We start from the raw sequence: 288,358 nt of genomic DNA, 5'->3' as shown, positions 1-288,358 counted from the left end.
CATAAAACAAAATATAACATTTTTATTTTATGTTCAAACTGTTAAATAAAATGAGTTTTATGTATAAAGGCAGTGTGTTCCAATAGTGTTGAGTACTGTATTAGGCTATTTATGGGTTGCTAAATATAAATCTAAATGAAAAACTTGTGAAGTTGTGTTTAACTGTGGAAATGGCAAATGAGTCAATAAATGAGTGATCCCTGCCCCCTATATGCTGTTTATATCGGTTTTTAGGATGTTTGTGAGGAAGTGTCAGTCATGTGCAGTCAAAGTTATTGTTCAAGTGTAGTGTAACTGAAATATTGTAAATATAATAAAATATCTTTATTTCATAAAAATAAAGTATAAATGTCCACAGTGGTCTGAAAGTCCCAAGTCCTGCAGTATTTTTTTTTATTTTGAGTATGATTTCACAAAAATAGGTTGTTGTAAGCTATGGCATGTTCCCAAAATTGCCACTAGGGTGCTTTAAAATGCCAATTGCTATTCCATCTAGTATTTATTATTATTAAAGGGGTCATATAATGCCATTTTTGTACAAGCTAATATGATTCTTTAGGGTCTAAATTAAAAGTTTGTAATATACTTAAATTAAAAATTCTCATTAGTATTGTAAGAAAACACTAATTTTACCTGGTCAAAAACAGCTCTGTTTTCAGCACGCCGTTTCAGTGCATGTGTCTTTAAATGATAATGAGCTTTGCTCACCCCGCCCCTCTGTTCTGTGGGTACACCGTATTAGACATTCTCTGACCGTATCTAACACAATAACCACGTGTTATTCGTTATAAATGTGGGATTATGAATTATATTGAGAACGTCGTAGACATAGAAAACATGCCGTAATGTACCCTGAGTGTAAACCTTAGATGCATTCATCGTGAAGCCTGCAGCAAGGTTTGCAAATTTCGCAAAGAATAATATAAATACTAATATAAAGGTTAATAAAACATTACACTCACATCTTCTGGAGGTTCAGCAGGAACACTTTGGTACCGATCCGTTTTTTCTCGTTTGTGAAGCTGTCTGGTGTGAAATGATTCGCGCAAACATGAAAGCACAGATGATCGTGGGGAATCCCCGTGAGGGAATCCCCGCGTCAATCCTTTGGGCATATCGCTTCAAAAACAAAACTCAGCCACTGCTTCTTCAACGGCTCGGATTTAGGAACATCCAAATGACTGCTGTGTTCCTTATTACATCTAAGAACAGAACACCACAATCGCTTAGACGCCATTCTACTCCAGCATATCAACAATGGCGGACTACTATGACGACGGCTGTCACAGCTTGCTCAGGGCGGGTCTTGTGTTGAAACACGGCTGTCAATCACAATAGCGGGAGGGGCGTACGATCTTATGACGTCACAATATCGAACGGCTTGATTTCAGAGATGGTCAAACATATAAGGAGATTAAAACAAAACCACTGGATGGATTTTTATCATGATAGGATGGTTGTGTACAGGCACTGCCAACAGACATTTCAGTGCAATCAACTTGTAAAAGTGCATGTACCATTATATGACCCCTTTAACATCACCTTTGGGTCACATCACCATACAGCTTTTGTCCGACTATTTTTCTTACTAACTTTTTTTTTGCTGTGGATGTTATTGAGCTTGTAGAAGTTTAGCTCTTGCGTTCTTCTGAACATCTCGTGCTGCCATTCAGTCATTTCTGAGTCATATCACTCCACAATCTGTCTTTATTTTAAATGCCTGTTCCCCGAGTGGTAGGCTACAATGACCAGTGTTGCCAACTATTTTCAAAGGAAAGTAGCTAACGCCTCCCCTAAAAGTAGCTAAATGTCGCTAGATGACGTCATACGTCAATTAGCATATTCATGACGTCATCGCGGCGTACTTTCGTTCTGCCTGCCTAATGTTTTTTCTCATTAAAATCATGCCTATATACTATATTTTAATATAATATTATAATATAATATAATATAATATAATATAATATAATATAATATAGGCTATATAGCCGAATGTCCAATAAAGCTGTTCTCATTTACTATATTTTTTTGTCAGACAATAGAACGAGTAGCTATTGAATGACTATTTTTTATATGTGTAAAATTATCTGAACTGAGAGAGTTCGGGAACTGAACTAAAGCACTGTGATAGTGAGTATTACAAGTAATAAGCACAAGAAAAGAAAGGAAAATAAAATGTTCAAACTAAATACTTTAAATATAAACAAAAGATAAGTGATAAGTCCATCCGTGGAAACAACACTGCTCATTCACGTCTGTTAGCTGCCGTGCTGCTGCCCTCAGCCATTCACAGAACAGGGTAGACGCAGAGAGAGGTGTGTGACGGCAAGGAGAAAGCAAACCTCGCGCTCGCAGGACTCATGCTGGCAACATTTGGAGGTTACTGAGGTTTGTTCAAAAAGTAGCTAGATTAGTCGCTAGTCGCTTTTTTGAAAAATTGTCGCTGAAGGGGTCTGAAAAGTCGCTAAAAATAGCGACAAAGGCGCTAAGTTGGCAACACTGACAATGACTGGCTGTTTTAAAATATAACTAATATCTAAATAAAATAACAAAATAACTCAGGCGGTCTCATCTACGTGACGTTTAGGCCTCCTCCAATAAGCTGGGCTCATAGCTTGCAGGATTGCTTAGTGGCAAACTTTTTTTCATTTGATTGGTTCAACCGCCACCCGCCCGAATTTAATTAAAATATTATTTTTCGTCACGTCATCCGCCCGATCCGCTGTTTATCCACGGCTGTAACCGCCAACCTCGCATCTCTAGAAATCGCCTCAACAGATCGTAAAATAGCCACTATGATTGTGCAAGACTCAATCTGATTCAGATGAAAGTTCTCTACCGTATTCATTATAGTAAAACAAAGTTGGCTAAACTGTACCCAAATATAGATTAAACGTGTGACCACTGCAAGGCATCAAAGGGAGATCTAACCCATATGTTTTGGTCATGTCCTAAACTGAGACAATTTTGGTTTTCAGTCTTTGAGATTTTAAATTCAGCTTTTAAATTGAAAATTCACCCTAATCCAATAATGGCTCTGTTTGGAGTCAGAGGTGATGACTTCCAAATAGATAAGAATAAAGAGAATGCCCTGGCTTTTGCCACATTAATAGCTAGAAGAAGAATTCTCCTAGAGTGGAAATCACACAATCTACCTAATATGTCATCATGGCTTAGTGATCTAATGATGTTTCTAAAAACTGAAAAAAATTAAATATTTTCTCAGGGGATCAACCAGAACATTTTATAAAACATGGGACCCTTTAATAAACTATTTTGAGAAGAATATACTCCTCTCTCTTTAATTTGAGCACTGAATACTTTCAATGTACCTTGTTCTGATAAAAAAAAAAAAAAATAGGCACTATGATTATATATGAGTCACATAATTGAGGTCTAAATAACTACATTCTTACCTAGAAAACTCTTAAAACTACATTTCGTGACACAACAACAGTAGGATTTTTGATTTATTTTTTTAATTGGTGGATTTGCTCGACCGCCATGACAGTTGCCGCAAGTGGAGTGATACAAACGGTGAAACGGTTAGAGTGATATTACTGTGTGAATATAGCACTGCTGGAAAAGGCTCTCAGCCAATCAGGAATGAGAGCCAGAAAGATCTGTTGTATTAAGTATCATAACATTTAATTTTTGGCTAATTATTTATCATATAAGTGCTTAGTGAAATATTACAGTGACAGCAGTGCATGAAGTGTGCTTACATTTTACTGTACAGTTCTAGCCCGTACTTTAGATTATTACACAAGATGTCGGTAGTGTGCAGTAGATACACTCATATTAACGTCTGCTATATCGCTTATCCTGCACAAATTAACCACAAACATTACAGTTCACGTCCGCAGGAACAAAAACTTTGACTAGGTGTATGATTTAGTCTCAGTTACGCCTAGATGGTTCAACAGGTATTAAGTTCATATCAATTATGTATAATTGTAGTAATGATTCAAATTAATTCATTAAAAACTATAATTAATGTCCTAATTGTTAATAGCTAAAAGCATGTAAACATATACAAAACAATACAATCTGTACTGGAAAACATTAAATATGTGCAAATCAATACCAATATAAATTTGTAATGAAACCATTATCAGAACCAATACAAAACTGCAATGGAAACCATTAAATATGTACAAATCATGACCAATACATGTTTGTAAGAAAACCATTACAAATCAGAACCAATACAAGCAAACGCCCGCAAATTGCAACAGAAGCAAACTCAACTGATTTTGTATCCTCAATATGTCCTGAGTAAGGAAAACAAAGCCCCGAAGAATCCCAATAGGGGAAAGTTTAGAAAAAGACCCAAATATAGGGAGAATAAAGAATAATTCATTCTTTTTCTCACATGCATAGGCTAAAAATGTTAACCTTTAGATATCACCATAAAAATTACTGAGTGGATTACTTACATCAAGAAAAACAAAAAATGTATTCCAAGTTTTTTAAATTGTTTGTTAACATGGGCAAACGGTGCATAATCTAATTACGCATGTGCTAATTTGCATAAATACCACAACAGATCTAAACATTGGGTATAGCCAGGTGAAAATGTCTTGTTGAAGCTGGTTGACATATAACAGTGAAATACTTAATGTTAAAGTCTAAATGGAACCCATTTAGGCTACCCATGAGCATTAATACATAGAGGCAGGAAGAAGTACTTTAAACCAGCCTTTCTTATTACTGCAGAGATGGGGTTTGGGTTTGGGGCTGGGTCCGTGGGACTGTTGGGACGAGTCTGAGGGAAGAACAGGAGACAAGGGTAAGAAGAATGCAGAAGACAAAAGGTAGGTAAAATAAATATTGGCTGGATCAAACAATCAAATTACATACACAATGCACCACTAGAGAATCTCATCTTCATTCTCGTCACAGGCCATCTGCATTGAGTTGTGCGGGGTGCATTCTGTATTGTTTTTTTTACAACTGCATCTCAGGGTGCTGCAGTCAGACTGGCAGCTGCACCTTATGACCTTCATGAGCTTCTCAGGAGCAGGAGGTAGGGTTGTCTTAATTGGCACAAAACCCTCGCCACACTTGTGCCATCCCCACTGCAGCATCTGGACCAATCAGACACACACAAATTATTCATTATATTTAATGAATAATCCAGCAAACTCACTCTCCCCACAAAGGTCTATAAAACGTCCCTCAAAACTAACATCCCAAATGAAGCTAACACACTGGCAAAACTGGGTGTCCTGTTACAGGACACATTAAGACTGATAAGACTTTTTAGGACCCCAAAAAGGAATTTGCAGAGGGCCGTGACGAACGCTTAATTCTTGCTGAGAAGGAGAAATAAACCATTTTAATCCTATATATTCTATATATAACCACTTGAGAAATGTATAAACATATATCTAATTTTCCCATCTCATGATTTTCCTTTTATGTGGTTTGGCCTATGTAACTCTTTTGGGTTAATGTTTCAGACTTGCATACTATGGTTAACCAAAATCATATGTGTGGCATGTTTAGTCTCTATAAACTCCAATCTTCGTCCCCCATTTGTTAAACATTCAATCAAATTACATGTTCAAAGGCCTGCTAGAACACAATGGGTTGTAAAGAAATTCCCTCCAAAGGGAACACTTCTTATTGGTTCACAACCATCCAGAGGGTGTGACATCTTCACGCTTTAAAAATCAGTGATCACAAGATCACGCCTCTTAAGGCCTCATTATACTTCTGCGTCGGACCTACGCCGGAGCCTATACGCCGTAGGCAACGTGTTGGTTTTAATTTATACTTCTGTGTCGTTGTCCGCGTTGACGCGTACCTAGGGAGCGTGTGAAACCCCGAGGGAGGGGTTCTGGCAGACCAATCACAGCGCTTGTGTCCGCGTAGAATTGACGCGTTGTTACATTTTTGGAGAGGTGCACGTCAGGGTACGCCGTAGGGTACGCGCGCTACACACAGCCTACGACGTAGCTACGGCGGCAGTTCGACGCAGAAGCATAAAACAGGCTTTACTCTCTTAGTCCTTTTCTGGAATCCTGATGTGAAGATGATGCTGAACTGGAAGTTTCTAAGGACCCCCAAGCTTGTGCCAGGCTGCGGCCTTGTCTTTCCATTAACCAAAGATACTCTGACTCCCACTGGTTCTCTCTCATCAAGACCACATCAGCAAAGATCACCTGGAGCCTCAACAGATTGCATCAGGACAGTTTAATTAAAATGGGCGAGACATGCAAGTATCAAACTTAGTCTCATTATTTAAGTATCCTTACCCCTTTTAAAGAAGGGCGTGTTAGAACTAAACTGATGGTTTGCTCAAGGCTGTTGATCTGCTGAATTTCAAACAATGCTATAATTTCTTGCTTTCCTGTATTCTGCTTCAGCTCTCTTTCTCTTGGTAAACTGTATGTATGCATGCTTGTATGTCTATGTTAAAGTAGTTTAAATTCTTAGTCTAGTTAATAAAGTCTTGTTCATGTCATGTGTAAAGTTGTCCATGTCTCAAGCTCATATACTGGAATCGCTAATCATAGATTTTGACTACAGGCTCTGAATAGCACTGTACAGTAAGAAAGACATTTCCCATAACCCGGAAATAAACATTTATTAGAATTAATAAACAATTAACACCGAGTGTTCACTGGACAAACAGGTTAATTGATTGTAACATTATTTTTACTACATTAAGTTAATTCTATGAACTGATCCAAATATTCATAATCAATTATATAACAAGTTATGATTGGTTATTAATATTTCTTTAGAGCTAATTTGTTAGACCACTCCATAAATTAGCGCATACAGCATTATGCACCATTTGCTCATATTACCCCCCCCCCCCCCCCCCCCCCCCCAAAATAAATGTAAACTTGTAATTCATGTTTTGTTTGTCTTAATGAAAGTAATCAACTCAGTAATTTTCATGGTGATATCTAAAGGTTAAATTATAAGCCTATTCACGTGAGAAAAAGACCTATATTTGGGTCTTTTCGAAACTTTCCCCTAATGGGATTCTTTAGGGCTTTTTTTTTTCCTTACTCAGGACATATTGAGGATAAAAAATCAGTTAAGTTTGCTTCTGTTGCAATTTATCCTAGGTTGACCCCCATTTTGGCTTAAAATGACTTGACTATAATGGAAACCATTAAAAATTCAAATCATGACCAATACAAATTTGTAATGGAAACCTATACAAACCAATAATTCCTAATGGAATATGGCCCAAAACACACTACGTAATGGACACCACTTGGTAATGGTTTTAATGGTTATCGGCTGATGGTTTGTAATGGTTTTGTAGTGGAAACCATTAGCATTCCCTAATGGTTTCTATTGGGTTTTTTTCAGCATGGAAATGTCTTCGGTAATGTTTCTGTCAGAACCCGGATAATTTGGTCAAAAAATATTTGGTGTTCCCTCAGGATATATATTAAATGACGCAGCGCGGGCTTTATTCCTGTGTTGACAGTTAGGAGGTTCAGTTTGTACATTCGCGGCTGAGCTTCAAGAGTGTTTATATTATAGATGTTTCTGAACTGGTTTCCCACTCATATTTGAATGAAATGGATGTCGTTTGTTGTTTACAAAGTGTGTTATAAATGATTATAAAGTTATAAATATCATATTTACCCAACGAATTGGAGCGTTTTTGTGCCTCCTCAGCATTCTTCATCTCGTTAGCCTCATAGCATAATTGCCTAAGTCATTTTTGTTTTGTTTTTCTTGTTTTCCAAAGACATTGAAATATGACTTAGGCAATTATGCTATGAGGCTAACGAGACGTTGGTGGGTTGACACATATGAGGTAATATTTCTACATATTGTTTCTTAAGTGAATGTTTAGATTACATAGTTTTAACCAGTTGTGTTAATAAACTGCTGAAATTAAACTAGCTTTTTTTGTCCATGCTATTAGGACTTGTCTAGACTGTTTCCTCTCAGATTTGAGGAAGTGAGATGTCGTTTCTTGTTTTAAGTAAGAAACAACTAGAAATGTAACGTAGAAATGTAATGTAGTTTTACAAAAGTAATTTATTGTATTCATTATAAAATAAGGTACACACTAGAATTAATTGATTTTCCCTCTTTTGTTTTTAGTACACAAGTGTGGTCTGACTGCTTTTAATGTGTATTAATCTATATTTGCCCTGTTTTGGGTTTACGCTGACTTTCAATGCATTATGAACCAGAACCTTCACTGCAAAAAATGCTGTTCTTACTTAGTATTTTTGTGTTGTTTCCAGTCCAAAAATCTAAAAATTCTTAAATCAAGAAGTATTTACTAGAGAAGTAAAACTACATAAGAAATTATTTTTTGTTTTCAGATAAACAGTAAGTAACTTAAGTAATTTTTGCTTAAAACAAGCTAAATTATCTGCCAGTGCAGTAAGAAAAAAAAACTTAATTCAAAAAAACTTAATAAAAACATAATCTTAAAACAAGATTATTTTCCTTACTGCACTGGCAGATAATTTAGCTTGTTTTAAGCAAAAATCACTTAAGATACTTTCTGTTTATCTGAAAACAAAATAGAATTTCTTATGTAGTTTTACTTCTCTAGTAAATGCTTCTTGATTTAAGAATTTTTAGATTTTTGGACTGGAAACAACACAAAAATACTAAGTAAGAACAGCATTTTTTGCAGTGTTCCAGAACATCTACACAGAACTCGACCGCCAAAGACTGGAAAAACTTCTGATGCACTTTATAGGATTTTTCTGATTCATGATATAATGGTATTTTGGTCTTGGTCGTTCAAGGCTGTTGAGTGGTTTAACTGAAACCCTACAAGCAGAAGCTTCATATGAAAAAAGTAATGATTTTCCATTATGATTATTTTGTGATCTGAAGAGCTGTGTTCAACGGTTAATGGCCAAGTTTAGAAATAAATCTCAGTCTCCAAACTGGCATTTCAAGTGTTGTTTCAAGATTTCTACATTAAATATGTTTTTGTGAATGTGTTCTTATCAAATGTGACACCATGTTTAGATTAGATTATATAGCACTCCTATTTTCAGAACAATATTAAGGTTACAAAAACTCTGAATTTGGGTATTGATGCGTGTAAATTCAGATCATTCATAAATGTTTGGTCTAGATGCCTTTTTCAATATGTTCAGAATTTAACACTGTATTGAATATGTAATTATAGGATCAACATGAAAAAAATACAGTAAAATGCTGTAACTTGCAATTACTTAAATTAGATTATTTTTAAAAACATGCAGGATAAATTATTATTCCACACAATTGATTTCTTACATATTTAAAGCTACAAGTTAAAATTCTGTCATCATTACTCATCCTTATTAAACTTGTCCATCTAAAGAATACCAATGAAGATATATTTACAAACACTACCAAAAATGTTTAGATTTTTATATATATTACCAACAATAGACTTTACTCACTATATGTTATATTTTATAATATCATTAATAGTAATTATTATCATTATAATATTTTGCAGTAATGTATGAATATAGATATTACAGTATTGTAAATACAGGAGAAATGTATAAAATTGTAAAAATACAGTAAAATGCTGTTTTGTAGTTATACAGTACTGTACTGTTCTGTACTCTGTAACTTGAATCACAGTACAATTAAATAGAAATACAGCAACTTGATGGCAACCGTGCTGCCAGTAACTTACTGTAAAAATACAAGGAAATCATTACCTGTGTATGTTTATTGTTTGTGGAAGTGTAATGGAGCTGCATCACTGGAAGAGACTGAGCGTGTTATGAATACGTAATATGAGTGACGTTTCGCTAATGCTCATCTGAAGTATGATTATAATTATTTTTAACTTCATTGTAAAATTCTCTCTTTACTGCCTTATCTCTATTAAGATTATAAACTTAAAACAGAAATGCAATACTATTGCAGTAATACAATTGTACTGTAAAATTAAAACATTTGTTTTAATTACTAATATTTATGTTTAAAATTTTTCACTTTCAAATCTACAGACCTTTGTGCCTCAAGCTTTTATTTTGACAGAATCTGGTGAAAGTTTAATTTACACTTTATTTTAAGGCGTCAGTATTACAGTGTGATTATACATTTAAGTCCTGAGTAATAATAATGAACTACATGTCCTTACTATGGGTTAGGATGAGGGTTTGGTTTAGGGTTCAATTGCATGTAATTATGCATATTTTATAGTTATTACTACAGTAACTGAATGTAATTTGTAACAATGACACTGTACAATAAAGTGTTACCAAAGTTTCTATCCACAAAAGTGTTGGAGTGAGTGAATTAAAGTAATAAAGTGAATACTACTGTCTCTAGCTAAGGAGGAAAGTCTGAGCACAGTGTGTGATGTTATTGAGATCTCTTCTGAAATTTCAGAGTTTTGAATAACTTTAGTTTTTGTTTCAGGAGAAGTGTGAGAAAAAGTCTCTATCTGATGTTAATGTAACCTAATTTATTATAGCAGAAACAGTTGAAATGTTAAAGGCCATATTGCAGGGTTTTTTTCATCCAAAATTAATACATAACCATATGAAAAGTTAATGCATGATTTAAACTGTTTTACAAGACAAATTGAGTTTCCTTGACCGTTTTTTAAATTTATTTTTATTATTCTTTTATTATTCACCTAACTTTAGCAGTATACAATATAGTATACAGAATTTACATCTTATATACATTTGACTTGGATCCTAAGCATTTCTAATTTTGTATATAAAAATTCCCCAAATAATAAAAAGTGTACAATAAAAGTTAATTATTAGTAGTACTTTAATTGGAATAATACATACATATCTCACAATTACTTTATTTAAAAATAAAGCTTGTTTTCCGTGACCGTTTAAAAAAAACGCATTTTTTAAATAAGTGCGTCATATTGCGTCACGAGGAGGAGTCATTTCGCGGGCTGTTCTCTCAGTGCAGACTCAGACTCGGTTGGTGTTCAGTGAGAGCGGTCGTGATTCAGTGTGTCTTCAGTAGTTAGCCTATTGTATTTCGATTGATCATCGTCATGGTAAATAATTATGTTTGTGGAGGCTGCACAAATGTTAGGACATCGAGTCCACAGTTTAACGAGCAAGAAAAAGTACGGTGCTATGATATCTAACGTGTCTGGGTGTGTTTTGTGCGGATGAAGAGACGGACTTCACTTATTTTTTCTGCTTCAAACACGCGGTGTTGTGTAGCGTTCACTTTATATCTGAGGATTATTATCCAGCGATATGATGCAGTTCAACACGGGATGCCGAAGCAAGAAACCAAGCGAGGCTCACAACACTATGTCCGTCAGAGATAAAGCTCGACGTGAAAGTGAACTGTGCACCGTAAAATAATTGTGAAGTTAAATATCAGGGCTGTTTTGGCAGCAAAAGCAGGACAAACTCAATATTAGGAATGTGGTAATGATAATATTCTCTATGTATATTCCGGTGAATATTTTAACAGTTGCAGTGTTGTTTTTTGAGTTTGACCAAAGGTTATTTAGACACCCGATATAACTAGTGGGTGCAGGACACTATCGTTAATTTATGTAAGGAAGGAAGGATAGCAAAATAGAGTAAACTGACATTAACACCTACTGACCAAAAATGCTTCATACAGTGGACTGGCAGAAAATGTATAAAAATGTGGGACCCAAAATTACTCCAGACACTTTGACCTGACCATGTTTTGCTGAAGTGTTTTTTTTTTTTAATAAATTTTTTTATTGCTAATGCAACGAACACATACTGAACAAAATGAAGCATTGCTTGGTATTTTATTGACCTAAATTGTGCTTAAATTTAACAGTTGACACATATTAAAACTAATTAATTTGAGAGACAGCCTAAAAGAAGGATGGACAAAACCAGTGAAATATAATCAACCGATTTGATAACGTCGAGATCTTGTCATATTTTACTACCATTTTCCTAAACCATAGCCTAGTGAATGAAGGTGTCTGAATTTAGTTTGACTGTAGGCATGTACATCTGTTTTACTAAATATGCCTCTTAAATGAATCCATGAACATATCTTACATAAATTTTTAATGTAGGTAATGCATTTATGTGTTTGTTATTAGTATGCAGCCTTATTATTATATATTATTATTATTATCATCAAATAGTTCTATAATTCATTTTCAATCTGTACAAAACCAATTTAACTTTACATTTTTGTGTTGGCTGTTTCTACATATAAAGTTTTTATACAAGGCAATTGTTATTTTTTTAAATTATTTTATTATTCATTTTCACCGAAATGGGGCTGTTCAAAGCCTTTATAAAGTCCCTCTTCCTCTGGAAACGGTCTCCTAATGGCTGACACACATGCAGGTATAAGGAGGGGCTGGGTATTGACAAATTTCACAATTCGATTCAATATTGATTATTTTGGTCATTATCAGGTACAGGCAAATTTTCTCAAGGAAAACAAATCTCAACTAATGCTGTAAACTATGGGAGTCGGTTGCAGCCTACTAGGCTTCATTAGCCTACTATAATATCGAAGGTAAAAAATGTCAATGTAATTCTTCAACTATTTACTTTGACTGTAACTCAAAACACAAAATTGCAACTGTTAAAATATACACAGACCTATCAGGCATATTATCATGACCACATTCCTAATATTGAGTTGGTCCTGCTTTTGCTGTCAAAACAAGCCTGATATTTTATTTCACAATTATTTTACGGTGCAGTTCACGTCGAGCTTTATCTCTGACGGACCGATGAGGGTGTTGTGAGTCTTTAAATTGATAAATTTCCCATTTACCAATAATTGTTGATAATAGTATTACAAAGAAAAATAATTAGTCTATGATTTTACCTTTGCAAAGAAATGTATCTCTTATTTACACTTTAAAATTTAACCCTTCTGTTTCTCCCATTATTTTCTAAACTACACACATACCCAGAAACTAGTTACCTAACAATCTTTCAAAAACCACAAGAAAAATACCAATTAAAATATTTATTTTTTCACTAGATCAGTTCAGATCAGTAATATTTTCAACACTGCTGTCCACAGGTCTCCATAGACTCGTTAGACTCTGTTTGAGTTGCAGCCTCAGTCACATCTGCACACATAAATCAAAATTATGACAATGCCTTTTATCACATGCAAGGTTTTTTTTAATGCAGTCAACAACATTGATTCATAATGTACAGCACCATACAATCAATACCCACATTTTTAATAGTCAGTTGTTCCTACAAATTAAATGTTTAGTTTCAACATTCAACATCCCAGTAATAATATTCTTCTTAAACTGTGATGAAATAACACAACACGTGACTGATCAACCTAGATTTTGGTAAAATAGCTAATTAAAGACACCTTTAATATCTCACATCTAATAGTGTGACCTCAAAACTCAATCAGTTACTTTAGTATTCATACTGAGTCTGATCTGTGTGAATGTAAATATTCACACTCTGATGAGTGGTTTTTGCTAATATTATTACACAATTATACCATGACAGTCATGTCTTTGGCAACATAACAAAACTAAACAAAATACTTACCATCACATACACACACAAATGAAGCCTGGGCAACCTCCAGTTCCTGAAGAGCATTGCCCAGTTGGCTCTTTATTTGTTGATTTTCCTTTTTGGTGAGAGCAAGTTTTTGCTCCGCACACCGCCTGAGCCGTACCTGATGGACCAGCAGCTCCATGGCCCTTTTGTTAACTTTAGAGCACTGCAAATACACCTCCTGGCGAGGCATTGCGTTATCCAGACAGACATACTGCAAATACAAACAACCTTCAAAATGAAATGAAATGTAATACGCGTCAGTCGTTGCCTTGGTAACGCAATGGTTTACTGATTATATGAGATATTAATTGCGACTGCGTTATGGAGAATGATTTGCTTCGATTATTCATAAATTACATTAACCATATTTGTTAGCCTACTTACTGTTTAGAGTTGAAAGTCTTTTCTTACCGCCTCCACTTCTTCATCATTTATGGATGCATATTTACTGGATGAAAATCTGTCTAGAAACCTTCCTTTAAGTTGGCTGTGATGATTTGTATATATATATTTTGCCATTTTTATCTGACAGTCCAAGAAAACGGTAATTTCCAGCACATAAGATTTTACAATGTTTTCACTAAAAAACACCTAAAACTAGATCACTGGAACATTTCATTTACTTATCATAGCTCAAAATCATGTATTTCTCAAAGTGTATACACATATCTTACCCCTAACTGCACAATTATCAACACCACTGAATATAGTTGTTTTGACTATGTTTTTTATATGTTTTACTTTAAAATATGTGTTGTGGTGGAAATGACATGGCGGAAGAGACAGTGTGTGGCGGAAATGACATAGATAGGCAACTTCCAGGGGGGTAATCTTTCAGAAAAAACTGAAGCTTCCCTGGGCGCCGCCATTGATTAGCAGACCATCACCTGCTGTTAGCATTCCATTGACTCTCATTCATTTTAGCGTCACTTTGACAGCGAATAACTTTACATCTGAGGCGTTTAAAGACTCCATTTGTCTATTATTTATTTCTAAAGAAACATGAAAATGTATAAAAGGCTCCATTACCTTGTATCTTACGTTATTACGTAATGTATCTTACATAATTTGGTATGTGGCAAGTGAATAGCCTACATATGAAGTAACATTTATCCACGAACTTTAAATCATTTATCTACTTCATTAAATAATGAAGTATGGGTAACGGGGTATCTATATTAGCGGGGATGGGGAAATTATCATGAAATTATACATGCAATGAAAAAAAAAACATCTCAATGTCAATCGCGGTTAACGTTATTCCTTTATTTATTTACAGATATAGGATACGCTTGAAGAGAGTCTATTTAAAATGAATATATTGAATGGATACGAAAATGACTCGAGGGGATAGTATATTGTATACTTACAGTATGGTTCCTTGGCTTATATACTAAGTCTGTTTTGGATGGGTTATTATTCGGTTTGATGTCGATAGAAGGAAACGAATAAGATGGATTTTTTTTTTGTAAATGTGCGTTTATGCATGTATGTGTGCATCTGTGCCTATTTGAATCACTTTTAATAATTTTGGAAGATTGTGCTGAGATGTGCATGTGCTGAGATGTACATGTACTTATTTATCTGTTATTTCTTATTTTATTATATGTGTGTTTTATTATAATTTTAACTAACCAAAATTACCAAGAACAGGCTACTCAAACGATTACAATCCAAAAGTAGGTTATATTTTAATGTCGATTTTAGCCACTTCTTGTCAGGCCTATAATGTTTTAATGTAAGATGTCATATTGTAATTGTATATAGCGTAAGATGTTATAGTAATATTATTGTAATATTAATATACATTATATTATGTTATTACTATACTATATGATTTGATTTCCAAAACAAACACACACACATTAATGTTCAATGTGAGTTTACTCTGATGCGTCATTGACCGTTAGAGGTCAGCTTGCTTGCGCTTTACCTGGCAATAGTCAAAGCCCTTATTCATTCTGATCATCATTCAAGACAAGTATTGTGTTATATCTCCTTCCCTTACACACTACTCTTACAATGTTACTGTTATTAAACTGCACATATCTATACATACTGTACATATCTGTCTATATTCTTAATACTGCATACCCATGTGTTCTGCTCTTATAATGCTACACTACCTGTCTATACTGTACTTTTTTTGCACTTCTGGTTAGACACTAACTGCATTGAATTGTCTCTGTACTTGTACTCTACACAATAACAATAAAGATAAATCTAACCTAATCTAAAATTAATCAGATTAATCTAATCTGTTTAAAAAACAATATAAAAAGTAATAATAATAAATAAAAAATCCCTATCCCCTCTCTAGCTACATTTGTCGTGGGGAAGAAAAGAGAGAGGCCATGGGGTGGATGGCTAGGGTGATACATAAGGGGAGAAAGAGCAGTGACTATTTAACAGTGTTATGTCTACCAATGTGATAATGTATTAAACTAAAGACAAAAGGCACAAACACAACCCCAGAATAATTTCACATTCTTCAACTGTTTCATGTTTAAAACATATTGAGAGGTTTAATCCAGCATCACCCCTACTGGATTAAGACTCTCAAGCCTTCAGCTAAATTATTTTTAAAAAAATCATTACCCATAGTGGATAAATGAACTTTGTCCCTAAGAAACAGTTGAGGCTTGTTAAATACAATTTGAGGGTGCAAACCCCCCTGCATTCCCAAGACAAAGGTAGCCATGACACTGTTCACCCATTTACGGGACTTGTCAATTTTCCCCGGAAGGCCCGATCTCCACCGACGTCTCTGGGTGATGTCAGACAGCACGATGACCATCTGAGGGAAACGCCGATGGAGATGTTGCAGATCCTGCTTCAATGCTGCGACGAGATCGATGCTCTATTTTAACACACACAAGTAACTTGTGTCGGCCATTGATTTCTTTCTATCCGAACAAAACAGATAATAATAATATGACAATATTTATAATTTTATTCTCTCTTACGGTCAATGTGTTGCTTTCAATATTTGACTTTAATCTAAATTATACTATAGCTACATGGCTAACCTTTGTTGTTAGGCATGGTGTAACAGTGCCACTTCAGTGCAGCTAAAACGTAAGTATTTGAACCTATGAGGAAAGAAAAATGAAAAGTGCAACCATTAGTTATAGATGTTATTTGTGACATTCGTTATTGTCCATCTATTATCTATATGTTATTTAACAGGCCAGAGCAGACGCTTTTGTCCAAAGTGATTTACTGAATAACTTTTTTATATGACTGATTCGTCCATTTCTCTTGCGTTGTAAGTAACAGTTAACGCCATTTTGTGGTTATATTCGGCGACCATTAACGTTATACAACATCATGTGCATCAATTAACCTTGTTAATTATGTGCCCAGCAAGCATGTTATCTTTACCAATGCCTAATTTCATCGTGCTTAAATTATATTTAAAATATGCGCTCCCTGGGTGGTTAAATAAACTTATTTAACTTACATTAACTTATCATTCGACTTGCATTAGCTGTTTAAGTTTAATTAATAATGTTAACTAGCATTTAGTTAGCAACAATTAGCCTGTGCCTAGTATGTTATTTCCTTACATACACCTATTTGGTATGAATTCATATCACAAGTGCTTGAATATAATTTTGTATGCATTTGTGAATCTTGTGTGTGCATTTGTGTACCCTGTGTGTGCATATGTGAATGAGTGTGTGCATTTATCTTTTTTGAGACTCTTCTAGCTCCATACAGCTCCCACTGGCTCCCACGTAATTCGAACCATGCTTGTAGCGATACTTCCCCACTTCTTGCTAAAAAGAGAGTCAGTTGGACATGAGTCAAAGCTATGGATGTTTTTCATATTCATAAGGTCCTAGGGATATTAAACATTTTTCACACTACACTTAACCCAGGGTTAACATATTTTTTAAACCCAGTCTGCTTTTAACCCTGGGTTAAGATTAAGAACATTTCAAACATATTTTGCAGGTAAGGTGGTTTTCTGCACCACAACCTCTGGCAGTCTCCAGGTCCCTCCCTCTTCATCCCACACCGCTTCCCTCCGCAGCTAGTCCAGGTTGCTGTAGTTACAGTCCCTTCGCACCAGGGGCGTCATGCGCTCCAAGGTTCCTAGAAGGAGCTGGCCTTCCCACTCTAGACGCCGGATGGTGGCTAGATAATCATCTCTCTCCATCTCGTCCAACATATGGTTGGACATTTGAGATTGGTTCTAAAGTTTCTTCTCAATAGCAAAACTAGAAATATAATCTAGAAGTTAAGACAAAAACAATAAACTTTTTATATGCTTTTTTTTAAATTGTAGATCATAGATCCTATACATTTACTATTTCAAAACACAATATTTAGTCCTGTACATTTAGAATATATATATATATATATATATATATATATATATACTGTATATTTATATATACAGAACTCTACTTCTGTGTATATTGTACTGCATAAATACTGTGTGTATATTTATATAGTATACATTATGTATTGTGTGTATATTTATTTGTTGACTTGTTTTAGGCAAAATCAAAGCAACTTGTTACATCGTGGTCAACATTCACCTGTTCTTGTGTGGCCACAGGTGCAGTGATGGGCTCTTCTTTAGGATGGTCCACATGAAGGCCACCTGTTTAATTAGAGATACCATGACAATTCAGCCAGATCAAGATGAAATAGAACCTAAAGCTGTACTGAAAGAAAACTAGTTTCAACATTACCAGTTGTGTGTGTTTGACTAGCTCTGGACCTCTCCAGAGAAGAGAGTCTGGTCTTGTATGTTCTCAAGCCAGCAAAGTCCTCCTGGAGTTTGACTGTGGACTCTTTTATGGCATCAAAGTTGGCCTGCATCCTCGCTAGTGTCTTCTCATATTCCTCAATTTAAATTTAGCATACATTCATGCTAGCGCCATGCTATGCTATACACAGGAAAAAAATTGCAAATAATGGATGGTTAAGTATTTCTATTGACAATGAAAAAAAACACATTAAAATAGAAAGTTACCTCAAATTCTTCAAGATCTTCCGAGATGAAGGCCTCATCCTAGTGCAGAAACAACAACTTTAAAACTCTTCCATTAACACCATGTACACACCTCTTTTATACTGTCGCTCTCTAATGTGTTGCTCTGGGGTCACGACAGAACAGCTGGAGGATCTCCTGAATTCTGACCAGCCAAAAGTGCTGTTTAAAGACAAAAATAAGTTGAAATTGTGCTCCTTTCACTATTGAAAGAGCTTCAAATTTACACAAATGTTGTGTTTCTTACAACTGAGTCCCGCAACTTCTTGATTTCCTCTTGATACTCACGAAGGAGGGCATCTTTTGGGTCCATGTTGATGACCGGGCGGTTTTGCATTCTCTTGGCGCAGTTGGCGTAGCGTAGAGTACCGATGCTCTCTTCATAATTGTTGTCGGCAGATGAGAGACATACTATCATGAGTGTACGTGTGTTTCCTCCCAGAGAGTCTTGAAGCAAACGAGTGAGCTTGGAATCACGAAACGGGATGTGCTTGGAACGACCGTCCACCAATGCAGATATAACATTGCCAAGGGCTGAAAGAGAATGGTTGATCTTGATGGCTTCTTGAAGGCGATCTGCAGTAGCACCGGATTTCGACTGTCGTTCACTCCCGGCAAGGTTCACGAGATTGAGCTTTCCAGCACGTATATGTTCTTCACCTGCAGCATCTAAAATTACATATGAAAATTACAGAGATGCTGCATATAGATTTATTCATGCAGAACTCAGTAGAAATGTGTGACTGAGACACAAACCTGTGTAGCAGCTCTCCATGTGAATGGTGAATATGGAGTGTGAACGAGATGAATCTTTGTTCATGAGTGTGGATCCCACAGAGCAATTCTTCCAGCCCTGATGATCCTCTCACATTCCTCAACGCTGTGCACCGTATGCATGGAGAGATCCTGTACATACACACCACGCTCAGGATGCTCCTTCAGCTAAAACACAGCATTGAGACATTCAGCCCATTTTAGCTAATATACAATGGCTTTGTGTGATCAGTGGAGAGACATACTTCCATCTTCTGCTTGGTGTCTTTTACCTGGAAATATACAAGGAGGAAATCAGAGATCTTTTGACAAGAGGCCCGTACAAGGAATTTTGTGTTCTTTGCATGCTTAATAGAAAAGTTCAGGTTAAATGTCACTTAAAAACTTTAGCACAATGAATATATAGTATTTCGGCTCTAAACATTTTACTGACCACAAACTTTTGAATGTTAGTGTATTTATAATACTATGATGCATCCTATCTATATATAAAATCACATAATATGCAAATCGGTTACCTGGATTGCCTCAAAGATGTGCTCAAAAGATCTAGGGATGATTAAAACACCTTGCATGGTGAACGACTTGCCACTCCCTGTTTGTCCATAAGCAAAAATTGTCCCATTGTAGCCCTGAGTTACACCCTGTTTATAAAATAACGATATATTTCACACTGATTAGTACATAATGCAAAAACACAGACAGACAGATAGATAGATAGATCCCTAGAAGATCTAGCTGTCACACTGACCACCAACAGACATCCCAACCTGCAAAAAGTCATTTCAGGGAGGTGTATATCCCATGAAATTACTTGTTAATTATGTTAAAATATGTAGATTACTTTTACTATTTATATAAGCTGCTTGTACTATTTATGTAACTTTTATTTATATTCCATTGGAACTTTAAACAGGTCTAAGGAGTTTGTTGTTTTCATATAGCCTTGGCAAATAGCCGGCCTGAATAATATGCACATGAAATGAAACTGTTGACCTCAACATGTCTTTTAAAATCATTTAACCCGCCATGGGCAATGCTGAAGTCACTGTTACAAACTGTACAACGTGCAAGACTGTCATTATGTTTTACTCTTATAAGACAGGGGTACACTTCTGGCGTAAAATGTATCTTATACTTTCATTTTGTGGCACTCTCTCTCTGCCATGGCGCTCCTGTTTCTAGATACACTGAACTGATTAATTCGGTTCAGGAGAAGACATAAAACCCCCCACACTGACAATTGATTGGTTTATTTACCGAAACAGGCCAATCAGGATGCTCTCTAGTTTAGGCTACATGCGCTTCATGAGGCACACACACGCAAGGTCTCTCGCTCCCTCTCCACCGTGCGCGCGCTACACGGTTTGGAACACAGTTTCTGTCTCCCATGATCGGTCTTGCTCGCTCGCTCTAGATCCCGGGAGATTTTAACTGTTGGTGCCTTCACGTGCTATGGTAATTATGGTAAATACCAAAAGCCGACATGGAAAATGCACATGAACACCCCCTCATGTGGTATTTTCCACTGGGCAACTCGTAGAATATTTTGATGCACGAGTTGCCGAGATGAGATAACCTTTGACCTTTTCAAAACGGCGGAGAGCAACGCAAGGGTCGTGAATACTGTTAGCGGATAGTTTTTGTAGCCTATGCAATGTTGTGTCATTAACGATTGTAATATAATGCGTTAACACTCAATTTTCAACTTCGCCGCAATTTCCTTGGTTCATATTTAATCATTTTATGTCATGTTTTATTTTTTTTAATTATTAATTATGTTGTAATCATCAGAAAGCACCACATTTACGTTTTTTTTTTGTTTGTTTGTTTTTTGTAAAGATAAAAAAGATACTCTACTGACACAGACCTTGCGGGTACTACATTACGACAACAAAAGCACTTGAACACAACACACTGGTAAATACCAGTTCACAAGTGGAAAATATCATCTTTTCCATAGCACGTGAAGGCAGCATAATTTGCGGGCATCAGGGAGCCGCTATCAATATGCGGGAAACTCCCGGAACTTCCGGGAGACTTGGGATGTCTGCACCAATCACACACACACAAAAATCAATATTACCTCCACCAGAGGATGTACGATATACATAATTCCTTAATATTATGCATTAACTTAATATGGCGTACTGGAGTTAAATTTGAAAATAAATAAAAACTGCAAAATGACCAAATAATTAATCAGAATACTTACCAAAAGTTGCTCGTGCTCATGCTTGCCGTCTCTGCAAGATTCGGTGATTTCAGATTTCTCTTGGCACAGCTACTAGAATACTTACAAAGTCTATGATTTTGTACAGTGTGGTGGAAATGACAGTGAACCCAAGGGACAAGGGTTCTACTTGAATAAATATTGCAATATATAATATGTATAATTGAAATAGACATTATTTTATCATTTGTACTTAAAATCTATATTATTTAAATATTTAATTTAGAATTAAGCGAGGTTGAAGGTACAAAGTCTGGCTTAGGGACAGAGGGAAAACCATGCATAAAAGGCCTCATATTATATAATAAAAATAATGATAAGTTACCCTTAGGGTGAAGTAAGTATGACAAAAACAAAAAAGAAGATTTTATTATTTCATCCAGGGACAAGAAAAGTACCACAGTTAAAGAATCACCCACAAACACTTAAATCACACTTTTATTTATTTTATAATAATAAAGTTATATGAAATATAAACATTTAATTGTGGCAGTCATAAAAAAAAAAAAACTTGCCAGATTTATTCAAACATGCAATAAATATTGAAGAACGTTGAAGATTATAATGAATGTGTAATATAGTGCATATATTTAGCAAAATGCTCATCTCTAGTTAATTTTCTAGCTGACTAACGAGTTTTTGGTCACTGGATATGGTTTTTCTGAGGTAAATGTGACGTTACATGACATTGTTTACAAGCTGTAAACAACTTTAATGACATCTTTCCACGGTTGAAACACTGAGCAATTCCATGTGAGATGATACGGATTTCGATAAGTTGTACTCTATCTTTTAACACACTTTCAGATGATCATTCATGTTTATTTCACGCTGTAACTGGTATTATTAAAGCTAGGTTTAAACTCGCTGCGTCCGCATGAGCGTGAAGGTGCGCGCAGCGAAAATGACGTAATTGCGGTGTTGGGCGGTTGTGTGCGCAAGACACCATTTCGCTTGGCGGTGTTCACAGCTTTTTTTTGTAACCGTCTGCGGAGACTCGAAAGTATAAACAAGGCTTAAGGCGGAAGAGAAGATCATGCTGCTGCTTCTCTAGAGCTGAGGTGCGCCAGAGCGATCTCACGCCAAAGCGCCAAAACGGAATGAATTTTTTTGAATTTCGTAAGAAAATGGCAGTAATTTGAAATCTGAGACTTTGTTTCATATTAATAGTAACAAAGCACAAAGATTATTGTGATTTATGAGATGGGATGTGCTGTGTTCCATTCTTCAACTGAAAACAGGATGACTAATCGATTCTTTGGATTTAAGAATTGATATAGGTTTGTAAAAATGAGAATCGATTATATTTTTTACCCAGCCCTAGTATAATGGCTTCATGATGTGCCTTCCCAGAATGCCGTAGGCCCAGCAGACAACCTGCCTGTATGCTGTGTAGCATTACCTGGAGATAGGGACAAAATATCAATATTGATTGTCTCATAACAATGGCATCAAAAGGTAGTCGTGGCCTTAATATAGGCAACTTTTAATTGAGAAAAATATATATTTTTGATATTCAAATCTTTAATAATATTGTAAGTAATAAATGATCTCTGCGCTAAACATACTTGTTTCTGCTGGCCTGGAGAGGTCCATGCTCCTGTGTCTTAAGTGCACATAGGCACATACGGGTTCAGACTTTCCTGTGGTGATGACAAACCGCTATATCACGTAACGTTGGTGTGGACAGATATTACCGAGTGTGGCATATGTCTGATCAAAGCTTATCAGTTTCTGATATTGGTAATTATCAATATTCCTAGATGACCAATACTAGCTCTGCTATTGGCTGATACATGATAATAATCTGTACAATATTGTGATCTGAGCCTCTAATCATAATTATTTGGCTCAGGTCATACGAGTTAACATTGACAATTTCCTCAGCATCCAAACTTTCATTGTGATCCATTGTTTTCCTATTGTTTACATTGGCCGCACTCCCTCCCGTTACATCACTAAAAATGAGCAGCGAAAACAACGCTTCAGTGACACTTGAAGAGAGAAACAATTCCTTTCCTCTTAACACATTCTGTAGCTTTTTCTGAAATGAAGAAAAACTTTTGAAACCAACTATGAGTAATATCTCTGACGTCAAATATAATGACATAATTTACATTTTACTATCAAATTCTTATCTGTAATGTAACAAATCCAAAGTAATGGAAATATTTCTATACTATTAGCTTGACTTCTGTTTAAAGCCTGCTTAAATGTCCCAAAAGCTTATTTCACAATTATCACAATCAGTGTTGGGGGGTAACAAGTTACAAAGTAACGGATTACAGTAACGATATTACTTTTTGGGGTAACGAAGTAAAGTAACGCATTACTCTAAAAATATCGGTAACTACACTACTTTACTAGACTATAGGAACGTGCTTTCCTGCGTTACCCAAGCCGTGTTTGCCTGCATGTAAAGCACTGATCTGTTTAAGTGGTGCTTGCATGCCTGTGTGTGTGTGTGCTTCCCTGGGCACCGTTGTCATAGAGATCGATTTGAGTGACGTAGCTGCTGGTTCGAAGGGAGCGGGAAATGGAGACGGTGACAGGGGGTTTCAGCCAGTGGCGATATTCACATTACTTTCAGTTTATTGCTCAAAAGGACAAAAATATTTGCGTGAAATGCACTCTATGCTCAAGCAGCAAGCACTGGCCATCCAACTATGGCACTCGTGGCTCAGTTTTGGTAATGGCAAAGATCAGATTGGCCATATCTTAAAATATATTTATATTACATTAAATGTATTGTCATGTCTTATTAAAGGCAGGGTAGGTAGGATTTTTCAAAAAAAAAAAACATTCCAAATTTGTTTAAACTGTCTTTATATACCAATACATAATTAAAATGTAAGTACTCTGAAAAAGAGAATATAAAAATCGAGTGACTGTAGACCTTTTAATCTGCAATAAACACAGCTCATTATTTCCATTCACTCCCACCCCCTCCCTTCTGAGCTCCTTCCAAAGCGACGCCCCCAAAACACATGAACGCGCGACGCCAAACGCTCAGGCTCAGCTGGAACAAGATGCATTTATTACCTGAGACGAGTGGAGAGGAAGGAGCGCAGTACATACAGTGACATCATGTCAGAATCACATGTAATAAAATACCTAACTTTATCACTATGAATATAAACAAATAAGATTTCTTTTAGTACTCACTATCAAGCAAGCATATCGATACTGGTAAAGTTTGATTCGGTAACGAGCTATATTTATAGGTAACGAGCTATATTTATAAGGCAAAACTAAAAACAGGTTGCATTGATACACGTTTTTCCATTACCATCAGTTACACTGTGATGAAGGTGAATTTCGTGTAAGATTCATAACATATACGGTGTTTTGCATGTAAGAGTTTCCATGATGAAAACATTGTTGACTCTAATGAAGACTAACGTACACTCCGAGTCCGGAGACAAGTACCGCATCGTCGGTTCGAGGACAGGTCCGGGGTTGAGGGCGAAGCAGAGGAGGTCGTTCAAGAGTGCGGGCAGGGTCCGAGGAAGTAGTTTTTGCCTTGTTTGCCTTCGCTGACTGCATATGCAGGTGCTTTGAGCTGAATATTTCCGGGAACGGTGACATGTGATGAGTGCACGCAGGGCAGCGCACGCAGTGGGGCGCGAGCACGAGACATGAAGGCATCTGATTGGTTCTTTACACTCGGACCGAGTGGCAGTGATTGGTCAGAGTTTTTACTGTCCTGCAGCTGCTACAGAGGTCTGATTGTTTTCATTCCTTTTTCTAAACACATAATGTATTGACTACTATCAGGATGGAAGGACCATTTCACCCAGTATAAAAAAAAGTGTTTCTGAACAGGATTACCTACCCTAGCTTTAATGAGACCATGGTCATTTTTGACCATTTTGTGTGTATTTGACAATTACAGAGAAATAAGTTGTGAAATAGAGCTCTATTGGGGATCATATGCTGTCTGAGAAGCGTCTTTCTGTGCATGTGTTTCGGGTGTGTGTCAAACAGCACAAGAACCATTGAGTTTATGGCTTATTGAGAACGTTTTGCTAACGTTAAGAAAATGTCCTCTATATGTTCAAAACATCCACTTTTTTTCAATGTTTTTTCAATGTTTCTTCTTGGTTTGAAGGAACACTCTATTTTAGAATTATTGCAAACACTATGGGAATGTTCTCTGAATTTTCTCCAAATGTTAGACTAACGTCCAATTAAAATATTTCTGGGGAGAAAAAATCCAGAAAGAAATTTTGCTGAGCAACTGTAAATGTGACCGAACATTAACATGTTAAAAACTTGCAGCATCTCTACATGTACACTTCACACTGCCCAGCCTGGTTTCAGTCTCACCTATCGAGCTCTTGATCACAGGAGAAGCCTCTACGGCCTGAGCAGTTCGAACACTTTAAGTCTGCTAACTCGCCCTCTCATCGACCTCAGAGAGGGACAAAGATGATGATGACAAGGTGAATTCTCCTGGATCTGGAGAGGCCTGAGGCTGGGATATTTATGTTCATTTACATACATACATTTCACCCATGTGAGTCATCGACATCCTCCTCCAAACTGCAATAAAAACAGTACAAAATACAATACAAAAAAATTGATAAAATACAACTCTCCTCAGAAATACTCCTCCCAAAATATTTAATAAAATTAAAATTAAATCAAACTCCTTCTAAAATAAGAAAAGAACAATAAAATAAAAGTGTCCTCAGAAATTATATGAACCTTTTTAAAAAAAAAGAAGCTATGTAAAGGAAATGTCCTCCGATCTCCTTCTAGAATAAAAGTCTCCTCTCAGAAATCCTCTGAACAGCTTCAAAATCTCAAGATCCGCACAGAAAATACTCTGCGAAAGTCACTGAATTCGCCTCGTCTCTCAACCAACAGATAGCGGTCGGTTCGAATGTGTGTGTGTGTGTGTATATATATGCGCAGTCAGAATTCATAACATGCAACGCTATTGCAACTAAAATTTGAATCACTCATACGCAGGCACATACCTGAAATCACGTGTGTGAGCAGAGCGCGTAAGCGCAAGTGTTTTTGTTCATATATTTTAAATATATTTTCAACCTTCATATACCAAAATATATTTCAAAATGTTTTTCAGTGGCAAGAAAATACATTTCCAATCTTATAGTAGCTTACATTTCAACAAAATGCACATGTGGAAGGAACATAGACTAGCAGCGAAAACTAGATATTGTATCCATAATTTTAAATGTGTTTTTTTTTTTTTCTCACGTTTTCCACTTTTGTTCACATATGATCTTCCCAAAAATACAGAGAAAAGAAGTCAAATTACAGTCACTTGATCCTCAGCCTTGTGATGTTTCAAATAAAGCAACTTGGTTTCCTTAAAGTCTGAGCTTTATTAACATCAAAGCTTTTGACTGTACATGCAACACAAATGTGACTAGGCTACTTGGAAAACTGGCAGACTGGGGTTTTTCCTTGAACGTCTGCAACTGTCACATCCTCCTCATTCAAGCATTTTGTTACTGCTAAATGAATTATCTTTGAAGCCACACAAGGTCTTTGTTTAGGTCCTTTCAGGACCGGTGGTGGTGGTGGTGCTGCTGCAGCTGGAGAAACGGACAGCTCGTCCTCCGACCCCTCAGTCTGCACTGTCACAAGCCTTATTAGAAACACTCACAAATGTGTTTTTTTGTATTATATATTATTTTCTTTGAAATTGAATTCAAGTTTAATATAACAAAGTAGTGTATATATATATATATATACACATGTGTATAAATATGCTTTCCATCAAAGGCACCAATGCAGTTTGGAAATTTTTCCTCTATTTCGCCAGTTGTCTTCTGTGAGCTTTAAACTGCCAGCGTTTAATGCATTCATATGGCATATCAACGCAACACACAACAATACACATCAACCACAAATACTTATTTAGGCAAAATACAGTACACAGGATTGTGATAACTGTGTAACACACCCGATTTAAGGCACAAATCCGGATGAGAGATGTAAACGTGATCCATTGATGTGCTTTTTAGTCATTGCTGTGGTGATCGGTTGTGTGTATCTTCTATATCAAAATAATTCCAGAGCAGGTTTTTTCCCTGCTCATAGGAGGTCCATAGGACGTTTGTTCTGAGCTTTGGAGAGATGCTGGTGGAGAATGAAACCGTTTACCACTGCAATGTCAATGAAATGGAAAAACAAAGACTTGTACCATTTTGTTGTTTTGTGCTGGACATTTTAGTACCCAGTGAGGGCATCTGACAGATCCACACCTCCCATATATTTATTATAGTCTTTCACTGACGCTGGAATCGGGCGTTCTGCACCTTTCCCGAACACCCTCTGGATTCTTGACACGCCTAAGGACTGCATCACCGTCAAACACATTGTAACCTCTCGTGTGTCCATCCACTTCACAAAGAGAAGCTTCCCGTCTCTGAGTCTTCGTATGGTTCCCCTTTGGACTCTGTGATTGATGTAATTTCCTTTGTTCTGGGGAAGCCCTGCCGGTTGGTGCGTATTGTGCCTCACACCAAGTCTTCTTAGTGAGCAAGTCCGTAATAAGGCACTGGCTTGTGTTAAAGTTGTCCATAAACAGCTGGTAGCCTGTGCTCTACCATTTCCAGATTGTTGCTCTGTTTCAAATGACACAGGCATGAATTCATAGTTGGCTTCATCCGCACAATCCCAGAAGAGCTTGAGAATTCTGTCAATTATATCACTCGGGTGGGTAAAAGTTAACATGACCCTTGCCTGGTCAACCTGTAAATAATCATTCATGGAATTAGGCTGCTGGTCAAAATTAGTGTTAAATTGCTCTCCATAATTGTTTTAGATAAAGGCACTTTACTAAACAAAGTTAAAGTTAAATGAATAAAGTTTCTGTAGACTGCCAAGACAATAATTAGCTAAGACATCTCGCTGTGGCCTACGTTAACCTTTTAATGTTTTGTGCACGTAACATGTTGAAATATTGTTTGTACTATTGCCTTCACACACCCGTGGGTTCAGCAGCAGGGGCTGAGGGACCAGGGACTGGGAAGACAGGAGAAGAGGCAGGGGATCTTGGATGATCCCCTCTCTGATAATTTTCTTCTGTCAAGACAATATTAAATGTTTTTGTTAAATGTTAAACACGTTGGTAACAATAGTCATAGAGAGATTACATTTCTTCATCTGTAAACATGACAGCATAAATGCCTTGTAATGTGGCTTCATTGGAAACACACCTGTCACTGTCTCCCCTGATGTTTCTTTAGGCTCTCCCTGGTCCTCGGGGTGGTTGTCCTCTCTGACCCGGGCCTCGCCGATTGACGATTTGATGAAGCTCAGGATGAGCTGTAGAATCAGGCAACTTGCATGTTATGTAGTGATCAATAGTGTCACACAATCTTATCAGAATCCTTTTCAAACTCTGGTGCATCCTTTACCCAAGCAAGTAGATGAATATGTGGGCTTCCTCTGGCTTGAAACTCAACAACTCTTTAGTGCATCCATTCGTTTCTCAAACATACGCATGAGTGACACGGTTGCTTTGAAGGACTTCACATTTTGTTGCCCAGTCAAGCTCTGAAAAGTTAGTCTGTTCACATTGCTGGGCCTTAATTGCTGTTTATACTTCAGGCCATCACATAAATTTAGTCAATCATTTTAAAACGATGCCCTGTGAAGAATCTGTGGAAGCAGCTCTCCTGGATCTGGAACAGCCTGAGGCTAGAATATTTCAGACATCATATAGCTAGTAATTTTTAAATAATTATCAATAATCAATGCTAGTGGTCAAAGAGGAAATATCCTCTGATCTCCTTCTAGAATAAAAGTCTCCTCTCAGAAATCCTCCAATCAGCTTCAAAATCTCAAGATCCGCACAGAAAATACTCTGCAAAAGTCTCTGAATTTGCCTTGTCTCAACCAACAGATAGCAATTGGTTTGAGTGTGTGTGTGTGTGTATATATATATATATATATAATAATTCGTTACATTTATATAGTGCTTTTCTCAGCACTCAAAGCGCTTTACATGGAGGGGAAATCTCCTCAACCACCACCAATGTGCAGCATCCACCTGGATGATGCGACGGCAGCCATACTGCGCCAGAACGCCCACCACACACCAGCTTACTGGTGGAGAGGAGACAGTGCTGAAGCCAATCAGTATATGGGGATGATATATGGGGATTATCTGATGGATAGAGGCCTTTGGCCAGGATGCCGGGGTTACACCCCTACTCTTTTTCGAAGGACATCCTGCCATTTTTAATGACCACAGAGAGTCAGGACCTCGCATTATATATATGCACTATCAGAATTCATAACGTGGCGCTATTGCAACAAAAATTTGAATCATTCATACGCAGACACACACCTAAAGTCCTGTGTGTGAGCAGAGCGCATAATTAATTTCATGCTCTGGCTAGGAAATATACGACAACATATACATGATGCAGCTAAAAGGGTCAAGCTCACAGCAATTGTGGTGGTTATTGATACATACCTGTATAGATAAATATATTTCATACATTGTAGCATATTATAATACAACTTATTAGGCCTTTAAATTTAAAGAATAGCAAAGTAGGCCTAATCAGTATACAAGACTGAACCACAGATGTGAAGTATAAAGGCTATCATGATCATTTGTTTAGTTTATAATACGTTTTATTTTTAACTTAAAGGGACACTTCACCCATGGGAACATTGATCTTCATTGAAAGTGGGTCATATATGTAGTCGAAATGTAAAATAAATTTTGAATTTGGTGCCTTCTTGACCGAGGAAAGAAAGAAAGTAACTTCAGGACGCATTTGTATGAAAGACAACAACTCCCACAATGCACCACATTGCACAGCTGCGCAAGCCACTCCCACTAATCCAGAACAGCATATGAATCACTCATCCGTCCATAAGGCTAGCTACCTACAACCGGAGCTTGAAATTCATTTCACACAAAATGTCTAACGTTAGTTATTTGGCGAACTCATTAATGAATTACTCCTCATTTGTATTTCTTTCGAAATGGTGAATTATTGCATGGTAACGTTACCGGGATGTTCAGTCAGATGCGGTGCGACCGTGCGAAACTAGGATGGTTCACAACACAAACGTCCGTGTCCTCGTCTGATTCAGAGATTTCGTCTAGGAGAAATTCTTTGCCGCAGACGGACTCTATCTCTGTGTTCGTAGCGGTTCGTTGTTGCATAGTGAGATCACCGGCGCCACCAGTCCGCCCTAACTCGAGCCAGTCTGGGCTTCTCGTCCGCGACAGGCAGGTCTTCCGCCTCGGCTGCTCTTCGCTATAATGTGGCTTGTAAAGGTAGCCACAAACACCCGATTCGAGCAGCAGACTTCCGAAATCCTCTTCTTCTACATCGTATTGAGTAACGTTACCCTCCGCTATTGTCATATCTTCACAGCTGGCTCCACAGTGCCTGTTAGCTTAGCTTCCAAACAAGATGGAGGATATTGCTTTCAGTTTCAGAAAGTGAAGTCCCACCCACTGATCTGTAATAGGTCTGTAGCGTGAGCGGGTCCCGCCCCCTGGAATAATGAGGAGCTAGTGTTTGTAGTCTCTACACTTTTCAATGAAATGTGACTTCCTGCTTATTATGACGCAAAATGATGATTTTTACGTCATAATAAGCAGGAAGTAAAACACTTAAATCCTTATTTCTCCCATCTCAGGGAAAAATGAACGAAAAATCCACGTTTATTATAATATATGACTGGGTTTCTAACAATACAAAGCTTAATGCAAATGGGTGAAGTGTCCCTTTAAACAAATACAACATATAACATTAAAAACTCATCGGCTTAGAGTGCATTTGAAGAAAAATAAACACAACACAACTAATTTTTACATTTCCCGCTGTTGTCACTTTAAAAAAACGATACGCTGATCATAGACAAACAGGGGGAGAAAATAGTATCTACCGCACCGTCGGGTTTTTTTTTTCTTATCATAGCCTACAAATGTCTTCGTTCATAGTCTGACATAGGCTATATTAGAAGCTATGTGTCTGTCATGGATTTGCACTGAATTGATTCTCAAAAATACGGAACAAAGTGCGTTCCGTATCAGTTCAATACGGAACAAGACTTTTATGTGTCAAATACGGGACGATTCCGTATTATACGGAACGGTTGGCAACCCTGCATGAGAGCCAGCAGCAAATTCCCAAAGGACTGGCCGAGATGAAGCTGTTCTCTGTTCTCATGAGTGCTGAACAGCCGGTGACGGCCTGAAACTCGAGCCAGCGAAAGCATCTGAACAGATTGTAAAATAGGAACTATTAATATATATTAGTCACATATTTGAGGTCTAAATTACTACGCTCTCGCCTAAAAAACTCTTAAAACTACATTTCGTGACACAACTACAGCAGTATTTATTAATAATATGGTAGATTTGTTCGACCGCCATGGCAGGTGCTGCAAGTGGAGTGATACATAAGGTGAAACGGTTAGAGTGATAATACTGGAGGAATATCGCACGACTAGAAAAGGCTCTCAGCCAATCAGATTGGAGAACCAGAAAGAACCGTTGTATATATTAAAAAAAATATTAAGCAGCATATCAGAATGATTTCTGGAGGATCATGTGACACTGAAGACTGATGTAATGGCTTATGAAAATTTAGCTTTGATCAAAATTTATGTATTTTTTATTTTAAAAAACGCAGCCTAGCATAAGACTTTTTTCAAAAACATAAAAAATGTAATGTATAGTACTGTATATATAAAAAATAGTACTGTATATATAAAATAACATACCTTATGCTGCGTTCACACCAAACGCGAATAGAGCGTCTGGCGCGAGTGATTTCAATGTTAAGTCAATGCAAAGACGCATTTATGCGCGTCTGGAGGTCCTGCGGTGCGAATGAGGCGTTTAGCGCGGCTAAATGATGTGAGCGAGGTCCTTTATATTCCTGTAAATAGTTTGTAAATGTTCATTTTTTTTTTTCAATTCTGTTCATATTGTTAAATATTATTTAAACCAATAAATTATTTTTTAATATGACTAAATGCCTTGTGTGGTTCTAATGCACAACAAAGCAAATCTTTTATCACATAACTTGATTTCAATATATGAGACGTATTGATTTTTATCTAGATTTTGAGGGGGAAAAAAATCACAGGACAGGTTAATTAATTTTGGAGACTGGCTCCATTTATCATGAAAACAAAAATAAATAAACCATTTTACCTTAACGTTGAAAACCTGCCATTTTGAAAAAATGAATCACTCTAAACTTAATAAATATGCATGTTGTGGTGGACCTGACAGCCTGGAACTGGGGCTGACAACCTGGGAAAAAAAAAAATGAAATATAACAATAATAATGGAGGAAAACCAGTTTTAAGATAGTCATGCTCTTTATAGGTTTGTGGGTGGCTCTTAAAAGAGCCGTTGTGCGGAAGTCATGAGGAGGACTTCAAACGCTACTCTGTCAGCTGCCATGGTACTGCTCCCTCCGCCGAGAAGTGTGCCATGAAGACATCCCTCACCCGGATTGCCTCTCTGGAGGAGTTGTTTGCTGCAACCCGACCCAGACCTGGCAGCGGCTCCTCTCCAGCCTGTCCCGCGCCCCTCACAGCAGGTGCCTCTCTCCCTTCCGAATACCTCATGAAGTTGTGGAGAACACACGTCGCCTTCACACACTTCTCCGCAACTTCAGGGTGGACCTCGATGAGGCGGCGGTACATCCTCCACTGTGAGGAGAAGATGCCAAAGGCGTTCTCCACCACTAGCCTGGCTCTGGAGAGGCGGTAATTGAAGACACGCCTCTCTGGAGGAAGGATGCGTCCAGGGATGAGGTTCCTCAGCAGCGGGAACGCCTCATCAGCCACGAAGACATGGGGCTGGGGTCCTCTGTCTTCAGCACCAGGTAGAGGGTGGTCAGGAGGCAGATGAAGTGTGCCAGTCCGGAGAGCCTGTCCAAAGGCGGAGTTTGCCAGAATCCCACCGTCACTGGTCCTGCCGTACCCCCCAACATCGATCACCCGGAAGCGATACTTCGCATCCACAACTGCAAGCAGAACGATGGAGAACGTTCCCTTGTAGTTGTGGAACTGGGATCCTGATCTGGGGGGTGCCTTGATCACCACATGCTTCCCATCCACCGCTCCACAACACAGAGGGAAGTTCCACCGCTCCTGGAATCCCTTTGCAATGGACCTCCAGTCATCAGTGGTGGGCACAACCATGTAGTCCTCCACAAGGCAGTCCCAGATGGCAGTCACTACCTGGGGGACGATCTCGCACACTGTGGAGACAACAGCCCTGTAGCTGGATGCTATGGTCCTAAATGAGTCCCCAGTGGCAAGAAACCTAGAAAACATTGTTATAAATATTATTACAAGTACACTTTACGATCTCGCACACTGTGGAGACAACAACCCTGTAGCTGGATGCTATGGTCCTAAATGAGTCCCCAGTGGCAAGAAACCTAGAAAACATTGTTATAAATATTATTACAAGTACACTTGTAGTTATATATTCAACTATATACAATAACCAGTCTGTTTTACTTAAATGCACCATATTTGTTTGTTTGCTAGCAATTTTTTGAAGTTTTGAATCTCCAAAAACAAAAGGGTATATGGTGTATTAAAATCACTAGTGTGCCAATAACCAATAAACAAGCACTACATATTGCTTACAGATAGAGACATGACAGTTTCACGTCTGCCAAGAGAATTCTTTTTTTTTTAGGTCATAGCAGTTAACTGAGTATCACTAGAAAGAGCACTATGTTACCCGGGTGATCCAGGCTACCAGTAAAAGAGTTAAAAGTTATGTAAAAAGATGGAAAAATTAAGGAAAAGAGAATAAGAGAGAAAAACGAGTGCTTTAGAAGCAGGGTTCCCGCGGGGTCTTAAAAAGTCTTAAATTCTGAACTTTAAGGCCTTAAAACGTCTTAAAAACAGCCAGATTTTCATCCGCGGTCTTAAATTTCATTTAGTCAGGTCTTAAAAAAGATTTTACCCTCGTTCATTTCCAGAAACGCTGGCCGCAGAAAGTTATTACAAAGTAGCAAAAAAGTATCGAAGTTGCTCGCCAAGAGGCAGTTCACATATCGCGTTCATTCACTCAAGTTCATTCAAATGTAGGCGCGCGGTAAGTGCACTTATAATAGAAGCGACGCGCTCGTTTTTTTCCAGGCACAGCGACATGAAGAAAGACATGAAGGATGCGGGTGCACCCAAACACTACGGGTGTTTTTCTCTTCTCCGTAAATAAATCTTGTAACAGAGCTACAGCAAGTGTTTTTCGGCGGTGGAAATCCATTAGCCACTAAAACTTTTTTGTCATTGTGGAGAGCATGGTTGCATAGCAACGACAGACGCCAAGGGAAAATCGGACCGAATTTTACTATTAATAATAAAAGATAAGCTAAACTGTATTGTAAATGTTAGTAAATCATTTTTTATAAAAAGAATGAGTCGAGAGACACGTGATGGCGGCATAAGGGACAGACGTGTTTGCGGGAGTTCCGCGGGCGCCCAAACATTTTGCAATATATTCCGTTAGATATTTCCCTCTTTTTGCAAATGCTGACGCTGTATTATGACTTTGGAACACTTTTGGACTAAACAACACGAAACGATGCCCTCCAGTAAGCGAATGAACGTCAAATTGGATCAACAGGCTATGGACACCTCGGCCACAGTTTTAGCTCAACATGGCGAACAAGACGTCGAAAACAGCAGCAACCCGTCTGAACCTGAACTGGAGCCCGGGCTTGCTAAAGCTTTTGAGGAAATGACAAAAAAGATCATGCTCCAAATCAGCGAAAAGCTGGATCCTTTGGTGAAAACAGTCGCCTTGCATACAACTGAGCTGACACGAGCTAATGAGCGCCTGGACGAAGCGGAAGCCAGAATACTACAGCTAGAAACGGCTACCGAGCCTCTCGCTGCTAAAACACAGGCCCTAGAAGAAAAAGTCAAGGCCTTCGCTGACCATATTGACGATTTGGAAAACAGGGGACGGCGAAAGAATATATGTATCTTTAATATCCCTGAAGACACAGAAGGCGAAAATGCTCCAGGTTTTTTTGAACACTGGCTGCCAACTTTCCTCGGCGTGGATATGAAGGGTGGCCGTGTCAAGCTTGAGCGTGCACACCGCTCCCTCGCACCCAAACCCGGGGATGGCCAGCGGCCGCGCCCGGTCATTGTCAGATTCCACTAGTTTCCAGATAAGCAGAGAGTGATGGCGGCGGCGCGATGGAAAGCAGCGGAAGGCGACATTACTATGGGCGGCAAGCGGGTTTATTTCTACAATGACCTCTCTGCTGCAGTGCTGCGGAAACGAAATTTAAGGCGCATTTTAAAAAGGTGGCCCCCATAAAATCTGGGGGAAGTCTCCCCTCAAAAGAACTTTTATGTTATAGTTTTCTACTGTACTTTACAAGTTTATCTTTTTCCTTTTCTTCTACTATTGTCCTTTGCTGTTCTTTTCTTCCCTCATGTTTAGTGAGGTTTGGTTGGTCGTTATGCTCAGCTTTGATCTGGTTATTTTTTGTATTTTACGATGCATCATTAGGTTGTCGAAATTGCTTTATTGTTTTATTACATATTATATTAATAATCTTGATAATGTCTAATAATAATGTCAAATTTTGTTCATGGAATGTGAGGGGTTTGCGAGGCAGGGTTAAACAGAGAAAAGTATTTGCTTTACTAAAAAAGCGCTGCTTCAGGAATCGCATCTCAATGATAGTGAGCATCTTAGATTGAAATATGGTTGGGTTAGCCAGGTTTACTTTTCCTCTTTCACCACCAGCAGTAGGGGTGTTGTAATACTTATAAGTAAGAAAATACCATTTGATTTAAAGGCGTGTGTCAAGGACACACGTGGAAGATATGTTATTATTAAGGGAATCTTAAAGGGAGAAGAAACTACTGTGATGAATCTCTATTGCCCTCCTAATTATTCTCCTGATCTTTTAACAAAAGCATTTTTAGAATTTACAGAAATATCGTCATCTGTAGCTTTAGTGGGGGGTGACTTTAACTGCTTGCTCAATCCCCTAATCGATAAGCATCCCTCACGTAGCTCTGCTTTAACAAACCAGGCCAGTGCCCTATCTGCGATATGTGATGAGATGAGCTTTCTCGATGTGTGGCGAACTTTACACCCATCCGACAAACAATTTACATTTTACTCCCCTCCTCATAAATGCCACACTCGTATAGATTATTTATTTGTCCCGAAGGCCCTCATACAATATGTCTCATCTTGCGAAATCGGGAACATTGTTGTTAGTGATCATGCTATGGTTTGTCTGAAATTGACTACTGTTGGACATTTTGCAGGAAGCAGGAGATGGAGATTTGATTCACGCCTTCTAAGAGATGAGAAATTTGTGTCTTATATGACCAGTGAATTTAAAACCTTTATGGATATAAATTCACAGTCTACTGAAGACCCCTCTCTACTTTGGGAGACTTCAAAAACATATATCAGAGGTTTAGTAATTGGCTACTCTGCCTCTAAGAAACGAAGGCAATCAGAGCTCCAGTCAAAGCTTGAGAAAGATTTAAAGGATATTGAGAAAATGTTAACTTCATCATCCGACCCATTATTATTACAAAATAAATGCGCTTTGCAAGCCGCATTAGACGCTTTGTTAAATCAACGTGCTAAGAGTTCTATTCTCTTTTCTAGACAGCGACTATATGAATTTGGTGATAAACCCAGCAAGTATCTATCTTACTTGACTAAAGTCGAATCAGATCCTCCAATAATCACCTCAATAGTTGATACTACCGGTATTCGTTATTTTGATAATAAAAACATAAATAATATTTTCAGAGAATTTTACTCACAACTTTATAAATCAAATCTTTCCCCAGGGGCCTCTGTGGATATGGAACATTTTCTGTCTCAAATAATTCTTCCTACTATTTCTGAAACTCAGAAGGTTGAATTAAATGCACCTATTACTAAAGATGAAGCCCTGTTTGCACTTAAAACATTACAATCAGGGAAGGCGCCCGGGCCAGATGGCTTGACTGGCGATTTTTATAAAGAGTTCCACCATGTGCTATTGGACCCTTTTTTGACTATGCTAGAGCATTCTTTTACATCCGGCCTTCTACCTCAATCTTTGAGAGAGGCAGACATCACAGTTATCCTTAAAAAGGGCAAGAACGCAGATCACTGTTCTAATTACAGGCCTATCGCTTTGTTAAACCAGGATCTTAAATTACTTTCTAAGATACTAGCGCTCCGACTCGAAAAAGTTTTGCCTGTCATAGTCAAGGAAGACCAGACGGGGTTTATCAAGGGAAGAAGCTCTAGCCACAATGTAAGAAGACTCTTAATAGCACGCCGATAGTTGGTATCTTGCCTTCCAATTTGCGGCCCAACTTTTGACAGCAGGTTGTCAAACTGGACCCTGTCCAGTCTGAAATATTGCTGGAATCTACCGTCATCCAACCGCAGCTCCTGCACCAGCCGGTGATATTCTCCAAGCTGCTGACGGGCTTGGAGAATATCATGCACCCACACTGATATCCGACGTCTTCTCCGCAGGTAGAGCAATGCCACACCAAATGCAATAACTTGCTCATCCATAGTGTTGTCAGTTTGATTAGAAAAAGCCGCGCAACACTATTTATAGGCAACATTTTCGCGCTAGAACTTGTTTTTTCAGCGGGAATGTAATTCATTTGCTCAAAATAATAATGATATTGACCAATTGCAGCAACCAGGACAGTTATTGTAATGTGGATTGCACACAAATCAGTGTTAATTAAATACCAAGTCTATTAAACATTATCTTAATGTTGAAATTAGACTCATGAACACAAAAGCCAGAACACACAAACGGATTTTTTATTTTATTTTCGTTAGCAAAATAACTATAATTGTTAAGGTCTTTCCATCTGTCATTTTGTTACTTTCACATTTAAAAGATTTCATTAGGTTAACTTAACCCCACGTGAGGCCACTCTGCACAAAATAGGGTACTGATTTATGTTCAGTTCTTATTTGCTTTGCGGCCCCTTTAATTAAAGTTTAAAAAAAATCACGCATTCTAATCGACGTCAGAGCGTCCCCGACTCTTTCTCCGGCGTCGGTGGCAGGGTGGCGAGAGCTAATTTTACCGCTCTCGCCGGCGGTGGTGTGAACGTACAGTAAGTCCATGGCGCAATATTTTTTTGTGTTATTTAAACCAAAACAATCAATTTCCTTGCTAGAGAAGCGTTCAGTTTTTCAGCTTGCAAAGTCCCCCATGTAAATAGCTAATCCGGCATGGCACGAGCGCAACTGGCTATTAAAGGAAATTGGAGATGAGACTCTGGTTTTGTTCACGTTACACCCAAAACACACCCATTACTCATTAAGAGAATAGAGACAACCCTTTTAGACCATGCGCCGAACATTTTTTCCGTCGTTAAACTCGCAAAAGTGGATTAAGACACGCCCTAAGTGCACTTTAGACCATGCGCTTAGATTGTTAAAATAGGGCCCTGTGTGATTTTGAATATTCTTTATCTGTAAAAGTTACCTGACTCCTTTTCTTTGAAAAGAGATGGCAGAAGAAGGATGGCATGACAGCATTAACCAAGCCATATACATGATAATAATTGCACATATTAGTGAAATAAATTATGTTAATAAATACACACCATTTCTCTCCACTTCTGTCTCACATAAAGCCAATGTCAGCTTCAACATTTGTTTTAAAGAAAGGCTTTGTGCTTTCTGTTTGAGGTCTCTGTGAAAGTCTTAAAGCAGTTTTTTAGTGCTGCTTTCAGAGCGGTCACGTCCGTAATGGAGAACTGTCACATTACATTGTTTTTTATGTTAACAAACCGCGACACAGGTTTGTGGCTCTGAGTATCGCGATTTCGGTTTTATATCGTGTATAGTTGCAGCCCTAATTAATATTGAGACTATTCTAGCTCCATAAAAGTAAAACAAACAGCAATCTGTCACTCAATAATACTAAAATGCAACAAAAAAAGAAGGAAATTATAGAATTTCAAATTCATATTTTGTGGGATACATACAAATCCATAGCCATATTTCTCCCTTAGAAATGGAAAGCTCATCAACACAGTGGACAACATTGTAACATCGGATACCTGTAACAAGGAACCTGAAGTTATCAAAACTATGTAAACATTAACATACTCCCAAATAAGACAATCTATAAATAGTATTTTCTATTTAACCTCTACCACAACGCTTGGACATCCCTATCAAAGATTAAAAAAACAACCGAAAAGACACACAAAAAAAAAATTCTAACCATGTCAGAAAAAAGTTTAGACTTTACATTGTTTTTTGGCTTATTTTTGGTAGGAGCCTTCAGCTGCGGGTCCTCCTTTTCAAGGGCACTCATTAGAAATGGAGGATAATGTACTGCAGTACTGGAGTGTGGAACCTGGTGGCTAAAAACAACAAATAGCATAAAGAATATTATATTAATTTCATCATATCCTAACATTCCGATTCGGTCATATAGGGATAGTACCCAAACCTAATCACTACTACTTTAACCAAATAAATCAGATCCAATACTCACGATATCAGGTCTTCCAATGCAGACATAAATTTGATCTGCTCTTTGATTTTTGAGAACAGACGCTCACTTATTCTTTCAGTCATTTTTAATAGTGTTGGACCATTTACTTCATTCTCTGTTTTTAAATGAAACAACAAATAAAAAGTAGTTAGTGGAAGTTATTTCCACTGCACAGACAATACAGTACACTCAAATCTGCAGAATTTGTGCTAGTAGTCAGAGGCGATTTTGTGTGCAACATTATAACAATAAACATAACAGTTTACACTCACATTGGTTTGAAGGGACGATGGATTAGTGAGATGAAATGTTGGTCTGACAGATGGTAAAAGCTGGACTGCCAACACTATGAAAATCTACCTCCTCAAATCCAGGAGTGCTGAAGAGCTGGCCAACGATAAACCAACTGGCTCTAATGTTGAGAAGTTGAGTGATCTTTACAAACTGTGGTATGTCTTCGTGCAAGAGATCAAGAATTAAAAAGTTTCCCAGTGAGTACTTTACAGTATTCAGTAAAATGTTTTTACTGCTCCAGATATTTTCCTCATGCAAGCCTTTTGAGTAGGACATAAGCTTTTCTTGCAGTGGTTTGTCAAGTTCATTGAAGTCCAAACGGGACACTGCCACAGAACACTCGTCTCTCCCAGGAACTTTGTCTCCCTGCCAATCCCAACACTGTCGAAGCTGGTTTCTCTTTGTAGTCAGGGGGCCAATTCTGAAAAGGGCTTCCATTAAGACTTTTGCGGACATGTTTTTGCACAAGCTGTCACCCTATTTTTTTAGTTAGAAGACACCCATAGGTAAGATATTATGATGGTTGTCAAGCTGATTTTTTTTGCGTGTGACTTGTACAAGCACTTTCAGGCCAATATTTTGGTTTTCTGCTCAACACGACATGCCAACAATAAATGTTGAATATCTCCACAACCACAAGGACCATATACATAAAAAAATGTATCAAATGAAAGCCAACACTCATGGGGTGTCTGCTGAAGTGTCAGAAGGAACATTTATTGTACAGTTTAAGAGACAACAGAACTAGAACATGAAAAAAACTATCTCCGCCTAAAGAGAACGAGTTTTCAAAGTGAATATCAGCTTGGAAACATTACATAGTATCCCAAAACCTCTATCAATCAGTACCCATATCTATGTGAATGAGTCAAGCCAAGTTTAAAGCTTGTAGGGAGAGACAGTGCAATGCTGCACAAGTTATAATACTTTAATGTCAAGGCGGAAATGTAGAACTGTAGATGGTGGTCTATGGTGCTTTTTGACTTCATTAATGTACCAGGTTGTAACACAAATTATATTTAATTGACATATCACTATAGTTATTAATTCCATCCTAACATAACTACTCTCTCACTTCTTTAGGGTTAGGGGTTAGTAACTAGTTAGTAGTAATAACTATGTAATAGTCGTATGGCAAAGGTATGTTTTTCCCCATCAAAGCAGTGGCACTCAGGTAGGCAGCCAATAGAAGACACCCAGGGACCATGTACATGTGCTCAGTCTGAGTCCTGGTCAGGGGCACAAAAGAAGATTTTACTGTTTTGATAATGAATACCTTCCCAATACAAAACATGCATGCATGTATCCAAGGGCATAATAGAAATCTAATCTACAAAACAGGAAAAACAATATCATGCCAAATAATCTGAAACAATATAGTTGCATATAATGTGGCAAAACTCAATAATAATGATGTGAGTACCTGAGTATTCTTGCACCAAGCTGCACAGGCACACCCACATGCCCCACTGCAAAATATTCCACTTTTTTGACATCGACACTGCCTGGTACTGCACTGACTTCCACTTTCCGTGCATCCACATATCGTCAGCTCCAAGCACCTGGCCTGTACAGGTTCTTTGGTTAAAAGCTGGGGGACAAGCATTCCATCCTTCATGTGCCAACCACAACTGGTTGGTGAGGGCAACTGTGGATGGGTCACTAGTGACTGTTTCCAAACCTTTGTATATATTATTGCTAAAGAGGAGCAGATGTTTTTGAAATTGCAGACAACCTGAGACACTTTTTTAAAGTACAGGTGTTTCGCCTCAAATCACATGCACCAATGTGCTCTGGGAGGACCAAAGTCTTCAATCAACCGTGGATAGTGAACTAGAAAGTGGAGCTTTGGGGTAATGAAGAATTTAATTTAGTTATGTATATGTACCGCAAGGTTCTGAACATGCTCTTTGTATGACTCTGGTGTCCGAGTGTTGGCTCTGGACAGAGGATCTGCTTGAAATGCATCTTTGTGAATTTCACAGTATCGACAGAAGTACTTACTGCCATTGACATTTTCAAGAAAACCTCCGATATTGTGTGAGCCCAGGTTGTCTCCATCAGCAATGGCTCGTAAGATTCCTTTGCATACCTCTCCATCAGGTAACACTATGCCATTGGTCTCTTGAAGGTCTTTCATCAAGCATCCCATTACCAATTCCTGACCAAAATACTTGAAATCTTGTTCTCTACAAAAAAGAACAAGTTGCATCTGGTCAGTACTTGACCGGTTATGTGGCAGTATGTCTGCAAGTGTTAGATACATAGCCAGTATTTTGTGTTTTTTCTTTCCTGACCCCAGTGGGTTTGCTACTTCAAATGAATCTTGATGAAGAATCAAGCCTAAAGAGGACCTCTCTGTCTGGGCTAAGTTTTCTTTGATGATTTCACTCTCCCACACATCTTCAAAAATATTCTTAAACTGGATACGATCATGTTCTTCTTTGTACTGTTTCCACACAGACTCACAGTGAAAAAGTGCTTCAATTGTCTGTTTTACTGGGATATAGGGTGAATTCAGGTACAGTGGGACATCAGGTTGAGTGGGACACTTAAGCTTTTGGGTACTGTAAACTAGATTAAAGACGCATCTCTTTAGTCAAGCATTCACATAATACTTACCTTTTATACTACAGTTGAATCGGAACGAATGCATTAATATTATGAACAGCAGCTATGCTAATTATTTCCCATCTGCTTTTCTGTTGTTAATCCGGGACGCTAGTCTTCTTCTAATAGAGTTCGTCAGCTCCAGTTTGTATCCAGCCTCTCATGGAGACTTCAGATGCCCCAACACCCGTGAAGAGACGACTCGACGCCTGTGAAGAGACGACTCGACGCTGGCGATATGTTATGCCCTAAATTAATACATGATTAACTAACTGTATTTTCATATGTACATTTCTGAAATCCACTTTCTGTAAAGCTGCTTTGAAACAATATGTATTGTGAAAAGCGCTATACAAATAAATTTGAATTGAATACTGTAAAGGGTTAATTTTGTAAGCCAATCACAACAATTGTTACTGTGTTGTAGCTGAATGTCTATTGGATATCGTCGCTGTCGGGCGGAATCCTCGTATCTCCAAAACCATTATTTTTCAGGAAATAAAAAAAAACTGCATATTTTTTGAGTTATTGAACATTGTATCATTAAAGTTGGTATTATAACTTATATTGCTATCATATACTGTTGTATACCAACATTAACACAACATTTCCCCAAAATCATGTTTAATCCGAGATACAAGCTTTTTGACTTGGGAGCGGGGAGATACGAGGTTACGCTGTCATTGATTAGAATGGTACGGACACAGACGTCGCTGCCGCCAGCAGTGTTCATCAAAGTCTGCGGTCGCGATGAGCCTTTCAGCGCGATTGAGCTATTCAAATCTAATGATTGTGGTTACATACATCTTCCTAAACTCTATTTTAAACGTTTAAGAGCTATGAGTGATGCAATACCAAAATACTAGGCTGTATAAAATAGGCGGAAATTAATCTGCACGCAAACAAAGTTGGCGGTCGCGTTGAGCCTTTTGACAAGAGAAAAGGCTTCAATAGTTAACCAAAGCTAACGACTGTGGTCACATACATCTTCCTAAACTCTATTTTAAAGGTTTAAGAGCTATACGTGAAGCAGAACAAAAAACTATGAGGTAACTAGGCTGTCTAATAGGCGGAAATTTGCCTAATCTGCACGCAAACTTACCGTGGCTCACGGGCTTCCTTCTGCATTACAGCAATCGATTTTTAACAAAACAAGTCTACTCAAATGTATCTAACCTAACTATTTTAACTCGTTATTGTCTAAAAAAACAGACAGAGTTATGCAATGATAGGCTTAGCTGCTACTGGCGCCAGTAACGTTAGACAGACCCTTTTTCTTCCATAAATAAAACCTGCTACTTGGGGTATTTTACATGCACAGTGCCAACTTCGAGTCAGTAAAATAATAATAAAAACAATAATTTAATGCTGGTATCCAAAACATTTATTTCAATTCAAGTATTATATTAGATACATTTTAAAACAATGCACACGTATAATAAGCCTAGTAATAATAAGCCTATAATACGTAGACATTTAAAAAATACATCAATAACTGATATCATAGTTTAACACAGATAAAATCAGAGTTAAGGCTTGCTTTACGTGTTGCTCGACGAGGATTTCTTATCGTTGCGACGTTCAAACCTGAGGAGACAAAATGCCGGATTATGCCGCGTAAGCTCCCGCCGCGGAGTGAAGAAGAGGTGGAGTTACGAGGATTCTCAGACAGTTTAAGTGTCCAATGGAGTTACGAGATTTGCTCTCAAGCTATTTTCAACACTTTAGATTGGTTAATAATTTGTAAAAATCACAGAACCATGTGGGGACTGACTAATAGCATCGATTTGTGAAAAAATATGAAATTGACCACATTTGGACATACGAGGTTTCCGCCCGACAGCGACGATATGAAATAAAGGTTGTGATTGGTGTGACAACACAGATGTGGTCCGGTTGTTATTTTTCAAATCGCTTGACTCCTGGGACCTCACGGTAAGCCACCCGGCAAGTGTAAATCTATTTTAGAATAATAAGGTTGATAATTCTGTCACTTATGATGTAACAATAATTTTTTTGCTTTTACATACATTTATACTGTCTGTGTATTAGAGATTAATAACAATGAGCATCTAACTGTATAAAATATTTGTGAAAATTTGATTCACAGCACTGTCCCACTCAACCTGACAGTGTTAGGTTGAGTGGGACAGTGCATTTTAGGTTGAGTGGGACAGTTTTAGGACTAATGCTAGCAAACACAGTGCAGCCATTTCATGAACAAGAAGATAACATTTTAAAGTTATAAGCAGGCCCGCACGGAATCCGCGCCCGCAGACTCCCGCAGAAACCTCTGCAGATTTCCGCAGTTTTCCCCGGATTGTAGTGTCCGTCATTGACAGGCTACAACCTGTGCGCACACGATTGTGAGGGGGTAGTAGGCTGTGCTGATTGATGTTTACATTTTATAATGAGAGTGAAAGTTGAAAATGTCTAAAATAAAACTGAACGCGGTGGAATTAAGGAAACGTCACTTGTCTGTAAAAATCACGGCACAGGACAGAGCAAAAGAATTTGCAAACGATTTTTATGAAGATGGCGGAGTTATGTTTTGTAAAGCCTGTCAACACTCCGTTGATTACCTGAGGCGACAGACGGCACTGGAACATCTCAAATACGCTCGCCACACGAATAGAAAGGGGAGTGCTCTTGGCAAGTTTATTTAAAGTTTTATTTTCTTTGTGTTGAAAAATAATAAAAAGTAATCATGATGAGAACAGTGCTGGGTGGTGTATGATATTTGCTATATCCGGTATAATCCGGTTATAATACCGGTGCAAAGCGGAAATAACTACTCTGTCTCACTGCCGATTATAATATCAAATCGCTATATTGACTAGTGTCTGTGAATATTAAAGACTGCTATTAAAGTCTGATAGTTTTGCGAGTCTCTGTAAATGAGTGCCGCAGATGTGTACTACACGACGTTCAGCATTTCAACATCAGATACACCCGTCAAAATAAAAGTTTGGTTTAACTTGATGAATATTAATGATCACAGAAATATACTACTATTGTACAATCGAACGTACTTCTCAAAGTAATATTGATAGGCTAATAGTACTATATTTATTTATTATAAATGTTTTAAGTAAAATCAAACCATTTCACATTATTTTATTTAACCAGTAAACCTCTGTTGTGCAACACTTTTATCAGTTTATTTGATTACAAACCTTTTGATAATACATTTGTATTTATGCTATGTTTTTATAATATATGTACTTCTGGCATAAACATAAGCAAATATAAAGGCTTAGTAAAAAAAAAAAAGAGAGGGAAACAATAAAACTAACCAGCTTCTTAAAAATACCATAATGCAGTTTTTTTTCATCAAAATTGCTATAAACAACAATATATCTAAATGTGTGTGTGTGTGTGTGTGTGTGTGTACATATACATATATATATATACATACATACATACACACACTACCGTTCAAAAGTTTGGGGTCGGTATGATTTTAAATGCTTTTAAAAGAAGTCTCTTCTGCTAACCATGGCTGTGCTTATTTGATTAAAAATACAACAAAAATCAGTTATAGTATTAAATATGATTCCATTGTAAATCAGCTGTTTTCTATGTGAATATATAAAGAGTAATTTATTCCTGTGATCAGAGCTGAATTTTCAGCATCATTACTCCAGTCTTCAGTGTCACATGATCCTTCACAAATCACTCTAATATGATGATTTGATGCTCAAGAAACATTTCTCAATCTCATTATTATCAATGTTGAAAACCTTTATTTACATTTATATTTCAGGATTCTTTGATGAACGGAAAGTTCAAAATAACTGCCAGTGTTAACTGCTGTCCAGACAAGATGGGGTTCCTGGATAAAAGCTGTGCAATATCTGGCAGAAAACATTGATATTTTGCATGACTTCATGCAAACGCTGCCACTGTCCTCTAAAGCATGTGCGGGATCTTAGAGTTTTGTTAGAGGAGAACAAAGGAGAACGGAAAACGCCACCTTCATCGTTGAGCATAGTTCCGATATACTTGCCACCCTGGTCAAGCTTGAAGAAACCTCCAGACCCATCGCTGCCACCATCTTCAGTCAGCTAGAGGACCTCAGCATGCTGTTTGAGTATGGGCGCACCGCAGAGGCTGAGGACTGGCGTCCCCGCACCAGAGAGCAGATGAAGGAGTTAAATGACGATGAGCGGTACACTTGTTCTGAGATGTTTAAAGAAGCAATGGCACAATGTTCTACCAAGCTTCAGGCTGTGATGGAGAGACATCCTTCCACTGAACTATTTAAAGCCCTCCCAATCTTTGATCCAGCCAAGGTATCTGGCTTAAAACCTGATATGAAGAGTTATGTCCAAGTTGTCCCTGCTTTGAGCAAGGTGTCTGCAGAGGAGTGGCATCGCTACATCTGTATGGACAAGAGTGATACAGGCGAGGTTAGTGCAGTGGAGTGGTGGGCTGCAAGGGAAGGTCGAATGCCAACACTTGCCCCACTGCCTGCACTGTACCTACATCTCCCCACTACTTCAGTGGATGTGGAGAGACTTTTTTTCCCACTATTCTTCTCTTCTGACACAGCACAGACGAAGCCTAACCGAGGACAATGTTAAGATGATGCTGATTGCCAAATTCAACAGCAGAGACTCAAAATAAGCTCCAACCTCCACACACATTCAGTAGCTTTTCTGACGTCAAATGACTTTTTCTGATGCTAAATTAGTAGTAAAATAGTAAATTAGTGTTTTTTTTATATATGAATGTATTTATTAATATATTTATTTAATTACATTTTTATGTATTTATGTATTTAATGAACTGTTCTGTAACTGATTGTCACACCAGTATTTATTTATTTATTTATTTATTTAAAAGTAATTTTTAGCTCTTAAAAGTAGTTCATTACTTTATATACTTTATTTATTTTAATATTGATATTTATTTTGCCCTATTCTTAAATTATATGCAATTGCTTGTTTAATGATCTGTGCACAATACAATTCTCTCCGCTGTTTAGTGGATGGACAATAACATAGATCAAATGTTCTTTTTCTATTTGTATTTGTATTGTAAACCTTAAATAAAAATTAAGAAGTGAATATTTAATATTTTATTTTGTAATATTTTCAGTTCCAATACTCTAAGATCTGTTTAAAGGTGCAGTGTGTGATTTTTAGCAGACATGGGGACTTGTGACTTGGTGACTTGGACTCGAGTCGACTCGAGTCGCTATTTTTATGACTTGTGACTTGACTTGACAAAAAATAAAATACTTGAGACTCGACTCGGACTTGGAAGTTCAAGACTCGGGACTTGACTTGACTTGAGACACGATGACTTGAATGACTTGAGTGTTAATCACATAATTTTTTCAGTTTGAATATAAAATATATAAATTATTTAAAAAAAATTAAGTTGATTACCCAGCTGGAGCGCAGGCTGAGAATAGCGTTGTCATGACTGGATCACTACACTATCATCAGTCGCGCCCTCTCGTACCTTGCACACCACACCCACTTAGATCAGATATCACATCAACATGTCAGCCGGAGGGGTACCGAGGGTCATCGCTTTCGGCCTCGAGAATTATTCACAAGATGGCAAAAGACGAACAGCGCTTTGCAAGACATGCACCATTAACATCGCGGCCAACTCTCACGCATTCACCGTGAGACACACGCGACACTGACTTCACACGCTCTCATTCATTTTCTCACGCACAGAAAAATCGTGATACAAGAGCAGGTTACGATATAAAAAAATCTCAGCTCTCAGATTCTGTCATTTTTATTACGAAATTCAAACAATAAATACCGTTTTGGCGCTTGTAAATGTGACGCAGATCCCTAGCGCGGCAAGTGAACCGATCATCTCTAGCTAGTAAATAAACACGAATGAACAATGTTGAAAGATACAGTACAGCTGAACTTACCGAAATGTATATTCCTCATACATAATATCGACCAATCAATCAAACAAATGGGTCAATAAAACAGCTGAAGAACAATTGTCACATAACATTTACCTCAGGAAAGCCATTTGATGACCATATAGGCTATAGCACGTTAGTTGGCTATAAAAAGTATTTTGCTAAATATGTGTACTATATTACATATTTATTATATTTTTACTTATCATTAAATAAAGTTGTTATTATAAAAAAAAACGCATTATATCTCTCTGTATGTTTACAGCATTAGGTGAGTTGTTTTTTTCTTGAGAATAATTAGTGCCTATCTTGTGTAGCCTACCTAATATTTATCCAAATGAGTCAATATTAAGTCAGATCACAATAATTGAATTGAATTGAAATAATAAAAAAGCGTAGCTTACCAGAAATTGTACCATGTAAACATTGTAACATGTTGTCACTAAACCGAATACAATTCAGTTTAGTTACTAAAATGTTTTGACAATCACAATACACTTATTGTAAACACAGTTTACGTACAACATTAAACTTTGTTACATTTTAAACACTGTTGGCCGAAGTGAAAAATAAATAATTTTATGAAGTTACAATTTTGCTTGAATCCATGATGTATTTTACTGAACATGAGCATTTACAATGCAAATCCAAATTATTGTAATTTATTGACAGTAACTGATATCTTGTCTTTTCACTTTATTAAGATCAGATTCTGCAGGTAAAATTACAATAATAAGGTGACTTGACTTGGACTTGACTTGACCTACTACAGGACTTGACTTGACTTGACTTGACATTGCCTGTGACTTGACTTGACTTGACTTGCCCAAGAAAAAAATACTTGGGACTTACTTGAGACTTGAAGGTTAAGACTTGAGACTTACTTGAGACTTGCATATGTATGACTTGGTCCCATCTCTGATTTTTAGCGGCATCTAGTGGTGAGGTTTGCGAATTGCAAACAGCCAGTCACTGACGGCCTATCCCTCCATTTTCAAACTCGAAGGAGAAGCTACGGTGGCCGACGTAAGACAAAAGATGGCGTTGTCTGAGTCTGAGTCAGCAGCAGAGAGTAGCAAGTCAAGCAATGAGGTTTCTTTAGCGCTGTTTGTTCGCTTTCGGCTACGGTAGAAACATGACGTCACAATATGTTGACCTTCATAGAAGGGGGTTCCCGCGGTTATGTAGATATAAATGACTCATTCTAAGGTAATAAAAACATAACGTTTCATCAAGTAAGGTCTTTATACACCACTGAAAACATAGTTACGGATCTTATATTGCATTTCTGTCAATAGATCCTCAGAAATAAGACACATTGCACCTTTAACACATTTAAAACCATTCCGCATAATTCCGCAGATTTTCCCAAAAATTCCGCACAGAAATCACAAAAAAATTCAGCAGATTCCGTGTGGCCCTGGTTATAAGTAATAAAAATGTGTCTGAATATAATTTTTCAATATACACAAGATGGCACCCATACAGAGAGGAGAGGGACAGAGAGAGAGAGAGAGAGAAGAAAGGAGTGACAGGGCAATACAGAAAAGGAAAAGACAGCAAAGTAGGAAAGGAAGAAAACTAAACTAGTGGATACCACGCGCATACCTCCACCCTCACAACTGGGCCAGCCCCCCATGCCTCCACCCTCACAACTAGGCCAGCCCCCCATGCCTCCACCCTCACAACTGGGCCAGCCCCCCATGCCTCCACCCTCACAAGCCTCCACCCTCACAAGCCTCCACCCTCACAACTGGGCCAGCCCCCCATGCCTCCACCCTCACAACTAGGCCAGCGCCCCGTGCCTCCACCCTCACAACTGGGCCACCCACCAGACCTTATTGAAGTACCTACAAGAGAGAGGGGAAAGAAGAGGATGATGATAAGGTCACCCAGCTACCACCTAACAAGCCAGGAACACTTCAACTTTGTCCAGACCAAAGCAGACAAAAAGAAACCAAAAACAATCAAAGTGCGTAAGCCTGCTGGTGTCCGCCCCCAAAAAGCTGCCATCCCTCCCCTGCAAGGGGGTCTATGAGGATGCAAGCGACCCAAAGGCCAATGAGGAATGGGTGGCTTGCTGCCACTGCCAACGGTGGTATCATGAGTCCTGCGGAGAGCTCAACGAACTTATGGATGACGATGACTTCATCTGTCTTGGATGTGTTCACTGAAGTTGTTAAAAGGTGGTAAAAGGATGTAGGCTTAATGAAAGTTCCATTCATTGAATATAAAGAAGTTTACAATGTTAACATTTTTGCATTAGTTCCAGAAATGCATTTTTTAAAAATCCTTCCAAGTATTAACTAATTGAAAGTATCTGTTGTTGTATTTTGCGCCACACATTTTCAATGCATGTATTGGTTTTATTTACGTTTTACACAACGTCCCAACTTCATTGGAATTGGGGTTGTATTTCTCATGTTCATTTTAACCATAAAATAATGTCCCACTTTCCCTAACAAAGTGTCCCACTCAACCTGATTGCTTCCAGTTTGCTGAAGAGGGTGTCAGCAGAGCCGGATTAACGCAAAGGCAAACTAGGCACGTGCCTAGTGCCCGATTGGCGGGATGGGGCCCAGACAGAAAAAAAGTTAAAAAAAAAAAAAAAAAAATTACTTTTTTTTTTTTTTTTACAAATGTCCCATCTACAATTTATTTCAATATTTATTAATTAACTAAAAATAGTGACGATGTTTATCTTAACCATAGACTGTTAAGTTACATTACGTCACATTAACGCCAGCCCATGACTGTATAGAGGCGCCAGCCAGTTAACCCTCTGGGGACCAAGCTGTTTTTGGGGTCGTTGAGATGTTCTGACATGCTCTGACATTTGTGCTTTTTTCAGTTATTTATAAACATGTTAATGGCAAAGGTGTAAATTCACTCTATATAGCACAAACAGGCCTACCATAATATGCGAGCAACGTGTATGTAGATGTTTGTATTTTTAAGAGAATAATGTTTATGCGTGGTTTTTGGAAAAAATTAAAATGAAAGTTGCTGAATTAAGACCACAAAACACATATTAAATATCTGTCCACAAGACTTTTGATTAATTGATGTTGTCCCTTTGAGTTCTAGCTTCAAAATGATCTGAAAATCATCCTGCCTAATCTTTCACATAAAACACAACATTGATTTAAACATTGTAAAACAGTTTTTTTGTCAGAAGAGGTTTATGCGTGGGAGTGGTAATGGGTCATCAATATTAATGAGATTCAGACCAGGGGTGTGACATAGACGCTCCCCCAAGTGCTAATTGGGCCATCAAGTGAGGCAGCCTTAAAGAATGAGGAGATTCAAATGTTTTGTTTTTCAATCTGTTTTATTGTAATTTTGTAAAAACAAAAGGTATCTCACAGTAAATGCTTATGCTCCGTTGATGCGAGCTCTAAGCAAATCAAATGTGACCAAAATAAATAATCAGTCGGCTATAAACAAAGCAATTGTGAGCGATAAATAAACAAAAGTAAAGGCAGTTCGCTATCCTCGCAGACCACGCCTGCTATGCTAGCGGGCTAAGGCTAGTAGCGGAAGTTTGGAAAGGTGGATATAAGTAGTGAAATCAAAGCAATCCGATTGTTTTGAGAATACAGTTACATGTCTTGGTGCCATTTCTGAAAACAGTTCCTGTTCAACTGAAGACACAAGTGAACATTACATGCCTGGCATTTCCAAGGTGTGTCCTGCCTTTTACCAAGCTGTCCTTTGCAAAGCACACAGATCTTGCGTCCAACTGTGCAAATGTTCTTTGCATCTGAGATCAGCTCCACTCCTGGAACCGGCACATGGTCACTACTGGTTTGTGTTGGTGCTACTTTCTGTGACACACCACAGAGCTCTGCAATAAGCTGTTCCATGAACTGTTTATGGGTCATGTTACCAGATAGCTCTTTGTGGATAAGGAAAGCATTGGTGGCAGCAATGTCCAAGAAGTGTAGAAAGATCTTTCTGTACCACTTCATTGTTTTGTGTTGTGCAGTGTAGTACTGTAAGAGCTGATCGGACAGGTCAACACCACCCATGTGTTTGTTGTAGGCAGTCACAGGTGCAGGACATGGAAATGTCATTGTCCTCCATGTATCTTGTGTTTTCACCCTCCTCTGCACAGTCTCACCAGTATAAGCAGATTGAATGGTGGAACAGACAGATACCTCACGTGTGTCCATCCACTTCACAAATACAAGAGGTCCATCCCGAATCCACCTGATGGATCCCCTGGCAGATTTTTTTGAGAGTGAATTAGTTGTATCACGTGGGCAGTCCTTCCTGTTGTCCCTGTAAGTCCCACATGCACCAAACTTCATTGCAAACAAGTCTTTTAGGAGCTTTGGGCTTGTGTAAAAATTGTCCATGTACACATGGTACCCAGAGCCTAAAACTTTACAGTCTAAAAGAGATGTTACAGCATCATATGACAGTCCATGGCCTGTGGGAAAGTTGTTCTTTCCTGTGTACACAGAAAAGTCCAAAGTGTATCCATTTGAGGAGTCTGCAAAAACAAACAACTTGAAATGCCCATCTGGTTGGCTTAGCTTTCATGTACTGTGTCATACCTGTGTGTGCTTTGCATGCCACCATTCTTTCATCCACAGCTAAGTTTCTTCTAGGATGATAGATGGATTTACAAGCATGACGGATAGTTTCCATGAGAGGTTTGACTCTGAAAAGACGGTCATGTTCAGGTGTGCCCCTCTTTCTGTCATTCTCCTTATCTGCATCTGGGTGACTCATGTGCACATTCCATGAAATGGTGCGGTATCTCTCTCTTGCCATGATTGTGGCAGGAAAAGGCAAAGAGAAAAGACTGTCTTGCCGCCAGTAGTCCTTGATGGAGCTGACCTTCACCATGGCCATGTAAAACACCAGCCCAATGTAGCGGTACATCTCACTGATGCTGACATCAGTCCATTTAAATTTGCGCCCCTTTGCAATTGCACCAGCAGCCTGAGCATTGGTGTTGTGGCACAGAGTTGAAACTGCATTCTCAGAAAAAAACATTTTGAAGAGAGTCTGGGGAGTGTGTGTGTCAGCAGAACTCAGCTGTGGTCCAAGTTCCCGGGCAGGCAGGAATCTCAGAGTCTGTGGAACCATATCAATGTCAGTCTCTGTTTTCCATGACAGAGTGGACTCCTTGTTGCTCGTCTGAATGTTTGTCTTGGCCCTCTTTGCCACATTCCTATAAAAATAATAATATTAATAAAGGTTAATAAAGGTTGATCAAAGTACTATCAGCATGTCAGGGCAGGGCAATCAGCATGTTGATAAAACAAAAAATATATAAGCTCTTTTATATTAACATTACCAATCAATAATTGTAATATTGTGCATGCATAACACATTTTTTGCAAAGCCACAGTAGTAGGTAAAAAAATAGTAGATAAATATGTACTTACTCTTTTTGATTTCCGTTGCTGCGTGTCCTGCGAGTTGCAGTGGAAGGCGAGAGTGAACAAGCTACATTCCTTTTAAAAAAAGTTAAAAACTGTTATTATCATATATTTTACAGAGTACTATTCCAGCACATGCATAACTGATGGACATTTAGCAATGCTGATAAAGCAACACAATATAAGCTCTTTTATATTAACATTACCAATCAAAAATTGTTATATTGTGCATGCATACCACCAAATTTTTTGCAAAGCCACACAGGCACATATAGGCTACATTTGTATCATCACGAAGTATATAAACAAAAATGTAACTAACATCTGTAAAATAGTAGATAAATATGTACTTACTCTTTTTGATTTCCGTTGCTACGGCGTGTCCTGCGAGTTGCAGTGGAAGGCGAGAGTGAACAAGCTACTTTCCTTTTAAAAAAAGTTAAAAACTGTTATTATCATATATTTTACAGAGTACCATTCCAGCACATGCATAACTGATGGACATTTAGCAATGCTGATAACATAAAACATATGTAACATCAACCAATCTCCAAAAATAAATAATAAAGTCATACAGGCTCATATTATTAACACTAAGTATAAACAAAATGTAACTAACATCTGTAAAATAGTGGGTAAATATGTACTTACTCTTTCTGATTTCTGACTGTGTTGCTAAGCGCACTCCGAGTTGCAGGCGGACGTAGTGATGACGCTACATTCCTTTTAAAAAAGTTGAAGAATATTATTACATAAATATAACTATAGTAGAATTAGTCTATAATGAATAACTGATGTAAATAATTTTAGACGCGTGCAATAAGCCTATGCGTGTCAATGGGCCATTACCGGAGAGGCACACCGCAAACATTAGCCTAACACATTTGTGCACTTCATTAACTGGGTATATTTACACATTTCAGCACATTTACACACATTTACAACTGATATTTGCGAGCATGCATCGTTAATGATAATGAGGCAGCATTTATATAGTCAAAATATAATCTAAACACCTACTAGGCCTACTTTCTAAATTCTATCTTTCATACATAATGATCTAAACATATCATTTACTGCTAGGCTACACATACAAATACAAATTTCCTAACCAAGGGGTGTAGCATATGTACACAAAAAAAACAAAACAAAACATTTTTGACGTTGAAATGGTACGAGATATTAAATTCATGGTATAGATATGCACTTTCATTAGATCGTGTTGAATATAGGTAGATAGCCTATCAAATGTCAATACTCTGGATGGCAAGTCCACCCAGTATAATATGTAAGCTCATGTTTTGAATAGCTTGTCAACTAATGCAAGTAAGAATAAATACTTACTCATCCGAAATTCTATCCACGGCTGGATCAAGACGCTCTTCAAAATACAAACGGTCGTCATCAGAGTAGTCGCGCTCCTCTTCTGATGAAAATCTGGACTCTTCGTCGCTAGTATCCAGGACGAACTGAAGGGCTTCCGCACCGGTGTACCGTGTCATCTTCCCAACGCGCAGGTGACTGAATGATGAAACTTGAAGCTTTTAATGCATTTGCTTGGGGGCGTTTACCTGTTTTGCATAGACGGCTTAACACATTATCTTATGAATAGCGCGCTCCGTGAGTAGGCGTGAACGAATTAAAGTCAATAAGCTCGTAATGAGCTCGACTGGAATCGCTCTCTTTTTATACAGATTACAGAAGCTGATAATATTTGTTTTTTATATAAATTACTTCATTTAAAAGCTGCGATCTCAAGCTTTATGCCCGTGGGTCTGTTTGCCTGTTTGACTGAATTTTCGCAGAGTTATAGATCATTTTCGAACGCGTTTCAAACAGGAGTTTACTGACAGAGAGAAGGCAGAAATCGCATCATGTTAAAGTTTCTTTATTTGTCAAAAAGCAAAACACTTTATTTTTATTGTGAATATACAGAAAAAAAATAGAAACTGAACAGGATCGATTGATGTATTACACGAAAATGAAAGATCAAAATTAACAGAGCATTTAGTGTTTATTTTCATTGCTAAAAAAAAAAAACGAGCAAAACGCGCAGGCGCGTTTTTGGTCCCCAGAGGGTTAAGTACGAGGGGACGTCACGTCACGTCAGCGGCGGTCAGAGCGGGACAACTAAGCTAGAAGGCAGGTGTGTTTTTGACTAGGCTAACATTCAAGAAGATGCTTTCGGGTGCGGCAAAGCGTAAAAAGAGAAAAAATTAAGAGGAACAAAAGAAGAGACAGCGGGGGGCTTTACAGAAGTTTCTGTCGGGCAGCCGTCCGACAGCTGTGAACCTGCTCGAGTCAGCAGAGTCCGAGCCAGGCCCAGAGACACGGCCCGAAGCGGGAAATGCGGCCGAAGTCGCGGCGGGAAATGCGGCAGCGCCCGCGCCGTCAACGTCAACATCAGCGCCGTCACAGAAGGACGAGCTGATCATGGAAAAACAGCAGCCAGCCAGAAGTGAGCCCAATATCATTTTGCAGCAGGAGCCTCTAGACCCAGAAAGGGTATTAACAAGCTACCCATCTGATCCTGCAAAGTGGGACCAAATTGATGACAGGATGCGTGAGTACTTTGCACTAAACCATCCCTGTCAAAATATTGGAGATTTCTCTGCATCACAGAGGAAATATGGAGACATTAACCGAAGCTTAACCAAGGAACATTTCTTTAGAAAAAAGCTAAATGGAGAAACCCTGTCAAGAAAATGGTTAGTGTACTCACCGTCTACTGGCACTGTATTCTGTTACTGCTGCAAGTTGTTCAGTATAAGAGACAATCAATTTGTCACTGGATTTAATGACTGGAAAAACTGTGCTAATCGCTTGCATGAACATGAGAATAGTATGGATCATCGTACTGCTGTGCTGAGTCTATCATCACTTGGAAATAAAAATGCACGCATAGATTCAAACATAGTACAGCAACAGGAGTCTGAGAGAGCATACTGGCTCAACATTTTGAAACGTGTAGTGGCAACTATTCAGTTTCTTTCTTCACGAGGACTGCCCTTCCGTGGGGACGATGAGTTAGTAGGATCACCCCACAATGGGAACTTTTTGGGCTGCTTGGAGTTAATTAGTCGCTTTGATCCACTTCTGTCAGAGCATCTAGCCAGATATGGAAACAAGGGCAGGGGACATACCAGTTACCTGTCCTCAACAGTTTGTGATGAGTTTATTCAGCTGATGGCTGAGAAAGTTCTGCGTGCCATTGTAAAAGAAGTTAAAGATGGCAAGTATTTCTCCATCATTGTGGACTCAACACCTGACGTCACACATGTTGATCAGCTTGCTTTGATAATTCGCTATGTCCTGAAGAAAAGTGGTGAGCCTGTCGAGAGATTTTTGGAGTTCATACCATTACATGGTCATACTGCAGAACACATGGAGGAAACACTCAAATCTGAGTTAAAAGAACTGGATATTGATTTGATGGACTGTCGTGGGCAGAGCTACGACAATGCAAGTAACATGGCAGGGAAATATTCTGGACTCCAAGCAAGAATAAAAAATAAAAATCCTAATGCTGACTTCATACCATGTTCTGCACATTCTCTTAATTTAGTTGGTGCATGTGCAGCAGAATGTTGCCTAGAAGCAGTTTCATTTTTTGGCTTCAACTCGGCGGTGGGAGATTTTAACAGCCCATCTCACAAAATGTGAGCGAGGTCTGACACTGAAGAGCCTTTCCGGCACAAGGTGGTCTGCAAGAGCTGATGCAACAAAAGCTCTGAGATTTGGCTACAAAGCTATACAGGATGCTTTGAACGAAATCAAAGTTGACCATGGAACCCCCAGAGCTGCTCAATATGAGGCGAGTCAATTAATATCAGTGATGGAAACCCTTGAAACTGCAGTTATGACAGTACTGTGGGATGAACTGCTGAGAAGAATCAATTTAACCAGCAAAGCATTGCAACAGGTACAGATTGATGTATGTACTATTCCTATTCTGTACAGTTCACTCATAGAATACATAGGACAGGCCAGAAATGATTTCGATGTCTATGAAGCAGAGGCCAAGACTCTCACGGCCAGAAATGATTTCGATGTCTATGAAGCAGAGGCCAAGACTCTCACAGCGACAGAGGGATACAAAGCAGATAGCAAAAGGAGACGAGTGAAGAAAGTTATGTTTGATGAGACTGCAGGTCCAGAGGTGCAGCGCTCAGGCCGTGAAGCATTCTTGATTGACACACATTATGTCATCTGTGACTGCTTGTCACAAGAATTGAAACAACGCAAAGACGCATACAAAAACGTGGAGGAGAAATTTGGTTTCCTTACTAAAACAAAATCAATGAACATTGAACAAATCCGTGCAGCCACAGAAAAGCTGAAGAAAATATACCCCCAGGATCTTGAGGAGGACTTTACAGCAGAGTTTTTCCAGTTCATCTCAATGGTAAAAGATGAAGAATCAGTCATGGCCATGTACAAGAAGTTCCTAGAGCTAGGCTTGAGGGATGCTTTCCCTAATGTGGACATTTGCCTTCGCATGTATCTGACATTACCGATTGCAAACTGTTCAGGAGAAAGATCATTTTCTTTGTTGAAACGAGTAAAAACATACCGGAGAGCAACAGTAACAGAAAAAAAACTGAATGCCTTTGCCCTGTTGGCAATTGAAAATGGATTCACAACTGCCCTGGATTTTGAAGACATCATCGAGGACTTCACCTCATCAAAACTCAGGAGAAAGCATTTGTAAATGTAAGTTTTCCATTTAAACATCTAAATCTGAATAAGTAAAATGAATATTAAAATCAGATGTAAGATGCATATAAATTAAATGTATAATATAGAGCTATACTTTCTACTATAATGAAATGAAATATGAGAAACAAACCAAGTATATTCAAATCTCAAACAGCTGTCTTATGTTTTTATGATTTCTCCACAAGATTGTGATGATGCCGTCAAGACGTGTTTCTGCTGTGATGCTGGAAGGCTGAAGATTATCCCTGAGTGGAGCATGCTAAATGGTTTCCTTAGTAAATGTTGCTTGTTTTTATTTATTTTTATTTTATTTTTTTTATTTTTTTCAAATATTTTTATTAATTTTTAAATAATAACAAACATAAAAAAAAAAAAAAAAACAGAAACATGTATCACTCACACACACATTCACATAATCAGAGACCTGCACCTATCAGAGATAAAGTAAAACAACATTTCCGTGTCAAGTTTTAAGTTACATGAAAATCTCATTCAAAATGAAAATAAAAGATGATATGATATAATAATCATGTATGGCTCCCATAATTGTACAAAGTCCTTTATTTTACCCTTGGAGATATAAGTCAGCCTTTCCAGTCCAATGCACTCTGAAAGTTCTTTTATCCATTGTTTTATAGAAGGTGCTTCCATGCTCTTCCAGTTCAAAGCAATGGCTCTTCTGGCATGTAACAATCCAATGATTTGTTTTTGCGCCATTAAACATGCTTCAGTTCATTCAAATTCCTCTATTTCTTCTTGAATGTCTTTCCTCCATGCGTTTAATTTGTCTACAGCAGACTCTTTAAATTATAATATTTTGACAATTGGCCCTTTTCACCTCTTTTTCCAATTATTTCCTCAATTAATGACACATTATACATATGTACATAATATCTGTAGACCTGGAAGACATAAAACTTTTAAGCTGTGAATATTTAAAAAAAAAAAAAAAAAGTTTTGAGGGAATCTGGTGTTTATCACACAAATCTTGAAATGTATCATACTTCTTGAAAAGTATCCTATCCTGTCTTTAATAGTCTGAATACCTTTAGTTTTCCATAGTTTAAATCCTCCATCCTTATATTTATTATTATTTATTGTTAGACAGTTTCTAAATGGTCTTGATGAATGTGAAGGGGTCATGTTTGCCTTCTTGTTCCTAATTACAACATTTATAAATGTTGTAAGCTATTGCATTTTGCAGAAAATTTTAATTAAATGTGTTGATTAAATGTAAACAGAGCAAATAAGATAAACTTGTTTATCTTATTTGGGGGGGCCCAAAAAAATGCAGCCTGCCTAGTGTAGTCCATTTATTTAATCCGGCTCTGGGTGTCAGATGGTGTTTAAAGATGAACAGTTTGTTAATAAAACACATATAATTTTAATACATTCTAATTGATTTAGGTTGTTTAAAATGCAATTTACCAAAAAGTGTCTCACTTTACCTGACTTAACCCTACTGTACAAAACACTCCTTGCCAGCTTCATTATGTCCAAGACAAATGGGCATAGGTTCAACATAATTAAAACTGTTCTTGAACACTGTTTTTCTGCATTGGTCTGTTTTTAGTGTGTGGCTATTACAGGCTTGTAAAAGATTGTCTGCTTTCAGACTGTCCATTACATTATTAATGGAGGCCTCTGGAGTGTAACCAAGTTCTCCTTTAGTTTGAAAAGTAAGAGTGACTGGGTGACGTCATAAACTGACTGCATATCTTCAATTATAGTCTGAATGACTGAAGATGGAAGTAACTTTGCCTGTAATTTTAGATAAAACAGAGCAAGATTCTTCAAAAATAATGTCTCAGCAATATTTTCTGGACTAACCTCCAAATGCTCTCTGTTTCCAACTACATCAATATGTTCATCGGTTGTCAATATTTTGAAAGCTTTCAGCTTCAGTTACATTTGCTGTGGTAACAATGGATTCAGTTAGATATTCCTCAGTTGATTTTTTATGTTTTCTTGACAGGTGAGAGGTAAATGTATATTACTGTAAATGATCCCACTAAACATTGGACGTCGGATAGACGTGCAGATCATGTCTATATTGGGTCCGTCGGTCCATGACCAATTCTGGACATCTATTCGACGTCCAAACTAGGTCCACTATTTGGACGTCCAACCATGACCCAACTTGGACGTCATATAGACGTTCAACATTGGACCTTTGAACTGGGTAATTTTTTTCGACGTCCAAACTAGGTCCACTATTTGGACGTCCAACCATGACCCAACTTGGACGTCATATAGACGTTCAACATTGGACCTTTGAACTGGGTAATTTTTTTCGACGTCCAAACTAGGTCCACTATTTGGACGTCCAACCATGACCCAACTTGGACGTCATATTGACGTTCAACATTGGACCTTTGAACTGGGTAATTTTTTTCGACGTCCAAACTAGGTCCACTATTTGGACGTCCAACCATGACCCAACTTGGACGTCATATTGACGTTCAACATTGGACCTTTGAACTGGGTGATTTTTTTCGATTATCCAAACTAGGTCCACTATTTGGACGTCCAACCATGACCCAACTTGGACGTCATATTTACGTTCAACATTGGACCTGAACTGGGTAATTTTTTGGACGTCTATGACAGGTGCAGGAAATTTACATGATTATTATAATTTTATTAATTTACAAATGAAGAGCTCTTTTCCAAAACGCGAGTTTGTCGTGTCATTTTGCTGTGTAATGAACCTATTCACTGCTCCATCCACGTTTCCAAATCGCTATATTTAAAATGTAATATATTTTTAAAATATTTAAAATATTATATTTAAAATATTTTAAATGTACTGCAAGATGCTCGTGATCCAAGCGCCGAACCTATTTTTAGCCTAAACGCGATAATCATAAATTGTCTCACTCTCTCTGTAGCTCAAACAGTAGAGCGTTGACACGTGGAGCAGATGATCACGAGTTCGAGTCCCAGGAAGCAAGGTGTGTGTGTGTGTGTGTGTGTGTGTGTGTGTGTGTGTGTGTGTGTGTAAGAAGCCTGAAACTGTTTTGTTTGAGAGCACTGAGCGCGATTTATTGTAAACAAACTTTTGTGGATGGACGTCGAAAAATGACGTGCGGAAGACGTCGAAAAAAGATGTCGCCTGGCGTTACAAAACAACCCCTTCAATGGACCAAATTTGGACGTCCAAAAATTACATGAAAATGACGTCACTAAGACGTCACATTGCGCAGTGGGATGCATCACACTGCTTAAAGGGGCATATGCCGCCACTGTTCGTCCCTCTTTAATGTGCACTTTAAGATGGGAATAAAACTGAGTCAGTGTATCACATTTGGCACTACACAAGTCAACATGGCATGCAAGGTCTACTGCAGGGCACAAATGTGATCTAGGCACCACCACACACACTCTGTAAAGATGTGATTTCAAAGCTGCTAATTTTGTGAACTTCTTGTTGCAGGCTTGGATGCAACAATGAAGAAGCAAGTTAGGGATATTGCTATGAATCCTCATGTGCTTCACATAGGCCACTGTAGTACAACATTGATGTCCACAGAAGTCAATCTGTACAGTCCTTGGGCATGAAAAATATTTCAGCAAAGAAGAATCTCCACCAAAATTAAATATCCATAAATATTACATGCTTGGCAAAGTAACATTGCAGCAGCAATAACGAAACTTTGAATATGAATTAATCTTAATGATTATTCTATCACTTAACTTATATCAAACAACTTGGATCGATGCAAAAATAAAGTCACCATTAAAGTAACAATACAAACACTACTAGTACAAAATATAAATCACCCTCAGAAAAGAGATATGTACAACAATTTTACCCACATTTGAAAGCACAACGACCCCGAAATTAAGGTTTTGTCTAATGTTGGGAGGTTTCACGAATTATGAAAAGCAAGCTGCATGCACGGTTTCAGCCAACAACACCGGCCATTTTAGCGCGCTACAGAGACATCGATGTAATTTAAATGCAACAGTGTTTGAAAGGGTAACTAAACCCCTGGTCAGAGCCTGACTCCACCCACTGGCAATATTTGAAAAATGCTGGAAAAGTGGGCAGAGCCCAGCGGAGATAGAGGGGACGAACCGAGGGCGGGGCTGAGCGGGGGGGCGTGCACCTGAGACTCGCAGTGACAGCTGCTGTCAGACTCTAAAATGGAGAGTGACTAGAGTGACGCAAGTAGCTTTGCAACAGAGCTGTCATTTGAAGTCGAGGACTTTTCTCCCCCACCTTCACCTGAAGTGGAGGAGGGTGAATTGTCTGTGGACACAGGGCCAGAGCCATATCAATTCGAGCCGCTGGCTCAAACTGCGGTCTTAATTCCCGCATCGCGATCGGCATCCGACGATGCTAGTGAAGCAAGGGAGAATGGGGCCAGTGTCTGAGTGGTAAAACATTAGCATTATGGCAAAATGCACCGGCGCGTTTGTCGACCCCAGAGGATTAACTTTAGCCTAACCATAAATTGTGATTAAAGATATATGATCACTCACATCAAGACGCTGCTGCGGTGGTGAAGTCCATGCAGGAGGAGCAGCGTTTGGCACTGCGTCACTTTTCAGCGCGAGCTGTGTGGAGAAGCCCATTTCCACCTCTATCGCGTTGGAGAAGCAATCCCGCGTAAAATGCAGGTTGCACACTTGAGCTCTAGGCGAGAACTCACGGTCTTCCAGGCCAAGTGCATGCAACCACTGGCGCCTAATTTCCAAGTCTGCTGGAAAGCTATGTAGTGCTGTTGCAACCAGCAACACTACACCTACGTACCATCCTGACCACTGTACTAAATACAGATAAATCTACGCTAACTTGAAGCTATCCTAACCGATGCAATACTATGCTACTAACCAGTGTTGGGTAAGTTACTTAAAAAAAGTAATTAGTTATAGTTACTAGTTACTTCTCACCAGAGCCGGACAGTAACGGAGTACATTTACTTGAGTACAGTACTTAAGTACAATTTTGAAGGATCTGTACTTTACTCGAGTATCATTTTTGGGGAGTACTCATGACTTTACTCAAGTACATTTGAGAGGCAAATATTGTACTCTTTACTCCACTACATTTCTATCCATAACTATGAGTACCCGTTACTACTTAAAAAAAAAAAAGGAACAAAGATCTCTCGGAACATCTCGGAAACACTCAATTTGTTGTTTCCCTCTCAAATGTGATTGCTGATAGGCTGTCCCAATTAGTGGCGCCTGCACAATCCAATCACCTTCAGCTTTCCGCCATAGTCAACTCCATGGTCAGATTTAGATAAGAGATGAAACAATGGATGAAGACGCAGCAGGTCCATCCCGGGAGTATTTTTTGAAGACGCAGCAGGTCCATCCCGGGAGTATTTTTTTTTCCCAGGATGGTAGGGGAAGGCTCATGAATATTCATTAGGGAAGTCATCCCTGATTGGTCTTAACCCCAGTGACGGGTAGGTTTAGGGGCGGGGTTAGGGAGGTCATAAGACCCCCAGTGACAGGTAGGTTTAGGGGTGGGGTTAGGGGTAGGTCATCAGACCAATCAGGGATGACTTCCCTAATTAATATTTATGAGTCTTCCCCTACCATCCTGGGAAAAAAAAAATATCGCATGGCCCCACCTCGCCAGACTATTTCAATTTTCTGAACAAGTTAATGATAGTTTTCGCTTCAAGTGTTTGCTGTGTTTACCAATGTAATCACTGTGGCAGTAGTAATGCAATATTTAGAAAATGTACTCTTGTACTCTTGATACTCAAGTACTTTTAAAAACAAGTACTTCAGTACTTTTACTTAAGTAGACATCTGACTGTAGTACTTTTACTTGTACTTGAGTAAAATTTAGCAAGGGGTATCTGTACTTTTACTCAAGTAATGAAGCTGTGTACTCTGTCCGCCTCTGCTTCTCACAAAAAGTAACTGCGTTAGTAACTGAATTACATCATTACAAAAGTAACTAATTACTAGGGAAAGTAACTATTGTGTTACTTAAAAAAAAGAAAAAAAAAAAAGTTTAAATATAAGAAATTTCTTGGATACCCCCAATATGAAATGTTAAATGAATGAAATGGACACTAAATAGAACATCTTATTAGTATTAAACATTGTACACTAATCTACACTATTTTAATGTTGCTGTGGGACAATGTGAGAGACACCTATTAACTTAAATATTAAAATATTATCATTACTATAGTGGAACAACAAAATAATAGATGGTTTAGAACTTTTAATATTTATTGCACAGACCACAACTGGCCAACAAATAAGTCATAAGTCAATAAATCATGCTTCTTAAGAAATGTACCAAAAATAAATAAATAGTAGCCTTATAAAAATATTTATTAAAATATTAAAATGATAAAACTCACACACCTTTACAACTGGTAGACATTCTGTATAGCCTACTTGAAGTATTTTCTTCCTCACAATAGTAAGTTTAACAAAAAGTGCTCTCAATATAATACTGAACAATGTATCAACATAAAAAATAATAATACAATATAATCTTTTATGGGTTTATTTTTATAACCTACAGAGAACGTCATCATCAGAGGTTATTTATTTTAGCCAAATTCTAGTCATGTTTGCCGCACGTGTTCACAACCGTCAAACAAATATGTTTGAACGTTCCCTGCAGGTTATTTTGGAGTTTGTTATATAAACTAATTAAAACATTGCATATGATACCAATATGCTACATATATTATTCTAATGCTGAAATGTGTAATTTATTTATAAATAAAGTATTTATGCTCAGACACATTCGGTCTCTCTCGCGCACTGTCGAGCGCGCTCGCGGCATTCGCCTCGCTTTTGTACAGTCCGGCGCCTCATAAACACTCACACACCAGAGAAAAAAACTTTGCAGCTCCTATGGCTGAGAGAGAGCCTACTCGAATGAAAACCGCTTCAGTGAGCTCAACTATAGTAACGCCGCATTTTTATTGACTGTAACGGTAACGGCGTTGTAATGGAGGAAGCAGTAATTAGTTTGATTACTCGTTACTGAAAAAAATAACGCCGTTTATTTATAACGCCGTTTATTTATAACGCTGTTATTCCCATCACTGCTACTAACTATGCTTCTAACAATACTACACTAACAACTATGCTAATGAACTACCTAGGCTACACAAAATAATCTAAATAACTATATAAAGGCTATGCTAAATAGATGCTAAAATACGCTATCCTGATCGTTTTCAATACTCGCAATTCCAACTCCTGACTCGTTACAGTGGTTTTGATGAAACAAGATGTTTTTATACTGCCAAGGGCGTGGTAGCTCGTATCAAGGGCGTGGTAGCTCGTATCAAGGGCGTGGTAGGGCTGGAACCTGCTTACGTCACGCAGTACCTGCTTACGTCACGCAGTACCACAACATCCAATAGGAAAATTCAACTGCAGTAGCCACAGTTCAACCTGAAGAGGGCAGCACTCAGACGTTTTTACGCCTTATATTGTAGAATTAAAACACTTTATACCCAAATGTCAAAAAAGTTACTCGAATCAATGAACAGCACTAATAAAGCCACTGTCTTACAAATAATTAACTAAAAAAAAATTGGTTTAGGGTTTAGTTACCCTTTGAAGGCTTTGCAGAAACTTTGCAGAAGAACTTAACTATGTTAGATGAAACTCACCCTGTAATCGGGAATTATCCGTGTCTGGAATCCAACTTCACTCACAATGTCGCAGTTGGTGCTTTTATCACTGAAACGAGCAAATAAAAGAAATAGTTACAGTTCCAATATCCACAATACAAGTTAGTTACAATTGCAGATGTAATGTATTTTTCTATCACAACGACCAAAACAAAAGGGAACTCACCTATTATCAGTTTGAAGACAGATGAAAAATCCATGGGTGCTCACTGCAGTCTTCCGTAGGCTAGCCAAAAATACTGTTTTGTTTCCTTCGAGCAATAAATACGTTAAAATGCCGTTATACTTTGTCTACGTCATTTCACAAAAACTGCAATGTACTGCTTTTGAACATAACAGGATTATACTGTTGACAATTTGCTGTAAATTTACAGCAGTTTCTAACAGTGCTATTTCTTTTAGTATTCAGATATCCTTTAATTCTTACCGTTAAGTTTTGAACATCTTCTGGTCAGGTATGATAAATATTTCAACTTTATGCCAAAAGTTACAAGCCATAATGAAGCCAAAATTACTTTAATGATGAGTAATTGACATTTCAGCACTTCTTGAACAGATCGCGTACTTGTTGTACGTTAATGTTTTTTCATTTTTTTGAAAACGCACAGAGAAAAAAAAATTATGTTGCTGAATGTTGCGCAACAGAGTTGCTACAGCCTTGTCGCGTCTTAAAATTCTACGTTGTTACAATGTTGCAGGCATTAGACAGCGACGTTGCCATAGCAGAAATGTAACTTGCCACAGACGTTGTCACAACGTAAATGTGTTTGCTGGGTACGTGCCAACAGGATGCTTGGTCATATACTTCAAAAACTTTTGTAATTGTTGAAGCAAAATTCGTAGCAATTCTGAAAATCAGTTTAAAAGGTAATTTCTTGACCAAAAACGCAATAAACGAGTGTACCATAAAATGTTAAGCTTACCTCTTTTCAGCGTAAAAGAAAACCTCTCTTCATCAAGTTGCGTTTCAGAAATTCTTCACCCACTAACAAGTATTTATTATTGTTAAAACCTAATATTTTACTTACCGTAAAACTTCAAATAATAGCAGAGTCCCAAATAGACGCCTGTCTCTTTTACACGCCTGGTGTGGCTACAGGTTTGGATAAATAAAGGCCGGTCTCTAATAGAGGCCCGGTCTGTTTTTTAGTTTCGGGTTGTATTTAAGGGGTTTTGGCTCGGGGTTGGAGGAGGTCAGCGGCAAAGGCGATTCAGGGCTGGACGAGACCAGCAGCGAAGGAAGCTCTCGGCTGGACGGGACCAGCGGCGAAGGAAGCTCTGGGCTGGACGGGACCAGCGGGGAAGGAAGCTCCGGGCTGGACGGGACCAGCGGCGAAGAGGGCTTTGGCTCTGGCTCGGGGGGCATGATGCTCACAGACTCTGGCTCGGCGGGCATGATGCTCACAGTCTCAGGCTCGGCGGGCATGACGCTCACAGTCTTGGCTGGACTGGCGTGAAGTGCAGGCTCGGCTGGACTGATTATGGGGAGTTCCGGTTCAGTGAAGAAGTCGATTAGATTAGTTACCTTAGAACCTTGGATGGCGACGGGAGGTGTGATCGGGAGATCAGACTGGATAAGGAGATCAGGATGCACGTGGAGATCGGGCTCTGAAAGGCCGATGGTGAATGCCGAGTTGGTGTTTACTAGCACCCACTCAACACATGCGGCGAAATCTTCATGAGGACCGCTCCCTGGGAGGCGTGCCTGGGACTGCTCGCTGAGGCTGGCGATGTAGAACACACACAGCGAGTGGTCAGGATAGAGTGTTAGACACGCCAACTCCAAGAAATCCCTGGTGTGAGATTCCAGGGAGCAGTCCTTCTGTTCCAGACATAGCAGGGCAACAGCGGGAATGTCCATGATAAAAAAAAAAAAAAAAAAAAAAAAAAAAGGAAAACACCACAAAAAATCGTCTCTAGCCTGAGGAAAGCTCACAATGAATGAATACCAGGAAAACAAAGTATTTAATAGCAAATTTGGAACTATTAAGTAGTGATGTTACATATGACACTGAAGCTTCGATGCGCGTATCACATAAGCGACACAATTTCTAGTGAAGCCCCGTATCGATGCGTGTATTGGTTTACTAGAGTCACGTGATCGATGACAAACGAAGCCTCACTTTCTGTCCAGTCACGTGCGTGTTTCGCTTCGGGTGTCAGAAGGCTCGAACTTCAGATCGTATTTAACGAGTCATTGTTAAATTTTTTTTTAATGAACAAATCAAACACAAACATGTAAGGCATTTATTTGTGCACATAACATTGAAACTATGGAGTGTGTTGTGGTTGCTTCATCTGCCAGAGCTTCTAACACAGGCTTCTGGCTGCTTTATTTTAAATAAGCACCAGATGGCGCTGTTCTCGCCGCTGTTCTCAACACTCTCGAAGCTTTGAATCTTTTCCCGGAACAGTCAGGGGAAAGCCTCAGAGATTCATGAGGCTTCATTTCCCCATCCCTACTATTAAGACATTCACTCAAACAGAAACAGAAACAATAACCGACCAGGACTAACTGAACAGAGGGAAACTAAATACAGACACAAATCAACAATGATGAGGTGAGCACAGGTGACACGGATGATTAAGAAGATGAACAGGTGGGTAATTGAGGGAGTGAGTTCAGGTGTGAAGACACGAGGGATTCTGGGAAGTGTAGTGCAGACGAAGACAGAGTGGTGCAGACAATGACTGTGACACTATGATGCTCACAATATTTTCAGTTGTATTTAACAACATTCAAGATGACTTTAGGTAATGAGGGAATGCAATCAAATGTACAAAAAACCTAACTGCATAAGTGGGGGAAATTAGTGCAAATTATATTAAGATTGCCACACCTCAGAATATCTTTTTATGCTTGACTAAATGGCACTCGAACAAATCATTTCATCTTAACTAGGGTTTTCTGAGTAACAAATGCATAGCATGCAAATAGTAGTTATTTATAAACCACACAGTTGTAATCAAAATTATTCAACCCCTATTGCAAATCAGGTTTATTGGCAAAATTAACAGACTTTAAGCTGTTTGCAACGAACAAATCAAATGAAAGTAATTGAAATAGCTCAACACAACAAATGTTGTAATTGGTTTCACCAAATCAACAGAAAATGCAACTTTTAATGACTTCTGCAGTCTCAAAGTTACTCAACTCCCTGAATAAAATAAGTGTTTTCTTTTACTTCAAGGTACCTTTTTATTCTCATGTGTATGTTAAGGTTTCCTTTTCGTTTGAACCTCTTTCCACACTGTTGGCAAGTGTAAGGGCTCTCTCCAGTGTGAATCACCATGTGCCTTTTAAAGTTTCCTTTCATAGTAAAACTTATTCCACACTCATCGCAGGTGTAAGGGCTCTCTCCAGTGTGAACTACCATGTGGATGTTAAGGTTTCCTTTTCGGTTGAAACTCTTACCACATTGTTTGCAAGTGAAAGGCTTCTCTGCAGTGTGAACTCTCATGTGGACTTCAAGGCTTCCATGTTGACTGAAACTCTTTCCACACAGAGGACATGTGTAGGGTTTCTCTCCAGGGTGAGATCTCATGTGGACTTTAAGGTCTCCATGTTGATCAAAACTCTTTCCACATTGTTTGCAGTTGTAAGGCTGCTCTTTGGTGTGAATTCTCATGTGGTTATTAAGGTTTCCTTTTCGGTTGAATCGCTTTGCACACTGTTGGCAGGCATATGGCTTCTTTCCCATGTGAACTTCCATGTGAACTTCAAGGTTTTTATGCTGATTTAAACTCTTTCTAGACAGTTGGCAGGTGTAAGGCTGCTCTTTGGTGTGAATCCTCATGTGGTTATTAAGGTTTCCTTTTCGGTTGAATCTCTTTCTACAGTGTGGGCAGGTGTACGGCTTCTTTCCCTTGTGAACTACCATGTGGATTTCAAGGTTTTTATGTTGATAAAAACTCTTTCCACACTGTTGGCAGGTGTAAGGCTTCTCTTTATTGTGAATTCTCATGTGCCTGTTAAGGCTTCCAGTTTGAGTGAATCTGTTTCCACACAGGTGGCAGGTGAAATAACTTTTAGTTTCTGTAAAAGATTTTTCTTCAGTTGTGAAATCATGACGATTCTCATATTGATCTTTGTCTTCCATTTCATTCAGTACTTGACTCTCCTCTTTCAGCGCCATCAGGTCTAAGGCAAAAAAGACAAATAAAAGTTAACTCTGGTTTAATGGCACAAAGCATCAGACATTAAAATATACATACAACTAGATCATATACACAGCAAAAACTCCAGTGTTAAATTAACACTCCTGGGAGTGTATATGAGTCCACACTCAAAAGTGTAAAGTGTTAAAATATGAGTGTTAAATTAACACTCAAGAGTGTTAAAGTTAATGAGATAATTAAGTGATTAATTTAGTGATGATTGAGCATTATTGAAGACACCTGATGTTAACAAGCAGAATCACTGAAGGAGGAAATCACTAATTGTAAGTTACCATTAAGGTGATGGGTGTTTGCTTTAGTTGGGCTCTTGACACTTATATGTTTACTTTAAATTTTGCTTGTCTGCTGTTATTGATTTATAACAGTCAGATGAACAAAGAGACAATGTGATCTGATGGTGTTGGTTATGTTTTGACATAATCATGTTGTGATCTGTAAAACAAAACTTATTGAGATGGCTTAACTTGTTAGTTACAGCAGCTCTGTGATTCTACAGCACATGATTTTCAGTATTTTTCATATAATCCAAAAATATTTCATAACCATTGTTCTGATCAAAAGACTTTCAAATTAATTTATTTAGAAACACAGACATCAATAATCAGCCTGTGAATCTCAACAATGGTGACAATAATAAAGCATGTTGCAGTCGCTGCCACCAATCACAACTCATTAATGGCTCCCATCATGCATTGCGGTATGAATAAATTATGATCTGAATTGTCTGTGTAATTTACTTTTCCTAATTGAATATTCTGCTCGTCACCATTGTTGAGATGCATAGACTGAATCTTGACGTCTGTGTGTGCCTAAAAGAAAGTTTTTTTTTTTTTTCAAAACAACTTTTAAGAAATCTTTTGTATTATATCTAAAATTCTGGATATTTATGCAGATTCACAGTTATGCTGTAATCAACAACATAAATCTAAGTCAGAAATAAGGATCTTAATGAGTTCAGTGATCAAGTTCAAATGATGATTGTCATAATATAACCAACACCAGCAGATCACTTTTTCTCTTTGTTCATCGGGCAGTTATAAGATACAACAGCCAAACAAAATCTAAAGTAAATGTATAAGTGTCAAGAGCCCGACTAAAGCAAACACCCATCACCATAACGGTGGCTTACAATTTGTGATTTTCTCCTTCAGTGATTCTGCTTGTTAACATCAGGTGTCTTCAATAATGATCAATCATTACTAAATTAATCACTTAATTAGCTCATTAACTTTAACACTCTTGAGTGTTAATTTAACACTCATATTTTAACACTTTACACTCTTGAGTGTGGACTCATACACACTCCCAGGAGTGTTAATTTAACACTGGAGTTTTTGCTGTGTACCCACTTGAAAAAGGTGTTGAATGTGTAGTGACTGAGACAGATCAGACACAATTATTTACTATATTTAATAAATAATTCACAATACCCCTCACCCGACAAGCAAACTACGAGTTAGGCTTCAATTCTGTAAACCCCAAACTGTTTACTGGTTACCATAGCAGCAAAAAACACATAATTTTTACACTTAAGAAATGGACCAAGTTTCCCATCTCTAGATTTTCCTTTTGAATTGGTTTTGCCTATGGATTAATTCACACTCTTTTGAAATAATGTTTTAGAATTGCTCACCGTAGTTAACAAAGATCACATGTATAGCATGTTTTGCATCCATGACCTGCAATTTAAATTTTCTGTATGTTCATGTACTTTATATGTTGCTAACTCTGTTATGTATTAATATTATAAGAATCTTTCCCTCAACTAATCTTATTTATGCAAAACACCCACTACAAGACAAAGGTTCACAAACTTTCTTTCTGAAAGTATAACTCTTTATTCACTCACTCACCTCTTAAGCGAGTGACATCATCACTCCTCAAAAGATCACTGATTACAAGATCTCATGAGCTATTGGGAATTCAGGGGAGAAATTCGGACATGAAGATGCTGAGCTAACCAGTTTGTGCCAGGCTGCGGCCTTGTCTTTTCAATCATCAAAGACCCGTATTAGGTTATCTCTCTCATCAATACAACGTCAGCAAAGAACAACTGAAGCCTCAAGAACTTGTATTAGGACACTGTCATTGAGACATGCAAGTATCTGACCTTGTCTTATTATTTGTAGAACAGGACAATCTCGCAACCTCAGCCCGAGTTGTGGGCCCTCCATGTGTGGCCCCTGAACGGGAATTTACGGACCTACCAGCGAGAGTCCACAAGACGCCTCTATGCCCTTAAGTGGTCTGTTTTCCCTGATTGGTGCTCAGCCCGCAAGCCAAAACCCTACTTCATGTGAAGTACCGCTGGTGCTTTCCTTTCTACAAGAGCTACTGGACGCGGGTCGCTCCCCCTCCACGCTCAAAGTCTATGTGCCGGCCATAGCAGCTTTCCGCACTCCTGTGGCCGGGCAATCGTTGGGTGAAAGCAACCTGATTGTTCGCTTCCTGAAAGGTGCAAGAAGGCTCAACCATTCTCGCCCTCTAACCATACCCTCTAGGGACAAATCGATGATCCTTAGGGCCCCCATTTGAGCCGTTACAGTCGGCCGAGCTAAGGCCACTTTCGCTCAAGATCGCACTCCTGCTAGCTTTAGCATCGGTCAAGATAGTGGGCAATTTACAAGCGCTCTCCATCAGCGCTTCCTGCCTCGAGTTTGGGCCTAGCAACTACAAAGTCGACCTCAAGCCATGGCACGGCAACGTCCCCAAAGTGCTCCATTCAGAACACAAGTTATTTTGCTTTCTGCATTTCCCGCTTCAGAAGACGAGCGAGAACTACACGAGTAAATGTTTCGAAAGGGAACGTTTCAGTTACTAATGTAACCTCGGTTCCCTGAGATAACAGGAACGAGTATTGCGTAGACGGCCATGCTATGAAGCACATGACTTGGCGTTCGTTGCTTTAGTTGGATTAACCTGAAATCCTATGGAAATCCTAATCCAAACGTGCACATACTCTGTTGATTTTCAGGTGGAACGAACTTATACCTAATCAGAAAGCGAGCTGATATAAGACGGAAGCATAACAACCACAGTCATGGCGCAGCACAGTGCACAGAGTGAAATGAATATGGACATCAGAGATGGAGGATCAGCTTGTCGATTTTTGGCAACAGCACAAGTGTTTATACGTGTCCTGTAAAACATACCACAATAGAGTTGACAATTTCATAGCAATTTCTTCCAACCTATTGTCCACCACGTTTATTCTGAAGTCTCGAGAGATTTTGCTAGATTTCCCGTGTTCACAGTCGGGACTCTGGTTGAAAATCTGTTTGTGTGTGGTGTGTTGTCTTCTTCGCATTGCAGCACACCACACCCTATAGGAGCAAAACTGTTAAATTTAGGATTTTTTGTCCTCATGTTTGTGGTCTCTCAGATTTTGAAAATATTATAAGATTTTAAATATATTTTGGTGTGGCCCCAGCATAACTTCAATAGCATTTCAAGTCAAATCAAATCAAGTCACCTTCATTTATAGTGCATTTAACAAGATTGTTTCAAAGCAGCTTTGCAGTGCTAATAGGAAATTAAAGTAACAGCTTTACAGCTTTAAAGTTATTTAAGGCGAGACACTACAGGTGAATAGGGTAAAAATTTTAACTAGCAGATATCACCATGAAACATTCCAAGATGAGAAAAAATGTATTACAAGGTTTCTGTAATTTAATGTTTAAATATGCAAATTAGGCATTATCTAATTAAATATGTGCTAATTTGCCTATATTTTAAACAACGAAATCTGAGAATTGGATAAAGCCAGGATTTAAAATAATTTTTTCATTGTGTTCACATATTAGATTGGGAAAAAGTTACAGAGGGATTTATGGATATCTACTTTTGTTATCCTGTAAATCAGAATATACTGTCAATAGCCTTAAAACATTTATTTTCACCATGTTTTTTGGAATAAAATGTTATATAAATCAGGCTAGGAATACTATATTTACAAATCCTTCTGTAAATTTCTTCATAATATAAGTAGGTACAAGACTGGAAAGTTTGGTGTATGTAGGTGCTACTGAAGTGGAGATTTCGGACTTGGAGTATGAGAGAAAAGTCATTTTGAGAAAACAGGCTTTAAAGATTTATATTGTAAAATTCCACACATTTTTATATGAAAACATTGCTAACAAGCAAAACAACTGGCCAAGTAATTGTTTATAACAATATAGACCATGAACAATGACAACTGAATAAAACAACATTGCCAAATAAGACCTTCAACTAACCACAGAGAACCACAAATACAGACACAAACTTATCATCAGAACTGCAACTCTAGTAATCTATGTCCCTCGGAACACAAAGTTCACCCATGAGGGTTAAAAGCCTAGCTCTCCATGCCTGCAGCATATGTAGGCCCTTCACCCCTCTCTTGCTGATGCCTTTTCAGCTTTCAGGGGACTTCGTCACAGGACATGCTATGGAGGAGACCAGCCCAGGGGCCTCATGTATAAAACTTTGCGTAGATTTCATCCATAAAGTGTGCGTACGCACATAAGGCAGAATTTGCGTACGCACAAAAGTTTTCAGATTTATAAAACCGTTCGTACGCCAGAACCTCCGCAAGGTTCACTTTATAAATCACAATTATCTGAATATTGTGCGCAGGTGCACGTGCTTATAGCTTACCCCAATCTCCTCCCGAAATAACCATATTTGGAGGTTAAGACCGCCTATTTTGAATATGTATGATCTCCCTGCATATTAATACGACCGATAATTGTCATTGATCTGTTTGGCTAAAAATGGAAGAGCAGAAACGAAAAGCAAAAAAAAAGAAACTTCACCGACTGCGAGATGGAGGTACTGCTGTCTGAGGTGGAGGGCCGAAAAAAAGTTTTATTTGGTGGGCTCTCTGCGGGCATTTCAAATAAAAGAAAGATATTAGAATGGGAGCAAGTAACAGAAGCAGTCAATGCTGTTACCTCGGTGCCTCGCACAGTCCAGGAGACAAAAAAAAAAAGGTCTGACTTAAAAGTAGTCGTAAAAAAAAGAATATGTGCACACAGGCGCAGTGTCGTAACAACTGGTGGTGGTCAAGGAATCACTGACCTCTCAGCCTTTGATGCAAGGGTGGGTGCGATTATAGGGGAAACAGGATTAAGTGGAGTTCTTCCAGAATTCCAAGGTGATACGGATGTGATTTGCGGTGACGATGGTAAGTAATTGATTTATCTACACATTATATAAGTTTTTGTCTGTTTAAAATTCTGCTTTTTTATTGTGGATAATTTAAATCAACCAATTCAAATTCCGTGGAAGTGGAAAGTCCTAAAATATCCAAGTGACAAATCTAGCAATAGATGCAGCTGCCCTTAAGATATACGTTTATTAAAATAGTCGATTTTCCTGTTTATTCATATGCTAAAAATGTAGTCTGACTGCGACTGCGACACACCCGATCGGTCTGCCAACTCTCGCTGGAAAGTACCAGTGGCCAAGTGGCCTAATGTGGTCAATACTTGTACAGGAACACACAGCGCGTGGTTTCTCCGCGAGGGTCTTTCCAATACTGGCCGTAATTCAGAACACAATTCCAAGAGGATGGCTCTTGGGAATCGAAATCGGCTCATGAGCCAATCATCATCATGAGCAAGGAAATCTTCACGGTCTCTGAAAACACGCTCCCTCCGTAGAGCGTCATTAGCAAGGTCTTCTAACAGCGCTAGAGCATCCATTATGATGATATGTTATATACGCACATACCTTTTTATAGCCCATTCAATAAAAAAAGTATTTGCACCTGGTTAAGAATGCTGATAATGATAATTCAATTTGATTTATTGGGTGATGTAATAGGATAATTTAGAAGTTTTTCATTTTAAATAGTTATTGCTATTTGGGCCAGTTGGTGTCGCCAAAACACATACTCTTCTAAAAGAGTGCGTACGCACGGTCAAGAGCATCCTTACGGTGCGCACTTATTTACGCCAAGTTTATTTTTTATAAATCCCGTGTGCGTGGAAAAATGCGTACGCATTTCTCATTTTTAATTTTCTCTATGGAACCCTGGTTATTTAGAATTGTCCCCCTATAATAATTTTGTAATGTTTTACATTTTTTGCCCATTAATTTTCCCAGACCCTTCCCCCCCAATTTGCGTTCAGTACTTAATTTTCGTAGTGTCACCAATCAGCTCATTCAGTCACGCAACATGAACAAGCAGCCACTGTTGTGTAGAGTGCGCTTCACCTTTATTTATAGATTGGCTTATATCTAAACCACCCTGGTTTCCCATCGACAGCTTACGTTCAGATGCGCTTCCCGAGGGCATTTCATCGGGTAATCCATCACTAATTTTCCTTTTCCCCCTTGCAAGTGACAACTGCTGTACTCTTTTCGATGATTGACGCGAAGTCATTTTCATTCATTCACTCAAAAGATCCTGCGGAAAGCTAAACCAAACAAGGAAGCGTCAAAGCATACCATGTGACGATTCTGAACGAATCACGTTGTCAGAAATTGGCATCAGCCAATGAGATTGCGCATTTAGAGTTAAATCCCATAATAAATGTCATATTTACCTGTGCCCTTCCTGTCTAACAGGTACGAAATATACAGAAATTGAATAAGGTTTTCAAATAGTCTGCACTGCATAAATTATAAATTAAATATAGATTAATCCTTATTAAAGCTACAAACGTTATTTAGTCAAGATCAGTGAGTAATTTGCTCTGTTCCCTTTGTTTTTTGGTTAACTTAACTGACAGACAGAATTAGTGGCTACTGTCACTTTAATCTGCTGCTGCTGACAGGACCTCAAGCATTTAATTCTCCCATTAAAGGCCCTTTCACACCAGACGCGATTTTGACGCACGAATAATTCGCGCGATGGTTTTATTTTTTGATCAGCTGTTTGTGTAATGAGTGCTTGCACACCGAACGCGAATCTGCTGCGGCGAAAAAACGACATTTATTTTATTCGCTTCGATGTCGATTTTTTTTACCTTTGCGGCGGCGGAAAATGCTTCAGCCAATCACATTCAAGGAAACAAAGGCAACGTCACAACAACAATGGCGGATTTGCTGATCGCTTGTGTGTCAACAAACCCTGTTTTGTTTGATAAAAGTCACAAAAGCTACAAGGACAATGACTTAAAAGACAACGTGTGGAGTGGCATTGCCAACCAACTCGGTTATCACGACTGTGAGTATGTTGTGCGATAGTCTAAAAGCCGCTGTATAGAACTCTGCTGTGTAAGCTAGCAGGCTAAGCTACATTTGGATAGAAGATAATACTTAGCAGCTATAATGTCAAAGATAGATACCGTGTTTACTTTGAAAATTTAACTAAATGTAGTGAGACTATTTAGGGCTGTTTTTAGTATGCTATATATATTATTGTGTGATATTTACAGTGTTTTGTCGAATGTTTTTTGCTGGTTACTTCGTGTGTTACATGTAATGTACATTACAAAACGCTTTGTGTTTAGTTGAAGACGCAAAAAAACTTTGGAAAAACCTCAGGGACACTTACGTTAGGAAAAGGAGAGAGGAAAAGTCAACAAAAAATGGACAGGCTGGAAAATCTAGGAAGAGGTGGAAGTATATGGAGTGCATGAGCTTCCTTGAGGCTTCTACTTCTTTCAGAAGGTAGCTGTAGCTAGTTCAGTTATTCAGATTTATAAGTTGTTGTTGTTTTTTTTTATTCTCTAAAATACATCTATGAAGTTGAAAAATAATGCAGTGTTTGAATAATAAGGTCGCACAGGAAAGTTTACAGAATGCTTTTGAACAGTGTCTGCAGCAATCTTGAGGAGGAGCAGCAGGTGGTAGACGATGCAGGTCAGGGCACATCCGAGAGTGAGGGAGAGCCTTTCTGTCCACCTCCTCAGAAAAGGAAGTCTAAGGACTTCTTTGAGAATTATCTGTCAAGGAAAGAGGCCAGGGAGGACCAGAAAGTCAGGCAGCAAGAAGAGAAAGATGATATTTATCATTTTTTAATGAGCCTGGCCCCGGCCATGAGAAGGATGCCTTCAGAAAGGCAGTCCTGGCTAAAAATTAAAATGCAGGAGATGATTTATGGGGTGGAGTTTAGCCTTCCATCTACATCAGCATACACCGTTCTATGAGTTTATTTTTTAATATTGTGTTATCAGTTATTATTTTCTGTCCTTTAAATTCTGTCTGTATACATCTTAAATAAATAATAATCAAGACATTGGTGTTTTTTCACTGGCTTTAAAGGTCTTAAATTATTAAAGTACAACTACAAACTAGCCTATAAAAAATATATACAAATACAAGATTATTACTTTCATGAAATACATTTAGATTTAACAGGCAAACTCAAATGATTTACTTTTTGAACAATATACAAATTAACCATGTTGCGTTCGCTTTTTCAGGGCCACCTGCACAACCGGTTAAAATCAAGGGATTTTGGAACGTAAATTGGACTAATTAATAATAATAACCTTTAAATGATATCATATACTTTTTTATGTTACATTAAAACTGTTGCATTAAATGGATTCATAATGATGAGCACACTGTAGCATGCTTTGTTTAATGCAGTTTTGGAGGCAAAAGGGCCTTTAATCTGCATTTAACAAAGCATGCTACATTGTGCTTATCATTATGAATTAATTGAATGCAACAATTTTCAGAAATCAATCAAGTCAATAATATTATTGAGGTTGACCTCGGTTCACATAAGCAACCTGCCATGGAACTTGGCCTGCAGGTGAGCTAAAATAATGTCTGAATGTGTCCCGCACCCTCAGAGCCTCAGCTGATGCCCTGTTCCCTCGAAGGCCTCTAATGTCACCCAGCTCACTGCCCTCTGCACCATCAGAACTGTCAGGCTCTGCACCGTGATTCCCATTGGCCCTTCGGAGGAAGTTGTGTAAGATGCAAGTTGCCTTTACAATGCTGTCGGCTGTCTCTGGAGCCACTTGCAGACGGCGCTGGTAGACTCTCCAGCACTGGCTGAGAATGCCAAAAGCATTCTCGACTATACGTCGAGCCCTGGAGAGCCGGTAGTTAAACACGCGCTGGTCATCTGGCAGGCGTCTTCCAGGGTAGGGACGGAGAAGGAACGTTTTTAAAGGAAATGCCTCATCTGCAACAATTACATATGGTAACGCCCCCAGCTCTGGTGCAGATGGCAGAGGAGAAGGCTCTGGAATGTTTAAATTTCCAGTATTTAGGGCCTGTCCCAATAAAGAATTGGAAAATATTCCACCATCACTGTTGCTGCCTGATGCCCCTACATCCACCACTAGGAAGCGGTAGTCGGCATCAACCAAGGCAAGCAAAACTACAGAAAAGGTGCCCTTATAGTTGAAAAATTGGGAGCCAGAATTAGCTGGTGCCTGAATCACAATGTGCTTCCCATCCAAAGCACCGATACCATTGGGGAAGTTCCATTTTTCAGAGAATTTCAGGGCAGTTGTCTTCCAGAGTTCCTCATTGGGGACTGGCATGTAGGTGTCTTTTAAGGTCTCCCAGAGGACATCACATGTTTGCCTAACGATGTTGGACACAGTGGAAATTCCAAGGCGGAAACTAGCGGCTATGGTGGTGAAAGAATCCCCAGTGCTAAGGAATCTGAGGAATATTTAATTATTTGAATAATGTAGATTTGTGAGTATAAATAAACCATATGTTATCAATAGTAAAAATATTGTTGTTCAGACATGTTATTATTAACAATAAAAGGTAAAACTGTTCGTGGGTTTTCTGTGATGCTTTTATTCAGATATATCCTGGCATTCTTATATTACATGTGTTACCTTGTTTAGCTCTACTTAAACAATTGAATACTAATGTACATTTTAATGTTTATTAAAACTGTAGGACTGGTAGCTAAATGTGTTTCATTGTGAATCAACTGAAAGCATTGTAATATTGAACATGACAATCAGGCCACGTTTACATGCACAACTTTTGTTTCAACGAATCTGAACGTAGTGTTTACATGAATGCTAAACATGTGATCGGGTTGATGTGTGTGTTGATGGGCTATGTCACTAATATACATGACAACTGTTCAGCGTGGCATAGGTACGTCATTACGCTATTTCAACGTCATTGCACATGCGCAGTCCTTTATGTTTAGGTTTTCAATCGGTTCAAGTGTTTACATGTTCTCTCAATCGGGGAATAAACCCACCCCATTCAATCCATTTCTTTCGTATCGAGTCCAACCGAGTGTTTACATGAAGGCTTTTTAGACCAAATGAGTCCGATAAGTAATGATTGTTTATTTGATTGCATGTAAACGCAGCCCCTGATGATTTTAGGAGGACAAATCACCTTAAGCAGACTGCCAGACGCTGCTCCGGATCGATTGGTTCTCTGAAGTTAGTATTTTGTCTAGTCAGATGCGGTGCCACTGTCTGAAGGAGCTCCTCAAATTGTCCCACGGACATCCGAAAATAAGTGTGGAACCGGTCATGATACAGTTTTAGCTCCTGTACGAGATTAGTATACTCCCCTTCAGACTCTCTATTCCTCAAGATTGGGTGCACCCAAAACCGTCTTTTCTGTCTTTTCAAGTGAAATGAAATTAAAAGCTCGTCTTCACTGGATGATGATGATGTGTCCATCTTTCTCAACTGTTGGCGCGAATGTTTTGGAATGTTGAAGCTCCGAACTTCGCAATTTCGCATCGCGTCTGATGTGAATGGTTTTGACGCGAACTATTCGCACGCGAACTATTCGTTTTTTCGTATCGCTTTTTCGTTACGCGTCCGGTGTGAAAGGGCCTTTACTCTTGACTTTCATTTAAGATTGTATTTAACTCCTTTAAGACTGTTCTTGTGAGGATATTCGACAAAATGGACATTTTGGCATAAATGTGTGTGTTATTGTTCGTTCAAGCGCGAAAGACAATTGGATTCTGGCGGGTCAGGACATTCACAGACAGAGCTACCAGCTCACTGAACCATAGACAGTAAAATAAATGGACACAGCGACAGAGAAAAGTGAAGTCAATTAGAAGCACTCACTTCCTGATGGCTGAGCGTACTGCGCAGACTCAAACTGAGCTTGACGACGTAGATGTGACGTGAGCAACCGTCTGTCTTCTAGTAGCTGTGCCAAGAGAAATCTGAATCATTCCCTTCCGAAACTTGCAGAGATGGAGAGTGTGAGTAGGAGGTGTCCATGAGCTAGGAGCAGGAGCAACTTTTGCTAAGTATTCTGATTAATTATTTTGTCATTTTGCCTCCACGTCCCCCCGATTGACCGCGAGCTTCTCCTCCTGTCCATACGGTAATTTCTCTACTGTGCGACAGAGAGTCGGGTGACGCAATTGTTAGCCTATTTTTACAAAAACTGTTTCTACTGGGCCATAACGCAAGATACAAGGTAATGGAGCCTTTTATACATTTTCGTGTTTCTTTAGAAATAAATAATGGACAAATGGAGTCTTTAAACGCCTCAGATGTAAAGTTATTCGCTGTCAAAGTGACACCAAAATGAATGGGAGTCAATGGAATGCTAACAGCAGGTGATGGTCTGCTAATCAATGGCGACACCCGGGGAAGCTTCAATGTTTTCCGAAACACTGCCCCCCTGATTAGAACCTAAGTGAGCTATTTTTAGAGTGTACAAGCGGAATTTTGAAAAGTGGGGGGGACATGTCCCCCCTGTCCCCATAGGAAATAAATCCTGATGTACTCGTCACAGGTGTAATGCGCAGTGTTCCCGGTTCCGGCTGACCTAATCTATGCAGCCTAACATTGAATTATAGAAGTTGATAATGTGTTATGTGTATGCTAGGTTAAAGATATGCGTTTGTAGTCTAGATTTAAACTGACAGAGTAAGTCTGCTTCCTTGACAATGTTAGGAAGACTGTTCCAAAGTTTTGGTGATAAATAGGAAAAGGATCTACCGCCAGCAGTATTTTGATATTCTAGGTATATGACTTACAGACAGTAACTAACAGACATAAAATCAACTGTAAAGAGCTCATGTAGGTTTCATGTTCAGGTTTTCATGCACATCTTTTAGATTCTTGATATTTATTCAAATACATATGAGCTATGCGGTACTGAAAAAATAGGTATATTTACATATGACTTGACAGTTTATTTTATTAAATATAAAAAGGTGTGCATCATGCCTGACACTTATATGAACACTTTACAGCTGGTTTTATGACTGTAAGTCATTATCTTCAAATGCAATTGAAGTTAGAAAAATTTATACCCATGTCGTATGTAACTTTAGAGTTGGTCTCTAAAGAACTTCCGTTTTCAAGCCAACTTTATGCCAGTATATCACTGGGAAACACCTAGCATGAAACTTTGATCGTTACGCTCATATTCTGAGTCCATCTGCTTGCCTGTAGCCTATATTGTATAGCCTACATCCCCAATAAGGTGCAAGTTTGGTCCTTTATATTACTGTATTAGTCCATTAAGCTACGTTAAGCGTTTGATGTCCCAACCTATCCCACTGGTTCCTTGATATGTACACCACAAGTGGAACCAGATTTGACACAGGAGAGCTCATCTTCCAAAAGATTGATTCCACCTTACAAGACAATTGCATTCCATGGTGCAACTGTGTTGGCCTCTCTGTGGACAATGTAGCCGTAAACAATGGACAACACAATTCAATTGTGCCAAGAGTTCTACATGTCATGTTTTTCACAAGGCTGCAAAGCAAATAGGTCTAGCCTTTTGCCGAGGTAAGATTGTTGGCTGAATATATGCTTAAAGGTGCATTGTGTAATGTCCGTCAAAAAAATCAGTTCATACTCCACATTCCATACCAGATGGGGGCAGTATACCTCCAGAAAGTGAGTTGGTCTACTCTAGAGTAACAACCGAGTAACGGCATAGTCTCTATGCTCCGCCCCTACCTTCACAACCACCCTAGAGCCGAAGCCGAGCCCACTCCCAATAGAGGACGTTTTGACTGTAGAGTTGGTTGGTGTCAAGTGATTTTGAATTATGACATCTTCAAGCCACTCCCCTTCACCTTTACCAGTGAATATGTTCATATTCGTTTTGTTCATATTACATTTTTATTGTTAGTTTGAATTACATTAATTTGACAGACAGCATTCGCTGATGTTGACCAAGCTAGCGCCAACGTAACCAGAGCTGCCAACTCTTCTTAGCTTCTTAGCTAATGTTACATTTTAGCATCAGCTTGCTAGAGACGGGCTGTGGTAACTTGGATAACAGGTGAAAACCGGATCGTATCTGTGGGTAAGTTAGAGCTAACTATCAAACGCTCACAGATAGGCTATGGTTAGCCATCGCTAACATTGGTACGTTTATCGAACAGCCTTCGATACATTTCTATGTTATAACTTACCGAAAAAACTACACAAACATATAAAACAAACTTCTAGCGAAATACTAACAGCATCTTACTTACCAATCCAAAAGAAATGTGGCAAGTTCGGAGTCGAACCTCATCTCTTTCGTGTCCATCAGTTGCCTCCAGCGATGGAAAGCAGTTCCAAGGTTAACTCTAGTCCTGTTCCGTTTTTTATCTGATTGAATTTGTGACTCCGAGCGCGGTTTTTTCCCTGCAGCAGGTGGTTGTGGTGGTGGTAATGGTCTCTTGCCTAGGGCTTCAGACATTTTTCCGTTCTTTTCCCTGAACTGAAACGAAGTAGTGGGCTGTACTTTCCACTTGATTGACATCAGGTTCAAGTACGCCCACAAGCCGTGCGAGTTATTCGTGTATTGCAGGTTGGCTGGTGGTTATGTTGCCCGCATACCGCCTCCCATGGCCGAAACTGGTATTACGACATATGTCGGCCCGTGGCTAGTAATGCTAAAGCTAATTTAGGTTGATATCTCCGCAGCACTATAACTTGTCATTTTTTTAATGACATCATCGCCCTTATTTCTTCTCATTCTTTTGATGCGTGTAGCTCATTTTTTGGATATTTTTACCTCAATTTTTACACAAGGCACCTTTAATATATAGGTGACATACAGATGATGAATTTACTAAAAATTATTAATTTCAGGTGGCAGATTTTGATCTTGAAGATGTGGTTGAGTTGGGCTTTTGGTTTAAAGGCACCACCAATCGCAAGGGCTTTCTGGCAGGTTCCTGCACCACTTACCCACAGCCAATGTTCACCTACACTCATTCCATTGAACCGATGTTCTATAGGACACATCACCAACATTAGAGGCTTTCTCACCAGAGGAACCATTTCATAGTTCTTAGAACTAATGGCGGAATTACCCGCTTTCCGTGTTCGCACCTCAAGAACTGGGAACGATTTAGGTCCTAGGAACACCTTTTGGGGGAACTAAATTAGTGTCTAACCCAGCACAATAAGAACGATCAGTGAGATAAATCTAGGCTGATTGGCCAAACGCACATGAAACACCAGAACCCGGCGTTTAGAAAAAGCTCTGTACACACAGATTATAGCCTATGTATTTACTCCACTGACCATGTCTATGAACATGGAAAACAGTGATAGATGGACCTCTCAACCTTTATGCTAAGGAGAAAATCTATTGCGACTTTGAGAGGATCAAGCGAAACACGATTATGTATTTATACTCTAAAAAAAATATCCCTCATCTACAACAAATATACAACTAATCATTCACATTGCACAGGGCTTAAAGTTTTCCGGCATCATGCCGGATCTCTGGTGTGCAGTGTTTGACAGCAGGGGAAAAAAGAATAGTCCTACATTTAAAAAAACTTGTTGATATCATGTTCAAGTTCATGAGTTCGCCTACCAATAGTATGAGGAACACAGCTTTCACTCTCAATCAAACTAACATTACAAGCCAATCAGAAGTAGAATGGGGCCGGTCTTGGAAAAAGTGTGGTTGAGATCCAGCAGCAACCAAGTCTTACTAAGCATATCCAAGGGGGAGGGTAAAAGTATTGTGTGGCAGGAAACAATTTTAAAATGGCAACAGATCTGGGAGCAAGAAAATAAAGGGAGGCACCTATTTTCATTGTCTAGTAGGGTAAATGACTCAGTTAATGTTTTTAAAAGAGAAGGGATGAAACGTAAAGAGCAGGTGATTATTTCCAGAATGAGGATAGGTCACACGTTTCTAAACAGCACTTTATTTATTTTAGGAAAACACCAGGGGGGTATTCCAGAAAGCAGGTTATGTGACATACCCGGGTATGTTTAAGAGTAAGTAAGCGGATAAGCTCAACTTTCGGTTCCAAAAACGGAGGTAACTTTCTGGGTATGTATGTAACCATAGGAACTTACTCTCTGAAGATAACCTGCTCGGTAGCAGGTTATGTTCCAGGGTTAGTTTGTTTCAGAGAGGTGACGGAGCATGGCGTGCCCTTTTGAAGACGATCCAGTGGATGTGGAAGCAGAGATAATACGAAATCTTTTCCGTCGTGAGGGTGATACGACCACGTATCGATGTGTTTTCGTATCCAAATGAATATTTACCGTTTTTCAAAAGAATCGTTAATTTATTAAACGAAGATAATGGAATTAAATGTTTAACTCCATTTGTTTAACTTTTTTTTTTTTTTGTATACAATAGGCGATGCAGAGCATGTGGGAAAGGCAACTGTGTGTAGGGCTGTTCGAACAGTATGAATTGCATTCAAACGGTTCCTACACACTTTTGTGCAGTTCCCTGGCCATAAACCACTGAGGGTCATTAAAGAGGAATTCCACAGAGTGGCGGGTTTGTCCATTCTATGATATTCTATGAAAGACCATTTTAGTTACATAGCACTACTTAATCTTCATACTGTATACAGTCACAATAATTTTAAATGTTTCTAATTATATAACTTTCAATTTCAGGGTTCCCAAATGTGATTGGGTGCTTTGATGGAACCCACATTCCCATTAAAGCTCCTTCAGTCAATAAAGGAGACTATGTTAATAGGAAGTCAATCCATAGCATCAATGTGCAGGTGACAATAGATTTTTGGGTGCTAAATGTTTGGGTGTTTAAACCATTAAATCACCCTCATTACTGGTCAACACTAACTAGGTAATATGTGATGCAACCCACCTCATCACTAACGTTGAAGCCAAATGGCCAGGGTCTGTACATGATGCCAGAATGTTTAGGGAGTCATCATTGTGCCACAAATTTCAACAGGGTATGTTTTGCCTTACACAATGTTTTTTTTTATTTTTATGTTTTTTTATGCAATTATACACTTTAACTACCTTTAGGACACTTCAGTGGTTACTTGCTGGGGGACAGAGGGTACCCTTGTCTGCCCTATATGATGACACCCTACCCTGAACCTGAGCCTGGACCACAGGCACAATTTAACCTGGCCCACAGCAGAACACGGGTCAAGGTGGAAATGACCATAGGCATCCTGAAGGCAAGGTTTCAGTGCCTGCGTGGGCTCAGGGTCAGCCCAGAAAGGTCATGTGACATCACAGCTGCTTGTGTTGTTCTTCACAACATTGCCACACTGAGAGGTGAGAGGGCCCCCCCTTCTCTTGAAGATAGCCAAGAGGAATCCCCAGTGAACCCAGTAGACCAAAGAGATGGCAGGGTGGTACGAGACATGATTTGCCAAAATCACTTTAATTAAAACCAGTTAACAGTCAAGTGTTGTTCATTGTTTCTTTATTTCTTGTAACAAAATACATTTGTATTTATTGCTTTAGATTTCATTCAACAACAAATGACAGATTAATGTTCACATACTGTTTTCCACCTTAAGCTGGTGCTCCAGCAATTCAAGTCTGGCCTTTTTTAGGTTAAGCCTTTTCTCCTCCATTTGAAGCTGTATAAGGTCCATCTCCATGTCACTTTTTCTGATTTGCTTTTGAAGGTGGACCTTATACAGCTCTTTGGCAGGCAACTAGAAAGACAGAATAATTAAACATGACTGATAAAGTCTGTAATACAAACACAGACCAAATATTTAAAGGGACACTTCACCCATTTGCATTAAGCTTTGTATTGTTAGAAACCCAGTCATATATTATAATAAACGTGGATTTTTCGTTCATTTTTCCCTGAGATGGGAGAAATAAGGATTTAAGTGTTTTACTTCCTGCTTATTATGACGTAAAAATCATCATTTTGCGTCATAATAAGCAGGAAGTCACATTTCATTGAAAAGTGTAGAGACTACAAACACTAGCTCCTCATTATTCCAGGGGGCGGGACCCGCTCACGCTACAGACCTATTACAGATCAGTGGGTGGGACTTCACTTTCTGAAACTGAAAGCAATATCCTCCATCTTGTTTGGAAGCTAAGCTAACAGGCACTGTGGAGCCAGCTGTGAAGATATGACAATAGCGGAGGGTAACGTTACTCAATATGATGTAGAAGAAGAGGATTTCGGAAGTCTGCTGCTCGAATCGGGTGTTTGTGGCTACCTTTACAAGCCGCATTATAGCGAAGAGCAGCCGAGGCGGAAGACCTGCCTGTCGCGGACGAGAAGCCCAGACTGGCTCGAGTTAGGGCGGACTGGTGGCGCCGGTGATCTCACTATGCAACTACGAACCGCTACGAACACAGAGATAGAGTCCGTCTGCGGCAAAGAATTTCTCCTAGACGAAATCTCTGAATCAGACGAGGACACGGACGTTTGTGTTGTGAACCATCCTAGTTTCGCACGGTCGCACCGCATCTGACTGAACATCCCGGTAACGTTACCATGCAATAATTCACCATTTCGAAAGAAATACAAATGAGGAGTAATTCATTAATGAGTTCGCCAAATAACTAACGTTAGACATTTTGTGTGAAATGAATTTCAAGCTCCGGTTGTAGGTAGCTAGCCTTATGGACGGATGAGTAATTCATATGCTGTTCTGGATTAGTGGGAGTGGCTTGCGCAGCTGTGCAATGTGGTGCATTGTGGGAGTTGTTGTCTTTCATACAAATGCGTCCTGAAGTTACTTTCTTTCTTTCCTCGGTCAAGAAGGCACCAAATTCAAAATTTATTTTACATTTCGACTACATATATGACCCACTTTCAATGAAGATCAATGTTCCCATGGGTGAAGTGCTCCTTTAAATGAGGAAGGAGAACTGCAGAACATTTCTTACAATGCTAAGATTCTGTGTGGAGGTAGATGGACCCTCATCTGTATTAAAATCTCCTGCCATATTCTGTAAAATGACAATGACAATTTATTTATTCTCTTATGCAAAAAAGGGGGAATTCATTCTATGCATCATACCTCTATGGGCCTCCCCACATTTTCTGTTTCTGTCACAGTAGAAGTGGTCTCTTATTCGTCAGTCTACAGTGAAAATAAGGAAGGATGCTTGGTCTAGCAAACAGAAACCTAAAGACAATAATCACTTACAACTGTGACAGAGTGTGGTGTTGCAGGAGGATCCAATAATACAATGTGGCCATCAGCAACTGCAAGATAATTAAACCAATAAGATAATCATGCATATTCAATACTCAATGTATATTCTTAAACAAATACAACTAATAAAGAAGGACATTATAGGAACATCTAAGCAGGGCCGGCCCGCGGCATAGGCGGTATAGGCAAATGCTAAGGGCGCCACTCATCCATAGGGGCGCCAGAATGAGTGAACGAGTGAAATTTTTTTTTTTTTTTTTTACATATTTTTTTTTTATAATAGGCTATTATTTTAAAACCATTAATTCGAAATACTACCAAATAAAGCAAAAAAATAAAAATAAAATCTGGCTCTTCAATCTTCCCCCGCCCATCGAGTGCTTGAAGTGCGTCAGAAACAGAGCGCGCGCGCGATCAGTTGTTGGTAATTTGTTGTGTAGCGTGCCCGACGCCGCATCCAATGTAGACAGCACTGCTTTTGTAAACACACAGCTCGTAGAAACGGGCCTGGCAGCTCGCGCCAGTTCTAGACACGGTGAAAGTTTCCTGATTGTGACGGAAGGCCGAATTTACATGACACATTATAAATGAGCATAGTCTGCGATAGATACAGTGCCAAAAAGAAGAGAAGAGGATAAAGACAGACAGGGCCGGCCCTGACCAATTTGCTGCCCTAGGCAAGATTTTACCTGGCGCCCCATGCATCACAGCCCATTTCACCCTGTCATTGTGTTCATGATTTAGCATATATATATATATATATATATATATATACACACACACACACATTACAGCAGAACTGTTTCCAACACTCATAATAAATCATCATATTAGAATGATTTCTTTCGCAGCCAGGGATTGTGCAGTATTCTAACATGTGACGTCACGGGCTTGGTTGGCTTTAATAAACCTGGCTGAATGTAGGAATATCCCGACATCAAACTGTCTACACCACGGTGTTTTGACCGCGAACAACTAACGACGTCTAACGTTGTTATATACAGCAGATGGACTCTGACACGGTGGGCATCGCAGTACAACAGCCACACTGACACCAGGTAGCGTTGCCAACCCGCTCTTCACCCCAAACCACCGGCTGTTCGACATAACGACGTACCACTGCTCGGTTCCCACGCCGCATCGGCTCAAATGCATATATTAATACATGCTAACTTACATAGTGTTGACAAGAGACAGGAATATGATGGCAGACATCACGAACAATGTTTCCATGTGCAGTTTGTAAACATATAACGTAGACATCGTCTTTTTGTCTGGTACTAATAAACTTCACTAAGTTAGCTAAACTAGGGTGACCATATTCCAGGACATGTCCGGCCGGGATTTCGAGATCGCCCAAAATATCCGGGATACGGCTTTTGCTTTCTCGTCGCCATTCATTTTGTTTACATGTACACCTTTTGATTCAGTAGTACTGAATTAATTCCGATTGCTGAATCTGAATGTAGTGTTTACATGAACGCTAAACAAGTGATCGGTTGATGTGCGTTTTACCATTGCTAAGAAAATTCCTGTGTTTTCGTCTCGATCGGGATCCGTGTGAAGCAGAATGCTTGACCTGCAAAGCTGGCACGTACGTGTCAGTGTCAAACAATGTAATAATGTAAACATAATGAATGGTGACTGTAGAAAGCAAAAGCCGAATCCCGGGCATTTTGGACGATCTCGAAATCCTGGCCAGAAAAAAGATATGTTGATGACACTTAAATGAAAATATGTCATGCTCTTTTGAACACACCAGATCTGCTCCATATATGTCTTCTTTTATTTTACAGTTTATTTCATCTAAGGCTGTGTGGAAGTCAGTTGCAGTTTCTGTGTTTCTGCTCATCTCTTTCCTCTTTCTTTCAGTGCTTGTTAAAAGCAGGTGTTCAATCATCACTTAATTATGTCATTAACTCATTAATCATTTGATAATTTTCTTAAAAGTTTCATGGCTTCCAATATATTTTGTTGTGTAAATATCTGAACATGCAATATAACAAAAGAACAGACCAGCTGCTTTTAAACAAAACATTTTTTATTCTCGCTTCATGCATTCTTTTTTTAATCAACACTTGAATGAACAATTTATTGCATAGGAGTAAGATACTATAATTTCATGGCAGTTATTTTTACCTTAAACTTAATGTTAGCAGTTGTTCTGAGTTCTGAGTCCCCAGACTGTGATTTTGTACAATCATGTCAGTTTTAAGACGCATTTTTTATTATCACTTTTTTATTAATGTTTTACTCTACAGTTGTGCAGTTTTTGGGGGGATACAGTACAGGCCAAAGGTTTGGAAACATTACTATTTTTAATGTTTTTGAAAGAAGTTTCTTCTGCTCATCAAGCCTGCATTTATTTGATCAGAAATACAGAACAATTTTTAATATTTTGATATATTATTACAATTTAAAATAATTTGTTTTCAATTTATTATACTTTAAATTATCATTTATTTCTGTGATGCAAAGCTGAATTTTCAGCATCATTACTCCATTCTTCAGTGTCATCCGGTCTATCACATGATCCTTTAGAAATCATTCTAATATGATGATTTATTATGAGTGTTGGAAACAGTTCTGCTGTAATGTGTGTGTGTGTGTGTGTATATATATATATATATATATATATATATATATATATATATATATATATATATGCTAAATCATGAACACAATGACAGGGTGAAATGGGCTGTGATGCATGGGGCGCCAGGTAAAATCTTGCCTAGGGCAGCAAATTGGTCAGGGCCGGCCCTGCATCTAAGAGTACTAGTAATAAGATTACAGTACACAGCATATGCAGTCAAAGCAGCATGCATACAAGTGAATCAATGACTGTAAAATGCATTCAAAATGCCGATTTAAAATGGTGCTTTATTAAAACTTTATTTATTTTATAATGGGCTTATAGTCTTCATAAGCAAGCATTAAAACCTCCAACTCAGTTTCACCTAAGTAGCCTATGTAGCTCGCTTTTTTTCTCCCTGGGTTTCCATGGTGACTCCTGAAATCGGCGATCCATTGAAAATGTCTTTATGTACTCGCCGTGCGCGCGCATTAACTCTGGGTAACCAGTAGGAGGTTGATTAAACTAACTCTTCTCAGGTGTTTTGGAACCGACATACTCATGGTATGCGGGTTTGGGGTAAATCAACCCAGAGGTTATGATTTACCAAATGGTAAGTTAACCAAGCTTTCTGGAATACCCCCCAGAGTGGATTGTGTTCATGTAAGGAATCTGAGACGGTACAACATGTTTTGATGTATTGTAGAAATTATGACCTCCAAAGACAAGATCTTATCAGAGAATTGTGTGAAGTTGGTTTAAAAGAAGTATCTTTGAAAAGTATTTTAGAAGTAGGGTCAAGGGGAAAATATAGTTTTTTCAATTTTTTATTAGACACTGGGCTTTATAGCCGAATATAGTATGCTGAGGTGATAGTCCCATAGATGGCAGCAATGCAACTTTTTGGATGCCGGCTGCCGTAAAATCCCAAAGAAGAAGAAGAGGAAGAAGTCTTACTAAGCATAGATGCCGGAGCGAAGACGTCACGTTGGAGAGTAGCAACCAAATAAGTCAGCAGGATGGAGAGTAAGTTTATGAAGCCTGGGGAAGACATCCTGATTTATAAAGGACTTAAAAATAAATGATGCTACTGTAGGCGCGGATAGAAGGAATAGGCAGAGACGCAAAAGCATTTTTGTAGCTGGTGTAAGAAATTAAGAGAACCATGTGCTTGCTAGCTCGAGAAAGTTAATGTATGCAACACACTCCAACACACAACACGACTACCGGGAGCAGCAACCAGAACTGACGTATCGGCGACAATCACTGACCATGTTTATGACTTGAAGATACGCTTGTGCACGTTCATTGCAGAACACGGTTTATCATTCCCGACAAGGGCGTAACTTTGGGTCTACCATTGGGGGGGTTAAACTCGCGGCATATTTATTTATTTATTGAATAATTTTCTTGTGTAAAAGGTAACATGCTAATTTGCCGTTCCTGTATTAGAAATACATTGTGATACTTTTACTGATTTAGACTACTTAACGTAAATGCAGCTGTTCACTTGACTATTTATGCCATAATGACACAGTAGTTTAAGCACTAGCCAGCAGTGGCAGCTTCCACTTAATAGATTTTTTGTGTGTGTTCAATATTTTTTGAAAAAAGAAACAAGAACTTAAAGATTAATCAATTGCATCACTGTATTGGCACCTACATGCAGCAAATGTATTATGCACAATTCAACTCTCAATACATTACACAATACAGGGTGGCACACTGGAGTCCAGCTTGCACCTTTATTCAGAACAGATTTCACATATTGGTGGGCATCACCAAAACTCACCATCCACTAACAAAATCTAAACAAAAGCATGTAAACACAAAAGAAGGCCTATCTGTAAATCACATTTTAAGGTATGTTACAACATATTAGGCTGCAACTTAACACACATACCATTCAGATAAAAGCACCAAACACCTGTTTACGTCTCGGTGTAAAAGAAATGAACTGTGCACACACTGACTTCTTAGTTAAGAGGTCCAATTTGTCCTGATGGATGTGACACACTGCAACATGGTTCAGCCTCTGCTGTGTCATAGTTGTGCGTAACCAAGTCTTTAATCGTCTAAGAGCACTAAAGCTCCTCTCTGCCTCAGAGGACGAGACTGGTACCACAAGGAGTAATCTGATCAGAGTTTCAACTTCCGTAAATAAGCCTCGCACCTCTACTGGCAAATCTTTGAGAATATTTGTAGCCTCTCCACAGGAATTGTACATGTAATTATGTTTGAACATAGGTAGCTGGATTTCCAGCAGCTGGGCATTAATTTCTGGGTAGTCATGAACCACCGGATCAATCTTTCCAGAAAGCAAGGTGTTCTCCAGCTTTTGTAGGGTAAGAAGACCACCCTGCTGGAAACGTTCTGTGAACTGTGTGTGAATGGTGTCAAGTACCTTATAAAACTCAACTCGGTAGTATTCCATAGGAGTTTTAGGACTGAAACCACTTGATTCTCCACTATAGCGCTTGGGTGGTTGTCGAACTCTTGGCATTGTTATGGGTTCTAAGTCTAAAGAATTCACAACTGTAGATGCCCTCTCAAAAAGGTGTTGGAAGGCATCATCACTCCTCTTGCCACTGAGAGTAGATTGAACCTTACAAACAGCGGCCTGCATGCCAGAAACAGTCTGTGTCCTTCTCTGAAGAGACCTGTTGAGACACTCTAGCTCTCCAATAACTGCTTGTGCCATCACAAGACCAAGTACAGTACTGCCTCTCATAAACTGCTGAAATAGACCATTTGCCGTGGCTGCAGTGGGAGAGTTAGTCCCTGCCATTTCCTCCAAGGCAGTGAGGATAGAGTCATACTGTGTTAAAGCAGAATGGATGGCACCGTGTCTAACAGTCCACCTAGTTTCACAGAGTGGTTTCAGGGCACTTGAGGTTCCATGGTCAGATATCGCAATCTGATGAAACATCTGTTTGAATTTGCCAGACTGTCCACACAAAACTCCTAATTGATGAACCCAGTCAAGGGCATCTCGCACAACTATAGAAGCTGTGCATGCCTTCTGTGCTATCAAATTAACACAGTGTGCTCCACAGTGCACATATAAAGCAAGTGGTTGTTTCTTCCTAATGTGAGCCTGTGTTCCAGAATATTTGCCGGACATATTCGCTGCACCATCATATGTCTGCCCACGCAGTGCTGACAATGGCAAATTTAGTCTGCAGATTACATCTAATGCTACATTTGCAAGAGATTCTCCTGTGGTCTCAGGCACTGAATACATCCCAATGAATTCCTCATGAGGATTTAAGTCATGATCCACATAACGAAGACATACAGATTCTTGTTCTTGACCTGATATGTCTTGTGTCCCATCAACAATCAAGGCAAACTGTGTGACTGGGAGGCATCGAATAGTGTCAGCTATTCCTCTTATTATGTCTTTGCTCATTATGCCTAGTATTTCGTTTTGAATGAGAGGACTTGTGTAATCCTGCTTGTGTGTCACTAACCACTTCTGAAAAGCAGGGTCATCTTCTGCCTTTTCTTTCAGATGTTGGGATAGATTACCCTTCTCTTCCACATGACCTCGTAGAGCTAAACCTTGCCTAGCTAAGTATTTGATGGAGCCTACAATCTTCATCAATCCATACCTTGCTTCCTCCTGTTGTCTGGCAACAGCTGAAGAAAGCTGTGAAGCCACAGTGTTACCTTTTTGTGCACAGATGTTCATGGCATGGATATGCAACTGACTTTTTGCATGTTCTGAGAACCTCTGGATAGCCTTTTTCCAATTTCTAAAGCCTACACTTACAAAGGCAGGGTCACACTTGCTTGCAAATGTTGACTGATTCAAAAAAACCTTGGCACAGTGAAAACATATGACCCCTTGTAAAGTGGCACTGTAATGCAACCAAGGAAAAGTTGTGAACCATTTTTGCTGAAAAGACAACACACAGTTAGCTCGCTTCTGCACTACTATAAACTTAGGATCAGGTTGTGCAGGCTTTGTGCAGGTGATGATTTCTGAAACATCAAATCCCTCTCTGTCCCTGTTGTCGGTGTTCGACTGGTCCCTGACATGGGGCTCAATATTCTGTGTTTAAACATGACATGAAAACGTGTTACTCTCTGAAATAACAATCCTAATGAATGTATTGTACATATTAATAACACTATTCACAGCTAAATTATGTTGCGTTCTCACCTGCTCATTTGCCTGACTGCTGCCCTCATCATGTGACCCTCTGTGAGGAAACCACAGGAACTAAATTACTTGCTTTACACAAATCCTCTCATTCAAAACAAAATACTAGGCACAATGAGCAATGTCAATGTCAAGATAAGTCAAGACTTTTTGAGAGAGCATCTACAGTTGTGAATTCTTTAGACTTAAAACCCATAACAATGCCAAGAGTTTGACAACCACCCAAGCGCTATAGTGGAGAATCAAGTGGTTTCAGTCCTAAAACTCTTATGCAATACTAGAGTTGAGTTTTATAAGGTACTTGACACCATTCACACGCAGTTCACAGAACGTCAGTGTTCTGACAGTGTTTGCATGCACAATTTTGTTTAAGGTCTCTTACCTGGTCATCTGTGCCTCCTGCGCTGCCTGTCTCTGTGCTTTCTCTCCCTCACTTTGGTCACCTGACCCTCTGTCACCTCCTCCTCTCTCTCCTTCTTCAATTGCTGTACCTCCTCTGTCACCTCCTCCTCTCTCTCCTTCTTCAATTGCTGTACCTCCTCTGTCACCTCCTCCTCTCTCTCCTTCTTCAATTGCTGTACCTCCTCTGTCACCTCCTCCTCTCTCTCCTTCTTCAATTGCTGTACCTCCTCTGTCACCTCCTCCTCTCTCTCCTTCTTCAATTGCTGTACCTCCTCTGTCGCTTCCTTCTCTCTCTCCTTCAATTGCTGTATCTCCTCTGTTACCACCTTCTCTCTCTCCTTCAATTGCTGTATCTCCTCTGTCGCCTCCTTCTCTCTCTCCTTCTACAATTTCTATACCTCCTCTGTCGCCTCCTTCTCTCTCTCTCTGGTCATCTGTCTCTCTCTTATCGCCTCCTTGGCCATTTCCCTCTTCCTGATATATATAAAAATCTCAGTTAATGTTCAGATGGTTTGAGAAAGGCGGTATATCCTAATCAGTTTTGGAGAATGCATGTTCCCTCACCAAAAAGTTGGAAAGCATTTTAAACACCTTTTGCCCACTTACTAGCACATTAAGATTGCCACAAAATAATAATAATAATATTTAGGGCTGTCAATTGATTTAAAAAAAAATCTAATGAATTACATACTCTGATTAATGAATCTAAATTAATCACATGCATGCATCCATTTCAATTAACAGCCAAACCAACATTATAGACTTTAAAGGTCAACATGTCTCTCTTTTATTATAATTTTCCCTTTGGGTCAGGCATCAGCATAGTGTCTGGTGTCAGATTTTTAGCACGATAAATGCAAATGACTGAAGTTACCACTCACTTTCAATGACATGTGCAGAGTAGACAACCCTAACACCAAGGTAATGTGTGGAATACCACCTATGATTTATCCTTTTTTTGTCCCTACAAACATGTAGATTTTTATTCACATAATTACTAGGCTGTTGCCTTTTCTATCCAGTAGGTGGCAGTCCAGGATAAGAAATAGCAGTTCAAGAAAATAAACGAAATAGTAGGAACAAAGAAATTAAAGCAGCATAGCCTACAAGTGCAAACAGTAATGTAATGTGTGAAGTTACTGGAATGGAAATAAATGTAACCACCTTCTACATATAGTTTTGAAGACATTTTGTTTCATGTGTGCAACAAATGTAGTCAATTTATTGTATGTGTGTACAGTACAGGTGTGCACGCTCAAAAGGAGTGGCGTAACCTCTGAACTAGCCCATAGCAGCTAGCTGTCAATGGATGACATCTCTAGTCACAAGTAAATTATGCAATCCCCCCAAAACGTGTGACTGTATTGGAGCAAACAGCAACTTAAGTTACAATTCAGTGACATTGGTTCTACACAGTCCCTGGCACCCTCTGGCTTTACCTCATAGGACACTGGCAAATGAACATCTAGCCAGCCAACTCCAGTCAACAAAACAAATCATCAGCTAACTCAGTGTTTCTCAAACTTTTTCTGCCATTCCCCACTTCAGAGGTAGGAAAGGGTTCCGAGCCCCACCTGTCCCCAATCACCCCAACAAAATGTTAATAAACTAGGCTTTAAGTTTAACTGTTAAAATGTATTTTATTAACATCACATTTTAAAAAACTTAACATCAAATAAAAGCATTAAAACCTTTCAAATAGGGCCTAGAGAAAATGAAAGTGCAATTATATTATCACTTTGCATGAAATAAGACTCAAAAGTAGATAAAAAAAAATTGTGTTTGCATTTAGCCTCTGATAACATCAAGTTCAGAAACTGAGAAAATTGTGTGGACTAACGTTAGTTGTGCTTTGATTCATTTTGTCACTTAGCAAACTCCATGCAAAAAGAACAAAAAATAAAGAAATAAAGAAATAATCTCAAATTGATCCGGAGGTGGTAAATTCCTAATAATGTAACTTACGTATTTTTTTTTTTTAGCTATTTTAATAAGATACCTAAAATACATTGCACATACAGGTCAACTAACGCGATCGTTGTAAGGTGTTTGAACAACAAAACACATCCACTTGCACATATTTGACAATCGAAATATCAGATATATCCTAATAGCTAACAAATTTGTGAAATTTTGCATAAAAAAGGAAATAAAAGCAGATCAGTCATTCAGCGCGGTGTGACAAGCAATGAATGACGCGTCTCCATGGGAACCATAAAGTGATACTACGATCAATAACGGTCGCCTTGAAAAACTTTTAAAAAACTTTTTTAAAACTTTTAAACTTACGTGTGCAAAAAGGTTAAGTAAGGCTTACATTTAAATGTGTCTTTGTTTTGTTTTGAGTGTATGGTCAATAAATAAAGGAATTAAAAAGATGGGCACAAAACCTGTTTGTCGCGCCCCACTTGTCATGTCTCATTCCCCACCAGTGGACCGCGCCCGCGCCCCACACTTTGAGAAACGCTGAGCTAACTTAACAGCTAACTTAGCAATAGGGGTACCTCCGTTTGGTCAGGATTTTTCCTCTTTTTGGCTGGTGTCGACCAAAAATGAAAAATTGTTGTCTGGCTCGACTGGCTGCCTTTCAGTGTCCTTTTCATCATGCACCGTCAGCTTTCTCCAAGCATTCATCCCAGCGACTGCGCATGCGCAAAATAGTGAACAAACTTGGTAGAGAAAGCGGGTTGGGTAATACCAAGTATTCGGTGCGGTGGGCGAGGGGGGGTACATTACAGATTATTTAAAATATAATACTATCTTTCTTGCTGGCAAATTAAATTAATAAAGAAAACGAATAAAAGTGTTCATTCGGAATATTTCATATTTATTTTAATCTGAATGATGTGATGATATTGGGGGGGTTATATTAGCTTGATTTGATTTTTGAGGGGGTCATGACCCCCGTAACCCCCGTGCAAATTACGCGCATGATTCCCGATCTCTCAACCGCTTGTAAATCGGTGTACAAAATTAGCTGAAGACAAAAATGCTTTGACAAAACTGTCCATTTCAAATCAGCATGCCAGTTATGTAAATACACATGGCATAGTTTTCTGTAGTAAACCGTCTTTGTATACTTCCCATTTTATATTCATTTCCTAGTATTTAATTTACCATTTATTTCTTTTGAACAAAACAATTTCAGAAATTTCATGTTTTAGATTTTAGGTCATCTTGTACCCTGTCAAGGACAAAGCTAACCAGCAAAACTTGATATCAAAAGCAACCTAAATGTTACGTTTGCACCATATTGTAGTGAGTAACCTTTCTTGGTATTGGGGTTTCAAATAGCCGACCATAATCTGTAGTCTGAGCCTGTCCAGAGCTAGTGGCAATGGCAGATACGTTACTAGTTAGTTTCAAGGAAAATAATTTTCTAAAAATCTAATCTATAATTACATTTTTTGCCACATAACACCACCCCCCGCCCCCAGAAAAAAGTCCAAGCTCAGAATTTTTATTTGCTTTAACTCCTGATTGCATTCTTTGATTTATACAATAAATGTAATTAAGTAATATGGTTTTCTTTGTACTTAAATTAGAAGTTGATTTTGGGTTTAATGTCACAAGTAATTGTAAAAGGCTTCTTCTGTATAATTTTTCCTAGTTTAAAGTGTGTTGTATTAACAAATGGAAGTCGGATCTTCTCAGGTGGATGGCAACATTAGCATTCGTCTGGTCACGTAATCTCAACATGTCCGTCCACATGAGGTGACCCGAAAAAATAAAACCACCTTAATAAGGACATTCTTCAAAAATATCATTAATTTCTGTAGAGCTAGCGTTTTTAATAATGATCAAATGACTAAATTCAGCTTTGAGAATGAAACCAACCTGTTTGTTCCTCAGTATCTTCTTGTTTCACACTGAATGTTTCTTCAATCTTCATTTCTTCGTTCTCCTCTTTAATAAACACCATCTTTCTTTGTTCCTCAGTATTTTCTTGTTTCACTCTGCATGTTTCTTCAATCTTCACATTATCATCACTCTCCTCTTTAACAAATGGCATCTTTATAATAGTGTCATGTGGATCGCAGTCGCTTCACCAGGAGTTCTTCTAGAATAATTAACAGAAAGAAAAATAAATCCAAATTAAATCTGGGTGCGTCTCAATCAGCTCTAGTTCAGTAGTTCAGCGAACTGGTAAGAGAGTCAGTCAGAGTGAGAGTTTATGAACTTTGCCTTTGTTGCTTTTGGCTTGCTTAGTTGGGGACACTTAATATTTAACAGTATTATTGATCTGCCTGCATTTGCACCATTAACCATTTTCTTAAAACTTCTTAAAAATGTTATTAACTAATTTATCAGACCTCGAGTATTTGAGGATGAGGGGAATAAATGTAGGACCATAGACTGTATAAAGTGTAGGACCTGTAGATATTTGATGCAATTCATCAACATAGCTATTTCTTCTGTAAATAAATAAACATAAATAGTTATGCAAATATATTGGGCATTTCTGTAGTTGTTTAAATAGTGTTACATGGGTATGGATTTAGTCATTAGCTTATAATAACAATTATAGTTTATGATTTGCCTTACTGAAACGTGTCTACAATGTATGGTCTTAATGCAATACCATAATATGAATTTCTCCTTATATTGACTACTCAATTACTGGTTCTGATAAAGTGGTTTATTTTATTTATGAGTGATATATTTTAATTTATGACCATTGCATTTAGAGTTATCTGGAAAGATAGCAAAGATTAAAAAGCGTACCTTGAACGCATTTGCTGCTGCCAGTAGCTTTGTTAACCACCACGGAACCCATGCAATTGTGTAGGGCCCCACAGGTTAGAGGGGCCCCCTTCTCAGGGCGGCATTAACAATAGGGCTAGGCGGGGCTAAAGTCCCGGGGCCCGAGCAAGGAGGGGGGGCCTGTGATTGGCTGTGGAGTAGACTGACTAGGCATCTGCAACGCTGATTGCCAAAGCCTCACCACGCCCCCCACAAATTAGCCCTATTATTTAGTGGCGCTTTGCTGTAAATTACATGCATTATCATGGAATCATTATCATTATTATTATAGTAATTGACCGTTCGCAAAGACCCGCCTCCTTTAGTTACTGTTTCTGTGACAAGCCAGGCCGCTCTCATGAGTCACGCCACACTTCATGTTCTCACTCATGCAGTGAAAAATGCATTGCGGAGCAAAGACTGACTACACGCCAACAGACAAGAGACAGCAGCTTACTTTTGATATGAAACAGTCTCAACTTTTAATTTAAACAATACCGTTTTTCAAGTCCACCGACGTTAATCTACTGACTGCTTTGTTGTCTGACAAAATTGCGGATTCAGCGCTATGATTGGTCAGATCGTCTGTCAATCAATTGTCAGTGTGCAGCAGGGCAGGGTGAATTGAAACGTCACGTTTGAATTTGGTATACTAATCAAATGCATTTATTATATATTTAACTTGTGAACGACCGACCTGCTGCTGCATGTAGGCCTATCAGGTGATTGCTGCCTGCGTCTTATTCGAATATACGCTTCCACCAATCAATCGCCTCCACTCTTCACTTCATTCTAGTCTATTCTGAAAATTGTCACGCGAAGAACAGTCTTCGTCTTCGATAGGTTAAAATGTCATCTATTAAAAAAACTGTGAGAATGGGGATAAAAAAAGATTTTTTTTTAAAGACATACAGCAGAGGAAACATTAGCTACTCCGTAAAATCCCCAAGCTATCGGGTTATTTAACTTAAGCTGATGATCACAGAGTGGTGGAAGTTGTGGAACAGCAAATGGGCCGGGCACATGATGGACCAGACGATGGGTGTTACGGCCCTGGACTCCCATATGAAGGGTGCCAAACACACAGCGTGTAGTACTGCTCGCCAGCGCCAGGCACCAATTGTGCAGTTCTGTGCACTGCAGACCTCTTCGGTTACTGATACTCCTCTGGCTAGCAGTAATGAAGAAATTGCTACATTAGAAGCATTGCCACCACAGCCAAGGAACATCCTATCTTACTGTGTGACTCGACACCAACTCTTCGGGCAGAGGTGATGTGGGTCCTTAAAGCTACACTGTGTGATATTTTCCCCCATCTAGCGGTGAAATTTTGTATGACTACCCAGTGAATATTATGGCGCTTTTCTATTACCAGTACCAGCTCGACTCGACTCGACTCGGCTCGCTTTTCGCTCCGTTTTCCATTGCAGATAGTACCTCCACAATAGTACCTGCCTTTCGGAGTAAGCATAACAACTGTTTGCCGGTGTGTTCAAGAGTTCACTGCTGCTGCAGAAACTTTGTTGGTTCCTGAACAAATTCGTTTCCCAGACCAGGAGAAGTTTGAAGAAATGGCTGCCTACATTGAAAACAGATGGGGACTCCCGCAGTGTGTTGGTGCAATTGATGGGTCACACATACCCATTTTGGCACCACAGGACTGTGACTATTTCAACCGTAAAGGCTGGCACTCCATCATCCTTCAAGGTGTTGTAGATGGAAAAGGACTGTTCTGGAACGTGTTTGCAGGACTGCCTGGCAGCTTGCATGATGCTCGTGTTTTAAGACTGTCCACATTGTGGGAGTTGGCCGGCCGTGGCAACCTCTTTCCAGCTTACACCAGGAATATTGGTGGGGTGAATGTTGCCTACTACATCCTGGGAGATTCTGCCTATCCCCTGCAGAACTGGCTCAAAAAACCATTCACTGACACTGGACGGCTGACAGCAGAACAGCAGATCTACAACAAGAAGATATGTCGAGCACGGGTCGTAGTTGAAAACGCTTTTGGTAGACTGAAGGGAAGGTGGCGTTGTCTCATGAAAAGAAATGACTGTGATGTTACAATCGTGAAATCTATGATTCTTACTTGCTGTGCTTTGCATAACCTTTGCGAGAGTCATGGAGAGGACTACGACAATGACTGGGATGCACCTGCAGCAGCAGAGCCTGTGGTGGCAGTGGCACAGGGTGTAGAGGAGGAGGGCAGGGATGTACGAGAGGGTCTGATGCGTTACTTTAATTGCTAAGAAATAAATACATTATCTTTAAAAATGTTGTCTCTGCTGTTTTTTTGTTTTTTTAAGGTTATCACAGTATAACATCTGAAAATACATGGTCAAATCCTTGTAAAAAAGCAAACCATCAAAAAAGACACTTTTGCAATAAGTTTCAAAAAGGTTTTATTTAAACACACACATACAAATAGAAAGAACTATAATATAAATATAAATTCACACAACCAACTATATATATATATATATATATATATATATATATATATATATATGTTACATGTAGTGCAAACATGAGGTTCAAATGAGCAAACTGGGGTTTCAGTCCAGGGGCGGTGGAACAGCGTCCCGCCGGTTCAGTGCCTGTACAAGCTGGCTCAGGGTTCCCAGAAAGGCCTGGTTGAAGGACGACATTGCAGCAATCTCCTCCCTCCTCAAAGCCGCTTCTAGTTCTCTTGCATGTGCTGCATCATCGAGTGCCATCTGTAAATGGCGCTCCCGTTGTGCCCGGTTCAACTCCATCTGCTCGTCATCAGATGTCTGCATCTCCCTCAGGACAGTGAGATGCTCCTGTTCCCTCCGTCGTTTCCTCTGTCCTGGACAAAAAATAATTACAATGAATGAGTTACAATAAAGAAAAACAGACAACTCACGTTTCATTCACAGGTTGTGTGTGTTTTAAATTATGCACATGTATTATCATTACATCTGCTACATAAAAAAAGACATAAAAAGATAACAATACATACATAAAAGCCCACAACTTACTATTACATATATAGAATCTAACAATATAATGACTTAACATCTGAGCCCACTATTTATTAGTAAATGTCAACTTTAAATTACCATGTGTACAGTATAGGTGTACATCTGGAAAGTTATAAAAATACTGAACAGGTTTATTAATGAATCCTTGATTCCCATAACTGGGAATGCTTCCTGTTGTTATGCAAGTAAGTTTACGTTATATTAATAATAATATATTATATATTAATGAGTTATTGATACGATTAATGATTCATATTAATTATATATTAATAAGTGTGTATAGATTCACAGACAACAGGCTAGAAGGGTATACTTTTTCTCCTATTATACTAACCGGTTGCCGGTGTCGACGCTGCTGATCGTGTGGGTGTCGATGGTACGACTGGTTCTGGTGCCGTTGTTGGTTCTGGTGCCGTTGTTGATGCCGGTGCCGATGCTGCAGCTGCAGTGGGAGACAATAAATAGGGAATCTTAAATAGAAAGATCATACAAAAGTCAACACACTACGAAATAGCAATGGCAGCTAGCAACTAGTTAACGTTAGAGCTAGCAGCAATTGTTATCTGCGACACAAGTTTACAGTGTTCGTTGTTATAAGTGAGCTTCAGCTTTCCAAAAGCCAGCCTACAGAAAACAAAACTCTCAAGCAGAGAGTGCCTACAGGGTTAATGTAATGTAAACTTAAAACACTTACCATCCTCCTCCATCAGCGACTCCAGCAAACTGGTGGCCGAGTCAAGTCCACCCTCCCTCCTGTTTCTCGCCGGTCTATGGCCGTAGATACCGTCCATCTGTTCGTACCACTTCCAGCTTTTTCGGTTCCTTTTCGGCTTTTTCCCTACATTGCTGGAAAGTCCTGTTGTAGCCATGTGTGGACAGCAGTTCGGAGATTTCTTGGTATACTTTTTCGTTCCTCGTTGCCCCATCAAGCTCTCACTGGATCCTTTCTTCTGCAACCAAACAAAGGAAAGTCTGCACCTCCTCGTTTGACCATGGCGTATTCTTCCGAGTTGCCATAATATGTAATCGATATATCACGCAATCTCTGGCCAAACTATTTAAAAATGGCGGGGTTATTCTGGATACTATTGCTGGCGCGTGCAATGATGACGCAGTGAATAGTGACGATTCTCTCTGACCAATCAGCAGTCTGCCGTGTTTTCACGTCACATTTTAGTATCGCCTCAGCTCGCTTAAAACCTCGCCGGAGGTGGTACGAAAAAAAGTACCTGGAAGCTGGTACAGGTACAGATGGTGCCCAACCAGAATGCCTATTACCGCCGCGCCAGCTGCCGCGGCGAAATCACCGCGGCGAAAATAAACCAGCCGCATTTCAAAGTCGTTCCCGAAATGACCGCCAGGTGGCGCAAAGGGACATTGTGCAAATCAGCAGCAATTGCCGTATTTTAAAATGTAAGTGGGTTAAATATAAAACCCTAAGCCTAATAGGCATATTTTTCATATATATAAATAGGCCTATAAGGCTACAACAGAATAGAACTAAAGATAGAATCAATTTTAGAACTGAAAAAATAGAATCAAAAGTTAAAAATAGAGAGGATATTAGGAGCAATGACGCTATTCTATTGAGGAATTAGATAAATGAAGAGCTCTCGTGAGCGATACAATTGCATAGTAATTTATAGTGATTTCAAAAGCAGTCCTTAAAAAAAAAAATACATGGAGTAGTGTGGCCTAAATTTTGAGAGATTACGCGGAACGCGTTTTAGTTAAGATCCTGGTTTCAATGCCCTTAATGTATATAGGCTAGGCTACTGCTTTAAAAAAATGTCACAACGCGTTTTGAGATTGTTTTGAATTAAACATTGAAGTTTAAAATGTAGTGTTTTGGCACACCAGGCCGAGTGGCGTTAGGCATTGTTCAAAAATCAGGTTTTATTCTGGCATGTTGAATTGGCGTTAGAATTTTTTTTTAGATTTATTAGATTTAGATTTTAGATTTCGTTAGATTTATTTTTTCTCATAACAGCTAAAATAACTTAATATATGCCTTGTCTTAATATGACCTACTTAATATAGGCAATAGGCATATAATAGCCTATATAATAAATTAGCAAAACTTGGCCACTAAATATTTAATTTTCAATTATTTTATTATCACAATTAAAGTTTTAATTTTATTAAATTGAACAAGCGCAACAATCAGCATTTAATCAAATATTCTAAAAGATGTATTATTAATAATAATGTTATATCAACATAATATTTCGTTATATCATAATATCGTTTTGTCGACATAATATGTGTGCGTGCAACAAGCAAGATGTGTATTTGTAAATACGGTGATGCGTGCATTGATTTTTATCAATAAACTAGTGTTTTCTGACAGTGTCGACTGCAAAGATGAAGTTGACGATCGCCATATTTGTAGTGAACGCACCTAGAGATAAATGCACATAAAGACATAATCTGATTATCAGAGAGTATAGCCTTTTCTTTTCGTTTTGAATTATTTCGTTTGAAGACATTTCAAGCTTTGTGTATTTGATGTATTTATCATGTCTGTGTGAGGCATACGCTGAGTTTCGTTAAGTTAGGAGGATGAGATCCGCTCCAGCTGACGTGCAACGCAAGTGACCGCGCGGGCGCCTCCATGATTAGTGTCTGTTATATTTGCTTCTCTTACTTATTAAATACAGGCAATTGGTTGATGAAAATTGGTTAAAATTAAGATACAATTTATAGAAAACGAAATTCACTTTAAAGAAAGGTTTTCTACTAAACAAAACTTTATGAAGTGGTCAAAATCATGTCTGACCCACTCCATATCCATCTCTCGATATAGCCTAATGCATCCTATCTTACTCGTGCTGTTCACTTTTCATATTCAACATAGATGGAAAAAAAATAATTAAATGAAACCTTGTAACGAATTCACACTGTAGGGTAGACTGTGTACAGTTGAGACACCTTAAATAACTTGCGTTCGCAGCAAGCAAAAGTTGTGATTTTTGCTGTGCACTTGCATATTAGTGTCAGGTGGGAAGGAAATATAGAGACCAGACCTCTTGGAACTTTAATTGAATACATAGCGTTGGTAAAGCATACTGAAATTACATCCCTACAAATTTATTAGGCCCTACTGAAAATAAATATATCGAATTTAAGCAAAGTAGCCTAAATGTTAAGACTGTAAGCCCTTTGCTTTTTACTTAGCCTATAAAGGACTCTTATAGCCGACTTTGTGTTAATTTAATTTGTAGAGGATTTTTTTAACTCAAACATTAACACTGAAATAAATAAAACTAAATTATTGTAAATTTTTTGGCACACCACGACGAGTGGCGCTATGCACTGTTCTAAAACCAGGTTTTATTCTGGCATGTTGAATTAGTGTTCGACAAACGCGGCGGCGCGTTCATTTGAATGAAGAGCGCTTCTCGCTCGTGTGAGCGAACACACACTGAAACATTAGGCTATGTCGCAACGAGTGACTCGTGGCCGAGTGGTTGAACTTACGTTACGATCATTTAGATGACACGGGTTCAAATCCCGAACTAACCTGGACTATTGATATTTTTATATTAGCCTATTAATGCATTTTATAGTCTATTGTTGATGCAGAGAGATTTGTCTAGTTCTAAAACATAGTTTTTTGCTTATAGCCTATTTACAAAATAAAATCACCATGCATTTCCATTTTACACTAAGGAACAAATATTATACAATGACTTTACTTCTGTAGCCTATAATAATTCCAATCGTGATTTCAAAAGCAGTTCTGTTAATATATATATATATGACGTTTAAACGACAAACAATAAAATCAGAACCAGTATTTGCGTTCGTGGTTCCAGTGGCAGTAATGCATCCACGGCTTTTCAAAATGTCACAAAGCGTTTTGAGATTGTTTTGAATTAAATATTGAAGTTTATAATGAAGTGTTTTGGCACACCACGACGAGTGGCAAACTGCAAACTCTTTGTTTTGTTTTGCAAACTCAGCTAGCCTGTGGGGGGTTTGGAGAAGGCAATAGTTGCTTTATCGTGGGGGTGCAGGACAGAGGTGTTAATGTTCCGTCTTTCATATGGAGAGTATCGGAGCCAGCCTGATGAGCAGGCAAAGGCAAAGTTATTTTAAGGTTTAATCTCAAAATCTCCAAAAGTCCATATAGCCTATGTACAGTAGGCCCTATATCTTATTAAATTATATATTGTAGTTTTATTGATTGTATTTAAAGGTTTTCCACACACAATTTCAATTTAGCAGATACAGAACTCTTTAATTCGCGACCACCTCGTTTTATTGTGAGGTGAATTCAGCAAGGCATGTTGTATCTTTGAAGGAACAAAAGCTATTTGTTACAGTTTTTTCTTTCGTGATTTGTGTGGATGACACACAGCGACATATACAGTATTATCAGCTGTATTGTGTTTTTTACGCTGAAATGCTTAATTTCGAGACAGACCCGCCGCGCGCAGTGAGGGACCAAACTTACTAAAAAAAAATCCAGCGCGAGAGAGGCAAAGAAAAACGCCTGTTCTTAATTTATGTTGCTTTGAACTTTTTTTCGTTTTGTACGTTTTCATTATTTAATTTAGCTGCAATTTATTTGACAATAAATTTAAAATGTTTCTTATTTTGCATCACAAAGGGAATAAACTCTATCGAATCGATGCAACCCTGTTTAAATAAATAAACTGTCCCGACACTTTATTCATACCTTGAAATGTGCGATGGGTTTTCAAACTTAATTAATTTTATTTTTATTTTACATTTTCATTGTTTATTTTTTAATTGAAAGCAATACTGTATTGAAAGTATTTTTCTGATTTGTTCGATCTGTTTTGGAAAATGTCTACCGTTGCTATGGCCGGGTATTACTGTCAGTCATCTCAATCTCGTGAATGATTCACACACACAAAAAAAAAACACATAATTTAGCAGATTAAAGACGAGCTTCATCATCTTCATTTTCTGGTGCAATCGGCTGACAGTCTTCCTTCATCAGATATGTCATAGCGTGCAGCGGCTCAACTGGAATGTAGCAAATTTATGTTAATGTACAATTGATAATTAAAAAAGATGATTGACTTTAATAAACAGATGCATATTTAAGCATCAAGAACGGAAAAACATAAACACTGTCGGCTATACTGAGATTCGATCTCAGATCGTTTGAAGCTCCGAGAGTCTATTGTTAATGCATTGACCACAGATATCGTCTGAATAGCCTAGGTCTACAATTTTCTGTTTTAAAAGTAAAAAAAAAATTATGTGTCAAAAAAAAAAAGTGTTTTTACAAGACCTTGTGCTGTTTATTTATTATTATTATTATTATTATTATGCAGATGTTAATTCAGCCATTCTGTTGGAAAAAAAAATGTCCCTAATGTAAAATGGAAATGAATGGTAATTTTATTTTATAAATATAAAATATTTAATAGCCTATAGGCTATAGGAGAAAAAAAAAAACAATATGGTGTAGCAATATTTTAGAACTATCAAATCAAATTAATAATAAAAGAGTAGCCCATGTTTGTTCGGGATTTGAAACGTAAGTTATAGCTTACCACTCGGCCACGAATTTGTTTTGTTTTATTTTGTTTGAAATGTATTTTTACATATTTTGCTTTCGTTAATGTTAAACAATTCTGAGCATAATAGGCCTATATTTTTTCCCTAAAAGTTTGTTTTATTCTCTGCTTTGTTTGTTTATATTTTAACATATTCAATCAGTCTCATTTTTGTTCAAATAATGAAAAAAGTTTTTTTTTTTTTTTTTTTTTTAATAAACAGATAGGAAACTTACCTTTTAAAATGCCGCAGTTGCTGCTGTTTTGGCCTGTCACTTGCCCGGTATAGCCTATAGTAATTTCGCGAACGACTTTGAAATTCGACTGGTTTATTTTTGCTGCGGCAGTAGTAATAGGCATTGTGGTTGATTATTTATTAAAGAATTCAATTGATAATCATAACAACATGTAAGCCTAATTCTGAATATAACAAATAATGCTTAAACCGACTAACATCGGTTAGTAACTGCAAGTCCTGAAAATGTTTTCATTTTACGGTAAATTATTTTAATTTATTTCACTGTTATGTTTCAGTTAATAAATCTACAAACACATTAAAATAACACGAAGTAAATGACAAGTAACCTATTGACATAGCCCTTTTAAATTATAGAAAAACTGGGCACACAATGTTAACGTGTGTCTACTTTGTTTAAATTAAATGAATTTGAATTCGTTTAACCACAATATTTATCTTAAATTTATCTGTGGCCTCAGCTCAGATTACTGCCGCGGCAGATTACGGCATTAAAGAGAATAAACTGACACTTTTCAAAGTCTGTGATTACAGCGCCACTCAGCGGTAAAAGGCAGCAAATACACTTCCCAATTTTGCCGCCGCGGGAACGGCGGCGGTAAAAGTCTCATTCTGGTTGGGCACCATCTGTACAACTTTTACACAGTGGAAAACCAAACAGAGCCGAGGCAAGCTGGTACTGTGTAGTGGAAAAGCGGCATTAGTTTCTGTTCCTTTCAATTTCGAGGGCGTTTTAACTCCTACGGTGGCCGTATTATTCGAAGATTAACATGGCTTCCGGTTCGACTTCGTCCAATTGCGCCTTTAAAATTATCACCTGTGATCCGTCGCAGCACAGATTTATGTTACAAGGTAAACAATACTTTTTCACCATTGACTGTTTCAAGATGGAGGGGCAACATGGCGACCGGCATTTGAACCCCTCACCCGTATGTACTTTCAATGGCAGATTATAAACTTACGAGAATACTTTATTACTTTAAAGAAGTAAATATACATTAATGAGCACATATATTTTTGAAAGAACTAAGTGTTTTTTGCTAAGAATCAACAAAAAAAATTACACAGTGTAGCTTTAAAACAATCTCGGAGCACCACTCTTACACATTGCATGAGAACATTACAGAGATTTTTAAAACCATGTTTCCTGACTCTGAGGTTGCAGCTACATTCTCGTGTGGAAGCAACAAAACTGCATATATAACTAAATTTGGGTTGGCTCTCTTTATAACTAAAGAACTGACTGACCAGGTCAATATGGCCAAGGGGTTTGTGGTCATGTTTGCCGAGAGTCTCAATAAGATGACAAAGTAAGCAGTTGGACCTTCATATTTGTACTGGGTGGATGACCACGTCCATTCAAGATACATGGGCTCGCAGTTTATGGGTTATGCAACGGCAGTGGACTTGCTCAAACATTTCAAAGTAAGTTTTTTTTCTGAATTTTATGAAGTTTGAATTTTATCAGCTAAATCACAGATAGCTAGAACTTAAATCATATAGCTTTGAACTTAAATCAGAGCCCGTGTAAGGGGTATAGGCGTTTGATGTTAGTGTGAGGAGCTTGTTTGTCTGGGTTGTTTCTACTCCTCTTTGCAGAATTTACAGCTACCTCATGAAATCCAGCTTGACTCAACTTAAGCCGCCTTTCCACTGCACACGACAAACGACAGCCGTCGGACCGGAAGTCATTTATTTCCAATGGAGAGTCGTACGGGAGCTGCGGGGACTTCCGATCATATGCGGATGCGGAAAATTCGGTTCCGATTTGAGCTTTGGATCCATTGAAATATCTGAACTTCTGTGAATAGACCGTATGCGACCGGCCGACCGGATGTGATGTATTCCAATGTAGTCCAATCAAATCAGTGTGTGCAAGTCGAGAATTATTAGTAGCCTACTTAAAAAAAAAATAAATAAATAAAAAAAAATTGATCCGGAACACTTAATTCTTTAAAAAAAATGCATGGTTATTCATAAATAAGGAAAAAACTATGAATTTAATATATACACGGACGGACGTGTTCATTGTTTATGCCGTATGCCGTACATAGTGATTGTTAAAGGACTGGTACACAAGACATTTGATGTAAACCACTACCTTTTGCTAAGTTGTGATTTGTTGTGTTAAGCCTTATCCTTCATCCGAATCCATATTGAAGCAGAGCATGGTAGGGAGGTGGGAGCCTCTTTAAATTATTCATTTTCTCTTTTTTGTTTGTTATCTGATTTCTAGGTTAGTATCCTTAAATTAGTTAGCTTTTGTTTTGTTATTTGTTTTGGCTTTTACCCCTCCTGAAATTTAGGTTGCTCCTTATTTACTTGTGTTAATAAATTACATTTTTGCACTTTAAAGAGTGTTTTGGTGTTTTGAAGCCTTGGGAGTGAGAGCGGGGACTCCAGGGATCTTGTTGATTGGATCCCTGTTCATTTTTATGGATGGTTTTGTTCTCTTTGAGTAGAGATTTGACTTAATTTGTAGAACTAACATACTCGAATACGAGAACAAGCGTTTTTTTTTATCAAGAACAAGTTGCTCGCGTAATAGCTTTAAGGGGTCCCGAACCGTATGTCCAAAAATGAGCTCCGCAGGACTAAACCCTAATGATTCTTGAACGGTTTCCCTTTTCGCGAATAAAAGCAAAGGGAGATTATCAGCCCAGTCCTTACCGGCTTCTACACAGTGCGCCCGCATCATTGATTTGAGCATCTGGTGAAATCTCTCTGAGCTCCCTGCGACTGCGGATGATATGCGCACGACACTGCGTGATTATCGGAAATTCCCACTTAGATTTAACACTTTAGATTTAAAATTGGTTCCCTGATCGGTCTGGATCACACAAGGTAACCCAAACGTTGAACAAAATGTAATCAACTCTTTTACAATGGTTTTCGCTTTGATGTTACGCAATGTTATTGCCTCTGGAAAACGAGTCGGCGCACACATTAGTGTTAAAATATACTGATAACCCGCTTTTGATTTCAGTAGGGGACCATCACAGTCTAGAATGAGTCGCTCGAATGGTCCTCACATCACTGGAATAGGCTGCAAAGGAGCCGGACGAATTGTTTGATTGGGTTTACCAGTGAGTTGACAAGTGACATGAATGACATTGGTTTGACACAGCAGATCTTAAACCAGGCCAATAAAAATATTTAGCCACTCGCATGAATGTTTTAGTACTGCCTAAATGACCAGACAGGGGGTGGTCATGAGAAAGTTTAAGCCTTTCGATAACCAGCAGGTAATACAATCTGATACTCAGGACTTAATCCAGCCTCTTTCGCATTACGAGACAGCCACTCACGCATCAAGATGCCTCGGTCCCAGAAAAACCGTACCCCATCAGCATTACCTCCTTCCCTTTTACCCTCCACGGCCTCAAAACAGCGCGTTAGAGAAGGGTCTGACTTTTGGGCTATACCAAGTTGTTCTCTCCCCATCATCAGAGAAGGTTCTTGATCAGGAATCTCATTATTTGCATTACCCACACTGGAATATACAGATAATCTTAACTCAGAGGGAGAATCTGGAGAGCAAGAAAAGTGTCAGACAGATTAATCACATCCTCATTTTTGCGTGCCTGTGCACGAGTGACAGCACATGCTGAAAATCTTGAAGGGAATCGACTGGCATGCTCCGGATCACAAAAAATTCTTAGTTAAAAGTTCTCTAAGATTAGGAGACTTTTATAAAGAAGCAACTTTCAGTTAAGTATAAGACTGATTCTTAAGTGCTGCAAACTAAGGACTACAATGATGTCAACCCAAAATGGCCACCATCAACCACTGAATAAGCCAATAGTGAGCCTGCAAGGGTGAGGTAGCAGCATGACACCAATGATTTAATGTAATTATAATAAAATAATTTAATTAAGACACTGAAACTTTAATATTTAAATTCATTTTTTTTAAATGGCTTTGTATTGCGCAAAACTACCACAAATTAGTATTGATGCTGTGGAATCCCCTGTGGGAAAATGAGGCAAAGGAAAATTGTCAGATTCACCCTTTATTCAAATAGTATTAAAAATGTGTTAAAGATTTTGTAAGCATATTGTGTAGTTGTGCCTGGAGTCAATTGTTTATTTGTAATAACACAAACATTCCAAATTGCACAGACATAGACGAATACTCCTTTGTATTGTCAATGTGGTGAGTAATTAATAGTTTCTGTGTGCTTCAGCAGGTTGTTGGTGTCATCAGGCTCATCCTCTGTTTTGGCTCTGTTTGTCTTTCTTTATTGATTGATGTGTCTATTTTCATTGTAGTTGTGTATGATGACTTAGTGGTTACAGATAGTTGTGTATATTTATTTTCTTCCAGGTCTGTTGTGTTTTTATGTTGTTTATTTTTGAAGGTTGGGAAGGCAAAATTAGGTGTATGTGTGCAGGTTTATTGAGGCCTGCCCATTTAATGACTCCCCAGCCTAGCCGATGCCAACTATTGAGACCTGGCTTGTGAGAGTATATTGACTGGCAGGTGTCCATTTGCATTTTTCATGTATATGGTAATGTACTCCCTTACTGTGTAAAAATCCTATATGTGTTTGCTTTGTTGTAACAGTACATTAACTTAAACCCTGTGTGTAACCTGGGTCTACTGGTGTGATTTAGTTCCTTTTCTTTTTTTGTAGTTTATGTGTTTGACTTGTTTTTCAAACAGGAGTAGGAGCACTCAAGGGAGGCTGGTCACTTGGTGTTATTGATTGTCCCCATGTTGTAGTGCATGAGTGGGTTCACTGTTTGTGTGCTTCCAGTACACAGTTCACCTGGTTGCTGTGTCCTGTCCACATGTGATCCTGATCCCATTTCCTCAGGATAGCCTCCCCCCAGGTCTCCCTACGCCACATAACCTATATATTTTCTAAGTCTAGCACCACTTGGTAGATATGATTTCACAAGAATTAGGACTTGTCCCAACTTCCTCCATTGTTTTGTTTACATACACCTACAGATAGTGCTGTATTGTACTATGTTGGTGAATCAAAGGTTTGCCAGATGTGTACCATTAAGGAAAAGCAATTTTAACAATCTAAAATGTATATTTTCTAAAAGCCTATTGCTTTCTTTCAAAATAACGCTAAAAAAAAACATGTAGATGTAATGTTTTAATTTTTTGAAACATTCAAAGTATAAAAGTATAAAAGAAAATAGCCAAATCAATGGACAAAAGTTGACATGAATACATTGTATTTCGGATCTGAACAACAACAATTACAATATAAAAATATTAAAAAACTTTTTTGTTCATTTTTGAGAAAAAGAAACCATTTTTTTTTTATATTTCATTAATATGTGCCAATCATTGGTATTGTTCTGCTGGCTTCCACGAGTCAGGCCATTCTTTCCCACTGTCCAAAAAGGAAAGGGAAAAAGGTTATTAATAGGACAACTGAAACTCTTACATTGCAAACAAATACAAAACCTTTAGAACTGATGAAAATGTTTCTGAGAGTGAATGTCCAAATAGAAAAATAATAAACAAATTTAAAATTAACGGTCATATTGTCTGTATGTACATCTATTCCAGGGTAGGACCTACCATTTTGCGCAAGATGCCCATTTCACCTTGACTTCTTTTCCCTGAAAATACATGAAACAAGGAAAACATAACTTTAAACATATTTGCAAGAGCACAACATGCAGAACATGCAAGTGGACAGGAGTGTGCTCAAAAGTGGTCACTTTATTCTAAAACATAGGGTACAAAACACATACATAGATAATGTTTGCGGTGTTGTCAGTTAATTCATTCAGTTGAGTTCATTCATCTCTTTTTACATGTCTTTCCAATTAATACTTACACCAGACAAGGATAGAATATTACAATAGTAGGCCTATCATAGTTATCAGATATTAAAATCAAGGTCATTTTTGGCATCGTCACAGTTTCCCATTTGGAAACCATTGTAGATTAAACGTGATTCAGCGTAATATTACATATGTTTTGCTCAAAATCCTTGTAGTATTCCTTGAGAAGGAGGGGTTAGTCGTTACCATCTGAGGGGAATAAGTCTCATAGTCATTTTTGGCAAGGTATACCAACCTATAGTTAGAAAATAAGTGATAGCATTGCAGTGGTAGTAGCTTTTTGTGTGTTATCACCCTGTATATGTATATTATACACTTATGCAAGGATACTAGTGAAGGGCACAGGTGAGGGGTGGAGATAGGGATAATGAACAGAAGCACATGGCAAGGATAAATAAAGGAACACATGGAATAGGACACAGTAAGTAAACAAAGGTAACAAGTAACAAGAGGTGCAGACATGGTGGAACACAACACTAGGCAGGGAAACAAAACCACGGCAAAACAAGACCCTTACAATTAGTCCTTGAAAAAGTATTTAGATCAGATGTGGAACAATACTGAGATTGTAAATGCTACTGTAATATCGTCTGACGCACTCAATTTGCTCAACACCTTATGTTTAGACCTTAACATAACGTTTCCAAAAATCATTTCAATGGCACATAACCTTTTTCTGAGCGGCCAAAATCAAAACACAAAAAAAGCTGCTATGCTACAGGAATATCTTTTTTCTACAGATTGCTGTCGGTGCATTCCCTCAATATTATATTGGAGTTATGTTCATACTTAGTTGCAAAAGACTTTAGTTAGTTAAATACTTACACCAACAACACGCTTATCCACAATGTCTGAATAATTGTAGATCGTCTGTTTAGCATGTTTTCTGCATTCTAAAAATGACAATAAAAAAGGTTAGACAAAGTCTATGTTGTTCAACAGGTCAGAAATTAAGCAGAGTTGCAAAAGTCTGGCTTCAGAAAGTGAACGTCCTCCCAAGTATTGCACCTAACACAGGTGATTTCACGAATTAGCTTATCTACTTGCCTGAGAAGTGGTGTTAATAGCACTCCACTGGTTTAATAGAACTGAAGCCAGACTTTTACCACATGTAATTAGTTTTAGCTGAAATCTAACCTTTAATTTTACGCTTTGAAGCGTGTTTTGCTGGAGCTGGAGGGAGAGAGGACTCAGGCGGTGGAGAGAGAGAGGAGGACCCAGTAGCTGGAGGGAGAGAGGACTCAGGTGGTGGAGAGAGAGAGGAGTCCCCAGGTGGTGGAGGGAGAGAGGAGTCCCCAGGTGGTGGAGGGAGAGAGGAGGACCCAGTTGGTGGAGGGAGTGAGGAGGACCCAGTTGGTGGAGGGAGTGAGGAGGACCCAGTTGGTGGAGGGAGAGAGGAGGACCCAGTAGCTGGAGGGAGAGAGGACTCAGGCGGTGGAGGGAGTGAGGAGTACCCAGGTGGTGGAGGGAGTGAGGAGTCAACAGAAGGCAAAACTAAAAAAAAAAAATCCTCATTAATTACCACTGGCTCCTCCATCACCTCCTCCTCTGGAGGGTTTGCTTCCTCTTCAGATGGGATTGGATCCCCCACCTCCACTTCTTGTTGGTTTTCCTCTACCACCTCCTCTTGCGATGGGTTAGGATCCACCTCCTCAGGGACATCCTCTTGAGCAAGCAATACTGCAAAATGTTAATATTAAATGTTAATGACAACTAGATTAAGAATGTTAAGATGAAAAAGTGAAATTAAAAGTAGCTGCCTATCTGCAAGTAGCTAAGTTTTCCTATGGTTTAAAGTTGTAAATATATAACATGACCTATACAGGTGCATCTCAGAAAATTTGAATATAGTGAAAAAAAGTCCATTGCCCTACCCAGATTGGATGATTAAATGCTCAAGAAACCATTGCCAGTGTTTTTACCTAATTAGCTTATTAGAGCTCTTCTCAGGTCGACATTTTACAATTTACAGCTCATGGAAATAAAAAAATCCAGCATCTCAAAATATTACAATATGCACTGTATAAAACAGTAATCATAAAGATTAAAACAGTCAAGATGAAAACAAAAAAAGGCTTGGAAGAATTTACTGTATGTGTAATGAATGTAGAATATAAAGTTTCAGGTTTTGAAATAAATAACAAAAAACACAACATACTACATTGACTAACATGGATCTTTAATTTTCCTTATGAATGTGTACACATTGTAATTATACTAGTTGCAACATGTAAATAGGACACTGTTGGAGTTCTTTTGTCACTTTTGGGAGATAGGTTAGTTGGTTTTGCTACCTCAATGAGCTATACTATTTTTTTTTCTTCTCTATTCTATTTTTTTTCTTATTCTTTACATTGTGTCTTGTTTTGTTTTTTTACTGTATTGCCTCCTTGAAATGTATTTTAACTGTTTTAATCTGTAAGGTGTCCTTGAGTGCTATGAAAGGCGCCCACAAATAAAATGTATTATTATTACTATTATTACTAAGATAGGATAAAGGTGGGTCTGACTGAGTTAATGCAAGTGACGAGAAGGGTATGTATAATCTTATCTCACTTTAAAGTTTTTAGGGTCACACTGTACTTGGATAGTTTGACCACAGTCTATCTATAGATGCTCAGATTACCTAACTATCTGTTGACACTGTTAACAGTGTCGATAGGTATGTAGAACATAAGTACGTATTACTGTGTTCATGTTGAAAATGACAGGAAATCTTACTTTGTAGAAGGTGCCCGTAAAGATTTTTCATGTTTTTAATAATTATAGAAAGCTCAGGATTCCCAGGGTTCTCAAGGCAATGCATAATGTCTGCTGCCATTCCCCCTCTCCTGTTCTTATGTCCCAAGAAAAGAATTGGGCAATAGTCCAAAGCACTGAGTTTGGACACCTGCAAGAACAATGAAGACAAGACAAATATTTGGATTATAAACAATTATGCAGTTAGTTTCACTGTAGTAATATAATGACTAGACAATGAGTATATGCGTATATCCTAAGCAATATGATGCAACATATTGGGTATTAAAATATCCACAAGAATCCATTGAAATAGATTATCCAGTATAAGTTGTGAAGATGTGTAGTCCATTGAAACAGCCATGCTATGGCAAAAATAGAGATTTTTGTGTAATTACTACCTATACCTACCTAATGTAACACTATTTAGTGTTACATTAACTGTTTTACCCATCATTTGAGAGGATTATACTTCCCACAAAGGGGTTCTTAAGCAGTGATCCTTTTATTGTCAGTATGCATTTTGGGTAACCTAAGTTACTATTTGGAGTCTTGATAAGGACCTTGAGCAAAGTGCATGGGCATACTTTAACAAATAATATAAATAGCTTCACAAGGCCTGTTGTCATGGTGAAATTGTGTTTTTAAGACACTTCAAGTGACCTACATGGCTAAAATATGGTTAGTTCAGAGATATCTGTGACCTGTAGAAAGAAAAAAAAACAATAGAAACTACAGGCCCTCGGCTTTCCAAAAAGGTCAAGCTTTTATGTCATACTAACAATAGTCCTTGTGGGAATGACTTACAGACAGCTGAGCAGCCTTCAGTATTCTGCTCACGTTTCTATTTCTCTTTACAGATTCTGCCCACTTGGCGGTAACCTTTCGTTTTGGCTTCAACGGGAACAGACAGGCTGTGCAGGTATTCTGCGGCAGGCGATTTGAAACCTGGCAGGTGGGGCAATTAACAGTTTGTGGCTTTGTCATATCTGCAAATGAAAATGAAACATATGTTACTGTAGTTATGTTTCAATTGACAATCACACCTTCAATTTCTATCACAGATGTGTTCTCAACATGCACTTATTGTGTTTAAAGACAGACCAAGCCTAAATATAACTTTTAAGATAACTTAAACTGTATTTTCATGAAGAATAGCCAAAATACTGAACGGGCACAATGCTTGGGTGGACTAGAGACAAAACCAATTCAAGACATCCTCTGAGGCCATCAGATTCAGTTCAAAGTGCATCTCATATCACACATTCAATCACACAATCAATCAATAGGTAGGGAAATGGGTGGTGCTTGAGGTGGTTCTGAATAAGTTCTACCCCCTGAGCCGCACCTCTTTTAATGCACTTAGACTTCATTTAGACCCTAGAAGACATAACACAGAGATAGTGGGGTGTGTAGATGAGCTGGCCCGTCAGTAGGACAATAACTGATGGCGGGGGCAGGGGAGGGCAGAAGTGGAGAAGGGTTCTGGCACCGAGTGCCTCTGGATTAAGTATCCACACAAAGAAAATATGGGCCACAGGACAGTGTGATAGCCTACTTTAGCCTATTTGTGCCAAGTAGAGTAGACTTGAATGGCCAAAACTGAAATACTAGTCACACTGGTAGGCCTGGCTGAATCTTAGTTGTAATAAGTCAAGTGACTAGTGTGAACTACTGAAGTTTGAGATTTTCCCTAAAATGACAGTAGACCTAAAACAGTCACTCGCGTGGCCAGCTTGGCTTATTAAAACCAGAGTAAGCCTAGCCAACTTTTAACATTAAAGTTAGACAAGTACAGTTAATGCCTAACTGCAGGCTAGTTCCTACATTTTTATTATTCCTTCAAGACAAAAAATTAGTGTTTAGGTAGGAGAAGTGTTGAAACAAACGGGATAAACGAATCTGGGTTAATTTTATGCTTAATCCCATTACATTAAAACCTCAGTAACTAGTAGTTTCTCCCCTATGTATGGCCATAAAGAAAGAAACGTTACAAAGTTTTCCAACAGGATGCTTTGGTAGGCCTACACTATCAACCCATTGTGTCGATAAACAAACAAATATGGATTAATAAACTTAAAGATGATCATGTTTAAATTCACAATTCTGCACGATACTTACCTTTTGGCTTGGCTACTGGTAAGAGAGAGAGAGAGAGAGAGCTGGGGTTCTTTTCAATCCTGTATATAGTGCCCCAAAAGGAAATCACTCACTGTCATCGGGAAACATCTCGCGTGAAATTGCACAATAGCCTACTATAGTATCCAATGCATATTTTACATTTTTTATTTTGAATTTACATTTACATTTTCAAGTAGGCTATATTGAAATGTCTTTATATTTGTGAACAAAACTTCATGATCAGTTGTTCCACTTTTGTTTCTGGAAAACCATAGAAGAAATTGGTCATGTGACCACATAATTTTGAAAAGCAATCACTTTTACTCGTCCTCCAAAGAAAAGAGACACATGGCATGAGAGTTAAGCATATTTTAGTGCAAAAAACTGTTTTTTCCCTATCAAAGTAAAATTTCTATGATTAAGGTTTTTTGATTGTAGTGTCTGAACAATTATAGACAAGTTTGAAAACATTTCACACATGTTTTAGTGCTTTAGTAGGCTACACAATGAGTCTATACAGTTAGCATGATGTTAGCTCTTAACTGCTGGATCATGCTAGTTTTTCAAACTTGTGGGTCTGGGGTGATTTGTGCCAAAGGGCCTGGGTTAAGTTGTGCCAGATCCAGATCACCTAGACCAACATTCTCACAGGGGATAATCTTGACAAGTGAGGAGATGGGCATGCCTCATCATTGTTTTAGTTGGGCCTGCCTGTTATTTGTTTAATTTAGCTAACACTGATTTCAGTTTTGAGTTTGCACTATGTTATTAAAGAGAAGTTTTATTCCGTTTTTAAGTGGCCTATGTCACAATAGGATGTTTAGAAATTAGCCTAGTCACTTTATTCTTATGTTACATAATTGACAGACAGCGCTATGTCAACAGGCATCTATTGCCAAAGCCTTTTTGCCTGAAATGATTCACAAATATCATATATTGTGTTGCTATGGTGCTCTAAATGGTTGCTAGGGCGTAGCTTGATAGCTTCACAATGATCCTGAGAGACTGATTGGTCGTCTGAGTAAAATGAGCCCACCCCCTTGTCTCTATGACACTGTGATCCAGAGTTATGTTCAATACAAAATCCCTATGCAATTGACCATAGTAGGAAAAACGCATACTATGGTATTCCAGGGTGACAGTATCTAAATAAACCTTAAATGAGTAATTTTGTATTGAATTTATCTTGCTTTCATATAGCATTACGGTTCATAACATTAAAATGTTCTGTTTTACTTCAGAAATCACTGGCACAATTTACCCCCAATGTATTCCCCCAAAGGCACAACTTCCCCCGCACCAGGGGCAAGTTGTGCCATGAGACCACTTTTTTCCCAAGAGCTATATTTCTGAAACAATTTATTTCAGATCCAAAGTTATTGTTCTCAGGGATGCACCACATCCTGAAATATATGTACATCCTTAAGTTGAAGGCATTACTGCCATGGCCTCACTTTAAAGTCACTTTGAGTAAAAACTGGCACAACTCACCCCACTCTCCCCTAAGGGTTGATGGAACCTATATTGTCGTGTTTTTAGTTAGGATACCTAGCACACATTCACGTTTAAATTGAGTAGGCTACCACAGGCTAATTTAAAACTAAATGAAATTGTAGCCTACGCACGCTACTGTTGCTGAAACCGTCTGATATCACGCACTTGGATTGGCTAGCAAAGTCCAACTGCGTCCTGTAAAACGCGGGTGGGTTGCATTGGAGGTGGTTAAGCCGAGCATCTCTCACAGACGATAAGGGTGTTGAAAATGGCAAATAGACTCCTCTTGAAAGATAAATAATGGAAAACAGTGACCACCTATGTAAGGTGTAGGCAATCCTAATCATAGAGCAAACATAAGTCGTTGTTGCTGAAAACGTCTTTAGTCTGTGCAGTCGGTCAATATTGAGGTGAATTGATGACTGGCGAAGCCCTGAGCGTGTAATAACATCGCGGATGGTTTTACATTGAAGTTGGTTGAAAGCCATGTGCGTCATCTATACGCAAAAGGGTGCTATATGCGTGGGCAGAAAACGCAGAAAGACGTGACAAAACGGCCTTATATGACGCCCTGAGATGAGAACGGGTTGCACACAATCTGCACTCCAGCCATGAGAACAGAGTCGAACTAACCATGCAAGTTCATCATATCTTCTTAATCCAATGGAGAAGAAAACGATCTCAACTTTAACATTTGACTCTCACAGAACCAACAACTTAAATTTTCAACAACTTCAAGAATTGTGTGTCCACTGCACAGACCATGCAAGTATCAATTTTAATGAGGTGCTCTGAAAATTATAAGCTGATGGTTATTTTCATAGTTAAATGGATCTTTTCCATAGTTCCATTTCCTGCTTCCGGATCCATATCACTCACTATTTTACCTGTGCATGTATGTATGTATGTTTGTTTAGTTTAGTTATTATCATGAACTGGTATCCTTCTCTATCTCTCCTCCCTCTTCTGGTCACACTCACACTCACACATACACACACACCCTCTGTTTCACTCCCGCACACATCCTCCATTATACACACACTTACCCACACGCTTACTTCATATTTCATTCATACTCAGCTGTTTCTCATTACATGTTGCTATTACACGTTGCTATTACACTCATCTCTTCCACACCTGTCCCCTCTTTCTCTGATTAGCGTTACTACTTCTAGTTCCCTTCTCTCCTTTCTCCTCTGCCAGATTATTAACTACGGTTACGTATGCATCAGTGCTTTCAACCATACTCTCTCCTTGTCTTGTCCTGGGCTGCGTTTCCAGATAACGATGGATCTTAGCACTTGCGAGGATTTTCTGCGAGCGACTTTACGAACGTTCGTGTTCATTTCACGTGCGTTTCACAAAAATGCACTTAGCACGATCGTTCGCAGCTGTGCTTTAACCCCCTGGGGTCGGCGGTATCGCCGGCGATACCAGCTCACTTTTTTTTTATCAGTTCAAAAGAGATTAATTTTGCTCTGTTGACTTGGATATTACAAACAAGTTTCATACATCAATCGATTCTGTTAAATGTGTATTATTTTTGTGTATACTCACAATAAAAACAAAGTGTTGTGCTTTTTGCCAAATAAAGAAAAATAAACACGAAGCGAGTTCTGCCTTCTCTCTGTCAGTTAAGTCCATTCTGAAACGCGTCCGAAAATGAACAATAACTCAGCGAATACTCAGTCAAACAGGCATACAGACACACAGGCATGAAGCTTGAATTCTCTTCTTTTAAAATGAAGTAATTTATATAAAAAACAAATATTCTCAGTTCATGTAATCTGTAAGAAAAGAGTGAGATGTCAGTCGTTCTCATCTCATCTAATTATTTTTAATGTGACCCCGCACATTAAAAATACATTCAGCTCGAGAAAACACAAGTTTATTCAGATCATTACTTGTTTACACAGTCTTGCAGCGCTGTGAGGAATAATAATAATGGAAAATGTACCTCAGAAGTGCGGGTATTTCGAGGAGCAAGGATCCGACTGAGCTGAGGAATACTGTAGTACGTTTTTTTTCCTTCTCAAGTGAATCGCGTTTCTGTTTGTGAATGAATGAACGGCAGAGATGCGCGCTGTTTACCACAGCTCGCAAAAAGACAGTTTAAATTAAAATCGCTTTCTGTGTGTGAATGAATGATGATGTTTTAGCAAACTGTATTGCTATACTGAGATGAGTAAAAATCGACTGAAATATGTTGAAATAGAGGACAGCAGCAGCAGCATTAGGGAACGCTCACACAGTTTAGGACTGTGAGAGCTAAAATATCCCCCCTGTGAACAGAGCAGGCAACATGACATAAAGCAATGCCACGTTATGCATAAGGAGGAGCTGGGGAGGTGGATGGTCGAACTGGCGTTGAAAATAAAATACCCGGAGAATGGTAAGTAACAGTGACAGATTAAACATTTAGAGGCTAGGCTATCACAATATAAACACCTGTCAGCCGCCAGGGCGGGACTTCCTCTCAGAGGTCCATTCAGATAGCATTATGCTAATTGACAGGCGATGTTTTAAATAGCTTTGCTTACCTGTCCCTGATCCTCCCTGCTCCTAGCTGTAACTTTATCCTCTGTAACTTCACATCATCGGCGATGCCATGTCATCATTTTGTTGTTCATGTCACAAAATTATAATCCAACCAGCGGTGGACAAATATTCAAAAACTAGAAAAGCACTCAGAGAGCACTAACCTCTGTCAAGGTAGCCTAATAGGTCACTGAGGCAATACAAATTCCAAATGTCCCGTGTTCCGGATCACCACCAAAATGTAGTCATCTGCTCCTTGTCCTAATACCCATGTTGTCCGAAAATGTCATCCAAATCCGTACAGTACTTTGAGTTATCTTACTAACGAACAGACAGACAGAAACAGCACCAAAAGATAACCTTTGGGCGGAGGTAAAACTTCTAAAGGCATCAGGCTATCCCATAACACCCAGCCAACGTGATCTTCTTCGCTCTTATTAGCCTACATGAGCGGCGTCTTCTTTTTTCATAGGCTAATCATTCACGGCGTTGTTGTCCAGCAGGAGAATATAACTGTCCATAAACACAGCTATCGGTGTAACAGTTATTCTTTAACGTGACAGGTGTCTGTTCAACTTAAAACACACTCTCTTCGCGGCCGCTGTTTGAAGACTATGTCCGCTGTTTAGAGAAGTTAGCGAGTTGTGAGCAAAACTGACATCTTTCTCTTTACTGTAAGCATCCATGCTTCCAACAAAAACAAACTTCTGCAGAGCGAGCCGGCAGGTATTTACGCCCCCCTTAGCTCTCAGGCTCAAACACAATGGTTCCTGTTCCTAAGCATTTATTTATTGCACGGTTTCTTCTTCTGAATATAAAATTATATATTTAATTTGGATTCCCCTTAATTATATTAACCAATGAAAATGTTGTCCCTCTGCATGACTGCAAGCTTCTATGTTTTATCCTATTATTGTAGGCCTAATGTAACTTATGAAGCCAGGCTGCGTTTTTGTGTGTTGGCTTTTCATTCTTCATTTTCATTAAGGGTGCAAAATTATAAATTTATTATTGTGTTAACCTAATTCATGCATTATTTTGTCATGGACCTAATAGAAGTTATTCCCTGTACAATGAAATATTATGATATACAGACATCAATATACATATATTGATCAGAGTGAAGATGTTGTCCTGTAGGTCCATATAATAATAATAATAATAATAATAATAATAATAATTTGTTGCAGTACACAGAGAGACAGACACAGACAGATGTGGATTTACATTCATGCCACTAATTTTCTCTCTTTTTCATTTAAGATACACATGTAGGTATTCCATCAAAGAGGCAGCAAGTCCTGCCCCCCACTGAAGAAATGGAGTGGAACATCCTGGACACTTTACTGGATACCACCAGCGTGGACAGCTTATACGATGACATTACAGACCTAGATTATGTCCCAACCCCTACGATGACACAGACTGAAGTGGAACTTGGAGACCCAGGGGAACAAGTTCAAGAGCCACAGCCAGGGCCACAGCCTGATGTGGAATCACGTCGACCACCAATGAGAGAGCCATGTGGTGCCAAATGTCGAAGAAGGTGTACAGACCATATTTCAGAGGAAAGACGGAGGGAGATATGGAGTCAATACTGGGAGATGACCTACACAGAAAGACGATCATGGATGTTTTACTCAGTTACCCCAATGACAACCAAAAGAATAACAACCGGCTCAGAAAGTCGCCGTGGCCGTTGATTCATCTACCGGCTGCAAAACCAGAAAGGAGAGCCAAGACAGGTCTGCAAAATGTTTTTCCTGTCATTATTGGGCTACCACCCTAAAAATGACAGTCTAGTCATTTCCATGATGGGGAAGTCGAACACCAGGCCACTGGTTCCATCCAAGGACCAGAGAGGAAGGCAGGCTGCAGTCAACAAGATGGACGTGAAGACCCTTGATGACCACTTTGAGTCCTTCCATCCTTGTGTGAGCCATTACAGACGGGAGCATGCCCCAAATCGACGGTACCTGCCAAGTGACATCACAATAAAGATGATGCATTCAGACTACCTGGATAAAGGAAACGCCTGATTGCATACAGGAAGATTGTAAACATGTGAACTGCCACACAGGGGAGACTGAAAGCTCAGATTGCCCAGAGTGCCTAAGGTGGAACAAACATAAGCAGTCTGCCCTAGAGAGCCGCCAAAGCTACCAGGCAGATGCAGAGAGGGACTGGCCGGACATGACATCAGTTCGGAGTGTGGACCTCCAGAAGGTGATAATGCTGCCACGCATGCCAGGAGTCAAGTCAGCAGTATTTACTTGTCACATCGTGGCATACCCAGAAACATTTGCCTCAGTGAAAAAAAACAAAACACCATCTCTGTATTGTGGCACGAGGGAATGGCTGGGCGAAGTGCAGCGGAAATTACATCAGCATACACAACTGCATTGGAGAAGGAGCGGGATGTACGCCACACCATATTCTGGGTGGACAACTGCAGTGCACAGAATAAGAACTGGTGCCTTCTATCCTCACTCGTCACTCTTGTGAACAGTGACACCATTTCACAGGAGAAGTTTTTTGAGAGGGGACACACGTTCATGAGCGCATACAGTTTCCACCATGGTGTCGAGCAGCAAATGAGGAGCCGTCCAAGTGGTGTGGTCTACGACTTCGAGGACTTTGTGAGTGTTGTGGCAAGCTCCAACTCCAGGAAGGTGGATGTTGTCAAATTGGAGAATGCCAATGTGCTAGATTGGAGGGATGGCCACTCCACCGCCAAGGTCAAGAAAGCGCAAGCACCAAAGCTTGGGGAGATGGCGGCGATACAAGTGCGGTGTGGCTCCAAGAGCCTCTTTTACAAACTATCCCATACGGAGAATGAATTTATGGAATTGGACTTCCTCATGAAGAAATTCTCGCTGAAGGTGCCCACTCTTTTGCGACCACAGAATAGAGGGGTTGAGGAGGTCAAGAAGAGAGACATCATCTGTAATCTTTGTCCTCTCATGCCACCAAACAGGAGGGTGTTCTGGTATTCACTGCCAGTGAGCAATGTTGTGGAGGATGAGGAGTAATAACCATATGAAATGTGGTGTTCAATTATTTTTATTATTATTATTATTATTATTATCATCATTATTTTATTTATATATAGATTTATATATGTATATATATATATATATATATATATATATAAACAATTATTATTAAATGTATGTTTACTAATTTAAAATATCTGTCCCATGTTTTCATTTCATTCAGTACTTTGTGTTTATAAACCTACTGAAACAGATACTGCACCATATAAAATCATCAACTTGTTTATCATCATAAGAGTTTAAAAAGCCTTAGAAACACTTAGGCAAAATGATTTTGTTTTGCTCTGTTGAATTGGAGTTTAACTTGCCTATATTGCTCCAAAGAAAAGTTGTTTTGCAATGCTTTAACATTAATGTGATTTGTAGGTATAGCAGATACTACATTACAGATACAGAAAAAAACCCAGACACACATTAATCTAATACTCACACATAATAATGTGGTCCTATTCAAAATAAATTGTCCCCATTTGGGCCTTGATATGGCTTAGCAAAGTGAGACTTTAAGCAGCCGTTTCAGCACCAGAACAGCTTCCGGGTGGAAAATATTGACCTAAAATGGTCAAATTAGTTTGGGTTTGGTATATCCATGTTCAGGAAAACAAATGGTTCCAATTATTTCAAATACAGTGTATCTAACACACTCAGAGCCCAAGTTGTGGCAAAATAGTTTTTGGAGAATCTGTAGTTACTGCCTTTTTCCTTGGTATGGTGCCACGTTTTTGGTATGTAATACAAAGCAAGAATACAGTAACTGCAAAATAGGGGTAAAATATCAAATTAAATATGAGGATTGATATCTACAATGAATAAACTAATATAAAGTAACAACCCAGCCACATGTCCAATAATATACCTACAACTACTTAGGCTGGATGACAGGATAACTTTAAAGCCATTTTTCTCAGTTCTGCACTCTGCATAGTTACTGCCTTTTTGCTTTGTAGGGCAGTACTGTTTGTGGCTTGACTATGGAGAACGACTGGGAGACTGAGGAGGTGGGAAACCATAAAATTCTTGATGGACCACAGCCCTAAAAATTTTAACCAGTTAGGCGTGAGAGAGGGGAGGAAATTGCCTGAAATCATGGCCCTTAAAGAGTTATAAATGCTTGGTGTGAGGAAAATAAGTGGAGGGTTGGCCAGGTGTCCTTGAGTAACTAGAGCTACCCTAGATTTGCCTGGTGCTAACCCGGATAACATTAGGGAACAAGCCAAAGTCTTTTCAAAATCTTGCCGTCATGTAAAATAGCAAGGAGGGACAACGACTGAAGACATTATTTACTTGTCAGTAGTCCTAATCAGAGCTGTAGAGATGCACACACTGCACAGGCACAATGGCGCTTTGCCGGCATCGGCTGACAGAACGCGATATTGTCAGTGCTAAAAACGCAACTCCGCAACGACACGGAGCTGTCGCGAGATACGCGCCTTTAACTGGATTAAGCCGAGAAAGCCATTTTGGACGGACCGAGCTCAAGGCGGATGAGCGCAGCCCGCGGGAGGGCAAGTGTGTTTCTGCGGCGGGGTCCAGTTAGCAAAAGATGAACAAACACCACCGAGTGCCGAGCAACCGAACTCTGAACGCTGTGGAGGAGAATTTTGATGTATTTCGTACATCCCGCACAAACACAATAGTGAACCATTTTTGCTAGCTAGGTCTCCAATATAACTGCTAGCCTACTTGCCGTTAGACTAAGTTAACGGTAACTCTAGGCTTGGAGTCCCTCTTATGACGTCATGCCCAGCCTAGTGGAAGGGAGAGGGAGTGCTTAAAACCACTTTAACCCTCTGGGGTCTTAGGTGTTTTTGGGGTCCTTGAGATGTTCTGACATGCCCTGACATTTGTGCTTTTTTCAGTTGCTTATAAACATAGTAATGGCAAAAAAAAATTACACACTATTTAGCACAAACAGGGCTACCATAATATGTGAGCAACAAGAATGTACATGTCTGCATTTTTGAGAGAATAATGTTTATGCGTGGTTATTGAAAAAACTAAAAACTAAAGTTTCTGAAATAAGACCACAAAACACACACTAAATATGTGCCAATAAGACTTTTGTCTAATGGATGTCATCGCCTAGTGTTTTTTCTTCAAAATTATGTGAAAATCACCCTGCTTAATCCTTCACATAACACAATACATTGATTTGAATTTTGCAAAGCACTTTCTGTTTGGAAAGGCAATATTTGAGTGGGCGTCAACGATCATGCATATTTAATGGGTCACACCTGAGGACCGCATACTTAATGAGCCATTCATTCAGGTGAGTCACTGAGCCACAAGAATGCAAGAGCAACAGTTGGAAGTATCTCAATTCTTTTTTATTTTTCCACATATTGTGCTTGCAAATTGGCCTATAATATCCAAGGAAAACATGTCTAGTAATTGTGCAGTTAATTCTCATACTGTATTTTCAGTTTTGGAATATTTATCCTCTCCCCAAATTTGTCACTAATAAAACACAATAAAAATTATTTAAAGAAAAGGCTTATATTTACCTTTTAATAGTTTGTTTACATCTACCTTGTAAATATTTCAATAAACAACAATTCAAGTGTAATCTTTCTTTGTAAAAACTAAAGTATACATTTTATCATACATATTTCAAAGTTAAGGATTTGATTGATTATTTGATTATTTTTGGTGGCAGATATTTTAGAGTAAAAATGTATCTATCCAAAACTAATCAACGAAATGTTGTCTTTCATATGTCTGTAACATAGGTCTTTCATTTTTATTATAAGGAATATAAATGTTAATTTGCAGTTTAATACGTTGCTTATACAAATATATATATGTGCATACACACACACATATATATGTGTATATATTTATACACAAAAATAAATTGTATTTATATTTTTTATATAAAAATTTTTTTTCCACAAATTGTGCTTGCAAATTGTATAATATCCAAGTCCAAGTATAATATTAGTCGGCGTGATCAATTCGCTCTTGAAAATGCTGCCGTTCGTCGTCTGAGCTACAATCTTCCTCTGAGGAAAAGCCAAGGTGAGTTATTCCTCGCTGTCCAGAATCATTTGAAGGGCGTCTTTACCGGAGAAACGAGCCATCCTCTCTAAACGCGATGAACTATCAGTGAATCTGATCTGATGAAACTTCGTGTTTTCAAGGCATTGATCGGGGGGCGGGTGCGAAGCATAGATTACCTAAACTATTTACCATGTGAATAGTGCCGGGGGCGGGGCGGCCTCAGTTCATTATAGAGATAATGAGGCATAAGGAAAAAACGGTACCTCTCCTTGCTTTCAAACGGATTACATGAGTTGAAAACATTTGTTTTTTATATTAATTACTTCATTTAAAAGAAGAGATTTCAAGCTTCATAAAGACATATACCACGTGTCTGTGTGAGAAGTATTCGCTGAGTTATGATTCATTTTCGGACGCGTTTCAGAATGGACTACACGGACAGAGAGAAGGCAGAACTCGCTCCGTGATTATTTTTCTTAATTTGGCGAAAAGCACAACACTTTGTTTTTATTGTGAGTATACACAAAAATAATACACATTTAACAGAATCGATTGATGTATGAAACTCCTATGGAAAATCAAAGTCAACAGAGTATTTATGAGTTTCTTTTACACTGATAAAAAAAAAGCGAGCTGGTATCGCCGGCGAGACCGCCGACCTCAGGGGGTTAAAAAGTACCAACTTTTCATATTATATTCAGCATTTTGGTATAAAAAAAAACATACAAAACAATGGTGGGCAGCTCTTATCTTTATGTTTAATAAGCACATTGCATTATCTTCGTGAAAAATGTAACCTGAAATTTACACTTTAATACTTATTTAAATTAGAATACTGAGAATGACAGCTTTTAAAGGGGTCATCGGATGCAAAATTCACTTTTATATGGTGTTTGCATATAAATGTGTCTTTGCAGTGCACCTTATGGCTAGTTCACACTACAGGATTTTAAGCCCGATTTGCAAGTTAACGAGCACGCCGACAGGTCGGGCTGTAATCGCGTGCAAATCTGCGGGTGATCCGCGCTCGCCAATCTTTAAGTGCAAAATACTTAATGACGCATCAAAAACGCTCGCTGACACATCGCCGACGCCAGACAAATATCTAGCATGCCAAATATCTGGAGCTGTCGGCCAACTCGATAGCCTGTGGTGTCACGTGTCACGACGAGCAACAGCCAATGATCAGCTTGTTATGACATTACAAAAGCCTTTTGTATTTGTAACCATCGTTGCCAAACCACAAGGCAGCTGCTTTTTCATTATGTATTACTCACCTCCAACTCTCTCTGACAGACAATCCCTGCTGCCCGCGTGTGCTTATCCATCCTTTCACCCATTTTCTTTTTTTTCTTCTTTTTTTCAGGGTTCTAAACAGATCATTGCGCATATATATATATTTTTTTTTTTGTCCCGCCGTCCATTTTCAAATAGACAATGTGCCATTTCCCATTCCACTTCTTGCACGTTTTCGTGACAAAATGTGGTTTTGGGACCGGATAGAGTCGTTGGGTGACAGAGTTGTTGTCAGCTCGTGTAGTGTGTAACCCCTTGTTGCAGATCATTTACGTAGTGTCACATAGTGTGAACACCACAACGACTTCAAGACACCAGAGCAAGTCATGTAGTCTAAACAGCACAGCGATCTGCCGACGTTTAAAGTTGTATAGTGTGAACTAGGCATTACACAACCACCACACAATGAAAAAAACATTTTCCATTCACTCCTTTTTTTTTTATCCTCAAAAAGCCTAAACACTGTCAATAATCAACCCGTTTTGATTTTCTGAGCAATATGTCGTCATGATATGATGGGTGAGCAGTTAAAGAGACATGCACCGAAACGGGGCGCTGTGAACAAAGCTGTTTTTGAGGAGGTAAAAAGGTTGTTGTTTTACCAAAGTATGTTACAAACTTTACGTGAAGACCCTAAAGAATCATACCAACTTGTGGAAAATGGGCATCCGATGACCCCTTTAAGCAATAAAACATTTCGTAGATAGCAAAAATCCCCTATTTTAAAAGATTGGTTAGATTTAGTTTCCGAAGTACACTATGGAAAGGGTAACATAAAATTAAGAACAAAAGTATACATTTTGAAAAGATATGGCCTACTCTAAAATCAAAGAATATTGCATAAAACAAAGGAATGCATATTAGGATGCATTAATTAAATTTGTTATATAACCCTCCCTCCCTTTTAATTATAGTTATTTATAAAAAAAATTATTTACTTATTTAATATAATTCCTAATAAGTTATTCAAGAAATATTATTTAAATAAACATAAAAAATTATATGTCATTATAGGACTTTTTTTTTCATATGTAAATGTGTCTAACTACTTGTTGTTTTTCTAATTAGGTGTTTTTTAAGTGTTTGGTGGGAATTAATCACAAAAAGAAAAAAAAAGAAGAAAAAAAGTAGAAGGAAAAATAAGGAATAAGTATTGGGGGAAAATATGTATTTAAAGGAAATGTCCATTTGTATAATTGTGTTAAATGTGTTTGAATTGAAAGACATAATAAAGCACATTTATGATAGCTATAACTGTTAAGGGACTATTGTAATGGAGTAATTCAAATGTTGGCTATATAGGCCAATTATTAATCTTACCAGTTAAAATTTAGTCTATGATTTTGTTATTACTCATTTTTAATTTGTGATTTTAACTTCTGCTTTAAAAAGCTTTTTTTTTTTTTAGATTGTAATGTTTTAATATTCTTCTAATAACCATAATATGTTCTACAGCTGCCAAACAAAACCAGACAGAAATGTATTCATAAATGTTTAAAACAATCTAGTTGAATCTTGGGCACAAAACATTCAGCCAGTAAGGAAAAAAAACCTGTAGGATATACAGTATCTAACAAAAGTGAGTACACCCCACACATTTCAGCAAACATTTTAGTATATCTCCTCAAGGGACAGTACTATAGAAATGAAACTTGGATATATTTTAGAGTAATCAATGTGCTGCTTGTATATCAGTATATATTTACTGTCCTATGAAAATAACTCAACATACAGCCATTATTGTCAAAATAGCTGGCAACAAAAGTGAGTACACCCTAAATGAACATGTCAAAACTGTGTCCAAAGTGTAATGACATAATAATGACAATGACATCATGTGGCACTTCTCCACCTTCTGCTTGAGGATCACCACAGGTGCTCAATAGGGTTCAGGTCTGGAGACATACTTGGCCACTCCATCTCCTTCCCCTTCAGCTTCCTCAGCAAGGCAGTTGTCATCTTGGCGGTGTGTTTGGGGTCGTTATCATGCCGTTCGGCCCAGTTTCTGAAAGGAGAGCACCGTGTTCTGCTTCAGAATGTCACAGTACATGTTGGAGTCCATGTTTCCCTCAATGAAGCGCAGCTCCCCAGTACCAGCAGCACTCATGCAGCCCCAGACCATGATGCTACCAACACCATGCTTGACTGTAGGCAAGACACAATTTTCTTGGTACTCCTCACCAGGGCGTCATCACACATGCTTCACACCATCTGAGCCAAACTTTTTTATCTTTTTTTAAAGTTTATCTCATCAGACCACAGGACATGGTTCCAGTAATTCATGCTCTTGGACAGGTTGCTTTCAGGGCTTTCTTGTGAGCCAGCTTCAGAAGAGGCTTCCTTCTTGGACGACGGCCATGCAAACCGACTTGTTGCAGTGTGCGGTGTATGGCCTGAGCACTGACAAGCTGACCTTCCACTTCTACAACCTCTAAAGCAGGGGTCACCAACTGGCGGACTCCGGTCCGAATCCGGACCGCAAAATGCGTCCATACGGACCGCGAAGCCTTTAGTTTTGACATAATGAAATAAATAAATGCCGCTATTTTCTAATAAAAACACATTTATATCAGGCACATCAAAGTCAGCTCAGTAGAGCCGTTTGGGTCCAACAGCGCAACGGGTTGCTATGGTTGCTACTACAGTTACTATGCTCACTGTTGCTACGTTCAGACGCGCAGTCATGCGTGCAATGAAGAGAGCAGAGAGCGCGCAGACAGATGAAACTTTCAGCGAGTGAAAAACGCAGAGAGATAAAACTTTCAGTGAGTGAAAAACAATGGCATTTTCAAAAATTTGTAGACATAGACACTTAGAAGAAACTTATCCTCAGCAGTCCGAGGTAAGGGAGCAGAAAATAAATGAGCTCAAAGCCCAGTATGAGCGATCTACACGGGTCGTCCTCTCTCACTCATTCGCCGCCCAACATCGAGCATATGAGTGTTCACTGAGAATACAGTGAATTTTAGACAATTTTATTTAAATTTCATAAGAGGTTATTTACATTTTTATGGACTACAAAATAAGAGATAAAGAGTTTCATTTTTCCAACACTGGTGGCATTATTTTTTGCATGTGTTTCTGAATGATATTGCTGATTATCTTTACCAATGCAACTTGAAGCACAGAAGAGAGCAGTGTTCAACATTAGATACATTTAGTTAAGTAGAGACAATACATGGAGGTTTGCGTTGATTGTGATTGTTAATCTCAGTTCAGCCGAAAAAAGCACTTTAGTTTTCCTTTTAAGTTGTTAATGTTGAAATTAATGTATGTTTAGTGCAGATTTAGAGATGAAGGCATTTTGCACAGTTTCCTTTATCATATTTTTGTCAGACATTGTTACTGGTTGAATTCAGATATTTTGTACCAAATCAACTTAAAGGACATAACAGAACAGCATTAAAAATAGATCAGTTTTGTGAAGGATTACTTATGGCTGCTTATACATATGAAAAGACATGTTTATCCATAACATTATATTTTGTTCCAAAAAAAAAAAAAAAAGTTATCTACACTCATTTCTTTAGTCTGGTAAAACCCATCAATTCATATTTTTAGGTATATAATTGTCCGGACCTCGGCTGGTGAGGAGGGTTCATTTACTGGACCTCAAGCAATTTTAGTTGAAGACCCCTGCTCTAAAGCAATGCTGGCAGCCCTTGTGCGTCTGTTTTTTGAAGCCAGCCTCTGCACCTGACGCACAGCACAAGGACTCAACTTCTTAGATTGACCCTCGCGAGGCCTGTTCTGAGTGGAACCCGTCTTGGAAAACCTCTGTATGACCCTGGCATGTACTGTAACTCAGTTTCAGGGTGTAACCAATCTTCTTATAGCCTAGGCCATCTTTGTGGAGAGCAACAATTCTAATTCTCAAATCCTTAGAGAGTTCTTTGCCATGAGGTGCCATGTTGAACATCCAGTGGCAGACCTGCCAACCTGTACGCATGTTGACCTCAAAGTACGCTGGTACGATTTTTCACTGCAAAAATCTGGTGCCGCCTCTGTGCACGCGGGATGATTGACAGATGCGTAAGGCCTATCATTAAAAAGAGCTTGAAAATCGACACTAATAAAGAATCCCGCTTGACCCCCCTTCCACTCCCGCGGCCCGCCGTCTGACTGATTTCTTAAGTAAAGACAGATTTCTTCTAAAAGGAGCCAGGAGGATGAACCCCTCCAGACCTCCTTCCATTCCATCTTGAGACCTCTCCATGGACCTTCAGTCGATTTAAAACCAGCTAAAATGGCGATTTCGGGCGCTATTATAGACGTAGCCACACCCATCTTGGCGGTCTCTGACATGCATCGGCGCGCTGATAGCTCATTGGAGCACACGTCAGAGGCGCCTCGCCATTGGAAATGCAGTTGCCGCAGCACAGCCAATGAGTGAGCCAGACACTCACTGTGCTAGCTGTGCAGCTGCAATGCGTTTTACAAAAAGACTTCAATAATCTGAGGAAAGGAGCTATGTATAGCTATACAATACGAAGTGACCGTTCTCGAAAGGGAACCGAGGTTACGTTTGTAACAAAGTACGATCTTCATTGAAGGTCTTAATGGCGTTACCTGGAATCTATGGTGACATTTTCTTAACCAAAATTTGTATTTACGTTTATATATGTATTTATTAGTATACACTTCAGGTGACCTGTAAATGCGCAAAACCGGTTTCCAATTCGAAATATTCCTTTTTAATTGGCAATAAAACTAGGTGGCTTGTGCAAACTTGCCCTTTATCTGGAGGTTTCACACAATCAATGGAATGGCAAAATAAAAATGCAATTTCAAAGATTCGTCAAATAAAAAAAATCTGCATTCAAACACAAAAACGGTGCATTGGAAGGATAACAAAATCATTAAAACGCAACAATGACTATCCAGTTTAACTCACTTGATGTGGCGCTGCTATGTTGTTCATATGAAACATTGCAGAAATAGAGAAGCTCAGTGTCAAGAAGATCTTGGTTAAGTCAAAACAGTAACCAACCCGGTCATACAGAATGTATTTTCTGCACTGCTTTTCCTTTATGTTCTATGTAAACCTGGGCTTGACGGACAAATTTGACCATTTATTTCCCAGGTTTTATAAACACAAACACAGCTGAACAAGAAAATCAAGGGTTTCAGGATGTTTTGAAAATTGCAGCCAGATGAGTTGGATCTAAATTTAACAGGACAGTGGGTCTCCAGGACACATGTCCTACAGCCTTGGTGTCAAGCAACTTAAATGGAAGCTGACCATGACTGCAACAATAAATAAGAACAAATAAGTTAATTTGTTACACTAACAGGAAGAAAACTGTTCATATAAATGAAGTTCCAAGTTCCAAACCAAAGTGAACACCGATCACCATAATGGTGACTTCAAACTAAATATTAGGGAATCAACACCAATTTATAAAGTCACCTTCTATGATGCTCTCAAATTTCAAGTTGTATTTAACAACATTCAAGATGACTTAGGAAATTAGGGAATTCAATAAAAAATTATGTTAACCCTCTGGGGACCAAGGTGTTTTTGGAGCCCTTGAGATGTTCTGACATGCCTTGAAATTTGTGCTTTTTTCAGTTATTTATAAACATGTTAATGGCAAAGGTGTAAAATCACTCTATATAGCACAAACAGGGCTACCAAAATATGCGGGCAACGTGTATGTAGATGTTTGTATTTTTAAGAGAATAATGTTTATGTGTGGTTATTGGAAAAAATAAAAATGAAAGTGGCTGAATTAAGACCACAAAACACATATTAAATATGTGTCCACAAGACTTTTGTCTAATTGATGTTGTACCTTTGAGTACTGGCTTCAAAATTATGTGAAAATAGTCTTGCTTTATCGTTCACAAAAAAAAATACATTGATTTAAATGGTGTAAAACAGGTTTTGCTTGGAAAGCCAATATGCGAGGGGGGCGTGAAGGAGTAGTTTACACCTGGGATGTCCCACCCACTCTGCATAATGACTCTGAATAGTCATTCATTCAGGTGTGACACTGACTGAGCCACAATGCAAGGACAATGTATTTAGAAGAATACTTATATTGACCATTTAAGATTTCGCTTACATCTATCTTGTAAATATGTTTAGCTATTTTATTAAAAATGTTACAATTACAACAATAATTACAATTTCAACAATATTTCAAGTGTACTCGTTCTTTGTAAAAAAAAAAAAAAAAGAAAAAAAAAGATTATAGGCCTACATTTTATCATATGTATTCATTAGTTTGAATATAGCCAACATAGTGTGACTAACGCCTGACTAACGTTGTTTTATTGAAATATCAGGGCATATAAATGTTAATTTACGTTGCTTATACAAATACATTTTATTTCAACATATTTCAGTCTATTTTTACTCATCTCAGTAGGCTATGGCAAAGCAGTTTATTCTTTCACACACAGACGCGCGATTCATATTCAGGCTAAACACTCTTTACAAATATGTACCCTTCATTCATCTCACAGAAACGCGAGTCATATTATAGAAATGCGATTCATCTTTTTGCGGTTTATAGGCCTACACTAACGTTATTCCATAACGTTATTCCACACTTGAGAAAAGAAAACAGCCTACCTCACTCCTCAGCGCGATCTGCTGCTCATATCAGGAAATATTTCTCCTCATCAGCACTGTGGAAACTTTTCTCCATAAAGGCTATAATGTCTCACTCGCGACACGCTTTGTTTACAGTTGATGTGGGCGTTTCACAGCTCTGAAATGGTTCTCAGAATTTGCGTTTGAATAGCACGCGCTCTCCGGGGAGTGGTCAAATTACTTTTGAATGGCTCGTAATGAGCTCGACTGGAGTCGCTCTTTTTTTATACAGATTACAGAAGCTGAGAATATTTGTTTTTTATATAAATTACTTCATTTAAAAGCTGCGATCTCAAGCTTTATGCCCGTGGTCTGTTTGCCTGTTTGCCTGAATTTTCGTGGAGTTATATATCATTTTCGAACGCGTTTCAAACGGGAGTTTACTGACAGAGAGAAGGCAGAAATCGCATCATCTTAATTTTTCTTTATTTGTCAAAAAGCAAAACACTTTATTTTTATTGTGAGTATACAGAAAAAAAATAGAAACTGAACAGGATCGATTGATGTATTACACGAAAATGAAAGATCAAAATTAACAGAGCATTTAGTGTTTATTTTCATTGCTAAAAAAAAAAAACGAGCAAAATGCGCGGGCGCGTTTTTGGTCCCCAGAGGGTTAAGATTACCACACCTCAGAATCTTTTTATGCTTGACAAAATGGTACTCGAACAAATAATTTTATCTTAACTAAGGTTTTCTGATTTCTTAATGACTTCTGCAGTCTCAAATTTATTCAACCCCCTAAATAGAATCCCTCACAACAGCACAAGTATCCACAGCACAGTTTTCTCACCGCATTTATTTTGTTACTGAACGGAAAATGTACAAATTTACATATTCATTTAAAAGCCACTGGGGTATTCACCAAGTCTGCTGCCACTAAGCAAAGACCGGAAAATAACTTTTGCCATGAGTACATCACCGTTAAGAATGCTAGTGCGGACGTGAGCATTTTACGTTCTTTTGAAATTTGCGATTTAAGAGCCCCAAACGTTGATACTTGCTGATTAACCGGTTGGAAAATATTCTCACCGTCACATCCACAACAGGAACCTGACATTTTTCAGTCTGAAACTCATTCCACACTGATGACATAAAAAAAAAGTTCTCTAATGAGTGTTTGCTCATACTTGAAGGTTACTTTATATCTGAAACTCTTTCCACAGAGATCCTATATGAACGACTTTCTCGAGTGTGAGTTTTCAAGTGCATGTTAAAGTTTCCTTTTCGGTTGAAACTTTGTCCACACTGTTGGCAGGTGAAAGGCTTCTCTCCAGTGTGAATCACCATGTGCCTTTTAAAGTTTCCTTTCATAGTAAAACTTATTCCACACTCATCGCAGGTGTAAGGGCTCTCTCCAGTGTGAACTACCATGTGCATGTCAAGGTTTCCTTTTCGGTTGAAACTCTTACCACACTGTTTGCAAGTGAAAGGCTTCTCTCCAGTATGAACTCTCATGTGGACGTCCAGGTTTCCATGTTGACTGAAACTCTTTCCACACAGAGGGCATTTGTAGGGTTTCTCTCCAGAATGAGATCTCATGTGGACTTTAAGGTCTCCATGTTGATCAAAACTCTTTCCACATTGTTTGCAGGTGTAAGGGTTCTCTGCAGTGTGAACTTTCATGTGGACTTCAAGGCTTCCATGTTGACTGAAACTCTTTCTACACTGAGGGCATGTGTAGGGTTTCTCTCTAGAGTGAGATCTCATGTGGACTTTGAGGTTTCCATGTTGAGCAAAACCCTTTCCATGCTGTTTGCAGGTGTAGGGCTTCTCTCCAATGTGAATGCTCACATGGTTTTTAAGGTTTCCTTTTCGGTTGAATCGTTTTCCACACTGTTGGCAGGCGTATGGCTTCTTTCCCATGTGAACTTCCATGTGGACTTCAAGGTTTTTATGCTGACTGAAACTCTTTCCACACAGTTGGCAGGGGTAATGCTGCCCTTTATTGTGAATCCCCATGTGGTTATTAAGGTGTCCTTTTTGTCTGAATCTCTTTCCACACTGTAGGCAGATGCATGGCTTATTTCCCTTGTGATCTTCCATGTGGACTTTAAGGTCATGAAGTTGATCAAAACTCTTTCCACAATGATAGCAGGTGTAACCCTTCTCTTTATTGTGAATGCTCATGTGACTGTTAAGGCTTCCTTTTCGAGTGAATGTGTCTCCACAGTGTTGGCAGATGAAATAACTTTTAGTTTCTGTCTTTTGAGCTTTTTCTTGTGATTTAGTCTTTTCAGTCTGTGAGCAACTAAAAGATTTTTCTTCAGTTGTGAAACCATGACGATCATATTGATCTTTCTCTTCCATTTCATTCAGTACTTGATTCTCCTCTTTCAGCGCCATCAGGTCTAAGGCAAACAAGACAAATAAAAGTTAACCCCAGTTTAATGGCACAAAGCAACAAACATTAAAACATGTAAAGAATTAAAACCAACATACAACTAGATCCTATACCCACTTGAAAAAGGTGTTAAACGTGTAGTGGCTGAGGAAATGCCAAGGGTCTGCGGAATTTGCATAGCGTATCTCCGCCCCACGCCGGGGGTATATAAGGAAGTACGCCGGCAACATGCAGATATGTTTTCGCTTCGGAGCCAAGAGTTTTCTTCACTCCTACAAGCCATTCTGTATCATCTTCACTCTACGAGACGAGCGGCTCTTCAGTGTGACGGCGTGTTCCAGCGAGATCGCATTGCCTGCTGCTGATCTGTGCAGTGATCTGCCGACAGTGAGTGTGTTTCTCCCTGGGCGCTTCAGCACACTGCTGAGCTTTTCCTCTCTCTAAAAGAGCTGCACGCGGCACGTCTTTTTCAAGACGGTTCGCCCGTGTATTACTGGATGTGGGCGCGTGACTCATCTGTTTAACGGTTGCGAGCGCTGTTTTGCGCGTTGGGCTTAATCACGCTCGGCAGCGCTCGTGGATGAGTCATGTTTTCATTGCGGGAACATGACCATCGCGATGTTTATAGATCGAGACTCAATGATCTCAGTGTGGGTAGAGTCCCCTCTGCCACACCCCAATCTATCTCTTCCTACGGGATACTTTGGCTGGTGGCCACACGTCCCCCTCCACATCGCGAACCGTGGGGCTTCCGTGTGTGCCTGGTTCCTCTCGGGGACCCAGTGTTTCATTCGGGGCTCCAGCAGATTTTGTCATGTCACTCACAGCATCACAAGGCGGGCTTGATTCTCTGGAAATGAGGATTCGACTGCGTTGCCTCCCTCAGGAGTGTCAGCGTTAGTCGAGTCAGATCCAGAGCTGATGTCCATGCTTTCCCGGGCAGCTGAAAGCATCGGTTGGACTGGCGCCGCCCTCCCCCCGAGCGCTGTAGGCTTTCCCAGATGTGCATCAGGACGCTTCCGGCCCGCGGGAGTCCACGTGACTTTTCGCGGCCTGCGGGCGTCCTCCGCCTTCGCTGCCCTTGATCGTGAGGCGATCTTGGTCTGTATGTTCTCTGTCACTATTGTGACACAGGCATGCAGTCCTGTGTGTCGCCCTCACCTTCGAGGCAGTGCTGACTCGGGAGTTCTGTCGGAACCGGCCGCAGTGGAACGCTAGTCCTTCCCTGGCCAACACTGACAGAACGCGGAAACTCGACCACGCCCCCTTGCTGGGACGCTATGCCTCCCATGCCCGGCCTGGTCGTTCCGCCGCGCACACTACTGACCTCGCTCTCGGGCGACATCGCCCCCCATGTCCCAGGCTGGGCTCTTCGGCGGGGTGGCTTCGGCCACCAGAAGCAGACTCAGGTCCGTCTGCACTGATGGTCATCCATCCGTGTGGTCTCCTTAGTCTGCTGCCCGCCAAGGCCACCTCCATGCGGCTCCTCCCCTCGGGCCTTCACCGGCCCTGAGCAGGAGTAGGTCGCAGGAGGGCGGCGCTGCCCGTCTCCGACCCTTAGACTGCCACGCCTGCCTAAGCAGCACCCTTGAGACGGGCAGCTTGGTCGGCGGTGTGGTTGAGGGTTGCGCCCAACAGTCTTCGATCACTCCAGAAGCAGACTGAGGCTTCTGCACTGACGGTCATCCGTCCGTGTGGTCTCCTTAGTCTGCTTCCCGCCGACGCTGACTCCATGCGGCTTCTCCCTCGAGCCTTCACCGGCCCGAGCATGAGGAGGTCGCTGGAGGCTGGCACCGCCTGTCTCTGCCCCTTAGCCGGCTAACACCTGGCTAAGCAGCACTCCTGAGACGGGCAGCTTGGAGTTAGGGCTCAGTTCTTTCAGGAGCTGGTAGCAGGACCACTCCTTCCCCCGGTGGAGGGCTGGGGGAGAATCTCGTTCAAAAAGAACTGATGCTCTTTCTCTGAGCCCCAAGAGGCTGTGGATGACAGCACGCGTTGCCCACAGGCCACGCTCCTCTCATCCCCCTCTGTCGCCAGACCCCTGCCAGAGCACGCCCCCGTGGGGCGCTGGTCCTCCCCTGGCCTCCTCTGGCAGGATGCGGCTAATGACCGTGCCCCCGCACAGGGCCGCAATGCCACCCTCGCCTGGGCCGGTCATTCCGCCTCGCTGCACCACCGATGGTACGTCTGTGGTTCGTATGACCCCGCTGGTGCACTTTCTGGAGGCCTGGCTAGAGCTTCCCAGACTGTCCCGCTGGGTCGCGGGAACCATCAGGCTCGGCTACGCGATTCAGTTCGCGCGGTCTCCTCCCCGCTTCAGGGGAGTCCGCTTCACTGTGGTCGGTGGCAATGCCCCTGTCATGAGAGCGGAGGTCGCCACCCTACTGGGGCGGCAGTGGCTCAGTGGTTCATGTGGATTGTCTACAAACCGGAAGGTTGGTGATTCAATCCCCGGTTCCACCTGACCAAGTGTCGAGGTGTCCTTGAGCAAGACACCTAACCCCAGTTGCTCCCGACGAGCTGGATCGCCTTGCATGGCTGACACCGCCGTCGGTGTATGAATGAGTGAGTGAATGGGTGAATGTGAGGCAATATTGTAAAGCGCTTTGGTGGCCATTGGGTCTTTGAAAGCGCTATATAAATGCAGTCCATTTACCATTTACCATTTACTGGCGAAGGGTGCGATCGAGACTGTCCCTCCAGCCGAAATGAAGTCCGGCTTCTACAGCCCTTACTTCATTGTACCGAAGAAATCCGGTGGGTTACGGCCAATCCTCGACCTGCGCGTCTTAAACCGCTCCCTTCACAGGCTGCCGTTCAAGATGCTCACGGCCAAACGCATCCTCCAGTGCGTGCGGCCGCAGGATTGGTTTGCAGCGATCGACCTGAAGGACGCCTACTTCCATGTCTCCATCTTACCTCGACACAGACCGTTCCTACGGTTTGCTTTCGAGGGGCAGGCATACCAGTACGCGGTTCTCCCATTCGGGCTAGCCCTGTCTCCTCGCGTCTTCACGAAAGTCGTCGAGGCAGCCCTTGGTCCCCTCCGGGAACACGGGGTTCGCATCCTGAACTATCTCGACGACTGGCTGATCCTAGCTCACTCTCAAGATCAGGTTTGCGAACACAGGGACCTAGTGCTCCGGCACCTAGCTCGTCTGGGCCTTCGGGTCAACTGCGAGAAGAGCAAACTCTGCCCCGTGCAGAGGATCTCTTTTCTCGGTATGGAGATCAACTCGGTCGCCATGTGCGCGCAGCTTACGAACGAGCGCGCACAGTCACTGCTGACTTGTCTTCGCCAATTCGAGGACAAGAGTGCGGTTCCACTGAAACTATTTCAGAGGCTCCTGGGGCATATGGCATCCGCAGCCGCAGTAACACGCCGCTCGGGTTGCTTCATATGAGACCCCTTCAGCTTTGGCTTCGCGATCGAGTCCCGAGGTGGGCATGGCAACACAGCACGCTCCAAGTCCCAGTGACTCCAGCCTGCCGTCAGACCTTCACCCCGTGGTCGAACCTCAGTTTTCTACGGGCCGGAGTGCCCTTAGAACGAGTTTCTCGGCATGTTGTTGTATCAACAGATGCCTCCACCAAGGGCTGGGGCGCCATGTGCAATGGACATGCTGCCGCGGGCTCCTGACAGGACCCCAGCGCCTTTGGCATGTCAATTGCCTCGAGTTGCTGGCTGTATGTCTCGCCCTGCACCGCTTCCGTGCGTTGCTCAAGGGTCAGCACGTACTAGTCCGATCAGACAATACCGCGACAGTAGCGTACATCAACCATCAAGGTGGTCTGCGCTCCCGCCGTATGTCGCAACTCGCTCGCCACCTCCTCATATGGAGTCAGAAGCATCTGAGGTCACTTCGAGCCATTTATATCCCGGGAGACCTGAACGAGGCGGCCGACGAGCTGTCTCGGCTTCGGCCTCTCGCTGGAGAATGGAGACTCCATCCCCAGTCGGTCCAGCTGATTTGGGAGTTCGGGGACGCACAGGTATACCTGTTTGCCTCCCACGACTCGTCCCACTGCGACCTGTATTATTCCCTGACCGAGGGCACGCTCGGCACGGATGCACTGGCGCACAGCTGGCCGCGGGGCCTATGCAAGTATGCGTTTCCCCCAGTGAGCCTCCTTGCGCAGACCTTGCGCAAGATCAGGGAGGACGAGGAGCAGGTCATTTTGGTTGCCCCGTATTGGCACAACCGGACCTGGTTCTCAGAACTGGTACTGCTCGCGACAGCACCTCCCTGGCCAATTCCCCTGAGGAAGGACCTGCTTTCTCAGGGACGGAGCACCCTATGGCACCCTCGTCCCGATCTTTGGAACCTCCATGTGTGGCTCCTAGACGGGACGAGGCAGGTTTGAGTACCCTACCACCAGCGGTGGTGGCTACCATCACTTCCGCTAGAGCATCGTCCACGAGACATGCCTACGCGTTGAAGTGGAACCTCTTTGTCAACTGGTGTTCTTCAAAACATCAAGAACCCACGAAATGTCCGATCAGTGTCGTGCTTTCCTTCCTGCAAGAAGGGTTGGAGCGAAGGCTGTCTCCCTCCACCCTGAAAGTGTATGTTGCCGCCATTGCCGCACATCACGACGCAGTTGATGGTAAGTCTCTGGGAAAGCACGACCTGATCATCAGGTTCCTGAGGGGAGCGAGGAGACTGAATCCTCCTTGTCCTCCCCTCGTACCCTCTTGGGACCTCTCAGTGGTTTTGACTGCCCTGCAGAGTGCTCCCTTTGAGCCTCTGCAATCAGTGGAGCTTAAGTTCCTGTCAATGAAGACAGCGCTCCTGGTTGCATTGGCCTCCATCAAGAGGGTAGGGGACCTGCAGGCATTTTCGGTTGACGAAGCGTGCCTGGAATTCGGGCCGGCTAACCCTCACGTGATCCTGAGACCCCGGCCTGGATATGTGCCCAAGGTTCCTACCACTCCCTTTCGAGACCAGGTAGTGAACCTGCAAGCGCTGCCCTTGGAAGAGGCAGACCCAGCCTTGGCACTGCTCTGTCCAGTACGCGCCCTCCGTGCTTACGTAGACAGAACGCGGTGTTTCAGGACCTCAGACCAGCTCTTAGTCTGTTATGGTGGGAAGCTGAAGGGAAAGGATCTCTCCAAGCAAAGGTTGTCCCACTGGATAGTGGACGCCATTGCTTTGGCATATCAGCAGCAAGGTCGACCATGCCCCCTTGGTGTGACGGTCCACTCCACTCGGAGTGTGGCATCCTCTTGGGCTCTAGCGCATGGCGCCTCGCTAACAGACATTTGTAGAGCTGCAGGCTGGGCGACACCCAAAACATTCGCGAGATGGAGCCAGTTTCTTCTCATGTACTCGCTTCAACTAGCCGGTACTAGATTCTGCTCAGGTGTCTTCGCTTGCTCGCCATTCCTCTCCACGGACGGGATACGTGCGATATTTTCCTCAGGTGAGCCTCATAAGCCCTGAGTCTCCTCCAGCACTGTTGACGTCAACGCCAGAGTTATGCCACCGGCAGCTTTCGCGCTTGGCTAGGTGCCTCCATGTGCATGGTTCCCCCTCTGGGCGACTCCCACATGTGTATTTCCACTGTAAGCCTCTCTGAGCATGTGTCTTTCCCTCGGCAAGCCACTTTGCCACCCCTAGGGTTGAAATATTCCACCTGCGGCTGGACACCCCAGTGTTACTCCATATGCAGCCCCTCGGGGTCATATGTGTATTCCAAGTCCCCCCCTTAGGGCTGGGCATAATTGCATATTTCCTCTGAGATTTGCTTCCCAGTGTACCTTGGTATTCCTGTGTTAAGTAGGACTCCTTCGTCCGTGCTAGTCTCACGATAGGGAGCTCAGACTTACGCAGGGCACTGGAAGACAGCCGAGGTGGCGTGATTAGACTGGGGACCCCATTCGTCGTCATCCGACGTAACTCGGAGTGACCACGAAAGGGAACGTCTCGGTTACGTATGTAACCCTCGTTCCCTGAGTAGGGAACGGAGACGTTACGTCTCCCTGCCACTTCCGCTGTACCGCTGGGAACGCCTGAGTTCAGTCTCGGCTCCTCAGCGAAGACATATCTGCATGTTGCCGGGGTACTTCCTCATATACCCCCGGCGTGGGGCGGAGATACGCTATGCAAATTCCGCAGACCCATGGCATTTCATTGCCATTGGCTCGTTTTATATACTCGAAGATGACAGGCTTTCTAAGCGAAACCCCATTCGTCGTCATCCGACGTAACGTCTCCGTTCCCTACTCAGGGAACGAGGGTAACATACGAGACGTTAATCTATAGATCTACCTGTTGAGCCACTCGTGATCGACTAGTTACGCTTTCGGTGAGGGGGTTTAAGAGCGCCCAGCTCTGTCTGTGGAATTTTCGACATTTTCTCACATATGCGAGACTACTTCACAAGCCATTCCAGGCGCATTTTCCCCCGCATTTCTCCCCGGCTTCAGGTATGTATGCTTTGAGTATTTATTGAGTATATTTATTAAGTATATGCTTGAGTATTTATGCTCTTAAACTCTATAACGTTTGCTTATTCGTTTTATGCGAGTTGTTATATTAAAGGCATTTCGAGAGCTTTGTGAACATAATTTGTGACCCTGGACCACAAAACCAGACAGATGTATAAACTTGATTTACCAATTGTTCAAGTTGTTCATTTATGTTCACGATTGTGCTGCATTCACTTACAAAAATAAATGTTTTATATATTTACTAGGGGTGGGAATCTTTGACCATCTCACGATTCGATTCGATTCCGATTCTTGAGGCCACGAGTCGATTCAAAATCGATTTTCGATTCAAAAAGAATTTCGATTCAAAACAATTCGATTTTATTCATAATGATTTCTAATCAGGTTTCTGATCATGATCTACTCTCATCTGCTTTGCAATACAGAATGACAAACGGAGACATTAAAGTGTCTTTTTCACATTTATTAAGTTCAATTCTCAGGGAAGTGCCTTTTATCAAAAACATTGAAAAAATATTTTTACTTGGTACTTTTAAAGCAAAGTATTTATGATGACCCATAACGAACTTACTTCCAATACTTCCTATATTAATTGTATTAATAAAACAAATGGAAGTGATTTGGCAAGTATTAATAAAACAAATGGAAGTGATTTGGCAAGTCAACTGTAAGGTTACATTTGCCAGCATATGTCCCAACATTGCTGAGAACCAACAGGAAAATAAATGTGTGCCTGTACTAGCAGCATACTTGTAGTAAATTAATACAAACTTCAGCATATTCTGAATCTCTAGCATTTAATAATAGACTTCTAACCAACATTCTCTTGTAATTTCCAATGAGCAATATAATCCTTCAGACAAAAAAACAAACATTTTGCTGTAGCAAATTCACAAACAGTTTTCGTTCAAAAATATAGAATTATGTACCAGAAGCTATCATATAATGCTTGTGGACTTAAGCATATTCTGAATAATTAGTAACATACAAAGTCGCTCTTGACTTATACACAACTAAATAATAAAGAGTTATGACTTGAAATGTTTGCTGTATACCACAATCAAAAATAGCAAAGAAAGTGAATGAACATCTGCAGAGAGTAACTTACAGTCAAAATGTAACTTTTTGTGACTGGCATTGCACATATTGCATACAGATCAGATCGGTTTACACAGCATATTGATGTGAAAACTAAACAATACAGAAATTAGCTCTCATACAAAAAAATACTAAATAGATCACAATGAAATTGCCAATGTTCCATACGTTAGCTTTTAACGAAGACATTCTCTGGTGCCGTTCGGATTTGGCGCTCAGCCATCATGCGTCTGTTATGTGCGCGTCTCTGTTATGTGCACGCCACAGACTGTCCGCGCACTGCACGTCCGCTTCAGAGTTCCGCCTTTTGCGTTCCTTCAATGTTACGTTATTATATTTTTTTTTATTTTTTTTTTAGAAAATCGATTTTTGACATTTGTGAATTGATTCAGAATCGTCCACGTCCCGAATCGCGATTCATCTAAGAATCGATTTTTTTCCCCACCCCTAATATTTACGGTAGGAAATTTATAAAATATCTTCATGGAACATGATCTTTACTTAATATCCTAATGATTTTTGGCATAAAAGAAAAATATATAATTTTTACCCATATGATGTATTGTTGGCTATTGCCACAAATATCCGTGCGGCTCATGACTGGTTTTGTGGTCCAGGGTCACGTTTTAGTAAGGGCTATATACATGCTGTAATTGATACATTAGTGTAGATGTATTAAACATGATCATTTAAATTCCTGAAGGTTTCAACTATGCCCCGCAATAAGGCAAGGCCAGGAGAAAAGAGGAGTAAAGACTTTTTTTTTTTTTTTTACTGAAAGATCAGCCACAGCAAAAAAGAGCCGCACAACAGACAGAAGAGCAACAGACAGGACAGACCGAACGACAGACAGAACAGTGACAGACAGAACAGCAACAGACAGAACAGCGACAGATAGATTTGCTTGTTGCCGATTCTGATTCAGAACAAAGACAGACAGAAAACCACCAACAGCAGCAGCCCGAGCAGAGGTCGAAGATTAGAGCCTTGTGTGGAGCTGCAACATATAGATGCACATTCAAGAATGAGTGGACCACAAAATGGCCATTCATCACTAAAGGTAGCCTCAGCACACATTACTGGTGTTCTGTATGTCGTGTGGAAAACACATGTTGCCACCAGGGTGTTTCAGATATTTTGCGACATGTTAAGAGCAAGGGCCACCAGGAAAAAGAACAAGCCATTGAATCCACCACTACGATTGACAGATTTTCAATGTCCGCTCCCTCAGTTGGTGGGATGTCAGACCAAGAGGCTAAGGTATACTATGTGTCATGGATGGTCCTGTCAAGGTTCAAGAATTTTGTGTAATATACTGTTCTGTCATGGTTGATAGTTTTGACTAATTTACCACCTTGTTCTGTTTCACAGTCAGATTTTCTTAGTTTTATCTCCATCTTAATTGCCCATTGTGTTCACCTGTGCCCTGTTGGCTCTGGTGTCTATTTAAACTCACTTTTTTTCTTACAGACAAGAAGGGCTGAGGTTAAAATGACAGCAACATTAGTTCAGCACAATGTGCCACTTGCGTTGACTGACCACCTGGGCGCTCTTCTGAAGGAGTGTTTCAAGGATTCCAAAACAGCCTAGGAGTACAAGTGTGCCAGAACCAAGAGTTCATGTATAGTTAACGAAGCACTGGAACCACATTTCATGAGTGAGTTGGTGGTACAAATGAGGGAAGGGCCATACACCCTCATTACAGATGGATCCAATGACACAGGTATTTCCCAAACTATTGGACATGATGATGTTTTTCTCCTTCTCCATAATAATCAGGCATGATATAGTTTTTTAATCATGTATATAAGAAGATGGAAAGCTTTATATGCTTACATGCTGTCATTGCAGGAGTAGAGAAGATGAACCCCCTAACTGTCCGGATGTTTATGAAAGATAAGGTTGTCCACGGCTTCCTGGGGATGTGTACTACTAGCGGAACAAGGTGTGGGACAGCATACATCATCTTCAGCAAGATAAATGCCACCTTAGCAGAAAAGGCTATCCCATGGCAAAACTGTGTTGGTCTCTCTGTGGACAATGCTGCTGTGAACATAGGTTCAAAGATTTCCATCGCCTCCAGAATCCTGAAAGAACACTCCAGTATTTACGTTCATGGTTGCCCCCATGTCATATAGTCCACAACACCACTAAAAGAGCTGGGATGGGATTTTTGGATGTGAGTATAGGCCTAATTGTACTTTACATACAACTTTATTTTTGTCTAACTGAATGTTTACGGTCTGATTCATATATTGCAGGTGTCCAAATTTGATCTGGAGAACTTGGTAGTTGATGTTGGCTACTGGTTCAAGGGTAGCACAAACCGAAAGGGGTACTTGACAGGCGTTCTCTGACCCCATGACGGAGGTGTACCTACTTTTCTTCCAGGCCACATACCAGTATTCACCTCATTCAACCTTCTGCTCCAGAGAGAACAGTCCTCAATATTTTTGTTACATGATGAGGTACAATGGGAGAGTGGGATATGCTTCTGCCGGTGGGTTTTTTTTTTTTTTTTTTTTTTTTTGCTGCTGCTTCTGGGAGCTTATGGAAATTTCACCCACTGTTTTACACCTGTAAATGTCTGTGTTGTAGATGATGAACTTCATTCGCAAGCTGTGTGCCAAGTTCATGGTGCCTACAGCGCTGCAGGAAGACAAACAATTCTTGCTTTTTAAAGAAAAGGCAAACCATTTGCCAGGTCAGTGTTTGATCATTAACTATCATTATATTTAATACTTCTAATTTTACAAGTGATGTGATCAGACTACAGGGGAACCCCATGTCATGCTTTGCCTTGTACCTAGCCTTAGCCTGGTAAAGTTGTCCTAGTTTTTTTGGCTAACCAGAAGCTCAGCGTTAAAGGATCCATCCATTGATCCACAGCTTCCATTTACACTGACCTTCTGGTTAGCCCAAAAACATTGGACTTCATGCCTAGTTCAGCATGATCAGCATGGCACAGCATTTCTGTTAACATGATTTGTTGTATCTGTGACAGGAACAAAGCTGAATATTGGATTCACCACCAGGGTGAAGCTCAACAAGCTACTGGATGATGCAGACATCACGCCAGAACAGATGGAGCAATTCCATGAAGCTGCCTTGGCGTTTCTGACCTATGCTGTGGACTATGCTCTAAAAAAGCTGCCCCTACAAGAGCCACTGCTCAAGCACGCGAAGTTCGTTGATTTTCGGCAGAGGTTGGAATGCGGCGTAGAAGATGCCCTTTACTTTGTTGAGAGGTTAGGTTATTTTTTCAGCAATTTATGCTTGTTATCTGAGATTAAATGCCCTGAATTTAATACAAAGGCATTAACACCAGAATTTTGACTCTAAGCACATGAGCCATCCTCTAAGTGGCTTCTTTTTTTTAAAGATCTTATTTGCTCCTTTTGGTTGATGACTATATATATATATATAAACTGCTTTCTTAAACTACGTTTCCCAACCTGCTCCCCTACCATGGGCCTCAGGAGTATAACCAACTCAGTGACGAGTTCCTGGAATACCAGACTATGCCAATACCACCCCTGCAGGTCCCAGAGAAAATTGAGATGGAGAGCTTCTGGGCTGAAATGGCTACCCGAAAACATAAGGTAAGAATTATTCTTTACCAAGAACACAGTGGAAATTGTTTTCTTTATTTTTTTGGGTAAAAGTATGCTGTAGGTTGATGTTAATCAATTTGTTCCATTTAGACAAAATCATGCATCTATAGTGCTTTAAAATTATGTGTGTCTATAGGATATACTGTATATACAAAGCATCATATAGATGCATGCATTTTGTCTTAATAGACAGAATTAATTACAATACTACTTGAGAGCTTATTTCCACTGTGTTCTTGGCTCATTCTTCACAGGTGACAGGTGTAGGCCTGTTCCCGAGGCTTGCCACCATAGCAAAGATTGTCCTGGTGCTACCCCATTCAAATGCTGATGCGGAGAGAGTGTTTTCTGTCTCAACAAGACAAAGACCAGGAACAGCCTTGCCCTGGATGGCACCCTGTCATCAATAATTACAATAAAAATGGCTGGCCTGGAGCCCTATTTAGTTTTGAAGGATTAGAATTTATGTAAATCAGTGGTTCTCATTCTTTAGAATTTCAGTGGTCCTAGTAGATCCCTTTGGTAGACCAATGTTAATTTAACTTTGGGACCCTGGTCCCTACACTGAGAACCTCTCTCTCTCTGTGTGTGTGCGTGTGTGTGTGTGTGTGTGTGTGTGTGTGTGTGTGTGTGTGTGTGTGTGTGTGTGATGATTTTTAGGGGTTCAAGCATGAAATGCTGAAACCCTATTGTAATTGTACTGATTTTTATTATTAGGGGTTCAAGCACGAAGTGCTGAAACCCTATTGTAATTGTGCTGATTTTTATTAGGGGTTCAAGCACGAAGTGCTGAAACCCTATTGTAATTGTCCTGATTTTTATTATTATTTTTCTTCTGCTGTAAAACGCATCGTGCAGCCCAAACCGTAAGAGCTGGAACCTTGAAACTTTGCCAGATGGTAGTACAAAAATCGAGGAGAGGTTATCAAATTATGACCCCGATTGGCCCATAGGTGGCGCTATAGCAACCAAAAGCGCGAAACTGCTCAGAACTCCTAGACCGTATGTCGTAGACTCAAGTGTCTTATATCATTGGAAAGCTGGACGCCTGACGAACAAAACGTATATCTCCGATTTCATTTCCGCCATGATGGATTTTCCGCCATTTTGAATTTTGTCAAAAACCTATTTTTGCGAACTAGTCCCTGGTTTTTCACCCGATCGGAACCAAACCAGTGCAGAAATGTTCTCTAGAAACTGAAGATCAATAATTATCGAAAAAAAGTCGAAATTTCGATTCACGGACGCTAAGGGGCGCCAAAACGTACGTTGTGGGAGGGGCCTATTTTACTAAAATGGCTATAACTCCAGAAGTAAATGAGGTATCTTCACTAAACTCGGTACACATATGTATGAGCTCAATATGAGGTAACAGTAAAAAAATCGCGGCGATTTGCCACATGGTGGCGCTATAATATGAAAAAAACATAAAACAGGCTATAACCACCTGACCGTTAGTCCGATTGACTTGAAAATTCGTATGCAGTGTCTTGGTCCAAGGTGCCATGTATGTCTATGAGGACATTGGCGTATCTCAAAAAACATGGCCGCCATCGGCCAATGAAATTTGAGCACCTATTAGACAAGGTTTACGGAGGCTGATCGGAACAAAACTCGGTAGGCATGTTCGACTCATGGCCCTAGAGGTCTGTAAGAATTTTGAAAGAAATCGGCCACTAGTTGGCGCTAACGAGTTTAATGGCTCTGTAATCACGTGGTGTTACACTTATTGTCACAAAATGCATACCATTTGATAGATCTCCTCTTGTTGAACAACTTTGCCTCAAGAACCATTGCTGTCAATCAAACCGTTCATTAAATATTCGTAATTATGTTAAAAACCTACTTTTGCGAACTAGTCCCTGGTTTTTCGCCCAATCAGAACCAAACCAGTCTAGGACAATTCTATGGACTCTCTAGGTCAATAATTATCAAAAAAAAGTTGAACTTTTGCATTTTTCTCATGGGTATATTGGGTCATAAAGAAAATGGGCGTGGCAAAATGCACTCAAAAGCCTATAAAACCTAAACGAAAACACAGAACTTCACAAAAATGTATGCGCATATTTGTCATAACATGCTAAAGAAGCCTGGAAATTTGTATGGAGATCGGACCAAAGGTGGCGCTATAACTGTTAAAACACTTTAAAACCATATATTTCCTATGGTAAATTGCCTGTATTGGCTGTGAATGGTCTTTTTCTATGAAAAATTCCATAGGAAATAATTTGATCAAAATGAAATAATTTTCATATAATAATGTTCATGACTCTTAATAAGCATGAAACATTTCAGACAGATCAGACAAAATTTGCCTCTATAACAGTCAAAAAGGTAAAAATTATATAACATGTCATTAAGCCAATAAGTGGTATTTTACTGCTTTTATTCATGCCTGGTGTAAAAATTATGACTAGTACTATTATACAAAAGTTGAGAGTACAGGACATTAGGAACTTTAGACACAGAGATATTTCTTATAAAATAAAGCAGAGAGACAATCCTTGAGAGACCAGTGCATTCTTAGTATATTAGCTCTTCTATAACAGTTTAAATTGAGTCGTGTCGATCTGTTCTGGACAAATTATATTTTACAATCAGTTCTTTTTTTTTTTCTTTACTTGATGCACTCGATTACACCACTGGGCAATAACACACGATTCATCCAATCACTGATTGTGCTGCTGTGACTGACACCCCTGAGAGCCAACAGAAGCGGCATATTCATAAGGCCCGCCCACAGGTCGCGCAGGCGCTGCCGCTGTCAGCATAAACAGAGAATCAGATGAGAACAGATCAAATGAGACACGGAGCATTTCTCCAGAAACTCCTTGCACTAAATGATAATCATAATCTATCGAGAACTGTGATTGTGTGCACTTGTAAACTTTGGATGCTTCGGCCTGGAGTGTTGTCGTCAGAGAGAGGTGAAGTGGAAATCGGAGTAAAGATTTAGTGGATCCCAGAGCGGTAATCTTTATTGAATACCGGTAGTCTTTTTTTTATTGAATATGTGATGCAATCTCGTTTTGGTGAGTGACATTTTTTTAATCATATGTTATCTTATGAAAGATATGTCAATTTCAGAAATGATTTGATATGAGCTGAGTGTAGGCCGCACAGCGCGAGCTGAACTAATTAGCCGTAGGCTAAAGCTATCACGTATAACAATGATCATGTGTCATGAGTTGAGACAATGGGTCTTATTCATGAAACACGAGCAGAACGAATTTTTGTGTAAATCGTGTGTAAAGTGGTTCTGACGTAAATTTTCGGATTCATTAAAATGTTCGTATTTTCCAAACGTTAGTTGGTACGAAAGAGATCTACACCTGCTCCCAGCCTCGCGTAAATAGTGCGTTTAACATCCGAACGTTTTGCTCATTAATAAGGCTGCATTTTAATTCACCTTAATCGTGTACATATTTACACAGCATTTTGAAAAAATATTAGGTAACACTTTACAATACGGGTGCACTAATCTGCATTAATTCATATTTAACTAATGCACAGATAATCATGTGTTAATGTATAACTCATGAAGAACTAAACCATTAATTAATGATTACTGCATCAGCAACTAATAAAGATTCTAAATGATTAATAGATTAAGTAATATATGAATTGTTATTAATTAAATGTGTCAATGTATTAATTAATTAATAACTTATTTTATTAACTAAAAGTGTAAATGAATGCGTTAATTACCACAGTTGGTCAAAGCAATGTACTTCAACTTCCAGTTGTCTGCTTTAATTAATTATTAACTAATGATTTGCAAATGCATCATTATGTTATGACTTTACTTGTTGAGGCACATGACTATTAACTAATTGTTAAGTAATATGCCATTTATGGGTTTTGACAGTTTGCACATGCAGTGAATGTAATGTTGGTGAATGTGTGTGAAGGATGGGGTGAGTTGGGCTGCACACAAATATCAGCACACCAGAATCTGAACTCCTGAAGCTGTTATACTGTGTTTACACTGGACGAGACCAGCTGTCTACACCTGGACATGACAGACCATCGCAAGTCCATTAGTCCTTCGTAACAGAACTAGCACAAGAGCTCAGAGTACGTCAGTAATAGAGTGTGGCATCGGTTTACTGACTGGGTTTTGTCGTGTAGTGTCGCGACGCATCCAGTGTAGTATCACTGACTATAATGGACGTTCTATTGTCTTTGTCCAGTCTAGACACAGTGTTATGAACTAGCAGCGCTCAACCGCATGTTCTCAGTGTATGTTAACCTGACAGTCCTGTGCCATGAACAACAAAGTTCATCGGACTCAGTGAAATCTTGGTTGTACATGGTTGGAAATTGAAATCCATGGCTTAGTGTGGATGTCAAAACCAAAATGGCATATTACTTAACAATTAGTTAATAGTCATGTGCCTCAACAAGTAAAGTCATAACATAATGATGCATTTGCAAATCATTAGTTAATGATTAATTAAAGCAGACAACTGGAAGTTGAAGTACATTGCCTTGACCAATTGTGGTAATTAACGCATTGATTTAGACTTTTAGTTAATAAAATAAGTTATTAATGAATTAATACATTATGACACATTTAATTAATAACAATTCATATATTACTTTATATTAATCATTTAGAATCTTCATGATGCAGTAATCATTAATTAATGGTTTAGTTCTTCATGAGTCATACATTAACACATGATTATCTGTGCATTAGTTAAGCATGAATTAATGGTTATTAGTGCACCTGTATTGTAAAGTGTTACCAAATATTATATATAGTAATTACATACGGTTTTTCTTTTTACTTTTATTACGACAGCCAGTAATTACGAGAGCCATCTATGCAAACGGAACAAAAGTCCGCAAGTTTTTTTTATTTAATTTTTTTATTCAAGCTGTTTATTCTTTTACAAGTCCGCAAGTCACAAATAATGCAGTCAAGCTTCATGTCAAACCATTTTCTTTTCACTTCTGGGACTGTTCGATTAACAGATGAAACTCCATTAACTGCATCTATGCTGCCAAGCTTCCTTTTTTTTAGGCCTGATACGCCACTATGTACGCTTGAAAACAAAATGTGGCGTTTTGAATGAACTTCTGATAATAAACTTCAATTTCTGCATCTGAGAAATTTCTCTTCTTCATTCGTTTTTGAGAAGACAAGTTGAAATCCTTCGTTTGGTGTCATAATATGATGCCCATATAGCCTATAGTTTTCAGTCGGTTTTAATGGGCGGGATTTATGGTAATTTAGAGAATGAGCGTGCACACGCGTCCCATTTACAACTGATTGGAATTCATTAACACACACATTTCACTATCACATCTGACGTTTACGAAGTATTTCTGAATCAGGAGAAGAATTTTCGGGAATGTCGCCTTTACGCGCAAATCACTCACATATTTACTCGTATATTTACGATTTCATGAATGAGACCCATTGAGTGATTAATGAGTGTCTGTGTTAAGTAACTGTCGAAAAGTTCGATTAATGTGTCATTTGAACTGCGCATGTATATGATTTGTTACTGAAATGTTGAATCAGAAATGAATTATTGTACGTTTGCCTTGTGTTTTCCAAGGCTGCGTTTTCTTGTTCTCTGTTTTTTTTCCTATGTGAACGTGATCGGCAAGTGTATCCTGTTTTGTGCCATAAATAATCCTGTGAAGGTGAATCGCCTGCCTATTGAATACAATTAAATATGCACAAATGGCTAGCTGACCAGTGCCCATGGACCGGTTTCCACTTTGAACCATAATTTGAAACCATCAACTGGTAGGATAATTACAATTTTCTTTTGTTTTTCGGACTCACAGGACTTTTAATTTGTGAAATAAATTAATTTATTTTTACATCTGAAATGGAGAGACTTCAACTGATCGAGAGAAGTCTGAACAACTCTTTAAACTGAATCATTTGATTCACGAACTCTGGTCAGCTACGTCGTTATTCATGTTGTTGAACATACTATTTTACTATACAAAGATAAGGTGGTTAATTGGAAGGAATGATGAATCACATTGTCTTTTGAGTCAAATCCGATATCGGATTACTAGTATTTCTTTCGTCAACAAAAATTATAACTAAATATTGTCGTCAACGAACCACGTGACGAAAACGAGACGCAACGTAAATGCTGGTCATGTGACAATAACTATAATTAAATGTATAATGCAATATTGTTGACGAATAAAAACGAGACTAAATGTGGTTTACAAAATAAAAACTATGTTAAAATGTCTCTTCATTTTCGTTGACCAAAACGAGATGAAATGTTATGACGCTATTTCGTCTTGTTTAGTCACATTATTATTATTATTATTATTTTGCAGTATTTCTGTTTCCCGTGTCTCACTTCAGGGGCTGCATCAGGGCGCACTGCGCAGACGACGTCACTTCCTCAAGCCCCACTCGCGGCATTATTTAGAAGATGCAGCTGCGGTGAGTTAGCGTAAACGACAACAAACAAAGTTAAGTCTGACGCCCGTTTCACACATAGGGCCCGATTTTAACGATCTGAAACGCAAGTATCAAGCGCGAAACGCAAGTAACTTTGTGGCCGGGTCTTGGGCGCTGTTGCTATTATACCGGCGGGATAAATTACTCTTGCGCTCAACGCAAATCTAAAATGTGTTGGTCTGCAGTAGCTTCATTACTCATAGGTGTGGTTTGGGCGTAACGTGAAATAAACCAATCAGAGCGTCATCTCACATTCACTTTAAGAGCAGAAGCGCTTATTCTATAGCGGATTCCTATTATAACGGTGGATTTGCCAGACGCGCGCCAGCAGCTGTTCACAGCCGAGCAGACCGACGTTCTCGTCAGGGCCGTAAAACACAGAGAAGTGACATTGGGGATGGAGAAACACACCCAAATTAACTTCGGTTAAACAGGCGTATGATAATTTGGGTAAATGTGTAAACTAGAAGTATGCTTTTATAATTATCTATCTATCTATCTATCTATCTATCGTAATGTATGATTTGCAAAAATGAAAACGGCTGCTTCTGTGTGAGAGAATCAAAGTGTATGTGCGTTGTGCACACGCTACATTGATTATGGCCAAGCATGCGCCCTTAAAATAGCATAAGAATAACATGTGCAACGCGCCACTGACTTTAAACTAGATTTTTTCAGTTAGTGGCGGAATTGTTTTCTAAACGTGCAAAATAGCATGAGGGAACGTTTGCGCCGGAACACGCCGCCTCTTTGCGCTGAACCGCCCCCGGGAGCGCAAGTGTATTTCTTAGTTAACCGACGTGCGTCTGTGGAGGGAAAAGTCCGCTGTGCGCGGGTGCAAAATAGGAATGATACATGCGTCGGTGTACAAAGTCAATTGCGCTGGGTGCAAGATAGGGCCCATACTCCGTGTGCAGTGCATATGCGGTGCAGGAGCAGCACTCGCTATAGTGCTTTCACATATGCTGCGTTTGCAGTGCGTAACTGATCCACGGCTGAACCACAAACACATACTCACTATTTTTATTTCAAATCCAGAAGTTATCAAATACTTTTATTTAAAAAAAGTTTTGTCAGCATTACGATTCTCTTTGTACACACATACTCTTTAATGGTCGTAATTCACTTTTAAGCACAATTTAAACAATGTATTCAATGCACTACTTCTATCTAGATTTATTAGCAAGTGGTAAAATATTTAGCCATATAGTTATATTAAAATGACAAATATTTTAAATTAAAACTTAAAATTGACAAAAACAACCGACTCTCATGCCTTTTCTTTTGCATTTAAATTAATACAGTAAATCTTGGATGTCAGAAAGAACTTGTTTTTCAACCTCCACGAATGAGACGAGTGTTACTTTTCTGTTCACTATTTTCGCTATTTTTCCATAGTGATACACTATATTGACTGGGTTAAATAGAATTGCATTTCTAAAAAGAGACTAAAATACAATTTTCATTGACTAAAACTAGACTAAGGGCGCTTTCACACTTGGTTCGATTGCCTGTTCCTAACCCGAGTTCGATTGCTCCCCCCCTGCCCCCGATGGACTTGTGTTCACATATTATTTGTATCCGAACCGCAGTATGCTTGTGTCATCAAGTTGCAGCTGGTGCGTAATCGTGTTGCTTGGTAATGAATGAAAAGGCGTCAAAATGGATAGAATTGCTCGCTTCACATTTGTTCTTTTTTTTTTTTTAACTTTTGGTTTTGTTTTCAAAGAAAAGATCCAGAAAGAGAAACACATGTGTTTGTCTGCCGCAAAAGTACTAAAATCGTTCCAAAGACAGCGGGCTGTCCGCCGAAGACAATTTTTGCGGAGGCAGCCAGAAATCATCTCTCTGCTTGCAGTGCGTCAATCCCGCTTTTCATCAAGTTAAGTGTATATATGACGAGAATAATTCCTGTTAGTGATCCAGAGCGCGATCCATTTAGACGCCGACAAACTTTATTGCTGCGGATAAAACAATAAACCTCCGCAGAAGCATTCCAGAGGTACTCCGCGAGGAACAAAACATGTTCCAAACATAAAACAGGCTATAACCACCTGACCGTTAGTCCAATTGACTTGAAAATTGGTATGCAGTGTCTTGGTCCAAGGTGCCATGTATGTCTATGAGGACGTTGGCGTATCTCGAAAAACATGGCCGCCATCGACCAATGAAATTTGAGCACCTATTAGACAAGGTTAACGGAGGCCGATCGGAACGAAACTCGATGGGCATGTTCGACTCATGGCCCTAGAGGTCTATAAGAGTTTTGAAAGAAATCGGCCACTAGTTGGCGCTAATGAGTTTTATGGCTCTGTAATCACGTGGTGTAAAACTTAACAACTTTTGATGCTTTTGTGCTTAAAGTCCTTAAAGGCCTTAACTGCTTGAACCCCGATAAATGCTGCTTGCAGCTTTAATTATTATTATTATTATTATTATTCCGCCGTAAAACGCATCGTGCAGCCCAAACCGTAAGAGCTGGAACTTTGAAACTTTGACAGATGGTAGTACAAAAATCGAGGAAAGGTTCAGAGATTATGACCCCGATTGGCCCATAGGTGGCGCTATAGCAACCAAAAGCGCGAAACTGTTCATAACTCCTAGACCGTATGTCGTAGACTCAAGTGTCTTATATCATTGGAAAGCTGGATGCCTGACGAACAAAACGTATATCTCCGATTTCATTTCCGCCATGATAGATTTTCCGCCATTTTGAATTTTGTCAAAAACCTACTTTTGCGAACTAGTCCCTGGTTTTTTGCCCGATTGGAACCAAACCAGTGCAGAAATGTTCTCTGGAGTCTGAATATCAATAATTATCGAAAAAAAGTGGAAATTTCGATTCACGGTCGCTAAGGGGCGCCAAAACGTACGTTGTGGGAGGGGCCTATTTTACTAAAATGGCTATAACTCCCGATGTAAATGCGGTATCTTCACCAAACTTGGTACACATGTGTATGAGTTCAATCTGGGGTCACATTAAAAAAATCGCGACGATTGGCCTCATGGTGGCGCTATAAAATGAAAAAAACATAAAACAGGCTATAACCACCTGACCGTTAGTCCGATTGACTTGAAAATTGGTATGCAGTGTCTTGGTCCAAGGTGCCATGTATGTGTATGAGGACATTGGCGTATCTCAAAAAACATGGCCGCCATCGGCCAATGAAGTTTGAGCACCTATTAGACAAGGTTAACGGAGGCCGATCGGAACGAAACTCAATGGGCATGTTCGGCTCATGGCCCTAGAGGTCTGTAAGAATTTTGAAAGAAATCGGCCACTAGTTGGCGCTAATGAGTTTTATGGCTCTGTAATCACGTGGTGTTACACTTATCATCACAAAATGCATATCATTTGATAGATCTGCTTATGCTGAACAACTTTGCCTCTAGAACCATTGCTGTCAATCAAACAGTTTATTAATTATTCACGAATATGTTAAAAACCTACTTTTGCGAACTAGTCCCTGGTTTTTTGCCCGATCGGAACCAAACGAGTCTAGGACAATTCTCTGGACTCTCTAGATCAATAATTATCAAAAAAAAGTTGAACTTTTGCATTTGGATGGCTGTAATAGGGTCATTTATAAAATGGGCATGTCAAAATACATTAAAAAGCCTATAAATCCTAAATAAAAACTCAGAACTTCACAAAAATTGGTCAGCATATGTGACATAACATCATTAACAAGCATGAAAAATTCTATGGAGATCGGACGATAGGTGGCGCTATAACTGTTAAAAAGCTTTAAAATCATATATTTCCAATGGTAAACTGCCTGTATTGGCTGTAAATGGTCTTTTCCATCTCTGATCATATAATTTTCATATCATAATGTTCAAAACTAATGCAATACAATTCTCTGGACTCACTAGATCAATAATTGTCAGAAAAAGTTGAACTACTTCATTTGGATAGCTATAATAGGTTCACTTCAAAATCTGGCCTTTACCAAGTGTCCCCGAAAGCCTATATCTCTTTAATCAATGCTCAGACCTTCTTAAAAACAAGTCAGAACGTGTGAAATATCACCCTGAACAAGCATGAAAATTTTCAGACAGATCGGACAAAATTTCCCTCTATAACAGTTAAAAAGGTGAAAATGATATGAATTAATGGCATGTTAAGCCAATAAGTGGTATTTTACTGCCCCCTGCTGTTTAAAATAGTCATTTTCTCATATTAGTATTGGTATCAGCCATGGTAAATCATGATAAATGATGGTGTGTGTGTGTGTGTGTGTGTGTGTGTGTGTGTGTGTGTGTGTGTGTGTGTGTGTGTGTGTGTGTGTGTGGTACAAATATAACAAAGGTTTTATTTTCCAACATGAAAACAAACATAACAGAGTGCTAGTGCACAAACAATAACCGACAATGATAATGGATGAGAGGGGAACTTAAATACACAGATCAAGACAAGGACAACAGGTGACGGTTATGATGATGAGGAGCAGGTGATGATGAGGAGGGTGATGAGGAGCAGGTGCAGGTGATGACGACAGATGGTGAATGTGATGAAGACAGAAGGTGAATGTGATGAAGGTGAATGTGACACCAATATCACTGAAACATTGTGTGTGTGTGTGTGTGTGTGTGTGTGTGTGTGTGTGTAGCATTATTGTGTGTAGCATATGTAGCAAGTATGCATTATTGAGTTAACATGGAAACACTGGTTTGCTTTAGTGCAGAAAACTGGTCAAAATCATGAGGTTTAAAGTGAAAGTGAGCCAATAAGTGGTCTTCTACTGCCCTCTGCTGGCCATTCTACTTATTAATGAAATATTTCAACATGTGCTTGCATTCATACTTGAATACACACTAAAAATCACTTATATAGCAATAACTATTATAACACAATCATATTTTGTCAGTGTTAATCACTTTATTTCCATTGACACTTCAAATAATTGCTAGTAATGTGGTAAATCATGGTTAACTGTGCTGTGTGTGTGTGTGTGTGTGTGTGTGTGTGTGTGTGTGTGTGTGTAAGCATGCATTGAGTTAACATGGATAAACTGGTTTGCTTTAGTGCAGAAAACTGGTTTAAAGTGAAAGTGAGCCAATAAGTGGTCTTCTACTGCCCTCTGCTGGCCATTCTACTTATTAATGAAATATTTCAACATGTGCTTGCATTCATACTTGAATACACACTAAAAAAATCACTTATATAGCAATAACTATTATAACACAATCATATTTTGTCAGTGTTAATCACTTTATTTGCACTGACACTTCAAATAATTGCTAGTAATGTGATAAATCAGGCTAGAAACATGGTAAATCAAAGTAAATAATACTAGATTGTCGTTTATCTCCTGGTAAATAATACTAGAACGTGGTATATCATGGTAAATCATGGTTAACTATGCTGTGTGTGTATGTGTGTGTGTGTGTGTGTGTGTGTGTGTGTGTGTGTGTGTGTAAGCATGCATTGAGTTAACATGGAAAAACTGGTTTGCTTTAGTGCAGAAAACTGGTTTAAAGTGAAAGTGAGCCAATAAGTGGTCTTCTAGTGCCCTCTTTTGCATTCATACTTGGACACACACTAAAAATCATGTATATAACTAACTATTATAACACAATAATATTTTGTCAGTGTTCATCACCTCATTTGCACTGACACTTCACATAATTGCTAGTAATGTGGTTAATCATGCTAGAAACATTGTAAATCATAGTAAATAATACTGAAATGAGGTGTATCAAGGTAAATCATGCTAGAATCCTAATAAATCATTCTGGAACATGGTATGTGATAGTAAATCATGCTAGAATCATATTAAATAATTCTAGAATGTGGCAAATCGTTGTGGGAGGAGCCTATTTTACTCAAATGGCTATAACTCAAGAAGTAAATGAGATATCTTCACCAAACTCAGTACACATGTGTATGGGTTCAATTTGAGGTCACAGTAAACAATTTTATGGAGATCGGACCATAGGTGGCGCTATAACTGTTAAAAAGCTTTAAAACCATATATATCCCATGGCAAATTACCTGTATTGGCTGTAAATGGTCTTTTCCATCTATTATGTCAGTGGGTACATGCTTGCTAAATAAATCTTAATAACTTTTGATGCTTTTGTGCTTAAATGCCTTAAAGGCCTTAACTGCTTGAACCCCGATAAATGCTGCTTGCAGCTTTAATTATTATTATTCTTCTGCCGTAAAACGCATCGTGCAGCCCAAACCGTAAGTGCTAGAGACTTGAAACTTGGCCAGAAGGTAGTACAAAAATCGAGGAGAGGTTCAGAGAGTATGACCCCGATTGGCCCATAGGTGGCGCTACAGCGCAAAAAACAAAAAAAATTCATGTTTTTGCTTAAATCTCCTTAACCCTTTGTCACAGACTCAAGTGTCTTATATCACTGTAATCCTTGGCTCAGGGCGGACAAAATGTATATCTCCAATTTCATTTCCGGTATGCAAAATTTTCCGCCATTTTGGATTTTGTCCAAAACCTACTTTTGTGAACTAGTAGAGGGTTTTTTTGGCCAATCGGAACCAAATCAGTGCAGAAATGTTCTCTGGAGTCTGAAGATCAATAATTATAGAAAAAAAGTTGAAATTTCGATTCACGGTTGCTAAGGGGAGCCAAAACGTCCGAAGTAGGCGGAGCCAGTTTACTAAAATGGTTATAACTCGTGAACGAAATTAGATATTTTCACCAAACTCGGTACACATGTGTATGAGTTCAATCTGGGGTCACAGTAAAAAAATCGCGACGATTGAACACTAGGTGGCGCTATAATATGAAAAAAACATGGAAAGGGCTATAACCACCTGACTGTTAGACCGATTGACTTGAAAATTGGTATGCAGTGTCTTGGTCCAAGGTGCCATGTATATTTATGAGGACATTGGCGTATCTCGAAAAACATGGCCGCCATCGGCCAATGAAGTTGAGCACCTATTAGACAAGGTTAACAGAGGCCGATCGGAACGAAACCTGATGGGCATGTTCAAGTCATGGCCCTAGAGGTCTGTAAGAATTTTGAAAGAAATCGGACTCTAGTTGGCGCTATCGAGTTTTATGGCTCTGTAATCACGTGGTGTTACATTCATCCACACAATATGCATATCATTTGATAGATCTCCTCATGGTGAACAACTTTGCCTCAGGAACCATTGCTGTCAATCAAACCGTTTATTAAATATTCATGAATATGTTAAAAACCTACTTTTGCGAACTAGTCCCTGGTTTTTCGCCCGATCCGAACCAGACCAGTCTAAGACAATTCTCTGGACTCTCTAGATCAATAATTATCGAAAAAAAGTTGAACTTTTGCATTTGGGTGGCTGTAATGGGGTCATTTAGAAAAGGGGCGTGGCAAAATACACTAAAAATCCTATAAATCCTAAATAAAAACTCAGAACTTCACAAAAATTGGTGAGCATATCTGACATAAAATCTTTAACAAGCATGCAACATTTCATGGAGATCGGACAATAGGTGGCGCTATAACTGTTAAAACACTTTAAAACCATATATTATATGTTAAATTGCCTGTATTGGCTGTAAATGGTCTTTTCCATCTATAATCATATAATGTTCATATAATAATGTTCAAAACCAGTGCAGTGCAATTCTCTGGACTCTCTAGATCAATAATTATCAGAAAAAGTATAACTTCTTCATTTGGATGGCTATAATAGTGTCACTTCAATATGTAGCCTTGACCAAGTGTCTCCAAAAGCCTATATCTCTTTAATAAAAACAAGTCAGAACATGTGACTCTTAAGAAGCATGAAAAATTTCAGACAGATCGGACAAAATTTGCCTCTATAACAGTTAAAAAGGTAAAAAAATATATAACATGGCATATTAAGCCAATAAGTGGTATTTTACTGCCCCCTGCTGTCATTTCATCATACTACTCCCTAATATTGTTATAAAATTCATATTTAGACTTTATAAAATCATTATTTTAACATTTACAATCACATTTTGTCAAAACTCATCTATTGAGTATTACTATTGACAATTGTGTTACACTGAGATATGGAAATGGACGAAAGTAAATGAATGAAATGAAACGAAAGTATAACGGCATTTAAGCCACGCCCCCGAATACAAATTCATTCATAACTCGAAAACGGAAAGTCGTTGCGCGCTCAAATTTTGATGGTGAGGACATCTCCGGGCTCTTGATCGAAACGTGTCGTCGCGGGCCTCGGGAGCGCGCCCCCCGCGCATCGCCAGTCCGCGGGACCCCCGATTTTGAACGACCATTACTCCCGACCCAGACCACCCCGAACATTGTGTGAGAGCTCGTTGGAAAGGTCCCGTCTTTGGCTAGCTTCGATTCAAATGTGGTGTTATTTGCCCAGGGCATTCCAGAGATAATAGCCCGAACAGATATGCCTTATAACAGCCATAACTCCCAGCCCCAATCGCCCAAAAACACCTTGATGGTCTCATTCAACAGGGCTCCTCAAGCACTATCTATGCTCTGAGTTTCAGAATTTTTCGCCTTTTGGTTCCTGAGATATAAGTAAAGAAACAAATTCCCATTCATTCATTCAAACACTTCAACTGTAAAATGTAAGCTATGATACCACTGTTGTCCACTAGAGGGAGCAGCAGGATTACGCATGATCTTTTAATTCGCTTTCAGTATTGGGAAATAAACAAATGCTTTAAGAAGCAATCTTTTTTATTATGATTTTTTTTTTTTTATGATATTTGTATATATTTTATTTTTTTATTATGATTATGAACGGTTTGATTGACATTAGTGATTCTTGAGGCAAAGTTGTTCAAGATGAGGAGATGAAGATATTTTCACAATATCACATCCTAAAAACATTGAAAACATATTTGTCTTTGTGTGTGTGTGTGGATGTGTTTGTGTGTGTGTCTGTGTGTGTAAGCATGCTTAATGGAAAGAACATGGAGAAACTGCTTTGTTTTACTGGTGGATAAAAAAGTCTTTCAAATGAAAGTGAGTCAATTAGTGGTCTTCTACTATGGAAGCAGGACATTCTACTTAATAAAATATTTTCATCTGTGCTTTTGCATAAGTTTTTGGACTATATAAAATTATTGCATGAAAATCACCTATTATAACACAGTCATGTTTTGTCAAAGTTTATCACTTCATTTTTACTGAGCTCTCAGTTTGAACAATTCTGCCTCTCAGTGATTAATTTGAAATCTGAAAATGGTGTTATACAGAGGAGATTTGCAATTATCATTTTGTTACCTATCTTTTATTTTAAATATCTACATCTACAACAAAATGTGTGTGCATGTGTGTGTTCAAGCATGGTTAGTGTATTAAGTATTATTGTTTAAGTATTATTGTTTTCATTTACATTTTAACCACCAGAAGAAGAACACTCATTGGTTCATTCTGCTCACTAAAATATTATTTTTCATTTTTTTTCCATTTGAAATATTGTTTAAACTTAATAAAATCATTAAAATAACATTTCAAATCATATTTTGTCTGTTTATAAATCCCACAGACACACATTGGCTGCAATACTAATGTTTTTGTAAAACACAGACCTGATAGTCTAATCTGTGTGTATTGTGCATATATTATTGATATTATTACTATTGCAAATCATGTTATTATAACTCATATCTTAATAGAATATTATTTGTAATTTTAATTCTTTATTTCTTAATTGTTTTTTTATGATTACTACAGATATTATCACCAAAGATATCAACTACACCTTCACTTTTAGTATTGACATGCTGCACACACAGCACAATCACACACTCACTAATGCATTCAAATAAATGTAATCTTACTGTGCTACTTTATTTGTACATGATTAGAATGAACAGAAATCTAAGACTATTTTTCTTCTTTTGTTAAAGCCATTTCAGACTCCAAGTAAGCATTATATTACTAATCATCTATTTTAAAGGTGCCATACAATTGAAAACTGTATTTATCTTGGCATAGTTGAATGATAAGAGTTCTGGACATGGAACTGACATACCGTGAGCCTCAAACACCATTGTTTCCTCCTTCATGTGTAAATCTCCTGTTTGCAAAAGACCGCTGAAAAATGAGTGAATCCCACCATAACACCGACTGTGACGTTGGAGTCAGGATCATTAATATTTATACCCCCCAAATTTGCATTTCCCAGTCCATTTTCTAGGCCAGGCAGTGTTAATGTGGACCTGCACAGCCAAATCATCAGAAGATCTGCAGGTGTTGTGAAGAAGCAAGCAAGGACAATAGTGAAAATGGCAGATCATGGATATAAATGTTATGTCTGAGGCTGTGCTGCGGATTTGAGAACTTTTCATTCCCTTCCCACAAAAGAGAACTGTCAACAGGCATGGTTGATGTTTACAACAGGATACCTCACCATTTTAATTCAAAGCTGTTAGTTTGCTCTTAACGGAGGCCGATCAGAACGAAACTCGGTGGGCATGTTCGACTCGTGGCCCTAGAGGTCTGTAAGAATTTTGAAAAATCAGCTACTAGTTGATGCTAACAGGTTTTACGGCTATGTAATCACGTGATGCATATCATTTGATAGATCTCCTCATACTGAACAACTTTGCCTCAAGAACTACTGCTGTCAATCAATTTGTTCATTAAATACTTGCGATTATGTTAAAAACCTACTTTTGCGAACTAGTCCTAGGTTTTTCGCCCGATCAGAAATATACCAGTGCAGTACAATTCTCTGGAAGCTCTAGATTATTAATTATATAAAAAACTTTAACTTTACCCATTGGGTAGCCATAACAGGATCATTTAGAAAATGGGTATGGCAAAAAACACTCAAAAGCCTGTAAATCCTAAACAAAAACTCACTAAACTGCCTTATGTGCTTAAAGACCCTAAATGCTTGAACCCCGCTAAATGCTGCTTGCAGCTTTAATTTTTTATTATAATTTATTTTATTTTTTGCTGTACGGTAATGATGCTGAATGAGCCAAAAAAATTGCTTTGTACGCAGCCAAATTTTGGTTGGCCCCACCAAATCTCACTCCAAGGTTTTTTGAAAAGTTTGTAGCCCTGGAATAAACATGAGCACTGCACGTTTCAAAGTCAAACGCGGCACGGGAGTTTTTACATTAATGTATCTTTGAAGGGAACTTGCTGTGTTTAGAAAAGTTTTGATGTTATTTTGATTTAATCTTTCTTTATCTTTCCTGATAAAGCGGCGTTTATGAGCGCTGCTTTGTGTACAGCCGTTACCAGGGAAACTGCTGTTTCTGCCGCTCCTAAAGCGCCTCCTGCTGCACCTCCTTATAAACAGCCTTGCAAACCTGTATTAATACTAGTGTGGATTTTTAGCGCAATTTTCCACCGGACAAAATTGCGATTAACAACTCATGATTTCTGTTCTGTCTGTGCGCACCAATCTTGCACTTCTATCTACTCCTCAACCAGACCACCTAGAGACTTCGGGTTTTCGGCATTATGTTAAGGAAGGTCTAATCTCGGGAACGCACAAAAAAAAAATCCAGGAAAAGATTTGGGATTTCCTGGAAATTCCAGAAAAAATTCAGTTTTTTGCAAATTTCTCGGCAACCATAATAGCTATCGAGTTGAAACAAATTGCAATCGATAGCTTCTAAAATTTACAATAATATTAGAAAAAAAGAATTGATCAAAAATCTTTCCTTTATGCTTCAAAAATTAATTAAAACTTTATATGAAGGGAAATAAGAAAAATATAGCCTTTTTACCTATAAAACTATTGTTCCACAGAAATACGTAAGGAAGGTATTCACAAGAGTCATGAGCACAATTAATTCCACTGAATTACGGCAAGAAATCAATGAAGGTATCGATCAAGATTTGGAGAAGGAGCAAGAATATATGAGAAAACGACAAGAGGTTGTTGCAAAATAAAAGGAAGAACGTTCAGCAAAGCGACAAAAGATGGCGACATCCACACCAACGGCTTCCTCATCAGGCGTATCTGATTTCTACGATGACTCGTGGCTTTCAGAGGATGTTTTGGCAAATATCTCGAAAGCAGAAGAAGAGTTTACAAAGTCACAAGCCAATAGTCAAGCAGAAAAGAAGGAAGAATCTGAAGAGGACAAAGCAGAAAAGGAAGCTGATACAGAGAAAATCGAGGATATTGAGTGAACACAAGATGTAAAAAATAATGAGCTAATAAAAAAAATGATGTTAATCATTACAAGAGGTCAATCTACTGCAGTATTGCATCTCTCAATCAGTAGAAAATGTGGTTAACACCCAGTCATGCCTGAAAAAAAAAATATATACACACCGTCATATACCGTGAAACCGGTATCATTTTGAAAAATACCGTGATATGGATTCCAGCACTACTGTCTTTGTATACTTCCTATTTTAGATTAATTTCCTAGTATTTAATTTACAATTATTTCTTTTGAACAAAATTTCAGAGATTTCATGTTTTAGATTGTAGGTCCTCTTGGACCCTGTCAAGGACAAAGCTAACCAGCAAAACTTGATATCAAAAGCAGCATAAATGTTACGTTTGCACCATATTGTAGTGAGTAACCTTTCTTGGTATTGGGGTTTCAAATAGCCGACCAGAATCTGTAGTCTGAGCCTGTCCAGGGCTAGTGGCAATGGCAGATACGTTACTAGTTATGGTGCGTTCAAGTCCTCCTCGGAAGTTCGTACGTACGAGGTGGGAAGTCGTGCTTATAACGGCATGTGCGTTCAAGTCACTTTCGTCGGAGCAAGATGGCGGAGTACTTTCTCTTAATTAATTACACAAAAATACATTAAGTTCTTAAACTCTTGTTCTAGAAAATGAAGAACAAAGAAATGTGCATCAGGTGTACTTTGTATTATTATGTTTTTAATTCATTTATGAAGCCACTGCCAACTCATCGTTACATGTTGCATAGTTATATTATAATACTATCATATTCTGTGTTGGTGATTAGCTAACTGCGCTGTAAATAGAAAAGCCTGACAATATCACAGCTAAATACCTTTACGTATTGTGTATTCCGCCATGTTAATCACTGATGCCCCCAACTCGTAAAGATCGGAGCTTAGAGAAAATCCCGAGCTCCCCACTGGTTTTTACGCCATTGTGGTGGCGTTCAAGTGCGTTCAAGCACCATTAGTTTCAAGGAAAATCATTTTCAAATAATGTTCTTTTTTGTTGCCAAATAACCCCCAGCCATTGTATCTTATTTATACAAAATAAGAATTTTGTTTGAGACTGGTGTAAAATTAAGTAATATGGTTTTCAGTGTTTTTAAATTAGAAGTAGATTTTGGGTTTAATGTCACAAGTAATTGTAAAAGGCTACTTCTGTATTATTTTTCCTAGTTTAATGCGTGTCGTAATAACAAATGGAAGTCGAATCTTCTCAGGTGGAAGGCAACGTTAGCATTTGTCTGGTCACGTGATCTCAACATGTCCGTCCACATGAGGTGACCCGGGAAAATAAAACTACCTTAATAAGGACACTCATTTGATATTCTTCAAAAATATCATTAATTTCTGTAGAGCTGGACATTTTAATAGGGATCAAATAAATTCAGATAAGACTAAATTCAACTTTCGAAAGAAACTAACCTGTTTGTTCTTCAGTATCTTCAAGTTTCAGACTGAATGTTTCTTCAATCTTAATGTCTTCGTTCTCCGTTTTAATAAACGCCATCTTTGTTTGTTCCTCAATATCTTCTTGTTTCAAGTCTTCACTCTCCTCTTTAATAAACGCCATCTTTATAATAGTGTCACGTGGATCTCAGTCGCTTCACCAGGAGTTCTTCTGTGTGTTTGTCCTGTTTAAGATGAGAGTAATTAACAGAAAGAAAAATAAATCCACAATAAATCTCTGCGTGCGTCTCAATCAGCTCTAGTTCAGTAGTTCAGCAAACTGGTAAGAGTCAGTCAGAGTGAGAGTTAATGGACTTTGCCTTTGTTGCTTTTGGCTTGCTTAGTTAGGGACACTTATAATATTCAACAATATTATTAATCTGCCTGTTTTTACACCATTATATTAGAACTGAACTAGACAATAACATCATTGTTTTCTCCAGTGCAGCTATATATATAAATTTTATTGAACCATCAAAAAAGAACCATCACTGAACTTAATTTAAGCTGGACTACGACGCTATATTCTTCTAGATCTGCCGTACAGTAGAAACAAACTTTATTGCATTATTTTATTATCACAGTAAAGCTGCTTTGAATTGTAAAAAAGTTCTATATAAAGGTGACGACTTAAATCACATGATTAAACAAAAACCACTCAAAACATAAATGAATAAAAGAACAAAAATCATACAAACTGAATTTGTATATAGTATCTAAATTTTTGATTCTCGATAAAGGGAGCAAAATGAGACATTTAGTTACTCATGCATGAATGCTCTTTACCCATAAAAACAACATTCATCCGTGTTATTACATACACAATGTTACATTTACCAGTAATTCATTCATTTCATTGTATAAACTGTTTGAACGGGTTGCTTTAATTTAAACACTTAAAATGGTAAAAAACACAAACCTTTCTGCAGTGGAATCTCATCAGATGCAGGAGCGTGGCGCAGCTTTATGACATCACATCACCACACCAAAATAAAAGTCCTGCGTGCATGCTACAACTATGAAATATTTGAAATATGCATGCAATAAAACACATTCAAATATTAATCTAAGATTCAGAGATTCCAAATTCTATCAACGCCATTACGATTTTTTTCAGAGATTCTTACCAAAATATAAGCCAGCGTGAATGATATTCAGACAAGGATAAGGTCAATAATCTTGGTCTTTCAAATTACAAAGGGTTGTAAAAAACTTTAGAATATTTTAAACTCTTTAGGAATTTGTAGATCAAAATGTCTGATCTGAATGTGTAATCTAACTATTAGATATATTCGTCTTATTTCATCTCAATATCTCCACAATATTGGGGCATTAAATAAAATCAAATTTCAACTTTATTTGGTTAAAGTGCATGTAAATGATATTACATTGCTTTTGTCTGTCTGAATGGAGTACTTAAAATGGTTACTGTGTGTTCCGTTTAAAAAATGTAGGGTAGGGCGAAAAACTCAATCTCAATCTCAAATAAAACTCGCCTTTTATTTATTTTGTAAATGGTGTATGACTTAGTCTTTGCACGTGTGGTTTGTAAACGTCACACATGACCTTTCAATGTGATTACACGATGTGTTGTACCCCATTGAAGTCCACTATATGGAGAAAAATCCTGGAATGTTTCCTCAAAATCTTATGATGTTATCTGTACTTAAACCATAGTCTGCCTGAATACTGGATTATGATTGGCTGGAAGGTGTGCAATAAAAGCCTTTAATGCAGAGGTAGTTTCAGTCATTTTAATCACCATTCTACCTATAAACATAGGTAAGCATACTAACACACAGTGACACAGAGTGATACTGCTATTGTAAACATTTGCTATTTACTTGGCTAAATGGATGATTTTTGCATGTAATTTTACTTATTTGGTGAATATCGCAATTTTAATAAATGGGCCGAGGCACAAGATGAACTGGAGGAAATGTAGAAGATAACGTTAAATGAGAAATGTAACCAAAAAAATATAGATATATTTATTAACACCAGCACAGCTCAAGGAGATAGAAGTCAACAATGAGGTTTATTTAAAAAAAAAATATATATATATATATATAAGAATCAGTGGTTAAAATTAGTCTTTACCACAATACCACAGGAGTATAATCCTAAACTTTTGCTGTGTTCCCTTTATTTCACTGACGACTGCTTCTCAAAATCTCGGAGTTCAATGCAGGATTCGCACACCGCTTGCTCGGCTAATGTATGCACTGTTATTGATTCATTATTGATACTGTTATTGTTTCCACATGTTCACCGCAATAAATTAGAAAAATACTCTGATTATTTTACTTGTACTTATTTATTTACAGTTTGTCAATGGACATGCACTTGTTAATGCTGATGGTGAGAAATTACAGTTACAACATCTCATAATGTACCTCAAACTGAGTAAAACTGAGAAACGTCCTGCTTGAGTTGTCCTTGCGATGGAGGTTCGGGTTGAATAACTAGTTCTTCCAGGGTTTCATCATCGCACTCGGGTTGATATGGTAAAATCGACGTCATTGTTCTTAACTGTGTTTAGTTTACAGTTTAGGAGCCTCAGGACAAGCAGAGCTGACATTGTTATGGTAATGGGCGTTTTTGTTTTCGACACGCACGTAGTAGACCAATCACAACAGACTGAGCCGTCTGGCCAATCAGAGCAGAGTAGTTCGCGGAAAGGAGGGATTTAGAGAGACTGATTTGAAAATCATTGAAAATGTGGTGATGTGCAAATGTATATTATGAGAAAATTAAAAAAAATTTTGACCTTAGATGCATGTAAACCTGTTGAAGGAGACTCCAAAACATTAGGAAACTTTAAAATAGCATTATAGGGGCACTTTAAGGAAATAAGGGAATGCAATCAAAATTAGTGAAAATTCATTTAAGATTGCCACACATCAGAATATCTTTTTATGCTTGACAAAATGGTACTCAAACAAATCATCAATGTTGGAAAAAAAACAATGGGTTTTCAGAGTAACAAATGCATAATATCGTTACAAATAGTACCGTTATTTGTAAACCACACAGTTGTAATCAAAATTATTCAACCCCTATTGCAAATCAGGTTTATTGGTACTTTCAGCTGGTTTGTAATGAACAAAAGTAATTGAAATGGCTCAACACAACAAATGCTTAAAGTGGTTACCCCAAATTCAACTGAAAATGCAACTTTTAATGACTTTTGCAGTCTCAAAGTTATTCAACCCCCTGAATAGAATCCCTCACAACAGCACAAGTATTCACAGCACATTTTTCTCATCACATTTATTTTGTTACTGAAAGGAAAATGCATGGCACATATTTATATATTCAATTAAATGCCATTTGGGATGTTCACCAAGTCTGCTGCCACTAAGCAAAGATTTGATAGGAATACAATCATTTAGTTCAGTTAGAGAACAGACACTAAAATGAAAAACTGAACGTGTCTGCTTAAAAAAGCATGAGCCAAACGAAAGTCGCAGTACAGATCGGAAGCAGGAGTCAGAATTCACCTCACTTCGCCCATTTCACCTCACTCTTGATGACAAGATGGAGGAAGATTTGGTTTCAAAGCAAAATGTAAAGCGCCTATTTAAGTGATTTTGTCATTGTACTGTTTTGCTGCGGCACATTTAGACACAAAACATAAAGCTCATGATTGTGAGCGACTCACACCTATGGACAATAGTGTCAATCACTTCAACTGACTGTGGAGGAAACCTGCGATTTGTGACTCCTATATATGATAAACATTAATATTTGTTAATGTATTTTAGCAAGCAGTTCTGTTAGTAGGAAAATCATGGTCTCTATATTGTTTTCTTGAACAACGCTTGTCAACATGACAAATTGCTGATGCGGTGGTGACGTGTTCATGTAACATGTAAGGGTGCCGCTGCCAATAAAGCACCTAAAAGCTGTCACAAAAAAAAACGGCAAAAGGAATGATAATGAATATGTCAAATATAGCAAGTAGTAAATTAATATTATTAATAAACAAGTTTTTTCTGTGTCAGTGTCGGCTGCAAAGATGAAATTGACAATGCTGACTTGCGATCTTCGCAGTAGTGAACGTGCCAGAGAGAAATGCACATTTCATATGGATTACATTAGCAGAGAGCAGTCTGTTTTCTTTTGTTTTGAATTGTTCTGTTTAAAAGTAGACATTTCAAGCTTTCTATAGATGTATTTCTCAGGTATGTGAGGCAAGTAGCTTATACGCTGAGTTTCGGTTCATTTATGAGACAGTTCACGCGCCGGCACCTCTGTGTCGTGATTATCTATTGTTTGCTATATTCAAATAAAAATCATTCTTATTTATTAAATCCAGGCAATTGGTTAATGATACATTGATTAAAATTAAGATACAATTAATACAAAATGAAATTAACTTTAAAGAAAGGCTTTGTGTTTTCTCTTTGAGGTCTCTTTTCTCTTCGAGGTAACCGAGAACTGTCACGTCCGTAATATTGTCATTTCCTCATAAATGCGAACACGAAAAATAAAATAAAATGAATATTTTATGTTCTGTGAAGAGCCAACCCTTCTTCATCAGGTGGGTAGTATTGGGTAGGTTTGCGCAGTGTAATTCATAGAATTACAAAAAAATATTATGCCACCTAAAAGTTAAAGATTTTTTGTGTCATGTTGTGTCAAATATTTCCCTCATATTAAATATAAAACTAATGTGTAGACTGATATTTTTCTAATGTCTGGACTCCTTTATTAAGGTAGTATGGATATATAAACAGGTTTCAATATATTGGTATTAAAATGCATTTTCTGAGAATTTATATTTCAAGTTTTGACTACATTTATAAAACCGTGCGCACACACATCCTACGCAGTTTTCCCTTAATAAATCACAATCAATTCTAAATGTAGCGCAGCTTTTGCGGCTTCATGTCACGCCCATAGTTGCCCATAAATAGTCCGTGAAACGCCCACAAGTTAATATTCATCGACTGCGAAATCATGGCAAACACAGAGAAAAAAAAAAAAAAAGTAACTTCACTCAGTGTGAAGTAGAAATTATCGTTGGTGAGGTGGAAAAGAGGAGAAAAATGTTGTTTGAAGGGCACAGTGTGGGCATTACTAATGCCAAAAAGGCACTTGAGTGGCAAAAGGTTGCAGACGCCGTTAATGCTGCAGCCTCACAACCTCGGACCGTGGCCAAAATAAAAAAGAAATGGTCGGACAACAAAGTCGAGGCAAAAAAGCGTCTAGCGCTCCATCGCCAGAGTGTGTCTGCCACGGGTGGGGGAAAGGGGACACCGGAGCTGACCCCTATTGATGAAAGACTGGCGGCAGTTATTGGGGAATCCCTATTAAGTGGAGTGGTGACTGAGGTGGAGGGGGACACTGACGCGCCAGATGCACCGGATGACACAGGTAAGTGAAATAAGTAAAATGAATGCAGTCAAGTCACATGTATGTAGGCTACACGATTAGTTTATTCATATAGAACAATCTTTATTTCAGTCGCTGGGAGTTCCAGCGGGGCCAGTGGTTACAACGCTGCAGCTGAGCAGCCGTCTGGACCCAGCATCTCCACGATACGCGGCTCTCAACCCTCCAGCAGCGGACGTGTCCTCACCGATGCAGTCCTCGAAATGCAGAGGGAAGTCATTAATTCAATCAGAGAGTTGGCCAAGGAGTTGGGCGAAATCAAGACTGTCCTAACTGAAATAAACTGCACAATGAGGGAATTCTTGAATAAATAATATATTTTTTCCACACCTTTTGTTGTTCTTTGTTGACACTTCCTGCTCAGCTACTGTTCGGACGCTCTTGCTTACTGCTCCGCGTTTTGCTCTATCGCTTTTACATTTTATCTCCTATTTTTTCTATATTTTATTTCCTTTATTTTATTTCCTTTTATCACCTAATTTTAACTTCAGCAAATCAGCACAGTGCTCATACGACAAAGTTTGGATTACTACAAAAACTGAGAATTCTTTTACCCGACCAGCTTACATTCCGGGAAAGGAAAACACAACTGCCTAAAAGGATAAGAGAAAATGCCTCTTCTGGAATCTACTTGCTGCACCAACTGCCACAGACTTTTACAAAGGATTGCAGTTCTAGAAACAAAGTTATTTACGGGACCACCAAACCAGACGGAGCACACAACAGAGCTTCGTCATGGACACCCTCAGCATACCGGTGAGTCCCATGAAACTAGTACTCCTCGACAGGTAGAGAAACAAGCCGATCGACTTACTAATCGATGGCACAAACAGGGAGCGAGACCCAAAGGCACTCGAGACATCAGATTGTCACGAGCATCACATATTACCGCAGTAGCATCCTCTACCCCAGATACAGCTCTGACAAGGATTGCAAACACTGGTCTGCCACCACTGCCTATACATCTTGAGAACAGATTTGAAGTACTAATGAATGTAAATGAGGAATCCACAAATGTGATGAATGTGATCGAACACAGACTGAATGGGCCAGTAGCTAACACTGATGCTAACTGGCGCTCAAGGTTGAGCAGACAGCGGCACTCAGCTCAGAGCGCAGCCGGGCCCAGGACTCTGATATTGGGGGACTCCATAATCAGAAACATTAGCAGCAGGGATACAACTACGTGCTGCCTTCCACAAGCAACAACTTCTGATATAAACAGGGAACTTCAGAACATTCTGATGAAACATAAGACTGCTAATCGACTCATCATACATGTGGGGAAGAATGATATTCATAAAGAGCAGTCAGAACTCCTTAAGAAGGATTTCAATTAACTTTTTGAAACACTTAAAAGTCTGAAAGTTCAAACATTCATGAGTGGACCTCTCCCAGCAAGAGGAACAAACAGGTTTTCACGGTTGCTTGGGCTAAATACATGGCTGCAAAAAACCTGCAATATAAAAGCAGTGAACTTCATTGACAATTTCAATCTTTTCTGGAGTCAACGACAACTGTTTCATCGGGATGGCCATCACCCAAACAAACTTGGTTCAAGAGTGTTAAAGGACAATATCTACTTCTCCCTAAATCATCCTTCTGCGGTTTGTGCCAATCCACTCAATCTGAACGGCACACACACACCTGGACACAGTATGAATGACCACGGGACTTCACTTCAGCAGCAAAATGGACATGATAACACCACTCCGCCACAACAACCTCTGCTCACGGACACAATCTCAGCTGAGCCCTGCACACAGAGCTCACCACAGACAGCCATATCAGAACTGCTTGAAGATTCAGCACCCAAGGACGACTTCCTGGAAAACAGCCAGGGAAGCCAGGACAGCATATTACAGCCTCCTATAACACCAGAGCAACAGCCCCTTTCACCAGACACTTTCTCCCTCTCCCCTGCAACGCCACTACTGTGCTTCTCACAGAAAATGGAAGAACTGGTGCATGCTGGAACCAGACTATCCCACTCTTTTGCTGCAAGCCCCCAGATACCAACTAAAAAAAGACAGGCACCACTACCACCAAAGCCTGCGGGCCCAGCTCGCCTTCCCCCTCCTCCTGTGAGAGCTCTTCGGCCTCTGCCACAACGCCAGGGCCCACACCCTCCTCCTTCTGCTCGAGGTGAACCAAAAACAACTGATACCAGCTCTCAGTGATATGTGTCGGGTCCCCGTTTTGATAACAGTAACTTTATCAAATGTTTACAAAACAAGCGGGAACCCAGTGTGCCTGTATCTTTCTCTATTGCTGTTCTATTACATGACATAAAGTCTAAGGCCTTCAATAGCCGTACAGCAAACCCAACTAATCTGGTGCCTATTACACGTCAAACTAATATTGCTGTGGGGAAAAGTAAGTCTGTTAAGTTAGCTCTTTTAAACATTCGCTCACTTAAAAATAAATCACTTCTAGTCAACGACTTAACCACAAACAACCTGGATTTTATGCTTCTAAATGAAACCTGGCTAGAAGACAGCTGCAGTGCAACAATCCTCAATGAAGCAGCCCCTCCTAACTTTACTTTTATGAGTGTCTGCAGAGCTGCTAAGAGAGGTGGGGGTCTAGCTGCTCTTTTTAAAGATATCTATCAATGTAAGCAAATATCATTTGGGAATTACTTGTCTTTCGAATATCTGGGTATTGTGTTAAAAGGTGCTCCACGCATTTTACTTTTCATTATTTACAGGCCTCCAAAATACTCTCCAGCCTTTGCTGAGGACTTTACAGAACTGTTATCAACAATTACCTCAGAGTTTGACTGTTTTGCCATTACTGGAGATTTTAACATCCATATAGATAATGCAGAAAACAATATGGCAAAAGAAATCAAAACTGTTTTAAAAACTTTTGATCTGACTCAGCATGTACATGGACCCACACACAATCGTGGACACACTTTAGATTTACTTATCAGTAAGGGTCTAAACATTTCATCGATTGTTATTAAGGATGTAGCACTGTCTGATCATTTCTGTATTTTCTTTGATATATTGATCTCTCCTGCCACTGAAGCTAGATCTGTGTCTGTCAAGAAGAGATGCTTAAATGAGAATAGTGTCCTATTTATGAAGGCTATATCTTTAACACCAAGCATATCTGCAGACTCTGTTGATTTTCTCCTTGATTCTTTTAACTCAAAAGTTAAAGGTGTAATTGATGATATTGCTCCTGTGAAAGTCAGGAAGAAGAGTGGCAGACAAAAGGCACCTTGGAGAAACTCAACAGCAGTGCAAAATATGAAAAGACAATGCAGAAAAGCAGAGCGCATGTGGCGGAAGACAAAACTTGTAGTCCATTATAACATCTACAAAGACAGCCTTCATGCTTTCAATATGGAACTAGGCAAAGCTAGACAGACTTTCTTCTCAAATATTATAAACAGCAATTTAAACAACACACGCACTCTTTTTGCTACTGTAGAGAGACTGACAAACCCCCCAAGCCAGATTCCCAGTGAAATGCTCTCAGACAACAAGTGCAGTGAGTTTGCTTCTTTCTTCTCTGAGAAAATCAATAATATCAGAAAGGTGATCAGCACATCCTTGAGTTGCGCTGGGGTCAGACAGATCAAACCACCTGAGAAAGTAGTTACTATGTCTGATTTCAAAGAAATTGATGGCAAAATTTTGGAAGAAACCGTACAGCACCTTAAAACATCAACCTGCGCTCTTGACACACTTCCCACATCGTTTTTCAAAAGTGTGTTAAACAGTTTAGAAGCAGATCTTCAGTGGTAAATGCTTCACTTCTCTCTGGGAGTTTTCCAAACTCCCTAAAAACTGCAGTTGTCAAGCCCCTCCTGAAAAAGAGCAATCTGGATAAGACCATATTAAAGGTGCAGTGTGTGATTTTTAGCGGCATCTAGTGGTGAGATTTGCGAATTGCAATCGGTCAATAATTCGCGGCCTTTCCTTGAAATTTCAAACTCGAATGAGAGGCTACGGTGGCCGACGTAGGAAGCCGCGTCTTTTTCTGCTGCTTCTCATTCAAGTTAGTGATGAAACGCGTCTGTCTGTTCGCTGTCGGCTACGGTAGAAACATGACGTCACGATATGGCGACCTTCATAGAAGGGGTGGCCGCGGTTATGTACATATAAATGACTCATTCTAAGGTAATAAAAACATAACGGTTCATTAAGTAAGGTCTTTATACACCACTGAAAACATAGTTATGGATCTTATATTGCATTTCTGTCAATAGATCCTCAGAAATATCACACATTGCACCTTTAAGCAACTATAGACCGATCTCAAATCTTCCTTTCATAGGCAAGATCATTGAAAAAGTTGTCTTCAATCAGCTGAACAAATTCTTGAGCTTGAATGGATACTTTGACAATTTTCAATCTGGTTTCCGACCGCACCACAGCACAGAGACAGCGCTCATAAAGATAATAAAAGATATTCGCTTAAATACTGACTCAGGCAAATTATCAGTGCTGGTACTACTCGACCTCAGTGCTGCATTTGACACTGTCGATCACAACATACTTCTGGACAGGCTGGAAAACTGGGTGGGGCTTTCTGGGATAGTCCTAAAATGGTTCAGGTCATACTTAGATGGGAGAGGTTATCATGTGAGTATAGGAGACCATAAGTCTGAGTGGACATCCATGACATGCGGAGTCCCTCAAGGCTCAATTCTTGCGCCACTCCTGTTCAACCTGTATATGCTCCCAATGAGCCAAATAATGAGAAAGAACCAAATTGCTTACCACAGCTATGCAGACGACACACAGATTTACTTAGCCCTATCGCCTAACGATTACAGCCCCATTGACTCCCTGTGCCAATGCATTGATGAAGTCAACAGTTGGATGTGTCAAAACTTTCTTCAGTTAAACAAAGACAAAACTGAAGTCATTGCGTTTGGAAACAAAGATGAAGTTCTCAAGGTGAACGCATACCTTCACTCTAGGGGTCAAACAACCAAAAATCAAGTCAGGAATCTTGGTGTGACACTAGAGTCAGACCTTAGTTTCAGTAGTCATGTCAAAGCAATAACTAAATCAGCATACTATCATCTGAAAAATATTGCAAGAATTAGATGCTTTGTTTCCAGACAAGACTTAGAGAAACTTGTGCATGCTTTCATCACCAGCAGGGTGGATTACTGTAATGGACTCCTCACTGGCCTTCCCAAAAAGACCATAAGACAGTTGCAGCTCATACAGAACGCTGCCGCCAGGATTCTGAGCAGAACCAGAAAATATGAACATATCACACCAGTCCTCAGGTCTTTACACTGGCTCCCAGTTAAATTTAGGATTGATTTTAAAGTATTATTACTGGTATATAAATCATTCAATGGTCTAGGACCTCAATACATTGCAGATATGCTCACTGAATATAAACCCAACAGATCACTCAGATCATTAGGATCATATCAGCTTGAAATACCAAGGGTTCACTCTAAGCATGGCGAGTCCGCTTTTAGCTATTATGCCAGCCGCAGCTGGAACCAGCTTCCAGAAGAGATCAGATGTGCTCCTACTGTAGTCACATTCAAATCCAGACTCAAAACACATCTGTTTAACTATGCATTTACTGAATGAGCACTGTGCCAATGTTCGTCCGACTGTTTGTACTGTATTTTATTTTTTATTTTTCTAAACTGTTTTAATTATTCTTATTTCTTTTTATTATTTTAATTTCTTCTATGTAAAGCACTTTGAATTGCCATTGTGTATGAAATGTGCTATATAAATAAACTTGCCTTGCCTTGCCTTGCCTTTACAAGCGACACATCACTTCCAAACGCTGGCGCACAGCAGCAGCATTTGGCTCAAATGCCTTGGGATGGGGGTCAGGGTCGGGGCCAACACAGCAATCGGCGTCAGGGGGTAGAGGCACGTTTTTAAGCTGTGCCACATTGTGTAGCACAGCACATGCCAGCACGATTTGGCACACCTTTTCAGGAGTGTACAATAACTTCCCTCCAGTGCAATCGAGGCAGCGCCATCTGCCCTTAAACAGGCCGATGGTGCGCTCGACTATAGCGCGAGCTCGGCTGTGGCACATGTTGTAGTGCCTTTCCTCTGCACTATGTGGGTTGAGGAAAGGCGTAAGCAGCCACTGTTTGAGGGGATATCCACTGTCCCCTGCAAGGATAGTGAAAGGGTTAAGACAGTGAAGTACAGTAAAATGTGAAGTGTCTATTAATCAAACGTACCTAGAAGCCAGCCATCACGCACAGCACCAGCCTCGAGTCTGCGTCCAACACTGCTGTGTCTTAAAATTAATGAGTCATGGGTTGACCCAGGCCACCAAGCTACTACATTAGTGAGCAACATGTCTGCGTCACAAATAATTTGGACATTGATTGAATGGAAATGCTTTCGATTAATGAAAGCATTTTCATTAACATTCGGTTCCCTTATAGCAACATGAGTGTAGTCAATATCACCGATTACATTTGGAAAACCGTACATAGCTGCAAATTGAGCTTTCTTGTTTGCCTGTTCACCCGCTGTGTATGGAAACTTTATGGAATCATGGGACAAAGCTATTATGCCTTTTAACACGTCTGGCATTACCCGGCTAAGGGTCGGCTGAGATATACCTGACCTGTCAGCCAATTCCCTCTGAAAAGTGCCAGTCGCCAGGAATCCTAGTGTTGTTAGGACTTGAAGTGGGACTGGCACGGCGTGGTTCCTCCGAGTGCTCCTCTGTAACGCTGGGCCCAAAAGACCGCAGAGGTCCGACAGGACGGCTCGAGGAAGTCGCAACCGGCTCATAAGCCACTCGTCCTCGTTTGCCAGCAAGTCTTCTTGCTGTCTGAAGATACACTCCGAATCCTTCCATTTGACACATCTTCTAAGAGCGCAAGATCAGCCATTGTGCGTCATTACGCATTGTGATATGGGGCATTTTATTTTCAACCATTTAATTGCATCTGACAAGCTACAGATGTCGGTTATAATCTACGTGGAAATGGGAAATAGTTCAGTGCAAATGTAATTTCGTGCAGGCTGTTAATTGTAAGACTTGCTTTGTGAAGTCTTCATGTTATTTATGAGAGGCAGTATTGCCATTTCTTTTACACAACGGTCTACAGTTTCACATACTTTCACGTGTTTCTTCCATCTGCCGATGGTGCCACAATTTCTCATTTCACCCATTTTTGTGCATACGCCTGGGTCAGAGTATGCGTGAAGGACCGCACATTTTCTCGTCAAGTTTGCTTTTTATAAATACCAATTATTGCGTAGAGAGCGACGTACGCCTTCTTTTGTGCAGACCGACTGGCTAAACCTACCGTCTGCTAGCTGTCTCACGTCACAGAAGTCAGATAAAGCCCAACTCTTTCACCTAGATATCCTCATATGGAGACTGTGTCTGTTCTCCGAACTAGGAAATTATGTAATATGGCACATAGTCTTAGAGCTCAACCATGACAATCTGGGGCTCAGGTCAGGAAGCAGACAGACTGGCTAAACCGACCGTCCGCTAGCTGTCTCACGTCACCAAGGTCAGATAAATCCCATCACATAGAGACTTTCACCTAGATATTATAGAGACTGTGTCTGTTCCCCAAACTAGGAAATACAAAAAACTCCCAAACCCATTTAAGGGTAAACATTTGATTGATGTTCAACAAACAAAAAAACAATATAATGCAGATGAACAAATAATAAAGCTCGGGTTGCTGAACATTCGATCCCTTACTTCAAAAGCACTTATTGTTAATGATATGATTACTGACTATAATCTAGATGTGCTGTGTTTGACAGAAACCTGGCTAAAACCAAACGATTACATTACTTTAAATGAGTCCACCCCACAATATTACTGTTATAAAAACGTAACGAAACAGGTGTTAATGCAATCTATAGTAATACCTTCAGATAATTTCTTGCTTAATGTAACACTATCTAGTGTAAATGATAAATCCCGCTTGACATTTGTGCTGGCTACTGTATACAGGCCACCAGGGCACCATACAGACTTTATCACAGAATTTCCTGACTTTCTATCAAAGTTAGTAATGGCTGCAGATAAAGTCCTAATTGTTGGTGATTTTAATATACATGTAGATAACAAAAAAAATGCATTGGGATTGGCATTTAAAGACATTCTTAACTCTATTAGAGTTAGACAACACGTGTCAGGACCTACTCAATGTCATAATCATACCCTAGATCTAATATTATCACATGGAATCAATGTTGATGCCGTTGAAATTCTACAGCAGAGCGATGACATCTCGGATCATTATCTAGTCTCGTGAATACTTTATTTACCCAAGGTTACAAGGTTTATTTACTCTGCATTACAAATGTTAGAACAATCACTTCTGCCACTAAAGATTGCTTTATTAGTTATATTCCTGATCAGTTTCATGTCCTCAGCCTCCCAGATAGAAGTCGATAGTGACAGAAACTTTTGACTCTCTTTTCCAGCACTTTAGACGCAGTTACTCCATTGCGCTTAGAGAAGATTAAAGAAAACAGTCCAACGCTGTGGTACGATGAGCACACTCGGGCCCTTAAGAGAGCAGCCAGAAAAATAAAACGTAGCCGGAAGAAAACTAAACTAGACATTTTCTGCATTTTGTGGAGATAGAGCACGATTACATACAGAAAAACGGCTAGAACGGCTTTCTCGCGTGTGAGTTTTCAAGTGCATGTTAAAGTTTCCTTTTCGGTTGAAACTTTGTCCACACTGTTGGCAGGTGAAAGGCTTCTCTCCAGTGTGAATCACCATGTGCCTTTTAAAGTTTCCTTTCATAGTAAAACTTATTCCACACTCATCGCAAGTGTAAGGGCTCTCTCCAGTGTGAACTACCATGTGGATGTTAAGATTTCCTTTTAGGTTGAAACTCTTTCCACACTGTTTGCAAGTGAAAGGCTTCTCTCCAGTGTGAACTCTCATGTGGACTTCAAGGCTTCCATGTTGACTGAAACACTTTCCACACTGAGAGCATTTGTAGGGTTTCTCTCCAGTGTGAACTCTCATGTGGACTTTAAGGTGTCCATGTTGATCAAAACTCTTTCCACATTGTTTGCAGGTGTAAGGGCTCTCTGCAGTGTGAACTTTCATGTGGACTTCAAGTTTTCCATGTTGACTGAAACTCTTTCCACACTGAGGGCATGTGTAGGGTTTCTCTCCAGAGTGAGATCTCATGTGGACTTTGAGGTTTCCATGTTGATCAAAACTCTTTCCACGTTGTTTGGAGGTGTAAGGCTTCTCTTTGGTGTGAATGCTCATGTGGTTATTAAGGTTTCCTTTTCGGTTGAATTGCTTTCCACACTGTTGGCAGGTATACGGCTTCTTTCCCATGTGAACTTCCATGTGAACTTCAAGGTTTTTATGCTGACTGAAACTCTTTCCACACTGTTGGCAGGGGTAATGCTGCCCTTTATTGTGAATCCTCATGTGGTTATTAAGGTATCCTTTTTGTCTGAATCTCTTTCCACACTGTAGGCAGATGCATGGCTTATTTCCCTTGTGATCTTCCATGTGGACTTTGAGGTCATGAAGTTGATCAAAACTCTTTCCACAATGATAGCAGGTGTAACCCTTCTCTTTATTGTGTATGCTTACGTGACTGTTAAGGCTTGCTTTTCGAGTGAATCTGTCTCCACAGTGTTGGCAGATGAAATAACTTTCAGTTTCTGTCTTTTGAGCTTTTTCTTGTGATGAAGTCTTTTCAGTCTGTGAGCAACTAAAAGATTTTTCTTCAGTTGTGAAACCATGACGATTCTCACATTGATCTTTCTCTTCCATTTCATTCAGTACTTGATTCTCCTCTTTCAGCACCATCAGGTCTAAGGCAAACAAGAAAAATAAAAGTTAACCCCAGTTTAATGGCACAAAGCAACAGACATTAAAACATGTAAAGCATTAAAACCAACATACAACTAGATCCTATACCCACTTGAAAAAGGTGTTAAATCTGTAGTGTCTGAGACAGATTAGAGACAAAATTATTTACTATATTTGATAAATAATCCACAATACCCTAGACTGGGTAAACCCAGCCCGATCTGCCGGCGATTTGATTTCGCCTTGCAGCTCAGGCTGGAAACCTGTACATTTTTGTATCCTGCTTCCGTTACAAATCTGCGGGGACCAATCACAAAGTGGCTTATCCACTTGGCTCACTTTTGGCTCTCGCACGACCGTCAATCCAATTCCTTTTAACCTCTCAACTATGTTCAATGGCTTCTTAAGTTTAGCAAACAAATCGCTCGAGTGGGTGTAAATACCACTCACTTTCATTTTGTTTATTTTTTGCATAACCTGCAAAAATCACTCTATGCCATTGCTGCTTCTGCAAACCGCTGATCAATGCTCCAAACAAACACATTTGTTGACACGTTTCCTGCATGGAGTTTTCGCGTCGCTCAAAGTACGTCACCCGGATCGTTGGTCTGATTGGTTGAAGGACTATCCAATTGCCTATAGAGTCATTTAAACTATGCCCGTTGATCATGTATCTTGTGCAGTAGAAAATACAGAGCAGACTCCCCAGACTAATCTTCAATCTTGCAAACATATTTTTTATTGAATTTTACAACACATTTAACAAACGAACAAACATAGTCCTCTTAAATACAAACATAACTTAAACTTAATATTTCACAACCTAAACCCCAAAGTAAAAAAAAATAAAAAAATAAAAAAATAATAAAAAAAAAAAAATAATAAAAAAAATAAAAAAAGACAACACCACCACACATAACAGAGTAACAAAGGCAACTAGATGCGAAAGTTCGTCGAGACAAACTTTAAGTTGGCTTGAGAAAGTTTGGACCGGAACGTTTTTTGCTAGGCGGTTGTTAGGATGTTATGGGTGGTCGCTATGGTGTTGCTAGGCGGTTGCTACGGTATTCTGGGTGGTTGCTAGGCGGTTGCTAGGGTATTTTGGGTGGTTGCTAGGGTGTTTTGGGTGGTTGCTAGGGTGTTTTGGGTGGTTGCTAGGCGGTTGCCAGGGTCTTTTGTGTGGTTGCTAGGCGGTTGCTAGGGTGTTCTGGGTGGTTGCTAGGATATTTTGGGTGGTTGCTAGGGTCTTTTGGGTGGTTGCTAGGGTATTTTGGGTGGTTGCTAGGCGGTTGCTAGGGTGTTTTGGGTGGTTGCTAGGCGGTTTTGGGTGGTTGCTAGGCGGTTGCTAGGGTATTTTGGGTGGTTGCTAGGGTGTTCTGGGTGGTTGCTAGGCAGTTGCTAGGGTGTTATGGGTTGTTGCTATGGTGTTGCTAGGCGTTGCTAAGGTATTCTGGGTGGTTGCTAGGTGGTGGCCAGGGTGTTCTGGGTGGTTGCTAGGCTGTTTTGGGTGGTTGCTAGGGTATTCTGGGTGGTTGCTAGGGTCTTTTGGGTGGTTGCTAGGGTCTTTTGGGTGGTTGCTAGGCGGTTGCTAGGGTCTTTTGGGTGGTTGCTAGGGTCTTTTGGGTGGTTGCTAGGCGGTTGCTAGGGTCTTTTGGGTGGTTGCTAGGGTCTTTTGGGTGGTTGCTACGGTGTTCTGGGTGGTTGCTAGGGTCTTTTGGGTGGTTGCTAGGCGGTTGCTAGGGTGTTCTGGGGGGTTGCTATGGTATTCAGGGCGGTTGATATGGTGTTACTAGGTGGTTGGTAGTTATCACAGATGGTTACTATGGAGTTTTTATAGAGTTCTTAGCATGATCTTGGCATGATTTAACACTTAACTAATCGCTATTAGCATGTAGCTATTCACTGCTAGCATATGTAGCATGTTGGAAGTGCTGTTTGCTAGCATGAGTCAAAAGAGCCAAACCTCATCTCTATACGATGTTCTGATACAGAGATATAGGTCTTGCAAAACGGTTGCTAGGGTACTCAAGTTTGGTTGCTATGGAGTTGCTTGGGAGCTGGGAGCTTTAAACTTAAGAAGTTTAAATTGGTTTGAAGTTTAAAGTAGTTTAAAGTAGTTTGAAGTTTATGATAGATATATAAATAAGTTAGATAGATACAAACAAACACACACACACACACACACACACACACACACACACACACACACACACACACACAGACTACCTCGCTCACACACTCACTCAGACACACACACACACACACACACACACACACACTCAGAGTTTATGAGTTTAGAGTTTATAAGTGTACAAGTTTTTGAGTTTAGAGTTTATAAGTTTAAATGAGTTTAGAGTTCAGAATTTATTAATTTATGAGTTTAAGAGTTCATAAGTCTATGAATTCATGAGTTTATTAGTTAATTAGTTATTAAATTTAAGTTAATTAGTTTATAAGTGTATGAGATTAGAGTTTATTAGTTTAAATGAGTTTCATTGGCTAATATATATAGAATGGCAGTTTGAATTAGTTTTCAAGGGATTTAGATTTAAATTTTTGTCGGTTGGTGAGTTTGAATTTTTTTAGAATGCCCAATGTTAAGTCAATGGGAGTTTTTCCGAGTTTTGATCGTCATTTTTAGGAAAACCGTAAGTCCGATCAGTCTGAAAAGATAGAGCACACCGAGTCAGATCTGTTTGAGTGTCTGAGCCGATTTTGGAGTATGTAGAGTTAAAGCTCTAGGAGGAGTTTGAGTCAGATTTTTTAGTAAGAAGAATAATAATAATAATAATAATAACTAGATGCGAAAGTTCGTCGAGACAAACTTTAAGTTGGCTTGAGAAAAGTTTGGAGCAGAACGTTTTTTGCTAGGCAGTTGCTAGGATGTTATGGGTGGTTGCTATGGTGTTGCTAGGGTATTTTGGGTGGTTGCTAGGGTGTTCTGGGTGGTTGCTAGGGTGTCCTGGGTGGTTGCTAAGGTCTTTTGGGTGGTTGCTAGGGTATTTTGGGTGGTTGCTAGGGTGTTCTAGGTGGTTGCTAGGGTATTCTGGGTGGTTGCTAGGCGGTTGCTAGGGTTTTCTGGGTGGTTGCTAGGCTGTTTTGGGTGGTTGCTAGGGTATTCTGGGTGGTTGCTAGGCGGTTGCTAGGATATTTCTGATGGTTGCTAGGGTCTTTTGGGTGGTTGCTAGGCGGTTGCTAGGATATTTTAGGTGGTTGCTAGGGTCTTTTGGGTGGTTGCTAGGTGGTTGCTAGGGTCTTTTGGGTGGTTGCTAGGATGTTTTGGGTGGTTGCTAGGGTCTTTTGGGTGGTTGCTAGGCGGTTGCTAGGGTGTTTTGGGTGGTTGCTAGGATATTTTGGGTGGTTGCTAGGGTCTTTTGGGTGGTTGCTAGGCGGTTGCTAGGGTGTTTTGGGTGGTTGCTAGGGTCTTTTGGGTGGTTGCTAGGGTATTTTGGGTGGTTGCTAGGGTGTTCTCGGTGGTTGCTAGGGTCTTTTGGGTGGTTGCTAGGCGTTGCTAGGGTGTTTTGGGTGGTTGCTAGGATATTTTGGGTGGTTGCTAGGGTCTTTTGGGTGGTTGCTAGGGTGTTCTGGGTTGTTGCTAGGCGGTTGCTAGGGTGTTCTGGGTGGTTGCTAGGGTCTTTTGGGTAGTTTCTAGGCGGTTGCTAGGATATTTTGGGTAGTTGCTAGGGTCTTTTGGGTGGTTGCTAGGCGGTTGCTAGGATATTTCGGTGGTTGCTAGGGTCTTTTGGGTGGTTGCTAGGCGGTTGCTAGGGTCTTTTGGGTGGTTGCTAGGGTGGTTGCTAGGTGGTTGCTAGGGTGTTATGGGTGGTTGCTAGGCTGTTCTGGGTGGTTGCTAGGCGGTTGCTAGGGTGTTATGGGTGGTTGCTATGGTGTTGCTAGGCGGTTGCTAAGGTATTCAGGGCGGTTGATATGGTGTTACTAGGTGGCTGGTAGTTGTCACAGATGGTTACTATGGAGTTTTTATAGAGTTCTTAGCATGATCTTGGCATGATTTAACACTTAACTAATCACTATTAGCATGTAGCTATTCACTGCTAGCATGTGTAGTATGTTGGAAGTGCTGTTTGCTAGCATGAGTCAAAAGAGCCAAACCTCATCTCTATACGATGTTCTGATACAGAGATATAGGTCTTACAAAACGGTTGCTAGGGTACTCGAGTTTGGTTGCTATGGAGTTGCTTGGGAGCTGGAAGATTTAAACTTAAGAAGTTTATAGTGGTTTGAAGTTTACAGTAGTTTACAGTAGTTTGAAGTTTGACAGGTAGATAAATAAGTTAGATAGACACACACACACACACACACACAAACACACAAACACACACACACACACACACACACACACACACACACTAACTCGCTCACACACTCACTCATAAACTCAGTGTGTGTGTCTGAGTTTAGAGTTTATAAGTGTATAAATTGATGAGTTTATAAGTGTATGAGTTCTTGAGTTTTGAGTTTATAAGTTTAAATCAGTTTAGAGTTTATAAGTTTAAATGAGATTAAGAGTTCAGAGTTTATTAATTTATGAGTTTAAGAGTTCATAAGTTTATGAATTCATGAGTTTATAAGTTAATTAGTTTATAAGTGTTTATAGTTTAGAGTTTATTAGTTTAAATTAGTCTCAATGGCTCATATAGTATATAGAACGGCAGTTTGGTTTAGTCTTCAAGGTGTTTAGATTTAAATTTTTGTCGGTTTGAATTTTTTAGAACTCCCCAATGTAAGTCAATGGGAGTTTTTGAATGAGTTTTTTCGAGTTTTGATCGTCATTTTTAGGAAAACCGTAAGTCCAATCAGTCTGAAAAGATATAGCATACCGAGTCAGATCAGTCTGAGTGTCCGAGCCGAGTTTGGAGTATGTAGAGTTAAAGCTCTAGGAGGAGTTTGATATAGATTTTTTTAGGGTCAGAAGAATAATAATAACTAGATGCGAAAGTTCGTCAAGACAAACTTTAAGTTGGCTTGAGAAAGTTTGGACCAGAACGTTTTTTTGCTAGGCGGTTGCTAGGATGTTATGGGTGGTCGCTATGGTGTTGCTAGGCGGTTGCTAGGGTATTTTGGGTGGTTGCTAGGGGGTTGCTAGGGTATTCTGGGTGGTTGCTAGGGTGTTTTGGGTGGTTGCTAGGCGGTTGCTAGGGTCTTTTGGGTGGTTGCTAGGCGGTTGCTAGGGTTTTTGGGTGGTTGCTAGGGTATTCTGGGTGGTTGCTACTGTGTTTTGGGTGGTTGCTACGGTGTTTTGGGTGGTTGCTAGGGTGTTTTGGGTGTTTTGGGTAGTTGCTAGGGTGTTTTGGGTGGTTGCTAGGGTGTTTTGGGTGGTTGCTAGGCGGTTGCTAGGATATTTTGGGTGGTTGCTAGGGTCTTTTGGGTGGTTGCTAGGCGGTTGCTAGGGTCTTTTGGGTGGTTGCTAGGATATTTTGGGTGGTTGCTAGGGTCTTCTGGGTGGTTGCTAGGCGGTTGCTAGGGTATTTTGGGTGGTTGCTAGGGTGTTTTGGGTGGTTGCTAGGCGGTTGCTAGGATATTTTGAGTGGTTGCTAGGGTGTTTTGGGTGGTTGCTAGGCGGTTGCTAGGGTATTTTGGGTGGTTGCTAGGGTGTTTTGGGTGGTTGCTAGGCGGTTGCTAGGGTATTCTGGGTGGTTGCTAGGGTGTTTTGGGTGGTTGCTAGGGTATTCTGGGTGGTTGCTAGGGTATTCTGGGTGGTTGCTAGGGTGTTTTGGGTGGTTGCTAGGCGGTTGCTAGGATATTTTGGGTGGTTGCTAGGGTCTTCTGGGTGGTTGCTAGGCGGTTGCTAGGGTATTTTGGGTGGTTGCTAGGGTGTTTTGGGTGGTTGCTAGGCGGTTGCTAGGGTATTCTGGGTGGTTGCTAGGGTGTTTTGGGTGGTTGCTAGGGTATTCTGGGTGGTTGCTAGGGTGTTTTGGGTGGTTGCTAGGGTGTTTTGGGTGGTTGCTAGGCGGTTGCTAGGATATTTTGAGTGGTTGCTAGGGTGTTTTGGGTGGTTGCTAGGCGGTTGCTAGGGTATTCTGGGTGGTTGCTAGGGTGTTTTGGGTGGTTGCTAGGGTCTTTTGGGTGGTTGCTAGGCAGTTGCTAGGGTTTTTGGGTGGTTGCTAGGGTATTCTGGGTGGTTGCTAGGGTGTTTTGGGTGGTTGCTAGGGTGTTTTGGGTGGTTGCTAGGCGGTTGCTAGGGTCTTATGGGTGGTTGCTAGGTGGTTGCTAGGGTGTTCTGGGTGGTTGCTAGGCGTTTGCTAGGGTGTTATGGGTGGTTGCTAGGCTGTTCTGGGTGGTTGATAGGCGGTTGCTAGGGTGTTATGGGTGGTTGTTATGGTGTTGCTAGGCGGTTGCTAAGGTATTCAGGGCGGTTGATATGGTGTTAATAGGTGGCTGGTAGTTGTCACAGATGGTTACTATGAAGTTTTTATAGAGTTCTTAGCATGATCTTGGCATGATTTAACACTTAACTAATCACTATTAGCATGTAGCTATTCACTGCTAGCATGTGTAGTATGTTGGAAGTGCTGTTTGCTAGCATGAGTCAAAAGAGCCAAACCTCATCTCTATACGATGTTCTGATACAGAGATATAGGTCTTACAAAACGGTTGCTAGGGTACTCGAGTTTGGTTGCTATGGAGTTGCTTGGGAGCTGGAAGATTTAAACTAAAGAAGTTTATAGTGGTTTGAAGTTTACAGTAGTTTACAGTAGTTTGAAGTTTGACAGATAGATAAATAAGTTAGATAGAGACACACACACACAAACACACACACACACACACACACACACACACACACACACAGACACACACACACACACACACACTAACTCGCTCACACACTCACTCATAAACTCAGTGTGTGTGTCTGAGTTTAGAGTTTATAAGTGTATAAATTGATGAGTTTATAAGTGTATGAGTTCTTGAGTTTTGAGTTTATAAGTTTAAATCAGTTTAGAGTTTATAAGTTTAAATGAGATTAAGAGTTCAGAGTTTATTAATTTATGAGTTTAAGAGTTCATAAGTTTATGAATTCATGAGTTTATAAGTTGATTAGTTTATAAGTGTTTATAGTTTAGAGTTTATTAGTTTAAATGAGTCTCATTGGCTCATATAGTATATAGAACGGCAGTTTGGTTTAGTCTTCAAGGTGTTTAGATTTAAATTTTTGTCGGTTTGAATTTTTTAGAACTCCCCAATGTAAGTCAATGGGAGTTTTTGAATGAGTTTTTTCGAGTTTTGATCGTCATTTTTAGGAAAACCGTAAGTCCGATCAGTCTGAAAAGATATAGCATACCGAGTCAGATCAGTTTGAGTGTCTGAGCCGAGTTTGGAGTATGTAGAGTTAAAGCTCTAGGAGGAGTTTGATATATATTTTTTTAGGGTCAGAAGAATAATAATAATAAGTTTAAATAGGATTTCAATATGTTGGCTTTCTCAAGCCAACTTAACTAGATGCGAAAGTTCGTCGAGACAAACTTTAAGTTGGCTTGAGAAAGTTTGGACCGGAACGTTTTTTGCTAGGCGGTTGTTAACCAGGTGAAGGAAATGAGGAAATTAAATTGCTACATTATGAGACACAATTGCCCTGCTTCTTAAACTTAAAAGGTTAAAAATTTCCATCTATATAGTCAACTTTGTATTTAATGAAAAAATGCATTTCTGATAAATGTGACAGTTGTAATGTACCAGAAAATGTTGAGCATGTTATTTTGTGGTGTAATAAATATAGTGCTGAGAGGATCAGTTTACATGACAAGATATACGGATTAGAACGTGGATGGATAACGACATTCACATTTGAAGTGAAATATGAAAATAAAGTAAAGTGTTGAGGCATTACAGGTAAAGATGCTCACATGCAAGATTACTTTTCTTTTCAGCGTTGAGCATTACCACCAATCACACAAGTCTCTGTTGAGCTCATTATGCAATAACCAATCAGATAAGTTACCGATGAAGAAACAATCTGCGGGTTCGCAGGGGCTTTTTGCCTCGTTCATGTCATGTGCTTTTCACCTCAGTCACTATTTTTTTTGTATTTTTCTCCCATATAAACCAACTCCCATGCCTCTGTGACATTCAGACTGGAAGATATCCCTCTTTGGATTTTGGTTGCTAGGGTACTCTGATTGGTTGCTAGGGAGTGGCTTGGCAGCTGCCAATCATGAAACTCCAAAGGCTTTTTGTCACTATGAATTTTATAAACCAACCCCCATCTCTATACGATGCTCTGATACAGAGATAAAGGTCTTGCTAAATAGTTGCTAGGGTACTCTGTTTGGTTGCTATGGAGTGGTTTGTCAGCTGCTAATGATGAAACTCCAAAGGCTGCTTTTCAGTATGAATGATATAAACCAACTCCCATGCCTCTGTGATATTCAGAATAGAAGATATCCCTCTAGGATTTTGGTTGCTAAGGTGCTCGACAATGGTTGCTAGGGAGGGGCTAGGAAGTGTTCAGGTGATTCATGATTGGCCATTTGATGCCCTGAGTGAAACGAGACCACCTTCGTGTTTCTATGATCTACTAGAGCGTTTCTAGACGTTGCTATGGTGTTCAGGGTGGTTGCTAAGGTATTTCTGGTAGTTGCTATGGTGTTACTAGCCTAGGTGGTTGGTAGTTGTCAAAGATGGTTACTATGGAGTTTTTATAGAGTTCTTAAAATCTTTAATAACGAGTGCCTTCAGTACGGCACTCGGCCTGCGGCCTTTTTCTGCCTTCTTCTGACATTCTGGCTGGATTCTGCCTATTCGCTCGAGGAAAAGTGTAGATGCGATGTAAGTAAGATATTAATGTATAATCCTTTTGATTTTTCATGTTACTAAAATAACAATGTCTTGTTTTTCTAATGCGTAAAAAGCAATTATCTGATTCCGAAATGGTTCTTGTCATACAAGAAGATTATATCTTAAGAACAGCTAATGTGGGGATGGACGCGCGTTGTCACGGTAACCATGTGAAGGTAATGAGTAAATCAAATTGCTACATTTTGAGACACAATTACTCTGTTCCCTCTAAAATGGACAAAACTGCATATTCGACAAGGGTTAAAAAAATATCTCCTACACAATCAATATTAATCTATTACGACTGTCGATAGATAGACAGAGAAGATTACGTTTTATACTTTTTTTCAGCCTTGAGCATCACAACCAATCACACAAATCTCTGTTGAGCTCATAATGCAATAACCAATCAGATTAGTTACTGGTGAAGGAAAAAAAAAAAGCGCATTCGCGGGAGTTTTTGCTGTGTTCAACCTATGTGCTGCTCACCTCAGTCAGACAGATTGCGAATTCTGTCGTGGGAAAGTGCAGACACGATGCAAGTAAGATATTAATTTAAAATCCTTTTGTTTTTCATGCTACTAAAATAACAATGTCTTGATTTTCTAAAAAGCAATTAACTAATTCATAAACGGTTCTTGACTGTGCGACACACAAGAATGACCCCACACAGAAAGTTTTCTGTATTCGTGTAATGACATTAATCATTATATCACGAACAATGATCGACAATAATGATGTTTTTAACTTACAAGGTAAAAATTGTTTTGATAAAAGCTTCAACCTTTCGGGGAATGCTTTCTGCTAGATGTGTGCATCATCTTTTGTGTCAAATCCTTACATTTAATCAATTAATTAAAACAAATATATTCTGACAGGATTTGGGTCTCAGAGAAGGGGTTCTGACAGAAAAATGTATTTTCTGGAGTAATTTCCCCACTTATTTCAAATAAAATGTATGATTTTTATGACGTTATGAAGAAATGACAATAAATTAAATGACAATAAATTAAATGACAGTAAAAAGACAATCTTTGCAATGCTGAGGAAAAACAGAAGCAGCTTCTGAAATAGCATTGTTTAATGCAGCTCACAGGAAATCAGTAATGACTTAATTAGTAAAGGACATTATTAATGCTTCGTTTTAAACATAAAACGTTTAATACATTTACTTTTTGAAATAATAAAAAAAAATTACTAAAATTTAAATGTTAAATTAAAACTGCCACTAGGTGGCAGCAATTCACTTTTAGTGAGTCATTTAGATTCAACCGTTGTTTTTAAAATTTCGTGTTTTCGGTAAGGGTATGTCTAATTTATGTAATTTTATTAAAAATGTATGTAATTTTACTCCTAAATTGAAAAACCCCATTCTAAAACAACATAGAGAAATCTTGAGGGAACCAAAGGGGCGGGGTTTTAATGTCATACCTGCACCACGCTGTCACGGGAAACACCGGATCACGATGTGATTAAAGTGCACAAGTTTTAAACAATCAGGATAGGATTAACGTCAAGGTTTAGTTAATGGGAAACACAGGGACTACATCCTGTTAAATGCATGACAAATGTATGAGTTTGTTGATATATCTCAATTAATGGGTTTTGCATTATTTTTGTGTAATTTCACACTTGTGTAACTTGAAGATTGTAACTTTCTGTTTCTATTCTCCCAGTGTTGCATTCAAATGGGTGACAAGTCCACGAGTGGCTGGTCACACCTCAGATCCAAGATGAGAACCTTGCATCACAACACAACAGGTAAGTAAAACAGTGTACCTTTTCTGCAGGTAATTAGAGGGTATGCATTGCTGTAAAAAATATATGGATGATAGAGAAGACAACACTTTGAAACATGTAAAATTATATTTTATTATCTTTAATAAGGTGTTGTTGTTTGGAACAAACTATAGAAACTAAACAAGAACAAACTAAACAAGAACAATTTAAAGTAGAAGTCTTAGAACAAAAAAAAGTGGAAAAAGGGATGAGGTTGCTGGCTAATCTGATGAGGTCTCCGTCTCATTTACGGCACGGATCTGAAGCACCCGTCTGTTTATGTGCCTGAGGACAACTTTCATCGGCAGCTTGGTGAGGAGGTCATCAGGATTCCAAGAGAACATGGTAACTGGAACTATGTACACCACCAACTCACTGCTGAGGATGTGGCAGTTGTCGTTGACCTCAGTGATGCCGATGATGTCGGCCTCTGTCTCCTGGACTTGCCCCTCAGGAATCTGTGGAAACAAACCATTATGGTAAGTTTTATTGTATTAGTACTGAAACATCTCACTGTAAGTATTTCTTTTTGTACAATTTTGCTTTTCTGTATATTAAATTCTTGTTTATTGACCTGTTGTATTAAAAAAACACACTTGCAACTCTAGTCTATTATCAGATTACAGTATTGCTGATAATCTGAACAGTTATGATTTTGTTCATGTGATACTTATTAATTGAAAGGTAGGTTTACAACTCCAAAATGCATGTTATACTCTGTTTCAGTGTATACTATGGCAGCAGTAGTGTTGTGCATTATGTACCTCCACAGTCGTGTAGGGTGAGGAGTGGAATTTTCCTCGCCCGTTGTGGATGATGCAGGGACGAAGGTGAGTAATCATCACCTCATCACCCAAGTATATGTCCGTCAGTGCCTCATCCCTCCATAGCGACACTTCTAACAACTTTCCTCCACACTGCAGCTGAATGTCCAGAACGGGGACATTAGTGCGTGTCATCTTCACGCCACGCAACTGGAAAAATTCAATTCATGGGTGAGTATAATACAGTTCTGTTTCTTATTTTTGTTTCTGGATTTCCTCAACATTGCACATTTAGATTATTTTTTTTTATTCAATTTGTTAATTACATGATTTGTTTTACAAATAAGTGAAAAATCCAAAATATGGAGTGTTGAGATTTCCTGAACATGTGTTTAAATCATGCCATGAGTCAAGCCATAGTGACAGACAGATGAAGATGGTCAGATAGAAAGATAGATAGTAAATCTGGGGGTGAAAAAGCGTGTATGGTGTCAATAGTCTTACTCAACTGTTATGTCCTGTGAATTTTCTTATAACTTTGAATCACCCATTAGATACACAAACTATTTCAAAATAAATACAATACAATGTTGTAATGTATTTAGTATATTTTTGAGACTGTTCAGCTCAAATATACAAAATTAGCAATATAATTGAATTTGCCACAGGTATTGTAGAACACGGTCATTATCACTGTTCATTTTTATAAAATTTCTGTTTTAGGCAACTTGGAACTGAATGATGAGGATGTAATGCTGTCAGGTTAGTAAATTATATTAGGTTAAAAGCTTAAAGAATTAGTTTAACACTGCAAAATGTATTAGACGGATAGAAAATGTACTCACTTCCATGATCTTCCCCTGGAGGCTGAGGTATCCACCCTTTGAGAAGATGTCCTCCTCTACGCCACTCATCACTGGAGAAGACGGACACAGGGCATGTCTGGCCTGACTCTCCGCCTCCTCTGTAATCTCCAGTGGAACCGTTTTAAATTTCAGGGTTCCAGAGCCAACAAACAAATGCATCTGGTCAAATGCATTGGACAGGGTGTATGTTTGTAAAATGTAGCTTACCCCCTCCTCAAATTCCGGGGTAAACCCATCTTTTTTATTTAAATATGTTATTAAGCCATCGCTTAAAGCACTTATAGACTGTGTTTTGAGCCTATTTATGGTAATCTTTTCTCCCTTTCGGAAGTTGAGGGCTCGCTGGTTCAAGCTCGTTGCAACACACTTGCAACGCAGAAATGCTGCCGGAGATGTTGGAGTTGCCATGCTGACGAGAAGAAAAGGCAGAGAAAGGTACATGTGAATACTCTGGCAAATATTATTTACTTTTTGTTCATAAAATTAAAGTCAAAGCAATATTTTGAAGGAAATTGTGTTGAGTTTTGGAAGAATGCTTCACCCAAAAATAAAACGCTACTGTTTTTTTATTTGAAGTGGAAAAAATTACTTTAAATGTTCCATATTGTACACCTTTCTGAAGTTTTATTTTAGGTTTTTTATTTCCTGGAGAATATATATTTGCTGTATAAGCACCAAAAACCATCTCAATATATATTTTACAGCTCCTTTCTCAGGAGCTCTGCCAAGAACAGGTCGATTTTGCCCTGTCTACTTAATATTCATGAGCCTCTCTTCTGATTGGCCTGTTGTTCTCTGAGTGACCCACCATTGGTGGGGGTGGTGAGTGACTGAGTAGTTCTGACATCACATTTATACGGAAGTCACAATGGCTTGTGAAAAGGCACAGCTGCTTTATGCAGACTGTGTGCATTTGTCTGTGGTTCGATTGTTTTGAAACTTATATGGTAGTTACATAGCCCCTAGAGCTCTGTTATCATGAAAAAAAAAAGCCAGGAAATTTCAATTTTGACAATATGGGACCTTTAAAAAATAACTTGTTCTGTCAGAACCCCTTCTCTGAGGAGGTTGTGACTGAACTTTATAAAAATCATGAATTTAATTCGAAAAATTTATTTTCTGAATAATTTATCCACTTATTTCAGTCAGAACCCCTCCTCTGAGACCAAATCCTGTCAGAATATATTTTATTATACTGTCTATTCATTGTAGCTTCATAAAAATCATCAATTTAATTAGAAAAAGTGGGAAAATTACTTCAGAAAAAACATTTTTCAGTCAGAACCCCTTCTCTGAGACCAAATCCTGTCAGAATATATCTTATTATACTGTCATTTCATCATAGCTTCATAAAAATCATGAATTTAATTTGGAAAAAGTGGAAAAATTACTTCAGAAAACATTTTTTTCAGTCAGAACCCCTCCTCTGAGACCAAATCCTGTCAGAATATATCTTATTATACTGTCATTTCATCATAGCTTCATAAAAATCATCAATTTAATTAGAAAAAGTGGGAAAATTACTTCAGAAAAAACATTTTTCAGTCAGAACCCCTTCTCTGAGACCAAATCCTGTCAGAATATATCTTATTATACTGTCATTTCATCATAGCTTCATAAAAATCTTGAATTTAATTTGAAAAAGTGGAAAAATTCAGTCAGAACCCCTTCTCTGAGATCAAATCTTGTTTTGTCATTGTCATATAGGCCTTAATACTGACATTTTATTGTAAAAATTCATTTAGTTTGTTGAAAAGTAAAAAGGGTCTCACCTGATGTGTAGTTGTTGTTGAGTGGGTCAAGTAAGGAGGAGGACAGTGGTCTTGAACTTGGCACCAGTCCAATCAGCGAATCAAAAGATATCACCATGGCACATGATGACAAGACAGATAACCTTTGACCAATGGTTTTGTTTTCTCTTTTTTTTTCTCTCCCTCCCCCTCTTTTCTCCCTCTCTTTCTCTAGCTCTCTCTCACTATCTCCCCCTCCCCCTGTGTGTGGGCAGGAGAGAGAGGGACAGACAGCAGCCAGAGTGTGTGTAGAAGAGACACCAGGTCTCACACGTACGTGTGTGTCTTACCCATGGTCTTACCTCAGTGTGTCTACCACAGTGACCCTCAATAATGTGTGTGTGTGTGTGTGTGTGTGTGTTGTGTGTGTGTGTGTGTGTGTGTGTGTGGTAAAACACTGGTATCAAATGTTCACACGTGTTCTTATTTGTTACACTGTTCATTAAAATTAAAGTTATGTTATAATGTTTTATTATATTGATGTCTTTATTATTAGGCCTATTTATCCAAAACACAGAAATGAGTTGCATTTTAGCAATTCTGGTTCCATTGTCCCATGGGTTTTGTTAAATGATTGAAATAAGGTTATATCCACAGCTTTTTTAATGTGTGCATTATCTTGGATGGGTTAAACGCAGAACTTTCACTTTATTTTATAACAGGAAAAATTGTATTTGCCAGAAAGCCTGAAAGAATGGCCAGCTACAACTCCAGTCAACTCTGCTTGATCACTGATCTGAGGACTACGTTGGCAAATCAACAGCAAAAGTAATTTATTTGTGAATAAACTGTTGGCTTCCAGGCTTTACATTACAATAATCAATTTACCTTATTGTATAATTTATTTTATCAAAACAAAATCTAATTTGGTCCCTCCTAATATATTACATATTTTGGGTTTAAAAAAGGAATTGTGCACAGGTAATTAATTAGCTGCCATATATTTAAAAAAAATTATATATACACAATTTATTATTTTTTTTGCTGGCGATTTAATAAATTAATTGTGATTAATAACTCCATTATGTTTTTAATTATTTGATTACAAGGGTTGTGGTATTTAAACGAATATAACGGCTGGCCAATGAGATCGTTGAATGTTGGATAACAAATTAAATCGTTGAATGTTGCATAACTAATGAGCTGTACGTCATTCTGGATTCTTCCGCTGACTGCTGCTTGCTTCGGTTCAGGTGAGTGAGAAAGTTTGTCTGAGGTAATTAAAATGTGTGTGGGTTAACGAGTTGAATTCAGTTAAACGTATTTGATTATAAGTGTTTATAATTACTGAAACACGAATAATAGTTTAAAAAAAATGTGAAATTGGGCTTTTTTGTTCCTGTTTATATGAAATACGGACCGCCGTCAGATAAGATTTTGGTAAAAATAATATCTATTTCATTCATACTCGACGTCGGAATGCGCTTAAGATTATGACTACGTTAGTTATAAAACACAAGGATCAGCATCAGGCGTGAATCGTTCCAAAGCTGACGCTTAATGAAAAGCTAATAATATTGTGACTGATGAAACATGAAAACAATAAACACGATGGTGACAAAATACAGTTTGTGATCTCGGGTATTTTCCTAAGAATAATGTATTTAATGCAATACGAATCGCGTTTATCATTGTGTTGAATGAATGTATTTTCTGCCTCGTTCTTTGAAAAGAAGCCTTTGGGATCGAAAACGGAAGTTATTTTAAATAATGGCGTTTTAAAGTTGAGTTTTGGTTTTATATGAATTATATTCATCTTATTGCCCTATGTTGATGCCTACATCACGATGATAAAACGGTACATTTGACTGCAAAAGTCACCAAAGTCAAATTAATAGAGGATGAGGAGGTGACGTCACGCGTTAGGGGATAACGCATACCGTTGCCATGGTTATTTCGACCAGAGAAATATGCAACGCTGCGTGAAAAGATCGTGAACGTAACTCCTCATTCTCTATAATGCTAACGTTACTCTTTTATAATAGAAACACGTCCATACTTCCATTCCTGTGTATTATCTGATTTATTTCTCTATTTTGCTTGAGTGTAAATAGGTCGTTGTTGCTACTATGTAAGTATTTGATTGACAGCCTGAGATACATTTTCAGTCATACATTTTATAACAGCAAAATTACTTGCAGATTACGGAGATGAAGAACATAGATATAAAGTGAAAAGTTTTTCTTACATTCACTTTACTTTGTGGCCATCTAGCTTTTGTGGTAAATAAATATATTTGTACATCAATTTCAGATGATCATATTAATATGATTCAGATTAGTCAATCATATTATTTTAAGACTTTACAGTTCTTCTGTACATGTCCATGCATGCAGGCCTGTGCAATATTTGATTAATATAATAGTGAATCATATGTGATTTCTTATTTTTCTCCTCCTTTCTTTTATGTAAAAATCTTGCCAGTTCATTGAATCCATTGCGGTATGTAATCTTTTACACTCTCTGTCACATTCTCAGTATTTTCATTTACAATAAATATGGAATAGCAATCTATATCAGCATATTTCAGAGCATATTTCAATAAAAAAATTTTGGAATCAAGATTATTTATTTCATTTACCTATTAGGTTTTGTATCTCCTCCACTGCCGTGTACCCACTGCCAACTGCCTTTAGCACCTTCATTCCAAGGTAATTCACTTATTCACATTAACCTCAGGGATCGAGTCTTTTTATTTTACGTCTGTAAAATCTTACCAGGTCAATGCATCCTTTGTGGTAAGTAATCTTTTTAATTGACTTTAGGTTTACATTTACAATAGATTTAGAATAGCAATCTATATCAGCATCGTATACAGCATGTGGTATTCTCTTTTTTTAAGCACTTAATATTTGCATAACATTTGTGAGTGGATCATTTATTTATTTCACTTATTAGATTTTGTGGTGTTCCACTGTCGTCTCCCTGCTGTTAAGGGTGGCCAACAGCACCTGCATTTCAAGGTAATTATACTCATATTCACCATATTAACAGTCATCAAATGTGTACAAAATACTAGACATTTCTTTTTCTTTTTTTAGGTGTCATTGCTGCTTTGAGTGTCTATGTAAGTATCACTTTAAACTTACTATATAATGTTCATCGGAGTCATTAGTCATTTGTTTCCCTGCTGTTAAGGGTGAACAGAAGCACCTTCATTTCAAGGTAATTATATTCATATTCACCATATTAACAGTCATCAAATGTGTACAAAATACTAGACATTTCTTTTTCTTTTTTTAGGTGTCATTGCTGCTTTGAGTGTCTATGTAAGTATCCCTTTAAACTTACTATATAGCCTAATGTTCATCAGAGTCATTAGTCATTTGTTTCCCTGCTGTTAAGGGTGGCCAACAGCACCTGCATTTCAAGGTAATTATATTCATATTCACCATATTAACAGTCATCAAATGTGTACAAAATACTAGACATTTCTTTTTCTTTTTTTAGGTGTCATTGCTGCTTTGAGTGTCTATGTAAGTATCCCTTTAAACTTACTATATAATGTTCATCAGAGTCATTAGTCATTTGTTTCCCTGCTGTTAAGGGTGACCAGAAGCACCTTCATTTCAAGGTAATTATATTCATATTCACCATATTAACAGTCATCAAATGTGTACAAAATACTAGACATTTCTTTTTCTTTTTTTAGGTGTCATTGCTGCTTTGAGTGTCTATGTAAGTATCCCTTTAAACTTCCTATATAATGTTCATCAGAGTCATTAGTCATTTCTTTATAATATTCTGTCTGCATGTATTTTGTCTTTGTTAACAAGGTTTTGTTTGTTAGTAAACACATTACACTGGCACTACAACATAATGTAGTATTGTGGGACAGCAAACACATTACAGCTTGAAGGAATAGCTAGAATTGTTTATCCTCACTAGTAGATTGGCTTTCTCATTTTGTTAATGTGAGACAAATTGTTACATTTATCAGTTTGTAAGGGCTATTCCACAGCTAGAAACAATGATTTAACCGTTTATGAAAAAATGTGTGAAGTCTTTCCATCCTCAATTGTGTAAGTAACCCCCTTACATATAATTTTAGTTGTAACTATATTTCTAGTGCATTTTTGTATTGTCTGTTGTTATTTATGTAAATGATACTTGCCATTTTGCATTTAACAATGTAACTGACTTTATTTATTTCTGTGTTTGTCTGTCCTGACCTGTCCTATACTTTCCTCTCCATAACTGTATATTATTCACTCAAACCTTTATCTTGCTTACTAATTTAAAAAAAATGCCTCTTCCATCCTTTCTCTTCCAAAACTCATAAATGGCCTGCCACCTCTTGCCACCTGCTGACTTGCTTGCACTATAAACTTCAAAATGCAAACTCACATCTGCTTCTAACCCTTATGCACCTATGCTTAGCTTGCCAACGCATCTTTAAAAAAAGGCCTGTACCCATGAATTGATCTATGATCATGTAGAAGTCTTGTTGCATCTTGATACATCTAAGTACATACTCAAAACCACAAATATTTGCACCCATACTCACGTCCTGTAAGATCACCGTCTCAGGTAACAAAACTGTGCTGCATCTTCAGAAATAGTAAGAGAGAGTTTCTAAAGTTTTTAACTCTTTTAAAGTACAGGTTTTTTTTTTTGATTAACGTAACTTCAATTTTATTACTGTATTACTGTTACTAATATATATATATATATATATATATATATATATATATATATATATATATACTCTTGTTATATATTAAATATTTAACTTTTCTATATATCTGATTGCATAAAAGGTGTTACGTTATCTTTATCTACGTTAAACACATTATTTTTTGTGTTTGTTTTCTCAAACATATTTGCTGGATTGCCAGTGCTGAAACATCACCATGCCAAGAAAAGGAAAGAGGAGTCAATCTCAGAAACAGCGCAGAAACCTAGAAGCTTCATGTGGCACCAGTAGTGCCTGTGTATCAGGTATGATTGATGAAAATGCTTATGTTCTGTCTGTTACAGCATCCCACTGTCAAAGCGATTCCAGGTACAACATTTACTCCAGAAGCCGTCAGTGTACTTGCAATGCATTAATGTTCCTAGCTGTCCATAATGAACGTAATGAGTTGCGCAGTTTCGATTTAGACCGTATTTTGCAGAAAGGTGATGCAGTTTACACTAGTGTCAAAAAAACACTGCAGAGCAAAAGACAATTTGTGGCTAATTTGTTAAATTTTGATGAGCTGCCAAGCACAGTAAAGACCAACTCAAACTGCTACAGCATCCTGAAACATCCTCAGAGAGTTGGATTCCTAAAAGATTCACCTGTCCTAGGCGAGTATGAAAACCTTGAGAATACTCTGCAGTGTCTCAGAGCTGATGTGAGTGACGCGTTGCTGATGTGTGGATGCACGTGTATCGCTGTATTCAGAGATCGCTCAGGGAGGTTTGGCTATTTTGATTCTCACTGCAGATCAGCATATGGAATGCCTGAAGATGAAAGCACTGGTACGGCCGTGATGTTGACCTTCTTCCGTTTAGAAGACCTGATCGAGAGGCTGATGCTATTGTTTCAAGGGTGTTTCGATTTGAGAGACGAGCAACAATTTGATCTGCTGCCTGTATCGTTCATTAACCGGATAACTGAAAGAAGTGTACGTCCTGAAGTCTCCCTAAACTGCTGTGAGCTTGAACGTGATGTGCAACCATCCACCTCTTTTGAGAACGAAGCTCTGTCAAACAAAGAACAATGCAGGTCTACTGATGTCTCACAAATGAATGTTCAAGATCCGGTTCAAAAACCATCTGAGATTACCGTTAATGGAGCCACATCAGCTAATGATCAAGCCCACTTGACTTGTCAAGATAAAATGGACGTTATAACTTCTGCCACTCAGAATCAAGACAGTAATAAAAATGTGTCATTCAGTGAACTTTCTCATGGCATGCTGTCACAGGATCAATTATCGTTGTCATCTCCTAATCACCAATATTCACAATCGACAATTAAGCAGACAGAAAAACTGAGCAAGACTCAGAAACTAAAGGCTTATTATCAAAAAAGGAACAAAGAAATGGTTCAGAGGCAAGGTGTTTATGACAAAAAACAGGCTGTACGTAAAGTCTATGATTATAAAAAAAGTAGTGAATACAGGCAAAGACATAACCAAGCTGTGAAAAACAATTATAAAAATATTAATGAATACAGAGAGCGAAAAAAGGCTTATGTTATTAGCAAGTACAGAAATAATGTACAATTCAGAAAGAAACAAAAGAATTATATAATTAAAAATTACAGGAATGATGCACAATTCAGGGAGAAACAAAAGAATTATATAATTAAAAATTACAGGAATGATGCACAATTCAGAGAGAAACAAAAGAATTATATAATTAAAAATTACAGGAATGATGCACAATTCAGGGAGAAACAAAAGAATTATATAATTAAAAATTACAGGAATGATGCACAATTCAGGGAGAAACAAAAGAATTATATAATAAAAAATTACAGGAATGATGCACAATTCAGGGAGAAACAAAAGAATTATATAATTAAAAATTACAGGAATGATGCACAATTCAGGGAGAAACAAAAGAATTATATAATTAAAAATTACAGGAATGATGCACAATTCAGGGAGAAACAAAAGAATTATATAATTAAAAATTACAGGAATGATGCACAATTCAGGGAGAAACAGAAAAATTATATATTGAGAAATTATAGGAACAATGTTAAATATAAGGAGCAGCATAGGCAATACATTGTTGATAGATATTTAAAGGATCCAATTTTTAGGCAAAGCCAAATAGACCATTATACAAACCGATGCAAAAATGATCCTAACTTCTATGAAAAAAGGAAGAACATCTTTAAACAACATTATCACTGTGATGCACATTTTAGGGCTAGGCAGAAAGAATATAATTTATTCAAATCTAAAGACAAAATATCTGCACTTCACACAGTACAGTGTGCACAAGGCATTCAGCGCAAATACAAAAACATGAATCTTTTGCATCAGCAGAGAGACACGTTACAAAATACCCAGCCTGATGTAGTACAAGACCCGACTGTGTTAAGAGCCTTAAATGTTTTCAGAAATGTTATAAAACAGGGACCAACTTATGTCTGCACATGCTGTGCCAGGGCGCTCTTCTCAAATCAAGTCAAATCATGTGATCGTGAGCGCTATCAGAAGAATCCAACAGTTGCTTCAGTTTGCTTGACTGGAAACTATGTTCACGTCTGCTCCGACTGCCCTGATCAATGTGCCTTGGAGAACAGGAAAACAGAGTGGATCTGTCACTGCTGCCATAATACACTATTGAGAGGTCTGATGCCTGACATTGCTTTAGCCAATAAACTTCAGTTCGCTCCCATTCCTCCAGAACTCTGCGATTTGAATGTTCTTGAAAGACACGTTATTGCAAAGTACATTCCTTTTGCTAAGATTGTTACACTACCGAAAGGCCAGCAAAGAGCTATAAAAGGCGCCGTGATTTCTGTTGCATCTGAAGTAGAAACAACAGTGAATTCCTTACCCAGACCAAGAAGTGAATCACAACTGCTTACAGTAAAACTCAAAAGACGTCTGTGTTACCAAGGCCACTATCAGTTTCAGACTTTGAACATGCAAAAGGTTTTGTCTGCTTTAAGAAAGCTAAAAGATATCCATTCAGAATATAAAGATATCATCATTAATGCAGAACTCTCTGAAGAAGAAATGTTTAATGAGCAAGAAGAGTGTGCAAATGACATCAATGCGTCTGAAGAAGAAATGTTTAATGAGCATGAAGAGTGTGAAAATGACATCAGTGCTCCTGATGAGGAAATGTTTAATGAGCATGAAGAGTGTGAAAATGACATCAGTGCTCCTGATGAGGAAATGTTTAATGAGCATGAAGAGTGTGAAAATGACATCAGTGCTCCTGATGAGGAAATGGATATTGAGAACAGTAGACAAAGTGAGAACACTGAAGAACAGAGCAATGACAATGATTCTAACGATGACACTGCAGAAGAGCAATCGAGAGGCCTTGCCTTGGACACATGTCTTCAGCCCCCAGATCTCGGCCAGCAGCTGTTGTCTTATGATGATGGAATATTTTGCATTGCCCCAGCAGAGAGAAACACTCCTGTAAACACTTTCAAAATTCCTAAACTTGAGTCTATGGCGTTTCCAGTGCAGTTTCCAGATGGCACGAACACATTTGATGAGCCTGGTAGAGCAAAACACGTTTCCCCCAGCAGATACTTTAACTCTAGACTATTCTCTATTGACAATCGTTGTGCGAAGGATACCAACTATATCTTCTTTGCGCAGTTTGTAACCGAAATGAACATGGCTACATCAAGTATGTCTATCCAACTACGGAAAGCAAAACCCATGACCCGTGATGGACGCAGAATAAACTGCTCACTGCTGCAGGACAAACAGGAGTTAGAGAAGCTTATAATAAATAAGGAAGCTACTAGATTCATGCAACCATTAAGAGGGACTCCAGCATACTGGGAGAAATCTCTCCGTGATCTGTTTGCTATGCTGAGACAGCTGGGCACTCCTACATTTTTCTGTACGTTTAGTGCTGCTGAGATGAGATGGCCTGATGTGATTACTGCTATTAAAGCACAACAAGGTGAAACTGTGAACTTTGCTGAATTAGACTGGTCCGAAAAATGTGAAATCCTCAGAAGTAACCCTGTGACAGCTATGAGAATTTTTGAAAAGCGAGTTGAAGCCTTGATGAGAGATTTGATAAATTCACCTGCGCGACCTATCGGTGAGGTAATTGACTTTTTTTACAGAGTAGAGTTCCAGCTACGTGGCTCTCCACACATTCACTGCTTATTTTGGGTGAAAGATGCTCCAGAGTTTGAAAAAGATCAAGATCAGGATGTGTGTGATTTCATTGATAAATACATCTCATGCAAATTACCAGACCCAGACAAAGACCCAGAACTACATAAAATTGTAAGTGAAGTACAGATGCACAGTCGTAACCACTCAAAATCCTGTAGAAAGAACAAGAAGCACTGTCGGTTTGGATTTCCTAAACCACCCATTAACAGAACTATGATATCACGCCCCAGGCCTCCTCCTGCAGAGAATGATGATGAAGGGAATGAAGCAGAGGAAAGAAATTATGCCAGTTTCGCAAAAGAACAGCTACAGAATGTGTGGGATCTACTGAATGACTCGACTCAGAGTTTTGATAGCATTACACAGCTGCTTCATAAAGTAAACATGACTTATGAAGACTACAAGAAACATATCGATACTATTTCTACATCAAGTTCAATATTTATGGAGAGGCGACCACAGGACTGCTGGGTTAACGGCTATAATCCAATGTTGTTAAGAGCCTGGGATGCAAACATGGACATACAGTTCATTCTGAACCCCTACAGCTGTATCATGTATATTGTCTCTTACATTTCAAAAGCTGAACATGAGATGAGTGATTACCTTAAGAAAGTGGTAAAAGACTCGAGCCATGATAACCTGTCTGAACGTGAGTGCATGAAGCAGGTCATGAATGCATATTCAAAGAACAGAGAAGTCAGTGCTCAGGAGGCAGTCGCTCGCACATGCAGTCTGAAATTAAAATCATCATCACGTGCTGTCATATTCATACCTACTGATGACAACGCTGTAAAGATGAGTTTACCAATGAGGTGCTTGGAAAGCATGGATGATGACATAGAGAATGTGTGGATGACAGGATTGCCTGAAAAGTACAAGGCCAGACCTAACAGACCTGAATTTGAGAACATGTGCATGGCTGAATTTGCAAGTGAATACCGCATTGTTTATGCAGGAAAGACAAAGGGTAAAAATGTTTTGCCACTTAAAAACAACTTGGGACACATACAGAAAAGAACAAGAGGAAAACCTGCTGTAATCAGATTTGCCCGTTTTTCACAGCAGAAAAACCCAGAAAAATTCTATGGAACGCTTCTAAAGCTTTACTTGCCATACCGCTCAGATGAGCAGCTGAAGTCGGCCAGATTCCAGACATACGAATCGTTTTATGCATTCGCTTCAGTAAAACTACCAGGAACTGATGAACTGCAGCGTGTGTACAATATTGTTAGCGAAAACCGTGAGAAATATGAAAAGCATAACGAGGCTATAGAAAAGGCAATTGAGGATTTTGAACAGAATGGTCCGGTTGAAGATGCATGGACTACATTGGCTCCAGCAAATGAACTGATCCGTTTGGAGAGCATATCAGAACGTGAACCCACTGATCCTAATGACGTGAATGAGCAGGACGATATTCCTGAATACACAGCATCTACCGCTGTCAGTAACACAGCTATGCCACTCCTGGAAGCTACCCAACAAAATCATGCACAGATTCGCAAAATGTACCAGAGCTTGAATCAAACACAAGCTTCAATATTTTATGCAGTCCGAGACTGGTGCAAAAGATGTGTCTCTGGTGAAAACCCACAACAATTTCTGTATTTTTTGAATGGAGGAGCAGGAGTTGGTAAATCACACGTTATCAAATCTATTTATGCAGAAGCAACTAAGATTTTGCGCAGGCTTCCATGCATACAAGAGCATACTGACATTTCCAAGCCAACCATTCTTTTAACAGCATTCACAGGAACTGCAGCCTTTAACATCTCAGGTAAAACACTGCACTGTCTTCTGAAACTCCCGAGAAGCTTGAAGCCTCCATACCAAGGCCTGGGAAACAGCTTGGATGAAATCAGGGCAGACCTTTCTAATGCACACATTTTAATTATCGACGAAATATCAATGGTGTCAAAACAGTTGTTTTCCTATGTAAACTGGAGACTGCAACAGATTAAAGGAAACCAGAAACCTTTTGGTGGATTATCTTTATTAGCTGTAGGAGATTATTATCAATTACCACCTGTGGGAAGAGCAAAACCACTCTGTGTGTATGAGGACCATGTGCTGGACTTCTGGACAGATCATTTTCAAATGACAACTATGACTCAGATCATGAGACAGAGAGATGATCTTGCATATGCTGAGCTGCTCAACAGACTGAGAGTGAAAAAGAAGCACGAGAAGCTGACGGATGCAGACAGGTTTATGTTAGAAACCGTCATAAGATCCTCCTCTGAAGAGTGTCCAGCTGATGCATTACACATCTATGCAACCAATAAAGAGGTAGACAATCACAACAGCGAAGCAATTTCCTCCCGCTTTTCAAATGTCATTACCATAAATGCACATGATTACAAAAAAGATCCCAGAACTGGAGAAATGAAAAGGCAAGCGGCACCATTTAAAGGAGACAATCGTGACCTTATTGACACACTGCAGATTGCTATTGGTGCACGTGTGATGCTAACCAGAAATATTGATGTGGAAGATGGACTGGTAAATGGCACTTTTGGCAAGGTGGCAAAAATAACAACTCAGACCCGAGATGGATTGGTTCAATTAATTGGTCTTCATTTAGATAATGTGACTGCCGGTCAAAAACATCGCAACAAAGCACCTGATGGAGATGACAACATTGTCTATATTGAGAGGTCAGAGGAACCACTGAAAAGAAAAGGAACAGTTCGAAGACAATTTCCCATGAAGCTTGCTTTCGCATGTACCATCCATAAAGTGCAAGGAATGACGACTGATCGCGCTGTTGTATCTCTGAAGCACATATTCGAATCAGGCATGGCATATGTTGCACTCAGCAGAACAACATCACTCAGTGGATTGCACATTACTGACTTTGAAGAAAAGAAAATCTTCTGTGATCCAAAAATAAGTGCCTCCTTGGAGAACATGCCAAAAGCAGATTTTCAGAGTATCCAGCCCATCCTAAATATTGTACACGACTCCAACCTGAATTCAGCTCTTAAAATCATCCATCATAACACAGAGGGACTGGAGTGTCATATGGAGGATTTAAAATGCCACCATGAGCTTCTCTTGGCTGATGTTTTGTGCCTCACTGAAACACACCTGTCAGGCTCAGCTGTTCCTGCACATCTACATCTGGATGGATACACCATGTACAAACGCAACAGGCATGCATCCTACACAAACTATGCACATTTGGCAAACAAGAATGGTGGTGGAGTGGCCATTTATGTGAAGAACACCTTGCAAGTTTCTCCTCTGATGTACATACAGAATGTTACTGACTTGGAATATTTGGTTTTGAAGATAGAAGCCCCCAAACAAGCCCTTCTCGCTGTAATCTACAGACCACCAACTTATAATTTGGCAGAGTTTTTGGCACACCTGAACGCCCTCTTGACATCTCTGGAGATCATCGATTTGAGGCCTCTAATAGTCTGTGGCGACTTCAATGAAGATCAGCTTTCTCGTTGCAACAAACCTATCCTGAATTTGTTTGAAGATAAAGGATACACACAGTTAATCAGCACCGGGACAACAGAAAAAAACACTCTTCTAGATCCTGTGTTCATAAGCGGCGCACACTCAAACGTCAGAGCAGGAGTTCTACAGACGTATTACAGCTATCATGATCCGGTCTATTGTGTTTTAGAGTAGAAACATCAAATATATCATCACTAATCTGCATCACACATTCAACACTGTTGTAAGATAACATCTTTATTTTAAGAAAAGAATGCTAATACAAATAAATTTATACTACAGAACTGTTCACATTGTCTACTTCTTGTGTGCATGTGTGTGTGAATGTGTTACATATAGACTGTGTTTGTTTGTTTGTTTGTTTGTTTGTTAGATAAGGAATGGATGGAGAGTGAATGTCCTTTTCCAAGGATCGCCACCTTGACGTGGTGGAAAGGCTTGAGTGTTCCAGTGATCCCAAGAGTGAGTAATTCTGGAGCTTTTTACTCCAGTTTGACTTACTTAAGGGTGAGGTTCCAGACTAAGTGCGATCCAAATTGGCATTAACTAAATAAAATAATTTTTGAAGCATAATTACTTGATTTTGTCTTTCTTGATCCACATTCAGACACTCACTCACTCACACACACACACACACACACAGACACACACACAGACACACACACAGACACGCTCACTCTCTCACACACACACACACTCACTAACTCGCTCACACACACACACACACTCACACACATAGACACACACACTCTCCCTCTCACACACACACACTCAGAGTTTATATGAGTTTAGAGTTTATAAGTGTACAAGTTTTTGAGTTAAGAGTTTATAAGTTTAAATGAGTGTGTACGACTTTATAATAAAATAATTTTTGAAGCATAGGGGAGAGTGGGGTGAGTTGTGCCAGTTTTTACTCAAAGTGACTTTAAAGTGAGGCCATGGCAGTAATGCCTTCAACTTAAGGATGTACATATATTTCAGGATGTGGTGCATCCCTGAGAACAATAACTTTGGATCTGAAATAAATTGTTTCAGAAATATAGCTCTTGGAAAAAAAGTGTTCTCATGGCACAACTTGCCCCTGGTGTGGGGGAAGTTGTGCCTTTGGGGGAATACATTGGGGGTAAATTGTGCCAGTGATTTCTGAAGTAAAACAGAACATTTTAATGTTATGAACCATAATGCTATATGAAAGCAAGATAAATTCAATACAAAATTACTCATTTAAGGTTTATTTAGATATTGTCACCCTGGAATACCATAGCATGTGTTTTTCCTACTATGGTCAATTGCATAGGGATTTTGTATTGAACATAACTCTGGATCACAGTGTCATAGAGACAAGGGGGCAGGCTCATTTTACTCAGACGACCAATAAGTCTCTCAGGATCATTGTGAAGCTATCAAGCTACACCCTAGCAACCATTTAGAGCACCATAGCAACACAATATATGATATTTGTGATATCATTTCAGGCAAAAAGGCTTTGGCAATAGATGCCTGTTGACATAGCGCTGTCTGTCAATTATGTAACATATAAGAATAAAGTGACTAGGCTAATTTCTAAACATCCTGACATAGGCCACTTAAAAACGGAATAAAACTTCTCTTTAATAACATAGAGCAAACTCAAAACTGAAATCAGTGTTAGCTAAATTAAACAAATTTTGGGCAGGCCCAAGTAAAACAATGATGAGGCATGCCCATCTCCTCACTTCTCAAGATTATCCCCTGTGAGAATGTAGGTCTAGGTGGTCTGGATCTGGCACAACTTAACCCAGGCCCTTTGGCACAAATCACCCCGGACCCACAAGTTTGAAAAACTAGCATGATCCAGCAGTTAAGAGCTAACATCATGCTAACTGTATAGACTCATTGTGTAGCCTACTAAAGCACTAAAACATGTGTGAAATGTTTTCAAACTTGTCTATAATTGTTCAGACACTACAATCAAAAAACCTTAATCATAGAAATTTTACTTTGAAAGGGAAAAAACAGTTTTTTGCACTAAAATATGCTTAACTCTCATGCCATGTGTCTCCCGTCTTTGGAGGACGAGTAAAAGTGATTGCTTTTCAAAATTATGTGGACACATGACCAATTTCTTCTATGGTTTTCCAGAAAAAAGGGTGGAACTACTTCCCCCCTGGCACAAATCACCCCACTCTCCCCATTACTTGATTTTGTCTTTCTTGATCCACACACACATTCAGACACACACACACACACGCTCACTAACTCTCTACAAGTTGCTATGGTGTTGCTAGGCGGATGTTAAGGTATTTTGGGTGGTTGCTAGGGTGTTCTGGGTGGTTGCTAGGCAGTTGCTGGGGTGTTCTGGGTGGTTGCTATGGTGTTGCTAGGCGTTGCTAAGGTATTCTGGGTGGTTGCTAGGTGGTGGCCAGGGTGTTCTGGGTGGTTGCTAGGCTGTTTTGGGTGGTTGCTAGGGTATTCTGGGTGGTTGCTAGGGTCTTTTGGGTGGTTGCTAGGTGGTTGCTAGGGTCTTTTGGGTGGTTGCTAGGCAGTTGCTAGGGTCTTTTGGGTGGTTGCTAGGGTCTTTTGGGTGGTTGCTAGGCGGTTGCTAGGGTGTTCTGGGTGGTTGCTAGGCGGTTGCTGGGATATTTTGGGCGGTTGCTAGGGTCTTTTGGGTGGTTGCTACGGTGTTCTGGGTGGTTGCTAGGGTCTTTTGGGTGGTTGCTAGGCGTTTGCTAGGGTGTTCTGGGTGGTTGCTATGGTATTCAGGGCGGTTGATATGGTGTTACTAGGTGGTTGGTAGTTGTCACAGATGGTTACTATGGAGTTTTTATAGAGTTCTTAGCATGATCTTGGCATGATTTAACACTTAACTAATTGCTATTAGCATGTAGCTATTCACTGCTAGCATGTGTAGCATGTTGGAAGTGCTGTTTGCAAGCATGAGTCAAAAGAGCCAAACCTCATCTCTATACGATGTTCTGATACAGAGATATAGGTCTTGCAAAACGGTTGCTAGGGTACTCAAGTTTGGTTGCTATGGAGTTGCTTGGGAGCTGGAAGCATTAAACTTAAGAAGTTTAAAGTGGTTTGAAGTTTAAAGTAGTTTAAAGTAGTTTGAAGTTTATGATAGATATATAAATAAGTTAGATAGATACACACAAACACACACACACACACACACACACACACACACACACTCAGAGTTTATGAGTTTAGAGTTTATATGTGTACGAGTTTTGAGTTTAGAGTTTATAAGTTTAAATGAGTTTAGAGTTCAGAGTTTATTAATTTATGAGTTTAAGAGTTCATAAGTCTATGAATTCATGAGTTTATTAGTTAATTAGCTATTAAATTTAAGTTAATTAGTTTATAAATGTATGAGATTAGAGTTTATTAGTTTAAATGAGTTTCATTGGCTAATATATATAGAACGGCAGTTTGGTTTAGTCTTCAAGGTATTTAGATTTGAATTTTTGTCGGTTGGCGAGTTTGAATCTGGATTTGAATTTTTTAGAACTCCCCATTGTAAGTCAATGGGAGTTTTTCCGAGTTTTGATCGTCATTTGTAGGAAAACCGTAAGTCCGATCAGTCTGAAAAGATAAAGCAACGCGAGTCAGAACAGTTTGAGTGTCTGAGCCGAGTTTGGAGTATGTAGAGTTAAAGCTCTAGGACGAGTTTCATATAGAAATTTTAGTCTCGGAATAATAATAATAATAATAATAATAATAATAATAAGTTTAAATAGGATTTCAATATGTTGGCTCTCTCAAGCCAACTTAACTAGATGCGAAAGTTCGTCGAGACAAACTTTAAGTTGGCTTGAGAAAGTTTGGACCAGAACGTTTTTTGCTAGGCGGTTGTTAGGATGTTATGGGTGGTCGCTATGGTGTTGCTAGGTGGTTGCTAAGGTATTCTGGGTGGTTGCTAGGCGGTTGCTAGGGTATTTTGGGTGGTTGCTAGGGTGTTTTGGGTGGTTGCTAGGGTGTTTTGGGTGGTTGCTAGGCGGTTGCTAGGTGGTTGCTAGGGTGTTCTGGGTGGTTGCTAGGATATTTTTGGTGGTTGCTAGGGTCTTTTTGGTGGTTGCTAGGCGGTTGCTAGGGTCTTTTGGGTGGTTGCTAGGCGGTTGCTAGGGTGTTTTGGGTGGTTGCTAGGGTGTTTTGGGTGGTTGCTAGGATATTTTGGGTGGTTGCTAGGCGGTTGCTAGGGTGTTTTGGGTGGTTGCTAGGATATTTTGGGTGGTTGCTAGGCGGTTGCTAGGGTCTTTTGGGTGGTTGCTAGGGTCTTTTGGGTGGTTGCTAGGCGGTTGCTAGGGTCTTTTGGGTGGTTGCTAGGGTGTTCTGGGTGGTTGCTAGGCGGTTGCTAGGGTCTTTTGGGTGGTTGCTAGGGTCTTTTGAGTGGTTGCTAGGCGGTTGCTAGGGTGTTTTGGGTGGTTGCTATGGTGTTGCTAGGGTGTCCTAAGGTATTTTGGGTGGTTGCTAGGGTGTTCTGAGTGGTTGCTATGGTGTTGCTATGGTGTTCTAAGGTATTTTGGGTGGTTGCTAGGGTGTTCTGGGTGGTTGCTATGGTGTTGCTAGGGTGTTCTAAGGTATTTTGGGTGGTTGCTAGGGTGTTCTGGGTGGTTGTTAGGCAGTTGCTAGGGTGTTCTGAGTGGTTGCTAGGATGTTGCTAGGGTGTTCTAAGGTATTTTGGGTGGTTGCTAGGGTGTTCTGAGTGGTTGCTAGGGTGTTGCTAGGGTGTTCTAAGGTATTTTGGGTGGTTGCTAGGGTGTTCTGGGTGGTTGCTAGGCGGTTGCTAGGGTGTTCTGGGTGGTTGCTATGGTATTCAGGGCGGTTGATATGGTGTTACTAGGTGGTTGGTAGTTGTCACAGATGGTTACTATGGAGTTTTTATAGAGTTCTTAGCATGATCTTGGCATGATTCAACACTTAACTAATTGCTATTAGCATGTAGCTATTCACTGCTAGCATGTGTAGCATGTTGGAAGTGCTGTTTGCTAGCATGAGTCAAAAGAGCCAAAACTCATCTCTATACGATGTTCTGATACAGAGATATAGGTCTTGCAAAACGGTTGCTAGGGTACTCAAGTTTGGTTGCTATGGAATTGCTTGGGAGCTGGAAGCATTAAACTAAAGAAGTTTAAAGTGGTTTGAAGTTTAAAGTAGTTTAAAGTAGTTTGAAGTTTATGATAGATATATAAATAAGTTAGATAGATACACACAAACACAAACACACACACACACACACACACACACACACACACACACACACACTCAGACTACCTCGCTCACACACTCACTCAGACACAAACACACACACACTCAGAGTTTATGAGTTTAGAGTTTATAAGTGTACGAGTTTTTGAGTTTAGAGTTTATAAGTTTAAATGAGTTTAGAGTTCAGAGTTTATTAATTTATGAGTTTAAGAGTTCATAAGTCTATGAATTCATGAGTTTATTAGTTAATTAGCTATTAAATTTAAGTTAATTAGTTTATAAGTGTATGAGATTAGAGTTTATTAGTTTAAATGAGTTTCATTGGCTAATATATATAGAATGGCAGTTTGAATTAGTTTTCAAGGGATTTAGATTTAAATTTTTGTCGGTTGGTGAGTTTGAATTTTTTTAGAACTCCCCATTGTAAGTCAATGGGAGTTTTTCCGAGTTTTGATCGTCATTTGTAGGAAAACCGTAAGTCCGATCAGTCTGAAAAGATAAAGCAACGCGAGTCAGAACAGTTTGAGTGTCTGAGCCGAGTTTGGAGTATGTAGAGTTAAAGCTCTAGGACGAGTTTCATATAGAAATTTTAGTCTCGGAATAATAATAATAACTAGATGCGAAAGTTCGTCGAGACAAACTTTAAGTTGGCTTGAGAAAGTTTGGAGCAGAACGTTTTTTGCTAGGCGGTTGCTAGGATGTTATGGGTGGTTGCTATGGTGTTGCTAGGGTATTTTGGGCGGTTGCTAGGGTGTTCTGGGTGGTTGCTAGGTGGTTGCTAGGGTGTCCTGGGTGGTTGCTAAGGTCTTTTGGGTGGTTGCTAGACAGTTGCTAGGGTTTTCTGGGTGGTTGCTAGGCTGTTTTGGGTGGTTGCTAGGTGGTTGCTAGGATATTTCTGATGGTTGCTAGGGTCTTTTGGGTGGTTGCTAGGCGGTTGCTAGGATATTTTGGGTGGTTGCTAGGGTCTTTTGGGTGGTTGCTAGGTGGTTGCTAGGATATTTTAGGTGGTTGCTAGGGTCTTTTGGGTGGTTGCTAGGCGGTTGCTAGGGTCTTTTGGGTGGTTGCTAGGATATTTTAGGTGGTTGCTAGGGTCTTTTGGGTGGTTGCTAGGCGGTTGCTAGGGTGTTTTGGGTGGTTGCTAGGATGTTTTGGGTGGTTGCTAGGGTCTTTTGGGTGGTTGCTAGGCGGTTGCTAGGGTTTTCTGGGTGGTTGCTAGGCTGTTTTGGGTGGTTGCTAGGTGGTTGCTAGGATATTTCTGATGGTTGCTAGGGTCTTTTGGGTGGTTGCTAGGCGGTTGCTAGGATATTTTGGGTGGTTGCTAGGGTCTTTTGGGTGGTTGCTAGGTGGTTGCTAGGATATTTTAGGTGGTTGCTAGGGTCTTTTGGGTGGTTGCTAGGCGGTTGCTAGGGTCTTTTGGGTGGTTGCTAGGATATTTTAGGTGGTTGCTAGGGTCTTTTGGGTGGTTGCTAGGCGGTTGCTAGGGTGTTTTGGGTGGTTGCTAGGATATTTCTGATGGTTGCTAGGGTCTTTTGGGTGGTTGCTAGGCGGTTGCTAGGATATTTTGGGTGGTTGCTAGGGTCTTTTGGGTGGTTGCTAGGTGGTTGCTAGGATATTTTAGGTGGTTGCTAGGGTCTTTTGGGTGGTTGCTAGGCGGTTGCTAGGGTCTTTTGGGTGGTTGCTAGGATGTTTTGGGTGGTTGCTAGGGTCTTTTGGGTGGTTGCTAGGCGGTTGCTAGGGTGTTTTGGGTGGTTGCTAGGGTATTTTGGGTGGTTGCTAGGCAGTTGCTAGGGTGTTTTGGGTGGTTGCTAGGGTATTTTGGGTGGTTGCTAGGCAGTTGCTAGGGTGTTTTGGGTGGTTGCTAGGGTCTTTTGGGTGGTTGCTAGGCGGTTGCTAGGTCTTTTGGGTGGTTGCTAGGATATTTTGGGTGGTTGCTAGGGTCTTTTGGGAGGTTGCTAGGGTGTTCTGGGTGGTTGCTAGGCGGTTGGTAGGGTGTTCTGGGTGGTTGATAGGGTCTTTTGGGTAGTTGCTAGGCGGTTGCTAGGATATTTTGGGTAGTTGCTAGGGTCTTTTGGGTGGTTGCTAGGATATTTTCGGTGGTTGCTAGGGTCTTTTGGGTGGTTGCTAGGCGGTTGCTAGGGTATTTTGGGTGGTTGCAAGGATATTTTTGGTGGTTGCTAGGGTCTTTTGGGTGGTTGCTAGGCGGTTGCTAGGGTGTTTTGGGTGGTTGCTAGGATATTTTGGGTGGTTGCTAGGTGGTTGCTAGGGTCTTTTGGGTGGTTGCTAGGTGGTTGCTAGGGTGTTATGGGTGGTTGCTAGGTGTTGCTAGGCGGTTGCTAAGGTATTCAGGGTGGTTGATATGGTGTTACTAGGTGGCTGGTAGTTGTCACAGATGGTTACTATGGAGTTTTTATAGAGTTCTTAGCATGATCTTGGCATGATTTAACACTTAACTAATCACTATTAGCATGTAGCTATTCACTGTTAGCATGTGTAGTATGTTGGAAGTGATGTTAGCTAGCATGAGTCAAAAGAGCCAAACCTCATCTCTATACGATGTTCTGATACAGAGATATAGGTCTTACAAAACGGTTGCTAGGGTACTCGAGTTTGGTTGCTATGGAGTTGCTTGGGAGCTGGAAGATTTAAACTTAACAAGTTTATAGTGGTTTGAAGTTTACAGTAGTTTACAGTAGTTTGAAGTTTGACAGATAGATAAATAAGTTAGATAGACACACACACACACACACACACACACACACACACACACACACACACACACTCACTAACTCACTCACACACTCACTCATAAACTCAGTGTGTGTGTGTCTGAGTTTAGAGTTTATAAGTGTATAAATTGATGAGTTTATAAGTGTATGAGTTCTTGAGTTTTGAGTTTATAAGTTTAAATCAGTTTAGAGTTTATAAGTTTAAATGAGATTAAGAGTTCAGAGTTTATTAATTTATGAGTTTAAGAGTTCATAAGTTTATGAATTCATGAGTTTATAAGTTAATTAGTTTATAAGTGTTTATAGTTTAGAGTTTATTAGTTTAAATGAGTCTCAATGGCTCATATAGTATATAGAACGGCAGTTTGGTTTAGTCTTCAAGGTGTTTAGATTTAAATTTTTGTCGGTTTGAATTTTTTAGAACTCCCCAATGTAAGTCAATGGAGTTTTTGAATGAGTTTTTTCGAGTTTTGATCGTCATTTTTAGGAAAACCGTAAGTCCGATCAGTCTGAAAAGATATAGCATACCGAGTCAGATCAGTTTGAGTGTCTGAGCCGAGTTTGGAGTATGTAGAGTTAAAGCTCTAGGAGGAGTTTGATATAGATTTTTTTAGGGTCAGAAGAATAATAATAATAAGTTTAAATAGGATTTCAATATGTTGGCTTTCTCAAGCCAACTTAATGATAATAAAGAACAAAAAAAAAAAAAAAAAAAAAAAAAAAAAAAAAAAAACAACTCGGCAGCCAGCTTTACTTTCTTAATTTCCTTCATAATGTCTCAGAAACTCAGTTAATGGTGACCATATTTCTTCAAAATTTCCTCCCTTTCCTCTAACAATATAAGTGAGTCGTTCCAGTACAATACATGATGCCATCTCCTTCACCCACATATGATTTGAGGGTGCATCCATTTTCTTCCAGTACAGAGATATTAACCGCCTGGCCTGCAGGAGTCCAAAGTCAATCAATTTTATTTGTCTGGAGCTAAAAACACAGTTCTCTGGATATATACCCAACACACATATTTTTGCCTCAGCAGGTATGTTTACTCCAGCAATCTTTGACAAAGTTTGCGTGACTGACTTCCAATACTGATGTAATTTTGGACAGTCCCATACACAGTGAAAAAGAGTACCCTTTCCATCTAAACATTTACTACAGCTATCTGGGATATTAGGTGACCAACGGTTCAGTTTAACCGGAGTTATGTAGGTTCTCATCAACCATTTATATTGGAGGAGTTTCATCCTAGTATTAATTGATTGCTTTTGGGCTTTTAAACATGCAGCTTCCCAGTCTGCCATCTTTATCTCCTCTTGGATATCAGATCTCCATGCATCCAGCTTATCAGCGGTAGATTCCTCATCATGTGTTAGTAAAGCTGCATAAAATAAAGAAATATGACCTCTCCTTTCAAGATTTTGCAATATAATATTCTCTAGGTTTGATAGTGTTGGTTCAGATTCAATCTGTTTATATTTCGACATAATAAAATGTTTAATTTGTAAATGCTTATAGAAGTGTTTCTTTGGAATGTTATATGTTTGGCATAACTGCTCAAATGTAAGAAGGTTGCCATCCTTATAAAGGTCTGCCAGCTTCTGTACACCTTTATCTGCCCAGATTTTGAAACCCCCATCAGCTCTTCCTGCCTTAAAACCTGTGTTGCCCCAAATAGGCGAAAAAGGAGAGATGGGAGGAATACCTCCCATATACTGATGGGCCCTATACCAAATATCAATTGTGTTTTTTAAAAAGGGGTTTTTTGTCATTTTTCCCAATTTTTTGGGGCATGCGGAATATAAATACAGATTCAATTTAAGTTTTGTTTCTAATTGTTCAATTTTTATCCATGCTGGGGGTGTCTCAGTTGCAAAGTAGAATATGGCTGAGCGCAGCTGTGCAGACCAGTAATATAATTTAAAGTTAGGGAGTTGTAACCCCCCTCTCTCATATGGCAGGTACAGCAGGCGAAGCCTTAGTCTAGGTTTTTTATTATTCCAAATGAATCTATTAAGGACAGTGTTTAATTCATCAAAAAAATGTTTTGAGAGAGGCAAAGGGAGTGCCTGAAACAGATATAAAAATTTTGGTAATATGCTCATTTTGATCATGTTTATTCTGCCAATCATTGACACAGGCATTTCCATCCATTTATTTAAAGACTCCTTTACTTCACTAACCAAAGGATCATAATTCATTGGTACAATGGTTTTAATGTCTGGGGTAATTTTAACACCAAGATACACAAATCCCTCTTTTGCATTGATAAACGGGGTCTGTATGACTGGATTTAGCCTCTCGTCCCTATTCAAAAATAGAATAGAGGATTTTGAATCATTTACTTCATAGCCAGAAAATCGACCAAATAGCTCTATTTGTTGCATTAAGTTTGGGACACTGATGGACAATCTTGTCAAAAAAACTATCAGATCATCAGCATATAGGGCCAATCTATGCTCTTGATCTCCTAACTGGATGCCGAATATATCAGTTCGCATTCTTATCGTCATTGCCAAGGGTTCCATAGCCAAAATAAATAACATTGGAGATAACGGGCATCCCTGGCGAGTGGAACGTTCCAATGTGAAAGGTTTAGAGACTATGTTGTTTGTCAAGACACTGGCTTTAGGATTTGTATACAAAAGTTTAACCCATTTGAGAAAGTTAGATCCAAGTCCATACCTCGGAAGAACATTAAACAAATATGACCACTCTATTCTGTCAAAGGCCTGACGGGCATCAAGTGATAATAAAGCCGTATCTTTAGCATCAAATTTCTCATGAATTATATTCAAAACTCTTCTTATATTATGAAACCCTTGACGTTTTGGTACAAAGCCATTTTGATCGTTATGAACTAGATGTGAGATAAAGGGGTCTAGTCTTTTTGCTAAAACTTTACAAAGTATTTTAGTGTCAACCCCCATCAAGCTTATTGGTCTGAATGATGAGCATTCTGCAGGCGGTTTACCTGGTTTTAATATCAAAGTGATCATAGCCTGTCTTAGAGTGGGTGGGAGAACCTCATTTTTAAATGCTTCTTCATACATGTTAAAAAGGGGAACTATAATTTTTTCTTTGAACGTTTTGTAGAATTCAATCGTAAATCCGTCTAACCCTGGAGCCTTACCACTGTTGATGCTTTGTATGGCCTGTGATATCTCTTCAATACTTAAATTTCTGTCCAACTCTTGTTGTGTATCTTCTGTGAGTATCTGGAACTGAAGTTGGTCCAAGAATAGGTCTTGTTCTTCCGAGGTATGGCAACAATCAGATTTATACAAATTTTCATAAAATTGTCTAAAACTATCGTTAATTTCAGATGGGTCTACTGTTACCTTACCCGAGGAGGTCTTTATGCTATTAATTGCTCTTTCACTCTGTGTTTTCTTTATTCTCCATGCCAAAAGCTTTCCCGCTCTCTCACCTTGGTCATAATAAGATTGCTTTAACCACATTAAACTTTTTGCTGCTGCATCAGAAGACAATTTATTATATTCAGTTCTCAAACGTAACAATTCACTTTGTTTTATTGGGTCATCACTAGCATTTAAGTCTAATTCCAAAGATTTAATTTGCTTGTCCAAGATTTCCATTTGCTTTTGTTGTTGTTTATTCTTCGTACTCGTATAGCTAAGAATTTCACCTCGAATATATGCTTTAAATCCTTCCCATCTCATTGCGGCACAAGTTTGATCTGTATTTAACTCAAAGTAATTATCTATTTTCTCCCCTATAAATTTAACAAAGTTTGAATTCTGTAGCCATCTTGTTTGAAACCGCCAACGAAACTGTTTGTGGGTAAAATTGTCCATGTAAACATTCAGTGAAATAGCTGCATGATCACTGATCACTATGCTATCATACTGACATTGTTTGATCCTTGATAAAAGTTCCCTTGAGATAAGAAAATAATCTATACGTGAGCGGGATTTATGTATACCTGAGTGACAGGAAAATTCTATTTTATCAGGATTTTGTTCCCTCCACACTTCCACCAAGTTCATATCCAAAATATATTGATTTATTAAATGTCTAGTTTGAGCTTTATAGATATCTGAGCCTGTTGAACGATCTATACTTGGATTTAAGGTACAATTAAAGTCTCCTCCAATTATATATAGTCCTTGCAGAGTGGATACACTAAGAAATAGATCTTCAAAAAACTTTGGCTTATTTTCATTTGGGCCATACAAACTCACTAAATTCAAAGTAATTGAGAGAATGTTACCCTGGACGATTACGTACCTACCAGCCGGGTCTTTTTTTATTTGTAGCATTTGGAATGGTATGCTTCTGTGAATCAAAATAATTACGCCTCTTGCATAGTTATTGTATGATGAGTGTATCACCTGTCCAGGCCATCTATTTTTTACAAATTTTAATTCACAATCTGTAAGATGCGTTTCTTGAAGAAAAATTATTTTCGATTTGAGTTGCTTAATCCTGTTGATAACCTGTTTTAGTTTAATTCTTTTCCTGAGTCCTCTGACATTCCAACTTGTGATTTTTATATCAGACATTATGAGTATTCACTTGTTCCATACTTTGTTGTTTTTTTCAGGAATATTAATATAGCAATACGTTGTGCCGAGTTAGTATGAAATGCAGATAACTTTTGAATAAAAAAAAACAGATAACTAAATAAAAAAAGAAAATCCTGAAAATGACACATAACACTTAGAATCCCCCCGCCCCCTCCCTTACTCAGATTAGTAAATGGGGGTTTGTGCTAATCCACTAATAAGGGGAGTAGCTAAGCTATAAAACCCAACTTCAAAAAGCAGCAGTAGTGTCCGTAAACCATGCATACACCAAACTAAGAAATAAACACAACAAACCCATATGAACATGTTAACATAATCCCTCAATGAAATTATTCAACAGCAATGTCTTTTATCTGCTCACATTGTCTCATTTTCAAAAATAAAAGTTTAACCAAAGTATGTAGTATTAATGTGTTTAAAAAAAATAGAGAAAAAGAATATACACACATATACACATATTTATACATATGCATATTGCATACATACACATGTGGCTATAGTGACGTTATGAAAGTATTATAGAAAATACCTTAAAGTGCAGTTATTAAGTGTGAACAGCTGGTTTTCTAGTTCGGGAACCGACTCGCTCACCATCATAGTCAGTCCTGTCCAACGTGTGTACGGAGAAAATCCCCAGCCTCCTTTGGGGATGAAAACAGCTGTAGCTTCCCATTGTGGAGGATCCTCATCTTACATGGATTGTATTGGAACCCGCGAAAAATGCCTTTTTCAGCGAACACTTTCCTGACGGTGTTGAACTCGGCTCGTAGTCGGACGGTCTCAGCTGAAAGATCCTGGGCGAAAAAAAGTTTGTTTCCTTCGTGTTCGATATTACGTTGTTTTGTGGAACGGAAAACAAACTCCCGATCTTGAAAATTCAGGAATCGGATAAGGACTGCTCTGTGCTGGTTTGGTCTTGGAGGTGCCAGGGTGCGGTGAGCCCTCTCAATGACAAAGGATTTGTCGGTTTCCAGCCAGCGCGGTAGCGTCTCCCGAATGTACTCCAGCAGCGGCCGCTGACCCTCGGCGCCTTCCCGGAGGCCAAACAAGCGAAGGTTCTTCCTGCGGCCCCGGTTCTCCAGGTCGTCAGTCTTTGCCTCCAGGTAAGATATTCGCTTCATGGCGTTGTTAAGGTCGACCGTACTCTTTTCCAAGAGCTCCTCCGTCGACACGATTCTATTCTCAGCTTCCTCCAGTCGAGTAACATTAGTGGCTACATTTTGCTTCACCTCCGTCATGTTTTTCTCCAAAGCGGCGATGGACTTAGTCATTTCACCCATACGATTATCTATGCTATCCAGCTTGGTTCCAAATCCACTGAACTCCGAGTGCAATGACCGAAGTTCGGCTAACACCGCAGTAATGTCACACATGCTATCCGTGTTAGCAGTCCCCACGTTGTCTTGACCTGCTGCCGAAATGTCAGTTTTAGCTGGTTTTTGGGAACCGCGTTTTCGTGTGAAAATATCACAATCCTTGGGAGTAGCAGATTTTGACATTTTCCGATTCAGTTTACACTTCAAAGGCTGGGTTTTTTGGAATTTTTGATGCAGGCTACACGGAGCATTCACTTTAAGCTGCCATCTTGGTTCACGGCTCTATAGCGCCCCCTACTAATCTTCAATCTTAAAAGATTGAGCTTGGTCTGGTTACAGCCAGATTAACAATACCCCTCACTCAACAAGCAAACTACGAGTTAGACTAAAAACTCCGTAAACCCCAAACCAGGTACTGGTTACCATAGCAGCAAAAACACATTGTTTCTACACTTGAGAAATGGATAAACATATCCAAGTTCCCCATCTCTAGATTTTCATTTTGTATCATTTTTGCCTATGGATTGATTCACACCCTTTTGAAATAATGTTTTAGAATTGCTTACGGTAGTTAAAATATCATGTTAAGCATTTAGCATCTATGAGCTGCAATTTTAATTTTCTGAATGTGCATTTAAATGCTCATTCAGAAAACCATACGTATTTTGATAACCGTGTTATTTATTACTCTTATAAGACTCTTGAAAGTTCTTCCCTCAACTAATCTAATTTATGCAAAACACGCACTAGGAGACAAAGGATCACTAACTTTCCTTCTGAAAGTATAACTTCTTATTCACTCACTCACCTCCTAAGGGAGTCACACCTTCACTCTTAAAAAGATCACGGATTACAAGATCACATGAGCTCAGGGGAAACATTTGCTGCCTTAGGGTTAGGTGCCTTGTCTTTTCAATCATCAAAGACCTGTATTAACCTGGTTCTCTTTCTCATCAATATATCGTCAGCGAAGGTCAACTGAAGCCTCAATAATTTGTATTAGGACACTCCATTATTACTTGAGACATGCAAGTATCAGACTATCTTATTATTTGATACATTAAGTATCACCTACCTCTTTTCACAAAGGTGTTAGAACGAAGAAACTGTTGATTTCTTAAGTCTGTTGGTTTGACGATTATCAAATACTGTCATAACTTCACTTTTATTTTTTACTCTGCTTCAGTCTAAACCTTCCTACACTAAACTCAAACTGTATGCTTGTGTTTTTATGTTAGAACAAGTTTAATGTTTAGTGCAGTTAAGAAAGTCTTTGTTTGAATCACTTAATGGTTGTTCATTGGTTTGCACCTAAATGGTGTCCCTAAACATGCTGATCAATGTTTAATGTATTTATTTTGTCATCACTTGCTATATCCAGCAAATAAAATAAAAAATCTGATTGAATGGTGATCCACACAAAACTGTATTTTCTGCCTGCTTTTTTCAAAGTAAATTTAGGTGTCTGAAAGGGGTCATGGAATGACAATTCAAATGTTCCTTGATCCTTTGACAGTTAAGAGTTTGTTATACTATAAAAACTCAAAACTTTCTTGTTATTCCAAAACCTGCTTTTATTGAAACCAAGGCCAGCAAATGACAGGCTCTAAAAAGTGGAGACTTGTGACATCACAGGGCAGCTGTAGACCGCCTTTGCAGAAGAATATCAACGCCTACGTCTAAATCACTGCGTCTTTGGCCCCGCCCACTAGAGCGTTAGTGAACAGCGACATGAGAACGAAAAAAGGTCGACAGTGACAGGATCCATACCATTATCTTCCAAACGATCCTAATGCTTGGATAGTGGTTTGTTTTTTAATGTGAATGTGGCAGCAGTGCATTATTTGTTTGTATTCGGTGTATTTCACTGTGGATTATTTAGTACATTTCAGCGCAGGCTTGGCAAACAGACTTTTACGATATGGATCTGCCAGCAACGCCACAAACATGCAAGTAGTCATGTTTATTCTAATGCCTGATCGGTGATCAAGGCCAGTGACTAAACAATCAACTTCACGTTGTTTCTCTTATTAGGATGAAAATAATCTTATTTAAACTGTGATTAAATTATATAAAAGAAAGCTATCAAAGAACGCTCCCTTTCCAATCGCCCAAGCTGTCAAATCTGGACACTTGCCAAAACTCGTTGAAATAAATCATCACAAAATCATGACACTGTTACAATGTACAGTACAACGAAGCTCTTACTGTATTTACATCGTGTTTGCATTGTTATTTGGTCACGGTGTAAGCCAGAGGTGTAAAGTCCAGGTTCAGAAAGTAAATGTTCTCCTCAGTATTATGTTACAATCACTTGGATTTGCTAGAACAGTTTTTCAGCCAGGAGATAGAACTAATTAGTGAAATCAGCTGGCTGAGTTCATGGGAGGAATAAACACATGGCAGGACTTTTACTTTCTGACCCCTGGACTTTACACCTCTGGTTAAAGCATTTATGAGAGTGCAGAAATTGCGTTGCAATGATAAGATCTTTTCATACGCGATCAACAGACTGTCTGTCATCAGCTTAATGCTCATCACTGCAACCAATACCTTTCACGATTCCTTAATCTCGATAGCTGTAATAGTAAAAACGTAGTAAAAGTTTTAGAGAGAGAGTTCCACATGTAATACTAGCTATTTCATATGCAAACATGTCAGCCAAACACAGCAGCGGGCGTTTACACTGAAGTTGCATACAGACACACCCCTTAAAACAGAGCGTTCAAATCAGAGGCTAAAATCAGGCTTGGAAAAATGCTTTTTATTTCTTCATTTTTTTTTACAATTTTTTCTGTTAACATCATACTAAAATTGTAAGGGCACCCCTGGAAACATTATAAAATAATAAAATAATCCTGTCCATGACCAGTCCATCTTTAACAAAAAATATGGAAGAAAATTTATGCCAAATGTTTTTGAAACAAAATAGAATGAACCTATGGTGAAGTGGTGAATCTGCGCAAGCCAATATGGGCGGAGCATTTGCCTGTATGCAGCCAATTTCACCATAGGATTTCAGATGTATTACCCTTCAGCGACGATCTTCCGGCCTTATTGATTCTATATCAAACCTTCTCGCCGTCTTTTCAGAAAGCGGCTCCGCCCCTCATGCTCTCCCGTTTCCTTTCTGGAACATCGGAGAAAGAAACAGCGGAGCCAGATGACTGACTGATCGGATTTAGTTAGCTAACGGCGGTTGCAGATTCTGCGTGCCTCACTATCTCCTCAAGGAGAGATGTCTCCTGTGATTTTAACCCGTGCAGACTAGCACCCCTCGTGTGAAGCGAGTGGCCTCGTCTCGTTCGATGGATTGAAGACACGATGTCATTGGCGGCTTTTTGACACAAAGGATTGGTCTGGCTCATTGGATGACCCTGCCCCTATGCCGTCTAGAGACCAGAGCGATGGCAGAGCTTGACTGGACACTAGGGCTGCACGATATATCGCATGAGATTGTTATGCGCATCTCGTCAGTAAAGCCGGTTCCTTGATTAGTAGTAAATCGACATCACCTGCTTTCAGATGGAGCGGCATGTACTACAAAGAGCCGTAGTTAACTGACAAGCTGAGCCATATCGCATTAATATCGCGGACGTATCACCAGCGATAATTAATGCGATATGGCTCAGCTTGTCAGTTAACTACGGCTCTTTGTAGTAAATGCCGCTCCATCTGAAAGCAGGTGATGGCGATTTACTACTAAACAAGGAACCGGCTTTACTGACGAGATGCGCATAACAATCTCATGCGATATATCGTGCAGCCCTACTGGACACAGAGTTATTCCATGTTCTTTCTGAGGCCTTTGAGGAGCTCTGACTCGGCTACCCCTGAGGAACCCACACGCAGCCATCTGGATGAATGTTTTCTGCGGGGGCGCCAGCAGGCTCCTCGTCAGCGAGCCTATTCGACTGCAGTGCCTATTTCGACCACTAGTTGTCATTCTTACATACTACACCTTAAAAGCTAGTGTCGTGATTGCTTTCTCAACATTGATATGTTTATGTAGCCGACATAAATATAAACAAATCAAAAACGCATTCGATTCAAGTTTTTTTCTAGTCGACTAGTAGATAATTTATGCCATTAGTCTAATCACATATTACACGTGCCGGTGCGTGAAACATTGATTGAAATTATGATACAATTTATAATTTGATGAAAAATGAAATTCACTTTAAAGCAAGGTTTTCTACAAAACAAAACTTGAGTGGTCAAAATCATGTCTAACCCACTCCAATTGTCTCCCGATATATTGGGCATTTTATGATCCTATCTAATGGCTCGTTTCCACCGAGCGGTACGGTACGGTACGGTACAGTACAGTACAGTACGATTCGGGATGGTAAACCCTGATCCGGCTTGCATTTCCACTGTCAACAGTACCCTTTACTTGACAGGTGTGGTGTAGCCTATATCAGAAAGAAGCGATCGACGTATTTTTCGCGCAAAGAAAAAAGCGACATGGTAAACAACAATGGATGACATACAGCAGATCTTGTTCTTGTTTCTTAGCATGTTTGTCACAAGAATACAAGCGCCGACATTAGGCGATTCTCAATAACAAGTACGCAAAGTTTTAACTTTAACCAGGAGAAGGACACTGGAGAGTAAATCTCCAAATGGAACAGAACAGCGTGCTCTTGAAAGTGTCACTCAGCTCGCTCTACTTCTCTCTGTATGTACATTTTAGGCAACAATAAAACAAACTATGTTATAAAACACCACTCTGCCTCTTTTTGTTTTTATTTATTTAAAGGGGTCATGACATGAGAAACCAAATTTGCCTTGATCTTTTGGTATATAAGAGGTCTTTGTACCATTAAAACGTCCTGCAAATTTCATAGCTTAAGACGTCCTCCCCATTATAAACGAATCATTTATTTAATCAAGCTCTAAATACAGCTCGTTCTGGATCCATGGTATGAAGTGACGTAGCAGTCGTTTGCATACGACCGCCTCCAGCGTAGACAACTACGCTTCAAGCGCAAGATAACTACGCCTCATTTCATCATCGCATCTGTCACGCGCTTTACATGTTCAGTCGACGTGCAGCGAGTGGGTCTGTTTACAAGAAGATTGCGATGTCACGCAGATGTGCTGTTCCTGGCTGTGGACAAAAAACATGTTTGAATAATATATGCTGCTAAAAGATCCAGACGTCAGGGGAAGATGGATGCAGTTTATTTTTTGCGGACGTCCCAGTCACGGCAGTGTTAATTTAAGCGTGTGTTCTCCACATTTCAAGGATGAGTGACAGTTGAGAACAATCGCAGTTTGATGCTGGCTTTGCCAGAAAACCTTAGTATAAGTTAAGGCCGTGTGGACTATTCTGGGCTACACAACGACGACGCAAACTGTAAGTAATGTAGGATATTTAAAACTTAAAACGTTAATTGCAGTTTAATTCATTATGAATAATCACCGTGTTTTTACTTAGTTTAGCCTACTTATTGATTTCATGACCGTCATGTTCATGCCCCGTAGGCTATTTAAAGATGTATGCTGTTAAACTGACAAAATAGTTTCACACTTTCTATGTGGACGGGCTGATGCATTCTTAGTTGTGTTGATGGTTAATTTCCTCTGATTCCGACTCAAACATCATTGCAATCGCCACCGCCTCGCACGCATCACCCGTTACTATGGTAACGGTAAACACAGCTCCGCAAAATCCGCACGTTTTGACAAGGGGGCGTTAACAATTGATGCATAGGCACTGACGTTAGCCAATAATAACAGTGGGCGTTAACATTGAACTCTTAAAGGGGAAACACCCCCAAAACAGACTGTTTGAATCAGAGGATGAGAATATCTAAAATAAATATCCAAAATACTATAGTAATACTATAATTGCACCTAAGGGAACATAATAAAAGAAAAGAAAAAAACATGTCATGACCCCTTTAATAAATCTTAGACATTATAGCCGCGTATTGATTATATTCACAGAATGTAACGTTAGCTTATTTATAACAAAACGAAATATAAAACACCACACTGCCTCTTCTTGTTTAAATTAAAAAAAAATATTAAACTTATTAATATGGTTCAGGCAATATGTGCATTTGTACTCTGATCATCTACACTGTAATAAAATTAAAAATTAAAAATTAAAAAAACTCAACCCCGTCTCATTTTGTTAAATTTCAGTTTTATCAATAACAGCCATTATAAAAGTATAAGTAAAAGGTACAAGAAGCTATACAATAAGAAATAAAGCAAACAATTCAGTCAAACATACAAAGTAAGCGCTCTAATCTAACATTACAAAAGTTAAAGTAAAGTTAAATGACCTAAATATAAAGACAGGCTATGAAATTTCACTTCAGCCCTCAGACACAACGATTGGCCAGGGAAAAAATTATAGAATCACAAGACCAAAGATCGCACGTTAGATATACACAAGACGAATTATATCTCATATTTAACCACTACAGAGACATCAGAGTCAGCGGCTAACGTCAGAGCGACTAGCTGGCCCGGGGAAAGGCTGTACCAGGGGGGATACATGAGCGCCGAGCGCCCGGTGATCGTCTGGATCTCACAACCTGGATAAAATTTTCATAAATCTTTTATAAATAAACCACAGATTTGAGCTTTAAACAACTACATTCTTGCCTGAAAAACTCTTAAAACTACATTTTGTGACACAATAACAGTAGTATTGTTTTTCAACTCTATATTAAAAAAAATGTCGCTTCTTATGTTGTCAGTCCCCTTGTAGCACGCGGAAGTGACGATACTCTGTCAACCAATCAACGTTTTGCAGTGAGTCAAGCTCCACCCTTTAGTACCGTACCACTGTGCTAGGTACCCCAACGGAAGGGTACCGAAAAAAGGGTACGGTACGGTTTGGCATTTTGGTACCATTCACAACTTTTGACAGTGGAAACGGAAATAATTGTGTACTGTACCGTACCGCTCAGTGGAAACGAGCCATTACTCATCTCATGCGGTACCTTTTTCATATAATCAACATAGATGAAATAAAAAAAAAGCTTAAAAAAATACCTTTCATATATGTTTAAATAATATAAAGTTATATTTAAGCTCCGCTTCGCTTACATGCTCTGATGTGTAGCCTATTCATGCATGTGTGCGTGCATGTGGGGAGGGGTGCAATTTGCAAATAATAATCGAATAATACCCAGCAATCTTTGAATATTATTTTTGCTTGAAATGTATTTTAGTTTCGTTTTCAAATTAGCGCCAATTCGGGGTGGATTGCTTTATTGGTTAGTTAATTAGCCTATTATTCTTAATGAGAAACACAACAACAAATCAGTGCTCCTTCGCACCATTATGAATGCCCGTGTGGATGCGCACATTTTATGTTTGCCTTTAGAGATTTTAATAACCCAGATTTAAAAATGTCCGCTCTCTCCAACACACAACACGACTACCGGGAGCAGCAACCAGAGCTGACGTACGGCGACAATCACTGACCGCGTTTATGACTTGAAAATACGTGTGTGCACGTTCATTGCAGAACACAGTTTATCATTCCCGATCTCTCAACAATTTGTAAATCTGTGTAAAATAATAGCTGACAAATTCACTCATGACAGTAAAAGAGGGCATTCTAAGTCAATCTACTGCAGTATTTCCTCTCTCATTCAGTAGAAAATGTGGTTAACACCCAGTCATGCTTCAAAAAAAAAAAAAATAGCGTCATATACCGTTAATAATTTTGAAAAATACCGTGATATGGATTCCAGCACTATCGTCTTTGTATACTTCCTATTTTAGATTAATTTCCTAGTATTTAATTTACAATAATTTATTTTGAACAAAATTTTTGAGATTTCATGTTTTAGATTGTAGGTCCTCTTAGACCCTGTCAAGGACAAAGCTAACCAGCAATACTTGATATCAAAGTAGCCTAAATGTTACATGTTTATACCATATTGTAGAGTAACCTTTCAAATAGCCGACCATAATCTGTAGTCTGAGCCTGTCCAGGGCTAATGGCTAATGGCAAATGGCAGATACGTTAAAGGAAAATAATTTTCAAATAAGGTTTTTTTTTGTTTTGTTTTTTGCCAAATAACCCCCAGCCATAGTATCTGATTTATACAAAACAAGGATTTTGTTTGATACTGGTAATGATAATGGTTTTCAGTGTTTTTAAATTAGAAGTTGATTTTGGGTTTAATGTCACAAGTAATTGTAAAAGGCTTCTTCTGTATTATTTTTCCTAGTTTAAAGTGTGTCGTAATAACAAATGGAAGTCGGATCTTCTCAGATGGAAGGCAACGGTAGCATTTGTCTGGTCACGTAATCTCAACATGTCCGTCCACATGAGGTGACCCGAATAAATAAAACCACCTCAATTAGGACATTAGATATTCTTAAAAAGTATCATTAATTTCTGTAGAGCTGGACATTTTAATAAGGATCAAATTACTAAATTCAGCTTTGAGAATGAAACTAACCTGTTTGTTCCTCAGTATCTTCATGTTTCAGACTGAATGTTTCTTCAATCTTAATGTCTTCGTTCTCCGTTTTAATAAACGCCATCTTTGTTTGTTCTTCAGTATCTTCTTGTTTCAAGTCTTCACTCTCCTCTTTAATAAACGCCATCTTTATAATAGTGTCACGTGGATCTCAGTCGCTTCACCAGGAGTTCTTCTGTGTGTTTGTCCTGTTTAAGATGAGAGTAATTAACAGAAAGAAAAATAAATCCACACTAAATCTCTGCGTGCGTCTCAATCAGCTCTAGTTCAGTAGTTCAGCAAACTGGTAAGAGTCAGTCAGAGTGAGAGTTAATGGACTTTGCCTTTGTTGCTTTTGGCTTGCTTAGGGACACTTATAATATTCGACAATATTATTAATCTGCCTGTTTTTACACTATTATATTAGAACTGAACTAGACAATAACATCATTGTTTTCTCCAGCGCAGCTATATATATAAATTTTATTGAACCATCAAAAAAGAACCATCACTGAACTTAATTTAAGATGGACTACGACATATTCTTCTAAATCTGCTGTACAGTAGAAACAAACTTTATTGCATTATTTTATTATCACAGTAAAGCTGCTTTGAATTGTAAAAAGTTATATATAAATAAAGGTGACGACTTAAATCACATGATTAAACAAAAACCACTCAAAATGAAACATAAATTAATAAAAGAACAAAAATCATACAAACTGAATTTGTATATAGTATCTAAATTTCTGATTCACGATAAAGGGAGCAAAATGAGACGCATTTAGTTACTCATGCATGAATGCTCTTTACCCATAAAAACAACGTTCATCCGTGTTATTACATACACAATGTTACATTTACCAGTAATTCTTAACTTTCTCAGCTGTATAAACTGTTTGAACGGGTTGCTTTGATTTAAACACTTAAAATGGTCTAAAACACAAACCTTTCTTCAGTCGAATCACATCAGATGCAGGAGTGCGGCGCAGCTCTATGACATCACATCACCACACCAAAATAAAAGTCCTGTCTGCACGACACAACTTGTAGAAATATACATACAATAAAACACATTCAAATATTAATTTAAGATTCAGAGATTCCAAATTCTATCAATACCATTAAGATTTTTATCAAGAGATTCTTACCAAAATATAAGCCAGCATGAATGATATTCAGACAAGGATAAAGTCAAGAATCTTGGTCTTCATATTACAAAGGGTTGTAAAAAAAACTTTAGCATATTTAAAATTCTTTAGGAATTTGTGGATCAAAATGTCTGATCTCTATTAGATATATTCGTCTTATTTCATCTCAATATCTCCACAATATTGGGGCATTAAATAAAATAAAATTTTACTTTATGGTTAAAGTGCATGTAAATGATATTACATTGCTTTTGTCTGTCTGAATGGAGTACTTAAAATGGTTACTGCGTGTTCCGTTTAAAAAATGTAGGGTAGGGCGAAAAACTCAATCTCATTTTCTCCTTCCAACTTTAAAATCATCGTTTTGCCTTTTATTTATTTTGTAAATGGTGTTTGACTTAGTCTTTGCACGTGTGGTTTGTAGACGTCACACATGACCTTTCAATGTGATTACACAATGTGTTGTACCCCATTGAAATCCACTATATGGAGAAAAATCCTGGAATGTTTCCTCAAATTCTTATGATGTTATCTGTACTTAAACCATAGTCTGCCTGAATACTGGATTCTGATTGGCTGGAAGGTGTGCAATAAAAGCCTTTAATGCAGAGGTATTTTCAGTCATTTTAATCACCATTCTACCTATAAACATAGGTAAGCATACTAACACACAGTGACACAGAGTGATACTGCTATTGTAAACATTTGCTATTTACTTGGCTAAATGGATGATTTTTCTGTGTAATTTTACTTATTTGGTGAATATCACAATTTTGATAAATGGGCCGAGGCACAAGATGAACTGGAGGAAATGTAGAAGATAACGTTAAATGAGAAATGTAACCAACATTTTTTTTTAATTAACACCAGCACAGCTCAAGAAGATAGAAGACAACAATGATGAGGTTTATTTAAAAAAAATAAAATAAAATAAATAAAATAAATAAATAAATAAATAAATAAATATATATATATATATAAGAATCAGTGGTTAAAAATCATCTTTACCATGATACCACAGCAGTATAATCCTAAACATTTGCTGTGTTCCCTTTATTTCACTGACGACTATGGGATGAAAATAGTATCTAAATGATTAACACGTGCAAACACACTTATCAATGAACTTCATACATGTTGCAGAAATGTTTTATTCATGCCTTTCAACTTGCGTGTGCAAAATGCAAAATTGAATGAATGTGTAGGAATTTGTACAAATAGAGACATTTTTGTGAATACAAATGTTTTCCTTTGTATTAGTGCATCATAATTTGTGCATGCAACAAAGAAGATGTGCATGTGTGGATCAGGTGACGCCCGTGCATTCATTGACGTCCTTTCTGAGTCGATCTCATTTGATTCATTTGGATTTTGAGACTTTCTTTTCGCGGTTTTTAAGCATTTCACAACTCACACACAAACAACTACAAATGAATAGGCCTGCCCTGGTGCTAATTATTATTTGTGTGCACAACTACCCATCTATTTGACAAATTCACAAATGTGCGTCACTACATTTAAACTAATACGATACAACTTGTGTGTGCAAAATCCAAAATCACATGAATGTGCAGCATTTTGTACAAATAGAGACATAGTTGTTAATACAAAACCTCGATTTTGTATTTATGTAGGCCAGAATTTGTGCATGTGTGGCGGGGTAGTGGAAGGGCAAAAGTTACACTTATGAGAAAAGTATAGCAGAATAAAGAGCAGACTACGCCACCCCGTTTCACTGAACGGGGAAATTTCACAAAAACACACAGATTCGCTACCACAGAGGACAAGAGACGTGGATCTGAATACAAAAATACTTTATTTTCACAATAATAATATTTTTAAATGTATAAAAAGCTATTGACTCAAGAGGTTTACACCACTCAAGAGAACAAGAGGTTTACACCACTTCGGTGTGCATCAGAACAGAAAACAAAAAAAGACACTTTCAGGCTGAGGCTTACCAGTAGGCAGCTAGCTGGGCAGTGAGTATCCTAAGACCACACCACTCACCAAACTCCACTCCACACAAACACTCTCACTCTCACACTTGCTAAGTGAAAGAAACGCAGGTGCCAACGGCAAAACACTCGGTGAAGGAAACACCACCACCAAAAAGGCACAAACAGCTAGCTTCCCTACACCGGGGGCCTTCAGCTTCTGAAAGAAACACACACAAAAAAACACAATATAATTTCACAATTAGCTGCAGACACATGTATCAACAAATTATAGTAGAACAAATTCTAACTATAAAAGGAGGCCAACACTTGGCAAATTACTGGCCACAGAAGTTAAGCCGGCTAGTGTTTCCCAAGGAGTTCACATCAGATTGCCATTTCAGCATAAACAGAGCAGCCAAATGTTTTCACAGTCCTTAAGAAAAGCACTGATCAAAGAGCAAAATAACCAAACTGCTGGTGGCAATATAACCAAAAGGTAAGGGCTAAATTACATTATTGATAGTACGTCTCACATTGAATGACGGCTCTGAGACTGGCCACTCACTTAGTCCACCAGCATTGGCTTAAAGCAATCTTCCAAAAACAAAATAAACGAACGAAAAAAAAACAAAGTAATGTATCAAAATAATAAAACGGTCACATAGTGGTATTAATGGCAGCAGAACAAACAATGCAGTCTTAACGACGTTGTCTATGGAGCATTTGCCCCGCAGTCCACTGAGATGAACCGCTCACAAACAGATTGACGCACCAATGGTAGATCGCTAGACCCACAGAATACTCAGTTACTCACAGCCTCATTTATAATAGGCAAACCGCAAATGTACCGGTGTTCCATCTGGCCAAACACATAAGCTGCACTGTGATGAGGACAGCCTGCACCCAAAAGCAACGTTGCACAAATCCGGACCCTAGTCTGGCTCCAGCAGAGATGCGCACGCACCCAAACAGAGGCGATAGTGACAATGACGCATACCCAGGTGGCCTGAACTCCGCCTTAAATAGGCCAGGGATGGCTGCCGATAGGCCGTCACACCCATCACTCACCACAAATAATAGGGCGGGATCTTAACCCGCCCTGCCACACATGCAACAAGTAAGATGTGCATTTGTGGATGAGGTGACACGCTTGCATTCATTGACTCGTTTCTGAGTCAATCCTATTTGATTCATTTGGATTTTGAGACTTTCATTTCGCGGTTTCGCCTTGCAAGTTCATTGATAAGTGTGCTTGCACGTGTCAATCATTTAGATACTATTTTCATCCCATAGACGACTGCTTCTCAAAATCTCGGAGTTCAAGGCAGGATTCGCACACCGCTTGCTCGGCTAATGTATGCACTGTTATTTATTCATTATTGATACAGTTATTTTTTCCACATGTTCACCGCAATAAATTAGAAAAATACTCTGTAAATAAATAAGTACAAGTAAAATAATCGGTTTGTTGATGGACATGCACTTGTTAATGCTGATGATGAGAAATTACAGTTGCAACATCTCATAATGTACCTCAAACTGAGTAAAACTGAGAAACATCCTGCTTGAGTTGTCCTTGCGATGGAGGTTCGGGTTGAATAACTAGTTCTTCCAGGGTTTCATCATCACACTCGGGTTGATATGGTAAAATCTACGCCATCGTTCTTAACTGTGTTTAGTTTACAGTTTAGGAGCCTCGGGGGTCTGTACCATGAGGGTAGCTGATAGGGCTGTTGGAACGAATTCCGAAATTCGAATATAATTCGAATATTAAAAAAAATCAATACTATTCGAATGCTGAAGTTCCTATTCGAATATTGCTTTTTTAATGTATATTTTTCATTTTTTTGCAATCTTGCCTTTCTCGCCGCCTTGGCTTACACGCATGTGCAAATTAAATGCTTTTGTTTCTTGTGATGAATAAAGTTTTTGAATCGTAACACAATTGTGCACGTTATCCACGCTGTATCATCATAACATTACTGTAAAAAATCACGGAGAGCAAAGTCTCCACGGAAACGGAGATCACCACTCCTGACAATTTGATTCACAGTCCACACTACAACGTGAAAACGGCGTTTTCAAATGTATCCACTTTGGAGTGCGTTTTCATTAATTAAAACGCTGTCTCAGTGTGGACGGAAGGCCAAAACAGAGAGAAAAATATACGTTATTTTTTATGACAACGCTACACCCTGACTGACAAGCTAGGCGATCTGTCCGAGGAACCGCTGCTAAAACAGGCAAGAATTACTTATTTTCTGCCTCTCTCCTCGTCACGGGGCTTACCAGCTGTCCACCAAAAGGCAATAACAGACAAACTGACACGGTTTATCTGTGAAGATATGAGACCGATCAACATCACGCATTGGCATTGGCAATCCATAAGACTGTGTAATGTCGTAAATATGAATAATAGGATGAATTTGAGCATTTAATATTCGAATATTATTCGAATATTAAATAAAATAAGGAATGGAATTCAAATAGTATTATAGAGGAATATTGACAGCCCTAGTAGTTGAACGAACTCGGGGTTACAGGATTAGTTTTGAGTTGACAAAACCAAACCGATGCAATCAGGCTTTATTGGTACCATGATGCAGCTCATCAACTTTCTCTGTCAACTCAGGCTTTGATCCTTAAAGACCCACTCTGATGAAAATCATGTTTTTCTAGGTGTTAACATGTTCTTGTGGCATTTTTCTGATGTTAGAGGACATATCTTGAGAAAAATAAGCTCAAAGTTGTATTTCTGAGTATTTCTGCATTCAAATGGCTGTGAATCAGTAGCAGACGGTAAAATGCCGGCTAAAATAGACTGGAGTTGTGACCTAGTAACTCCACTGGGCGGGGCCACAAGCTCATACTCCCCTCCGCCCCGCCCGCTCAGGTTCTGAGGAGTAGAGAAGACGATGGCGGATCAACACCTATGTGCGGTAGCGGGTTGCAATGCTAAGAGGAGAGATATTGGTATTAGCTTTCATGCTTTACCAAAACATGTTGCTGTGAGAGATGAATGGATTACGTTCCTTGGTCACGGCAATGTTAAAAACCACACATCGGTTTGCAGTCAGCACTTCACAGAAGACTGTTTCACCAACTGGCAGGAGAAAAAAATGTGCTTCGTCAGTAAATTATTTTTGAAGCCGGATGCAGTGCCTTCCATCAAGACACCATCAACTGGACAGCTTGTGTCTTTACCGGTAAGTTTTTTTTTTTTTCTGTCGGGAGCTAGTTCAGCGATCCCGCCCACAACTGGCGAATTGCTAATGAGCTACTGCCGCTCTGCTGAAGCGAAGTCCCAGAAAACGGCACAGGTTTTGTGATTTTGGCTAAAAACGGCATAATCATCATTTAAAGACCACTGAGAATGTTTAAAAATAGCTCAAAATATGATCGGAGTGGGACTTTAAGCTATGATTACTCCACGCACGTGTGCACATAAAAGAGTGACGTCGACACTGAACAACCAATCGCGGGTAGAGCGAGAGCGATATATTTTTCCGCGGAGGAGCAAGAGATAATCATTCAGAATTACAATGAATTTAAATATGTATTTCAAGCTCGAAACAATACGGTCTCTGCTGCCAAAGCAAGAGAAGACTGTTGGAGAAAGATTGCTGATTGTTAATGTGTAAGTTAAACAAATACGTTCTATATTTATGTAAAATTATGTATATATGTATGTGTAGCCTATATGTGTAATATAGCCTATTTTTATAATATATAAAAAAATGTGCATGTATGTATTAAGAAAGATTAATATTCATTGATTTTTAGATGCAACCCCAACTCCAAATGTTCTTGGCAGCAGATAAAGACAAAATACACAAATATAATTTAAAGTGGTGAGTATTTACCACAACCTTTTATTACTTTTGTGAACATTTTATCACAAACACTTGTTTGCAGCAAACAGAAATAAAGAGTTAAATTCAGAAAACCAGAATACACTGGCGGAGGAGTTGGCTCTGAGTAGGCAATAAGGGGCGGCCGATTATGGATGAGATTACAGGTGCTGTACAATCTGACCCTGGTGCTTGTTCCTCTAAGCAAGTAACACTGGGTACGTGTGCAATACATTACTAATTTTTTTAAGTTTTAAATATGGCTGACTGTATGTTCTGCAGTAGAGGGAAATACAGTGTCCCTGTTGAAGCCAGCACACATACACACAGTCTCCCACACAGAGGTCAGTATGCAGCAGACAGAACACCAAACATAACGTCTCGGTTACGTATGTAACCCTCGTTCCCTGAGTAGGGAACGGAGACGTTACGTCGGATGACGACGAATGGGGTTTCGCTTAGAAAGCCTATCATCTTCGAGTATATAAAACGAGCCAATGGCAATGAAATGCCATGTGTCTGCAGAATTTGCATAGCGTAACTCCGCCCCACCCTGGGGGTATATAAGGAAGTGCGCTGGCAACATGCAGATATGTCTTCGCTGAGGAGCCGAGACTGAACTCAGGCGTTCCAGCGGTACAGCGGAAGTGGCAGGGAGACGTAACATCTCCGTTCCCTACTCAGGGAACGAGGGTTACATACGTAACCGAGAAGTTCCCTTTCGTAGTCACTCCGAGTTATGTCGGATGACGACGAATGGGGTTCCCAGTGTAATCACGCCACCTCTCGACTGTCTTCCAGTGCCCTGCGTAAGTCTGAGCTTCCTGTTGTGAGACTGGCATGGACGAAGGACTCCTACTTAACACAGGAATACCAAGGTACACTGGGAAGCATATCTCAGTGGAAATATGCAATTCTGCCCAACCCGAAGGGGGGGACTTGGAATACACATATGACCCCGAGGGGCTGCATATGGAGAATCACTGGGGTGTCCAGCCGCAGGTGGAATATTTCAACACCAGGGGTGGCAAGGTGGCTTGCCGAGGGAAAGACACATGCTCAAAGAGGCTTACAGTGGAAATACACATGTGGGGGTCACCCGGAGGGGGAACCATGCACATGGAGGCACCTAGCCAAGCGCGAAAGCTGCCAGTGGCATAACTCTGGCGTTGACGTCAACAGTGCTGGAGGAGACTCAGGGCTTATGAGGCTCACTTGAGGAGAATATCGCACGTATCCCGTCCGTGGAGAGGAATGGCGAGCAAGCGAAGACACCTGAGCAGAATCTAGCACCGGCTAGTTGAAGCGAGTACATGAGAAGAAACTGGCTCAACTCGGAGATTGTAGAATCTTGCGAATGTGTTAGGTGTCGCCCAGCCTGCAACTCTGCAGATGTCTGTTAGCGAGGCGCCATGCGCTAGAGCCCAAGAGGATGCCACACTCCGGGTGGAGTGGGCCGTCACACCAAGGGGGCACGGTCGACCTTGCTGCTGGTAAGCCAAAGCAATGGCGTCCACTATCCAATGAGACAACCTTTGCTTCGAGAGAGCCTTTCCCTTCAGCTTCCCACCATGACAGACAAAGAGCTGGTCTGAGGTCCTGAAACACTGCGTTCTGTGAACGGAAGCACGGAGGGTGCGTACTGGACAGAGCAGTGCCAAGGCTGGGTCTGCCTCCTCCAAGGGCAGCGCTTGCAGGTTCACCACCTGGTCTCGAAAGGGTGTGGTGGGAACCTTGGACACATATCCAGGCCGGGGTCTCAGGATCACGTGAGAGTTAGCCGGCCCGAATTCCAGGCACACTTCATCAACCAGAGTCTGCGCAAGAAGGCTCACTGGGGGAAACGCATACTTGCGGAGGCCTCGCGGCCAGCTGTACGCCAGTGCATCCGTGCCGAGCGTGCCCTCGGTCAGGGAATAATACAGGACGCAATGGGACGAGTCGTGGGAGGCAAACAGGTCTACCTGTGCGTCCCCGAACTGATCCCAAATCAGCTGAACCGACTGGGGATGGAGTCTCCATTCTCCAGCGAGAGGCCGAAGCCGAGACAGCTCGTCGGCCGTCTGGTTCAGGTCTCCCGGGATATAAATGGCTCGAAGCGACCTCATATGCTTCTGACTCCATATGAGGAGGTGGCGGGCGAGTTGCGACATACGGCGGGAGCGTAGACCACCTTGACGGTTGATGTACGCTACTGTGGCGGTATTGTCTGATCGGACTAGTTCGTGTTGGCCCCTGAGCAACGCACAGAAGCGGTGCAGGGCGAGACGTACAGCCAGCAACTCGAGGCAATTGACATGCCAAAGGCGCTGGGGTCCTGTCCAGGAGCCCGCGGCAGCATGACCATTGCACATGGCACCCCAACCCGTGGCAGAGGCATCCGTTGATACAACAACTTGCCTGGAAGCTCGTTCTAAGGGAACTCCGGCCCATAGAAAATTGAGGTTCGACCACGGGGTGAAGGTCTGACGGCAGGTCGGAGTCACTGGGACTCGGAGCGTGCCGTGTTGCCATGCCCACCTCAGGACTCGATCGCGAAGCCAAAGCTGAAGCGGTCTCATATGAAGCAATCCGAGCGGCGTTCCTGCGGCTGCGGATGCCATATGCCCCAGGAGCCTCTGAAATAGTTTCAGTGGAACCGCACTCTTGCCCTCGAATTGGCGAAGGCAAGTCAGCAGTGACTGCGCGCGCCTGCTCGTAAGCTGTGCGCACATGGCGACCGAGTCAATTTCCATACCGAGAAAAGAGATCCTCTGCACGGGGCAGAGTTTTCTCTTTTCCCAGTTGACCCGAAGGCCCAGACAAGCTAGGTGCCGGAGCACTAGGTCCCTGTGTTCGCAAACCTGGTCTCGAGAGTGAGCTAGGATCAGCCAGTCGTCAAGATAGTTCAGGATGCGAACCCCGTGTTCCCGTAGAGGAACAAGGGCTGCCTCGACGACCTTCGTGAAGACGCGAGGAGACAGGGCTAGCCCGAAAGGGAGAACCGCGTACTGGTATGCCTGCCCCTTGAAAGCAAACCATAGGAACGGTCTGTGTCGAGGAAGAATGGTGACATAGAAGTAGACGTCCTTCAGGTCGATCGCTGTCCTCGGTACAATGAAGTAGGGGCTGTAGAAGCCGGACTTCATTTCGGCTGGAGGGACAATCTCGATCGCACCCTTCGCCAGTAGGGTGGCGACCTCCACTCTCATGACAGGGGCATTGCCCGGGGCCGGTGAAGGCTCGAGGGGAGGAGCCGCAGGGAGGCGGCCTCGGCGGGGAGTAGACTAAGGAGACTACACGGGAGGATGACCATTGGTGCAGAAGGCCTCAGTCCACTTCAGGGGAGGGTCGAAGACTGTTGGGCGCAGTCCTTAACCACACCGCCGAGCAAATCACTCGTCTCAAGAATGCTGCTTAGCCTGGTGTTTGGCCGGCTAAGGGGTGGAGACGGTGGTGCCACCCTCCTGCAACCCTCTCCTGCCCGGGGCCAGTGAAGGCTCGAGGGGAGGGGCCGCAGGGAGGCGGCCTCGGCGGGAAGCAGACTAAGGAGACCGCACAGACGGATGACCGTCGGTGCAGAAGGCCTCAGTCTGCTTCTGGGGGGTCAAAGACTGTAGGGTACAGTCCTCAACCACACCGCCGAGGAGCCCAGCCTGGGACATGGGGGAGCTGAGAAAATGAATTCCCAGACCCCCTCACATCAACCTGGCTGAGCCCATTCCTGGACCACAGCTGTGGACATCACCTGGCCCCGGGATCATGCAGGTACCGATGTCGCCCGTAGAGCAAGGTCAGTAGTGTGCGTGGCGGATCGACCAGCCCAGACATCGGAGGCATAGCGTCCCTGCGTGTGGGGCGTGGTCGAGTTTCCGCGTTCTGTCAGTGTTGGCCAGGGAAGGACCAGCGTTCCACGGCGGCCTGGTCTGACAGAACTCCCGAGTCAGCACTGCCTCGAAGGCGAAGGCAACACACAGCACTGCATGCCTGTGCCACGATAGTGACAGAGAACATACAGCCCATGATCGCCACGCGATCGAGTGCAGCAAAGGCGGAGGACGCCTGCGGGGCGCGATAAGTCACGGGACTCTCGCGAGCCGGAGGCGTCCTGATGCACGTCCGGGAGAAAGGCACTGGGAGCGAGTGCTGAGAGCAACACGCGCCCAGGAACCAATCGTAAGCCTACAGCGCTCGGGGGGAGGGCGACGCCACTCCAACCGATGCTTTCAGCTGCCCGGGAAAGCATGGCCATCAGCTCTGGATCTGACCCGACTAACGCTGACACTCCAGAGGGAGGCAACGCAGTCGAATCCTCATTTCCAGAGGAATCAAGCCCGCCTTGTGATGCTGTGAGTGACATGACACCACCTGCTGGAGCCCCGAATGAAAACACTGGGTCCCCGAGAGGAACCAGGCACACACGGAAGCCCCACGGTTTGCGATGTGGAGGGGGGCGTGGCCCGAGGAATGCTCGTCGGTATTATGCCACACTGTAACCCTCAGATCAGCCTGGCCACCAGCCAAAGTATCCCCTCTCGAGGAAGAGATAGATTGGGGTGTGGCAGAGGGGACTCTACCCACATGGAGATCATTGAGTCTCGATCTATAAACATCGCGATGGTCACGTTCCCGCAAAGAAAACATGACTCATCCGCGAGCGCTGCCGAGCGTGATTAAGCCCAACACGCGAAACAGCGCTCGTGACCGTTAGGCAGATGAATCACGCGCCCACATCCAGTAATACACGGGCGAACCGTCTTGAGAAAGACGTGCCGCGTGCAGCTCTTTTAGAGAGAGGAAAAGCTCAGCAGAGTGCTGAAGCGCCCAGGGAGAAACACACACACTGTCGGCAGATCACTGCACAGATCAGCAGCAGGCAATGCGATCTCGCTGGAACACGCCGTCACACCAACACACTGAAGAGCCGCTCGTCTCGTAGAGTGAAGATGATACAGAATGGCTTGTAGGAGTGAAGAAAACTCTTGGCTCCGAAGCGAAAACATATCTGCATGTTGCCAGCGCACTTCCTTATATACCCCCAGGGTGGGGCGGAGTTACGCTATGCAAATTCCGCAGACCCATGGCATTTCATTGCCATTGGCTCGTTTTATATACTCGAAGATGATAGGCTTTCTAAGCGAAACCCCATTCGTCGTCATCCGACGTAACTCGGAGTGACTACGAAAGGGAACCTGCTTTACAACAGCTATGCTTTACATTGGCCTATTTTTATTTATTATGGTGGAGGAAATGATGAAGACACTCTGTCTGTGTGTTCTCAGACAGTTGCTGATGTGAATGCACTAGGCTTTTTATTATGGCAAACATTTGAATGTGTGGCATAAAAAAGGGACTGGCCCTTACACATCACTTTTATTGTAGGATTTTTCACAACCTGCCCCAGAAACTGAGGCCTCTACCTCAATGGGCTTCAGAAGAAATGTGAACAAGGTAAGGATTTAAAACCCTTGACATAAATTACAGTCAGTCCTGTGTTTGTAGGAAGTCAAGGAACTTTTTGTGATTTGATGAGCCTCCAGAAAACTTGGAATGATCATGTTTGTGGTGGAATTATGTTTCAGGTGGAAACAGACTCAGTCAGGGCCCTGTACAAAAGGAGTCTTGAACTAGACTGCACACTAAAGGAGTCTTGAACTAGACTGCACACTAAAGGAGACTTGAATTAGACTGCACACTAAAGGAGACCTGAACTAGACTGTTCACTAAAGGAGCTGGACTGAGCTGAGGAGGCTCAAAAAAAAAAAAAAAAAAAAAAAAAAAAGGAGATCAAACAGCTGGATAAAACTGATCTCAGTATGTGAACTTATTTAACCAAATAACACTTTAGTATGAATATTTATTAATGTAACTTTCTCTTGCTCTCTCTCTCCCTCTCATCCCACAAAACCAATAAAACAGTTTGAGACCTATCTGCAGTTTCAATGTGCTTTTATTAAGTGTAATATTGTATGGTGATTGCATCTACATCTGCACCAGCTGGGTGGTCCGCTCTGGTGACTCTGAAGCGCCGAACAAAGTTGAAACGTGCCTTTAGGAGGCCAAAGGTCATCTCTATCTTCACTCTGGTTTTACTGAGGGCCACATTGAAGTGGTGCTGTGGCCCTGTCTGAGGGTCATGATAGGGGGTTATTGTGTAGGTTTTTCTATCTCAGTTCAAATTAAGTGTTTTGTACTATACCAAATTTAACTTGCTTTCCTCAAAGCGCTGATACAACACAGACTCACGAGTCAAGCACTGGAGCCAGGCCATTTGGCATCCAAACTTGTGATCATACGTTCATGACCACCACAAGTCTGCAGATGAAATGTTTAGTAGATCATTGTTATATCTGTTAATGTTACTATTCATTTAAAGATTCATCTCACAGAAAATAATCATCTCGCATATTCACATCATCTCTACCTGAACATTAAGGCTGTGATAGGACATCCTATTAACATAATCTGCCTCATGTTCCCCTAGAGCAGTGGAGATTGGAGCAATAGACTGCATACATGTTGCAATGACTCTAGGAAATCCTATCATAAGATTAAGAGAATAATAATAAAAAAGTTTTAAAATAATTCTTAACATGTATTGTATAGTACATTTGTGAAATTTGCTTAATCGCTGCTTAATTGCTGATCCGGCTAATTGGGTTCTTCGAACACACTTGTTGTTTATGATTAGTATAGCTGGATTGAGTTATCTGAGATAACTGCGCGTTCATGCGCTGGTTTAAAAGGGGATATGTATCGATAGTAGAAACATTGATCAGCAACGCTGCTATTGGCTGCTCAGCGTGGCCAAAGAGTGCGCACAGTTTTTCTCCTCAGCAGAGCAAGAACTAATAGTCGAAGTTTATTCGGAATTTTAATGTTTAATCGAAACGCCAGGGAACACCTCAAAGTCTGCAAAAGCCAGGAGAGAGGCCTGGCAAAAAGTAGCAAACAGTTTAAATCCATTAGAAGTGGCCATGTTAGATGTTTTTATCACTTATTAGCCTATATTTTTGTATTTTAATAATTGCATAATTACTTTGTTCATTGTAATGTCAGAGTCACCACACTAGAACATGGGAACAAATAAAAGTGAAGTACAAAAACATTCTACATAATGGTAATTTTTTGTTATATTATAGTCTCTTTTATAAAAGGCACTGTTAAATAAATGGTTGTCTGTTTATAAAAGCAAACAAGAAAAAGGCTGAGAAAAAAAGAAAGAAAAGATCTTAGTAGCCTACACTGTAAAATAATTGTTGCTGCATTAAATGAAGGCCGTATAGTCATTTCAACTGTTAAATCTTGAGTAATGATGAATTGCTTTGACTTGTGAAAGTGAAAACTGATAAACTTATGTTAATGTAAAAATATTTTGCCATGAGTTATTGATCACATTTTTCCCGAGTGTAGTTCATTGTAATGACATTGTGTTTTCCTCTTTTGTGCACTTTTACATAATACACCAACACTTGTATCTGTTCCCAAGAAAGTGCTGGCTGAAATATGTGCAGTAAGTGGACATTTTCTAACTTTCCAAAGGAAAGAAAGTATAAGACTTTGTAATGTCCATTTGTTTCCATTGCACTGGACAGTGAATAAACCCGCTCAGATAACTGTCATATGGAGGAACTAGCCTACCTGCAAGTGCATAAATAACTTTACTTCATTTATACTTGTATGCTTTATGGCTGCAATATAAGTTGCAGGATTCCACATCTACAGAAAGGCCTACAGAAGAGTCTGCACAGACAGAGGAGACATAGGCCTACAGGTGGGCAGGGTATAGACAACTTTTCCTTTTTATTTGTTGCATGAGGCATGTGTCTAATATCTCTTGTTGAAGGCACTTGACCACTGGCTTTTCTTTACAAAGAACAATTGAAATAAAACTCAAGGAACTAAGCATATTTGTCTTTTATTAAACATTTAATGAAAAGTGTTGTTTTTTTGGCAATGTTGTGTAATATGGCACATGCAACAATGTCACAGGCCCTGTCAGGTGTGCAACCCCTCAGACTTTTCAGACACTGAAATCTTCCCTTTAGTTAGCCAAAGTTCATTTCATTGTGTGCCCTTGTCCTGGCTAGAGCTGCATTGTAACGTATATGATATAATATAATAATATTATTGCGTGATCTTCATAAAAAATTATGATAGCCTAAAAAAAAAAAAAAAAAAAACTGCTTTACAACATTGGGTCATCAGTGGCTTGGAAATGCCACAAAAAAACCTAAAACTGTTTTTTAAACCTAAAAGCGGCAGGTAAACTCCGAATGACACGACAGACAGCACTTTCCATCAAGTTCTCCGCATCTCCAGTAGTGTAAAGGAAAGAGCCACTCGCAAATAATCTTAGGGCAATGCAAACAGTTTGTGCTGTAGTTAAAGCCCGACTCCGACAAGTCGAAAATAAATGTGCGTTTCCAACAAATGAACAAATAAACGACAATCTCACGAGTCACGAAAAAAAGAAAAAAAAAAATCTCAGAAAGTGCACTATCGCGCTGCGCTGGACTTCCCCTATCAGCTCCGCTTATAAAGCCGGGATCTAATCCTGTTTGGAATAAACAGGATTAGCATGAAATAAGCCTGCTCCCGAGCAGGTTCAAGCTTGCGCACCTGTTGCTATGACAGCAAGTCCAGGATTTCGCTTACTGAGTAAGCGACGTACGAAGAACGGGCCCCTGATGTTGTTATGGCAATGGGCATTTTTGTTTTCAACACACACGCATTAGACCAATCACAACAGACTGAGCCGTCTGGCCAATCAGAGAAGAGTAGTTCGCGGAAAGTAGGGATTTAGAGATTGATTTGAAAATCATTGAAAATGTGGTGATGTGCAAATGTATATTATGAGAAAATTAAACCGTTTTTGACCTTAGATGCATGTAAACCTGTTGAAGGAGACTCCAAAACATTAGGAAACTTTAAAATAGCATAATAGGGGCACTGTAAGGAAATAAGGGAATGCAATCAAAATGAATGAAAATTCGTTTAAGATTGCCACACATCAGAATATCTTTTTATGCTTGACAAAATGGTACTCAAACAAATCATCAATGTTGGAAAAAAACCTAGGGGTTTTCAGAGTAACAAATGCATAGTATCATTACAAATAGTACCGTTATTTGTAAACCACACAGTTGTAATCAAAATTATTCAACCCCTATTGCAAATCAGGTTTATTGGTACTTTCAACTGGTTTGTAATGAACAAACATAATTGAAATAGCTCAACACAACAAATGTTTAAAGTGGTTACCCCAAATTCAACTGAAAATGCAACTTTTAATGACTTTTGCAGTCTCAAAGTTATTCAACCCCCTGAATGGAATCCCTCACAACAGCACAAGTATTCACAGCACATTTTTCTCACCACATTTATTTTGTTTATTTTGTTACTGAAAGGAAAATGCATGGCATATATTTATATATTCAATTAAATGCCATTTGGGATGTTCACCAAGTCTGCTGCCACTAAGCAAAGATTTGATAGGAATACAATCATTTAGTTCAGTTAGAGAACAGACACTAAAATTAAAAACTGAACGTGTCTGCTTAAAAAAGCATGAGCCAAACGAAAGTCGCAGTACAGATCGGAAGCAGGAGTCAGAATTCACCTCACTTCGCCCATTTCACCTCACTCTTGATGACAAGATGATGGAGGAAGATTTGGTTTCAAAACAAAATGTAAAGCGCCTATTTAAGTGATTTTGTCATTGTACTGTTTTGCTGCGGCACATTTAGACACAAAACATAAAGCTCATGATTGTGAGTGACTCACACCTATGGACAATAGTGTCAATCAGTTCAACTGACTGTGGAGGAAACCTGCGATTTGTGACTCCTATATATGATAAACATTAACATTTGTTAATGTATTTTAGCAAGCAGTTCTGTTAGTAGGAAAATCATGGTCTCTATATTGTTTTCTTGAACAACGCTTGTCAACATGACAAATTGCTGATGCGGTGGTGACGTGTTCATGTAACATGTAAGGGTGCCGCTGCCAATAAAGCACCTAAAAGCTGTCACAAAAAAAACGGCAAAAGTAATGATAATGAATATGTCAAATATAGCAAGGAGTAAATTAATATTATTAATAAACAAGTGTTTTCTGTGTCAGTGTCGGCTGCAAAGATGAAGTTGACGATACTGACTCGCGATCTTCGCAGTAGTGAACGCGCCAGAGAGAAATGCACATTTCATATGGATTACATTAGCAGAGAACAGTCTGTTTTCTTTTGTTTTGAATTGTTCTGTTTAAAAGTAGACATTTCAAGCTTTCTATAGATATATTTCTCAGGTATGTGAGGCAAGTAGCTTATACGCTGAGTTTCGGTTCATTTATGAGACAGTTCACGCACTGGCGCCTCTGTGTCGTGATTATTTATTGTCTGCTATATTCTCTGCTATATTGTCTGCTATATTCTAGGCAATTGGTTGATGAAACATTGATTAAAATTAAGATACAATTAATACAAAATGAAATTAACTTTAAAGAAAGGCTTTGTGTTTTCTCTTTGAGGTCTCTTTTCTCTTCGAGGTAACCGAGAACTGTCACATCCGTAATATTGTCATTTCCTCATAAATGCGAACACGAAAAATAAAATAAAAGGAATATTTTATGTTCTGTGAAGAGCCAACCCTTCTTCATCCGGTGGGTAGTATTGGGTAGGTTTGCGCAGTGTAATTCATAGAATTACAAAAAAAAATATTTTGCCACCTAAAAGTTAAAGATTTTTAGTGTCATGTTGTGTCAAATATTTCCCTCATATTAAATATAAAACTAATGTGTAGACTGATATTTTTCTAATGTCTGGACTCCTTTATTAAGGTAGTATGGATATATAAACAGAGGTTTCAATATATTGGTATTAAAATGCATTTTCTGAGAATTTATATTTCAAGTTTTGACTACAAATGTCACGTCCATAACGCTGGAATTGCCCATTTTTAAAGAATTTATCCTCAATTAGTTTTGTGGTGTAGGTCTACGTATTTTATAATGTTAACTTCAAATTATAGTAATTTAAAGATGTGGTAGCATTGGATCTGGACAGGAAGGATAACTCTGGCAGTTGGAAGGGGTGTGTTGCGATTCTGCCTTCTCACACCGCGACACAAGATCCTGGATCTGAGTGTCACGATTTTGGTTTTATATCGCGTATCGTTACAGCCCTAGTTCATAGACAATTGGAAAAGCAGACCTGACCTGTTGTTGCTGCTCTTCTCTCTAGTAATATGCCACATAGTCTCAGAGTTGATCCTTGACTATCTGATTCTGGGGCCCTGGGGCCTCATTTATAAAACTTTGCGTAGGATTTGCGTCAGAAGTGGCGTATAGATGAAACATAGGACGTGAGTACACACAGAAAGATTCTGATTTATAAAACCGTGCGCACGCACATCCTATGCAGTTTTCCCTTAATAAATCACAATCAACTCTAAATGTAGCGCAGCTTTTGCGGCTTCATGTCACGCCCATAGTCGCCCATAAATAGTCCGTGAAATGCCCACAAGTTAATATTCATCGACTGCGAAATCATGGCAAACACAGAAAAAAAAAAAAGTAACTTCACTCAATGTGAAGTAGAAATTATCATTGGCGAGGTGGAAAAGAGGAGAAAAATGTTGTTTGGAGGGCACAGTGTGGGCATTACTAATGCCAAAAAGGCACTTGAGTGACAAAAGGTTGCAGACGCCGTTAATGCTGCTGCCTCACAACCTCGGACCGTGGCCAAAATAAAACAGAAATGGTCGGACAACAAAGTCGAGGCAAAAAAGCGTCTAGCGCTCCATCGCCAGAGTGTGTCTGCCACGGGTGGGGGAAAGGGGACACCGGAGCTGACCCCTCTTGATGAAAGACTGGCGGCAGTTATTGGGGAATCCCTATTAAGTGGAGTGGTGACTGAGGCGGAGGGGGACACTGACACACCAGATGCACCGGATGACACAGGTAAGTGAAATAAGTAAAATGAATGCAGTCAAGTCACATATATGTAGGCTACACGATTACAGTTTATTCATATAGAACAATCTTTATTTCAGTCGCTGGGAGTTCCAGCGGGGCCAGTGGTTACAATGCTGCAGCTGAGCAGCCGTCTGGACCCAGCATCTCCACAATACGCGGCTCTCAACCCTCCAGCAACGGACGTGTCCTCACCGATGCAGTCCTCGAAATGCAGAGGGAAGTCATTAATTCAATCAGAGAGTTGGCCAAGGAGTTGGACGAAATCAAGACTGTCCTAACTGAAATAAACTGCACAATGAGGGAATTCTTGAATAAATAATATTTTTTTTCCACACCTTTTGTTGTTCTTTACAAGTGACGCATTACTTCCAAACGCTGGCGCACAGCAGCAGCATTTGGCTCAAATGCCTTGGGATGGGGGTCAGGGTCGGGGCCAACACAGCAATCGGCGTCAGGGGGTAGAGGCACGTTTTTAAGCTGTGCCACATTGTGTAGCACAGCACATGCCAGCACGATTTGGCACACCTTTTCAGGAGTGTACAATAACTTCCCTCCAGTGCAGTCGAGGCAGCGCCATCTGCCCTTAAACAGGCCGATGGTGCGCTCGACTATAGCGCGAGCTCGGCTGTGGCACATGTTGTAGTGCCTTTCCTCTGCACTATGTGGGTTGAGGAAAGGCGTAAGCAGCCACTGTTTGAGGGGATATCCACTGTCCCCTGCAAGGATAGTGAAAGGGTTAAGACAGTGAAGTACAGTAAAATGTGAAGTGTCTATTAATCAAACGTACCTAGAAGCCAGCCATCACGCACAGCACCAGCCTCGAGTCTGCGTCCAACACTGCTGTGTCTTAAAATGAATGAGTCATGGGTTGACCCAGGCCACCGAGCTACTACATTAGTGAGCAACATATGTCTGCGTCACAAATAATTTGGACATTGATTGAATGGAAATGCTTTCGATTAATGAAAGCATTTTCATTAACATTCGGTTCCCTTATAGCAACATGAGTGCAGTCAATATCACCGATTACATTTGGGAAACCGTACATAGCTGCAAATTGAGCTTTCTTGTTTGCCTGTTCACTCACTGTGTATGGAAACTTTATGGAATCATGGGACAAAGCTATTATGCCTTTTAACACGTCTGGCATTACCCGGCTAAGGGTCGGTTGAGATATACCTGACCTGTCAGCCAATTCCCTCTGAAAAGTGCCAGTCGCCAGGAATCCTAGTGTTGTTAGGACTTGAAGTGGGACTGGCACGGCGTGGTTCCTCCGAGTGCTCCTCTGTAACGCTGGGCCCAAAAGACCGCAGAGGTCCGACAGGACGGCTCGAGGAAGTCGTAACCGGCTCATAAGCCACTCGTCCTCGTTTGCCAGCAAGTCTTCTTGCTGTCTGAAGATGCGTTCACTCCGAATCCTTCCATTTGCCACATCTTCTAAGAGCGCAAGATCAGCCATTGTGCGTCATTACGCATTGTGATGGGGCATTTTATTTCCATCCATTTAATTGCATCTGACAAGCTACAGATGTCGGTTATAATCTACGTGGAAATGGGAAATAGTTCAGTGCAAATGTAATTTCGTGCAGGCTGTTAATTGTAAGACTTGCTTTGTGAAGTCTTCATGTTATTTATGAGAGGCAGTATTGCCATTTCTTTTACACAACGGTCTACAGTTTCACATACTTTCACGTGTTTCTTCCATCTGCCGACGGTGTCGCCATTTCTCATTTCACCCGTTTTTGTGCGTACGCCTGGGTCAGAGTTTGTGTGAAGGACCGCACATTTTCCCGTCAAGTTTTCTTTTTATAAATACCAATTATTGCGTAGAGAGTGGCGCATGCCTTCTTTTGTATGTACACAACGTTTATAAATGAGGCCCCAGGTCAGGAAGCAGACCGACTGGCTAAACCTACCATCTGCTAGCTGTCTCACGTCACAGAAGTCAGATAAAGCCCAACTCTTTCACCTAGATATCATCATATAGAGACTGTGTCTGTTCTCCGAACTAGGAAATTATGTAATATGGCACATAGTCTTAGAGCTCAAACATGACAATCTGGGGCTCAGGTCAGGAAGCAGACAGACTGGGTAAACTGACTGTCTGCCAGCTGTTTCATGTCACCAAGGTCAGATAAATCCCATCACATAGAGACTCTTTCACCTAGATATTATCACCAAGGTCAGATAAATCCCATCACATAGAGACTCTTTCACCTAGATATTATCATATAGCGACTGTCTCTGTTCCCCAAACTAGGAAATACAAAAAACTCCCAAACCCATTTAAGGGTAAAAAATTTGATTGATGTTCAACAAACAAAAAAACAATATAATGCAGATGAACAAATGATAAAGCTCGGGTTGCTGAACATTCGATCCCTTACTTCAAAAGCACTTATTGTTAATGATATGATTACAGACTATAATCTAGATGTGCTGTGTTTGACAGAAACCTGGCTAAAACCAAACGATTACATTACTTTAAATGAGTCCACCCCACAATATTACTGTTATAAACATGAACCTCGTCTGAAAGGAAAAGGGGGAGGTGTTGCTGTAATTTATAGTAATATCTTCAGATAATTTCTTGCTTAATGTAACACTATCTAGTGTAAATGATAAATCCCCTTGACATTTGTGCTAGCTACTGTATACAGGCCACCAGGGCACCATACAGACTTTATCAAAGAATTTCCTGACTTTCTATCAGAGTTAGTATTGGCTGCAGATAAAGTCCTAATTGTTGGTAATTTTAATATACATGTAGGTAACGAAATGTCATAATCATACTCTAGATCCAATATCACACGGAATCAATGTTGATGCCGTTGAAATTCTACAGCAGAGCGATGACGTCTCAGATCATTATCTAGTCTCGTGAATACTTTATTTACCCAAGGTTACAAGGTTTATTTACGCCGCATTACAAATGTTAGAACGATCACTTCTGCCACTAAAGATTGCTTTATTAGTTATATTCCTGATCAGTTTCATGTCCTCAGCCTCCCAGATAGAACTCGATAGTGACAGAAACTTTTGACTCTCTTTTCCAGCACTTTAGACGCAGCTCCATTGCGCTTAGAGAAGATTAAAGAAAACAGTCCAATGCCGTGGTACAACGAGCACACTCGGGCCCTTAAGAGAGCAGCCAGAAAAATAAAACGTAGCTGGAAGAAAACAAAACTAGACGTTTTCTGCATTTTGTGGAGATAGAGCACGATTACATACAAAAAGGCCTTAAAAACGGCTAGAACGGCTTTCTCGCGTGTGAGTTTTCAAGTGCATGTTAAAGTTTCCTTTTCGGTTGAAACTTTGTCCACACTGTAGGCAGGTGAAAGGCTTCTCTCCAGTGTGAATCACCATGTGCCTTTTAAAGTTTCCTTTCATAGTAAAACTTATTCCACACTCATCGCAGGTGTAAGGGCTCTCTCCAGTGTGAACTACCATGTGGATGTTAAGGTTTCCTTTTCGGTTGAAACTCTTTCCACACTGTTTGCAAGTGAAAGGCTTCTCTCCAGTGTGAATTCTCATGTGGACTTCAAGGCTTCCATGTTGACTGAAACACTTTCCACACTGAGAGCATTTGTAGGGTTTCTCTCCAGTATGAGATCTCATGTGGACTTTAAGGTTTCCATGTTGATCAAAACTCTTTCCACATTGTTTGCAGGTGTAAGGGCTCTCTGCAGTGTGAACTTTCATATGGACTTCAAGTTTTCCATGTTGACTGAAACTCTTTCCACACTGAGGGCATGTGTAGGGTTTCTCTCCAGAGTGAGATCTCATGTGGTCTTTGAGGTTTCCATGTTGATCAAAACTCTTTCCACATTGTTTGGAGGTGTAGGGCTTCTCTTTGGTGTGAATGCTCATGTGGTTATTAAGGTTTCCTTTTCGGTTGAATTGCTTTCCACACTGTTGGCAGGTATACGGCTTCTTTCCCATGTGAACTTCCATGTGAACTTCAAGGTTTTTATGCTGACTGAAACTCTTTCCACACTGTTGGCAGGGGTAATGCTGCCCTTTATTGTGAATCCGCATGTGGTTATTAAGAATTCCTTTTTGTCTGAATCTCTTTCCACACTGTAGGCAGATGCATGGCTTATTTCCCTTGTGATCTTCCATGTGGACTTTGAGGTCATGAAGTTGATCAAAACTCTTTTCACAATGATAGCAGGTGTAACCCTTCTCTTTATTGTGAATGCTTACGTGCCTATTAAGGCTTGCTTTTCGAGTGAATCTGTCTCCACAGTGTTGGCAGATGAAATAACTTTCAGTTTCTGTCTTTTGAGCTTTTTCTTGTGATGAAGTCTTTTCAGTCTGTGAGCAACTAATAGATTTTTCTTCAGTTGTGAAACCATGACGATTCTCATATTGATCTTTCGCTTCCATTTCATTCAGTACTTGATTCTCCTTTTTCAGCGCCATCAGGTCTAAGGCAAACAAGACAAATAAAAGTTAACCCCAGTTTAATGGCACAAGGCAACAGACCATTTATACATGTAAAACATTAAAACCAATATTTAACTAGATGTTATACCCACTTGAAAAATGTGTTAAAGGGTTAGTTCACCCAAAAATGAAAATTCTGTCAGTAATTACTCACCCTCATGTTGTTCCAACCATGTAAGTCTTTCGTTCATCTTCGGAACACAAATTAAGATATTTTTGATGAAATCTGACAGAATTTTGACTCCTCCATAGGCTTCCAGTGTGACCGAAACTCACCGGCCCAGAATAGTTATTAAAACATCGTTAAAATAGTCCAAGTAACTACAGTGGCACTACATTAAGTTTATCATGCGACGACAATACTTTTTGTGCGGAAAAACAACAAAAATAACGACTTTATCCAACTATTAGTGTTCCTCAATGTGGGCCTCTGACGAGAGTTCACGGGAGCGCCAGGACGCATGCGCGAGAACTGAGCTTACGGCATTCTTCTTCTACTACTACTTGTTACTGACTGCTCACTCCTTGGGAGTATTACCGCCATCTACTGTACAGGATGACGTCCCGACATTGCCGGGTGCGCAAAACGGTCTCTTCATAAGCAGAGGAAGACGCGCACTGTATGTAAGCGATTGAATTCGACACTTATTGTGATTTAGGTCTAGATGTAGTTTTTACAATGGGTAGAAAATGTGCATTTCCTGGATGTTGGAATCTTGAGAAAGCAACGAAAAAACGTAAAGGTGCTTTACCAATTCTGCAAAATAAACAGATTACCTTTCACAAATTCCCATTAAATGATCATGAGCGACTGAAGCTATGGCTGCTGGCAGTTCAGCGGGATGTTAATTTACCGCATAAAGTCGTTAAGGTTATAAAGTTCCTCGGCTTATGAAGAGACCGTTTTGCGCACCCGGCAATGTCGGGACGTCATCCTGTACAGTAGATGGCGGTAATACTCCCAAGGAGTGAGCAGTCAGTAACAAGTAGTAGTAGAAGAAGAACGCCGTAAGCTCAGTTCTCGCGCATGCGTCCTGGCGCTCCCGTGAACTCTCGTCAGAGGCCCACATTGAGGAACACTAATAGTTGGATAAAGTCGTTATTTTTGTTGTTTTTCCGCACAAAAAGTATTGTCGTCGCATGATAAACTTAATGTAGTGCCACTGTAGTTACTTGGACTATTTTAACGATGTTTTAATAACTATTCTGGGCCGGTGAGTTTCGGTCACACTGGAAGCCTATGGAGGAGTCAAAATTCTGTCAGATTTCATCAAAAATATCTTAATTTGTGTTCCGAAGATGAACGAAAGACTTACATGGTTGGAACAACATGAGGGTGAGTAATTACTGACAGAATTTTCATTTTTGGGTGAACTAACCCTTTAAATGTGTAGTGACTGAGACAGATTAGACACACAATTATTTACAATATTTGATAAATAATCCACAATACCCTAGACTGGGTAAACTGGGTATGTTGACGGAAGTCGTGGGATTTCATGTGTTGCGTGATATCTCTGCGCCCAAGTAGCAGTGCTTCGCCTGTGCTTCCCCATAATATAGTCCCAAGTCAATATCTGCCTAGGAAATCACCTAGTGTTAATCTGCATCGCTATTTGTACTCGTTGTGAATACACAGGCCACAAGAAGTAATTAGTTTTTTTTTTATCACTTTTACTCAGGACATGCTAGCTGGCAACAAAGGATTCCATTCATTGTGCTAAGCTAAGCTAGCGCCGACCCGGTCAAACTAAAACAATGCATGCACTGAGACAAAAAAGCATTTGCCCACCTATCTAAATGCAGGAAAGAAGGTGAATAAGCCCTATTTAAAAAAAAGTGTTACCTATGAAATTTACATAGGCTGTTTCTAGATTACAGCTAAAGAAATACACATTTAACCTATAATATTTTAATGTTTAAATCATTTTCTGTACAATTCGCTCTGTAGAACTTCTCATTTTAAAATTCATATTTATATATTTATTTAATTTAGCACATTTCAGTTCAGCACTGTTTTACTTGGGGTGTTATGCTTGTTTTTTTATTCACTATCCATTTTTAAAAATATCACTTGATTAATCGGTTATCGGCAAGTACGGTCAAACCTTGTTATCGGTAAAATATACTATCGGTCGACCTCTACCAAGAAGGATGGCGGCCCCAGGCCCATCCTAGACCTCAGACATCTGAATCGTGCTCTCATGAGACAGCCGTTCAAGATGCTAACTTTAAAGGGGTGGTTGATTATGATTTCACTTTTCTAACTTTAGTTAGTGTATAAAGTTGCTGTTTGAGCATAAACAACATCTGCAAAGTTACAACGCTCAAAGTTCAAAGCAAAGGAAGATATTTGCTTTTAAAGAAATTATTTTTTTAGGACTACAACAAACGGCTGGTAGGGACTACACAACATCCCTCCTGGGTTAGTGACATCACCAACCCTAAAATTCACATAAACCCTGCCCCGGGAACATGCAATTTTTGTTGAGAAGAGGAGTTGTTGTAGTAGAGCACATTTGTGAGTCTGCTCAAACTGTAGTATGTGCTTTTCACATGCAATAGAATGTCACTCTGTATGCATCTTACAACAGTTCCTATTAGGGCTGCACGATTATGACAAAAATCATAATTGTCGATTATTCCCTTGAAATTGTAATTGCGATTATTAATTACAATTATCACAATTTACACAATGATGTTTTGAATAGTTTGGCCATGGGACCCACATTTCCCCATGGTCATCAAGCCGCGACCCACCTTTTTAGGAATTATATAGGCCTATTATAATACATTTGTTTACACAAAAATTGTTGACACACAACTACTGTCCCCCTTTACTTTTCATACAAAAAGATTGTAAGAATATGACTAATACTGATAAATAAACAGTAGGCACTACGAGGTTAACACTTAAACTCCACGATCCCGGATCCGGGTCCAAAATGACGTCATTAATAATGTACTTAAAATTTTAAATGTATGTGGAGAAGTTATGAGCTCATATCTGGTACCATTTGAAAGCTTGGAATGTCTACTTTCTGGAGATATGCATCACTTTGGCATTTTTTTTTACATGCCAATAAATTACAATAAATTACCTTGTTTCACCCAACAACAGCCGCGTCATAATTATGTGCTGTAGCGTATGAACAACTCACGATGACTTGTCATTTTAAGATTCAGAAATGCTTTTTACCATCGACCTCATAAATGTAAATCATAGCTTAGCGCCGATGAGTCTGAATCAAATTGCCCCTTTGACACGTTTGTGGCTGAGTGGAAGTTTAACAGAACCACCTCCAAACTCAAGGAGGTGGCTTCAAAGAGATCGTAATCAACTCAAACCCTCTCTCTCTGCAAGCAAGAAATCCAGGTGGCCAGAAAAAGACCTCTGAGATGCCAAATACACACACACACCAACATTATTTGCATTAAATTCAGAATATAAGTGATTCAAAAGTGTATATGATGTATTCCGGTATGCATGTATGGTTAGCCCCTGTTATTAGCATAGTGTGACTTCCTAGTTGTGTTAGTTAAACTCTTAAGTGCCTATTTTAAAGAATAAGAATGTATCTCTATTTTTGTATCTTTCATTTATATCAATCTTGGTACCTAGTTAAACCTCTCGGTGTGCCTAAGCTAAATAAATGTAGTAGGTTATGATAAAATGTATTATACTGTGTTTACCATCATTTGGAGTAGAAATGACAAAATCCTGACACCGTCATAAACCATGCAAATTAAGCTGTCAAGCTGAGACAAAAGAAACTCTTTCCCACTCAGAATTTCTTGATTCGATTGGTCTAACTACCCAAAAGAGGTGCGGACTTCGAACTCCTTAAAGAAGGACGCACACGCCATCGTGCTTCTCTTTTCTCTTTTTCTCTGGTCTTCTCTCCGTTTTGTTTTGTGTTTTACTTTCGCTTCTTAGTTTTTGTATTCACTCATCTCTACCTACCAGAGAAACGGACTTTAAACTAAGTTTCTGGCACTCCTACAAGTAAACCGTTTGAACTTCCCGCGAACTACACGAGCTCCGGAAGAACGCGTCCAACTAACGGACATACCAAGAACGGACACTCACACACACGCATTCCTGCTCAGCAACAAAAGATCAATGCAAGTATTATTATTCTTCAAGGTTTAAATGCGTTAAGGTTATATACCCCTGCTTAAGGTGGTTGTGATTCTTTGCTGGTTCTCAAAGGTTCATTGTCAGTGATATGTTTGCCATTCTGTAATCTGCGCTTTCTTTCTTTAATTACTTTCATTATACTATTCATATATGTATTCTTTGTTAGATGTAGTTGTATGTTTATAGTTTCATTTATTAAAAACCCATTATACGCTTGATTGTCTCTATTTGCTGCTCACAGAACAAAAGCCTCTTAAATGTGTATGATCTTTAGCTACAAGCTTTATAAAGTGTGATCAGCCTACAAGTTAATAATCTTATAAAACAAGAAAGTTATTCCTCATGGCCAGAGGAATAGCCTCCCTTGAGAGTTTAAAAGAAGAATCCTCCTTAAGAGTTGATAAGAAAAATCGCATGATTCGTTTGGCGGACAAACAAATTATTCGATGTGACATTAATTTTGTAGGCATTCACAAATTTGATATATAGCCCATCTGTATATTCATAATTAATTGTAATTCGTCGTGGTTAATTATTTATATATAGAGATACAAATATATGGGCTTTGTATTCCCTTTTTGGGCGATTTAAAATGTGTAGGTAATGGCTTATAACCAGTATGATTAATTATTGATTATGAATGATTAATTATTAATTATACATTGCCCTCATTTAAGCTGTTTTGCTACAGTGCATAGTTGAATACGCATATTTTTCATATCGCTCAAATATGACGCACATGTACAAAACCATAATCAAATGAAAGCTCTCATTGCTAGTAAGAAGGTTCAATAAGTCTTTTTATTGAGGTATAATCACATATCTAATACTTTGAATGTATCATGAGGTATACAATCAACATTTGTAAACACACAAGTGAAATTATTGATTATTTGCCCTACTACTCGCACTAGACAGCACAGTTAGCCACAAATGCTACATCATCCTTTACCTTAGGTTATTCTCTACAAAATGAGCCGTTTTTCAGTGTTTTCTGGGGTTGCGTGCCCAAGTAATCCCTCGATATGTCTTGCGAGTGCCAAACACCATGTGCAATGTTGCATGTATCGCGAGATCAAACAGACCAATCAGGGACTGTGAAATTGCAGCTTGAACGTGAAGAGACAAGATCACTAGATGACACACAGAGGTAGAGGTAGAGGTAGAGGTAGAGGTAGAGGCAGGGCAAGAGCTGGGTCTCACCAGACACCAGTGCGCACGGATTTGTTTGTTAGCTCCAGAAATGGCATCAGGAAAGGGAAAACAGCCACAGAAGAAGGTTTTTGTCGGCGTAGAGGCTGTTTTAGAAGAAATTGATCGTTTTAGTGACACAGATCCTGAAAGCGCAAGCTTTGACTCGGTGCGAGAAGCAGCTTTCATTGAAGGAGAGGATCCTGATGTGGATAAGTAAGTAAATACTTCTAAGCTTACCAAATACAAACTGAAATGTTCTTTGATAGTGTTTCTAGACTTACAAAAACGTTTTGTGAAGTTATTATTTGTATTAACTGTATTATTGTGGTGGTGCTTGCAATACCAATGCGTGCTTACCAATGCGCGCTCTCCAATGCGCAAATGGCCGTGTTAGTGGTCCGTGTTTATCGTAACGAATAAACAATAAACGGACGCGAGTATTCAGATATTTACAAGTTTATAATTTTGTGTTACAGTGTAAGTTCATCTGATGATGAGTGGATTCCTCCAAGTCACGCAGAGAGGCCACGTCACTCTTCTCCGTCCTCAAGCACACCTTTAGTCTGCTTGGACAGGGCTATCACATTTTTATGGACAATTTTTATACTAGCCCAACTCTCTTCCTGGATTTACTGTCCAAACAGACTCTGTTGTAGCTGTTATGAACAGCTTTATTCTGCACAGTGAACAGTCCAAAGCTCAGAAAAAGACTCCTCTGAACCAGAAAATGTTCAGAGAAGAACTTGTTTCTGAGCTTGTCAAGCATTCCACAGAGCCAACAACATCAGCTGCCAGCTCAAGTACATCAACCCAAACATGCCTTCCCGAATATTTTGGAAGTGATGCTACTGTTGCGAGAAGAATCTGCGTTATGTGCAAAATGGAGGACTCCAATCTTTTGCCTGAAGTGCAATGTTGCACTGTGCATGGTGTCAACTAGGAATTGTTTCAAGCGCAGGTACACTGAGGGATACAACATGTAAATCTATGTAGTCCAAAAGTTTGGACTCTTTCTCAGGGTTCATACACCTTTTCCAAGGTCAAATTCAAGCACCTTTCAAGGTCCATTTTAAAGCTTTTCCAGCACCTTACACCACCGTAAATTACATTCCAATACATAGTCAAAATGATTATTTAGTGTTTTTATCACATTAAAAGAGATAATGCTATAAATAGACAAGGTTTGAACAAAATCTGAGACAGTGCAACAACAACCTGTAATTCCATTTTAGCCCAGAAGACTCTTGACAGTGCACAGGCACCTGCCTGATAAAAAAAGCCTATATTAATTGAAATAAAAAAATATATTTCATTGCCAAGACATATACATTTATATACTGGAATAGAGCAGTGTAAATATTGCATAAGGCCATCCTCAACCTTCAGTGTTTCCCACACATATTCCCAGACTAATTAGTGGCGGTGCGCCACAGAATCAACACCGGCCGCCACATATTGCGTTTCGTAAAAAAAAAAAAATAATAATAATTGACTCTGTCACTCACGCGTCTCTCTCACAAGCGATTGTTTGTCTCGCCAAAGCCTTATTTGATCGGTGAATGATGTATATGACTGCTGCGCTTGCGATAGGCGCGTATTACGGAAAGAACGAGAAGAGAGAGAGGCCCGGTCGCGCGCGCGTCTTCAAATTGTCTTGCTCTCTCTCTCTCTCTCGCTCCCTCGCGCATATTAATCAAAATCAATTGAGAATTGACACGATGGTAAAAGATCGGAAGACCGAAATTTCACGTGGAGCATTCGGATATTTTTTCCCTGAATTACCGCTGGGTGTGAATTGTGCTAAAAAATAAAAATAAAAATTCAGCTGACATAAAAAAAAAAAAACTTTTCCAATGATGAAATGTTTTCTGTGTTGACAAATCTTGTGCGATGTCCTAACTGCCGGGATAATCACATAACGCGTACAAGTCCGCTAATGACCCGTCCGATTCGCGAACTAATGACTCATTTGAACCGATTCCATTTAATGAATGGTTAAAACAACTGATCTGTCCAACACTGAATTGGTGTATAACAAATCAGTAACACTTTACAATAATAATCATTTTTGATTATTATTTAATATAATAAAGTTCTGTGTAATGAATTATTAACGAAGGAACCGCCCCCACCACCACCACAAATTGCTTTCTAATCTGTGGGAAACACTGACCTTACAACTTGTATGACACTATTATCTGACACGATTTCTGTTCAGAAATCACGATTGTTGTTATACACTGGGCTAAAGTTTGCAGGTTTTAATTTGCGGGTAGTTAACGTTACAGTTACTGTGCTGTAACTTTGGCTATGTTCACATATTCCACAAATGAACGTGCCATAACGGATATGCAATACTAACATTACATTATCACCGCTGTGCTATGACACCCATTTATTTCAATGGCTTGCGCGCTGCGTGAAGACGTTTTGTTGCTGCGTCGACCAAAGCGGAGTGCAGCATTGGCGAGCTTAGATGCACGCCGCGGTCAAAGTTAAAAATAGTTCAACTTTTGCCAGTGCGCTCTGTGACAATTACCCGCGCGGCCAATAAAAACGGGGCCTACAAAAAAGCGCGGAAGTCAAAATGAAGACTCCGCCTACTTTTGCTCAGACCAGCGTAGCGCAAATCGCTCTGTATCTGAAGGGCTACATTTTATTTCTCTATTTAATAAACGAACTATTCAGTCAGAGAGGTATTTGTTGTGAAAGAAATAGTTAAAATTTCAAGCATTTTATCCAAAATTTAAGCACTTTTCAAACCTTGAAAACACATCAAAATTCAAGGATTTCAAGCACCCGTACGAACCCTGATTCACTTTGTGAAATCTTTATTTTTATTTTATTGACGAAGTGCATTTTATTTATTTTATTTTTAGGAAAATATTTTCATTTATTTATTTAGCAAAATATTTTTTTTTACAATTGTACAATTATATTTTATTTGACACGGTCATTGTTTTTTTTTTTTTCATTAGTTTCATTTTTAGATTATCAGGCAAATGTTTGCACTTTATTTTTCAAAACTTTTTTTTATTCAATTTTTATTTATTTTTTGAATATTGCACTTTATATACCTCTGCACATTTTCTATTCAAATTATTGTTATGCAAAAGATGTTTGATTATTTGAAAATAAAAGGTAAAAACTACTAATGGGTCTCATTGCTTTCTTTGAAACATGATTAGAAGTCCTTGGTGGTAATGTGCTTTGCAATGTCTTGATTTTGCACTTTTGACAGGTGGGGAAACACTTGAATGACAAAAAAAAGAAGGTATTTTACCACCCTTTAGAATAACTCTTCCTTACAATATGATAGAGACATAATTTTTTTTTTCCAGTGTTTGCTGACATATGCTGGAATCAACCAAAATTGTCTGCATGATGCTAGAACACACAGGCCCTGAGATATACACTTTCAAAAATGAATTTATAACCTAAAAATCAAAAAGCACCTTTTTTGTTTTTGTTTATTATAGCACAGACAACATATACTATAATATATGTATCACTTTCAACAGTGTTTTATGTAATGGCAAAGGGTTTTCTGTAAAATGACACTAGGATATTGCATTTATAGCACTGTATATGGGTATGGGGAGACTTTAGATTTGGGTAGGCGGAAATTACACACAAAAAAGGTAATATTCCTCCCTTCAGATACATTTGAATAGATATTGAATAAAACATGATACAGACAAAATTCCTTTTTCAGGTATTTTCTGACATCTAGTGGAAACAGCCAAAACTGTCTGCATGAGGTGCTGAAAGCATTCTTTAGAAATGTTGGCCCATATTGATTGGATAGCATCTTGCAGTTGATGGAGATTTGTGGGATGCACATCCAGGGCACGAAGCTCCCGTTCCACCACATCCCAAAGATGCTCTATTGGGTTGAGATCTGGTGACTGTGGGGGCCATTTTAGTACAGTGAACTCATTGTCATGTTCAAGAAACCAATTTGAAATGATTCGAGCTTTGTGACATGGTGCATTATCCTGCTGGAAGTAGCCATCAGAGGATGGGTACATGGTGGTCATAAAGGGATGGACATGGTCAGAAACAATGCTCAGGTAGGCCGTGGCATTTAAACGATGCCCAATTGGCACTAAGGGGCCTAAAGTGTGCCAAGAAAACATCCCCCACACCAATACACCACCACCACCAGCCTGCACAGTGGTAACAAGGCATGATGGATCCATGTTCTCATTCTGTTTACGCCAAATTCTGACTCTACCATCTGAATGTCTCAACAGAAATCGAGACTCATCAGACCAGGCAACATTTTTCCAGTCTTCAACTGTCCAATTTTGGTGAGCTCATGCAAATTGTAGCCTCTTTTTCCTATTTGTAGTGGAGATGAGTGGTACCCGGTGGGGTCTTCTGCTGTTGTAGCCCATCCACCTCAAGGTTGTGCGTGTTGTGGCTTCACAAATGCTTTGCTGCATACCTCGGTTGTAACGAGTGGTTATTTCAGTCAAAGTTGCTCTTCTATCAGCTTGAATCAGTCGGCCCATTCTCCTCTGACCTCTAGCATCAACAAGGCATTTTCGCCCACAGGACTGCCGCATACTGGATGTTTTTGCCTTTTCACACCATTCTTTGTAAACCCTAGAAATGGTTGTGCGTGAAAATCCCAGTAACTGAGCAGATTGTGAAATACTCAGACCGGCCCGTCTGGCACCAACAACCATGCCACGCTCAAAATTGCTTAAATCACCTTTCTTTCCCATTCTGACATTCAGTTTGGAGTTCAGGAGATTGTCTTGACCAGGACCACACCCCTAAATGCATTGAAGCAACTGCCATGTGATTGGTTGATTAGATAATTGCATTAATGAGAAATTGAACAGGTGTTCCTAATAATCCTTTAGGTGAGTGTGTGTATGTATGTATATATATATATATATATTATATTTTTTTATTTTTTTAAAAATGTTGCCGTGTTTTATGCAACTTCAAAGGGTTTCCAAAATTGTGTATTTAGGCCAAAGTATGTGGGAATGGGAAGCTTTTTAATTTGGGTAGGCCAAATCCAGGCGGAAATCCCCCAAAATGGCAAGGAGCTTAAGAGTTAAGCTATTAAATAGCAGTCCCAAACTAGTTTCTGTTCATACAATCTTGGTATGAGCCACCACAGTCATATAAAAATATACAAAATAACTAGTAAGTGGCATTTTGTTATGGAAACATAAAGTTAGGCTACCATGGTGATACACAATACTTACAAGAACTGGAAAAGAAATATGGAATCTGCTCCTGATAAATAGAATGAACATCATACCTGCATGCAACACACATGACGTACCAATAACAATTTATTGGTATTTTACTTTTATTTCGTGATTTACTAATTTACGACGTTGCATGCTCGTGTTTCTTTTGCGCTTTAGCGCATTTGCGTGTGCAATTAAAGAGTGCACGCTACGAGCACAGTATAACAATGACAGGACATGAAATTTCGTTTTTCAGAGGTGAGAGACTTTATTTCATTACAAGATATTAAAACAATGATAGACTAATGACACTGACATATAGCCTGACAATATCATCTGACCGCAGATACTGAATCTGGACAACGCGTTTTTTTTTTTTTCTAATTTAAAACGTAACGACGTTGCATGCTTGTAGTTTCTTTTGCACTTTATATATAGTGAAGCGATATAGGCCTACATTTGCACGTGCAATTGAAGAGTGCGGGCTACTGCAGTATAGTGGCTGAGAGGACAGGAAAGTCCTCTTTTTATTTTAGGACTTTTTATTTCAGCGTACATTTACGTTTCTGGTAGTTCCTATTGTGCTGGGTTCTCTGAAGTAGTCGAGATTCGCCTCTCACAACGTAACATGCTGTAAACACACCACGCAGAATAATGTAATGTTTTTTTTGTAAATCTTTTTTCTTTGAACGATTACGTAATTGTGGCATCCGTAATCGTGATTAGAAATTCGATTAATGGTGCAGCCCTAGTTCCTATACGTGCGATTTTATAGCTTATGACAGAATATGCTAATTGAAGATAGTTAACTCCACATCAGCAACATAAATTCATCAACTACCCATTCAGAGACGTCTAGTTGCATTCTACATGTTGTCATTTACTTGAGTCTCTCCATCTTTGTCTGACTCCGGTTTAAACTAAAGGCAGAACAGTTTCTGACATTTCAGTGCGTGTCTGCATAATTGGAACTGCTAACTCGCACAAGCTTTTGAAACCCCGCCCTCTGTGTCGGGAGCAGCAGCTCATTTGCATTTAAAGGGACAGGCACAAAAATAGTGCGTTTTTGCTCCCCCTCAAAAAGTGACAACTTTAACATGCTATATAAAAATATCTGTGGGGTATTTTGAGCTAAAACTCCTTGCAGACATCCGCGTGCCTCCCATTTTTTGTGACCGCGCAGTCAAAAGGGCAGTCATTAGGTTAAAACCGCGAAAGAGATGGAAATAACATGGACGCCGAATTTGAAGAGAGGCTGTGCGATGAAGTCCGTCGTTACCCGCACCTCTACAATCCATCTTTAAAGGAACATAAAGACAGCCAGATGTGCAATAATTCCTGGAGGGAAATTGGCCTGAATTTAGGCAAAGAAGAAAGTCTGTGTCGGCAGAAATGGAAATACCTGAGAGACCGTTTTGTTAAGGCAAAGAAGAGGCTGAAGGGAAGGAACGGTGCAGCAGGCGGTAGAGTGTCTGTTCCCCCGATTGTTTCCCTTTTGAGCTGGTTGTCAGACTTCGTAAAACACCGGGAGACAGACTCAAACTTCACAGTAGAGGTAAGTTAATGTGAATCTAAATTATGCCTTTTATGTTTGTTTGGTTGTTGGGCAGCATTGTGAAGTGACTACTGTCCCGGCCGATCTACTGCTCATGCGTTGAACGCGTTCACCTCAGCAGAAAGTATAAATACAAGTAGTAGGGATGTCCCGATACCGATACTGGCATCGGGGATCGGGCCATTACTGTCCTCATATACTCGTACTCATAAAAATTCGCCGATACCACGTACATTTTGCAAAATGAAACTGGCCGCCGCGAGTGCTTTGTGGAGGTGAACTGAGGCATAGAAGAGTATAATGTCGGCGGTTTGGGCTCATTTCACAGGGTTCGTACAAGGTGCCACAGTAACATAGCTGTGGTGCGCGAGCTGATAAGAGAAAAAACGCGCAGTGGATTAAGTGTGCAACGGCACAGACGCACGAGCCGGTCGAGCACATCCCTTTAAACAGACATTAGTGGAAAGTTTGTTCAGTCGGATGTCAATGGCAAAGAAAATAAAATAAAATGAGGCATGTAGCTTATTAACGTTAACTGACGAGAGAGAGATAGAGAGCGAGCGCACTTCTGTTGAATGCTCTCGATTGCTGATCGTTCACTCAGCACATGTTATTTGGATGAAAAAACTAAATCGTATATGTAAGTAAAGTAAAACATGAACTGTTATCTGATTTAAGTATAACATGTGGTTTCCTACATTATTACAGGACGTGTGCAGGTCAAGAAGTTCCATGAACGCAAACATCCGAAGAGCGCGCCCGCAAACCAGTGTCTCGGCACGCAAATACTGAATTAAATTGTCTTTCACGTCTTGCGCTTGTACGGACGAATTCACACAAAATGATGTAAAAACGCCAGTCTTGGCGAGTATCCTATATAGGGCTAGGTATTGGCAAGGGCCTCACGATACGATACATATCACGATACATGGGTCACGATACGATATATCTCGATACGATACAATACGATACATATTGTGATATATTGCAATACTTTTTTTAAAATCAAAAATGTAAAAAAATAATAATAATAGAGCTGAATATACAAATTGCTATGTACCACCTGGTACCACCATGTGTGTATCACATTATATTGACAACTCAGCAGACAAAAAACTTAAATTCCAATTTATTGGCAAAGGTATATACCTGTGAGACTGGACAAACAGTGACCAGTCACTGAACAGTGAATACACTGAAATGTATGTAAGACATATCACTAAAAACTAAAAATGTAGATGCCACAAAAATTATATAAAATAAAGTGCATCAAGTAAACAACATGTTTAAAATTGAAATAGTATGTTGTAACTTGTAAATAAAAAAATAGTGCATTAAGTAAATGTACATAAACTCATAAATTATTACATTTTAAGTATCCAATGTGAGTAACTTTACAGGTCCTGAGTAACTTTAGGCCCATCTGAAGTGAACACTGAACAAACAACAAGGATACAACAAAAGCAGGGCTACTTTATCTTAAAATTTCTGTTCAGGAACAGAATTTCATCAACATGTTCACTCCTCTGTGTTGTGATTATATCCCCTGCGGTAGAGAACACTCTCTCTGAGGAGACACTCGTGCCCGGGATACACAGGTATCTTTTTGCGAGGTGGGACAAGAGTGGATACTCGCTCTGGTGTTGCTTCCACCAATCCAGTGGATTAGCTCCAGCAAGTGGCATGGGAGCTGCCTCCTTGTATCTGGTCATCTCCTCCTCTGCCTGGTCATGTGTGTTTTTTTTTGTGTGAGGGTCTCACTGCACCACCATATGTTTGTCCAAGTAGGTCAGCTAGAGTGAAAGAATCCCTTGGCGGAGATGTCCTCTTGCACAGGAATGTCCTCTACATTTGGCAGTGGCACTATTTCCGCATCAGTCTCTCTCTGCTGAAAAACAGCAAAACAATATCAAATTAGCTTTTGATTCTGTGGGTATTAGTAAATCAGTAAATAGTCCCAAATACAAACAATGACAATTCTCGGCCATTAAGCTCTCATGTAATATAAATATTTTGATGTAATATAAATACTAATATTTAAAGTTTAAAATGCATAAATACTGGCAAATTGTATTTAAAAAAATGTAATTCATTTTTTTTTTTATTAACTCCAATTGGTTATATTGATTGTTTCTAAGTGAAAATGTGAATAGATTTTTTTTTTCTAACTTTTACTATCGACAAAGCAGTCTAATGTATTTGACAAAGCTTACCTGGCTCCTTGCAGCTTCTGCAATGACTCTCACATAGATGTCCTGCCGTTTGTCCTCAGACAGGAAGGGCAAAGCCTTAAACCTTGGATCAATAGCTGAGGCCATGTAAAGAATCTCCTTCTGCTCATCATCCAAGTACCTCTTGCTGAAATCCAGGCATATGGCAGATTTGATTTCTTTTGTCATGGTGGAATCACTGGAGCTCTCTTGTAGATCATGGATTAGCTGAGCATGGAGTGGTGCCACAACTGATATTGTTGGGCTGCTCTCCTCTGACATCACAAGTGTTGCTACCTTCATAGGTTTCAAAGCGTTGACAATTTCTTCAGCAGAAGTTATGTCTGCCTCACTGAGGGTGCAGACTTCCTTCTCAGTCTTCCTCACTTCACCTGAGAGGAGGGCTGCACAGATGGCTGGCTGCTGCTCAAGAAATCGCTGCAGCATGTCAAAAGCACTATTCCATCTAGTAACCACGTCAATCATCAGTTTATGTTCGGGTAGCTGTAGTAGCTTTTGTTTTTGCCGTAGTACATGGCTGGCTGTAGTGCTGTGTCTAAAAAAGCTGGCTATGCGTCTCACTCTTCCCAACAAGCGTGCGACTGAAGGGAGCTTCAACGCGCGCTGTGAAGCTAAATTGATGGTGTGCGCGAAACATTTTACATGTGGAATGCCGGCCAGCTGCGCTGCTATGTTCATGTTTGACGCGTTGTCTGTTACGATGGCTGGGTCCTTCCCTTTTATGTCCCATTCCTCCATTGCAGTTTTCAGTAACTCTGCAATGTTACTGCCAGTATGGCTCTCATGCATTACTCGTGTCTGCAAAACATGTGAAACGAGTTCCCACTCCTCTGAAATGTGGTGTGACGTATTCGTTACATACGACTCGGTCGCTCGAGAGGTCCACGCATCGCACGTCAGGGCGACTCTCTCTGCAGATGCAAGCGATGCTTTTACACTTATCTTTACCTCTTCGTATATCCCGGGAACTGCTACGTCCGTTATGTGTCTGCGAGTCGGGATCATATAGCGAGGCTCCATAGTGTTCACCATATGCCTGAAGCCGGGGTTTTCTACTACACTATATGGCCGCAAATCTTTACATATGAAATAAACCACTGACGCCGTTATATTCTTTTCGCGAGCTGAGGTTGACGGCAGCTTGTTGATGGTATCCAGAGTAGTTTGCCTTAAATCAACGGGTTTCTGTTGAGGTTGCAGTCCTGCTATTTCAACTGCGTGGTGCCTTGTTAGGTGAAAACGCAAGTTGGTTGTGTTTCCTGAAAATTTAATTGTAGCCAGGCAAAGCTTACAAACGGCATTGTTTTTATCCAGTTCATTACTGCCCGAATTACTTTTAAAACCAAAGTGCTTCCAGACGTCGGCTCTGAAAGCTGCAGGCGTTTTAAAATTTTCCGCCATTTTCTCACTCCCGGCCGTATATGACAGACAACTGGACAGCGAGTCAACGACAACTACAGCAGAGGCGGAGGACATGCGTGGTGACGCACACAGAGGGATTTGATAATTTGTAAAAAATTTGTGCAATTATTATTTTTTTAAATATCGATACTAGAGGTTGAAATATCGACTATCGTGAAAAAAAAATATTGCGATAGTAAGCTGTATCGATATTTTTGCACAGCCCTAATCCTATAGTAAACAAAGTCGGTTATATCTCAAATGAACAGTAGCCATGTTCAAATGCGGTCCGTGTGTTCGGTCTTAAAGGGGCAGCAGTTTGATAAACCTGCTTCTGTGTTTTAATGTTAATCAAACAAAGGACAAAGAAATACTCACTGCTCTTGACTAAATAGGCTACCCTTTCCAACTTTACAAAAATATCCATCTATATATAATTTATACAGTAATGAATATGCTTTTTTTCACATTTGATTACTTTATTCAAATTTCTGTACCTGTTAGATCTACCTGAAAAACTCTAAAAACACTGTTTATTTCATTTGTAGCCTTTTTTTGTTCTATTGTATTTATTTGTCCTATTTGTAATTAGATTGTTTGTTCTTATTTTGTCACTGACTGCTTACTTGTTTTAAATTCACTGATAGTTTTTTGTTGTAGTATCAAAATTGGATTAAATAATTGATATTTCACTGGCGTCTGAACATTTGAACCGCTGACCCGATCCTCAGCACTGAGCCCTGCTGAAGCAGCTCTAAATATGTGCTGTGCTATTAAATGAAAGATAAAATATGCCAGAGCAATAGAATGAACAGTGACAGTAACAGAAGCTCATACAATGCATTTTAGCAGGCTTAATTAAGCATGAAAATAACTGAAAGAAATATATATTTGATGAACAAATTAAGCCAACTAATATGATGTATATTCTTTTGGTTTATCTACTAATACATTTAAAAATTACAAATGCAGTGAAAATTCAGGTATCGGTTATGGTATCGGTATCGGCGAGTACCAAAAAATCTAAGTATCGGTATCGGACTCGTTCTGCAAAAAGTGGTATCGGGACATCCCTAACAAGTAGTCCGCGTCCGAGCTGTGCGCAGCTGTCGTGTATGCGTCCAAACTGGAGTATAACAGAGGCTTGAGGAGCGAATGTACAGTGACGTGACATAACTGCCAGATTCAAACTGCTTTCGTGCTGTGGCTGGCGCTGAGCCAAAGACGGATGCCCTCAGCGCTTCTCATATAGGCTATCACAACTATTCAGTGTTTTTAACCACATAATGTTTATTTTAGGTTTCAGATATTTAAATATAAATAAATGTTAGCAAACCAATACATTTATGTAAAATACACAATGGTGTCTATTAGGGCTGTCACGATGTTAGATTTTTCACACCACGGTTATTGTGGCCAAAAGAATTCACGATATCGATATATCGCGATATCTATAGAATCTATGGGGGGGGGGGGGGGGGCAAATTTTTGTGAAGGAAGACAAGCATGTGAAGTTTATCTGGTTTCAAACTGAAGCCAAACACTGTCTGAAGGTTTCCTGAAGAACTGAAAAGCTCTTAAACCTGTTGTTGCACTGGCGCCAATAAAGTCATGCAGATAGCAGATTTGAATAAAAAAATCAACTGCAAATACAAATACAAAAATAAGATGAGTAAAGAAAACGGGGGTTCTTAATTTTAATAATCACCCTGTATTAAATATATGAACACAGAAACCCCCTGTTAACAGTTAATGTCACGTTTCCCATTCCATGATGACTAGTAAAATAATATCCGCGTCGTGTCTATGACAACTCCAGGTATTGCACACCGGACACGCACTTTCTCAGTTTATGGCCAGCAATATCATTATGTTTAAGGACATTATGGAATTGAGATAATGTCTGTACTATGGTATGATTATAGATCCGTAGATCCAAGATGGCGGCGCGAGTACATCGCGAGGCTCGCGGTCTCTCCAGATTCTGTAATTTAGCAGTATTTTTCTTGCTCATTTCGGGTCTGTTCGTCCAGAACAGTTGTGCCTTAACATCGTACACCCAAGGTGAGCTTTTGGATATTGGTTTGCGAATTTCCGACAGTTTTATGGACAACCTTCGACTCCTTCCTGAGATCGCCAGATCACCCGAGGCTATGCACTCTGCCCGGCCGGGCGGAAGTGCTCGCAGGCGCCGGCGAGATCGTAAACAAAGGCGGGGGAAGCGCGGAGGACTAAGAGCTAAGCTAAAGCTAACACCACACCGGCTCTCTTTACCCAGCATTTTCCTTGCCAATGTACGGTCGCTGTTGAACAAAATGGAGGAGATTCGACTCAACATCACATACAGCAAGAGACTTTTGAACTGTAATGTTCTAATTTTCACGGAAACATGGTTAAACAGCGGAATACCGGACAACGCTATTGAGCTAGCGGGACGCCATACATTCCGGGCGGATAGAACATTACATGGCTCCGGTAAGACCAGAGGTGGTGGATTGTGCATTTACATTAACAAAGCTTGGTGCACAAACTCTGCTATTGTTGGGAGACATTGTTCAGCTAACCTTGAGTTTCTCATGGTTAAATGTAGACCGTTTTATCTACCGCGGGAGTTCACTTCCACTATTATAACTGCAGCCTATATTCCCCCGGATGCTGATGCCAAGTTTGCTATGAAAGAACTTCACGCAGCCATCAGTAAACAACAGACCGTTCACCCGGAAGCTGCGTTTATTGTTGCGGGTGATTTTAATCATTCAAACTTAAAGTCAGTGCTACCGAAATTTCACCAGCATGTTTCCTGTCACACCAGAGGAAACAAAACCTTAGACCATGTTTACACAAACATGGCTGAAGCTTACGTCGCGACACCCCTCCCCCACTTGGGACAGTCAGATCACCTTTCTTTGTTCCTCACCCCCAAATATGCACCTCTGATCAATCGCGTGAAGCCATCAGTGAAGACCATCAAGGTGTGGCCTGCGGGGGCAGATTTCTCACTCCAGGAAAGGTTTCTACACACAGACTGGAGTATGTTTGCTTCTCAAGCCACCAGTGGCTCTCACACGGACATTGACTGCTACACCTCCTCTGTACTGGATTATATTAATACCACCATTGACAGTGTTACAACCCAGAAGCAGATCACCACATACCCAAATCAGAAGCCATGGATGAACAGGGAAGTGCGACTCCTATTGAAGACACGCAATACTGCCTTCAGATCAGGAGATGCACAAGCCTATAGCACATCCAGAGCAAATCTGAAAAGGGGCATCAAAGAGGCCAAGCACTGCTACAAGCTTAAGATAGAGGGACACTTTTCCAACGCTGACCCTCGGCGCATGTGGCAGGGCATTCAGGCCATCAGTGACTACAAACCCTCTCACTCCACCCCCGCAGCCACTGATGTCAACTTCCTGAACGAGCTAAATGACTTTTATGCTCGCTTTGAAAGAGACAACAGAGAAACTGCCACCAAGCTCAAATCCTCAGCTGACCACCCACCGATCACACTCTCCTCCACAGATGTCTGCAATGCACTGAGCAGGATCAGCGCGCACAAGGCTGCTGGACCAGACAACATCCCTGGACGCGTACTCAGGGCATGTGCGGAGCAGCTCGCTGGGGTTTTTACAGACATTTTCAACCTGTCTCTTGCCCAAGCAACTGTACCAACATGCTTTAAATGCACTTCCATTGTGCCAGTGCCAAAACACTCCAGCCCGAAGTGCCTTAATGACTACCGCCCTGTAGCACTCACACCCATCGTAATGAAGTGCTTTGAGCGGCTGGTCCTGGCACACCTAAAAGACTCTCTACCATCCACATTGGACTCACACCAGTTTGCCTACCGTAGCAATAGGAGCACAGAGGATGCAGTCTCCATGGCACTGCACTCTGTGCTCACACATCTGGACAATAAGAACACTTATGCACGCATGCTGTTTGTTGACTTCAGCTCAGCATTCAACACTGTCATCCCAACTAAGTTAATAGCCAAACTTGGAGACCTGGGCTTCAACACCTCCATGTGCAACTGGATTTTGGACTTCTTGACCAACAGACCCCAGAATGTTCGATCAGGCTCCAACTGCTCCACATCCATCACACTCAACACTGGTGTACCACAGGGCTGTGTGCTAAGCCCGTTCCTCTACTCCCTCTTCACCTCCGACTGCAAGCCTGTGTACGGATCTAATTCCATCGTCAAGTTTGCGGACGACACTACGGTGATTGGTCTCATCAGCAACAACGATGAGACTGCCTATAGGGAGGAGATCAAGCACCTGGCCACATGGTGCACCGAAAATAACCAGCTCCTCAACACCACCAAAACGAAGGAGCTCATCGTGGACTTCAGGAAAGTGTCAAGAGGCACACACGACACCATCCACATCAATGGAATGGCTGTTGAGCGTGTCTCCAGTTTCAAGTTCCTGGGGACCCACATCTCGGCGGACATGACCTGGACAACCAACACCTCCAGCCTGGTCAAGAAGGCTCACCAGCGCCTCTTCTTCCTGAGGACACTGAGGAAGAATCAGCTTTCCTCCACTATCCTGGTGAACTTCTATCGCTGTGCAATAGAAAGCATCCTGACCAACTGTGCTACAGTGTGGTATGGGAGCTGTTCTGTTGCAGAGCGCAAGGCACTGCAGCGGGTGGTGAAAACCGCCCAGCGCATCACTGGGACTCCACTACCTGCCATCGAGCACATCCAGAGGAAACGCTGTCTGCATCGAGCTCGCAGCATCCTTAAGGACTCCTCTCACCCAGCCCACAGACTGTTTTCTCTCCTGCCCTCCGGCAGGCGTTTCAGGTGCCTCCGGACCAGGACCAGCAGACTAAAGAACAGTTTTTTCCCCAGAGCTGTCTCTTTATTAAACTCTAACCCTCATTGATCCCACTCCCCTTATATACTGATTGACTCTCCTCTCCCTCCTCACACCTGCCTCCATTTTGTTATTTGCAATACTATAATGTTCATTTGCACTGCTGACTGTTATTACAGTAACAACTGTTTACATATGCATCTTGCACTACTACCTTGACTGGAATATGCTCATTTGCACTGCCGACTGTTTATTTACAGTACCGACTGTTATATATACATTGCAATATCGTACCTTAACTGTAATATGCAATTACTTTCCACTGCACTTTCACTCGGATAGCTTCTGTCCAAACTTTATTTGCACTACTTTAAATCCATTGTTATACTGCTCATTAGCCTAACTTATACATATATCTATTTGTAAAATTCTGTTTATAGTAATATCCATCTGTATATTATGCTCACATTCTGTTTATAGTAACAGCCATCTGTATATATATTCATAGTACATATCTATCTGTAAAATTATGTTTATAGTAACAGCCATCTGTATATTATATTCAGTACATATCTATCTGTAAACATTCTGTTTATAGTAATAGCCATCTGTATATTATTATATTCAGTACATATCTAGCTGTAAATTCTGTTCACAGTAATAGTTATCTGTATATTATATTCATAGGACAATCTATCTGTAAATTTTTGTTTATAATAGTATTCAACTCTATATTTATTCAGTACATATCCATGTTCTGCACTTATGAACCACTGTATATCCTGCACTTGCTGCTATTGCACTTCTGGTTAGACCTAAACTGCATTTCGTTGCCTTGTACCTGTACTTGTGTAATGACAATAAAGTTGAATCTAATCTAATCTAAATTATACTGTACAATTAAATACAATAGTTGCTGAGTCTGTGATCTGAACACTTTTTTTCTGCGCTCTGTGTCGCGGCAGGATTTTGAACAAGGTCCTGAGCCGTTGCTGGGCGACGCGGACAGACGCCGAATAGAACCGCGCTGTGCTTCTCGTCCGGTGTGTGTACACTCATACAGAATGTGTTCGAATTTTAAAGACGTGGCGCTGCGCTTCTCGTCCGGTGTGCGACCACCTCTAAGGTGCTGTTTTCTTTGAAGCCGAAGAACTCTGTTGTTAATACTGGCGAGCTCAGCTTACTTTTTTTGGGTGTGGACAGAGTGTTTCACTCTAGCTGCGCGGGCGCGGACGAGCGCTGCGTCTAGAAAACGCCAATATCGCCAATACCGGTATATTGTATTGCTCTAAATTAACACGATGTCGATATTTCATGCTTTGAATATCACGATTATCGTCAATACCGGTATATTGCGACACCCCTAGTGTCTATGTAAGCAGCAATAATCCATTCAAATATATTTGCCGACGTGTTTTATTCATATCAGAAACACAGTGTAAGTAACTATAGGTTTACTCTATTCTTCCCCCAGTTCACCGGCCACTTTCATGTATTTCGGGAGAAACTGATGAATTCACGTGCTGTAATTAATAGGGGGGGGGAATCGCGATGCAGGCTCAACATTGTGATGTCTGTCAGCCATCGCGATGGACGATGGCATCGTCTAATCGGCCCAACCCTAGTGCAACCGGCCCCAGGTCCCTACCCACGCTTGGCAATAAGGTCACCTTCGCGTCAAGGTGGACCACGGATGCATCAGACCCTGGCCCCTTGGAAGGATCCCAGCTGTTACTGGTCTGGAGAAAGCATGGGGTTGGTCTCGAGCAGGAAGGTGGTCACCACAGACGCCTCCAACATGGGCTGGGGAACTCTGCGCGAGGACAGACCGACTACTAGCTCCTGGTCGCTTATCAACAGCATGGAAATAATGGCATTTTTTCTGGCACTTAAATCATCCTGTCACAGACCTAATAGGACACCACACCACATCTCAGTCCAGTCAGACAAAATGGCGGTAGTGTCCTATATAAACCACCAGGGTCAACTCTGTACAGGTTAGACCAGGGATCTCCAACCCTGCTTCAGAAGAGCTACTGTCCTGCAGACTTTAGTTCCAACACACCTGCCTGTAATTATCAAGTAACCCTGAACAGCTTGATTAGCTGGTGCAGTTGTGTTTGATTGGGGTTGGGGCTTAAATCTGCAGGACAGTAGCTCTCCAGGAGCAGGGTTGGAGATCCCTGGTCTTAGACAATCCCCTGGGTTAGACAAATGTCTCCTCTTATGGGCAACTCATTGGCCCAGACTCCCCCTTTACGCTTTTACCCCAGTCTTGATTCTCCCACTGGTTCCTTGATATGTGCACCACAAGTAAAACAAGATCTGACACAGCAGAGCTCATCTTCCAAAAGATTGATTCCACCCAACAAGACAATTGCATTTCATGGTGCAACTGTGTTGGCCTCTCTGTGGACAATGCAGCCGTAAACAATGGACAACACAATTCAATTGTGCCAAGAGTTCAACGCGTCATGTTTTTCACAATGCTGCGAAGCAAATAGAGCCCCTTTCACACAGCGCTTTGTGTGTGAACGCACTCTCTGATTCCGGAAAATCACTGGCAGTGTGAATGAACCAAAATCAAACGAAACCGGGTCAAATCCTGTCTTTTTATCCATGTATTTTCCGGAATCTCTGTGTGAAAGGGGCTTAGGTCTACTCTACCCCCTTTTTTTTTTTTTTTTTTTTTTACTTATTAATTTCAGGTGGCAGATTTTGATCTTGAAGACGTGGTTGATTTGGGCTTTTGGTTTAAAGGCAGCACCAAACGCAAGGACTTTCTGGCAGGTTCCTGCACCTCTTACCCACAGCCAATGTTCACCTACACTCATTCCATTCTTCTCTTCCTTCTCTCCCCACACAAAAAATAAGGTCTCTAAAGTTCTCTGTGCCAGCCTTAATACAACCTGTCCCTTAGACCCAATCCCCTCCCTCCTTCTATAGGACACATCACCAACATTAGAGGCTTTCTCACCAGAGGAACCATTTCATAGTTCCTAGAACTAATGGCGGAAGTACCTGTTTCCTACTTCAAATTAGGGTCAAACCAAAAGCAAAATAAGAACTATCAGTGACGTAAGTGTAGGTTGTACACACAAGCTAGAAGTTTTCCGGCACCATGCCAGATCTCCAGTGTGAGGCATTTGGCTGCAGAAAAAAAAGAGATAGTCCTACATTTAAAAAAAAAAACATGTTCATGAGTTCACCCACCAATGGTATGGGAGGAACACAGCTTTCACTCTTAAAGGAGAACTCCGGTCAATTTTAACATTGAGCTCATTTTTTTGTACATTTGGAGTGCTGTCAATACAGAGACAACGACAAAAATCGGTTATTTAAGCCAGCGCAAATACCTGTATTTACATCCTGTTTTCGGTCGAAGTCCAAAGTAGTCGATTGTCGAGTTCACGCCCATAGGTTTAGTTACCTATGATCACGCGCGTGAACTCGACAATCGACTACTTTGGACTTCGACCGAAAACAGGATGTAAATACAAGTATTTGCGCTGGCTTAAATAACATCATTTTTATTCTTATCTTTAACATTTACTGCAGTCAAATTCACTCGTGTTCACTCTGAAGGAATCACTCACATGACCTGTGCACTTGTAATGACACATCAAGGATATTAAGAGGCTAAAAGCAGGTTTAAAACTTGCCCCATTGAAGTCAACAGGGTGCAAATTTTAAAAAGAGGATAACACGGTGTAGGCAACACCGATTTTTGTCGTTGTTCTCTGTATTGACAGCACTCCAAATGTACAAAAAAATGAGCTCAATGTTAAAATTGACCGGAGTTCTCCTTTAACCAAACTAACATTACAAGGCAATCAGAAGTAGAATGGGGCTGGTCATGGAAAAAGTGTGGTTGAGATCCAGCAGCAACCAAGTCTTACTAAGCATAGATGCCGGAGTGGAATTGGAGAGAAGAAAGCAAATAAGTCAGCAGGATGGAGACTAAGTCTATAAAGCCTGGGGAAGACATCCTAATTGATAAAGGACATAAAAATAAATGGCGCTGGGGGAGGATAGAATGAATAGGCAGAGACAGCAGGCATTTTGGTAGCTGGTGTAAGAAATTAAGAGAACCAGGTGCTTGCTTCTGCACGTTGTGCTCGAGAAAGCTAATGTATGCAACTAGTGGTAAAAAAGTGTTACCGTGTCACAAATTAAACCCTGAACACAGAGCAGCTGTCCGCGCTCTCCAACACACACCACGACTACTGGGAGCAGCACTAGAGCTGACATATCGTACCAATGACTGACCGCGTTTATGACTGCGTGTGCACGTTCATTGCAGAACACAATTTATCATTCTCAATCTATCAACAGTTTGTAAATCCGTGTAAAATAATAGCAGAAAATAAAAATGCTTTAACAATACTGTCCATTTCAAATCAGCATGCCAGTTATGTGAGACGCTTATCTCACGATACGAGACACGAGATTGGGTTCTCTAGAACGAGACAAGATTTCAGAAATCCTCAATGACAAAATTCATGGTCTGGAATGGAAAAATAGTATACAGGTGCATTTTGAAATGTTTTCACAAATAATCTTCTAATGCATGTCATTTCAGGTCTCTGCAGAATGAGTATGAATTATCAAAGCATTGGAAGAAAATATACAAGCACTGTAAAAGGTTTTTACTGACTGGATTTTCTCCTGTATGATTCCTCTTCAGACCTTTTCCAGAACTTCTGACTGAGGCTGTGTGTGACTCTCCTAACTGAACTAATATAACTAAAAATAAAAACAGTATAAATAACAAAAATTGAACAGGTTTCTCTTGGTCTTAAGTGCAAGTGCAACCATAATCAAAGTTAGCGCACAGACTCTTTATATTTGTTGTGAAATCGCGGTTTTATTTTGCACCGGAAGTTATAGGGTTTTGTATGTTAACCTAATTTGCACGCATCATGGAGCTTGTGTTTTACTTTCAGATTCGCGAAATCGCACATACTCTGGGTATAGAGGGAGCAGCGGTGCTAAGCGTGCATTCCACAAGATAGGACATTTATACGACGCTTAGCCTCTGTTGCGCAACGAACCTTCCACCATCAGTGAACTGTGATTCTTGGTGCACTGTGCAAATGCAACTCGTGCTGGATGAGCAGAGCAGTGCATTTATAATGTTTTTTTTTTTTTTTATATAAAAACAGCAAAACGACAGTTGAGGCGAATGTGTGTAGCGGTGGAATATTCACCCTCACACTCAAACGTATTTTTATACTTCCTATTTTAGATCAATTTCCTAGTATTTACCATTTATTTCTTTTGAACAAAACAATTTCAGGAATTTCATGTTTTAGATTTTAGGTCCTCTTAGACCCTGTCAAGGACAAAGCTAACCAGCAAAACTTGATATCAAAAGCAACCTAAATGTTACATTTACAACCTAAATGTAACCTAAAAGTAACCTTTCTTGGTATTCGGGTTTCAAATAGCCGACCATAATCTGTAGTCTGAGCCTGTCCAGGGCTAGTGGCAATGGCAGATACGTTACTTGTTAGTTTAAAGGAAAATCATTTTCAAATAATGTTTGCCAAATAACCCCCAGCCATTGAATCTGATTTATATAAAATAAGGATTTTGTTTGATACTGGTGTAAAATTAAGTAATATGGTTTTCAGCAAATTAGAAGTTGATTTTGGGTTTAATGTCACAAGTAATTGTAAAAGGCTACTTCTGTATTATTTTTCCTAGTTTAAAGTGTGTCGTAATAACAAATGGAAGTCGGATCTTCTCAGATGGAAGGCAACGGTAGCATTTGTCTGGTCACGTAATCTCAACATGTCCGTCCACATGAGGTGACCCGAAAAAATAAAACCACCTCAATTAGGACACTCATTAGATATTCTTCAAAAATATCATTCATTTCTGTAGAGCTGGACATTTAATAAGGATCAAATGACTAAATTCAGCTTTGAGAATGAAACCAACCTGTTTGATCCTCAGTATCTTCATGTTTCAGACTGAATGTTTCTTCAATCTTAATGTCTTTGTTCTCCTCTTTAATAAACTCCATCTTTGTTTGTTCCTCAATATCTTCATGTTTCAGACTGAATGTTTCTTCAATCTTCATGTCTTCACTCTCCTCTTTAATAAACGCCATCTTTATAATAGTGTCACGTGGATCTCAGTCGCTTCACCAGGAGTTCTTCTGTGTGTTTGTCCTGTTTAAGATGAGAATAATTAACAGAAAGAAAAATAAATCCACACTAAATCTCTGCGTGCGTGTCATTCAGCTCTAGTTCAGTAGTTCAGCGAAATGGTAAGAGAGAGTTAATGGTCTTTGTTACTTTTGGCTTGCTTTGTTAGGGACACTTAATATTAAAAATATTATTAATCTGCCTGTATTTACACCATTATATGAGAATATCCAGAGAATATCCATATTCTCCATTATATGAGAATATCCTATATAAAAATACAGCTTTTTTTTACAACAAAAATGAACCATCACTGAACATACTTATGCTGGACTACGACGCTATATTCTTCTAGATTTAAACTAACTTTGAAACAATCTGCATTGTATAAAGCACCATAGGCGTAATTCTATGGGGGGACAGGGGGACACGTCCCCCCCCCCAATATTCAAAGAAGGACAATTTGTCCCCCCCAATATTTGATCATACTGTATGATTACGCGGGCAATATCGATGTGATTGCATACGTCTTTCTTTCCAGCTCTGAAAATATAATATCCCGGCCGGTCCATTTCCCAAATCCATTCGACTGGCCTTACACTATACATTAACAAAACCTATTTCTCCTGAAATCCATGTCATGTTTTCCCTATACCTTTAGTAGCTCGTGCACCGTCAGTGAGTTAGGAAAAACCAAACAGAAGAAGAGTTAGGAGCGCAAAATCTGACAGACATTTGGCCATACCTGTCAACACTCCCGTTTTTCCAGAGTTTCTCCCGTTTTTTAGCCCTATCTCCCGGACCCCTCCCGGTTTGTTATTTCTCCCGGGAAACTCCCATAATTTGCATGGCCCAAACTCCTTTATGAATAATCGGACCAATATGTTTGTCTAATGTTGACCAGTTGCCAGATCTTGTATTAAATGCATAATATTCACACAATCCACACACCATGTCCAATTTCAACCCATTTGTCACCTCAACCTGGCAACCTATAACCCAGTTGCGCAGTCGTGGAAAGTTTAACCCGAAAGCGAGCCGATAGACATGGCAGGTGACGGCGGTGTCCTCGCAGAGAAACCGAAGTACAGTTGTAAATTTATGTTTCCATTTATGGGTATTGGCAGAGTTTTTCCTGCATAGAGAATTATGAGGCGACCGCCTCCGTCAAATTTCGTGCCGCCTCTGGCTCTTGACAAAACTCGGACAGACAGTCACATGGTCAGATACACTTTCCCCACCGTGATGGTTCTGTTGCGGTTATAAAAATATTTAAAATAATCTAATTTAATACAGTTATAATTTTTCAATGTAAATTATTTAATTTGATTGGTAACAGCCTAGTGTCTTATTATTTTAATTGGATATATTTATCAAATTTAAGAATTTGAAATGAAAGATGGAGCATACAGTTAATAAAATTAGGGGGAAAATGCCCTTTATAAAGGCACAAAAAACTATTCTGAGTGTTTTCAAACAGTGATGTAATGAAAAATGGACAATTTTAAGTTTGAAGGGAGTAAAGCCTCAAAGGCTATTAAGGAAATATAATTTTGCCAAAAGAATAACTTTTATTTTAAATAAATGTTCATTTTAAATCAGCCTATGTCAGTGTGATATGTTACCATATTATCATGCTTAACACTAAGAATTTGAATAATTGTAATGTGATGATCAGATGCATATCTAAATCAGAGAATATCATAGGTTCGGGCGGTTTGCGGGTGGATTATTTATTTTTAACAGTGGATTTGAGTGACTCAAAGTGCACCAGATTAATGAATTTACCTTTAAAATGTACAAAATTTTCTTCCGGGGAAGCATGCCCCGGACCCCCCTAGAGGTACCAAGTACACTTAACAGCATGCATGCGCCAACACAAAAAGTCCCACAGCTGTCCCCCCCAATGTGTGATTGACAATTTCGCCCTTGTAAAGCACTATATGTGACTTGACTTACAGTAAATCACCTGATTAGACAAAAACTAAACATAAATTAATAAAAGAACACAAATCATACAAACTAAATTTGTATTTAGCATCTAAATTTGTAAACTGATTCTCGATAAAGGGAGCAAAATTAGATACATTTAGTTACATTCATTGCATGAATGCGATTTACTCATAAAAACAACGTTCATCCGTGTTATTACACAATGTTACATTTACCAGCAATTTTTAACTTTCTCAGCTGTATAAACTGTTTGAACGGTTTGCTTTGATTTAAACACTTAAAATGGTCTAGAACACAAACCTTTCTTCAGTCGAATCTCATCAGATGCAGGAGCGTGTCGCAGCTTTATGACATCACATCGCCACACCAAAATAAAAGTCCTGTCTGCACGCCACAACTTGTAGATATATACATACAATAAAACACTTCAAATATTAATTTAAGGTTCAGAGATTCCAAATTCAATCAATATCATTAAGACTTTTGTCAAGAGATTCTTACCAAAATATAAGCCAGCGTGAATGATATTCAGACAAGGATAAAGTCAAGACTCTTGGTCTTCATATTTCACAATACCGGTACAAGTATTGAAAAATATATATATATATATATATATATATATATTAAACTATTTAGATTTGTAGATCAAAATTAATTGTCTGATCTCAATGTGTGATCTAGATATATTCATCTTATTCCATCTCAATATCTCCACTATATTGGGACATTAAATAAAATCTAATTTCAACTTTATTTGGTTAAAGT

At 39.6% G+C, this 288,358-nt stretch overlaps 5 protein-coding genes and 2 long non-coding RNA genes across 17 annotated transcripts; 2 read left to right on the top strand and 5 right to left on the bottom strand.

Annotated features, from left to right (window-relative positions):
* Positions 1-68,513: 68,513 nt before the first annotated feature.
* Positions 68,514-100,303, bottom strand: LOC311289724 (uncharacterized protein). Of its 2 annotated transcripts, XM_084407960.1 has the most exons (3): positions 99,993-100,303; positions 96,136-96,629; positions 68,514-70,728 (listed from the first exon to the last, which is right to left on the bottom strand). In XM_084407960.1, exon 3 carries the CDS (start codon positions 70,721-70,723, stop codon positions 69,734-69,736), a length of 990 nt encoding a protein of 329 aa, XP_084264086.1. In that variant the 5' UTR covers positions 70,724-70,728; positions 96,136-96,629; positions 99,993-100,303; the 3' UTR covers positions 68,514-69,733. The 2 variants fall into 2 exon arrangements, with proteins under 2 accessions (XP_084264086.1, XP_084264085.1); XM_084407959.1 differs by lacking the exon at positions 96,136-96,629 and having other exon boundaries at positions 68,518-70,728.
* A 14,579-nt stretch (positions 100,304-114,882) lies between these two features.
* On the bottom strand, positions 114,883-172,844 carry LOC311289703 (uncharacterized protein). 3 transcript variants are annotated; one of them, XM_084407930.1, is made up of 9 exons: positions 172,780-172,844; positions 171,837-172,045; positions 139,767-140,705; positions 119,056-119,237; positions 118,231-118,399; positions 116,647-117,189; positions 116,335-116,402; positions 115,241-115,281; positions 114,883-115,049 (listed from the first exon to the last, which is right to left on the bottom strand). In XM_084407930.1, exons 2-9 carry the CDS (start codon positions 171,982-171,984, stop codon positions 115,001-115,003), a joined length of 2,139 nt encoding a protein of 712 aa, XP_084264056.1. In that variant the 5' UTR covers positions 171,985-172,045; positions 172,780-172,844; the 3' UTR covers positions 114,883-115,000. The 3 variants fall into 3 exon arrangements, with proteins under 3 accessions (XP_084264056.1, XP_084264057.1, XP_084264055.1); XM_084407931.1 differs by lacking the exon at positions 172,780-172,844 and having other exon boundaries at positions 171,837-172,128; XM_084407929.1 differs by lacking the exons at positions 171,837-172,045; positions 172,780-172,844 and adding an exon at positions 150,087-152,457.
* A 4,834-nt stretch (positions 172,845-177,678) lies between these two features.
* On the bottom strand, positions 177,679-236,583 carry LOC311289721 (uncharacterized protein). 4 transcript variants are annotated; one of them, XR_014627207.1, is made up of 4 exons: positions 236,516-236,583; positions 235,567-235,775; positions 183,457-187,054; positions 177,679-183,385 (listed from the first exon to the last, which is right to left on the bottom strand). XR_014627207.1 is itself a non-coding variant. In XM_084407954.1 (3 exons), the coding sequence occupies exons 2-3, from the start codon at positions 235,712-235,714 to the stop codon at positions 185,820-185,822; spliced, it is 1,383 nt and encodes a 460-aa protein (XP_084264080.1). In that variant the 5' UTR covers positions 235,715-235,775; positions 236,516-236,583; the 3' UTR covers positions 177,679-185,819. The 4 variants fall into 4 exon arrangements, 3 of the variants coding, with proteins under 3 accessions (XP_084264080.1, XP_084264082.1, XP_084264081.1); XM_084407954.1 differs by having other exon boundaries at positions 177,679-187,054; XM_084407956.1 differs by lacking the exon at positions 236,516-236,583 and adding an exon at positions 236,431-236,458 and having other exon boundaries at positions 177,679-187,054.
* Positions 197,510-205,573, top strand: LOC311289748. 2 transcript variants are annotated; one of them, XR_014627215.1, is made up of 8 exons: positions 197,510-197,606; positions 197,891-198,103; positions 198,351-198,619; positions 199,112-199,150; positions 199,255-199,480; positions 199,586-199,689; positions 201,220-201,317; positions 201,707-205,573. It is a non-coding gene; the product is annotated as an uncharacterized lncRNA (long non-coding RNA). The 2 variants fall into 2 exon arrangements; XR_014627216.1 differs by lacking the exon at positions 197,510-197,606 and having other exon boundaries at positions 197,969-198,103; positions 198,351-198,454; positions 198,560-198,619.
* On the bottom strand, positions 197,846-199,763 carry LOC311289734 (uncharacterized protein; the record flags this gene model as incomplete). The annotated part of the gene is made up of 3 exons (XM_084407974.1): positions 199,234-199,763; positions 198,389-198,598; positions 197,846-198,082 (listed from the first exon to the last, which is right to left on the bottom strand). The coding sequence occupies exons 1-3, from the start codon at positions 199,693-199,695 to the stop codon at positions 197,846-197,848; spliced, it is 909 nt and encodes a 302-aa protein (XP_084264100.1). The 5' UTR covers positions 199,696-199,763.
* A 6,173-nt stretch (positions 236,584-242,756) lies between the features above and the next one.
* On the top strand, positions 242,757-248,468 carry LOC311288681. The gene is made up of 3 exons (XR_014626974.1): positions 242,757-242,852; positions 247,870-247,938; positions 248,070-248,468. It is a non-coding gene; the product is annotated as an uncharacterized lncRNA (long non-coding RNA).
* Positions 248,469-256,618: 8,150 nt separating this feature from the next.
* LOC311289720 (E3 SUMO-protein ligase ZBED1-like) lies at positions 256,619-287,959 on the bottom strand. 4 transcript variants are annotated; one of them, XM_084407953.1, is made up of 3 exons: positions 287,894-287,959; positions 285,432-285,664; positions 256,619-258,893 (listed from the first exon to the last, which is right to left on the bottom strand). In XM_084407953.1, exons 2-3 carry the CDS (start codon positions 285,601-285,603, stop codon positions 257,704-257,706), a joined length of 1,362 nt encoding a protein of 453 aa, XP_084264079.1. In that variant the 5' UTR covers positions 285,604-285,664; positions 287,894-287,959; the 3' UTR covers positions 256,619-257,703. The 4 variants fall into 4 exon arrangements, 3 of the variants coding, with proteins under 3 accessions (XP_084264079.1, XP_084264078.1, XP_084264077.1); XR_014627206.1 differs by lacking the exons at positions 256,619-258,893; positions 287,894-287,959 and adding exons at positions 272,133-272,906; positions 273,232-273,376 and having other exon boundaries at positions 285,432-285,572; XM_084407952.1 differs by lacking the exons at positions 256,619-258,893; positions 285,432-285,664; positions 287,894-287,959 and adding exons at positions 272,133-272,903; positions 273,232-278,764.
* Between the last annotated feature and the right edge of the window lie 399 nt (positions 287,960-288,358).

This window comes from Rutilus rutilus, assembly GCF_951802725.1.
Source record: "Rutilus rutilus genome assembly, chromosome: 4".
NCBI classification, from domain to species: Eukaryota; Metazoa; Chordata; class Actinopteri; order Cypriniformes; family Leuciscidae; genus Rutilus; species Rutilus rutilus.
Note: the sequence above shows the minus strand (reverse complement) of the source record. Positions and strands in the feature narration are given on the sequence as shown.

What these genes read in the sequence shown, in the direction of transcription:
- LOC311289724 (XM_084407959.1), bottom strand. Translation starts at nt 100,167, where the DNA reads ATGCCATTTGTTAAAGAGGAGAGTGATGATAATGTGAAGATTGAAGAA. An exon ending in AGATACTGAGGAACAAACAG is followed by an intron (nt 70,729 to 99,992) that starts GTTGGTTTCATT and finishes TTTTTGCCTTAG; the next exon opens with ACCTGATGGCGCTGAAAGAG.
- LOC311289703 (XM_084407929.1), bottom strand. Translation starts at nt 150,324, where the DNA reads ATGGAAATCTTTGAACCTATGTTCACAGCAGCATTGTCCACAGAGAGA. An exon ending in TACTCCTGCAATGACAGCAT is followed by an intron (nt 140,706 to 150,086) that starts GTAAGCATATAA and finishes TGTTTGCCTTAG; the next exon opens with ACCTGATGGCGCTGAAAGAG. An exon ending in TTACGGGCACCTTCTACAAA is followed by an intron (nt 117,190 to 118,230) that starts GTAAGATTTCCT and finishes AACATTTTGCAG; the next exon opens with TATTGCTTGCTCAAGAGGAT.
- LOC311289721 (XM_084407954.1), bottom strand. Translation starts at nt 235,714, where the DNA reads ATGGCGTTTATTAAAGAGGAGAGTGAAGACTTGAAACAAGAAGATACT. An exon ending in AGATACTGAGGAACAAACAG is followed by an intron (nt 187,055 to 235,566) that starts GTTAGTTTCATT and finishes TGTTTGCCTTAG; the next exon opens with ACCTGATGGTGCTGAAAGAG.
- LOC311289720 (XM_084407951.1), bottom strand. Translation starts at nt 274,725, where the DNA reads ATGTCCTCCGCCTCTGCTGTAGTTGTCGTTGACTCGCTGTCCAGTTGT. An exon ending in CAGAAGCTGCAAGGAGCCAG is followed by an intron (nt 272,907 to 273,231) that starts GTAAGCTTTGTC and finishes GCTGTTTTTCAG; the next exon opens with CAGAGAGAGACTGATGCGGA.